We start from the raw sequence: 288,358 nt of genomic DNA on the forward strand, positions 1-288,358 counted from the left end.
TAACTATTAAGAGTCATTTTCCAGCATGTGGATTACTAGCATGTGGCCACTTAAGCTAATTTTATACAGGATTGGAAGCCTTATAGGTCACAGCCTCATGGTTTGTGACTCAGCTGCATGGCCTTTATGTCTAAAATCCTGTTTCGTATGTTCAGTTGTGCTCTCTTCAACCATGTATGTATAGAAAACCAAATAATATGGTGCATAGATGGTTAGCAGAAAGCCTTGCTATGTTATATGACTTTTTCATTTAGAGACAAAAGGAGGGAGAAAGACTGGCAGAATTTTGGCACAAGACTTAGTTACTTTGTGATATAGTTCACGTTTACTTACTCCTGCTGTAGCCTTCAACTCCTTGTTACATATGAGGAGAATCTCTTCATCAGTTCTGTGATCCTCCTTGCCATTTACAGAAGAGGGAAAATGGTTAAATCAGTTGTTCACCATTAATACTTGTATTATTATTTCAAGTCACATCTTTTTGAATAAATCACAGAATTTGACTGCAGAGTTTGAGTTCTTCAAATCTACGTATTATTTTCTCTTTTGCAGCTGTCAGTTTTAAAAGCTCCTTGGCAGCCCTCTCAGCCATACCACATTAAGTATTTATTAATACATGTCTCCACCCTTTCCCACTGCTTGGCTATTTTATACCAGTCAGCCTGTGCACCTGCCTCTTGCTAACTTGCCAGTCCCAATCGTAGCCAATCTCTTTAGAATTCATAAGTGTTCTTTAGAAAAAAGTTAAACCAGTTGATATGACCAACAGCTTAACTACAATTTAAGAGTAGTGAAGTCAGAGCAGAGGAGCTTTGTAGAGTCTTACAAAACCTGGGTGGAAGCCCAGGTTGCTGCCCTGCACAAACTGCTGAGCCAATCCAATGGCCCACAAGTATCAAAGACAGCAGGAGCTGGAGCAATCTTACTCCTTTTCTCTCTTGTTCCTAGCTGAAGGGTGCCATCTCTTCCCTTGCCCTGACACTAGCACTTACTGGAGCCAAATTCGACTTGGTAACGCACCAGTCAACCATCAGCAGCTTTTTTTCTGCAAACATGCTGCACCTGGCTATGAGTGATTCAATGAGCAACAGAGCAAACCACAGCATAATCATTTGATGCGCTTTGCACACTAAAAAACTTTCATTCTCATAAACACCAAATTTAGTTAACCTCTATATACAGGTTACCATTTTTGCAGTACTACTAACAGGACAACGCAACAGACATTTCTCCTTATTTCAAGTATCTTTGAGCATGAGAAGATAAGCAGATTTATTTCCAAATGCTCCAGAGTTGATAATTACTGTAGCCAGACCAGAAAGCCAGAAGCTGTATTCAGAGCACTGTGAAAAGTCCTTGATGCCAAAGTTCCTGGGCTTTTGTTTTATTTCCAGTCCTTGTTAGCCCAACCAACAAGCAAACCTCAAATGTTTCAGTCTACAGGTAAGAAGCGCTTATACCCTACAAATCAGATTATACCTCAGACCTGTTCAAAGATGTTCAGCATAATTACAGTTGATCATCTCTTCTCCATTTTTATTTCATAAATAAGGACTTTACCCAGTAAGTTGCAGAATACTAAATAGAAATTCAGCTCATGAAGAGTTTAACACAAATTGACGACCTCTTTATTTTAAACTAATTAATGTCAAGTCCATCAACCAATTCATAATCTAGTAGACACAAGGCGTCACTCATTCCTGTTAGGTTGAGTAATTTTTAGAATTGGATATATTATGTAATAGCAACACATTTTTCAAATAGCTCTTTTCATATGCACTTGAGCTAAGTGCCAGTCACACACCTGTGTGGAACCTCTGCAGGACCTATTCCAACAGTCAGTGTCTTCACTTTCCATTAGTTTTTGCAGTTAGTTTTCACACTGTAAGAGCTCTTGTTTACATATATAATTGGGGTAAAGCTTCCAAAGATGCTAGTAGTGTTTAATCAGGTTTCAAATTTTGTGAAGCCTTCCTGTTAGGCATTTCTTGCACCATTTACTTACTCCATTAGCGGGTTATCGGATGTCCACACACTATTAGACCTCAGCTACAACAACAAGAACAGCCATTTCAGAGGTAAGTTTTAAAAAGGAAGATAACAAATACCACTTAAGTTCATTTCAGAAAGTTTATTGCACCAAATGCCGCAAAGAAATAGACCAAAATGATAGCATACATAAACAACTATAAGAAAAAAAACCCATGTAGTTTGACATTGGTATTCAGTCATTCTTAAAAAAGCCTATGCTCTCCAAACATGCAATAGCAACACGCATTTTTTTTCTACTATGGAAAACCTGCTATGTATGTCAAATTAGCCCACTTGACCTCAAAAAAACCCCAAAACCATCTAGAGTATATTCAGCAGTTCAGACTCGATTTTGATTTGGGTCCTTTTTACTGAAGTAGAAGTTATACTTTAGGGATAAGTGATCATTTTGCGTAAATTTTATATACAAGTTTGGTATGTCTGAAAAAGGGTTTTGACTTTAAGAATAAAGATGCATATAGTAGGGAGTGGGGAAGATCAATCTGTAACTCTGGAGGATGCCATTAGAAATGTGAATTACAGAATCAGTGTCTATTCATTTCTTTTGGGCAGAAGAAAGTTGTATACGTTAGTTCAGAGAGTACCTATTAAATTAAAATGCTTAAGTATTGGTATCACTTGGGATTAAAGAATTCATTTAGATTAAATACTACAATTTAGCAGTTCATTCCTCCCCTCTGTGTACGAAGGTTTAGTCTTGCCTGAAAAAAGCATACATTCTTTAAATTGCACTGTGTAAACTGCATTTATGTGGGATTTTGGAAAGACTGTGCACTCCCACTTAACCAAGAAAGTATGTATTTAAGTTTACAAAAAACTACATAATACTGATAAAAACAACTTTGGAATATTTGAAAATTAAGCTACCTTATCAATTTTAAACACATCTGTACATTCATATCACTTTTCATCCTATTAAAATAAAAACAGAAACATGCCCTAAAGATGTCTAACAACACATCTGTAAATACTTACTGCCCTGTCATGCCACACTAATTTACATAAACAGCAAGATGCTACTAAAAACAAGTTAAAAGACTTAGAATCAAAAAAAGCCCTAGAAGGTGGAATCCTGTCAACTGAGGTAGTACTTTTGGTGGAGGGGAAAATATGTATTTAACTTTCTTTACTCTAAAGCCTTTTAAAGGTAATAAACAGCTTTCATTTTGGATTTTCTTTCCCCCAGAACTAAACCTGTGATAACGAGATAATTCATCATGTCATTTCTGAAGAGCAGCAAAATGTTAGAGAAAGCAGCAAGAACTATAAAGTTTTAGCCTGGGCTGAAGAAAATCCAAGTGCTTTTGACCATCGGCCCACATGCCACCCCTAGGTTAATTTGACATCTTGCCAACAGGCAGATTTTTTTTCTTTCCTTTTTTTTTTTTAAATAGTTGATGTAGTAAAATCAGCTGTTACTGATCATGGTATTAGTCTTGAAATCACTGAATGTTGGCTGACCTTTGACTTCCTTAGCACACCCTATGATAACAAAAGCACATATTTTCATGTTAGCACATATTTCTTTGAAGAATTGTCAGAGTCTGTTCAGATAAAACCCCAACTAATACTTTAAGAGAACTGGAATTGACTTTTAATGAACTCAGCTACTATTTAAGAGTGACATGAAACAGAGAAAGTACATGAGGATTTCTATATACACTCAGGGAAGCGGTTTCATAGTCCTACACATGCGCACGCACACATTCTCCATCACAGGGGTAGTTTAGGAATATGTGTCTTGCTCTGTGTTTCTTACTTTGTCTTAATCTTGTGGAGGAGAGAGTCATATCTGCTAACAGCCATATGCAGAGGTAAGTTTACTTTCCAGCAGATAGAAGGATTCACAGATCAAAGATATGAAAAATTTGCTTAACTATAAGCAGTAAGAGAAAACCTGAACCATAGAAAGATTTTAGCCTTTTTAGGCAGATTACTAGGGACAAGAATGAAAATGCGATAAAAGAAACATCTGGAATGTCAGGTCAGAAACCCAGCCTATAAGGAACAGCTTTAGAAGCATTGTATCAGAATATTAAGTATCCCTCCACTTGGAAACAACCCCTCTTCACAGTAGGTCAGTCTACCTATTTCCCTCAAAAAGCAACACAAGGTTAATCAAGACCCCCATCACATTTAAACAACTCACAATATGCACATTTCATTGTTCCAAATAATTGAAAGTTTACTGTAGAAAAGTCCAAACATCAAGGTAGTAGGAAATAAAAACACTTTTAATAAAAGTGTGTCCCTTCAGTGTTAAAAATCTGTGTTCACCAACGAGGAGAACTCATAACCGGTGACCAGGAGTTTCTTATTAGAATTCCCAAGCAATTGTGTTGCTAGCTATTTGCTTGCAAGCTGACAATTTCAGACACCTCATTCATGCTGGCTCACAACAGAACGGTCCAACATTGAATTTTCTGTTTCTTTAAGAATGCTTTTTTGATCCTTTGTTCTTTCCTCAGTCTGGTCCATAGTTTCATATCCAGCTTAACAGTGCTTTATGCAAAAAAAGTAATTTTTTTACATTCGTGTTATCAGCCACATGAAAACAGTAAAATACAAAATTTTATTTTGCTTTCTAGAAACACAGAAGGCCAGTGTCAACTAGTGGAGAAGTAGTTTCTGGTCTCAGAGTAGTTAACCTATTAAGGAAAGGCACCTGGATGATAGTTCAAGATTTCTGTAGAATCAGAAAGGGTAATTGCAAACATTCATAATAATATCAAATATTGGGCTTTGTGCCCTACATTTCATTTTACTTCAAACAATGCTCCTCTTTTATTCCTACTTAGAGTGACAACTAGTAGCTGGAAAAAAGTAATACTTGTGGCTAAAGTTTTGGTGGGGGATGTTTGTTGTCTTTTATTTCCCCAATAAGATTGTCTTCAGTTTGTGCCAATTGCTTGGTGTACGTGTGCACGGACACGCACTAACAGCACTGGTATCATACAGAAGTTTGCCAAATTCATACTCCTCAGAGACCATAATACTTGATGACACCAAGACACAGGTTTAGTTCCCATGACTACAGTCATACAGAAACTCAAAAGAGCTATTGAAGTTGCATCAGCAACAAATGTAAACTTGTAGCAGAAATTCCATAAGGCTTTCCCACAAAATCCCTATCTCAGAAGTCCATTCCATTCCACTTCTGGCCATGGGCTCATTTGAATGCCTCCTCATTAAAACAGAAGCAGCCACGGCTTTCTTAAGCTCTTGTCCTTAAAGGGACAAAAAGTCACATCACCTCATGCACACCTCCATTCCCACATAACCTTTGGCTGCTGAATCCAGGTTCCTTGTTCTGAGCCCATCACTTCTACTTTACAAAATCATGCGTATGCTCTGCAAGAAAATCACGTCCCACCTAATACACTTGTGTATAGGAATGCTATATACATAGTTTACAGCTCCTCCTCCTCCTCCCCAGCAAAGAAACATACACCACACCACACTCACAAGCATAAATCCATTCTAATCCACTTGTTCTTTTAACTGTTACTTCATGGTTTTGAGCAGCGTTTTGGACGGCAGCTCCTGGTCTGCCACATAGTGTTAACTTTTGTCCTTTGAACACAAATAAAATGCAAGGATGCAGTCACTTTCTTGATTTAAGTCAGAAGTGAGATTGTAAGAAAAACCTGAATGCCTTTTACGTTATGTAAACCGAAGTCCTCTGATAAAACATCCAGTTGAAATCAGAATCGGAAAGTGGTAGAATGTACAGTCATCACCTGCTTTCCTCAGTGTTCCCCTTTACCAGTGCTTGGCACCTCTGTTCTTCATTCAACATTCCCATTTTCTTTATTTTACTTTAAGGGAATGACTATCCTGAGACTTGAATTTATAAGAGTATTTGAGCAACATACGGGGAATGAGTACTTGCTATAGCAGCCAACAAAGGCAAGTCATTGGATTCAATCCTAGAAATTAAAAAGAGAGACAGACTTTAAAATATACAGTCACCTTCACAAAAGAAGAGAAACAAGATATTTTTCATCCACTTTAAAGAAACTGGAAGTGTCTTGCTATAACTGAGTTCATTGTTTAATTATTATTTATTGCCATTACTCATAACATACCAGTAAAGGTAGGTAATAATGTTTAAAACCATAAGTATGCTACCATTTAAGTCAAAAGATAGCAGCTTTACATTTGGTGGTATATAATCTTCTGTGGTTTAAATAAAAACCTTTATTTATTTGCTAAACCATAAGCCTTAGCTTGTAGACTTACCAGTCAGTAGGCACCAATAAGCCCAGTTTAAGAAAGTACTAGGCATCAGCTTATGGAAGACTGTGCACTTCATGTTTTGAGTATAACTCAGTTCACCATACAGTAGCACTTTCTTACCGAAAATGACCAAGAGCTGGAATTATTAATTATTAAAGAGTAACAGTACCAGGAACATCTCTCAAATGCAATGGCCAGTTTCTAACCATTTCCAAATGTAAAGCTGCTCAGAGGCCAGGACATATGTATATATTTATATATGTATTTATATGCACATACACACACTGAGAAAAGTGCTTATTTCAGCGTTTCATTATTTATAGCTACATTCCTCTGGATGAAATCTTGAACAGTCTGGATAAAGATAAATCAAGTTTTACCTACAGTACTAAAACCCATCTTCTTGGGAATGTGTATTCACTTCTTCCCCCTTTCCCTCCTTGTGCTCTCAGCAGGTGCATCCCTAAAGGTTGTATGCCAATCAAGTACTATTATTAGAAGACAGCTCCCAAACAAGACACATCTTTTTTCCTACATCTGCCTTTTGAGAACCGTTCTTCCCTCAAGGTACAACTGTACCACCTAACTTCCAAAAATTCTCAAGTATTTGTTGGGATGGAGTTTTCATTAAGGAGATCAAGACAGAAAGAGTGCCTATGAATGTGTGGATAACCTCCTAATGACCAAAATCCAAACTTTCTTCATTCTGAAGATTTAAGACAGACAAGTAATTTGTTCTTGCTGTAAAACTGTGCCTCCTCCTGATTTCCAGATGGCTCAGTAGAACCTATTTTTACACTTTATTAGGCACATGAAAGAGGAGAGTGCTAAATATGAAGTAAGAAGCAAGTCCTCATGGGAACAAGATGTCAACATTCAGAAACTGAAAAGGAAAATAACTGCCCCAAGTTTTGCCATTGTTTAAAGCCGATATCTGCAATACTCACCCCAATACAATTCCTAGTTCTTTTACATGCACTCTTGTATGTCCTCGCAGATACTCTGAAAGCATTTTGCTTTTGAGATACATCTCCTGTAGTCTATCCTCAAGATGCATTATGCACTGTAAACACAGACCAAAAACCTCAGAACGGCTTTAGCAATAGCATGCAAATTTTACAGAAATGTAAGCATATCATTTTAGCTTCTACCTTAGCTAGAACTTCTTTCAAACTAAATCTCCACTCCAAAATCCAGAACAGGCAATTGGTTTTGTTACAGCTGTGCTAGCAACATGAAAAAGCTACACTACCCCCTCAAAGGGGAACCCCCCTCATAGAACTGGGGCATTCCAGCTTACTTGGGCAGCAAATTTGTTGCACAAACTGCACATCCATTTCCCACTCAAGTCAGCCACAGTGTTTCTGCTGACTTAAATGGTTTTAACCAGGTTCAAAGACACTCAAGACATCTTACTAAAAGTCAAACCAGAATACTTTGATCAAGATATCTTTGTTATAAGTCCATAATATTTTTTCTGAAAGACTCAGTTTAGAGAGGAGTTCCTAAAATTAGCACTCTAGCTCTAGGGATCTGCCATTCAAGAAACTAGGAGTCAAGAAGTGGAAGACACCATTATCTTATTCATCATAAAATTACAGCTCTTTTGCTCACTACTTTACTGGAGAAGTTAGGTTACAAACCCTTTTTAGGCATTTGTTTTTATTAGTCCTAGGTACTTCTAGTTTAAAATTGCTTAAACATTTTATGTTGTTTGCCAAAAGGTCATAGTTCAAGTTGAAATACCAATTTAATCACTCCCCTTTTCTTTCAGCACTAGCATGCTAGGAATGCATATTATTTTTAAATACAGTCATGTGATGCATGGTAATTTCTCATACACCAAGTGCAGGAGAGCAGATGAACCTTAGCTTCACATAGAGGAGATTTTTTGGTAAGATAAGGTCAGTAGGTAGGATGCCTTCACAAAGTGAATAGGCAGGATGTCTTATCAGGTATTTTCTTCTAGGACAAAAGGTACATTCAATTTGATATATTCCTTCTTTCCACAGGGATGACCACTTCAAAAAAAGTTTAATTAGTTCAGCTCTCCAAACTCCAGGAGATGAAAGTAAGAAGCGCATGCAGAACCTCAGATCATCAAATGTGTAATTATCCAGCAGGCGCAGACAGCAATTAGAAACAGTAGCAGCAACTAGCTTCAGGCCATCGTCCAATGTACTTTTCAAGTTGAATGAAAACCATAAGTATTAGAAATTAGATCCTGTGAAACCAGTTTTGCTAATTAAAAAATCATGAGCAAAAACCCATACTCATGCTTGTAGGTAGCCTATCATGTATTTTTCTGATTGTCTGGAATAAGATGAAAATTTTTAATGATTCTGCAAGCTTATATCAGGTCTTAATCATGGAAGATAAAGAGGCATTTTAAGAAATGTGCTACAGAGTAGTAGAATAAGATCACTGCCACCAGCGGAGGAAAGGCAAAAGCTTTTTCAGAATAGTTTCATCTATTTGCTTCAAGCAAGTTTTCACTCAAGTCACTATAATCATAACATTTCTGATTCTAGCCGAAAGGGAAACATTCTTATCTTTTCCATTACAGCTAACCCTAATGCAAAAAGCCTATGAGCACTTCCTCAGTAGTTCAGGGGAACATGCAGCTGATTCATAAAGTAGCAGTTCAGTGTATTTCAATTCCAGTACTCGTGCTAAAAGATTATGGATTTTTATTATTTTTGAAGTTGTGAGGGAGCAAGTAAGGAAGAATCCCACATTATTCCAAAAGAGAGATTCTTTACATAAGATTATCTGCTCCTCCTGAATGTCAAAAGACAAGACATTTTTCCTCATAAGCTCTGTACATTAATCCATTTTATTCAAAATGTCCACATCAAGCAAGGAAAAGAAGTCTTTTTCCTTTTTTTTTTTTTAATGTTAGCTTCCTCTGCAGCTTTTCTTATTAACTAAACGGGAAAAAAAAAAGTCAAGTCACTTCTAAAAATAGACAAGTAGCTTAAAATTAGTTTAAAGGTGCAGGTAAAACTTTTGACATATTGCTGACATGCAGCAGTTGTGATCATCACTTCCCTCTCACCCTGGCATACTACAAAGCTCTCTGCAGTATGGTTACCAGTCTGAAGAGCCACAACAAAGATATCACCACTTGCCTTTCATCTGGTCTCAAGTTGGGTTTTGTTTTTTGTTGTATCACAAAAAAACCAAAGAACTTACTCATCTGAGCAGTAAGTGCATGTAAAGGAAAGGTACACTCCTAAAAGGAAACTTCTAACATACTGCATTATGCTCATCTCTGATCGATATTAGTACGTATGTTTCTGCTGAAATTTAAATCAATAGAATCACTACAATAAGTCACACTTCTCCCCCTAGAGTTTAGTGGAACACTTAACTTCCATGCACCGATGGTTCTGTTTTAGTGAAGAGCTGTAAAATCCACCGACAGAAGGATCAAAGTCTCTCTAATGTGGATTATAGAAAATTTACAAACTACTAGCACTGTCACTTCACTGTTCCTTTTTATAATAAAAAAGGAAGAAAAAAACCCTAAAAAACATTCCACCTCCAAACCCCTCCCACAACACAAAGCATACAGAAATTGCATACACAAACCCGAAGGCAACATTGGAAAGAACACTTCAGTTGCAGAATCAACTATTCAGTTTAAAAATGCCAGAATTTAAGGTGTTACTGTGCAAGTGTTCGGATATAATTTTAACAAAAGTTGCATATTTTTTGATGCCCAGAAGAATCCAGAGACAACATTGATAACGTACCCACATACAGCAATGCTACAGGCTTGGGGACGAGTGGCTGGAAAGCTGCCCTGCGGAAAAGGACCTGGGGGTGTTGATTGACAGCTGGCTGAAGATGAGCCAGCAGTGTGCCCAGGTGGCCAAGAAGGCCAATGACATCCTGGCCTGTATCAGAAATGGTGTGGCCAGCAGGACTAGGGAAGTGATTGTGCCCCTGTACTCGGGAGCTGCACCTTGAATACTGTGTTCACTTTTGGGCCCCTCACTACAAGAAGGACATTGAGGTGCTGGAGCGTGTCCAGAGAAGGGCAACGAAGCTGGTTGAGGGGTCTGGAGCACAAGTCTTATGAGGAGCGACTGAGGGAGCTGGGGTTGTTCAGTCTGGAGAAGAGGAGGCTGAGGGGAGACCGTATCACCCTCTACAATTAATTACCTGAAAGGGGGTTGCAGAGAGGTGGGTGTTGGTCTCTTCTCCCAAGTGACAAGCGATAGGATGAGAGGAAATGACCTTAAGTTGCACCAGGGGAGGATTAGATTGGACATTAGGACAAATTTCTTCACTGAAAGGGTTATCAAGCACTGGAACAGGCTGCCCAGGGAGGTGGTGGAGTCACCATCACTGGAGGTGTTCAAGGAATGCATGGACATGGCATCGTGGGACATGGTTTAGTGGGTATTGTGGGTTGATGGTTGGATTTGATGATCTTGCAGGTCTTTTCCAACCTTAATGATTCTGTGACATTTTGCCTAGCACTTGACTTCAAGAACTTAGTGTAATCAATATTACTAATTTTTTCCAAAACAGTGCCAACTAATGCTATTTACAGCTGTTAGTGTTTAGCTCTATCTTCCTCTTCCATCTACTGCACAGCCATTACATGGGCTTCCTACAAGAGTTCTCAAGGCTATCTGCTGAAGGACAAACCAATTCTGTTAATTGAAAAAGGGGTGACTACTAAAAAACCACCCCATCTCCACTCACCTACAATCAGGCGTTAAAAACTGTATTATAATTACCACTGTCAGACTTGTGGCTAATTTTGTTGCAATCAGCAAAACCACCATTACTGATTTGCTCTGTTGAATGCCACTACTAACAAGGACAGGAAAGGATGCTGCGGGATAGGGAGAATGCAATATGACAAAGTAGCATCCCCTGCTGCAACCCACGCACCCCCAGGTGTTTTCAGGTTTCAGTCTCCTCCCAGCAATCCTACAGAGACATCGGCAAGGCTATCTGAGACAGCACTTGCTGACAGGGTTGGCTAAAATATGCATAAAACAGAAGGGTCAAGTAAACACACAGAGGCACAATTATTTGGGAAGGAGAGAGAAGAGGCATCCACTGCATGGAGTTAGATAGCCCAAGAATAGAAAGTTGCATGCTAGAAACAGGCTTGGGTAGATAGAAGCTTCAACAACCTAAAGTGTAGAGAAGTGTGGAAATTATGCAAACAGAAAAATAAAAGCCAAATTTAAGAGTCCTAATCATAAACACATGAGGACCATGCTAAAATTGCCTAAACTACTTTAGTTTTGGCATATGTATTTTTGAGTGGTTAACTTTGATCTGATCTATTAGATGTAAATTACAGATAAAACCGTATCTGTTACTGGACTGTAGCATGCATTCTTTTAAAGATGTTATACCAACTCTGCATTATTTCAGGCATTAGTTCATTGGTATAGCAACACAGCGTACAAAACTCTGCATTTGCAATCTAAGCTAAGCAATTTTCATTAGCTTCAGTCTTCAGTAAAGAAATACTTACAAAGTCAGCTGGGACGTTGAGTTTATAAAGCTGTAAAACAGACTGCAATAAACTGGATACTTGACTTGAAACCAAAACATCCTTGCCTAACTTCATATTGTCCATCATCTTCCTCTGGCTTGTAGCTACTTGTACATTCCATTTATCTGTGTCTGCAATAATGCAGACAGCTTCTGCTATGGGCTCATCTAGCACTGGATGCTGCAACAAAATACAAGCATTATACGACACTTTCATATACATTTCTACAACCTAGTTTGAGGTTCTACTTTTATTCACACTGAGGCAGGGAATAAGAACATGATCCAATGAATGTTTTTGTCCAGTAGGAAACCAAAGGCATCTCAAAAATGACAAGGAATACCAACTTCAGTGACAGAGCTTACATTCAGCAACATAGAGACAGTTAAGTCTTAACTGCCAATTTGATCAAGGCATTTAATAGAATATAAAAGAAATAGTTCTTCAAAATCACTACTTCAATATTTTTTTCTTCAAGTATTCCACCTTCCCTGAGAAGATAAGTTTCTTCCAAAATGAAAAGAGTAATGGTTATACTGATCCAGTGATGGTGAAAGTATATTTAAATGTTTCAGAGATAAGTTTCAGAGATAAGGGATCTCACTATGCACAAATCAAGGTAGGGTATGTATGAAAAGACAGTATAAAATTTCTTATTTTCTGTAGTCAGTCATTTCTGCTACAGTCTAGTATAATATAGGCCTCCACAAGACTTTGTCTCCCTTGCAACACATGCCACTAAGTGGCAAAATAAGATGTTTCAACTTGCATATAATTTTATAAAATATAGATAATTCTGTCTGCTATTGTGACTGAAAAGAGAAACAGTTTGAGGTTTTTTCCCTTGTTCGTAACTTGAAGTTGCAAACAATTTTCCTTGCTTTTATCTTTGGAGAGAAGCCTTAAGAGAGTATAAAGAAAAGCACAGGTGATTCTTTGTTTTCTTGAACAGGCTTTGGACACAATGAATTAAGGGCTTACATCTTTCAAGAAGGAAGACATGTCAGGTGTGGCTGTTAAGAACAGGTAAGTAGAAAGAAACAGGACCTATTCAAAAGGACCTGCTTCCGTAGATCTCTAATATTGCAACTCCTACTATGACTCAGAACAGTACTTTAACTCACATGCATTGCATGAAGTAGGTCGGCTAGTAGACACTGCTTGAGTTTTTCATCATTATTTATTCCCTGCAGCACTAGATCAGGTAGGTATGTATGACAATAACCACCTAGAAGTGATCTTCCAAAATTTTTCACACATTGACTGCTGATTGTATCTGACCTGAAATACAGAAATACAAAGCAGGTAAGATTCTTGCTTGACAAACTGCATTCAGATTTTACATGAATGCGATGTTTGGTTTATCACCCCTGCTTCTACTGCAAATATTAAATCAACAATTGTACTCAAAATACAGTAAACCAATTACTGGTGCTCTTTGCAACAAGGATTTTAAAAGCTCAAATTTAGCGATGTATTGATTCCTTCAAATTTATGAAAAGGCAAATCTACATGTGTTAGAGCTTCTGGTATGTATGAGCTCCCTGTTCTGCAGCTAACAGGTTTGCTAAATTTGAGTTTTCTCCAACTCAGCCCAAGAAGCAAACTCTTTTTAGCTACCTACCTTAAACATCAGCAAGCTCCATGTACACCTGTAAAGCTCAAAAGTTTTCAAATGGGATGCACTTATTTATTTCAAATCTGTCTTTGATTTGTCAAATATGTCAAATCTAAACAGTTATCAGTTTAAGCAAAGCTGAAGTTTTGCTTGTCCTCAGATGTTCTGTCTACATTGTATGTTTCAGGCAGTTTAAAAGGTGATCAAACTTTTTATGTAATTAGACATTTGAAGACCACCTTTGTCACAAAACTTCACTACCTAAACCTGCTCCATCTTGGTTTTCTTTTTGCCAACTCTGTTTACAAGAATCCTAACCACATCAACAGTGTCTGTTATGCATTTGTTTGCAAGGAACTTAGTCAAGATCCCAGAGGATTTCAGACTTAAAACCCTGAACATCTCTAGCAACAGCTTTTGATTCCACTTAGTTCTAAATTTAAACTTCTTTACCTTGGTAAAGGAAGTTCCACTTCTGCAAATTCTTCAAGTCTTTTGCTGACACCATCATGATGCACTTCATCAGGGATACAGCAATCACCCTCTTCATCACTGGCTCCAAGAGCACTGTCTGAACTCTCGTTCCTTGGAATGTCCCCTTCAACTCTGAAGGGGATCTTCCTTCCAGCATCCCCATAGGGGACATCTTTAGCACCTACTTTAGGGGAATCCTGTTTGACAGCAGAACCTACTTCTACACAGCCAGGGGAATAGTTCTCCAGATTGCCAGAGCATAAAGTTCTAGTTTCTTTCAGGCTTGGCAATTTTACAGTTTCTGTGCTATCTGTGGACAGAAGTAGTTCACTAGATACTGTGTTCGCTAAATTCATTTCAGTTCTTTTACTTTCCATATTTTGGTGAAGTATACTCTCTGTCCCCTCACAAGGTGGGATTTGTGCATAACAAACATTATGTTTACTGAAGGGTATAAAGGCAGCTTCACAACTTTCTTTTTGATTCTGGGAAGCATCCACAGTCAGATTTGTGGAACTTGAGGCACAATGTATCACCTCTGGATTTTTTCTGAATGCCTTCAGATTTTCTTCCATTTCTCTTCTGTGAGTTTCTAAGTCTGACTCTGGTGATGCAGAACTTCCAATCTGAAAGGTGACCTTTTCTAAGTGTGAACTCCTGTGGCCAGACCTTTCAGGACAAGGTAAGGCAGATGACCTACTAGACAATTGCTTTTCCACTTTTCTCTCATTCTGGTTTTTGTTCTTCTTTATATCCATTAAATCCTCCAATTTAGATGGCTCTTCAAAGTGGCAGGATAAGATTCCTGTATCAGTGACAGTTCTTTTCCTATCATCAGCTGCTTCTTTACAGAAACTGCTAGTTAGACAGCCCACAGATGCTTCGGAGTTCTGACTGTTCTTTCCTATTGCTTCTCTCTTTTCTTTTGAAGAGGATGGGACAGCATGAGTGCCTTCCAGGTCATGTACCCACTCTGCAATACTATTGTTCTTACTCCCATCATTCTTTGGAGGTAGGATGGGAGGCACAAGAGCAGGTTCATTTTTAACAGTGACAACCACATAATCAGACTCTTCTACCTCTCCCTTTTCTAGTACAGTTGTGATCTTGCTTCCATTTAGCACTTGCTCTCCTTCCCCACCCTTCTCACTCCACGTCAGCTGATTTTCCTGCAGCTCAGAGCACCGAATGAAGTAAGTTAGAACATAGAGCAACCGCTGCACCAAGTCCTTGCGTTTTCCAACAACAACAGTTCGAGTCAATCTAACTGGAGAGCCTATGGCACCGTAGAGATCACCTATACAGGAAAACAAAAATTTCACTTGCTTATGTTTGATTGTAATATGAGCTATACCATTTAAATTCAACACATTTTGAAACAGCATTTACTATGGACACAAATCAGACAGTTAATTTCTTTCACAGTAAGTTCATAAAAGTTTAAAACAACGAATAACAAAAGAAGTCCCCTAGCACTTCTTATACATGGCTTGTATCCAGAAGGGTTTTGGTGTTTTTGTGAGGGATTAGCTGCTATTACTCAGTTTCTTTCTGTTCAAAGCCACCAAGGTTTTTATTTACATGATGCTTACAAGGTATTATAACTTGGAAATTGACACAATGGAGGAAAGAGGAATATGGATTCAGCTAAACTCTGAAGCCAGCTATACTATTTTCTATTTTTCTACTTATTTTCTTTCACAAAGTTATTCTGGTTTATTGCAGTCACTTTGTTAAACACAGGAATTTTCATACAGATAAAATCTAAATTATGTTTTTCAGGACTAAGATATAAAAAAGGCAAAAAAGATTCAATATTAACTTAATAAATAAGGTTCTGAAAAAAGAGGCATGTTAACTACCTTATTGGGCAAGGCATGTGCCCTTCTGTGTACTTGGAATCAACCTCACTAACATGAGCATTTATCTTTGGCAGGGGGTGGCGGAGAACTAGAAAATATATTCACTACTCAAAAATACAACTGTCATATGAAAGGTAGGTACTACAACATAATCTGAGTCCCCCCAGGAACTCCTTATTTGCTGGCTCATTTATCCTGAAGAACTGCTTTTTTAACAGAACTAAGGTCATACATATCCTACTTTCAACATATTTGTTTGGGAGAGTGGTAACAATCGCCAACTGCCTATAATCCTTTATCAGCTGAAGGGTTTCTTCTCCAAAGTGCTGGGAGAGGTAAACATAGATAGCAAATAAGGGAACATTCACATGCTCTATCAGACAAAGATGGGTTAACTCGAGAAATGTCTATTACCAGGCTGAGTTAACCCAGTTGTCTTCACATGACACCCATTAGAGAACACCCACTAAATTGTCTTTGCCTAACCAAACTGTGGCTGATATCACCAGCAGGTGGGAGACAACCACTAAAAGCTCAATTTTCTTTAGCCACCGTAAGCGTTCACCTTGAAAGCAGGCTTCTCTGGCTTGAGGCTTTATCAGCTACCTGCTAATCTTCCCGTCTGTTTTAGGTGCTAAGTCCTTGCTTAAGGCTACTCAGATGTTCTGGACCAAGTTTGCCACCAGGATTTTGTACTAGACCTCAAGAAGCAATGCTTAATGAAAGTTATAATCAGACCTTCCTGAAGGTCTGATACCAAGGGCAAGGGGACCTCTGGTTTCAACATGAAGAGACTAAAACCAGAAAAAACCCACAACAAAAACCAAACAACAACACATTTATGCCCAGCCTCCTCTTCACCATACAGAACATAAAAGGAATAAGGCTCCTGACTCCATTCCTGCAAAGCAAGGATCAATGAGACAGTAATTCCACTGCTCTCACTTACTGTCTCCCCTGCCAAGATCTGCCATTTCCCATGCTGCCAGTGATGCACTGGAAAGGCTGCTGTGTGGTGGCATCAGGGTGATGTCTTCCCCCAGTTAAGAACACCCTTGCAACTAGCCCCATAGCCTAACATGCCAGCAAATTCATTCCTCAGTAATGGAAAGTAGGTTTTAGACGACTCAGCTGGAATTAACCTCAATGCCTGGTAGGCCACAAGGATTAACAATTTGGAAAGGAAATGGGAAGGTATCTTTTTACTTTCGAGTTGAGCACAGTTGCTATGGAAATCAGATTCAGGCTTCATGATCATTTGGCACAACTGACTTATATAAAACCATTACTAATAAGACAGTACAAAAAGTCAAAATTGTGGTCTTCAAAACATACTAATGCCGACTTAAAACTGTTAGATTGAAGCTGTTGTTTCAGAGACAGTATGTCTTCCTGACAGTGGTACTTACAGTAGTATCAGTACGTAATTGTAATTGATATCTAAGATGTAATTAAAACATAGGTCTGAAGGTGGAAAGACAGGTACATCAAAACCCTTTCCTTAAGAAGTAATTTCCATTTTAAAGAAATAAGCCCCATGATTTTTTATTCCGCCCCGCCCCCCCCCCCCCCCCCCCCCCCGTCTAAAGAAGGAGACCAGCAGAGGGCAACATCTTACTTTAATTATCAGTTACTGCAAACACCTGATAATGGCTTTTAGGTTTTATAAGAACAAAACAAAACCAGAAAGCATTTTGAGTTCAGGCACTGAGAACTTGGCTAGGCCAATGCTGGTAGCACCATACAGCCTGGGAAGGCAAGAGGAGAAACAGATTCTTGACTAGCCACCAGTGGTGCTCCTGGGAGTGACCACAAGAACTACTGCCGATCTTACGCCTCCAGTCCAGCTGGATTTTATAACCCCAGGCCCGGCTCCATCCTCAACACCCTGAGCAAGCTTCTATTTTCCCCTCCAAGTCTAATCCATTACTCCTCCTCATAACATTTTAAAGACATCCTAAAACAGGAAACACTTTCACTACAACTACATTGGCCAAGGTAGCAATTCTTAGTTTCATAAAGATTGCTGAGTATAACAAACATAGCTGAGACAATTAGCAAGAAACACACAATCAGTAGCACAGTGTAAAAGTCACATTATTGCTTTAGTGTGCATGTGTGTTACTTTACATGGCAATATAGTTTATCTGTCAAAGTTAAGGCTGATCTGATGTCAGACTCACAGCTGCTGCCAAAAAGAAAAGGAATTTTCAAGGATTTACCACTAGCAGCATTATTCTCTCAGCTCTCACTCACCTACTCATTTGACAACAGTTATCAAGATAACTTATAAGCTATAAAGCATTTGTCAGAGAACAACCTGAGGAGCTGCGCACAAAAAGAAAATCTTGGCCCAAGCCCACTCACGTAACTGTGAATGAATGGAGGTACTGGCAGTTGCCAGACTTCTACTCTGTTGTCTTGGTGTCCATCCTAGCTCTATAAGAGAGAGATAAAAGGAGGTAGCCAGGGCAGTTTCAACTACAATGGGCCTCCAAGGCCCAAAGAACTCCCCTCAATCCAGTCTGTTCCCTCTGCTCAGTTCCCAAACTGCTCAGATCGTTCACAGCACTTGCACCATCTTAATACTTCTATACCAAGTTACTTAACCAGGCAGTGTAACAGAGGATGACAACAAGGGACCAAGGAAAAAAGCAGAGCACTCAGGCTATGCAAACAGGCCTCCAAATGCTCTGTTTAACCAGATGCAAGACATCTGTTGGTAGCTCTGCCCAGCATACAGCAAGGCAAATCAGCAAATGTGATCTGGATCATAAGTAGCTCTTAGTAAGTAGCTCTTAGATAAGAGGAGTGTACACAGGAAAGTGCTAGTTATAGAGAAGTCTGAAGCTTTCCATTTCCTACTGACCAAGCTGTGCCCAGAGAGGGTTATATGGATGGGATTTTGCCAGCATGTTCACAGACTGTGACGTGCGCTTCTCAGAGAAGGCCTTTATGGGAGGATGGTCAACCGGCATTACTGTTGGGACCCAAGCCAGATGATATGTCAGCACCGCAGTTAACAAAGCAGCAAAGAACCTAGGAAAAAGAATATGACCAAAGTAACACCAGCAAAAGAATATCCTATTAAGTGCTTTAACATATCCACATGCACTGGGAAGCACACAAGCTTTTTTTAAGAAAAGGGGGTGGGAGAAGCTTACTGATTTTTGTTGATCTGTTCTATCAGAAATGTAAATTCTTTAAGAAAACGCTGGCATAGCTGACTCTTTTCCAGGGTGCTGGACATCATATTAAGCCACACAGGCTCTGCAATCCTTGGAACAGAATATAGGTTCCAGATGGTAATCCTGCTCAAAGAAAATTCCCAAAAAGTGTTAACATGCACATTTCAATCTTGCAAATACAAGTAACCTCTTTCCTCTTCTATTGTCCATTGATTTTTATTTATTTATTTTTTTGTAATATCTAGGAGACTAAACAAACTGGTAGAGTTTTACAGACACACTAATTACTAGTGTCCCAGAACACTAGTCTGTTTAATTCAGTGTACCAGTAACTTAGTGTCTTCATATGAATTACATATTTGTCTTCCCTTTCCTGCACTCCCCTGTATATTTGTATTCAGAAATCATTTCGAGGAGGGATAGAACCCGTTCTATTCACTGCAGTGATTGGATTCCACATTCCAGACATTACAGAAACTCCATCCCACCAAAGCCTTGTCTCTCTCTCATGGGCTCCCTTTCTTGGCCTCTGGCCATTCCTTCCTCTCTTAGGTACCAAAAAGAGAGCCTTTAACAGCAACTTTCTTGTCATTTACACTGTTCAGTACCTACAGCTAGGAGTAGACAACTCATCTGCCTGAATACAGTAATCAATCCACTTGTCTGCACAGGCATCAGCAGAAGCCAACTCTTGATAAGATCTTAAAGACTAACTGACAGTCCCAGGTCCAGGTGAGTGCAACAGAACTACTTTTAGAACTACTCTCATTCTGAAAAAGGCTGAGCTAGTTTTGCTTAAGTTTTCTAAAAACATTTACCCAATACCCAACACAGAAAGTTCATTCACACTAACTTCAAGACTGGCTAAATTACAAGACCCTGCATTCAGTTGCTTATAACTGGAAGTGACAAATATCTTTAGAGGAGCATGAGAAGAGCTCTCCTTGTAATTCAGAATTCCGTCAACTCACCTGAATTCTCCCAGGGCATCCATGACACGGCTGATATAAACCTGCACTCTTTGGCTGGATTCTGCTATTTTTCTACATGAGATCATGGCCTTGATTAAGAGTTAAAGACACAAAACAGCTTCTTAAAGGATTCGCATTCTCCATCTTTTTAACATTAACATGTCAAAATAATTAAGGTCTAGTCCCAGCGCTATACAGCTACTCAGGACAGCAATAGCTGCCAGCCTCCCTCCATCTCATGACAGACCACTTCCTACGACTGGATATGGGGAGAAGAGAATGTTTTTGAGAAAGTAAGGGGAAGACAGCAACAAATATTTTGTGTCTGTCTTAGTGACTGCATGAAAGGATAGGTTACCATAATTTCTACAGCCTCCAGGAAGTCAAGAAAACCTCATAGTGAAATATGGTGAGAAGGAAAGAAAAAGAAAAACGACTCATATCATAGAACTCTCCATTGTCATTCTGACTAGAAGAGAAACCGCACCCTCTTTTTCAGCAAATGCTGAATTCCTACACTAGGCTCAAGCTCAAGACTACATGTATGAGAAGGGAGGGAAGCTTGAAACCACACACCTTCTCCCACTCTTCATCTATCAGATTCTAGAACACTTCATTCTGTTTGACACTTATTTTTCCACGTTAAGCCAAACTAGTATTCTGTACCTTTTCTATTGCATATTTCAGCTTGTTCATGTGAGATTCAAAAAGAGGAAAGTGAGAGAAAAAGAAATCCTGGAAGTTTCTCTGTGCTACTTCTTTTTCAGGCAGAGAAAAGATTATGCTGATTGCAATTTTCTTTCTCCGAACCATTGCAGGATTGGAGCTGCAGCTTTCATCAGCCATACTGAACATTTCTTCAGTGGACCTGTAAGACAGATTTGTTAGGACAGTTACCTATGTACTGAGAGGTTTCATCTTCTATCCATATCTCTCTATATAGTAAAAGATAATTGATTCTTAGGTTTCCTTTGACTGACTACATAAGACTTTGCTGTCACCTGGCTCTGAACAGAGGATACCCAGCATTTTGACAGATAAGACCTATGTTTGCCCAGATAGGAGGAAGGCACCCCCAAAGAGGCCAGCTCCTAAAGTGGTATGAACACTTCCCTCTGAAACAGAGCTACTACAAAATCCCTCCTTCTGGATTTATCTTTAAGGGAGATTAAGAAAAGGGAATGGAAACACAACACAGGAAATCATTAGCAAAAAAGGTTAAAGGTAATTTCAGAGCTGTGAACTGCACTCAGCACTCAAGCTCCTGCCTAGGTATTCAGCAGTATGTCCACGATGCTCTTGAATCTGTACTGCTGTCATGAGGGAAGTTGGGAAACATGCTACCTATACTGTTCCAGCATCCTAAGATGGATGTTTTAAGGCACTTAACCATGCAAAACAAAACTTTCTATTTCAACTGAAGACAAAATGTCACCACTTAGTAATTACTGTGAAAACACAAACTTAACACCTACAATACATGTGTGCCTAGCTCAAAGTTGGATATACTTCAGTTTAAAATGCTTTGTTTTCTGCTAAAAAAAACAGTGGCTATTGTACAATCATTATTATTTCTCCAAGTTCTGTTTATTCACTCGATAGTTCTGCCACATTTCTTTCAGCAGTTATGCCACTTTTCAATATTACACAAGGGTTGATACTGGATCAATACTGCTCAGTATCTTCATTATCAGCCTGGCCTGTGGATCAAAACACACCTTCAGTGAGTTTGCAGATGATGTCAAATGGAGGGAACATGGTCAATAGACCAGAGGGCACTGTCCAGAGAGGCTGTGGAATCCCCATCCTTGGAGACTTTCAAGACTCAGTTAGACAAGTTCCACAGCAACCTGATCTAAATTCCAAGCTAGTCCTTTGCACAGGCAACTGATTTGGATAATACGCACAAGTCTCAGTCCAGCATAAGTTTTTCTGTGATTATACAAAAGGGTAGCAATCCCCTCACCCTGTTCCTCCATAAAAATTTGCATTGCAGTGCTAGATATTGATGTTGCTGGATTAAGTTTCTTGATCAATTTCACTGAAAAAACATCTTTAAAAAGTATGTGCATCAACGAGTAAAATAGTATGGTCAAAATGTCTTTTGGAAGGAACTTTAACTGAATAATAGCTTTTAATCCCCTGAGAAATTGTAGGGGGAAAAGGGTAAGAGCAGACAAGAAAGCCATTAGAACGCAAATGGAGACATTCAGAGCAGCAGCTCATATGAAAATAGCTTGGGTTTGGAGTTTCTTTGTAGGTTAAGACTGCAATATCAGTGAGTGGTAATTAAAAGCTTGAAGGCTTTTCATGTCAGAATTATCTTGAAATGGAGCCTATGGCATTTATAGACCACTGTGAAGCAATTAACAAGAGGCAAGCCTGAATGCTAAGCATTCATTTTAACTTCATTCTAAAAATAAGTGGTTTACAGTTTAATTGGTTTGACAAAGTTAAATATACAAAAGTTTCTCATCATAGAGGTATGAGTCCAGGAATACAGGAAAAAAACCACACACACACTAAAACCCCAGCAAAAACAGATTGTGGGAAATCGGAGTTCAAGACAAAAACATAACCTCATTTGAACTTCAGGAACTTTCATGCAGAGACAGAAATTCCCAAGGAAGTTGGGAAAGGATGGTCAGTCAGCATCTAAGAAACATCACAAGCTTTTGTACTGCTTCCCAGGAACAGAAATTGAAGAATTTAGGTCTGTGAGAGAAGCCTTTTCAACAAGGCTGCTAATGTAACTTGCCTGCCAATTGACTACATGGAGTTCCAGCTAGACATCTCATTTTCTTTGAGCTATTGGCCTAAAACATCAGTCACAGAGACTGTAGAATCTTGGCTGTACAAACTGAAGTGCAAACTCTGCTGTCACTGAAGTATTCAACCAGAGGCCTACTGTTTCTCTAGCAAGTAATCAGAAAACAAGTATTTGACGAGGCTTTTTGGCTTAGAAAGAACCCCAGTTCAAGAGTAGTTCTAGATAGTGGAAATAATAATGTCCTCTTTCAGATATCTTTCCCCAGCATAGACTCTCCAACATGGAAGAAACACAACCTACCCCCTACAGTGAACAAGCAGCCCAAAAAGGCTGCTTTCCTCTAAACAATTTGTTACTTTTGTAACACTTTGAGGAAATTTCTATTTGTGAAACTTTGGCTACTTCTTAAACTGAGCTGAAATTATCTTATTTACCCTAAATGTTTTAACTTTTTTGCATGCATTGCTCTCAGCCTTATTGCTTTAGGAAACTAGACTAAAAAGTACTTCAATTTACTGAAAGCAAAATGTTTACTAGCGTATTCTCAACTACAAGCATGATTTAGAAAGCATAACTGCTACATTAGCACCACTACACAATTCTTTGTGTTAAAAATTGTTCGGTAAGTACATCCAGGAAAAAGCTTCAAGTGTTGACACTAGGGAAAGAAGTCTTTTCAAAAAACGTTTTGTTTTTGTTTTTCACTGACCACATATTTTAACTGGCAGCTTTTAAGCCTCTCAACTGAAAACAGCGAAGAGGGAAAGAGGCCAAACAGTAGGAATTTCTTGTAGTTCTCCACTAATTCCATGCTGTCTCTGGGTGCAGGTGGATGAGTACATATGAGCAGATAATCAAGACCCATTTGCTACTTTGCAGTTGACAAGGGAAGAATTTGCTTATTAGCTATGAAAGGTCTGCTGCATCCCATGCTTTGTTATGCCACTGAGCTACAAAAGCTAATAAAATTCCAAAACAGAAGCCAAGCTTTTTTGATCACAGCTCTTTTTTTTCCTTCCTGTTTTGGCAGAAGTCACATCAGGAACATCCTGTACCAGCCAAGAGAGTCATCATGGGCTATTACTCCAAAATTTCAGTAACTGCTCACTAGTCAGACTTCACCACAGTAGAATGTAATTATGGCAGCAGTGCTTTTACAGTCCCTTTCATCTCAACAGGATGCTCTGATCCTTCAGAAACAGTTTAATTTGCTTTTCAGAATGTGGCTTCAGACACAGCCTATACATTCAATAAAAATAAGTATATTTCAAATTGGGCCTTGCAGTTCATACTCAGCCAAAATTTTATCTTTCTTCATATTGGTAATATTTATGTAACATGCACAGAAGTTAGACTGAATTGAGAGCATTTAATATCAGGATTTGTCCTTTTAAAGAAAAGAGGCTTAAGCTCTATTTAATTTAAATTACTGCCAAACAGCTGTTTTAAGAAGAAAGGTGTTGCACTCACCACCTCGGAATAATTCCATTCTCTAAACTGGTTGTCTGACTTCGGAGCCAGCGACGTTGGTAGCTGCTGGAAGATGATGATGAAGAGCTTGGAGATGGAAAAGGAGTGACCAGAAGACTGCTCAGAGATGCTATCAAGAAAGCAAGAAACCCCACATATACTGAATTACAAAGAGTGCTGATTAAATATTTTTCTTCATACGGTAACTGGGAACAAATTCCCACAAATACCGCTCTTGCTTGCTGATCTTTTTCACATAACTCACTTGCACCAGGGGAGACAATTATTTTAAATAAATCTTGCTGCCGACAACATTCTTTTCTTATGAAGTCAGAGATTTTCCCTACTAGAACCTACTAAAAGTCTTCTTACTCTCATTAAAAGCATTCTGTCCTAAGAGGTGTTGTCCTCCCACTACAATAGACAGATCTCCTGGCCTTCTTTCCCTATGCAGCGCAAAAACATCTTCTCTTCCCTTGCTTTAGTAAAGGCTCCAGCCAGTTCTTTCTCCAAATTATAAACTGTGTAAGAACCCAGAAAATGATGGCTGTAAACAAAGAATATCTTTACAAATATTCTTGCATAAAGGCTTGAGGCAAAAGCAGAAGGAAAACTGCTTAGCAGATCCAAAAAGTTTTGGATCTACTGGTCGTAAGATGCCTATATTTCAGGTGAATCAATGCACCAAAGAATTGTAACATAATTACAAAAGCAGGCAAACAAGACAGACAGCAGATACCTGACCGAGCAATGCCGCTGTCTCTGTCCTCGTTTTGTCCTCTGCTAGGCATATCAACAGGCGTGCTGTGTGCTAAAACAAACAGATCAGATCAATAGAAAATGTTACATAACTCATCATACTATTTGTCAGCATTTAAAAAAAGTTTAAGTTTAAAGGTCATAAAACAGCAAAGTTACATCCTGTACTGTTACTCCAAACAAGCAGTATGGTGTGAATAGAGGTGGCAGCAAACAGTATTCCCATACCGAGTATCATATCACTAGAGGAAGTTGGATATTTGCCTCAAAGCTTAAGAATGTGAATACAGTCTACATTATCAGAAATTAGATATGCTTTGAAAATAAGGGCTGGTGGTAGCCCTATATGTCACTCTTGACATTTTTTGCATGTGCAAGATTGCCATTTTACATGGGTTAACATTATCATGAAACAGTCAAATACGAGGTCCATTAAGCTTCTGATTCACTCCGCAGAGATTTACTATCTACAAAGCCTCACAGTAAGAAACATTCAGCCTATGTTGTATTACATTGAAGTGTTAGTAGTGCAGAGTCACTCAAATTGTAGAGCATGCAAGATTTGCAAAGGCTGTGAAGAAACAATATTGCTATTCCAGTTCGCATTTTTGCAATTAACAGAACTAATTAGGCCTAAGATCTACCCACCTGCATGGGTCATCAGTATGCCTGTAAAAGGAGACTTTATGTTGTTTAAAGTTTTGAAAATTGAAGGAATTTATATTGTTAAATAAAAAAATCTTAAAGCCTCCCAGACTTAGCTCAAGAATTAATTTTGCATGTCTGCCATTAAAAAAATACCAAGAGGTAAGAGAAGAAAAAGCTATACACCAGCAAGACACCTGCACACTAGTAAGAAACCAGCTATAAGCCAGGAAACATAAGTTCTCTAAGAAACATAAGGGCTCATTTATTATTATTAAAAACACTGCATAAAAACACCTTTAAAATTAAACACAGGAATTAGAAAAGAAGTATGAACAAAACCCAATTAATTTAGCTATTTTTTTGGAAGAAAGATTTTTAAGTATAAGCCAGATATATCTGTTGTCACTACTTAGCCCTTTCTGTTTCTTCAGCCCTTTCTGTTTCTAGAGAGTAATTATGTATGCCCTGCAAGGATTCAGAAGGAGCTGGATTTGTGTGTGCATATGGATGGGTCACACTGTGGCTGGCATTCCACACAAACCTGCAAAGAAAGAAGCACTGCGGATGAGCCGGAGGGGACCTCCTTCAGACACACCCTGCAGCAGTTTGCTGCTACACAGCTGTAACACACCTAGGAAACAAAAGCAACGTAGAGAAAATGCAATGCAAAAAAAAAATAAAAAGAAGGTGATGCACAGGAAAAAACCCAACTAAACGAACAGATGGCCTCATGTTGTCAGAAAGACATAGAACCTGGAAATATTTACCTAAATTACTTCCACTGCGACAAGTTCCCAAACCATTCTGATTCGAGCTCAACTTTCCCAGGCTGGGATCTTGGTTGATGTATTCAAAGCTATCTTGTAAGCTAAGAAAGGGAAAAAAGCCAGTGTTTCTTAAGAATATGATCAATAGGCATTAATATAAGTTTGAGAATTAGGCTCATTTTATGGAAAAAAGAAGGCTGAAGATTAACTTTACAAACTCAAGGACCAGTAGGTTTTCTGAAACTGTAAGGAAGTAGGCATTTATTTTCTATATAGGCTCCCTCTTTGAATTATTGTAAGTTTCTGTATGTCATATTTGTGATTCAGTTTATTCACATTTGCCCATTTTTGGGAAAAGGTAAAAGGGAACAGATGAGAAACAGTATAACTTCTATTGTTGAAGGAAACAGAAATGGGGTATGGGGACACAAAGCTTTCTCAACATAAACGCCTTCTTCACCCTCCTGGCAGCAGGAAGAAATAGGGGCTTTGATTGTCCAAAGCACCTAACCTCTGAAATTTATTGCATGCCCTGGACAAATTAAGAAACAGAAACTCAGAGATTTTATTTTTTATACTTGGGTGGACTGGCTGAGATCTATCACGAGAATCCTTCTCCACAGCCACCATTTCTTACTTTCTACTAGACTTTTCCACTTCGGCTAAGCCAAATTTAGAAGCAGCGACAGAAGGACTACAAAAGGAGAAGGAAGGAAAGACAACTGCATTGGATGGGGAAGGAAAAAAAACGTTCTTACTTGTTGTTGCTTCCACTGAAGCTTCCTACCCTGGCTGAGAAGACTTTACTTATCATCAGCTGTGGAGGAGAGCTGAAAGGATAAACAGTCATTTCAGTGAGTCACTAATTCCAAGCGCCTGACAAAACAGTGCATCACAGAAAAGGACACTCACCGTATGTAGTGAATTTTCAAGGTGGAGCCTTTGTAGCTCATTGCCACTGAGCCAAACATCATTTCTCCCAGCATGTTGACATCAGAGGCTGGTCTGGTGTACTACACAGACAAGAAGATGGGAAGAGCAAAGTCAATAATAACTTTGTAAGCTATTCCAATTTAATACAGTGCCATAATGCTACATTTTGAATAGAGAATACAAATATGTTCTGCTTTTCCATGCAGACTAAGATCCTGTGTGGTTCTAACACATGGAGTGCAAGCACAAGCAAGTACAGCTAGAAGACGTACTCTATTTTGCTCACTAGATGGGCATTGTTACCCTTGTTCCAGCAGGACCTCCAAAGGCAAGAAAGAGGAAAAAGATCTACTGCATTTCCAAGAAATCTGGGAATGTTGCTGGACACAGCTGTAACAGAGTGTTTGATGAAACCTGTAAGTGTTCACAGGACTTAGATTCTGTGGTCTGGATCCCCAAGCATTGAACTGTCTTCCTGGCCTTATAGAAAGCTGCTTGGAAACATTTTTGATTGGAAAATAATTTGTGAAGACTGTGTTTCTAAGTGTAATCAGATTGATTTCTTGTTTTGTTTCAAAGACTGATCATCAACAGCAAATATGGAGAGAAGTTTGTTAATTCTGAATGAAATCACTTGCCTTCTAGTTAAATAACAAATTTTTTCTACCTTAAAAAAATTACATTTTTCTAGATGAAATATTTATGCTTTTACTGAGAAACAGCCAGAGTACCTAAAAAATAGTTCTCTTAAAAATTTCATGTTATAAAAAGACAGACTAAAGGGACTCTTAGTATACCATGTTCAACAGCTTCTTTAGAGCTGACCTGAAGCATAGGTAGACATCTTTCAAAACAACAGAGAATGGTATAGCACTTTTTATGACCTTCACAAATAATAATGCTATGAAAGAGTTACAAAAGATATAGACAAGACCAAGATAGACCAAAAGGTTAAGATGTACCCACATGTTCTTACTTTACAACACTTAAAAGATAGGGTAGATATCTCAAGGTTCAGATTAACTTGTAATATACTAGAAGTATAACTAGTCATTCAATGAATGTAAGTTAAGGCTTTTAGATAGAAACTTCTTGAGTAAAATGGATAAATACAAGCAAGAAAAGTAATGAACGTTACCTGATACTTCGGTGCATGTTCTTTGATATTTTGCATACAGCTGATTGAGGGACTATGGGAAGAAATATTGTTGTTCCCGTTGCTTGCTTGGCAGTTCTTGGTAGTCTTTACAGAAGCATCCTCTGCCATTTTCTGTGTCAAAACAGAGCAATATGATTAAAAGAATCAAAGCAAATATGAGAACTCCCATCTGTAAACATACCACAGCACGATTTTTCTTAAAATACAGGTAAGCAACAGAAATACAAAATACTCTTATTTGGTTCAAAAAAATATGTATCAGTTTTAAAAGTTTTTTAAAAAGGCCAGCATCAGAGAAAGTGCAGAACTACTCTCACATTTATGTTGTCAGACAAGTTTTCATAGTATCACACACAGTCAGAGTAATTAGTCCAAGTTCCACTGGAAGATCATTCCCAATTGTCATGAATTGCTCTGTGTAACATTTGGCAAAGTTTATGTAAACAAAATCTCAGCTTATGGGTTGCTTACAAACCAATTCTGTAATCATTTGCACAATTAATCACTCAAATTACATATAACTTTTGCTCCCCAACTATTAATGGATTTCTTAAACAGAAGAACAGCCAACAAAAACAAGGGGTGAATAATGCATCATTTGGTAGAATTAACAGGTTATAAAATCCACCTGTTAAACCTATAAAGGAGTTGTGTTAAAAAAAGGCAAGCAAATGAATACTGAAATCCAGATGACTGTTTAATTCAAAGTTTAGTCTCAAGTCACTATGTTTTAACAACATCTTAGAACTGATCAGAAAGGTGTAAAGGAAGTCTCAGAAAGATACTGATTACATTAATGCTATTTGTACACGTTTCATAAGACAAGTTGCATTTAATTCATTGAGATTTGCTTAATAAAGTTTTCTTGAATAAAACCCAATCAGTTTCTTGTTTTCTTTAATGGCTGCTTTTTTTTTTCCCCCAATTTGAATGTCCACTAGATGTCAATTAAAAGGGCCACATCATTTCAAATATACTTTTCACATGGACTTGAAATTATTTATATGAAGGGAGCAAAACTGTAACCTTGCAGCAATGAAGACTGCTTACAAAGTCTTAAAAAGCTTATCTCACACTCTTAAACTTTTTATATATTTAAGAAATTAAAAATCCATTAATGAACATATATTTAATGTGTATTATTGTAAACATTCATTCATTTGGTGCAAATCGGAATGAAGTGATAAGTCTCATTTTGTATCAGCATAGTTTACCTCATTGGGAATGCACACTGGCATAGATCAACTGATTTTTTTAAAATGTCAACAAGGGACATGTAAATAGTTTACAGAAAAAACAAGCAAGCAGGCAAAAAGAAATAGTAATAACCTAGATGCTAGTAAAAAGCAGCCATAGCCAAATTTACATCACATATTTTGGGCTCAGCAAGATGAGAAAGGAATGATAACAGGAAATTAAATGGAAATAAAAGGAGAATCCAATACTCCACAAGAAAAAGACAGATTTTTAAGATGAACACTTTGAATATACAGTGCAGTAAATGTAGTAAGTTTTAGAATACCCAGGTCGTAATGACAAGATGATGAAATGGGCAAAAGGAAAGATGCAGAAGAAAAAGAGGAAGAGCAAGCCAAGAAAAGTGGAACAGATGATCTGTCATTTTTTTAAAAGTTGAGTTTAAACTACAGTGATAGTACAGCTCCTTTACTGATTTAAAAATAAGCCTACTAGCATGTTAAAAAAAGTAAAATCCTGGACTTCCGTATTTTATCTTATATTTGCACTCCTTTTGTGCAGTTTTTCCTAGCATAGTATTTATGTGCTATTGCTTATCTAATCCCAATGTGACTGTCATTAGGGGTTTAGAAATGCACCAGTGTCAGTAGTCACATGTTTAATGAGCTACTGAAAAAATGCCTAATAAAAGTGGTCCGATATACACGATCTGCAGAAAGAATTGGAGATTAGATTAAGAACGCTGAAAAGAAATGCAGTATATTAAACAAACATATGGTTAAATGGAATACAGACCTGCTAGTTCCCCCAGGTAAGTTTACTGCGTACTTTAAAGACAAACAATGTATTTGAACATTCAATGTGAGTAAGCTTTACTGTATTTCAGGAAAATGGATAAATGCACAGTATACACACACACTTTCCTGACTTCAGTTTAAACAGGACTGAGCTTGAGAGTAATTTTGCCTTAACTTTAAATTAATCAAGTTTTAGGCTCACTGTTTGATAACATACCAAACAACCAACCAAACGTTCAAGATCACTTTCAACATCTATGTGTTTACACACCATTCAAAGTGCTTTGGCTTTTTTAAAAAGGTACCTAGATTAGTGTGTGGCTAGAAAACAGATTATTGCCTGTATCAGGTGTTATGAGAGAGATTATAATCTGTTTTATGTCAGTGTTGCATAGAATTTTTGATAGGACATTTTGGAGTTAACTTTTAAAGTATTCGAGCAAGCGGAATAATCTGAGTATTTAAATGAACCCAGGAATATACTTCTTCCTCACATGCTGTGTGTGTGTTTTAAACCAACTTTAAGATACAAAGCAATAACCTGCGGGGGGGGGGGGGGGGGCGCACATTAACAGACCAGTCTGACCCATTTACCCTCTTAATTAGATGATCAGTCATCAACTGATGATGCTCAGTCTTACTGATTTGGCACAATAGCATACTTGCAGTGTGACTGAAATAGAGATTGCTGTTTTTTTAAGTGTCTTCGTAAGTAATTTCTACAAGTCACAACTATTCATATATAGTTGTGATTCTACAATAAACCATGCCAGTCTGACAGGCTGAGGCTGCTGCTTGTAACAAAGGCTTCAAACCAAACAAAACTTAAAATAACTCAATGTAGAAGAGAAACACAGATCTAGTAGATAAAAACCCCACAAAACAGAAAATACTATTGGTTTACTTGTCTTATAAATCACCTAAGTTTGCTGGAAGCATTAGTCTACAACTTGCGTGCCTGGAGAGCAGCAAAAAGAATTTGCATTTTGACAGCAGCTACTCCTGCTTCTATGTGTGTCACCAAAACTTATGTAGCTATATATTGCCATGTGTCAGTCTTACACATTATGTCATGGTTAGCCAAAGTGGAGTTGTTTTAATTCACATAAAGCCAGCAACTTTACTAATCCAAACACCAAAGGAAGACAAGCACATTTAGAGACATGCTAGACATCACTGGAACAATGGGACTGCATAACAGGGGCTAACAACAAAAGGCAACCCCAGTCAATTTTAAAAAGGCTAAGCAAATACTCCTTCTAAAAGGGTATAGATTGCTTTGCTTGAAAGCAAATCAGGTCTAAGTTTCAATGCCATATTTATAACATAAATACCAAATACATGTTCATAGGCTTTTTGGAATCTAACACACTCTTGTTGCAGCTATCACAGAACCAAAATCAAGTGAAAGATCACAAGTAAGATTAAGCAGTTGACACTGTCATTTTAAAATTTCTGCTTTTGGGAAGGGAAACGGAAGAGTGGTAGGAGAAAAGCAAAATTAGCATTTCATACCTGAACCACAGCTTCATCAATTTTGCGGACTGCTTTGGAATCAAATAAGACCTGTCTGCCTCTCCTCTCACAGTCTTGGTAAACTATCAGGCGGATTTCATTCAAGTCAAACTCTGAAGAGGACCAGCTGCAGATTATAAACACAAGATGTTAAAATAGCATGCTTACTTTGCAGGCTTATTTAAGTGAAGAAACAGGTATTCAGCAAATACACCTTTTACTCAGCATTTAAAAGAATCAGGCTGTAATCACAGAACTTGACTGAAAAGGAACTCAAAGGAGCATCTAAACCAAGTGTCACAGATACACAGGCAGGTGCAGCCAGACCAATTTTCATCCGATCTTTCTTCAAAATTTTCCAGAAAGGGAACATGAAACTTTGTCTCAATCTGCTCCAGGGCTTAACTACTCTTAAATTTACTCCCTTCTCCATACACACTCTGGATCACCCTTATTGCAAGGTAGGTGGGCTATTTTGTGCAATTCTCTCAGTGGCAATAAAGAACAACGGATTACCATCCTCTCTACTACAGCCTTTCACAGGCTCAAGGCTTGCACCTTCCCTCATTGTTCTCTCCTCTAAACACCACAAACCCAATTCCTTTTGGCCTATTCCTGTCAATATAAGTTACGATTTTGCCAAAGTTTAATTCTTGTAACCGAAAGACAAGGTTTATGTTGTTCTGTTATTTTTCTCCTTTCTTTTCTGAGATGTTTCAGGGTTTACAGAGTGATCATAGATTACCAAGACTTGATTTCTGACTACTATGAAACTCATTTAGTAGACAAAACCATGAGATTCAACCTAAAGCAAAACAACTCTCTCAAGCCAGAAGCTGCCTGTTCCTCAGAGATAGGCCACAGCACACAACTTGCCTCCTCACGGTACCACGGGAGGCTGAGGAGCACAACTGATCATGGCTGCAATGGAAAGAGGCTTTATTTCCTAAATCCAAAGGGAGTCAGTCTACACATCAGAGCATGGAGGTTTGCTTGACCTCAGGTTCAGGTACAAGAAAATGCTTTTCATGTTATGTAGCTGACAAGCTGGAATTAATGGAAAAACCCAGTACTGTATAAAGCAGTGCCACACAGCACTGGTGCTCAGTCATATGGCCTCATCCCTGACCTGGATGGACCACATCTAGGGGGTAAGAGTACAACTGTTATTAATAGTTGTTGGTTTAACAAATTGCATAACAGACTTCTGTCAAGGCCACAGTGATCTCCCATCCAAAAGGATGTTTCATTTAGGAATTTTCCCAAACTATGCCCTACAGAGAAGGAAGGTAGAGAATCGAGGGAAGAGCACAAAAACTCTATACAGCTGAAAGACAAGAAATTTTGAACCTATTTCTTTTATTCCACGCTCTGTTAACTGCCATAAATCAGCAGTGAGGTAAACACCATCAACTCCTGCTAGAGTCAGTAAGGTAACCATGGGCAACTGCTTTAGGAGCACACTCAGAGACTTGCAAGCATAAAATCATTATAAGTAAAGCCGTCTTAATTTCTTCTTTGTGCTTCATCTTGAATTTCATAGATCAACTCCCCTGTCTATGTAGCTAGAAAGAAAAATAAGCCTAAATAGGCACCTTTTTGAAAGCTGAAAGACCTCAATCTGGAAGGTTTTATTCTATCTTTAAATGCCTTGGAAAAGAATAAGCCAGATAGGTATCTCCACTGTAAGGTACTCTGACACAAGTATACTCTATGTATATAATATGCAAGGGTCCAGTACACAAAGCCAGATCATGGAACTATGCCAAAAACTGTTTTGCCATCAACAGTAAGGAAACTTGTTGATGTGTTTGTAACACTTTGCCTCCAAAATGCTAGAAGTGTCAGGCAGATTTCTTTTCAAGTCTTCCCTTTCAAAGGGAGTCAAGAGCATTAAGTTAACCTGCATGAGATCAGACCTGATACCATTATTGCTAGTTGCCCAGCAAAGATCCTACACACCTCACATATACAGAGAGTTGCAACTACACCATCTGTTTTAAAAGTCTGTTACTAGTTTCTCAGCCCACTGCCTGTGCAATGCTATTACAAAATCCAGTTATACAGAATGCAAGAGAAGTCAGACCCATCAGACTTCATTCTAGTCTGCTGCATGAATCTGATGCTCTTCAGTACCAGACACTCCGATACCTCTTTGGTTATACAGCTACCCATTTACTTATACACTTTCTGCAACAGACAATACCATAATAATTCCTGAAGTAACTACGCTGCTTTCTTAAAAAGGCCACAGGTCTTCCCTCCTTTTTAACAACAAAGAAAAGGTACACCTCTGTGGCCTTAATTTAAATTGTATGCAAGAGCAAAGCCTTATTTATCTCCAGGACTGGCACAGTAGGGTCTGTAGTTCAGACCACAGGACTGCAAGTCTAAATGGAAAAAGATTCATTTCAGCTAATTCATTTGAGCTAATCCAGCCCTGTATCTGCCCATCGATGCTAAAAGTCAGCTCGATACTTGTGCTGCATGAATTTAGGTTCCCTCATGAACAGGTGAACTCCCACATTCTGCACTAAAGCAAACTTCAAGTTTCTTGTGCAGTGCCAACTTCTGCATAAGATGTGAACTGGGTTTTGTAACAAATGCTGAAGTAGAAGCCACTTTCACAGTCTGGTGAGGTGCCTTTTCCACACAACAATTCTAGCATTAAAGACCTTTCAGAACTTCAAACAGATTCTGGTACCAGATGTCAACAAGCTAAGAAGTAACATAAAACCTATCATACAGAATTTTATGTGACTAAAAGACCAAATCTAGGGAAGAAGCTTCTGATAAGTTAATGTAAGAACTGTAAATACTTCTTACAGTACTGAAAAAATATCAAACTTATGTTTTAATGAATCCTTTGCTTTCAGGCTTTGAATAACCCAGAACACAGATGCAGTTCTTGCAGCAGTCTTACCCATTACAGAAGAGATCCATCCCACTAAAACCTCACTTGATAAAATCAAGCATATCTACAGGAAAGTTATACAGACATTTAAACCCATAGTCTCATTACTTCTACGTGGAATCTAGCACCGGGCCCAAGACTAGTCAGATGACCGGGATGTTTTTCTCCCCATCACAAAAGCTGATGAGCTGACTGCTTACAGCACTTCCACCCTTTATTATTTAAGCCAGCTTATATAACATACAGCCCCCAAACCAGGGACAGTGGGAGTATTCAATCATCTCCTAAAAGCAGAGTGTTGAAGAATACCGATGGTACACAGACTCATTGGTCAGCTCCGTTTTCATGTGCTTAAAAACCAAAACCCCAACCTGTTACTTATCTCTATATCAGCTTCTTGCTCATTTAGCAATGTGAAAGGCATTTTTGTTTCTTCTTCACGTATAGTTTTTGAAAAAGAGATAAGATTCTCTTACACAAAATACCAGCTCATGAAAAAACAACCCACCACACTTTCCATTGTATAGCTTGACATCCCTATAGCTGTTAGAAAGTAATAGCTTAAAGGTTTGACTAAGAAAAAAACCATTTCACTCTTCCATCAGTTGTTTCTAAAAAGTAAGACCAAAATATCTGAAATAGGCAACAGAAATATTTTAGCCTGTTTTTTCCTAAGGAAAAATGGCTCCTATGCTCACAGGTAACCTATATGCACACAGGTTCACCTTGCCCCATTATTTGTTAATTCACTAATCAATTTCCACCACCAAGTTTGACCAAGGGATATATATTTCTATCCTCCAAAAACAAATAGTGAAGGAAATAACAGACTCTTCCCCCTCCCCCTCCAAGGCCACAATATAAACTAATGTTAACTTTAAGGCAACAAAAGAAAAAATCCTCACAACGCATTTGTGGGAGATAGGTAGAGGATGGGGAAAGAGAAGATTCTGAAAGTGTTTGTGGAAAACTTGCACCAGAATTTGCACATTATTAGACTGATTTTTTTATTTTTCATTGACAATTCTGTAACAAAAGTGTAATTCTTCCACTTTTGGACTAGAAAGCAAACCCTCAAGAAGCTTACAAAAAGCCCCTTATTTTCCAGCTGCACCACATTGTGAGATTCTAACAGTCTACTCAATGTCCAATTATACCAAATGTCAATGTTTATGTGTATCAAAAGTGCCCTTTTAGCTCTTCACCACCACTCCTGACACTCTCTTAACTTCATGTCTCAAGACTCAGTTTTTTCTTTATACTCATTTGGTAAAATCTAAACTGACACACTGTTGATTATTTCCTTTTTCTCTGTTTCTGTCTAAAACAGCTTACCCAACCATATGTAAGTACTGAAAGAAGCTATGTAAGAGTTATATAACACAAGTAGTTTTGCATATGTACCTACTACTGAAAGTATTACTTCTGATAACAAAACTACATAATCCCCAGGATAAGCTTCATATTTCTTATTAATGTTTAGCAAGAATAAATGTGCTGCAATCACTACTTTTGGATAAAAACTGTTGTTTCTTTCAGTCAGCTTAAAAAAAGCCTTCACAAATAAGTTTCACTAAATGAAACATCATTTGCCTAAGCCCTATTTATATAAAAAAAATTCTCATTCTGCTTATACAAGAAGGATCTTACATGTTCAATTCCTGTTTAAGAACTACTTAATAAACAGAATGATAAAAGATCCGTGCTGAAGGTATACATACTGCTAAGTGACTTGTAAAATTTGTTTTATAATAAAATTATAGTAGGTTTTCTTTTAAGCCACCTGAATGTCAATGTACTGCAAAATGACGAAACAGGCTTCCGATAACATTACAACCTAAAAAGGTAAGGAAGTGAAGAGAGTGACAGCTAACTGAAATGCTTCACTTTGGCTTAAAAGCAATGCATTATGCCAGGTCCTGCATATTCTTAAAAATTAGCCGAATTAATTAAATTAATATGAGCTTGTGCAGATGTTCATATTTCAGGTTAAGCGTGGCTATTTTGACCAAACATAACGTTTTCTTATTTGGCCACAAAAATAAAAGCCCCACATATCTTTTCTCCCCTTTTTGTAACTATGTGACCCTTCCTATTATTCATGTCTGCTCTGATAGTTGCTGGACCCTTCTGTAAACTAACCGAATTCTCTGCAGCAGCAGAAGTCTGTAGCAGCACATGAAAGCTGATCAGAAACATAGCTGAAAAAGGAAGGAAGTAGGAGGCAATGGATCCTCCACCTCTTGGTGGCAGCATGAGTTATACTGACTCACTTCATCCGTGGAGCTATATACACCTTTAGGAAAGGATACAAAGAAAATATTCCCTATACACTTCAAATAAGCATTGAGGCTAGTTAGAATGTTAATTGGGTTTTCTTGTTCCCGAGTCAGTTTTCTGCCTGCTTAGTGAGCTGAACTGACTCCCTAAGGGGAGCCAGTTCCAGAAGGACTGCAAAGGCTAAGGCCAGCACAAGGAGAAAAAGGACAAGAGCATGATGCCAGAAAGCAAAGGAAGAAGAGGCCATGTGATTACTTCCTTCAGCATCAGAAGTCTGTTTGAACAGCTCACCTTATCTAGCCTCACCTTCAGAGTAGATCTTTCCTGTGCCTGGAAGATGCTAGAACTAATACACATCATCTTCAAGTCAAAATAAATAAAATCAAGCTGTCTGCATTCATACAACAGGAAAACCAGGTCTATGAAAGATACTAAACCACTATGGAGAGTTTTGGGTTTGTTTTTTTTTTTTTTGAAAGAAAGCCACAAGTTTGGAACAGCTTACAGATATCCTGGCAAGTTTTCTCCCCAGATTCCATATTAAGCTTAAGTTTACTTTATTTTCTATTACATTGGCCTATAAGCTACTTTCCTTTGGCTTGTTCAACATTTCTTCCATTACAGGTATGAGACATGGAGGCAAGATCTCTCTTAATTAGGGGAAAACCAGACTCGTTTGTTTCTGGAAAAAAGCCACAAAAAGTTTGCCCCATTCTGCCCAGAATCAGTATTTTCAGTTAATATAGATCTCCAAACCCTGATCTTTACAAAGAAAGCTTTTGGTTCACCTTTATAATAATCAGCATGCATGCAATAACTGAAGAGTGACCTATTTACTGATATTCAAAAACTACTTCAGCTGTCCTTAAAACATTTTTGAAAGTGACTAACGACTCACTACTTCAGTGCAACATCTATAGGCTAGAAAAATAAAAAGGCTAAAACATATCTATATACCTATATATCTATCTATATTTTTCTGTCTCTTAAATCAGAAATCCTGAATGTAGACTACTTATTCTAACACCCTTAGGTGTCAGAATTTGGAAAAATCTGCACTGAACTCTATTTTCAACAGTTACATAGCAGTAGAGGCTCAGACATTGGAGACACACTGGCACACACCTGAAAAAGGCACCACAAAGACGTCAAAAGAAACACTATTCATAATCCAGATTGCTTTGGTGTAATGCTCGATCTAGAGGTCATTTAGAAGTAAAGCAGAGGGTTCCCCTCTCCATTCTTCTCCCACTTCACAGCATTCTCTCCTGCTTGCTCTGCAAACTGTTACTACTTGACCCACCCAGTAACACAGGAGGTGGCAAAAAAATAAAAGGCGAAACTAATTAGAAAACTAGAAAGAGAAGGTAAAATTATTTAACCTTAACTGAAAAGAAAGGCAATTATCCTTCATGCCTCAGTTTGCATATACATAAATATTACACATCAGAGTCAATAACGTAGATTCAGTTTCAAACAACAGGGAAGACTTTCTGGAGTATGTCACCACCACCAGCAAGAATAAGCTTCTAATAGAACTTTCCCAATTACTTACAAAATAGCCTTTCAGGCACATGATTATAAATCTAATATCGACTAAAAAGGTCCATTCTCTGTCAAAAATCATATCTATAACAAAAGTCACATGCCTACCTGTTTTGCAGCAGTCTAGTCACTTTGTTCACGCAGCTGACACTTTGGTCTCTCAAAGATTTTCTAATCCTTTCATCCAATTTGGCACAAGAAAGATTATTTCCAAGTGGTACATCGTTGTTGTTTCTTCCTCTTTCTATTTGTCCCCCTGTGCCATTTGTAGCTTTTGGCGTACCCCCACACATTTTCGTTTCCTACAAATCGTCTTGTAAAGCTCCCTCAAAGAAACTAAATACCCGCTAAAAAGATACAGCCTCAAGCAGATTTCTTTACTATAGATCGACCATTAACGACGGTAATTTACCATCAGCTTTCTTCCCTATGCAGAAACACAGTCTGCTGAATTTCCTGTTAGGGGAAAAAAAGGCAAAGAGATCTTCATATATTCTAGAAGCCATTAATGCAGAGAGACAGCTGTAGCTAATGTACTGCTGCAATTATTCCAGACAGAGGAGTAGACATGACTTTCAAGTTTCAGAAGCCATCGTAGACTTGGTCTTGCTGCTGTTAAAGTTTTTCCTACCAAGCCTGGCACAAAGCTGTAGCAGATACAACAGCTAATATTGACTTTAACTATGTTTGTTTCCTGGTATGTGATTAGGTAGCTGGCAATTATGTAGTCACAAGACTGAACCATATGGCCTCTTAAAAAAAAAAGCAGAGTTGCTTTTGCAGTGACTCGCCCTTAGTCGCAAGGTTGTTCTAACACTGGCTACAACACCCTGTTAATGGCTCTCATGTGAGCAAGTGTCATCTGACAACCCCTAGCAACCTCATACAGCTTAGGAGCAAATAAGAATCTGTCATCATTGCCATATGGTTATCACTTAAAAAAAATTACCAACACCAAGAAACATACTAGATATTCTGCACTGTAATGCTTTTACTTTTAAGGACAAATAGTATTTCCACTTGGCCAAGAATCCAAAACCACTATTTTGAAAAGCTTTTTAAAAAAGTAGAAGGGAAAACAAGCAAACAAAGTTTGTCACAGACATCAAGTTGATTGATGAGAATTTTAGTCATGTACCTATTAAAACAATTTAATGGCAGTACTGATGACAAATATATTTAATAAAATACTTCCGACCAAAAAAATTCAAGTTTTTAAACAGACCAAAGGAACCTCACGTTTTGTTCTGCAATGGAAATACCTAAGCCTGAACAAAGTCCTTCTCTGCATCCCTGCTTTAAAAAAGTCACCCATACATGCCTGCTCATAATTCATGTCTTACATAGCTTTCCCCACCATCAGTACAGTTTTAGAGATTAAGGTAACAGCCATAGTGCTATTTCCCTTCCAGATTAAAAAGGGAAAATAACTTTGCTAATGGTCTCCCAGAAATACAGCAGTAGAGTTTGAAAACACAGTAAGATTTCAAAACCCAGTGCTACGTGCTACCTGCTAAATAGCGCAGCACCCTTCTTACAAGTATTTTGTAATCTCAGTAAACCCCAACCTCTAAACACTGGACAAAAGTCAAGCAGAAAACTAGAGCAAGGTTAGGTTGAACAACTTGCTCAGTTGCAGAGGGAAGCCTATAGCAGTAAAAAAAAAGTTCCGTTTCAATTCCCAGAGTAGTGACAAGTACTAGATCACAATTACGCCTCCTCCCAAGTGAGGGAAACAAGTAAAAAGCTTTGGCCTATTCTCAAGTTATTCAAACGATGTAGGAGAGAGGACTGCTAGCACTCACCTCATGGAGGACTACTTTAAACATCAGTGTTCCTAGTCATCTTTGAAGCATGAATGAAACAAGCAACTGATGGCCAGGTTCCTACGCTCAGACTAAGATCAGCAGTTGATAGCATTCACTTCTGTCCTATCTTTTCCCCAAACAAAAACCACAACATAATTCTGCAACTTTCAGTTAAAAGACCACAATATTGGATTCACATGGGAGTCTAGAACTAGAAACTCCTATAAGCTCACAAAATAGATATGCTTCACAACACTACCTCATCAGTAAATGAAGTAATCTGTAGAATACTATAAATCCCAAAATACCTGGGGAATTACCACTGAAAATCCACAGAACAGTTTCTGAAAGAAATGCAAACCCACACATGGAAAACACCCTGAGTCCAAGGAGTAGGTAATACAAAAAATGGAATAAAGTGTCCTGCTCTCTGGATAGAATCCTCTGGGAAGCAGAGTTTAATCACCCTTTTTCTAGGCTATGTGACAGCATGTCACCTGCTCTGTTTGTAGGTCATTTCCTGTCCCTCATCTCCCCTGCGAGACAATTGCCTAAATTATTTCAACTCAAGGTAATACTTTAGCAAGAAAATTTGGGGTGGGGGAAAGAGGAAATATACACAATGGAGTTATCTAATTAAGAATAATTTTCTGTAGAAGTTACAGCTGTCCGCTAAAACTTAAGCACTGTTTTCAAATCGAACATAATTATTTGCAGAGCCCTCAGTAAGGTTTTATTTTCCAATCAGCTTTTAGAAGCAGGCTAGAGAAGTGTAGGAAAAGTTTGAATCATACCTGCTGTTTCAGTGAGCGTTTGTTTCTGCAAAACATACACTTAGCAAAATTGATACACAAAAAATGCCTACAACCCAGACATTCTGGATGAGCGCCAAAACACATGTTTAAAGGTGAAGTGGAATCTATTTTGGATTGCTTAATAATGAATTTCCCTATTTTAGCCTGTTGAATAGCTTATGTAGAAGATGTAGGCTCCCTTCCTCCCTCCCAATTTTAAGTATTTACCCTGCGTTGCTCCTCCTCTTTTTAAAACCTTGGGTATGGAAGAGTTGTGCTGATGCCACACCGCATTCTTTCTCCACAGTGACTTAAAGTAGTCCTAATATGGTAAAGCACTATTAACCTCAGATGAACCACCTTGTTCAAGCATGATACGTAGTTACTAGTTTCACACAAGTTAGGCGGGATACATTGCAGATTAGTCATGCAACAAGTGAAGGAACATGTTATTTGCAGCACTTCTTTCTACAGGAAAATCTAAACTGAGAGAGAGAGTTCTGGCGGAGAAAAATTAAGTACTCAATATCTGATTACTCTATGGAAAAAGTTACTTTTTAAAAAGATAATTGTATATGTTACTGTATGAAAAGCAAAACATTGGATATATTTGTTCCCTGAAAAGTTAGTATTCCACAGACTCCCTGCTTAGGGGAGGAGAATATACTGGATTTTTGCAAGGTTGGAAGTATTTTTCATCATCTTTGTTGCTAGAAAGCAATACCATCACAGACACACACACAAAAAGTGACCACAAAAACCACACACACCTGATACAGGCTAACAAACAGATCTATACAAGTTAAAGTCACCATAAATTGCATACATCAGCTTTCCACAAACATCAGGAACAGCCTATCAAACCAGTGTTTCACAACTCAGCCAACTTCCGTAAGTTTGGATTCACTGCTCATTGGCTTCTCTACAAGTCAGAAGTTTGGGAGCTGGGTTTCATACAGTGCCTCAGCGATAATGTAAAAAAGAAAGTAACCAAACAAAAAACCCAACAAGAGCAATGTGTTCGAAGCAGTACCATAAACAGCACAGAGACAGTGCTCTCAGTTGCTAGCCCCAGAAATGGAATTCATCATTAGCAAAGAGAAGACCTCAAGACTCGTAATTGCATGAAAAAGTACATATATTTAATTGTGGCTTACTACTAAGAAAAGTGTGTTTATTTTTGTTAAACTAGGACTTTAAACAAAGAAAGGTAAAGTATGCAGTAAGGTTAGCACCCTAGATCCATCACCTAGTCTTTTCCTGAGTACAGAAAGCCTTGCTTATCCTAATCAACTTTCCCCCTTCCATCCCACTTTCACCCCTAACTCCCATAGCTTCTAACAGCTAGGAGGGCTCAGTTGATCTAAACTAAGTCAAATATTTAGCAAAAGTTGTTTCATAGTAATAATCTTCATCATTTCAAAGAACTGAATTTGTTAATTTAACTTTCTTTAGGTTTTGGGTTTGTTGGGTGTTTTTTTTCCCCCGTTTATCTTTTTAAAGGCACCTCCAGTAACCGACTTCCAGCTTTCACTGGAGTCAAGCAGGTTGAGCCAAACGGCAGCAGCCGGACGGGAGCAAGCGGTACTGGGTCCAGCCTCTCTGCTGAGCGGCCGGGCCACCCCACCTCCTGCGGCCGGCAGCGCCGGGTCCCAGCTAATGCATCATTCCCATGTCACTTGTTCCAGCGGCGCCACGTGACTGGGCCAGCATCCAGGAACACAGCTACTAAATACAGACACTGCCAAGGCACGTCTGAGCACTGCCTCTGCCAGAAAATGAGATGAATAGAAATCTCTTATCCTACCAGCTTTACTGCCTCTGCCTTTCCCCACCTTCTCTCGAACAGAAGGAAGAACTACACATTGCACATCTGAAGGAGATTTTTGAGCAATAGCACAAGGCAGAATCTGGTATTTATAACACTGTACCAGCTCTTGTTGCATTTCAACGCTGTATGAAAGTACTGACAGATCTCAGACCTTAGTATCTCCTACGTAAATGAGCAGGCCAGCACAGACATCACCACCACACCTTACGGGCGGCATCCTGAGGCACGGGTTTGGTTGCCTGCTCTTTCCTGTTCCTTCTCCCTCCTCTGTGAAGCCCTATTTTTTTTTTTTTTAATTTAATAACAAAAAGTCTGTATGCAGCTTTTAAGCCTCCGTTCAAAGGAGTAGTTTTAGAATATGGAAAAACAAAACATGACTAAGAAACAATATTATTTATCAGACATAAGTAAATACATATTAATGCCAACTGATACAGAGACATGAACAACAATGTTTGATGTTCAACATCCCCCCCCTCCGATTTTTTCTAGTTAGCTGAAAAATACTGTTTGCTAAAACACACACCAACACCTTCACTCAAAGTAACTAAACACACCTGCAAATTAACAGAAACAATTTCTTTACAGATTTCCTCCTCTCCTGCTATGAAAAGGCTATGTTCACAAGAGGGCTTTGTTAATTTCAGACGACATGGCATTCTCTCTCAAACTTTACAGCCAAATAGGTTTAGGGTACTCTCTCCAGAGGCGCAGAAAGCATTGCAAAACCCCTCCTCATCCTTGTTCTGAACACGCACTCCCACCGCACAAGAGAACGCTCTCAAGCAAGGCTAGAGGCAAGTGCTACACAGAGACCCCGTGCCCTTCTTCCAAGGGAAATTGCTTCAGAAGGGGTCAGTTTCAACTAACCCAAAAGTGAATATTCAGCAGTATGATTTCACTAAAAAAAAAAATTAAGCTACCTGGTTCTAGGTGCATCCTCCCAAATTCGTAATAAATGAAATCAGAGATATCAGATGTGGTTCTCTAAGTGCTGAGAGCTGAAGCGGCCCTGTTTTTTTGATCAGCTAACATCATATTGGTGAGTCCTCTGTAAATGGTTATGTTAAACTGTTGTAAGGGCAAGACGGTTTTTGATTCTTTCAAAATAGAGACTGTAACTGAAAAGTTAGTTTGCAATAATCAGGAAGGGAATGAAGAAAAACTAAGTTGAATATTTATGAAAATTTACTGATTTACCCAACTGGCAAGGATATGGGAAAGAACACATACATAAGAAACCATGCTTGATCACCCAAAAGTTGCTACAGCATGAACAGCAAAGTCCATTGCCTTTGTCTAGATGAATGCCAGGAAATCCTGACTGAGATTGAATGAAGTGATAACACGGACGGATATAGCGTCAGCTCCGGCGTTTTTCACTAGTTATAGCCAAAAATATGTTTTGCTCCCCTTGTTGTTGTTATGATAATTGGTCTGTTCTATCCAAAACACTTTTCTTAATCCTCTCTTGTAGGCAGCTTGGAAGGCAGCTTTCCAGTAACTAGCACTGAATCTTGAAGCCTTATGTACATTTATTTTCAAGTTTCACTGGAAAGGGAAGGAGGAACCACGTCTTAGGACCCCGTAGAGAAGATCAGGGTAATTAAATCAGTCATACTATAACACCTTCTCAGTGAGAAAGACTACACACAAAACTAAACAAACCACAGTCCTGCAGCTCACTGGCATGCGCAAACCTAACTCTCTTGCATAGTGTCTTGCAGCAAGGTTACGTTCTGTTTACCACCAATTGCGTAGGACTTTGAATGTATAAATAGTCATTAAGTTATGAAATGGACACCTCCTTAAAGCAGGCCAACCGCTCTAACTAATCACATAAGATCCTAAACATTTTCTCAAAAATACGGTATTATATTAGACTTAAAAGTTTATACAGCTGGGTTTATACATAATTACAGTTGACCACACCCAGTAACATTCTAAGATCTGGCTGCCAAATAGCAGTCTGTCAATCATGAAATATCTGAACAAAAAAATAAAAATCACAGGAAAAGAGCCAGCTGCAACTTTGTCATGCAATAGGAAAGTGCTTCACACATTGAAGATTCAGTGATAGAAACAAACTAAAATTTCAGTCAGCAAGCTTATGTAGCAATTATCTGTTTAGACAAATGAGAAACCTTTCTCCTTGTGAGAAGGTAAGAATTGGTCAAGCTCCTTCAGTGTTCCCCAGTAAAACACTGTATAAGAAAGTCCTTTATAATGGACCCGACTTTCTCCCGAGATGAAGTCTACCAGAGCAGGCTCACCAGGAGCCTTCTTAACAATTACAGATTCAGAACAACTTCATTAGAAAACAAACAAAATTCTCACTTGCTTTTCTAGTCAAAACAGGGCCCAAAAATACAACTCTAATGAAGTCTAGCCAAATTTCAGTGCTTCAGTAATGCAAACTAAAAGCCACTGCTTCAATCAGATTTCTAGTTCACATGCCAACACCACATTTCAATACAAATATACAATTATTTCTTTAAGCAGTAAACAAAGTTTAATTCAGAGGTTCAAGACATATTTGAAATTCCACCCAGGTGTTTTTTGCTTAAAAAAAAAATCAGGCAGATACAGTATCATTGTGTACACAGTTTCATTGAATTGACTGATTGTTTTGGAAAACCCACGCCCACTACCAAACACAATGTTCTGTTCTCATTTTCCTCTCCATTGCATACCTACCCCTGGACCCATTATCCAGTCCAGCTATATGTAGTCATTTTACAGTTGCCAGCTGCCACCGTGAAGTGACAAATGGATAAAGTTAGTTTTCAAATACGCATTATTTTCCTACTTCTGCTTAAAAGCATTCCCAAACATATTCCTGTCTGTAAGACTGCACACAGGAACTTCTGAACACATGAAGTTTAGTACCTGAATTGTTTCTGAACTAAACTGTACTCTGATCTAGTCCAGAGTAGATGATTGACTTATATCCTCAAGTCTCCCAAATACTGAAGTCATCAGGTGTTACTCACCCACTCTAGAATTAGGAATCTCATGTGAAATCATTTTAGCACTTAGTAAGCATGCTGTATATCCACAGCCAGATGTCATAAATATCTTTATAATCAGACAGGGTTAATTTTTCCAACTCTTTAACTTGATGTGATTTAGAAACTCTTTTAACAGTTGGTAAGGCAGAGGTTGGCACTCCTGAAGCTGTTTCAACTGGCTACCATGTGAGAGCAACCTTCCTCCAGGCTAAAAGCCAAGACCAAGTAAAATCTCAAATGCAAGTCACTACAGTTGTCTGCCAAGTGAACTGAAGTGGTTACCAATTCCCAGCTCTTCATTCCAGCCTTAACGCAGCTGAGGACTAGAACATGTAAGCCCTCCATAACCATTTCTGCATGAAGTCTGACAGCTTAACACAAACTACTGCAAGAGATGGTTATATCACTGACCTTTACACAGACATGACTGAGGAGGGCTCCAACACTCTCTAGTCTATCAGTGTTACTGTGGAAGTGACAAATATCCAGCAAATAATCCATTTCAACACAGCACGGGAGAATGCAATAGCATCGTGTACTGCTGCAGGCATTTGCCAAGATCAGAGCCTTAACACACACACACACACGGACTAACCCCACTGCTGTACAGCTGGGCAAAGTGGCTTCTGCACCTAATTTGCTTCTTCCTTGTGCCTGCACCACAGGTCACCAACCTTCCTTTCTGGCAGCTTAACAGATCTCTTCCCAGCTTGTTTAACCCAGTCATGTTAAACAAGCCAGGACTTCAGAAGCAAAAGGCCCATGACCTTTCCTAAAGTAGGATTTGTCTTAAAAAGCACAACCCATTTTAGAGTGCAAATTAGAGAGCAGAGTGTTAAATGTGAAGATTTTAAAAGGTCATTTTGTGGGAACATGAAAGGAACGACAAGGGAAGATGACAGTTATAAGCACTCAACTGATCAGTTAGACAAGCTCATGCGCCCAACACAGAAAACCAGCAGACACAAAAATGTCTGAACATAAGCTAAATCCTTTGAGTTCCAGACTTTAAAAAGTTTCCGTAACTGTCTTTTCCAGACCACAGAGGGCTTTAACATTACAACATTATACTCATTTCTGTAAAACAATCCACATACAGTGAAAAAATAGCAATTTAAGAATAACCTGCTTAGAACTATGTATTCAACAGATTGTAGATCATTCTCTCTGGGGTTTCCTTCAAAAAACATCATCTAATGTACTCTGCTCAGATTTTCTATACCCCAAAGCTGTGCATTCACATACCCAGCCCCCAAAGTTGAGCAATTTCAGGTGTTAGATAATAACCGGATTCAGAATTCAGTGCAAAGACTGCTCAGAAACCCAGAGTACTAAGTTCATTCAAGCCACTGTTTTCTTTCATAAAAGTCATTAAACTTAATGACAATAAAAGCTAAGAGTTATTATTGTAAGAAACTTCCTGACTTCATTATAAAATAAAGCACTAAAGTGTTCAGATTTCTAATTTGAAAGTGCTAATACCAAATTCAGGCTGTTAACACCTCTATTAGAAAAGTAAATAAATATTGTCAGATTGTTTACTTAATACAGCTGATTTCATTAGCACATGTGAAACTCCACTGAACACCTTGGAAAGTTGAAGTGTATTGCATTGAGGTGAGAACATGTTGCAGAGAAAGCTCCATACTGATTCCATCAGTAATTACTGATTCAGTAATTACATCACACACAGCCCAAGTTTCACTTCAGCACAGGCTATGGAAGGAAAAATGATGAGTCAGTTTTAACAGCACAAAGTGTGATGTAAAGCCCTCATGCCCATTTACCATTTCACCAATATTCAAGACAGGACCTGACTGACAAAACATGTATTTTGGCTGTTGGTCATGTAAAAGCACCCGTACTTGCCCTAATTGTCGTGGGGAAGGCACAGGCACTATTACTGAAACTTCTAAGCTAGTCCTCTCCGTGCCTCAGAGGAATGCTTTGCCTTGCAGTCTGCTCAGGAGTTTGTCTTGTGATCTCGATCTTACATATAAAAACATGACATTGCTACGGTATTCGAGCAACAAACGCATACAAATAGGGCAAATGGAGTGAGGCAAGAAAGGCAGCGAGCACTGTTATGGTGAGGAGAAAGCCCATGGGAGAAGAACCTGAGCCTGAAGATTAAGAAGTCGTGGAGGCAGAGCACACACAGAGGAGATGATTCATGACAGGCAAAGGTGAACAACCACATCCATGCCTGTGAGTCAGATCAGTAGTAACCCGACACTATCACAGGAAGTGCATGCAGAGGTGCAGACAGACATTTGCTGTTTTCACACAGAAAAAATACCCAATTCAAAGTCCTCCTTTTCTTGCTTATTCTCTCTAGCAAGCCTGTTAACCACCATCCTACAGAACTGCATTCCTCATCTTTTGCCTAACAAGTGTACCGTACCCATGGAAACCTTCACATAGCAAACACTGATAATTAGGATAGCATAAGAAAATTCTTCTTACAACACTTAGACAAAGTGGCATGCAAGACAACAGTGTGTTCTTAATCAAGGGTTTACTTAGTAGAAACAACTGTTGACAAATATAAAACACAACACATGGCTCTAAAACTGAGTCTTCTCTTCAAAAGCCATCCCCAAACATCACGAAGGTGCAAAGCAGATTACAGGTGAAAGCATGTGATTGTTAGTGTCAGAAGGAATACCTCAAGGAACAGGTATGTCACCAAGGTTTGTAGCACATGTAGTCAGTATTAATCCAAAGAATTATCTTTGCAAAAGAAGTTCTCAGCAGCTTAGATATTACTGAAATGCCAGAACAAGAAATAAATTGCTTTTATGAAAACAATTGCTCTGTTTTCTGGCCCCTCTGACCCCAGCTATTTTGTCACATCTTCTTTCTCCAGGCTTTCAGTCCACTATTACACACTGTTCAGACCAAAACTACAGCTAAAATCCACTACGATGCACTGGAACACCTACGTCCCACAATGTCAAAGTGGGATGACATAATGACTAATGATTACAACGTTTTTGACAAACCTCTTCCATCTTCCTTTCAAGTTTTAAAGCTATTCTGCTACTTCAACTAAGTTTACATAAGAAAAGTTACGAAGTTTATGTAAGTTTACACAAAGCCAGCCTCTATTGGCAATAAAGCTCTGCATCAGCTTTTAAAGAGTTTCTCTACAAATTCAGCTTTTATGAATGAATGTCTACACTCTTCAGCCCCAAGCAGCCCTATTTTCTTACTCACATCAATCCACTTACGTCAACAGACAAGTATTCCCCTGCAGCATTAGTATCATTGCTTTAGATCTTCGTGTAGTCTGCTACTGACACGGGAAGGTAGCTCCAAGGCTTCCTATTGCTACTATTCCCCAGACCACTTTCTACTGAGCATAGTATGTGGCAGAGTACTTGCCTACCCAGTTTTGGACATGTAAACAGCAAAAGTACCCTAAGAATAAGGAATCAAGCACCTACTATCCAACTGCACATCAATTAAAGAGTCAGGTGTGTAGGAAATACATTATTAGCTGGTTATGCCACATGTTTAAGTTATTTGTAAATCAGAAATAAGATAACCCACTGGCAAAATCAATTTGATCAGTCAAGTACAAATGCGTCTTTTCATGGAATTAAATTAAATAACCAAGGTACATCCATCCCTCGTGGAACATCAGTAGCTTACGCATTTCCATACCTGTGGCAAAAAAAAAAAAAAGAAGGGGGTGTCTTCTTGCAACTTTAAGAGAGAATGAGAGCTAGTCGCAGAGCAAAGCTGGAGGAAACAAAGAGGTTGATCAGGGACAGAAGTGTGTAGGGGAGGTGAAATCCAAACAACTGAAGTAGGAGAACGGGCCTTGGTTCCTGCAACTTGGGGTTGGTTTGTTTTCCTTCAAAACAGCCCCAGGCTGGAAGTGTGGTTTCCACATCAAAAGACCATACTTTCAATCACTTCCTCTCTAAGCTGTTTCCTTGAGTGAGACTGTAATAAATCTCTTTCTGCAGAACTTACTCTTTAGCTCTTGTTACTGAGGAAAGGCTAATGCCAGAGCAGAGGTATAATACTGCACCTTAAGGCTCACCTTCAGCTGCCAGTGAAGAGGTATGTGGCTTAGACTTGCTGCTTAACCTTCCCTGCCCCCATGCTCATATCTGGCCCTGGGCTGCATTGCCCTTCCTACACCATATAAAATAGTGATTTTCTTTCAAGTGCTTTTTGAAGGGTTTACAGCCAGATGTTTGATGATATTTCCACGTATGAAGATGTACATGCGTGCTCAGCAGCGTTATTGCTGTGTGAATGTCTACAAAGCTGCAAGAAGCTCAAGAGAAACCTAATTAGGCTACAAGAATTTACAGAGTGTTCCATTTTAACAAAGATACAACAAACTGACATGCAAGTGGACTCAAAGCTCACTACTGCTTTCTTTCCTTTTTCAGAAGGTGGAACATTGCCAGGCTGGTAATAACTGCTGTGAAATAATGCTTAGCGAGTAGGATCTCACCAAGCGTTTCAGCGCTATGACCAAAGGAATTACTAGTATCAGCTGCCAAACAAATTATGTCATATACCAAAGCTAACAAACTGTTACCAGATAGATATCCTGCAGTTACAACATGACATCCGCTCCATTATAGACACCAGAAGGAGCAGCTGATACTTAAAGCTGAAGAAACAGCCCATTTGCAAGTTTCAGACACAACTGAAATAACACAACCTCTTTTTTTTTAATAGAATCCACATTAAATTAAATGATTCCCTGTTTTACAACATTCCTTCATTAAACATACCAATATCAAAGAAATGTTATCAGAGGTTGCAATGCAGAAATTACACATTCAGCAGTGAAAGCACAGTCTTCCAAAGACTCCAAGGCATTTCTTTTCATTCTTACATCTCTGGATATTGGTATTTCATTTAAAAAAACCACACAAACAAAAAAGACTGAAATCAGTGTAAAACCTTAGCCCCCAGTTTAAGGATAACTTCAATCTTTCATGTTGAAAAGTACAGAACTGATGTGAAATCTCATTCTACAATCAGGTAAACGCAATTACAGAGGAACTGCTATAAATTTAAGTACAATCAAACTATCTGCAACCCATATCCATTTCCTCAAAGCCATCCCCCGATACTTTACTCAAGGATATGCTTAGCATTTGAGACATTCTAGTCTTGAGATGCTACATGCTTAGAAAATACTCTACTTAAAATTCATGGGGAGTAGTACTGTTTTTGCAGTAATAGTTACCATTCTGCTGAGCACGACCCTGGTAGCACTCCAGAAACCTGTACAAACTACTCTAAATCAATCTTGTAAGGGAAGTAACATTTCACAAGGAAATAAAAAAATATTAGGGGAATTTAGCCACATACATACACATTTCTCACAGACAAAGTAATTACGATTTCCTCAGAGGTTAGAGGCTAAAAAGAAATATATTGAACTACAGCCACTCAAATGTCTCTGTTGAAAGGTACGTGTGTGTATATATACATATATTTTTATGTATGCATTATACACATATATATACAAAACATATCTATATATTTTTAGTTAGGGGAAGCAAAAAGCAGTAGTAACAGAAACCAGAAGCTGAAGATCTGTGTACAAAACTGCTTAGAACAAATACAGTATCATGTCACTAATACCCATCTGTTCTCCAGCTGGTTCATAATTTCTCTTTTTAAAAAAAAGAATTAAGATTTTCTACAATTCTAACTACTACCCTTCTACCACTTCATACTTGCATTATTTTGAAGGGAGGCGCAGGCTAGTAGAAAGTCCTACTATCCTAATAGCTCTATATTAAAATCTACACCTCAGGTTTACTTTCTCCTCATCCAGCAAGGAAGGGTTGTGTTTACATGAACACGTAGTGCAGCCCAACAGGACTAGATCCACAGAGTGAATTAGTTTGTGCTAAGGACCTGCCACCCACGCTATACATGTTCTGGGGTTTTACCTGGTCCCAGGGACTGAATGCCCATTAGCAGTTGGAGCACACTTTCTAATTTCATTTATTCCAACAGGAATCTAGTTTACCCACTGAAGCCACTTGGCTATGTGAGCCAAAGTGCAGTAAGTGGAGACAATTGAGAGGTTTTCTTTAGAAGAGCACTCCTGATCCAAATTAAGATGTTAATGCTCATGCACCCAAGAAACCCTTTCCTGTGGCTCCACATTCAGCTATAGGCACGATGTCTCTTCTCTTTGAAGGCTGCAGGCTGTGCCAGCTCATCCTAGTAAGCAGCATGGACCTTGTAGCTTGCTGTTTTCTTCAGAGAGGAAGCAGCAACATTTGGTCAAGATTTAACTCCCGTTAAAGGAGAGGGGACAACAGAACAAGCACACACAGTACTTGCTACAGGCAAACCTCACGCCTGGTTGATCTCCCTCTGCAACAGAGCTTCTCCCAGTGTTCCTGGGAAGACTAGAAAATGCAAAGCTTCCTAACAACGTACTTGAAAAAAAGTTGTCAAATTAAGTTAATTTGAGGAGGTATTATCTACTAAAGAGATTTTTGGTGATTCTGCTATTGTTCTGGGTAAGGAAGGTGCGTGAATACACTTAGGATTTCAAGACTTTCATAACAATTCAAAGTCCAAGGATACAGATTGTTATTGGTCTTACAGGGCTGCTTAAGAGAGCTATACACAGCAAGAGATACTGAATGTGGAAGGACCTCACGTCACAAAACATTAAGAGGGAATAAAACTAACTAACATCCTTAAAAATACAGACTTGCCATTAGAACAGAAAGTGATCCTGCCATTTTGCCTCTAACAGTGACCAGCAGCATATGCTCAGTACAGAAGCTACTAAAGGATTAAGTCTTCCTTTTACTTAGGTCCAATCAGGTCTCTCCATTCAAACAGAGATTACTGTTCAACAGAAAGTCTATTAAAAACATTGTAGTAGAGCTTCTAAGACCCAGTAAGTATGGTGTCCTGCAGGTCATCAACAGATCACTAGAAAGAAAGAAAAAATCATTGCAGCACATTTAGAAGTCATAAGGAAGAAGCTTAACGCAATATTAACAGGCAAAAAAAAAAAACCAACCACATGCAAAACGCTTCAAATAACTTTATTCACCTTAAGTTTGCCAAAAACTAATCAGATAGCTAGGGAATGGGGGAAAATAGAAGATAAAAAAAGAGTGAGGGGTACCTACAATAGTGTTTTAATGCTAACGTTTTTGTCTGAAATGTGACATCATTTAAATGTTATTCAAACTGAAAACTAAGTGTGGAGTATCTTATCTAAGGAATAGGAAGAAAACTAATACAATCCCTAATCTCGCAAAATACACCAGATGGAGCAATCGCACTGATTTTATTGGGGGACATCATGAAGGCAGATTCCTTGCACAGTGAGATCCTTGACGAGTCCAATAATCTTCAAACTAGAACTAACAGCATTGGTCTCTCATACAGAGTACTTGGTAAGATTTTAAGTACAAGGCAAAATAACAGAGTTTGTCAGGACTCGTCACTTGGTTTAAATGTGGAAAATATTTACGTTTTCTTTCAAATTAATGAGATATTTAATTCGTAAGGCAAATAAGTGCTACAAAAAGTAACTAGCAAGTATAGCAGATCGACTTCACAGCCTCCTGAAATTCACCAGCCCTGGTCTCTGATACGAATGCAGCACCAATACGGTGTCCTACCCCTTTCAAATAATCACCTTATAACACAAATATCCTAATACCATTTTGATGTTATTCCATTTTTCACCACGATCTTGCCATATGGCCATGCCCACACAGACCATCTTTGAAATTGTAACGGCTCCATCGCTGTGATCTTTCAGACTTGGCACTATGGAACTTTGTGCATCAAAGTATTTTCCACCCCTCTCCCTTACCATTCTTACTAGTTTCAGCAGTGAAATCCCAGATTCCAGTTCAATCCTGTATGTTATCTGATCACAAGGCTAGGCAACTCATGCCGAACAGAAAAAAGACACAGAGCTTACCGGACACACATGTGATAGTCACTGTGCTCACCAGGACCGGTTTGGTCTTGTGAGCAGAACAGATGCCGAAAGTAACAAAGCTCCAAACCACCATCCTGAGCAAAACGCTGTTCCCGAGGGTTTGGAAAACAGTAATAATTCAATATTATATATTATTATTATATTATATATTATTTATATATATATAAGATTACATATTCAAGCCCTGAAGTAACAATAGCTACTAAACCTCACCTTGAAGGAACTGCGGTATCACAAGCAGAGAGCAGTGAAAGGTACCTAATGCTCAGTGGGTCACCAGACTATGCACGTGTATTTAGGTGACAACGATTGAGCCGGTTTTTGATTCTCCTGTGCTGATGAGACCTGAACACGAGTTACCTCAGCAATCACATACGAATGCAAGGGAAGAGAAGGCCTGGCGCCTCGCCCCCGGGGCTGCCCAGGGGCCGGGCGGGGAGCGCCCCACCGTTCCCCAGCGTGCCACTTCCAACTCGATATAAAATGGCTGAGAGATCCAGCGAGAGGGAAAGGCGGGGGAAGAGCCACCCCTGCGCGGCGGTGTCTCCCGCCGCCCCCCCCTCCACCCCCCCCCCCGCCCGGCGGTGCCCCCTCCCCGCGGGCCGCTCCTCCCGGCCCTGCGGAAGCTTGGCGGAGGGGGAACCCCGCGAGGGGCTGCGGCACACCTGCGCTGCGGCCCCTCAGCAGGCGGCCGGGGGCAGCGATGTTCTCGCTCCCTGACGGCCTCTCCGCCACCTCCCCCGCTGCCCGGCCGCCCCCCGCGGCCGGGGCAGCCCCCGGGCCCATGTGGAGCCGGCTCCGGCGAGCCCGGACCCGCCCTGCCCCCGCCGCTCACCTGAAGGCGGGCCCCTCCCCCGGAGCCCGGCCGTGGGGGGCCGCCGCGCTGCCGCCCCTTTTGTTGAAGAGCTTCTGGAGCAGGGTGGGGGCCATGCTGCCGCCCTGCCCCTGCCGCCGCCCCGCCTGGCGGCGGCCCCGCCGCTCGTTTGGCAGCGGCTCAGCGGGCGGCGAGCGGCGGCGGCCGCGGCAACATCCCCACCGCCGCGGAGCCGCCCAGCATTGCGCGGAGGGGAGGGGAAGGGAGCACCGGCCCGCTTAGCCGCGCCGCTCCCGGCGGCCGCCCGTCACCTGACCGAGGGGCTGAGCCCGCCCGCCCGCCCGGCCGGCGGCGCTGACAGCTGCCTCCCTCCCGCTGGACACGACAGGACAGAACAGAGCAGGGCACGGCACGGCACGGCACGGCACGGCACGGCACGGCACGGCACGGCACGGCACGGCACGACGCGCCGCGCCGCCAGCAGCCGCGCGACGGGGACGGGGACGCGAACTCGCCGCGCCCCTGCAACGTTCCCCATTGGCTGCGCGGCGTTCCCGGCCCCGCCCCCAGCACGTGGTAAGGCGCTGAAGGCAGGCTTAAAGGGACACGGGCCCTGCCCCGCGCTGGGCGGTGGCGGTTGGTGACGTTGGCGGGGGCGGGGCACAGAGGGGCGTGTGCCTCCGTGTGGGCTTGGGCAGCCTGGTGGGCCAGCACGTGCGTGCAGGTACACACGTGTACGGGTGTGTGTGCACGTGTATTACACGTATTTTATAGATACATAGTAATAAGCATGCGCATACACATACATATATTTATAGCGTATATTTTACATTTCTCTCTATATAGATATACGTGTGCATACATATATACGTACATATGTACGTACACGCCCTGTGTATATGCACACATGTAAATCACATATTTGTGATATACGGCAACGTTTTCGCACACTGAGGCAGGAGTGAACAAACCGACCCCCCGCATCATTCCGAGGGGGCCGTTCCCCGGTTTGGGCTGACGGCGAAGCACCCTGGCCGCGGCCGCTCCAGCATCCCCTCCTCCCTCAGGCCAGCCAAGCCCACGGCCCGACAGAAGTCCATTGGGTTTTCAGGAAGCTCACGTCCCTCGTTTTGCTCCACGCACAAATTCCAGCCACCAGTCCCGGAAAGTTTTAGTCTGAGTTTTTTTCTAGTCCTGGTCTCTGTAACAGAGAGACCCCGGCACACAATTGCAGAAAAACTGCGACTCCCTTTGAGAATCTGAACTTTGACTTCAGCCTTTGACCAGGCGAGTGAGAACATTTTTGCAGGAGGGTAGCTCTGCTGGGACGGTGCCTATTTTCACTCATTTCTCTTTAATTGATCTATTTCATTCACAAAATAATTAGATAATGCTACAATATTTGGGGGTCATTTGTAGCTTTATCTTTGTATAATTTGGGGGAAAGGGTTGTTTGTGTGGTTTTGCCCACCAGCAGGATGACACGACCACAGGCTCACCAAGAGAACTCAACTTCAAATGCTCCTTTTTAGCCAGCTAGGTAGCTGCATAGTGTGGTGCAGCAAAAAAAAAAAAACAGAATCACAACATCTTCCTGCTCTTTTCAGGAAACTTGGAGACGAGACACGGAGAATGGCGACCATTACAAGAGTTGTAATGGATCATTACAACGGTTGATTGCAAACTCAACATCCAGTAGCAGCAGAAAAGGAGGAGGACATGCTACTGCTTCGGAGCCGGCTTTTCAGTGGCTGGAGAAGCTGGTTTCTCTTTAAAATAAAAATGAAGAGATGGCTGTCTACTGGCCTGATAGTCTGATCAGCTCCTCCCTCTATAACACCAGACTGCATGTCGTAATGCTCGGCTGACCTCGTCTGGAGGTCCGCTCTCAGAAGGGATCACCATTTTGAAGGCTCTCAACCACTTTATCTGAGAGATTGAATACTCAACATGAATCTTTCAGCTTGGACGTTCTTACTGCTTTTCATTCTTTACTTCCACCATCACCACCAAATGCCCCCAGTCATTACGGTCAATCCACTCAACCAAAGCTGAAGGACAGAAAAGTGGGGGCACAGTGATGACAGTACACCGGAAGGGAAGTGAATAGCAGGGTATGGCTGGACAAGATGAAAGACATCGTGGTTGACATAGCAATCAATGCGAACGAGAATCTAGGCATCCAGCTCCAGAAATAAGCACTGGACTGTATTTCTCAAAGAACAGTCTTGAGAAACGTAAAGTTGCAAACACCATAGCTGCCACTCTATGCTACATTGCATTAGCAAGTAGTGCTGACCAGTGGGGCAGAATCCAGTTGTCTTACAGAGCCCGACGTCCACATCATGAACATTTTACAGGGTTTTATTTTGGACTAGTTGTAATCTGGTCCTGTCAGCAGAATAAGTGTCAGTGGCTGGAGCACACTGAATGTGTTTCTGAAAAACATCTGGCTTAGTTTCATCTGAAATGATCCACTTTGTATGGCCAGATGTCATTCCAAAATGTGAAGCAATACAAAGTCAGTGAGGACAACTGGGAGACCAACTTCAAAAATGCACTTCTGCTTTGAGCAAAAATGGCAGTGTAAACGCACCCTACATGTTGGCTGCTGCTCAGTGCAGTATTAGTTCTCGATATTTTCTGTTAATGTGTGTGGCAGTCACTATGATCTGAAATTGGTAACAAAACATTAAGACACTAGTGTTCTGAAGATTATTTCTGAAAAAAAAAAAAATGCAGAAAGCACAGCAGAGTCAGCAAAGGACTACGAAAAAACTTTCACAGTCAGTACACACTGTCCCACCCCAAACAGACTTTGGCTATAAAGAACACCTGGCAAAGCAAATGCGGTGATTTTTCACTAACCCACGAGTGCAAAATATGAGCAGATGTAAAGAAAAAAGCCATACCATCCGTCAAACAAAGACCATTTACAGCAAGATAGTGTTTCTACAGCCCTCGCTCTTCTAGGAAATAAAAATGTGGCATATGAGAATCAAAACCTTATTCATAATATTCTGGCTAAGGGTCAGATTCTTTATGTACAGAGAAAGACAATGTAATTGATGGAACTTCAGTCAGAAAAGGAGCCAGATTCTTAATGTAGAAATGTACGGGACTTTGTTAGAAAGTTGTCAATACATAAAAAGGATCATTCAAATCCTGGAACAGCTGAACGCTTGGATAAGTATCTCTGTGTTTCACAGAGCATAAATCTCTCTGAAGATTCTCTCCTGAAAATGTAGGACCTAGGTTTTATAGCCAGGACAGGCTGGGTTAACAGTCAAGTCTCCTAAGTCACATTTTGCCTCCCTGTCCCTTAGACCTGGATGAAACTTTCAGTTCCATTATGGCTGCTTCCCTTCCACCCTGCTCAGTCCTGAACGCACAAGTCCAAAATGCTCCTAAACCTCTGTTGTCAGAACTAGGCTTTGCAGGAACCACAAAAAGAAGCCAGAGGCCAGAACAGGTAAGCTCTGAAGATTTAACAAAAAGTTTGTTAATCCAGGATGCTCATTAATGACTTACTGCTCAGCGGGGTAATGCATGCTCTTTAAGCTACACAAACACAGATAAGTCTTGCTACACTTTGCAATGCATCAGCAACATTTTGATTTCTGTAAAATAAATAAAATCTGATTTTTATTGCCACTTCAAACATGCCAAGTAAAATGTGATACCAAGAAATGTCTAGAATTATTCTCTCTCCACATTATTACTATTTAGCACAGTAAGTCTGAATCACTCTCCACAGAGAATTTTAAAACCTATTATAAAATGTATTCCAGTTTGCAAGCAGGGACAGAAACTGACAGCAACAGAGAGCTTGGGATTGCAGCCCCCTGCGAACCATCTTACTCATCCTGTCCTGAATGGAGCGATACGGAACTTGTGCTGTTGCTGCAGCAACTTTTCCCAGCCCCTGAACAGTGCCATAAAGGTGCTGCCTTAATACAGATAAGCAGTTTTGCTGCCTTTTTACACAGAAGATACAGTCAGTTGAAAACAAAAGACAGGTTCCAAAATCACTGGGAAGTATTGATGTATGTAATGAAACATTTGATTTTCAGCACTCTTTGGTGTTAAAAATAGAGAGAAAGGTCAGATAAGGGGTGTCGTCTTTTAATCACCACAATATAAATATCGAGTAATATGGTGAGAATTGGATTGTGTGAAGGTAATAGGTATTTACAATCCTCTGAAGTAACTACTGTTAATTTGCGTATCTCGTCAAATTTCCTAAAGCAAAGGTACACTACTTTTTCCTCCAGAAGAGGCTGAAGACGTACATACCTGTGAATGTTCAAACGTTTGTTTAGAACCTGATTTGGTTCCTCTCTACAACAGAGTTGTTAGCGTTGGTAGATTGTATTTCTAAGCCTCCTGCCTGGGACTCCATCCAAAGCCTAGCTGCAAATCCTCATGCCCCAGATTTTCAATGGCAAAATCTGTTGTGGGACTTACTATTTGCTGGTTGCAGTCTTGTCTTTAAATCCATGCTGATGTAGTTCACCTTGGACTCCATCCTACCTGCATTAGATGCAGACCAAAAAGGCTTTCTGCATAATAAAGAATACAGTCATCATAATTGATATTTTAATACCTTTTGGTGATAACTCTGATAAAGAGCCTTATACACTTACATGAAATTGCAGTAATATACAGGACATATATTTGTACCAACAGTGAGGGCAGGAATTTAGCAACAAAACTGACACCCCACATCAGCACTGTGGCAACAGCAGCCAGAGGCTAGCTAACACCTTGGGCCTCTCCTTCTTGCAAGCCATGGCTTGTACTGTTATCGAAGTCGTAGGCACTCTCCGACACGCCTCCTCCTGTCCCAAGGTCCTAAATGCTACTCTGGTTATTTGTCTCTAAAACATGTTCTAAGCAGAGCTAAAATACATAGCTAAAAAGTCTGCTTATTTTTGCTTCGTTCTTAGATAAACCATTTCTTCGGGCATCAGCGTATCTGAAAATTAGTGATGAGTAAATGCATGACTTTTCTTTCAATTTCTGTCATATTATGTCAGCTCTGTGTAGACAATTTTCTTTTTAGAACATCCTGAGACAAGAACATATGGTTCTTTCATTGTTTAACGTGGCATTTTAATTCAGCTTAGAGGAATCAGCTCAGAGTCAATAACTGCTCAGTATGGGTTTAATCTGGGACCTCTTTATTCAGCTTTATGCAGAAAAAGACTTGGTGCAGATGGGGAACAATAAGCCTGATGATGAGAAAACAGATTTATTTCTCTCTCTCCTGTCTCATGTCTGTCTCATGAAGGTGACATGCTTGACGTGCCAGGTCACATGGGAATAGCACCTGATGCAGCCTGTGTGTCACACTGCACAGGAAAGGCTGAGTGGCTGCTCTATTTCACAGCAAGCAGTGAAAGTATCCTTACCAAGACTGTTACGAAAACAAATGCATATTGGAAGCTTCTTGATAGCTGTTCTGAAAAGCTGGTGAGGTATGTTTTTCAGTCACTTGTCAGCTGGATCCCATCACTACTCCACGGGACCATATTCTGAAGCTACAATTCAGTCCAGTGAAAACCCCACAAACATACCATTACTCCTATACAAACCAAAATGACTTTTAATATCCTTAGACAAGGCAGTTCTGCACTGAGCCAAAGCACTCACCTTCTAGTGGAATGAACTGAACATGTTTAAGCTTCTGTCTTCTTCACAGTGTCAAATACAGATCTAGAGGTGAAAAAAAGAGCAAGAAAATGAAACAAAAAGCAAAAAATCCTAGTCTGAATGTGTACATATTTCCCCATCTTACACAATGAGCAACAATCATAAAAAATCTTTATTTTACAGTTTATTGTTTCATGAATGCCATTTGACAGGCTAGAATGATTACAAAATAAATTTGTTTATTGTGTCTTCCATCAGAGTATGAGTTTTAGAATGATATATGCATTTCTATGCATTTATCAATGATAGCTTCTTTAGTCAGGGAGGGAAGGCGAAAACGAAGATTTTGTAACTGGCTGGACATATAAGATCTATATCCCTTTCTCCGATTGGCCTTTGAGTTCAATTAGGCTGGAGTGTGATACTCCAGCAAGTATGATGTACTTGGTGGAGGGGAGACCTGTACTTGAAGCCAACGGCTTCAAGTTTTTAGCACCCCTAACATGTGTTTATTTAATGATAATACTCAAACTAATTTCACTGGGTAGCCAAAGCTGTATGTGCAAAAAAAAAAAAAAAAAGTGAATTAAAACATTTAGCAGATAATTCAGTGCCTATTTTCAATGTACTGTTTTACAAGTATTTACTACGTAAACTATTGGAAGTGTCTGAATACAAGAGGTATTTTGGTGATAGGAAATATTATTAAATCACAAGATCACAAAGCATTGGAGGATCACAAAGGCAACTTTACTGATTGAAAACAGATTTTAGAGGACTTTATAATGTAAGTCTGACTTTGAAAGAGATTATTTATCTATCAATTTAGTGTGTAACTTAATATATTAATTTGAACATAAAATCACTCAGTAAATTCTTGACGGAAGTCACACTATACTTGTTTTTTACAATCTGTCAATGACTTTAAATTAATATGTATAGTAATTATACTACTGCAGTGCTTGGGAGATACACATTCAGCTCACGTATTTTCCAGAATCTCCTACTGACACTGAGAAAGTTGCTTAATTTCTCTCGTTCACCTCACATCTCCAAATTAGCACAGGGATTGCCTCTTTCTTTGTACTTCTATGCACCTCTTTGCACCTTGCATATAGGGACTTCCGAGCAACTACTGTAATATGAATTACTAATCTAGAATCTAGACTATTCCAACTTGGCCAGGAAAAAAACTGCAGGGACTGCGTAATTCTGCTCCTGGAAGAATGAATCACTGCTTCTTCCTGAGAGGAAGCTGCCAACAGCTCTTGCGGGGGACACACACCAACAAAAGGCACTTTACTCTGATGTCTGCTAAAGAAATCTCTTCCAGACTACTTGCTTGGCTAACAACTGCCTAACTGAGATCACTTCTCCTACGCCACTGCACCTCACCTATGCTAAGCATAATGATAAAAATACCTCAGCCAGCGACCATGGCCAGATGCCTGGTGACTTGCAGATGACTCAAAGCTCTGGTGGCTTTTGACATTGTGGAGCATGCGGAATCCCTGACACAGCTGCATGACCTGGCTTAGAGAGAGAAACAAACGCCTTAGCGTGGTTCCACTGATTCCTCACTGAGTGTTCCCAGATGGTAGCAGATGGCTTTTCCTTCTGTTAAGGGTTCCCAGATGCAATATGCAACAGCGTTCGGCGCTGATCCCCTTTTCTTTCCAACATCTGCACAGAGGCTGTGGGAATGATCACAATGAAGTATATGGAGTGCAGTGTTATTAATATCAATGCTACTTTATCTTTTCTTTCGATCTGGGAATTACAACTGCCCTCTGACACATCTAATATTGAGAACATACTGAGAGGGATGAAAACCAGCTTGATGAAGCTCAAGTCCAAACATATAAAGATGACATGAATTAGAGGAGAAAGCCTTTGGAGGATACAATGAATCAAAGAATGAATGTAGCGGTTTCTGGGACAGATTAGCGAAGTCCAGGGTATAGAGAAGCTCGTTTTGATCAGCAGTGTTTCCAGAAGGACTCTTAAGTTTGCAAGAGTCAGAGCCCAGCACTCTTTCTGCCCCTCCTGCTTTGACTTCAGCACACACCCTGCCTTCATGATGCCGGTGAGCCCAGGATGTGTCCATGTTGACCCTTCATCTGCTTGGGAATCCTGCGTCTTGAGAAGCCCCGACGAAGTTTGTTGATGGTTTTCACATCCCTCGGTCAACACAAGTGGCTGAAAGAGACTGCTTGCCTCGGAGCATTTACCGTGATCCTCACACTTTGGGAAGAAACACGTTTTGCTTTCAGACCTTAAGAAGGCTGCAGTTACGCAGTGTTTCTAAACATTTATGTGGTGATAGTCACTTTTGACAATTTGCCCATTTTTCCGTGTGCCACAGCTTTTCACAAAGCCTGCATTTCTCTCATAAAACATAAACCCAGGCAAAATCAAAAATACCTCTCCTTACCCGGCTTCCCAGGCCTTCTGTAGACACATTTATCCTCAAGAAAGAAACGGTTTTTTCTTTGCGGATTATCTCCAAGTCTTTTAAGGCTGCTTGGAGGCCGGACGCAGAGCCAGGCCTTTCCTGCAGCCATCTGCGGGACCCTGGCTCCGCCGCGCGGTACCCCGCGCTCCGCAGGCGGCCACCGCGGGCGGCCCTTCAGCCCGGCCGCCCGGCGCCTCGGGGGGCCGTGCCGGGGGCACCGGGGGACGCCCGCCGCACACCCGCCGCCCCCCCCCGCTGCCGGCCGAGGCGCCCAGCCCGGCCACGCTCCCTCAGCCTCGCCGGGCAGCGACGGCCCGCGCCGCCATCAGGCCCGGGACAGGTTTCTCTACCCGCGGCGGCCGCGGCCCGCTCCCCCTCCCGCCCGCCCCCGCCGGTGGGAGGAGCGGGGAGCGGCCCCGACCCTGCGGCGGCCGGAATCGCGGGCGGCCGAGCAGGCGGGGCCAGCGCGGCAACGGGCAGCTGCGATATGTCGCACCCGTCCCCCCTCGCCCGGCCCAGCAAGCCCTGCAACCCCCGCGCCTTCTTCGATGTGGACATCGGGGGCGAGAGAGGTGGGGAGGGGGCGGGAAGGGGCACTTGTGGTGGGGACCCGGGCGAGACCCGCGCGGTGGGGCCGGGGCCGGGGCGGGGGGGCCCGGGCCAGGCAGCGGCCGGGAGCGGCGCGGCCCATGCCCGGGCCGGGCCGCGGGGCGAAAGGTTCTCGACGGGGAGGGACCACTGGGCGCCGGTGGCGCCGCGCCGGGCCGGGCGCTGTCCCCGCGGGCTGCGAGCACACACAGCCGGCGCCGGGCAAGAGGAGAATCATGGCCCCGCCGCGAACGGGCCTCCTGTGGGGCGGGACGGGGCCTCCCCGCGGGGCCCTGCGCGCTCCCTCTGAGGTTTCCCCGCCAGAATGAACAGGCCCGAGGAAATCGAGAGAAAGGCAACATGGCTGCGCAGGCACCCCATTCCCCCTGGCTTCCCAGCCGAGGGAAGTACCCGTGGGGGGTGCAGCGGAGCAGGTACATCTAGGGCCATCGGTGACCCCCTGCAACCCGTTGCCGTACAGCCCTGCCCTACCGGGAGTAGCAGACTGGCACAGTGCCCCGCACCCTACAGGTCCCCGGCGTACCTATGGCGGCGGCCTGCTCCCGCACACGTGCTGTCGGTGTGCCGAGCTCGGCCGCCATCGGAGCGACCCACTTGTCAGGCTGCGACTCCTGCCCTCGAGCCGTGCCCCCCCAGCCCCGCCGTGCCTTGGGGACGTGCCGCGGCGTGCCAGGCCTGACCTGGGGTGCGCCGGGCGGTGGGGGCCCGCGGAGGTAAAAGCTCGGGCAAACTGGCGGTCGCGCTCGTTCTCTTGGCATCGCCGGCGTTGCCAGAGGTCATTCAAAAATCTGGGCAAACGAGCAAAATGGAAATAAGAAAACAAAACCCTGGAGGCTGGGGTACTGCTTGAAAGCATAGGTTTTCAGAATTTTCATGGGTGAAGAGAGATGCTGCCTTTTGTCAGGGTATTGTCTCATTTATTCGTTCTGCTACTCGAAAGAGAGAAGAAAGTCTGTAAGATGATTTGCCGTTTATTGACTTTCAGTTGTCTAATTTGTTTTCATTCCTGCATTAATTAGAATTAATGTATTTACATTTAGCTTCCGGTAGAGTGAAGTTATGTTAACTAATTTACCGTGAGGCTGATGAGAAAACAGGAGCATCAACTGATGGCGGCTGCTAGGAGTGAGAAATAGCTCTCCGAGAAGCCAGTTTGTGAAAAGATGAGAATTTGACTCAGAATCCATTTATCGACTCTTACAGGATCTGTTAGCTGCTCCGGTTTCACTTCCTTTAGTTAAAACCTGTACATTTTTAGATTTAACGATTGCTTGTAGCATCTGTAACTGTAAATAGCCATTATTCATATGGATGCTAAGTATTACTTTGTCTTAGTAAAATTGGGGTTTAAGAGAATGAGGAGTAAGGTTTGTGTACATGTTTGGCATAAGCTTTTTGATCAAATAAAAGTCTCTGCAAAACAGTCTTTTTAAATTATATCTATTTTTGCTTGAACAACCTACGTATGTATGTTAAAATAGACAAAATAAGTATGCATGTTAAAATACATAATTTGGCTTCAGTATATGTGTGATTTCCCATGCACATTTTTTTGGCAGAAAATGCATTTGGCATTTTTGGTAGTTTTTGGCAGAATCTGTCTTTATTCCCCCTAAGTTATTCTTGATAGTGGAATTCATTGTTGGTAATAACCTTGCTAAACACCTAATGTAACTCTGCCAGTGATTGCCATGGAACAGCCCCAAAATGTAAATTTAATAGTAAACTAAATAAAAATAATAAAGTCTGAAAGATTAATTTTCTTTGCCCTGTAATACTCAACACATCACCGTGCCAAGGACGGGACTTAAAAATATGTCTCATTCTCTCTTTGTCATTTCAGTTGGACGCATTGTCTTTGAATTATTTGCCGACATTGTGCCTAAAACTGCTGAAAATTTCCGTGCGTTATGTACAGGAGAGAAAGGAACAGGGCCTACCACTGGAAAACCTCTCCATTATAAAGGATGTCCTTTCCACAGAAGTAAGTTCTATGAAATCCTCTGTTTTCCTGTTGGTAAGAGAAGTCCTCCATTATCAGTATTGGAAATAATGTTAAATAATATTTTGGAGCACTTATTTAAGAAATAACTTGACTGAAGGTAAGTTTTTAACTTTTTGATCCTCCTAATGACTATATGCTTTTACCATGCATTGACAATAGTAAATTAAAAATTTACTAGTAAGTTTGTAATAGTAGAACTAGTTTACTATGAGTTGTGAATGGGTTGAAATGGATTTCGGGTAAAGGATTAAATATCAAGTGATGACTACTTAACTGAAAAGGAGTACTTAGAGGAGACTTGATAAATAAAAGGTGGGTTTCGGTTTTATTTAGGTGCAGGTGCTCGTGACAGGGATTGGTCTTCATCTCTGAATTGTTTTTCTTCGTGCCTTTCTTGCCTTGCTGCTGTATTTTATAATTATTTTCTTTTACAGTTATAAAGCAATTCATGGTCCAGGGTGGAGATTTCTCAAACCAAAATGGCACAGGTGGAGAAAGTATATATGGTGAAAAATTTGAAGATGAAAACTTTCATTATAAGGTACTCTACTGAAAATACTAATTGTGTTCAGTTTTTGATGTTTCAGTGATTTTTATTTTTCTTCAGGTTCAGAATTAGCGCTCTTTAGTCCAAGGTTAATGTATGTTTAAGCTGTGGAAAGAATGCAGCAAAAAAGCCCCAAACTAGTTTGTCCTTAAAGTCTTTGTTGAATACAAAACAAATACATGTATGAATACATACAAAATGAGGTCAACCTCATTCAAAGACAACCATAGTTTAAATTTTGTTTTTAATTGCACCATCAGAAATTAATTTAAAACATTTTACTTCTCATTGAAGTAGGGATATTATTTTAAAAAAAAGGCAAATTTTGTCACTCTGAAGCATATATAGTATGTTAGCATTAAATGGATTTTATGCTTTTTTTCCCCTATACTAATAACATTCATAAGATTAGATATGAGAAATACCTTTCTTATTTTAGAAGTGGGGAATCCATGGTAAATTGCAGAATTAATTCAAAGGAAAATACAAAAGAAAGCATTTTCCCCACTACAGTTATTTTCAATGATATGAGAAGTAAAAAGCTGTTTGTGAATGGCTTTTTTTCACCCAATATGTTGGAAAAATGTGCTGTGAAGAAAGCAAGTTTTTGAATACGCAAAGGTCTCGATTTGAGCATGTCATTTTAAGAGATGCTGGCTTTGGTGGCAGAAATTCCTACCCCTCCCATTACTTATTCCCACTCCTGTATCAGAGCTCACCGTTTCATTACTAGCAGCCATTAGTCCAGTCCCACAAGCATTTTTGTCAGCCCAGCTGCAGGAAGAGAGGAGAGAGCTGTGCTGTGAGAGTAGGAAATTCTAAAAAGGTCTTTGTCCTCGAAATCAACATCTAGTGACACCAGGAAGACTGCAGGTACATGTGCTTTTTACACACACAACTTAACAAGTACAATTTTTGAACAACAGTTTTCGCGGGATGTGTCCTGTGTTTTTTCTTGTTTCTTTTGCAATGGTATAACCTTCAAAATGTCCATTACTGTTCTTCAGGCTTCTCTTTGTCATCGAAGTCAAACACAGTTGATGCCTCCAGGGTCTGTCTTTTGACATAAGATTGACTTCTTTTTTATGCTTTTGAAGAAGAAATGTTTGCCTTCTGTATTTTTAAATGTTTTTTTTTTTCCTAAGTATTTTAGTTCTACCTTTCTTTAAAAATGGGTATTCCAGAAAGGGTAGAAGACTGCTTTTCACCATACTGTACAGTAGGTCTGTGTACCTTAAGCCTAAAATTTATACAGTGTTTGAAGATCTCCAAATTTAAGCAGCACCTGTACACTGTGACTTACATTTTTCGGCTGGCAGACTTAGCTATTCTGGAGAAAAGTGGCAACCATAATAATTGTTCTAAGTGCTCATCTGTGTTCTCAGTTGTACATAAAGGGCTCTGTGGCTGGAAAAAATCCCCTGTGCTTGAATTATCAGTAATCGCATCTTGAACCTGGGTGGGAATACTACCTGGAAACAACAAAAATGACATGTTCTGCAAGTACCCCTCACAACAGCCAGGACGCCCACTGTTGTAAGGGTAACAATTCTCAGCACTGGCATTAACCATTTTTGTATCATGTTATTATGTGATAGCATATGAATGACTCCTTAACAACACTGACTAAAAAACTTACAGCCATCGTTGTCCTGTGGTTAAAACAAAGCCCTGGCTGCAATTGTGCTTGCCTCCAAACAGTATTTTAGGAAAAGAAAATATGGCAATCCTCCACTAATCAGGCATCAAAGTCCATGACCAAGTTTGGAGCAATAGCTGGAAATGTAGCTCCAGCATTCAGCATAGAGTTAATTACAGTTGTGAGAGGTGTTCTCTGAAGTCTGACACTCGCTATGGTGGTGCCCATAGCACTGCTGCTTAAAGTTACTCTTCTGCACTGGTCCTTGTCACAGGATCTCTAGCTCCCTGAAGAAGGAGACTGTATCATCATTACTTTTTTTGGTTGTACTGTCAAGTGAGATCTGGAGGTAATTATGAATGGAATGCAGATGATCCCCATTTCTGTACTTCTCTGACTGCTCAACTATAACAAAAATTGTCAACGTGCCAAGGATGAGTTGAAGAACTCACCTGGACTTACGTTAAACAGAGTTCCTTACACATAATAACCAGATCAACTTGGGGAGAATAATCTCTTAATGACTGTGTCGTGCCAGTTTAACAACAAGAGATTCACAACACATATGAAAAATACATTTTTGCAGTACAAGTGAAAATGAAAGAATCTGTGTGATGGAGCAAGATAATTCTTATTTCAAAGAAGGAAAAAGTACTTACGGGAAGCAAGCTAAACAGTATCTTCTTATGTTGAGCTCTTGAATAATTTTTTTTTTTTTAGTTTGTGGCCTGGTAGCATAAGCCAAAATAATTAGACGGTTAAAAATCCCAACAGAATAAAAACTGTCTCTCTAGAAAAGTGAAGGAGTTAAAAAAACCCCACCAACCTTTAAATAATAAAGACCACAGTCCCCTAAAACCCATAGTTCTACAACATACTTTGTGTGAGTAGCCCTTATAAAATTCACAATACATACCCATCTTGACAGTGTAACATTAAAGTTGGTTTAAGTGGTGTTTTGCTTCGTTTCTTGAGGCCAGTGGTCTTGAATAATCCAGTGAGGAACTTCACATGTTTCTCAGGTGATCTGTCTAAACTCAGCAGCTGTGCAGGGGATTGAGCGTACAAGAAGCAGACAGATTTTACAGCATCAAGTCACACATGTGGCTCTGCTTGCTAGACTGCTAGGTGGCAAGTAAAGATGCAGAGCTGGACAATTTGCCCTTTTCAGTCACGATAGGTAGAAGTAGTTGCCAACTGTATGTAACTGTCTGGTTTACCAAGTTGTCATTATGGCTATCCTTGCTATATATATTAATAGCCTTACAGAATCTTATGTATGGTTTTATAACAGATCTTTGATATGTTAATTGTGATTTTTTTTCCCCAATGCAGCATGATAAACCAGGGCTGCTGAGCATGGCAAATGCAGGACCCGGTACTAATGGCTCTCAATTCTTTATTACAACGGTGCCTACTTCTCACCTGGATGGGAAACATGTGGTGTTTGGCCAAGTGATCAAAGGAATGGGTGTAGTTAAAATATTAGAAAACGTTGAAGTAAAAGGAGAAAATCCTGCTAAGGTAAGCAAAATTCAAAGCACCTAGGGATGGTGATTATTCTTCATTATATGATGTATATTGATTTCTTCTAAATGCTTGGTGTAATGTTTAGAACTATTGAATGTTAACCAGTTATTTTTACTAACAGTGTTCATTTCCATTTTACTGTCCTTGTTAAGAGGCTTTTGCTCTTTTGCTGTAAATTTCCCCTGCACAAACAATTGATTTATTCAACACAGCTGTGAGGGTGGAAGCCTTTATCAGGGTGAAGGTGGAAATGCACAGCTAGAAGTGTAGGATGGGTGATAAAAGTAAAAGGTAGAATTCACAACCCTACCTAAGTGATATGTAAGTCTTACGAATTTTATGTTGGAAGTCATTGTATTTCTGGAAACGCAGTCAGTGTGTAGGTCATGTCAGTTTGTGCTTGTTGGAAAAATTAATACGTCTGTAACTTTAAAAGACTTGGCAGTTTGAGAAAGAACCGTCATCTTTAATGTAGTAGAACTTCCATGTCTTGTGTTTTGCTGCAGTTCAGCTTGCTGCCAGTTCCTCTTCCAGCCTCTTCGTGGAGTGTGGGTATGGTGTTCTTGGAATGCTGCTCCTCTGAAGGCAACGTTTTCTGTGATAAAAAGCCTTTTGATGAGGATAGGCTAATGATGTGATGGGTTTCTGAAATCAACGCACCCAAAAAACAGATGAAAAAGCATTTTTACTGAATTTCAAAGAGCACTCAGAAGTTGTGGCTTTTTTGGGGGAAATTGTCTTAATAAGCAATACTGCTATTTACACTTTATTTTTTCAGTTGTGCGTCATTGCAGAATGTGGAGAACTAAAGGAAGGAGATGATTGGGGAATTGTTCCCCAGGATGGATCTGGAGATGCTCATCCAGATTTTCCTGAAGATTCAGATATAGACTTGAAAGATGTAAGTATTTTTTTTAAGGTGCTTTACAGAATGCAAGACTTGTAGGTAATCTGAGTTACATGGTGTCTGTGATGATGTTCACTAAGCCTTTTTTCTTAAGAATCGATCAAGGTCCTGATTAAATGGTGACATTCAATTTTAGGAAAGAGAATGCTGTGGGAGGGGATTACTGTATCTTTTTTTCAGTGCTAATTGCAGCTGATTTTTTTTTCCCCAGTAACTAAAACCACAATTACTTACAATTATTACACTTAATTTTTTTCTGTTCTTCGTTTCTTTTTACTTTTGTTTGTGCTGTAGTGACAAATTGCAATTACTAGAACTCCATCCTGCAGATGACTAACTTAATGTTGTACCTACACACTTTTTTGTGAAACTTTTTAAATACCCACCCTTAAAAAGATTTTGTCTCACTCACTAGAAATAGTAAAAGATCAACCTTTTTAAAAGATTTTTACTACATCAGAGCTAGTAGTTTTCAAATCACAGTAGTATTTTGCTTTTCAAGTTGTTCAAACTGAAGGAAGACCTGTTGTTGAGAGTTAGGGAGCAGATTGGTGAAAGCAGCTCTTCTGCAGGTTTTTACTTTATCATGAAATAGACAAACTGTGTAAATGAAACAGTGTTTTGTGAGAGGGGAAAAAAAGGGGGCTGCAGGTGTAGATTCCAAATACAGAATTAGAAATAGAATAGTAAAAAAACATTACACCTAGAAAACAGAAGCTCCTTGTATCTGGCTGTTGAGAACCAGTTCAACTTATGAAAATGTTTTTGGATAGCATTTGCTGTGGTTCAGAACTGAAGTTGGCAGGTGCCTGCCTCCTTTAACTTGAAGCTTGTTCGTATAAACTAACTACAGAAACCATGGTGACATTGGTCTCAAGCTGTGATCAGTTTTTTTCAAGGTCATTAATTCTAGCAGGGTAGAAGTGTAAACTGATAGTATTACAAATGGCAATATATACACTTGACAGAGCTTAAGACAACTGTGGTATAGACAGCAGTAATTATAGACTGTTTATTGCCACTGGAAAAGTAACTTAACACTTGAAATGTATGCCATTCTGGAAATAGAAATGATGGATTTGATAAAGACAGGCAGTTCTTTTTCTTCTTCCATAGACATTTTAAGTGTTTTGAGGGAAGGAGAATTGTGTTGATACGACTTACAGTTTGAGAGTGTGCCAGAGTTCAGGTGACTAACACCGTTTTGAAAAGCAGAAGACAAAATTTTCTCAGGAATAAGGCAGTCTTGGTTGAATACTTTGATTGTTAACATGTCTTCTTTTCTATGAATAACGGTCAACGCCTTTATATATAGCTCTGTGTGGGTAGCAGCATTTAGGGGAAGGAGTTTAACTGCTATGTTGTCTCTGGTATTTTTGTACCCTTTATGCTGTAGAAAACCCATTAGGAATTTCATCTTTCAGACTATTGTGTTACATAAAGTAGAGAATATTATAGGAGTGGTTTGAAGCTAGTATTTGTCTAAAATTGGAATACTTTTATTCTGAGATTTTATAATAATCTTTGAAAGAGGATGGACATGGGATCCTGCTGTTAAACATTAAGTAATTCAAGATTCTGTCATAAGTACATTCATACTTTATATTTTTCATCTATTTTATTAGGTTGACAAGATTGTGGCCATAGCAGAAGACATAAAGAATATAGGAAATACTTTCTTCAAATCGCAAAATTGGGCAGTGGCAGCTAAAAAGTATAGTAAAAGTTTACGGTAAGGCTATCATAATTAAATCAGGTAGTTCCTGTAACCCAAATTAATACTGCTATCAAGCAATGATATGTGCATTTAGAAAGTGCCTGTTGCTGTGCTCTTTTTTTTTTTTTTTAAAAAAAAGAGCCTTCTGAATCTGGAAAACATCCAGTTGATTTTTAGTTACTTACTCAAGTAGGTCTTCTACTCATTGCTAGGTAAGAGCTATAGGCAGGAAATTATTTAGAACAGACTAAATGCTCCTTTTTTAATACTCTTGCTGTGCTGGTGCATAATTGGGAAAAAAAGCACAATAGTATACACAGGGTAGTTAATGAACAGGAAAGGAGGGAGATACTATTTCTCTGATTTCTAAAAACCAGTAGGTTTAGGAAATTGATAAGTTCAAGAGAGAGTACCCCCAAATGTGATGCTTACTAATTCATTATTTTTTTTTCTGAGGCTCCATACCATCATCCTGACTCCATGTATAATTCAGACTTGCCTTCAATATCATGGTCTTTCTGCTTTTGTCTCCATACTGCTCCTTTTCGCTTTTCATGCTTTTTGCTTTATGTATATGAGCTTCTCCTAAAACTTTTTTTTTTTTTAAAGTTACACTGACCTTTATCCCTACCTTCTTAATGATCACTGGTTAACTAGCAGTAACAATAATGAAAGAAGAATTCAGACATATTTAATGCTTCAGCTGAGGTTTTTAACTGACTGGGTTTCAAACAAATTATGTCTTTCTGAAGAATAAAAGTGATTCTTTTAATTACAGATATTAACCCAAGATGCAACATTTCCCCCTGCCCTCAAAAAGCCCATCGCAGCCCGACAGAAACCCCAAAGTAAATAGGATTTCTATGTAAACGTTTTAGAAATCATACAGAAAAAAGGCTGGAATGGATCTTTAAGGAACTTTGTCTTGTATCTGTCCATTTCTTCCCCCTCTTCTTGGGTAAATACCAGGTGTAATTATGTCATCCCTTACAATTAGTTGTCTTGCTTGCTCTTAAGCACACCCGGTGAAGGCTCTTCCAATTTTAGTAGACAGCTTCTATTTGGTGCTTATTTGTCCTTGTGGATGGAAAGGATAGTAACTTTTCCAGACTAAACAAATCTGATAATTCCAGCTCATCTTTATAGGTCATACTGTTGTTGTATCTTAAAATCTAATACTTTACATAGGATGGTGTACTTTAGCTGACACTTTACCAGAACTGATAGGAGTAGAATAGCTTTTATTGGGGTATCTTCCATGTCTTATGTACAACTCACCTAGCAAACCATCTGGCAATGTTGTTTTTTTCTTGTTACTAACAGTAACCGTTATAACCTTCCATTCTTTTTCTTGTCTTATTGCTGCTTAACCATTTTTTAAAAATTCATTTTATATGTAGGAATTGACAGCTTTTTTGTCAGAAAATGTATTGCTTCCTATTATCTCCCTTGATATTAATCTTACTGATTTCTTTGACTTGGAAGCTCTAATTTTGTTTCCAGAATGGTTGCAGTCTTTCATATTTTGGTGTGATTTATAAATATTATAGGTGTATTCTGTTTGTTTTGACCATAACACAGTTTTGTATTATAACTCTCCTTAGCTTTTTACCCTCTTCTCTCTCTTCTGGTTCTCATTTTTGCATGATGCCCAGCAAGTGGAAATATCACTGGGACTATGTCTAATTTAAATGTTGCTTATTTCTATGATCTAAAGTTCTATACACACCATGCAACACTCAAAAGATAGGGCATGCAAAAATTGAACTTAGATAGGCACTGATCTGCAAAGACTGCATTAATCATGGCATGCTTAAAATGTCAACGTATGCAAACACATGATTTTTATTTTTTAAATAAAAACCACAGAAGTTCTATCAAGTAGGCCATTAAAAGAGTTAGAACTTTGATATCCACAACAGACCTTTGCCACTTGAAATAGAAACCTGACAGCATTAGCACATTGTAAATTAAGAAGAATGAGACACGGTTTACCTATCAGTTTCCCTGTGAAATAGAGATGCAGTAAATCATGTAGCTTAGTCCTGAACCAGTGTCAGTTTTGAAGTTAAGGAAAAAAGTGATGAAGGAAGACAGTGGAAAGAAGGCAGAGTTACTGATGCGCATAAAACACCCTCCTTTACAAAGTAAAGTTAGCTTCAGCTATTAGCCATAAATGCCTAAATTAATTAAAATATTACTGAGGGAACTGAAGAAGAGATAAAGCTTCCCATGAATGTGGAAGGTGCAGTGGCGGTGTTGACTTTTTGCTACTGATGAGCAGCATGTTTTTTGAGAATAAACAGTCATTGAGAGAAATTCTAATGGTCTCATGCCATCTACAATACTGCATTTGTCTAAGAAAAAGAATGCTGTTAGTACAGTGGAGGATAGGAGTTACAGGAAAACATTTGCGGGCGAGTTCATCTTTTTTTGTCAGGGTACGTCTTATATATTTAGTTTAATAAATAATTGTAATAGCGGAATTGAAGCTGCTTTAAAAATACCAGTTTGGAGAAGCCAGTTTGCACATATCTGTGGAAAGATAGCTAAGGTGAGAAGAAAATGGATGTTGCAACACTAATACGTGTTCATTGTAAATCTGTTTTTCTGCAGGTATGTAGAAGCTTCTGAAGCAGTGGCAGAGGAGGCAGACAAACCAAAGTTAAAGACTGTTGCTTTGACCTGTGTTTTAAACATTGGCGCTTGTAAACTAAAACTGTCGGATTGGCAGGGAGCCATTGAAAGTTGTTCAGAGGTAAATTTAATGTTTAGTATTTTCATTAACAACTGGCCTATATAGAAAATAGAGACTGAAACTACAAAGTTTTTTTAAAGAGTCTTCCGACAAGCTTATGATTTGAAAGTAAACAAAGTAGAAGGCTGATTGTGAAGTTACTACTAACTTTCCAGTATGTGGCTTTTTAAAACGATTTTGAAATTGAAATAACTCATTAGAAACAAACAAAAGAGGGCTGTTGCTTACTGTCAGAAAAAAAGCACACTGTCATTGTCAGTTTGGTTTGCAGAGCTAATTTTTATACTACAAAGAGTTAAACTGTCTTCAGTGAAAGAGGAATACTTTTCTCTGGAAGACTAGTATGAGCAAAATGTTTTACTGGCTTTTAGATTCGATGGTATTGTATTTTAGTCATTGAAGTGGCTTTTCTAACTAAAGCCCTTTCAGGTAGGTTTAGTGGTGAAATGAAACCAGTGAATGGGAAGAAAGAAGGAAACAACAAGTATGGAAATATTGAAAAATAATAGAATTCAAGAAAAAAAAGAAGGAACAGTGACATAGATATACTGACAGAATTTAGTATATTTGAGGAAACTTCAAATAATTCAGTAAAACTCTGAAATTTTGAAGGAAACAGAGTAAAGAATGCTCTTATCTGTTAGCAGGGGATCCTGAGCAGCATCTCCTAGGGCTTCATGCTGAAAGCAGGAGTCTCAGCTAATCTGTGTTTGAGGGGTCTTCAGTGAGCTGGCTTGCTTTCTAGTCTGCTGATGGTGTTACCACATGGAAAACTTTCATAAACCTATATTCAGAATGGACAAATGGGGGATGAGGAAAGAAAAAAAACCAAAACTGTGTAATGCGAGATCTGTCATCTAGAAAACGGTAAAAATTGAAACAGCATTTAAGTGTTAGATAGAAATTATTAATCATAATACTTGCCATTGTGGAAAAAACCCCAATTCCTTTTTTTTAAGATTACAGAATTGTTAGGTAAAGGCAACTCCATAGCTGTAATAGACTTCTGCAATGTATTTAGCTTCCGTCTCGTAACACGTGTTAAACAGTGTATCAGTGTTTTAATCAGAACACCAGTTTCCTGAGACTAACTAGTACAGTTCAAGGTAATTGTTAATGAGATACTATACACTTTTATGATTTCCTAAGGCCAGAAGCATTTTAAATTAACAATCTGTAATACATGCATTATTTGGTGTAAGTAAGGAATTACAAATGGCTGAACCTGTTCAAACAAACCTTGCTTTAAAATAGCTGTAAGCACAATGGTCGAGGTAAAAAGAAGGAATGCTACCTATGTGTACACAAATCAGACACCTAATTTTCTAATTCTTGACACAGAAGAGGCTCTAGGCTTTATAGCAGACAGATGAGGATGAGTGCACAGAGTAATTTCCTTTATATGCACAGTCAATACTGAAGTGATTTAAAAAAATCTGGATGCATCATCTAATGTCTGTAATTCTTAATTAACGAATTAAAGTTAAAAAATGAAATTAATAAAGCCACACATTCATGCAAAGAGATTTCCTCTAATCACTAAGAAACTATATTCTTTAAAATAATAATAATAAAGAAGACTCATATTGAGCTATCTGCAATAAGAAAAAAGAATGCAATCTTCACAGGCAAGAAAACAGCTAACAAGCCCAATTAACTGAGGTACTTTGAAAACATAATTTAAGTAAGCAAATAGTGGAACAATCTCTTTGCCCAGCCACTGTATTTCCTATTTTAATACTGTCATTTTAGAGCTGGCACATACACATTAGTGAAACCATTCAGCTGAAAAAAGGCGTAATGACTGGAACTTGGCAAGGTTCCTGAAGCATGAGATGGATTGCTTGTATATATCTTTCTAGCCTACAGTGAAAAAAAGCTTTACAGGAAATCTGCATGCTTGCTTTATGATGCCATTTGAGGGTTTTTTGGTGTGAAGGAAGGAGCTACAATATAGAATTGTACTGTGAGACACAAGGTTAGGATAATTTTGAACTGCAGCAACACCTTTGCCTTGACAGATAGAGAGATACATATATGTGTGCACACACACAGAGGTTCTGTTTTTATCCTCATGTACGCTGATCCTTCACAAAAGACCACTTCTGATGCAGTGGTATTAAAACTGATTAGCTAGCTATTCAGCGTGCTACAATATAGTATTCCTTTTTACAGAGTTAATGTTTTGACAGCTTACCCTTAAACCAACTGGGGAGCTTGTCTGCTGGTGTGAACTGTGCCATTTGCAGCAATAGGAGGCTGTGAAGTATATAAAATGTTAATGTGACAATTTTATTAAATTTACAGGCTCTTAAAATAGATCCAGCAAATACTAAAGCTCTCTACAGACGGGCTCAAGGATGGCAGGCAATAAAAGATCTCGATCAGGCATTGGTAATGATCACAATATTTAATTTTTTTTTATTTAATCTAAACATTTCATCAGAACATTAAATTTATATTTCTTTTTTATTTAAGGCTGATCTTAAAAAGGCTCATGAAATAGCCCCTGAAGACAAAGGTAAAATAAAGCTGTTTCTTTATAGATTTACTTTACGAATGTAACAAAGTAACCAGGGTAGTATTTAGTAGGAAATCATACCAGTGTGATGCCTAAAATGCTGGCTTCTAACAGCTTAAATGCTGATATATTGAGCACAGAGCCCACTGAGGTGGAAAACCTGTTTTTATACAGCAGTGATGTTTCTGGTGCGCTGGGTAACCTGCTTATGGTCAACAGCATGCCTCTTGAACCATCTCCGTCTCTCACAGGGGTCTTGCTAACTTTCTTAATTTCCTGGTCTAATTGGGTAAGATTTTTAGCTAATCAATTCTTTGTTGGCACCAATACTATGCTTGCTACACCCTCCTCTACCGGGTTACCTTACCAGGTGAAACAAAGTAAGGGACAAGAGGTTTTTGCTGCTACTATCTGACCTAATAGAAGATAATTTTGTATATTAGAACTGCATTTAATATGGGTAATTTGCAGCAGTGTGACCTGATCTTGACATATGAGACCTAATGTAAAGAGATTACTGTAACTGTATCAAGTATTTTCTTTTTAAGCAGCTATCCAGACAGAAACACTCAGAATCAAACAGAAGATAAAAGCCCAAAAGGAGAAAGAGAAGGCAGCTTATGCTAAAATGTTTGCTTGATTTTTTTTTTCCTAAACTTTTAAATCTATGCACTAATTCACACGAAAGGATAAATGGAGCTGCTTCTTTCATTTGCCCTGTACTGCAGTTTTCAGTGTTTACAACTCAAAAATCTAATAATAAAGACAAATGGTTCAAAGGTGAAGTGGTTTTCTTTTTTTAAGCTATAATAACTGATATGCAAGTCAGTAGTGGTTGTGTTTGTGCAGCTTAATAGTTAGTGCTTCCTAAGAAGCTTGGTTTAACACCAAGACAATTTAGGCAATTTCTATTAAGAGTTTTTATTAGAGCAGGCCTGATTTCTTGTAAGAAATAAAAGTGCTGGTAGACATACAATGAAGGTACGAGTATCACACTTTTTTTTTTTTTTCAAACTGCTTTACAGGTTGTATTGCAGATGGGCTCCCGATAATCATCAGGGAAAAACCCTAACTGTAAATTTGATGTAAAATGTGTAACACTTACATCAGTCTAGAAAATTGTTGCCACGTTTATTTTCTCTACTGCAGGGTAGGATTACATATAGTAAATCACTCCCAATAAAGAAAATACTTTTTTTAAGGGTAGGTACTAAATTCTTCCACCATACCCATGATTCTGGATATGGGTCCTGTTACCACTGAACTTCAGCAATAAATCCAAGATCCAAAGTTCCTTTGTCAGTCCTGAGAAGAACTTTCTTCTGCCTGCCACACAACTCCTGTAAAGAAGTTCTATTTAAATAAGGCTAGGGTTTAACCAGAAGGCACCGACTTCCCATTTAATGCAACAGTCATACCTAAAATTCAGAATGGCACATTAGCCTCAACACTCTTTAACATTCAAGTCAGTACTGTACTTTAATTACAATGCAGCATAAAATACTCCAACTTATTTGTCGGTGATCAGAAGTCACTGAATAGATTTCCCATCAGTTTACATCCCGTTATAAGCTGGTCCTCCTCCACCTTCAGGCACTACCCAGTTAATGTTCTGACTTGGGTCTTTAATATCACATGTTTTGCAGTGGACACAGTTCTGAGCATTTATCTGCAGTCTTGATCCTTCTCCTGTTTCCAGAGGAATATATTCATAAACTCCTGCGAAGAGCAAAAGAGAGCTATCACTTCACTGAACAGTCTCCCCCTGCATGCATGCTCTACTACTTACCAGCAAGTGTGATGAGGGAAGTATATTACTAGTGTAATTCAGCTGTCTTCTTCCATGCTTACTAATGACTTTGACATGAAAGTACTGTTAACATATATTTTAAGACCTGTATTTGAACCCTTTTCTAGGAGGAGCATGGGGATAGAATGCTTGAAGGAAGCAGTAGGCCAGGTGGACTCTTCCTGATCTTTCATCTTGCAAAAACAGCTCAGACACACATTTTTATTACCTACCTGCTGGACAAAATCTTTGTTCCGGTCCATCAAATACAGCCAAATTCCTGCTCACAGGGATGCTGTCATCTTTGAGAGTTAAATGAGCAGGCTGGTCATGTTCATGGTTTGTACCACTTAAAGCCACAGATGACAGGAGATCAAAACTGATTTTTCCATCAGGCTTTGGGTATTCAATAGGCGTGCAATCTTTAGCTGGCTTGAGCTGAGCAAAATCTGGTCCTAAATATATTTTTAATAAATAAGTTTCAGTATAGAATTACTGTAATTTGCAGTTACTCAAGAACAATTTAATTAAGCTAGTTTAACTTCCCTTGTCATCAGAATGAAGTAGTTCATACAAGGTGGCCTTTTTCACAAGACAAAAAACTATGCCAAGTAGAACAGTGTTTTAATGTCTTAATTTACATTATATGCTAGGTAATATGACAAAAGTATGCTTCACTGCCTTATCATTGACTTCTTTTCTACAGTTTAAGGCCTCGCCACTTGACCAGATGTGCTCCAGCTTCAACTAAGTCCAGAAAAGACTGACATAAACATTTAGCATTTTCTTTCAGGAGATAATGAAATTACCTGGATGTTTTAATGTCCATGGTTCCATTCCTCTCAGTAGCCAATAAAATATACCTGTGTAAATCATTCCTCCATACACACCAAGTATGCTATGGCAGGATGGTCGGATGTTTCTAACCGCATACAGCTCTTTCCAGACCCAGGACTTTTTCAGGTTCTCTTCATATTCTTGCACATCAAGTCCTAAGGCAGTACATTACTTGTTAGGTACCTACAGTACATAAAGACTATCCTTGAAATAAAAAATAATTGCTGAACAGAAGCAGTTGTTAGCAACAAAGGCAGCAAAATGAGAATTTCAGAATAGTAAGCTAGGAATATACTAGACAACATATTTCAGCCTCTTGAAGAGATCCGTTTTGTTGGCAGTTATCAGCAGGTATCTACTGTTCCTTTGTAGCCTCTATGAAATGACCCACAAGAAGCATTAAATTGCTTCAAACCTCAGCAAAATATTAAGATAACCGGCCAGGTGGCTATATAGGCACCTCTATGGGAAAACAGCTACTTGCTCATAGAAGCTGAGAATTCACCAGGAGAGTTTATCTGTGATCCAAGAGCCAGATTTGTAATTTTAATGTTGTCAAGTTCAAAAGCTTTTTCTTTACAAGTTAGCAACTACAAACATTTCCAACTTCAGTAACTATGACTATGGCCCAATGGAGGATGCCAGTGCTAGAGAACATTTTTTCCTCCCTTTGTAATCAGCAAGTTAATGAGATATATTTGACTACAAACTTCTGATTTAAACTCTTTGATTGTATTCTTTACAAATACTAGACATTGCACACTTGACACATCTACTGCAGTGTAGTTAAAGCCAAGTAATTATCTTAGAAAAAAATTTTTCTTCAAATGAAAATTTTCTGAGAGCTTCCCCTTTACCATTCTCCATTACTACTGTATAGGAATAGTTGTTCTAAATAGTAAGTTTTAAGCCTTGTCTACATGAAAACATGCTTCAGTCCATATTTTCTGTCTCACATATGGCTCTGAAAAAAGCTTATTATCTATGCACAGAGAAGAAAGTGGGCTGTAATATTCTACTGTCTTGACAAAACTGGAAACAGCTTATAAAACCTGTCCATAACCAAACAAGAGTGGCGTAATACCCAGTAAGAGTGTTCATTGTTTCAGATGGGTTCTAAGCATTTTACCCTGTTACACTAGTTGAAGTTTGAATTGTTCAGCATACCCTCTGTGACAACACGTACTGCATGTTTCAGCTGAATGAGCTCACTAGGACTGAATCCACCATTCCAGAGAAGAGATTTCTAAAATAATAATCATGTGGCACCTGGCTATAGTGTCCATCTCCAGAATAACCGAAATTCTAACTGGGTTCTCTCTCTGGACAGTCTTTTTTAACAGATTTAAGGGAACAACCAGGGCTTAAATCCCTGCAATGCGGTCAGGATCAGGTGATTACTTCAATATGCTCGCATTACATACAATGTAATATACACATAGTCTCAAACTGAGAAAACTATAAAATTAAAGACAGAAAAAGAGGACTGAAGGAAAAAGGTATCCTAACAATTAACAAAACAACGAAGAGCAAACTCGAAAAATCTCACCCTGTTTTGCTTACATTTAATCTGTTCCTTTTAATTTTTTTGTCTCTGATTCTGCAGTCTTTCAGTAACACTTTTTGAATCATAAAGCGCTAATTTTTAACGTATTTGTAGGAATAGAACCTACACTATTCTTGTTTAGTTACACAGGAAGCGTAAGCTTACTTTTCAGATGCTCATTAGAGAGGTATTTTTGTTCTAGCAGTAGGATCAATATTTAAGAATAACTAAACAAAATTTTATTAATTTCTTTCTTTCTTAAATCATTTAACAGTATACATAGTAAATAAACAATAGATACCTTTTTAAACCACCACACTCATTTCACGATTTAATTGCATTTCCAACTAATTCCTTCAGACACATTTAGTTACCGCTAAGCTGTTGGTGGTTCCAACTGAACACAAGACAAGGTAATTACAGCTCAAAGTACAGTGATCTTACCTATTGTCTTTGATTGGAGATTTTCATTGATTAATTGGCTAAAGATGGCTTCTGAAGCCAACATGCCGCTTTTCATTGCAGTATGTGTCCCTTTGATCTTAGGAACATTCATGAGTCCAGGACTGCAACCAATTAATAATCCACCTGGGAAGGTAAGTTTGGGTATTGACTGAAGAGGAAACAGAAAGAAAGGGCGTTTGGTTTGTTTGGGTTTTTTACAGTGAAAATAACATTCTGGAAATGAAACTGGCATGAGGCTTGAGTGTCCTTTACATTTTTAGACTAGCATGTGTACTACCTAAAAATACACCAGAGTTACTGTACTTCATCAAGGAATTTTGGCATAGTAAGCTAATAAGACGACATTGTACAAGTGCTGAGAATAAAATAACGACAAGAGAACATTTTCCTTATATCCTCTCTCCAGCTGCTTTGTCTGCAATGAGACTGTGGTCATGTCACCCACTGATACTGTTTTCCTCCTTCAAGTTTAAGTGAATTCTTTTAAAATAAGACATCTGTGTTCCCATTTTCCACACAGTAAGTTGTATGCATCTCATCTCACAGTTTATTTACACAATGCTATTTTCCACAAATTTTTCTATGAAACTGCACAGTGCGTTCCCCGGTCCCACTTATTTTAGAAGTTGCTCAGCAGCCAACAAATACGTATCTGGTGCAAAATCAGTGTCTTACTCTCATTCTGTAAGAAGCATAATGTCACTGAGTACAGTCAACTCACAAACCTAAGACAGCCAGATGATTTGCAAACATCAGGTCTATAGTATTAATATACTACGTTATATGCCTGTATTAACTAAGGAATACCTCAACTATCAAGATAGTTATTCTCATCCTCATCCAATGAGAGTATTTTAGACAGGAAACAGCTTCAAAACACAGATTGACTGCAGCACTTTGAGCAGAAAGCTGTGACTGATCACAGGTCTGAAATTGCTGAAGGTAAATTATGAATATAGCCTTCCTCCAAAGGTCTTCAGTACTGAGCAGTGCTTGTGAATCTGGCATCCTGGGCTGGCTACTTTTGAATATTCATACAGTAGTCACTAAAAAAGGTTTTACTACACAGCATTTCCCCTGTCTTTTGGGCAATTTGTTTAATCACAGATGTAGTAATTTTGTTTGTAGGAAAGGTAATTTAGGCTGAAAACACAACTACAACTTTTAACTTACTTTTCAGTGACCAGAAGTCATAAGTTCAGCTACGTAACATTATTTCAATGGAATTAAGCATGTAGGATGTCCTCTCTTTTCACAAGACCTTTGGCTGAAAACAGTTATTCTGTTGTATCTATTAGGATGCAATGATGCAGCACTGACATAAGCACAGAAAGATTTCTTGACTGACTCTTTGAAGTACATGAAAAAGATGGTGATCAAGTACTTTTCTTCTGCAACAACTGTTTCACTTAATAGGTACGTAGTGACCAACACACTGTCAAAGTATAAATGAGATTAAAGATTAGTCATATAACACAAAAGGTTACACGCACTGCGGCTTTGTTAGTAACTCTCCGTATTAGTACCATGGCACATGGTGCCTGTTTTCACAGTCAGATGAAGGAACACATCATGCCAGCGTGGCACAAGCCCTCCCTGCCCCTGAAATACAGGGTGAAATCCTTGCAACTGTGAGCACCTGGAGAAGCCACCACCCTCTTGGCAGCAAAGAGACAAAACAAGGCTGGTTTGGAGAAGAGAAGAAGGGGAGGTGCTCGCTCCTTGCAGAGTCCTATCCCCAGCAGACACGGAACCCCACGTTCTCCCTTAGCTCAGCTCAGGGTTGAAATGGGTCATGGGCCATCAATAAGATGAATTTCCTAAGTTTTTTTCCCCTGATGTTCATAAGGGTACATTGCTCAACAACAGCAAAACTCTTAAATCTTTCCAAAGTTTTTGATAAAATGGAGACAAAACAGAGGTTGCATGGGAATGCCTTAATTTCTAACTGCTTAATTTTGCAATTTTAATAAACAGAAGAAAAAACAGCTCTGTAGATGTAGTCTATTAAACTCTGTTCCCTCCCTCCATGTATCCCAAAAAGCTACAAAATCAGGGACCATCCAAGAGCTCTTGCTCCCTTTCTCTCACACCAACTTAGCATCACTATATGTTAAAGACTAAAGAACATGGTCTTAAGGTTATCTATAACAGACAAAAAAAAGCTTAGTTCGATGGTAATTTTATACACCTATTTGATGCAGTACTGTCACCAAAATGAAAACTGGAGCTACAGAACGACTTACATAAGAAAATATTCCTGGACTCCAGTGATGCAAATGAGTCAGACTGCTACAGTTATTAATCAAAGCAACACATGCAAAAGAAGAGCTAAACTTAAAAATCTTCCTAAGTGACTCATCAATAAAGCTTTTTTTTACTGAAAGCATGTATTAAAAAAAGCCATTTAAAAGTGTGACTTCATGATTAACTAGACAATTCCATCTACAGGAAATAAAAAAACCCCAACAAACAAAACCCATGCTTTTGTATTAGGAACAGCGCAAAGTAAGTGACATGTTGTTTTAAGTCCAGCAAAGAAGAAGTCTGAAGATTAGGCAGAGATGCGCAAGAGCTGTAGTCCTCCTGCCTGTGTAACTTACCACAAACAAGGTCGGTAAGTGACTTTAAAAACACCACATTCTTTCAACCGTATGTTTCGAGCAGTATAAGGAGTATGCAACTGAAATCACAATCTGGCTACTTCATCAAAGCCAAAAATTCAATAATGACTATCTGTGACAGCAAAACCAGGGCACAGGGTGGAAAGAGAAGCCCCTCTTGTATAAAAGTCTACATTAAAACATCTTGGCATTTTGTATCTTACCTGTGTTAACAATGGACCAACAATGTTTTCTGAAATAAGCTAGTAACACAGCCAGTTACAACATGACACTTCAGAGTGGACAAAGTAACCAACCTGCAGACTGATTAAATGTGTATCACATGTGTAATTAAGAAATTGCTTCATGAACCCACATGACTCAGTCCCAGGCATGCATACTGGTGTCAAAGCCTAACCCCACAAGACTGAAAAGAGTTACGCTGCTGCTGAAATTCTACTTGTATTGCAAAAACTGCATGATGCCGCATTTATACTAAATAAAGCAGAGTGGAATGGCCCCACACACAGACTGCAGATCATGAACACTCAGACTGGTTTTAAGTTCCAAACTGAAAGGAGAGTCTAGAAGATAGATCTGGGAGTTCAGAACACACAGCCATGTCCTATGTTTCAAGATTCCCACATGAGAAGCTAACAGGTTGAAAGGACTTTAGCTGTTAAATAGAAATTCTAGACTACTTCTCCTGCAAGTTATTCCAACCCTTTCTACCGACCTTAAGACTTGATGAATACATTTTTAAAATTTCATCTCTTAGACTCCTTTAAGGAACAAAATGAACAAGGCATTCCATCTCCCAAGAAAGCAGAAATTCAAAGTTGCGCATGAAAGATACCGAAAGCATTGGTACTTGAGGAGGTGAAGACTTTTATCTGCGAAGCTACATAACAATTTCAGCATCATCACTGACTTAAGGGTCATGCAGGGGAAAGAAGTTCCCTCCGCTAGGATAAACAAGTAGTTTGGAAAATACGCCCCCCTCCCCTAACCCCACAAAAACAACAGATGAATGGTGCTACCCTCTCTTCCCCAGGGTTCCAGGCACAAGAGATTATCTGTAGCGTCTTTGCTGCTGAACACATTTGATTGCAATATAAACTCTACTTTGTATTTCATTTAGAAAGTAAAGTGACTTATGTCAGAAGATTTTTAGTATGACAGAGCCTAAATCTAGCAAATCTCAGCAGCCAGTATCCAGCAAGATAACAAGGCTTTCCTGTCCAGCAAAACTTTTGGCCTTATTCATCTTTGTTATAGTTCAGTTGTTTCTCAACACCACACAACTCGAATCTACAGCACTAAAAACTTGGCTGTAGAGAACTCAAAGTAAAAAACTTCATGAAAAAGTTACCTGGAAACCACCTTCATTCAATGCTCTGGCACCATAGGCAATCCTTGTTCCACCCTCCAAAGTAGGCTGTACACTAGGATGGTGCTTCCACCTCTGAAACTCCCTAAATGGATTCAAATAGGGATTTTGATAATCTAACCCAACCTTTAAAAAAAAAAAAGGAAAAAAGTGCAACATTAATGAAAATAAAGTATGGAATTTCAACAACAGTTTGAAAACAAAACAATCACATATTACCACATCAACTCTTCAAATCTATTTTATACTAAACCAACCTCAGGATCTTGCTACTTAAAGAAACTACTGCCAAAAATACATTCTATTAACAGTATAGTAGAAGCAAATCTGAGAATTTGCTGCTATAAGACTGTTCTCTGTCCTACTTGAAACCTGAAGCATGGAAAACATATAATTGCATTGTAAACGACTTCCATCTGTCTTTGAAATAAAATAGTGAAATTAAATTAAGCATGGTTTAATGGGCAGGATAAGTGAGAAAACTTATTTTAATCTTGTGTATCAAAACCTCTTTGCCCTAGAAAAGCTGGAAGGAGAGGTAAACAATTACTTCTGGACAGTTATGTCCTTGTGCTCACATATTTTAAACAGTTCTTCACATCATTTAGATGAGTCAATTATCATTTCCAATTAGGTGAGCCATTGTAACAAAGCACAGGGGAGCAATGATGAAAGCAGAAGATGGGGGAAAAAGACTTTGCCAATTGGCTGCATGCCCAGGATTCTCATACACTTGAGAATTTGCCCAGAGATGTACTCTGCATTTCCCATCTTTAATATACTCTTAAAAGGACTTAGACTGCTGAATTTTCTCTTTTGAGAAAGGGATTACTTCTGGCTCCTGTAAGCTTTATTTGAGACAAATAACAAGATATATCATGAGTCAGCAACAAACAATACCTTGATTTCTCTGGCAGCTCACTGCTTTTAGAGCGCTGCTTGCATCAACTTTCCTTGCTAGATAAAGTTAATGAACAATTTTCAAAATAAGTGCAAGACAATCCTACTATAAAAATCAGCAAAGACTGACATAAGCATGAAGTTCAAAGACAAAAAAATGCTCGTATGTTCATACAAAAGTTGTTTTTCTCCTATCTGAACTGGAGATAATACGAACATTACTGATTACCATTCTCTGTAAGAATCAAAGCTCTCTACCTTTCTAAAAACAAACAGAATTCGAATGTCTACTGTCCATACTTACTAATGCCACTATTGGAAATCTACACAGGATGTCTCATGCCTGAGAAAAGCTAACAAGTTTTTTCAATGTTTCTTACAAAACGGTTAGACAAAAATGCAGTTTTCACCCCCCCACACACACACTCTGGAATCCTTCTGAAATCTAGGAGACCAAAGAGTCACCTCAATCCCATGCAGATTGTGTCCCTGACTCTTACAACATCTGTTTGTAAAGCACACGCACAGGATAAATAGCGCATGCTTCATTTAGGACTGTAGGTGCTAGAAAAACATTTCCTACCATTGCTCCTTGCATCACTGGCTGGCAGAAGGACACAGGCTCTCTAGTGATCTCAATGCTTCTGATAAAGAGGCAATAAGAAGGAAGAAGCTGCCTGTCCAATTCAGAAATACAGCTGCTAAAGAGGGCAAGGCGAACGGGGTGAAGAATGGCAAGAACAAACTGAAGATCTCAGAAATGGAAGGGGTGCTGCTTGTGGAACTGCAGAGTGCTTCCACTTTGTATGCTTCTCTCACAAAATGCATATGCACTCAAGGTTGATACATGAATAAGGAAACGGAATTCTACAAAGTGTACGTGATTTAGACATTTCCTAACTTGCAAAAATTTTGTGAGCACAGTTTTGATTAAACATCTGGTTTTGGCTTTACCAAAATTTGTTTGGTTTACAAAAAAAAGTATCTGTAAGTTTTCCATTTTGTTCATAATATAAGACACTGGATTAAAGACAGATTAGTATGACAAATTAACCTTCCCTAATATGGGAATAAGTGCACCAAAGATTGAGAAAGTACTAAATTTGGTCTGTTGCTATTCTTGTGCTTTCGTCTTCACATTAAAACAGAGAAAAGAAATTGCATAAAAACGAAGACCAAACAACAACAAACAAGCATGAAAAAAAACAACTTCACTTACCACAAATCCAAGAGCAACTAAAGGTTCACCCTCATTTAAGTGATAAAGAAAGGATCCTCCGTACGTATGTCTGTCTAAAGGCCACCCTACAGTATGTTCTACTCTTCCTGGTTTCCATTTCTTTTCATCAATAGTCCATAACTGAAAGGAAGATGACAAAAAAATTACTTCATATTGCGAAGTAATGGCCTTTTAATAATATAATAAAAGACAAACACACAATTAAATATAGAAGAAAATTAATTTACTGCTATGACTAATGTATAAATTCATACAGCAAAATACCAGGTAATATGCATTTTTTTTTTGGATTACCATTTAAGAATTTCCTAACACTTCTCTTTCTTGAAATGTTGTGCATTAGAAAATGTGACAGACTCCAGCACTATACCCAAGATTTTCATTCAACCACAAGATCCTTTATATTAGTGACTTCAACAGATACTTCTGCTAAGGAATGCAATGCTTACATTGACTTTTTTCTTTAAAAACATTATTTTTTCATACGAATCACTGCAATTTCCTCACAAGTTTTTCAAGGTCAGGTTTAACAATATGCCTGAGTTGATCTAAATATTTGCTGTCAAATAGGTTGTGTTCTCTCTGCTCTCTCCTATACATCTCAAGTGCTCATCTGACCCATGGTGAATTCACAGAAGCATCTTCATGTTTCCACTAGTGTGTCAATTTTCTGCTTATTTCATAAAACATCTCTTCATCATGGACTTATGTGCCAGATGCAGTCTAATGACAGAAGGGCAGTTGAGCACCATTATATCAGCTCAAGCATGGAGGCTACATGTACATTAATGTTTCAGTTTAGATTAAGGAGCACATTTTTCAGCAGGACTCCCGATTCATCCCACTTACTGTGCTTTGGTTCACATCGTACAGCAGCCACGGAAGGCATGAACTGGATTCCTTTCACATACTAAACTGTAAGACAGGCTCCAGAAGCAGATCTAAAGCATTCCAATCACAAAAGGGCACTCAGTCCATGGGACTAGATCAGAGCTAGTCCAAAGTAAAAATAAACCTGAAATGTGCATAGTATGGATATCAGCTTATCAGCACCAACTATTTCACTTTACAGATCCATTCCTATTGGACTGTACTATTCGCTAAAGTAGACACAGTCTCATCTGGAAGCAAAGGAACTCCACAGCAAAACCCTGCTGTAACGAAAATTTAGGTATTAGAAATTCTAACTAGACTATGTCATACATAGGAACATTTACAGAGTGGTTATTCTCTACAGAAGTGTTAACTAATTATTTAACAAATATTTTGTGACCGGAAGCACATGCTTAAAGAAATAAATAAAGAATATGTTATAGTCAAACTCTGAAAATATTCTAAATAATCCAGCTCTTTTTCATGAGTGGTATTTCCTGAGTATAAAATATTTTAAAAAGGAAACCTGATCCCTATCCCAATTTTATAAGACCAGGGAAGAGAATTTTTGGGGGAAAAAAGCTCATCCAGAATGTGTTTCAGAGACCATGAGTCATCATTTGGAACAGCTCTTTTCTCTCTCTCTCTCTAATTAATATACAGAAAACCCATAGAAAGCCTTTCCTCCCCTCCTTAGGTACTAAAAATCCCTAAAATGAGGCAGCATGAATCCGCCTCTCATCTAGTAAAAGTAGTGGATACAGATTTCACAAATGAACTTAATTTGAAATCAAATTAAGGTGTTAACAGTGGATTCAGTTATTACACAGATATAAGAGAAGAAGCAGCTGAAATGAAACAGTCGCGACATTCAGGGAGTGTCTTCTCTGATCAGTTTCAGAATAGCAAAGATTCTGAAGTCTGAAAGCGTAACTCAAAATCTATCATTCTAATGTCTTACACAAATTAGCTTGAAAGCAAACAGAAACCACCTTATAGCTTCACAGTATTTTCCTTAATTGTTAAAATTATGCAAGCGATACCTCTTTCAGTCCAATGCCATAGCTCTGGGGTTGACATTTCTCCCTTAGATTGTATTTTTTGTACAGCTGTTTGGCTAGATGTCCATGACAACCTTCAGCGAAGACTGTGACTTTAGCATGGAGTTCCAAGCCTCTTTCAAAGGTAGCCTGCAAAAGTAGAGCATTTCACCAGCAGTTAGATCTGTACCACATCAAAATCCCAGCAAGAAACTGGAGGGCAATAAAGTGATTTTACACTACTGTGTGGCACTGCCAAGAACCTACAAACCATTGCAAGCTACGGCTCTAGCCCAGTTGTCTTTTCCACCTAACCATGATGCACCCCCAGCAAATCTTGTAAGGGGATTCCAGTAAAGCAGCACTACAGTGAACCGCCATTCCTTACTGAAAAAAATCTTTCCCAGATCAGAGGACACTTATATCAGATCTGCTCATATACATGGTGCAAAGGAACCCTGACAGAACAAAAATCTTAACCTATAACTTCACACTTTAATTTTTGCTCATGAAGTCACATTACAGTAAAACGTTGTCTCCCCCCCCATATGACAAAGGATAGACAGAAACAAGAGATCAGAAAAACCTGCATCACCCCTGCCCTCAAAAGAACCCACTACCTCAGAATAAAGTTACTATAATATTACACCAATCTTACATGTTAAAACATACCATAAAATTAAACTATCATTAAGTATCATTATAAAAAAAAAAATTCTCATCAAGAATTCCAACAATGAGATTGTGAGTAAGATAAGGTATGTATGAAGATGTCACCTGCATATGTGAATGCACTGGATGAGAATATTACTAGCTATATTTGCAATGTAAGGATACAAGATTCTAAAGATACATAACCTTGCAGGGAAAAAACCCAAACTTTTTGAAAAGAAAAAAAGAAAAAAGCTTGATTTGAGTCAGGAAGTTTAATGTTGAAAAAGATCAGGAAAACAGTTTTGGATTAAGATATCCAGCAGTACCCAATAAAACCATCTCAAGGTAAGCCAGCATAGGTCCAGGAAAAGTTTATTGCTTTCGTTTTGAAATGTCTCTCAGGTGCAATCTGCTTGTAACTTACTGGTTGGAAACCTCTAAAAAAAGCTAGCAAATGAAAATGTTCCCTCTAGTCAGGAATTACCTTTAAACAGGAGTTACAAGATTTTGCCAAATTTTTGTGTGTTCTTTGAATTTCTGATTGTCAACCTGAAAATGAACTAATGTTACAAAATACTCAGAGAACTACAGAGACTTACTACTTGATCTAAAGATTAAAAATATATACTGTCCAATTTGAAGTAAATTTATATAAAATAAATCAATTAACTACAACTCCACATTGTAAATACCAGAAATTCATTGACATTTGAAACATTTCAGTAACGTGACAAAGTTGTATTTCACGGTTAACATCCTTCTCCCACATCTACACAAGAATCAATGTGCAACTTTTTACTCTGTATTTTTACCATTGGCATTTTTATTTGATTGGTGCTGACTGCAGGGTGAAACTATTCATTAACCATAGTCTATTTGATTAGGCTCTGTAAAAACACATTGAAGGTATTCTCGCCTTGAAGGTTATACAAACTATGTTTATTTACCTGAACTTTTATATGCTGGAGGTATTATCAGCTGACCTAACTGACAGTTAAAACACTTGCATATCCAAAAGGTTTGCAGTAGTGGCACACTAATTATGTACATTAAAGAAAGTTAATAGACACACTCTTCCAGAATAAATGAGAAAAAAATCTGGGCTTTGAGGATGCTTAAAAAAAAATAATTAAAAAAGTCATAGCTCCTTCCCATTTTAAAACAAAACCAAACCAAACTCCCAATTAATCTTTATTACGGCAGCAAGTTGTACGCATTACTTGCACCTCCTACTGGAGAAAATGCATACCTGACAATAAGAGCCTGTCTGTGCCCTACAGGGGACAAACAATATTATCCTGGGAAAATACATGACATTTCCCTGCCACCCCTTCCTCCTCCACTGGCTATATTCTCTTAAAACAAGATTGAGTCTTTTCTTCTCATCCCTCGCCTTAAATGGGAAAAATAGCCCCCGCTTTTATGTGAAAGTAAATACTTCTTTGAAACTCTATGTAACTAGGAAGAAACCTTATAAAAGAAAGTAGATCTTAAGAGAAAACTTGTACCCAGAATTTCTGTAGCCAGATAATTCTCTGTGAAAGTTGTTCTGAGTTATTCTGAGGTACCAAATTCTCTCTATGTCACAGGGAAGTGACATGCTTACCGCAGGTTCTGGATTCCACTAAAAATCAGCCAAAGTCTGACACTTAGGGTAGGGAGTCACCTTCTGGATACAGAAATGTGACCAATCAGCAAAAAAGTATAAAGACGCAATGTGTACCTTGCCCTAACAAGGTAGACAGACTGTCAACAAATGTGACGGCAGTTGTAAATACCAAAGAAAATAAATCAGCCAGAAACACACTCTCTTACATGTAGCTAGTTACCAGTTGGACAACAGCTTTCCCCTTCACCTTCACAACATTTTTTTTAGGAGTTCCTGGAATCCTTTCCTTTGTTTCCTGATTTCGCATATGCCAAAGCACCCTTAAAATATTGCCTTCAAGCCACCCTCAAACAAACTTCCTTTCTGCGAAGGCTTTTTCTACTAATCTCAGAAGTTTATGATATTCTGAGACGAGAACTTTCATGGGTAATTGACCCATTTTATATACAGAGAGGGAAGACAAGTACTCAATTTTTTACTTTTTCTTAGGCTGCAGCAAGACTTCTGATGGCAGTAAAAGCAGATATATCACAATTTCCATAATTAGACCCCTAGTTATGGGGAAGACAGCTACTTACTTTAGGTGCTCCATCCTTTTGAATGCCTACATCATTAGTTGCTATCCCTTTCACACTACCATCTTCATGAAAAAGAACCTTTGGAAATATTTAAACAAACAAACAAAAAACATTTTAATGATCTGTCATTTTAATCCATTCATAAAAAGTTCTAATGCAGAGCTTCTAAGCACTACGTCTTTAATGGTCAGACTTGAAGATTATGTATTTATTAACATACTGTATGATCCACTTGCACTTTGCTGGATCTGGGCCAGGGAATTTAGACACTGAAACACAGTTTTCACAATACACTTCTGTTAAGAGGAATGTTGTGAATGTACAAATAATTGGAGTGGCGTGAAGGGGGTTCCAAAAATGCTTTTTGTATACACACTGCTATCATTATTACCTCAGCTGCTGCATAGCCTGGATACACCTCAACACCCAAAGCTTCTGCTTGTTCACCTAGCCAACTCACAAAGTGACCCAGACGTACTATGTAATTTCCGTGATTAACCATTGGAAGACCTAGGCAAAAAAGACACACGCACATAAAACATAGAACGCTAAACAAAATAACAGAAGTTGTATACATCAGATGTCGTATCTTCTTCTACAACTACTATCTTCACAGTAATGCCATGCATTATCACAGCTATCATCTACATAGAATCTATCACTCTAAGATACTATGTTCTACATATGCTAGCTGTACTACACTGAATCAAAATTGTTTGATTCACAGAAAAGCTGAAAAAGACACAGAGAAAGATGACTCTCTACCACCTCACTAAACTTTACCTGGAAGAATTGGCACTGGAATCCTAGATTTCTTTGTTAAAATTCCAAACTTGTCTTCAGTTACAGGAGTATTAAGTGGAGCCTGCATAAAAAAAGAAAATAGAAACAGTACTGAGAGTTATGTTTTCTAGCCAATTCAACAAAAAAGACAATAAAATCAAATCAAACAATTGAATTGGCAGTCAATTAAAGGTTTAATAAAGCACTTCTGTAGGAAGGTATCACAAGAGAGAAGATCAAGTACTTTATGAGGCAGTCATCAGGCAAGAATCAACACAACTACTGAGGTAAAAAAAATGGAACAGGGCCTTGCAAATCACTTCTATAGTTTGTACACAGGCTTGTACTACATCAATATTCTAGACCTTTCTAAAGAAGGCAGTTCAACTTCCATATTTATCCCAGTAAGACAAAACAACTAGTCGACAGCCCACTTCTTGCAGCTCCCAGGTGATAGCAGGCAGCTGGCTGCAAGTCAGATGGCTATCCTGGCAGAGATGGCAGCTCATCTCTTCCTATCCTTGTACCTAAAAGCATCTTAGGCCTCTGTTACACCACTATGTCTGCACAAAAATCAGTGTACTATGCACCATTTCTTGAGACTATGAAGAATTATTGTACAGAAACAACAAGTCTGACATTGCTAAGAATCGACCATCTTACTACGTGTGCACAGGAGCTGGATTCTGCACAAATCCAGTTAAGTGTAGAGCATCCCAGGATGCACCAGACATACTGCGTATATGCAGCAAGACTACTATATAAAAGAGCAAAGGCACAGCATATGTGTGCAGACATAAAACTTTAGCATTGTCGAGCTAGAGGAAACAGACTAAAAAGAAGGTAGGGGGTTTTTTGTTTTGTTAGGTCAACATATTTTAAAATGGTACTAAGCACCAATGGTACTAAGTCATACCTGAATGAGTCAGATACGGAGTTCATTACAAGCTAGCGATTAATTGCAGTGTTTATATGCTTATACATACCCCGCGCTCCTTCCAGTCCGGAAAGAGTTCTTGTAAGGACCTTGGCTCAAGACAAGCACCAGACAGTGTATGCGCACCAATCTGAGAAGCCTTTTCCACCAGACAGACACGTATTTCTTTGCTATGCTCAGCGGCTAACTGTTTGAGTCGAATAGCTGCAGAAAGACCGGCAGGGCCTGCTCCAACAATGACAACATCAGCTTCCTCTGCAAATCTTTCCATGTTTACCCCTTTAATAGAAAAAAGAAAGTAACATAAACCAACCTCCAATTTCCCCCAGCCTCTCTCTCACCAAACCTTGCTCTGTGATACTGGCTACTGAGTATCCCAGAAGTATTACTTTGCATAAAAGGAGGCTAAATATTCAACAGTGCAGAAGGACATTAGCACCCCAATGTAAAATTAGCTCTTTTTGAGTTGTAAGGAGATACACCATAAAAACACATACTCAATCTCTACGCGCCGTAAGTGTCATCTTAGAATGTTAAACTTAAGAGCCCAGTTGGCTAGCTGTATCAAAGACACTCAGTGAAACTCCAGGTAAGGGAGAAAGAAAAAAGACCCTCAGTCAGAACACGTGACTTTATTTTATACTAATTAATCAGTGTCTTTTCTGGAATTGAAGCCATTAAAATTGCTGGATGTAGATACTGGAATGCCTAGAGATATGTATTAATCTTATTTTCTCACAAATTCTCATGGTAAGAACAACTGAAAAAAATCCAACAGATACATACCTGACAGAATTAAATGCTATTGTGATAGTCACTAAAGCAAAAGCTGCTTATATATTTTCTTTAAATAACTAAGATCAAGTCTAATCTGATCCCACTTTATAGCACTAAAGACACTCATTGTGAGACAGAAAGCACAAAATTTCATTTGTAATATTAGTACTGTATTTCAGAGTACAGAATTTCTGCAAAAAGAAAAAAACAGTATCACATTTCAGTGTCTTTAAAACTGAGCAATAATAAAGAATAAAGAAGCTTTTAAATAATGCATTTTTTTGCTTACCTTCCCATCGTTTGTCTTTGTCCCGAGGATGAATTGTATAATGTGTAGTTATGCGAGGCACAGAAACAGTAGATGCACATCTTGTGATACGCAGTGATGGAAGGCAGTCTCTCTTTATCAACTTTAAAGCATGAAAGCATTGACGTGCTGCAAAAACAAGAAACAAGTTTGTCAAATTGGTCATTCTCCAAATTTTTCGACTTTTCAGAGACACAACAAATATGACAGCTCCCTCCCCAAAGGCTACCAGGTGATGTGAAGATGAGGAACCATAAACACAGATTTTTAGATTTTCAGGTTAAGAAGGCGCTGTATAATTCCGTATCAGAAAAATAAAGAAATAAATAAATTAGTAAAGAGCTTCCCCTGTAAGCATTCTTCACATACCACTCAATACACTGGCCAGCCATTTCTGACAGCTGATGTAGGACAGCATGCGTGTACACAGGTGAAACACATTTTAATTTCCTATTTCATTTTGAACTTCAAAAGCTTTCTTTCAGACTTCATTAAATTTGACCAAACAACTGTAGAGATAGGATGTGCAATTTCGTCTCTTCTGACATCTCCACACACATTGAGACACACAGTTTGGACTACTGAGACCAGGCAGTTCATCTAAAGTAAATGTCATGGTCTACAGCAAAAGCTCAGGCTTAAACCCAAGTATACTTTAGCCAAAGCTAGGAACAGTAGATACAGTTAATCTTTACCTTTGCTGCAGATACATTAATTGTTGCAAGAACAAATTAGCATTTCTTGTTAAGCAAATGGACCAAATGAAAGCTTAAAATGATCAAAATAGAACTCTGTTCAGAAGGGCTATTACATGTTGCATTCTTGTTCTAATTTTCCTCTTTCACAAAAAAAATTACGAAGATGTGTGCAATTTCTACTCGGAAAACTAGTATTGTTAGCACCAAAGCCAGCTACAGTTAAAAGGTCTGTGAACTAATGCACCTGACAGGTATTTTTCCTTCCTTTAAGGATTTCCTTTCTCTAATTTCCGGGCTGAAGAAGAAGAATACCATATTTAAAGTAGAGTATTTCTGCAAAACTACATAAGTAAAATCACCAACATCCTATGACTGAAATGTTTTGTTGAGAATGGCAATTGGCAAGGCCAGCACAAACATCCTCCATTATAGGAGGATGCACAGTGACAGTCAGAGGACACTGTTCTCTACATGCAAGGTAATAAACATTATATATGTTGGTTTCTTAACAGCAATTCTGTACTTAAGCAACATAACATAAAAGCTATTATCATACCATCTCATGACTCTTAATTATCCTGTAGCTGCAACCAGGCAGGATCTGAGAACAGGCAATGTATTTTATAAGCATGATAACAACTACACCTATACATTAAAACATGACACCTTAATTTTTGAGATATTTTTATTTGAGCAGAACTGGTGGTACTATGAAACACATAATATAGTTAAAAAATGTCAATTATTTCACACACATGCAGAAAAAGTGAAATTCAGCTCAGAATACGTCTGATAGTTACAATGGTAGGTCCAAACCCTGGACAGGCAGATTCTTCCCAGCAAGCGAACCGAACCTGTGCTACCACGCTACCGAGAGCTTACAGCCTTGGTAACATGATGCGAAGCGTTTGCATGAAGCATTGCAAGCAATCTCTTAAGAAGAAACTTTACTCTTCTGCAGCTCTTTAATAATGGCTGTCAGCACGTTGCCTCTACAATTATTTCGTCAGTAAGGGCATGCATGCAATTGCTTTATTTTATCCTTTAAAACGGGTAACACCTAGTCTCACTGCAAAAAAATTACATTTTTATGCACCACGGTACAGACAAAAACCTCATTAGCCACCCGCAGCGCAGACTGGGCCGGCGCTCAGGCACAGCTCTGCCCGCCCTCAGGAGCACCTTCAGAGGGCCAGAGGCCGCTGGGGCAGGGGGAGCCACGGCCGCGCCACCGCGGACACCAACCGCCGCTCAACGCCCCCCGCCCGCAGGGCCCTCCGCCGCCGGCCCCGCTCCCGGCCCAGCGGCCGCCCGGACACGCGGGCGCGCCCCAGCCGCGACCTTTGCTCTCCTTCCGCGCCGCGCCAGGCGCCGGCCCCACCCCGTCCTGCCGAGCGGCGGCCGCCCCAGCCCCATCTCCTCGGGACGGTCAGCCGCCGCCGGAGCGAGCCGGCGCGTTACCTCGGCCGGAGGACGGGCAGAGAGAGAGCAGCATGGCGGCGGCCCGCGACCCGCTCGGCGCCCTCCGCTCCCCGCGACCGCCCTGCCCACGCCCCGCGCCCGCCCTCGGCCGCGCCGCGCCTGCGCACTCGGACGCCGGCGAGGGGGCGCCGGTCCCGCCCCGTCCCGCCGGCAGGACTACAGCTCCCAGAGTTCCCGGCGGCAAGACCCGTCCTGGCTTCCCCGGCGGGGCAACGGCTCGAGCCGGTACCAGCCGATTCGCTCATCTAATATTTAAACGGGAGACGCTCGGAGGAAGCGGGGCGGTGGGCTGACTCCCCTGCGGGGCGGGACGGCGCCCCGGCTGGTGCCGCGGGGCACTGCGGCAGGGACGACTACCGCTCCCGCCGTGCAGCGCCCCGCCCGCAGCCCCAGTCCGCGCTCCACACTGGAGGGCGGTGACGCACCCGCTCCTCTGCAGGGCATGCCGGGATGCCGGGGGCGGGGCTCGGGCGGGGGCGGGGCTGGGATGGGCGGGGCCGGGCGGTGGGCGGTGTCGGTGAGGGGAGCGGGACATGGCCGAGGTGGGGCCGCTGTCGCCCGCGGCGGTGCCCGAGGGCTCGACCGGCGCCGGGCCCCGGAGCACCCGCGGCGGGAGCGAGGGGTCGCGGCCGCCGGAGCTGTGGGGCGGCGACACGCGGGAGCTGCTGGAGGAGGTGGAGATGCAGATCGGCGACGTGAGTGCCGACGCGGCGGGCGGGCGGGCGGGAGTCCCCTCACGGAGGGCGCCTGGGGGGGCCGGGCGGGTGTCGGCGACCCCCAACCTCTCTGCCGTTCCTCCAGGCCGCCTTCTCGCTGGCGAAGATCCTGGAGGCGACGTCGGCCGTGTCGGCCCAGGTGGAGGAGCTCGCCACCAAGTGCTCGGAGAACGCCCGGTTCCTCAGAACATGGCGGGACCTGCTGCGGGAGGGGTACGAGTCCCTGAAGCCCAGCGGCTGACCCTGCCCCCGCGGCGGCTCGGCCGGTCACGCTGAGCTGCCCGCTTCTGTCGGACTGGAAGGCAGGGGTGTTTTTTAAACGACCTTTTTTTAGGAAGTTCACGTGGATTTTTGTTTTCCCTCAGCAGCTCCCCGCGAGCCCGGAGTTCTTTCAAAAATACTTGACTCGTATGGACGTTGTATATAAGTCACCGAGCAAAATAACTTTGTTTAGGGGATCAGTTGTGACTTTTAGACTCTTCTGTTGCAGCTCAAGTGATCTCGTACATGAAATACTCTCCCCCTTTTTTTTTTCTTTGCTACTGTGGTGGATGCAAAGTTGGTATGTGTGGTACGTCCAGAACTCATTACTGGTGAGGAAGTGGTGTCCGGCGAGGAGGTAGTGTCAGGCCTCCTTTTTAAGAGCTGTCACCAGTGGAAATCCTGCCAGCTCCAGAGAACTTGCTGAACTAACTTCAGTTTTTCTCTATGCACACTTTTTCTTTGTGTTGAGGATGGGATAATATGGCAAGTCGTGGCTTATTTATGAGCTTTAGATAAGCCTCATATCCCAAACCTTACTACTTTTAGCAGTACTGCGGTATATTTCTACAAAGCTGCAGATTTTTTGCAAGATGTTTGATTACTGCAAACAACTTTACACTATCATTTTTGTAATAAAGTGCCTTATGATGGACCATATATCTCTGCATTGTAGAGTTTAACAGCATTGTTTACTTATAGGATGGATTATTTTGAACTATTAGTAAAAGCTTCCATCAGGTAGAAGAGAATCTATGAAATGTATTCTCCCATCTCTCAGGAGGCATGCTAGAGCTTTTTCAGTATTTGGTCCTATTTTATATCTTTGCCTTAAGTAGTTACTAGTTAGTTAGTCTAGAGCTTACTGTTAACAGAACCTTTTGGTCTGAAAGATCACTAATCTGTAATAAATAGCAGTACTGAAACTCCTGTACCTTTACAAGAGCCATGTGAAAAAAGTAATGCTGAAATGCAATGGGAGGCTGCAGGAGGACATGGTTGTACCATGATTTAGTAGCCAGCCTTATTTTTACTGGTAGAAGGGCTTTTTTTAAAAGACAAACTGTAGTTTTCTTATCAAAACAATAAAGATGTTAGAAAAAATACTGAAATAATGAATATTCTTGTGTTAATCATAGAAACAAAGATGACATTGAATATATCCATAATCAACTTCAGCGAAAAACAGAAGTAATGGTAAGGACAGACATCCTTGCATATCTCATCAAAAGCAGTTACGGTCATTGAGAAGGCTTGGCCCCTCAGAGTACCCGTTGAGTTCTAATTGCCCCAGTTAAAGGCAATCCATGTGGTAGGATTTCACTTAGCTGTTTTTAATCGTGCAACCCAAAATGTTGCTAAGCAATTTGGAATAGAAGTCATTTTATTCAGCAGATTATATTTTATTTCAATAAAACATACAGTAGTGGAAACAAGATGCTTAACAATCTTCGATTTCAAGATAATCCAAAGTTCTGTAAACAGTTGAAGTGTGAGTAACACTTTTTTCTACTTCTTATGCAGTTAAGAAGTTAAGTGCAAACATCGGAAGTATCTTTTAACTTCATTTTAAAAAGCTTCAAATCATCAATGCAAAAGAAACATTTCTTTTACCTTTGTGGGCTGCTAGGCCATCGGACTGTGAGCACGGTACTGAAAGAACTAGGGAAGTCCTAGTAATTCATAATGGAAAAGATTCTCATCAGTAAGTATATGTGAAGGAACTGCCTCTAGAGCATTGGCTCAGATAGAATAATTTATTTTTTTTTTACCCTTGTAATGCTGGGAAGTAAAATAATGCTCCAGAAAGTGCTGAATGGCTGTGCTCCTTAAATTATTTTAACCATAATGCATCCAATCAGATGCACAAGATAATTAAAATGTAGATGTCATGACACCTATTAAGACCAATAGTCTTCTATTTGTCCATCTCCCATTATTCCACGTACAGAGATAGACATCTTAAGACTGAAATTTGTTGAAGTCTGCAAGCTGTGGGGAGCTACTTATGGCAGCCCATTAAGAAACTGTGAGGAAAAGAGCAGCATCAAGATGTTGGGATACTCAGTCCAGTCTTTCCAGGGAAGGATGCCCTTCTGAAGGGGGAAACTTCCAGGAGCTATGGCTGCGGGACACTCACTTGGGGAAAAACAACTTTTTTTTTTCTCCTCTTTCCCACAGTTCTGGTTCTGCCTGAATTGGAACAATCATTACAATTTCAGATTGTCTTTACATGAGTGAAATAGTTGGTAAATTTTTAAAAGGAATAAAATTTTTCCTTGTTTGACTTTGACAAATATAATAAAGTGGTCTAATTATGAAATTTATATATTTTTCTTAGGGTTATTGCTCCCTGAAGTTTTTAAGAGCTGATGAAGCCTAAATAGAGCCAGTCAGAAATTTTGATGAGAAAAAAAATTCTCAATGAGGAAACCAACCAACTCTTTAAAAAAAATTCAGCTATTGAAATGAGGAATTAAAAAAAAAAATAATGAAAATAACCTTTTTTTTTTCCCCAGGATAGATGATGTTGAAACATTCTGCTTTCAGGGTGAGATGTTTTAAATGACAATTCATTCTTTTTTACACACTCCTGGCTTCTGGGAGGAAAAAACCAAACAACTGACTTCTCATTCTCATCCAGGATGAGTTGTCAAAATGTCAGGTCCTGTTTCTGGGATGGTGAAATTGTTGTTGTGTCATTTCTACCTGCAGACAGACACACTGCTCTCTCTTCTTCCTGCTTTGGTTCATGTGAGCCCAGGTGGCATAGCTTCCTCATTTTTCCTCATTGCTGTAAAGCAGTAAGCCCACAGATGTGAAGCTAACAGTGCAGATGTCACTGTGAAGATTCAAAATGTATTTACGTGTATGAATTTAGCCTTGTTGACTGTGTAGTCACTGAAGCGTCAGAGTCTGTACAAAGCACAGGCTTCGTTAGCTTTGGTGTGATTTCATGCATTGGCCACATCTCTACCCAAATGAATGATGGACCGTATGTTTTCTGACTGCCTTTACCTCTTTTGGATCTTCTTTGTCTGTAATTATACCAAACCTGATGAATCATTTCTTTGAAAGGTCGTGTAGTCAAAGTGTAGAGAAGAGGATTCAAAGCACTATTTATTGGCAGTATAAAAATCACCACCCAAGAAGTTATGGTACCTAAGGGAGGGAAAAAGAAAGGAAGCTGTAATATGCATTCCAGCGTTTGTACCTGTTAATTAATGCAAGCACTTGATGCCTATGCAGCATAGCTTCCAGACGAGAGGGGTGGTCATGCGCTCCCAGGCTGAGTTCGTGTCACAACAGGTACTTTTCTTCTCACTGTTACGCTTGCACTGCACTCTTACCTCCCTTTGCTTGCAGGACTCCCTGCAAAACCTGGCATTTTTTACTCTCCCAGTAATTCCATTTAGCCCTCTTATTTTTCTATACCATAGCTCCCTATTTTCCCTGGCACACTTCTGGCTGAGCCCCATTTTCTTGCCCCAAAACTTTTTGTCTGTGCTTTGCTCCCTATCTCTTCCTGTGATCTCTGTTCCCCATCCTCTTCCCATGACTAGTGACACCCAATCCTAATGATGTCCCTGATGTCCTGTCCTCCTGTGAAGCAATATCCTCCCGTCCCCTCAGAGGCCTGTTTTCTCCTCTGCACCAGGACTTCCCCACAACGGGCTCTGTATACCTCCTCCTTGTTTCCTGCTTGCCCTGTTGGTAAGAGTTTCCATGTTCACACCTTCTTTCTTTCTGAAGGTTTCCTGCTCTCCTGCCTATATCAGGGTCTGTGTGCATTTTTCCAGCACCCCCTTCTCATCCTTACTGTTTGGGAGGTAAGTCAGCTTGTTACCTGAGGGGCAGGCAGAGAAGGGACAGGATTAAAGTGCTGAAAGATGTTAGTGGATGCACTCTGTTGCATTGTTTGATTTATAAAACAGTTATAGAACTGTTCCAAATGGTATAAAAAGCTTAATTCACTCTCCCTTTCCCCCCCTTCTCTGGCTTTACAACTCTGTTGCAATATCAATACGTTCCTATCGGTGCCCATAACATTGTCTACAATTTTGGAAACAAGCAAGATGCTTAGTTCAAAAGCTATCATAGTGTATCCCCAAAGAAAAAGAAATGCTATCCAGCAGGGTTTAAGACTTCTGTTAACTTAGACAACTATCTGTGATGTCTTTAATTTTATGAAATGAGTAATTACTGTTTAATTTGGTTTATCTAATGCAGAACATTCATTTGCTGAACCCAAGATCACCCTGCCATTGAGCAAGATTTCTTCAAGGTTTCTTGACTCAGAATACACCTGCTTCTACTTTTCACAATATTTTCTTTAAGATTTCTTAGGTGGTTTGATAGCTTCATGAAGTATTTCAGAAGATTTAAAATAACTGAAAATATTTGACATAATCAACGTAACTTTCAGACATTTGAAATGCAAGTCAAAACTTTGAAAAGGTAACTCCCAACATTCCTGATCTGCACGATGCAAAATTATCTGAGCTAAAATGTTTTCTCGCCAATGTAGTATTGTGACATATATCTGTACGTTGAGTCTGAATTTGCTATTGCCGATGGTACCATTCATGTTCACCTGTTCTTTCTGGCAGGGTTTAGAAGTCCTACATAAAGAGGCCATTTTTTCTGGCATGTACTGGTATGGCAAAGAGAAGGAAAAAAAAAATAAGGTGCAGTTTTTAATCTTTTATGTTACACTATTTTTACATGGGAATATATTCATAGCATAAAGAAGGTAAGCACAGCTTTATATAACTTAATGTTTTGAACTATAAGAACCAGTTTGTAAAAAGAAGTTATTTCAGGATGAGAATTATATTCTTAAATCAAGATGGGAAACACTGTACTGTCCTGAGCCATACTTAGGCAACAGAACCAGCAAAAGCCATAAGATGAGAAAAGCCAATGCAATTCAGCTTTAGTTTTCAAATACATTTTATCGATATTCACTATGGAGACAGACTTGAACGATTTGAATTTTGGGTTTTTTTTGGCTGACTCAAAGGTGACTAGTCTTTGGTGATTATAGCAATATAGTTCAATGCAGTAGTAAAACTATATAGTTCATTATCTTGTGTGTACATATATATAGATATATAACAAAGTTCATTACAGTAATATAGTTCAATAAATTCAATTCTTTTTCTTCTGAAGTAAAAACAACACTCTGCATACAGATACAGCTGAAACAGCCTCACAAAAGAAAGGACATACCTGGTATTTCTACTTGAAGTAAAGAAAGGAGTTTCAAAATAAAAATGGGTATCCAACATAGTGCATCAGTAAATACAATGAAGAAAAAACGTTTAGCAAGGATCATCTCTTTTTTAATATGATTCCGAATCTCAGTAGCTGTAATAGCTGTTTGGTGAACACTGTAGAACATACTCCCATAGGAAAACACAATGATGATAAAAGCTGCCAAATTTACACCTGTTTAAGAAGTTAAAATTAGTTATAATTTAACAGTATAATGGCAATTCCATACCACCTATTTGCAGGCTAGGTAGTAAAAAAAAAAGTTTCATCAAAACTGCTAGTTCCATAGAATTAAACAGCCACAAGATCTGAGTCTGTCTTCACCTGAAAACTGAATTTTCACCTCTGCTCAGGTATTTATTTCATTCATCGTCAGCTGATAAATGCCTGCTATCTGATCCAAACTACGTAGTTCTCTTCTGGTCTTACCATTGCCCTACTTCCCTGACGAAGTCTGTTCATTCAGGAACTCAACGGTCATTAATTTCTTTCTACTTTCTCAGCCCTTCATGCATTTTAAGGCATGTAAGTATCTATCTAACGTAGGGAAATACTCAGGCTGGAAAAATTCTTTTAAGTGCTTACTGGAGCATATAAACATGAGATGTGAACATCACAGGAAAGCTATCTTATTTGTTTGAAAATTAAGTTCATTTGCAGCTCTAATAATATAGAAAGAAGAAATGCAACTTACCTAAAAAAATGACAACAGAGTAAATCTCACTTGCTGAACTTTCTGATTGTTCTGAGTGAAGAGGAAAACAGACGCCATTGGTGCCATAGTAGTTCCTGAAAAATTCCTTATTGCTCAGAGGGATAAAAGCAACAGCAAACCCAATTATCCAGATAAGAACCAAAATGGAAATTGTCCTGCATTTTCTGGGCTTCAAACACCTAAAAGGATAAACTATGCAGATGTATTTTTCCAAAGTCAGGTAAGTCAACAGCAAGACTGACACCTCTGTAGACAGAATAGCCAGCGATCCCAAAAATTGACAATGAATACTGTCCATCCACAACTGAGCGTGCTTGTTGTATTCTCCGCGATATTTAAGATCAAAAGCTCCAATCACAAATAAATATATTCCCATCAGACAGTCAGCACCTGTGGGCACAGTGCTTAACATCATTATTTACACATCTGAATTTCTCATTCTGTATATATGTATATTGGAAAGCAGACATACACATATATATATATGAGAGTACATATTTATAAGTCAGATAATAGGCAGATATAAAATCAATATTATGGTTGGAATGCTATTATGAATTACAATTAAGGCAGTATAATTCAGTTCTATTCCTCCTTTTTTTTTTAATTTTCATTTGGACTGAGAGTCTATGTTTCATACTTGTTTCCAACCTGATTTTTTGAAGCTCAGATAAAATTGCTTTGCAAGTAGAAAAAGATATGGCTTCATTTATAAAATTATTCTTGCAACACATTTTTTATCAGGGCTTATTCCTTTTGATATTGACATTTGGCTTAAGATAATTTGCTTTGAGTAGGGCATCTCTGCCGGATTCAAAGTCTAGTTTTGGTTTGTCCACCTTATGGTAGTTCAAAACTGATATGCATAGTCTTCTAAGACTAGTAAGTGAAGAGGAGCTGTCAACATGGAGCTGAAGGTTTCTCAGGTATTTCGGCTGGAAGTTTTGTGTGGTGTTTAGACTGTTCCCATGGTTAAACAACAAAGTTTCAAAATCGCTGATGTGCCGTATTTAGAAACATTGCAATCGTTTTATACACTGTTGACAATTACCTTTCAAAATGGAACTAACTGCATTTGTGAAATACTTGTAGACTCTCCTGTATTGAGACAGGGTGCTTCAGATTATGGTGACTGTACTGCCAAATGGTTCATCCACAAACCTCTCTTGCTTTTAGGACTAAAGGAAAAAAACCCTAATTCTTAATATTGGGGATCTAGGAGGGCTTGATTTTCTGTATTTGCATAAGTAACTTTTTGCTCATGCAAAAAAACAGAATAACTGTCTTGAACACAATGTTTACACACACAAATTGCTATTTACTCAAAGATGCATAGTAAAAATTAGGTGTATGGGCCTTTGAAAAATTTGGAATTGTATTTCTTCTTGCTGAAAAAAGTGGCAATTTCACACCATACCTGCAGCATTAAAATCAAACATGAAACCTTTGGAATTTATCAGCTGCCAGAGAGACCTTCTGGTGCATAAGGTACAACTTTTTGTATTGTCATTCGCAACAGCATGAAAGTTCAGTTAATCCAGTGCGGGAAATATGTCACTATATGATAATAACAAATATCATACACACTATGAGCAGACTAAACCAATATTCCTGTACACGTGGAGTACTCACAGCAGAGAGACATTATTGAGATGGCGTGGAGCTTATTCTCTGATCTGATGTAAGGCCTCATGCAGATAACAAAAATATTTCCAAAGCAGGTGATGGCAGATACAACCCAGACAAACACTCTCTGTATGATGCTAGCTAAAAGATTCTCAAGGGATGAAATCCCATCGGTATTGGGCTTACAGCTGCGCACATGAGGGGCGTATCCACAGTACTGGAATTTCTTAAAATATCTGGTTGTGAGAAAGAAAAACAGGTAAGAGGTCATTCTAGTTTGGTTACCAGAATATCAAAACTCTCTAGTAACTACTCAGAAAACATATTCTGAAAGAAGAAAAATTAATTAAAACTTGTCAAATTTGACAACTGGTCACATGCTGTTTTTCATACATTTTGGTTTTAATTACAAAATATTCTGTAAATTGTTAAATTCAGACCAAAGAAAGCAAACTGAAATAATCTACTTACATGTGGGAAAGGTTTCTCAGGGGTCTGAACATTCTTCTCTGGATGTTTGCAATTTCAATGCCCTCCAAGCCGCTGTAAAATATATACTCTCAATAAAAGGCAATGGAAACTCAGTAGTGAAAGAACAAACTTTATGAGCATTTAATTGTGTTTCTATGATTATATGTAGCTACAGATGAACTTTAATTGCATCTAATCTGTCATCCCTTTGAAACTTGAACAGAAAGTCTACGTAAAAGCTGAAGTGGAATAAAATGAATTGCAGTTAATTCTAATAAACTTGCTGTTCTTCCAAAATCACGAAGGCAGCTTTTAGTGCTCTCAGCAGTGCAATCTCTGATTATTATGTTGCCCTTCCAAAGTATCGTTCTAGTGATGTTCTTTCATCATCTCTGGGAAAATAATAACTTGTTCCAACAGTAATATTTTACATGTCTCTTCTGTTTTTTGTCCTAGGGAGTGCTTTAGTAGACAAACAAACCACTGCAGGAATTCAGTCTTCATTGTGTCAAGAGCAGCAGGAAGCTGGGACACAGAATGCAACATGTAAGGGAAAATGTTGGCTTTCTTGTGGCACATAGATGGGATTTCTTTTTTTTATTTTTAAATATATTGAAAACGGCACTATTATTTCCCCTGCAGTGCTAGATCAGTGAAGTGTAACTGTGTAAGTTGTTCTTTTAGAACTTCAGTTTCTGCATTCTTCTAGTCCATCCCATCCACTGGTTAGATGTGCAACATGTCTTCTAAACTGCAAATTGCAATTTGGTTCTTCTTGTGGGGAGCCTTATTTGAATTCACTGTTCAATGCTTTGAGCGCAATATTCACGTGAGTTCTGAGCACACTTAGGCAAAAGTGGAGAAAGGTACCGGTCTTACTGGTTAGTTGCTTCAGGCTGGTGAACTGTTTTACTAGGAGGCAAGAATAAACCCCCAAATATGGAAACTTCTTAGTTTTATTTAAGCACTGCAGTGAATCCTGGGGTGTGCTTCCCCAGCTATTCTTACTATCTTAAACTAGGATAGAGGCAACTGGTGGTCTACAAATCGAGTGCTGAAACATACAGTTTCCTGTAGATCTATCTCAAGATTTAACAGCTTTCTCAACTTAAAAATAGGGAAGGTTGTGGTCAGTCAATTGAATGAGTTCTTTGGTGTTAAATAATAGATAAAATATATGTTGTAGCCTGACTGTTAGGGAGGTAATTAATTATTCTTTTCTGCGCTCGGCTGCTTATTTTCATGAAACTTGTACAGATTTAGTATTTTCAGGTCATTAGCCATTTACCAAATTTAGTTGAATTTGGCCACTGGATTCCAAATCACTGAAGAAGGGGGATTGATCAACAGAAGCATCTGCACTGCTGGCTACTGCTCAGGGGTCAAATCATAAACTCCTACTATGCTCCTATCCAAGAAAACGTCTCTTTTTGCATCTCCACAGCAACTTTGAAATGATGACCGACAAGAACCAATGCTGTTCTCTACCAAGCTGGTTATTGCAGACATGCAGTGGCCCGTGGAGATGTACTTAAATCTACTGCAGGATAGTTTCAGATTTGAAAGACTGTCACTGCACTATCGCACAGTTTTAGGAAGAGCTCTGCTCACAGGATTCAAGTTAGAGCTGCTGTGTTAGTGCACCCACAAAAACTCCCCTTAAACCCTTCAAAAAGATTTGTAAAAGTCCCACCTCCCTCTGACATGGCAACTGAATTGTTCTTGGCTTATATTGTTCTTTTCATGGTGTTAGCAGATTCTGTAAGAACGGAAGTATGTCCCCAAACTTGTACATATACCAAATTCTTTTATAACTCCTGTCTTTACATATCCTAATGGTACCTGCCCATGGCATTAATAGGCCCAACCAGACCTTGCATGACCCTTAAGCCCTGTGTACAAATTGTGCAAGGTCAAACAAGGGTTGCATTAACCTTGTTCTGTAATAGCAGAAAAGACAATCTCCTTCTGTAAGCTGAATTTAGGATCTCTTTTTGTTGGAAAAATTTCCATGATGAAACTGATATTTTCACGTTAAGGAAAATTTGAGTATTGCTAGCAATTATTTTCCAGGCTCAAATTGTTGAGGATCATGAACATAACTATAAACTATTTCAAGGACAATTTCTTATAAAACATATTCTGGATCATGTCCTTCTGAAGGAGATATGCATAATCACAAAAAAAACATAGCTGAAATATAAAAACTTGATACTTACAGGGATCTGAGTTTAATTAGAAAATCAAACTGGTCTATTTGCATTTTCTTGATTGGGTTGTAAGAAAGGTTCCTGTGAATACAACATAGGTACCATAGGCATAGTAACTTTGTACATCTTCCTTAAAGCTTGTTCCAAAGATAAAGTCAAACCACACAATCCATTTGCTTTTCCAGTCCTGTAGGAAGGACTTGTACCATTGGCAGTTACAACTTCCCAGCAGCAGCATTTGATAATTTGCCTATATACACGTCATGGGAAAAAGAGAGCATGTCTTTCTGGTCTTATAATACCTTATGCTTTTTTGGAACTCTTTCACAGGAAAAAAGCAGTTGAAAACAAGGCATCTGTATGATGCTCTTACATGTTTACGATCTATTTTTAGAGCCAAATCCTGATATCAAATTAAACATTCCCATCAAATTATTAATTTCTCATGATATAGCTAGCATAGCTCATTTTGTATATACTAACAAGATCTAGAAAAAGGTAGAATTTTAACTTGCTGTCTTTTGGGACATGAAAATACACATCTTTTACAAAACTATTTCAGGCAGAATGTTATATAGAATTACTTTTGGGATAAGTATTTTTTAGGGAGACCTGAAATTATGCATACAAACAAAGGTGCTCTTTTCCTTCCCAGCATTCATGACTGAAAGCATCTTATCAAATAAGTAATATACAGTTATATACAGTAATAATCAAGAATCCTTACAGTTGTGAAAGGTCCTTTAGATCCTTAAATATATATGGAGGAAGTGATTCAATCTTGTTGTCAGCCAAATCTCTGCAGAAACAGCCACAGGTAGGATACAGTAAGTTCTTACCAGGCTCAGTAATTTTACTGAACAGTTTTGCAATTTCAAGAGACACAGTTTTATTCTATTTGTCAAATAGGATATTATTTATTAAATAGGTTGTCAGAAACTTGGACTATAAAAGAATGCTATTAAAACAAGGTGGGAAGCTAGATCCATCAGATCTCTCTTTGCCTAGTTAGTTCAGATATGCCATTAGATACATAATTTACTATTCTTTTAATAACATCAAAAAGAAAGTGAAATACTCTTAACTTGGGTTGTAGGAGCTTGGGAATAAATTAAACATATTGTTTCACGACGGGAATTCTTTCACATGGGCTAGCCAGCACATCTTTCCCATAGTTCTTCTCTCTACTTTGCTCCTTATTTTCACTAAACATAAACAGAGGAGTAAAGGTCACACGCACCTAGACTGTGGTGACTAAGATTAATTAATATTATTCTATTCAGGGAATATAATGATCTTGTGAGCAAAAAACCTGATATTATTGATACGGAGTATGTATTTTATCCACTATTTCTTCCCTGTTGAATATATAGAAAAAAACCTGAGGATGGGTGCTGTCTCCAGAGCATGTTATATGAAATAGAATTTATGATAAATGGTATTTGCAATATAAATTATACAACTTTGTGACTTGTTGTACAAGTAAGAGAAGAAATCAACTCACAATTCGTCTAACATCTGGAGAGAAGAAAAGCTGTTTTCATTTAAAGAGCTGATTTTATTTCGTCTCATCACCCTGAAAGAATAAAGCAAACATATTGCTGCTTCTTGACATCTATTTGGTTTTGGAGAAAACTTTTAATAAACTTCAAAAAGTCTCTCTTCTCTGCATCTGCATCAAATATTTGCCCAATTCAGTTAACAAGCTAATTGGATCTAGAAGCTTACTATTTAACCATTTGATAAATAACTTCTGTTGCCTATACACACATGCCTATACTCCTCCCCCATAGGAGGCCGGTATAAATTGACTGAAGGCAGGAGGAAGATGAAGTGGGCTGGAAGCCTTGTGACCTAACTGTGTCTTGGGCACCAGCACATGGCCGTGCAACTTTTCCTTCACCCGTGTTTTATCTGCCACTGAGCTTGCACCTTAAATGAACAACCTGGATTTTAAAAGCAAAGAGAAAGCCAAGAATACGGGTACTGCAGAAGAGTTAAAAATTGAAAGTGGCAGGTACCGTGGAGCATCTAGCAGAAGGGGATTTTCTGAAGATGATTACAACATCACTGAAGAAACTTTGCAGAAAATTCTAAAATTGCTGAGCCAGCCAACCAACCAGCCAATCAAACTCTTCAAAATGAAGAAATAAGCTATGTGGTTTGTATGTTTGCTGCTTTTTATTATGAGACTTTTGCCTCCTAGAAAATTTCTAAAACTTGATCTCAGTCAAAATCGCTTCATATAGTTGCATATTTCAACGCTGAACTTCGCTAGAAATGTAAACAGGGGTTATTCTATATGGCACTCATTTAAAACCAAGCATTTTAATTTAATCTCCTTGAGATCTAAATAACCATGATACTCAGGGCACTTTTATATTAGCTGTAATGAATCAGTTGACTGTTCAGCACAAGCATATCTCACTCTGGCTGGCTAGCACATCCTATTACTTACAGTACAGTTAGAGTGTTGCAGGAGATGAAAGTGACATTTCTTACATGATGGATATGGTTGCCTTCAAGGTCTCTAGGATATAAAAACAAAATATCAATCACTGAAAATAAACTGAGGCAGTTATTCTAAGGTAATTAAAGAAAAATACTACCAGAACTTCATGACTGCACGAAAGAGAGTGGAAACCAGACATCTAATTTTTCTGCGCACCTAGTTGATGACTTCAGGTCATCAACCCTGCAGTGACCCAGCGGGCACTCTGTAACATCCAGTGGCCCATTAGAAAAAGTGGCGTGGAAGCACCACACAAAGCCAACAAAATAATATTTTTCTAGTGAAAGGTAGACTTACAGCCAGTTTAGTCTTGGCATATATTGGCACAGAGGTTTATCAGGCAAACGAGCAAGAGAATTATTCATCATCTCTCTGAAAAAAAGAAAAATAATATAGCTGGCTATATTTGCCAAAAATTATAGAAAAACATCATGTCTCTTATGTTTGTAATTTCGAAAAAAAGGCAGTCAAAGCTTGATTCATTTCTCATAGTCTTGGAGGTAGTATTATTTTCTTAAACTTCTACATATTTTCCCTATGGCATTCTGCGGAGCAGTATTTTATCCTTAACTTGTTAATTACCAGGTAAAGGAAAGATATTCACTGCTTTTTAAATAAAACATAGCAAGTCAATACAAATATTTTGACTATTCTGTCCTAACATGTAACCTCTATTGGTGATGGAGGAAGGGGAAGATGGAGGGAGGTTTCGCTCCTGGCTGCAGGGGAAGGGGGTCCCTCGTGTTTGGGATTGGAGAGGGCAGTGGCAGGTTACAGACAGGGTCTCAAGGAGGGAGGCCAGGCTGCTGCTGGGGGCAGGAGCTTTGGGACCCCCGCCTCCTGCACCACAGCTCTGGAGGACTACTGGCACCCATTCCTGCAGCTGCCATGTCCTTGCTCTCCCAGTGATGTCGTCTTTTCCCCATTTTTCCCACGCATCTCCCTATACTTTTCCAGACACCGCATGTCTGCTGCTGCCAAAATCCTCCTACTCCAGCATGTCGCGCCTGGGGGTAAGAAAAAGCCACAGGCGTACTGCCAGCACTTGGTGGTAAGCAACCACAGTCATTACATAAAGGTTTATATGTATATCTCTGCCCTTTCTGTTCTGTTCTTTTAAATAACGCTTTTGGTTCTTATTCCATACTTACAGGAGAATAAGTGATTTGAGTCCGTAAAATGTTAACGGAGAGATCCGATTTATCCTATTATTTTCAATTATCCTATAAATTACAGGAAAGCATGTATCAGTTTTATAATTGTCTGCAGTCTTAAGTTGAACAGATGATAAAAAGTAACATACTTGGAAATGGATTTCTTCAAATGTCCACTCAAACTACTTAAATTAACGCACTACTCTTTAGCAGGTGAGGGTATTCATCAAATTAATTTCCTTTCAGAAGAATTTAATTAAAAAAAGCCCCAAAACTTAGAGAAAGTAATTACTTTCAACCTAGAAAAAAAGTGTTTACTTGTGAGTTTTTAAAATTCTTTGATCAAGACACTTGGAGTGGATTCTCTGTGAAAACAAAGTAGCACCATGTAACAGTGTTCCACAGCAATCCAACAGTTCCAAACACACAGAAGAATGTTAGGCATGTTATTATTTGCTTATTTTTAATAACTTTACTGAGTCAAAATAGTATTTTATTTTCATCTGTCTGAAAAGCAGTTATAAAGCAATATTTCAGATTATGACAGTCATATTGCCTGGGACATTTCAAGCACTATTTACAGGGAAAGACCTGCCCCAAAAAAATATTTCTACTGTTTTATAGTATCTGAGTTATTTAACGTATTAATTTTTAACAAGCAATTACTAATAAACATTATTTAGTATTGCAAAAGTCATCAGTCATTGGAGCCATTAAGGCCCAGGACCTAATTTCTTCTCATACCAAAGTCAACTGGATTTTTACCTCGCACAGTGTAACAGCAGTTCCTTAGTTATTATCTAGTATAAAGTACTGCTATGCATAAAAATGAAAGCGATCCAAATATTTCTTTGTCTTGTTCTAATCAGTCCTCAAGAAAATAAACAAATAAGAAAACAACATACAGCCATTCAAGTCTGTGTAGGTCTTCGAAGACACCAGGCTTCAAACTGGTTATCTTGTTGTTACTCAGGTATCTGAAACAAGAGCAACCAAAGGTAAATGAACGGAATGATTAATTAGCATCAGATGCAAGAAAATGAGTTTTAAGATTTTTCCTTGATAATTTATCAGTACACTGTTAATTTTTTTCATAATTATCATTTTTGATTAGGGTATTTTCTCATGATTTTCTTTGAAAAATAACCCACTACATAAGCAAAAAAGCCCCTTATATGTGATTCCAGCCTCTCTCTCCCCAAGAAAGCCAATTTTTTGTGACAGGAGGAAATATGCAGCCTTCTGCCTGTAATAGAAAGGCCAGAGCAGGGCAGGACTCTCTACAGTGAGGACTTTCAGAACAATTACAGTGAACATTTTGTCTCATCTACAAGAAAACACAACAGGCTAAATATTTTCACTGTATCATATTTTAGGCTCTTCCCAGCTCCTTCTGTGGACTGATTAGTTCCATAAATGTTCCCAGGATCCCGTTCAGTCTTTGCTGAGGATGTTAGTCGTAAATGTAGACACCAGAATTGTGGAAAAAGAAAGGCTGAGAAATGAAGGGGGAGAGCTACTATAAATGGTCTGGGCAGGTAATAACAGCAGCTGTAATAAGAGACAATCAGCCACATTCGTGTGGTGGAAAAAAAAGAGGTACAACATTTTAAAATTTTCCTTTTAAAAACATTGCAGAAACAAAAACCGGAACCAAGCAATGCGATTTATGTCATCTCTTTCACTGAGTGTTTTCCTTAAAAGTTAGAAGAACCTTTCAAAAAGCTGCTGCAAAATAAAGAAAGAAGTGTTCTTTTCATTACCGATACTGGTTACTTTGGTTTGCTTCTGTAAACCAAAACACCATGTTAGGGTGTTTTCATCCATCACACGCACTCGCTTTTGTTTTACTCCTTTTTCATTCTCTCTGACTTTCTGCAGGTAACTACCATACTGTCTCCTCCTTCCATTCTGCAGATTTGGGGACTCGGAGTGAAGTATGGAGCCCACTTGTATTTCCAAAGTATTGTCCTGTTAGGTAAACTTGCACAGACAGCTCTTAATCTGTCTGCTTTCTCAATCCAATCGTTGAGTTAAAGATTTGGACCATTTTGCAGCTTCCTAACATTGAATCAAATAAGAGTGAGACATCCATAGCGAGTCTCAGAGCTCTTCCCGCTGCTCTTTACTTATATATTTGAAAAGCAATACTTACAGTTTTGTCAAGTTGTATAAACCTTTGAAAGCACGTTCAGATACAGCTCTGATTTTATTATTCTGAAGATACCTAAGAAGATACAACAATTAATTCTCTAAGCACGCAAAGTCAAAGCAAGCATAAATAACCAACTAAAATCTATCAACTAATACTTGAAAAGAAGCTGTCAAACTTGCTACTCCTACACCTTAAATTTAACAATAACCATTTCACAGCTTTAGCTGCAAAGGTGTTTTAAAAGAAATGCCACCCCCCAGCAGAGTTACAAAATTCATATTCAAAGGGATGCTTGGTTTGCCTGAGATCAACAACAAAGTGGTTGTATGTGACCTCCTGTTTTAGGTTGTAACCTTGCAGTTCTCACCTGTGTGACCTGATCTTTATGTTTAGCCAGAACCCTGCTACAAGCAACAAAACGTTGTATGGCAAATGTCAAATTAACAGGTGTTTTTGAATTTTCTTTTTATAGTATCAGAGAATTTTCAAAATGTTGGATTTTTAAGGTAGTATAATAAAAATGTAAAATTAATCTTGCTAATTTTCTCTAAAATAAAGAATATTATTTTTTTCTTTTTTGGTTTTCTTTGATGAAATAAGAGGTTAAAAAATATTATCAACTGCAAATATTAAATCCTTTCAAATTTTTTTAAAGTATTATAGTGCTATTATCTGAGAAATATTTAAATAGAAATCCTTTTAATTAAATTACAGTCAATAAAGCGTCCAGATGCATTCCTGTTAAAAAGCAGTAAGAAATCTGACACTGGCTTTTACAAAATGGGTTTGTGTTAAACTGCTCAAGAGCTTTCTGAAAATTTACAGTTATCGATCAGAAATTTGTGAAATTAATATCAGAAACAAATGGTTTGTACAGATAGATATGGATGTATTTCTTTTAATGAAAACGAATCTTTCAAGACTTCAGGGTCATAATGGCACTTAACTTTGTGAACACAAGATGGTGCTGCAGTACAGCACAGTTTCCAAAAGGTTACACTCCCATAAGTTTTCCAGGCATGTCAAGTGCCTTGAATTGGCGACGTAGGAGCCCTGCTCTAGACTTTTCCATTTAATTCTTAATTTCACTAATTCTACATAAAGCAAACTTGTTAAAGGCTCTGGTTTTTGAACGACGTGTATATTAGACATCATAAAACATAAGGCAGTGTTGTGTTGCTATAACAATTTGACTAGTTGGAGTATTATTAAATTGGTACCAGACATAGTTAGGAGTAAAACCAAGTGCCATGTGAGTGAGCTTCCCATGACAATGGGAAGTTTAAGTTTCCAAACTTTTGTTTTACAGAATAAATGGATTAAGTTACTTTAATTTCTTTTGGCATATTACTGTTCATTATAAATGTAACTTCCTTCAGTCACAATGAGAGTTTAGCATTTTTCTGGTATAAAATAGTCAATATAAAAAAGTTAAATACGGTGAAATTATAGTTTTGCAAAAAGAGAGATGTCAAATCAAGCTGTTTGAGCCAAACAGGTTACACAATTAGACAAGGTACTGAGGGAAAGACAAAACAGAATTTTGAGTAGAAACTGAGGGTTGTCATTTAGGTGTTAAGCTCTGTGTGTGTGTATGTGAGAGGGAGAGGATGAATATTTAAGGCACTAAATAGATATTTTAAGTTGAAGCACTCCCTTACAGGTTTTTAAGGTCTTGGTATTTCTTGAAAATGTCAGCAGAAAGTTTCCTTAGCAGATTCCTCTGAAGAGACCTGTAGGAATGAATGCACACAGTAAAACTATTCTCCCAGCCTCCTACAGTGCTGCCACTTTTGTTATTCACTAAGAGCAGCTTTCACACTGCTAAATAATAAAAGCAACATGCAGCCATCTGAATATGCTACCTCTGTTTGTCCAAATATTTGTATCTATTTAAGCAGTAAGCCAAATACTTCATCACCAAAAAATATTCTTCCATGTCCCCAGAGCAACTGACAAAATAATAGTTAAATCTCAGAGTTAAAAAGATTTGAGTATAAACTAAACCACATATTTATTTCAAACCTCAAATGCATATACAGCTTATTTCCCAGTGCATGTGTCCCTATGTCCCCATCTCCACGGGGCACCAACTCAAGTGTCCTGACGAGAACAAAAATCGTTCGGGGCATGGTTGGATTAGAAGAGAGTTCATCCTGAAAGCCAACTGAACTGACTTACTGCTTTTCCTAAAGCTAGAACTGGCCCATTATTTTTGAAGTCTTTGTTGACCCTGAGCCAACAGCCAGTTTACGTATACATTTGACATTCCACATCAATCTTCGTTACAAAGTATTGCGGAATTCGAACATGGACCCAACAAGGAGAACTTCAGCCACACGTGGGCACAAACTGGAACTGAACAGAAAGGTCTGTACCCCTGCTCTCCAGGGAAGATCCTCAGGTGTGTCCTTACACGTGATGCTGCCCTCTGCTCACTACACAGAAAACGGCCTCTCAAACAGTGATGTGCAAACTAAGAGCAATATCAACCATTCCCTGATCTCTTCACAAAGTTGGGCTTACACATACGTAGCTGTATGATGACCCAGCCCAGAGCAAATACTTTGAAATAACAGCACATTCAGAGACATCGAATGAGAACTAAAAAGATTTGCTCAAGCAGGTAGTTCCACTGAGTTCAAGGTTATTGATTTTATTGGCAGGAATATAGACTAGGAATATTGGCAGGATCATAGAATAATAAAAAGGTTCTTAACATTGTCTTAAAAGGCAACGTTTCTTTTGAAGATTTCTTTAGATTTCCCAAAACTGTTGCTAGCTCAAGTCACTGTTACAAACATGAAATGATCACTTCACAGAGAGGTTTTTTAACTCCTTTTCTCTCCTTTCACCCAGGGAAAATCTGTACTTAAAGCATTAAAGGACTTGTCAACAGAGAGACACTGTGCTTTCACAAGCACCATCTGAGCCAACAGGTCACAATTATAAGGCTGTAGTTGCAAAAAGATTGTAGGATTGATAGTCAAGCCTGAACAGAGCAAGAGACCACTTTTCTGCTCTACTTACATTATGGTTATGTTTGAAGAGACTGACGGGACAGCACGCAATTTGGCAGTATCGCAGAAGATCTCCAGCCCTTGGCAGGTACACACTGCTGGCAGAGCACCAGCCACTGCGTGAAAACAAGAACGTGGTTGTGGCAAAAGGTGGGATGGGTGGTGTGATGGGATGGGGAGAAAAGAAATACGGTGTAAAAGAACAGTGAGCACAAAGACAAACATACTGGGCTGTGTTAAACAGAAATTGAGGCACATGTTTTTACGTAATTGATTTAGACCTGGAAAGACCCTGACAAGAAATATAAAGGGACACAAAAAATTATGTTACCTCCTGACCTCTGTGAAAGAGCTTGTGAAAGCTCTTGAGCTTTAGGCTTGGTATACAGGAATCTGGCATGGTAGTGGTTTTTCAGATTTTTTTGTGGCTCTTTTTTAGATTATTCAGTCCTCCCGTATTTACTAGAATGAGCACAATTCTGTGCAGGTGAAAACAGGGTAAAAATGTGTCAAGAAGTCTTTGCTCCCTTTCCACCTGCCTCTGCACTTCAAGTTAGTGCTCACAGTAGACAGCAGAGTCAGAAAATCTGTGTGAAGTGATGAATGCCTGCAGAAGTGGAGGGGATTTGCAAGAATGATTTAATGTACCAAGAAGTGAATTTGAAGGAATGTTGCCTTAATTTCATTCTGAAACAGTTTCACAGTCTTTCCAGCTGTATTAATACATTCAGATAAATGTTCATATTGCCCTCCTAGTTGGCACATGTTTGACACTTCTCTTACAGAAAATGAATCACTCTTAATGGAGCTGAAATTAGCTTAAATGCATTTGTTCATCTGAAACATTAATTCTGTTTTACTATAAATGAAACTGCACTATATTACTCTGATAAGCATATTTACTATGTATTTCTTTCTAGGAATCATCAGTAATAATCACACAAATAATATCTGTAATTACTTACAGCACTCAGGTGTCTTTGTCTGAAATGCATACAGAGATTTCAGTTTATTGTATTTGTCCTTTGTATAATGTTTATCAAATTGCAGAGACCATCCATTGTTGTCCTCTAATAAAAAAACACAAATAGAAGACACATTAGAATAGAAATTTAGTTGCATCAATTTTTTTGTCTCAGTAACATGATTTTTCCAGAACATTTCATGGACCGTTAGATGACCTTATCTTTATACAGCTGCCTAATCACAGGTATGTATGGAGATTATGAGCTGTAGAGTAGGAACAGCTTATTATACCTTCAACAACAACATTTTCTGTGAGAGTTGCACTGAAAAAGTATAATCTTTCACTTCAGAACTTTTTGTTTACGTAGGAGTCTAAAAATGAGAGGCATCCATATTTTCCTACCTCCTTAAATGTGTGGATTTGTCACTTTGTCCAGGAAAGCTCAAATGATTCCTGCAACTCTGACTACTTCTTTCAGAGGGCTGTCTCACACTATCACAGCCTATTATTTCTTTCCTGAAAATCTAGATGAAGGCCAAATGGACATTGCTTTTCAAGAGAATGGGTGACATGGAGTAACATATTCAAGTCAGGATGTTTAAGTTAAGCTTAATATACATCTTCTTAAACAAAGCGTTATTCCGTATCACCAGTTTGGTCACTATGCATAGATGTACTGGGACAGAGTGGTTTATGGCCATGAAAGTGAAAATTGAAGAGCAGATCTTTCAGTTCCTTCCCACAAATGGGCATTTCCAGATGATCCTTAGGATGGCACTCACTAGCCGGTGAGTCAAAGCATCAGTGATAATTGAAAGCATTACTTTGTAATGATACCTACTGCCAAACAACATTTATGAGAACTCTGAGGATGATTCTGCTTTGCTAGTCATTACAGTCTTAGTTTCACTTTTATGATATGCTAGCAATGGTCTTCACCCCCTCCCCTTTCACACGGTAATAGTTTAGTTATTCTTAAATATCATTCCTCATAGACGTTTCTTTATAAATCTTCATATTCAAGTAAGCATTACTACTATAACTATTGGCTTCAAAATAGGCAGGGAGAAATAAAATGTATTTACTTTTTTGCCATTTTTCCCATTCTGAAATGGCATCTCCTTTTTCATGTCACGTTACAACTCAGTTGTTTTCTCAGCTAGGCAGGGGAATTACCCTGAGAGCATCTCCTGAAGCCTGCCTACGGAGTGTCAACAGATGACTGCTGCCTGCCTCTTTGCTGCCCAAGCTGAAAAGATGTACTATACACGCTGATTAATAGATATTATGAAAGATTAAGTAACTTCAGGCAAACTATCTTTTATCTAGTTATTCATTTTTTATGCATAAATTGAAAAGATAAAAGATTCAAAGCAAACCAAAATCTCTGCCTTCAGGAATTGCTCCTTAACAGAAAAGACAGACTTGGAAAGTGCCTTCTTCACTAGCAAATTAATGTGAATTAATTTATGCTCTGCAAGAATGACAGCTTCCCACCCAGAGAAGGCATTTAAGCACATTTTACTAACTTCCTCAAGAGCACCTGATATGCTCTGATTCATTAACAGTTTTGCCAGCTTAGATCATTAAGCTGATATACAGAAGCAGCCTAATGCATTTGGACAAAATGAAAGGTGTTGGCAAACCTGCAGAAATATTGCTCCTGCCTGTTTTAAATGCTCAGCAGAAGTTCAGTTTTAGGACCACCTCATAAAACTGCAACATGGAATCCATAACTGATGAAGTGATGAGAACAGATCCTTTGGCAAGTGGTGAGTGTCTTATAAACCTACTGCCCTGTAGTTAGAGCTGTAATGAGGTTTCCCCTGTCACTGTTTCTGAATATTTAACTGGAGCACATCCATTGACTTTCATTTGCAAGACTGGACCCAGCAACTGGGACCTGAAGAAATTAGTGGAATACAATGTATGCAAAGGAGGTGAGATTTAAAAAGAAAGGAATACTTTCATTGCAGATTTTTAAACAGAAATTTGTAAAGATGTATTAAAAATGAGATAATTCTTGGACTGTAATCATGCCAAATAAATATTTTACAGTCAGTAATACAGCCTCAAAATATTTTTGGACTTTCTAATTCATAATTATATTGATAGAAAGTTTTGGACAACTAACCACTTATCTGCAGATTCTGAATATATAGTTAGAAGTCATAAATTCTAATCCTCCTGTAAGCCAATGAACATATAAAGTATCATTTTTCTGCATTTCCCTGCTTCTGACACTAAAGAGTGGATAGATGAGATTTTATTCCACCTTTTAGTATTTTTAAAGTGCTTTGCTATGTGACAAAGCATGTACAAGAGGCAACCATCGCTGCAGTTCACATCTGCAGAGAAAAAGCATAAGCAGTGCCTCCTACACTAATGGGAACAAGGGAGCAGTTCACTACAAAGGGGAAGTTCACCAGCGTTTTCAAGGAAGTTGAGAGGCAGCTGTGTATTTTTGGGTGACCATAAAAGACAAGGGGGAAAAAAAGCACGGAGAAGGGAGAAGATGGATTATTTTGCACTGGAAGCATTCCAGTTGTCTGGAGTTTCTGGTCAGTTCATTTGAAATACTAGGCTTTTCTCATGGCATTGATTTTCCTGCCTTCTACTAGAAATACACAGGCATATCTGAACATAACAAAACAAGTTATTCAAAGTTTTCTGACCTTCAGAAATGTTTACTTTGGGCCAAGTTTTGTGCCCAAGCCTGGGACAGCCTTTATTTTATACAAACTGTTTTGTCACATCCCAGAAGAATGTATTGTGCAAATAACTATATTTAGTACAACTGTTCGGTGAAGCACTCAACGCCAGAACTGTAAATCACTTTGTGATCGTTTAGAGTTTATATGGTAGGTTTATGACCTGTTTACCTCTGTTGAGACGAGGTTCTCCAAACACTTTAAGAAATGACTGGTAATAGTACTGGTCTTGAAATCCCAAATCTATCATTTGGGGGGAGTACATCTCAGATGAGAAATTACTTTTTCCCAAGCCAGTTCTAAAATAGATTATGTTGGCTGCAGTTCTGTAAAAGTGAGATCTGAGAAAACAAAGCATCAGCAAATCTTCCTCTATGTGGGATAAGCGAAATAAGTAATTGTAAACGGGAATTATCTGACAACTGATTAATAAATACACTGTGCCTTGCCAAAAGTTGTCAATTACCATTTCTGATGGGAAAGAGAATGAGAAAGAGTATTTTAATCCTGACAAACTACAGATTTGAATAATCTGTTTAGTTACATAGCCAAGAAAATATCAGCTTTACTCAATTAAAGATACATCTCTGATTTAGGTTGGAGCTTATGAAAAGGACGTTATCTATACGACTTTCCCCTTGTCTCGGCCATGTCTTCATGGGTTATTATGCAGAGAAATGCTATCAGTTAAATGCATAAGCACTCTAAAGAGACGTACTCTGTCACCCTTTGATTTCGGCTTTGCTGTTGGTGGTCATAACCTGTGGACATATTTCTTTCTGACAGTTGTTCAAATATACTTTCTCTTGCTGTAAGAAATGACTTCAGGCTTTTCACAAAGATATCTTTTAGTACAACAAGGAAAACCGGTATCCTCCAGACAAGAAGCAATTCCTTTTAAAATGTTTACAGATGAAGAAATAAAATTGCCCTTTTCCACAGTGTTGGGGCATACTGATACAGCCTAATAACTTACAGTAAGACCAAAACCACACTGAGATTTTATAAAGAGGAGTGTTGCAGTGCCTGGAGCATTCAACTCTGGGAGTGAATTTCACAGCCCAAACTTAGATACCCAGGTGGAAAAAAATGAAGAACCTATAAACTGGACACCTACCAGTCAAGGCAAAAGCAATTTACCCCACACCAAACTGTGTGTCACTGCACATTGACTGCTTCTTGTACCTGTTGATTGCTTTAAATGTAGCTTGCCTACTTATATGTGACAATGCAATCTCAGAAAAAGAGACAGGAATTAAATCAACTCAAATAAGGTTTACACTTCTCTGGATGAGCTAGATGACATGCTTACACAAGTTTAGTCTTGATTTTAAAAAAAACTTAATTAATCCAGTGCAACTTTTAAGAAAATAGGCAGGCTCAAATTTTCAAAAGATAAATATCTTCTCAATATTGTAGCTTTATTCCTGTGAAACACTTGCAAAGGGGAGTTTTCCAGTTTATATAACAATATTTTTAATCTATATAGATCAATCCAATTTTTTATTCTGTTCTTCTCAAAGTATTTACAATTTTTTAAATAAATGTGACAGAATAAATTAAAATAAGGTAATAGGATGAATACATCTATAAAATCTTGACCTGCTTGAAAGTTCCCTTAGCAGTAAGCCACTACAGTGGAGAGCAGAAGATACAAAAGTCTAGCGAAGTGTAGAAGTTCCTCTTAGTTGTCAACAATATTTAAAAATCTCAAAACCAAAATTGATTAAAAGCCTCCAGAACTTCAGCACAGCTATTCCATTTGCTGATATTTGCACATCAGTCTAAACCTGGTTATTTCAGTGCCATATACTGTGGATGAATAGCAATGACAGTGAGAATAAAATGTGGCCATATACGAAAAATTTCCATGTAAAGCTTGAAAATCTGATCTTTTGCCAAGTATTTGCTACATTTTGAGCATGCTGCTGACTTCCAAGGGTTTTCTTTTTGCTTCATAAACAGAACTTACTATCTGGGGCTCAAAACTGATGGTGTCTCATACATTTACATCTCACATTTTAAGTATGATGGAAAAAAATGTCATGGCAGGAAAAGATGAGACTAACTGTAACATTATTCATTATTAGTACTAGTTTGAAATATAAAGTCATCAAGCTCTTCTGCAATGTGCTGAGGCAAAAATGGAAAACTCAGACCCTCTGAAATTTCTCATCCCTTACGAGTAATTTTGTAATATTAAAACATATATCTTTTGTATAGATGTTTTGAAACATCCCATAGAAATTTAGGTTTCTGCTATGGAAATCTAGAAGATGATTTAATGAATCTACAGAACAATAATTCTCTGTAAATTTATAGACCTTCAAAGGAACACATGAAAACAGCATGACATCCATATAAGTTTGTTATTACTTTCATCCTGTTGAATTTTATAGGCCCTTTTAAAAAAGAGGTAGTATGTTATAACTTATTTAATAAGGCAAGCCAGTCACCTGGTGACTGCAAGGCACACAGTAACAGATGAGGCCTGTGCTTTTAGAGGTAAATAGGCGCAAGACTTCAAACAGCTGCTCCCTGCCCCAGTTCTTTTGGAAACCTGTCTGTGATTTCCAGCCTATGAGCTAGACAGAGTTTAACGAACATCTATAAGTGAACTTTACATCTGGGGAGCTGAATGCTGCCTTTTGTTTGGAGACCTCTTAGGCCTGGGAGGAACACAATGGTAAATACATTTAGCCAGGGAAGAACTCCTCCGGAGAGTCAGAAACATCTGAAATTAAATCTGCATGCTTGTTCTTGCTTCACTGGACTGGAAAAATGTGGCTATGACACTGTGATTAAAAACCAAATGCAGACACACTGCAACCATTGCCTAACTGCCAAAAAAACAGTTTTGCAGAACTATCAGAAAAATTGTCCAGAAGCCAAATTGCTAAACACTGAGGAAACTTGTGCTCTCAAAATAGCTCAGGCTACTTTGTTCCATTAACTACTACATAATTAGAGACCCTACTTGTGAAAAAAAGATAAAATTAAACACTCTAGTGTGGTGTTCTTTCCATTCCCCTTTTATTATTGCTAGTAAGTAGAGCAGTAGTCAAATACGTAACAGTAGTCACTGCTTTTTTCACGCCCCATTCATGGTGCAACAATCCAGTCTACAGAGGTGCAAGTGATTAGGCCCAATGCATGTGATTTTGGTTTTGGAATTAATAAGAATTCTGAAGTGTTAGCATTTTTAACAATTCCTATGCTAAAATACTTTTTATTCTAAATACAACCTATACCTGTGTTATTTGCACATAACCATTTCCTCTAGAGATCTACTAGTAATAAATGAAGAACCGATTTCAACAGCCAGTTCTGAGATGGAACATAAGAACTATTCAGTAGTGTGAAATGACAGCAACCCTGATTTTAAACAAAGCATGAACCATAGCTACTCAATTCCCAATTAAGTTTAGGAAAAGAAGAATGAAGGCATTTATTTATGAGAGTTATATATCACAGACTGCATGGGAAGATACTGTATTTTATATCTCCTGTTTCTGTGACAAGTTTCAGGAGATCACAACCTAGATTCCTTCATCTCATCTAGAGAAAAAAAAAATAATAAAAATATCACTGCTAGCACAGTGCTTCCAAACAGTCTTATCCAGTACTATTTAGGAAGGCCAGCACATGAGTCACAAACATGTTTTTTTGAAACATCTGAGCTTTTCATTAGTTTCTAATTTAGGTAAGTTATGATTCTTTGCTCACTGAAGACAGTGGGAGCTTTTCCATTGATTTTAGTGGAGTCCAGGTCAGTTCTCACCAGGCTCAGTCTTGCTTCATAAGACATGTTGTGGTCAAAACCCCAGGTGGTATGACTGAAGATTTTATATTGGTCTTACTGTTTGCATTTTAAATTAGAACAGAACATCATAAATCCAATAACCACATAGTTTTTGACTGCACGTTTGGGTACTATCAAACCCTAATGGAAGTTAGGAAAAACTTTTAAATCTGAAAGCAGGACTATTTACAAAGAAATGAGTGCACCTGTACTTTACATCCAAGGGATTTTCAGAACCTGTGAGTACAGGATGCTTACACACAGTGCTAAATATATCAGAGACAAAGCAATAGGGCTTAATCTTAGACTTCAAGACATATCATAAAGTATGCTTTCAAACTGGCCAGGTAGGATGTAAAGTCCAGCGTTTCCCCTGAGAGGAGCAAGCTCAGTACCTTTTGAGATCCGATTATCTTTCTATATTTCTCCATTTATAACTTTGTACCAAACTAAATTCAAGAGCTGATGGGCAGTTTTGGAACAAGAAACCTGAGGTAAGCTACACTACAGTTTACTGGGAGGCTTCTCCCCAGGAAATGGTATCATATTAGCATCACAACTGATTTACAGTTACGAAGAACAAATCATGCTGACTATCCAGCAGAATGGCTGGAATATGAGGGTCAGTTGCAACAAAGATCTTAGAAGATCACACAGGAAAAACAAATATTCAGTCTCTCAGTGATTTAAAATTTAACTGCATTGAGAATTTATTTTTGCAGCACTTTGTAATGAGCAGGATATGACTACAAAATGATAACTGACCCAGTGATGTCTCTAGAAGAGATAATTACACAAAAGTTGTTAGATTGATAACATTGCACTTTTATCACTGCATGTAATAGTAGGAAAATTTTATGCAGAGACAACTGACCCTTCTCTAGGACAAAAGTTTGCTCCTTCAGCCCTCTAAGTAGATGGCATATCAGAGAACTTTAAAAAACAGAGTATAAAGTGCTTATGTGTAAGTTTTAAAATGTAAATACTTAATTAGGGAGTAGATTAAGGAATTTTTTTTTGTCTAAAGCTACTCAGAGAGTTGGTATTTTGAAAAAAAAATCCATAGATGATTACTGGCAATGTTACTTGTTTTCTGACCAAATTTATAGAGTGCATTTATGTTATGACTTAACTTCTCATATGTTTTTGCAGTTTGTCACATGTGTCAGAATTTGTTCATCTAACCAAACATGCACTTCAACATAATAAAACTCAGGTGGTCTCAGTGAAAAGCTACATCACAAATACTGTTGTTTTGTTATTTTGTTTTGCATTAATCAACTGTTGTTTTTATCTACTGTTGTTAGTTTTAATTTTGTTTTGTTTATCATTAAACATCACTGTCAAAGCAGAGATTCCAAAATGCTTCTTTCCATGAATATGTACTTGGGAATACCTACTTGGTACTTTTACTATACCATTGGGCTTCAAAGGGCTTTGCCTAGAGATTGTTTAGAATACATTAACAGTAATGTTTTCAATGTAAGAAGTACTCTTTACTTGTTTTAGGAACAATTCCCACATCAACACTGCCACAGCATTAGGTAAGCAGAATTTGTGATTATGCCTAGTATTCATCCATCCTGCTCACGTTTAAAAAAGCAATGAAGTAAACAAATGTTCTAACCTCCCATGTATAAACATCAAGTAGCTACAGAATCAAATCTTACAGCTGTAAATAAACAGGAAAAGCTCTTCCCTGGAAAATTAGGCTGAAGCCATTACGTTTGAAATCAAACGTAGTCTCAGAAGGACAAAACACTATCAAGCTCACTCTGCTTTGCCAACTCCAGCTTTAATCAAGCTTGGGCACAGAAGGATGCTGGAATTGCTGTATTTTTTTTCCCCCCCACACATTTTGGGTTTTGCTAACAGACACAAAAATAACTCCAAGTGAAACATGCGATACAGTCTAAACTGTTTAACAATGCACTTGGTCTTTTTAAGAACTCGGTGCTTCAGAAAGGATGAGCACAGGGCAGAACTGCAGAGAAAAATGTACTGCCATACTCAAGCCTAAAAAAGGAAAGTCCTCAAACCCATAAGCTTTTATGACAAATTATGAAACTTTAAATAAATCAATTTTATTTAAAAATACCATATTCATGACAAATCTGCAGAGACACACACTTCTACTTGATGGACTATGTTTTCAAGTTCAAAAGGTAAGATTGTATTTTCCCTGCACATTTAAGGTTATCTAGTGATAATTCAAAAAGAGCCTCCCATCACTTTGGGCATGATAAATTGCTAGCTTCCTCCTCTTACTGCAGTTTACTACATTGCCTCAAGCTCTTCCCCGTCAGGATATCGTACACAGTATTTTATTTGTTTTGGAAACCCAACTAGGTGACAAAGGCATGTGAGTTTTCAAAGACTAGTGGCTTCCCTCTACTGTGACATATCGGCTACAATCCACTCCTTTCCAGAAGTGGAAGAAATGCTGAAGTTGAGCTGACCAGCAGGATGTCCGCAGCCTGAGGTTAAGCACTAACACAGCAGTCAGAGACCTAGAGTCTGTTCCCAACTCTGCCTGTGATCTTAATTCCAGGTCATTTCACTTCTCTGGGCCATAGTTTTATGTTTATTATTCAGACGTGGGAAGCGTGGTGTAAGTGAAAGAGGAAGCAGATTTGACGGAGGCACCATGAAGCCTGGGTTGGATGTGAACGGCAATTACAGCACATCTGGAAACACGTCTCTCAGTGAGGATTCGGTTTAGTTTCAAATATTTATAATCAAGTTTTGCTGATACTGGGCATGCAGTGCATGAAACAGAACTAATATTGCAAATCGCCTCAAAGATTACAGAAATAAATATCTCTACAGGAATTAAGTGGGGAACGAGAGAACTTTACTCATTAAAAGAGGAAAGGGACAGAATTGCGACAAGATACTTGAAGAGACTAGTTTCAGTATTTTCAGAGCTGATAACTTTGAACTGATGCCTTTTATACTCTTTGTTTCAAGGGCATTTAAAGCCTTTACAAAGTAACACTCTTGGAAGACCTATGTGTGCTTTTTATGCTAGTTGCTTTCTCTGCTTGTTTTATTCACTGATGTTTCTTAAAAGTGCTATTTCAGTAATTGCAGTTGCTGTTAATATTCAGCACACTTATGCGCTTGTATTGAACAGTTGGACTTTAGATTTTCTTATGTTTAGAGTACCTGGTTTTTTTCAAACAGCAGTATTATGGTTTTCAAAAGAAGTGGGTTTTTTCCTTTTCTTCTTCATCAATATTGTCCTTTCCATCACAGAAAGAACTTCTGTCCATGACAGATTTTTGCTTTGTGTTTCCTTGTAATACTGGTTTGTACATAAGATATATGCAAGTCTTCACTATAACATTTTTCTGTAGGCTTAAGATTGTGCTTTGTCATTACTGAAGAAATCGATAGTAAAGCAGTTGCTTTACCTAGCTGTGTTTGAGATACATGCATTAAAAAACAAAAAAAAGTTTTTCTGAATTCCTTTGACGGTCTACACTGATGTTTTCCCTCCCCATACTTGTTGGGTTGAATGTTGTGGACTGGCCACCTCAAAGCTCTTATTCAAATTTTTGCAAGATGAAAGTGTGCAAGAATTTAAAAGTTGAGCTTCTTAATTAGAGTACCTTGTGGATAAGATTAAAATTTCCAATGGTACTGCATAAAACAATTACTACACTGGAATAATTTCATTTTGAATTGCTTTTCTGTAACCAGGAGCAATGACTTGAACTGAAAACATTGTAAATTTAAAAAATTGTACAACTGCTGGCATAAGGCAGGCATACTAAAGTGGTCCTAGGAAACTGCAGCAAAAAAATAGCTGGATAGTTTCTTTGTCTTGGGAGCTAATCAATGAGCTTTCCTTTCTTGGATTTTAAGCAAGATGAATGGTCATAAAACAGAGCTATCACACAAAGTTCCCCACACTTACTACGGTGTAGGGACATTGCAGAAAAACTCATCGGGACATTCCATGTTCTCAGGGAAGGAGGACACTCTTCCTTTATTTGAACAACAGAGTTTGACTGCCACACCGGTTTTTGAGAAAACATTACTGCTGAATATGACCTTAATGCGTTCTACATGGCATGCATTTCTAAATGAGAATATGGGGTCAAGATATGAGAAAAACACTAATAGTGTAGGCTTCCCAGTAAGTCAATACAATGAATCCTCATCTTTTGTAATCTAGACTTTCAGAAACAGAGGCTAAGTCATTCTTGAATTACTATACCCAGAAGAGGATTCCATATCACAGCTGAATTGTCCTGCAGGTTATGCTGTCTTGTGTATCTCATTATGAAACTGTGTATATCCTAATTGCCATTTGATCAGGCTGTACGCTTTCAGCAAGTCCTTGCACGATAGACTTTCAGGTACTATACAGAAAGGAAACATGGATAAACCAACTGTTTATGGTGCTTGGACTTCTTAAACTTAAGACGGCACCACCATCAGCAACTTCTGCCACTGTAGGGCAAGATAATTACAGAAGAAAAACAGAACAACAGCCAATTTTGTCCAGGATTTTGATTACTGGCAATGGAAGCTATGTTTATGGCATTAACAAATGACATAGAACTAGAAAAAGCTGCAGGACCATTAGATGGGATTAGAATTAAAAGTGACTTTCATATGGAGTAAGACACTGAAATTTGATAGGTCTAAGAATAAGATACTACACATAGGTACAAAAATCAGCTTCACAGGTATACAATGAGAACAACTATTTTCAAAACCTCATTTACTTTGCTGAGAATGCTCATGAAAAATAACTTTACCATATTTTGTTTTAATTTTCTCGCAGAAAATTTCTTTTGGTATACATCGCTTGGAAGTTTCACTTAATATTTAAATTCTCCCCCCCCCCCACCCCGCCCCCAGCTCTGATGGCAGTGTTTCTGGCTGGGACGGGCAAACAGTTCACCTGCTTGGCTCCGGGGAGCTGGAGGCAGGGCACCATGCATCTGACTGCCCTCCACGGCTACAGGCAAGCTGCTAAGGAATAGGAAGTCTAGTTTCCCCATCTGCCACAGATCAGCAGCTCTGGAGAGTAGCTCTGAAACTATCCAGGCTGTTAGTAAGCTGACAATAGCAATAAATAAAACGTGCTAGGGCCGATTTTCTCTTCCTGCGGTCATAGCTCACTACAAAACAGCTAAGCTCTTTTCCCACAAAATATAGGGAGGCCTTTCCCACACTATCCCAGGTCTGTGCCACCCTCTGAGCTGTGTCCAGGCACTGCGTGAGAGATGCTGCTCAGCACAGACTGAAGCTGTGCTGGGGCCATGCTCACAAATAAGCAGCGTGGACAGGTAAGTGCCAGTGCAAAGCCCATGCCCTGGCCCTGCTCAGTTTGCAGCAGGGGTAAAGCCTACAAACCAAGTCCATGGCTACCATCCAACGGGGCCAGGCATGACAAAGATCACAACAGCAGGCAGCAGTGACCTGGCTAAGTGTATTCCCTAAGATTTTGACGTTTCCAAAGCCCAAAGCCTGGTAGCAGTGCAGCTTGCACCGCACCCTCACACAATCGCGTTTTTTCTCCCAAATTAGGACATAAATGATTTCTGAAAAACCTTGAAAATTCTTCTAAATTATGTTTCCCAGCCAGCTTTAAAAGTCACATTAAGCTTTATATCTACCTTTATATCTGTCATATTAACTTTATATCTACCTCTCCTCAGCAGAGATCTTTGCTAGGTCACGTACATCCATTTGTACACATCAAAATGACACATGCAAACAAGTTCAAAGCAGGGATAAAATTGGATAAACTGATACCACACACAAACAAAAACGTGGTCCATCCCTCTTTCCTAGCAAACGGCTTGTTGGGTGGCTTTATTAGCTAAACAAAAGACCTGCTGTATCCCCTGCAAAACATTTAACGTTCCTATTCCTAACACCCTGCAGCTCTCTATTTAGCGTGAGCACTGCATGGGTTTCAGTGACTGCAGGTGCTAGACACAAAGAAAAGTCTGAACCACGTACCACAGTTGTCTTCGTCAGCCCGATTCCCGCAGTCATCCTCACCGTTACAGTGAAGTTGTTGGGGCAAACACTTTGTGATATTGCCACATGGAAAGTAGCCCAGGGGGCACCTGACCCCACCTCCAGAAACATGATCTTCCAAAGAGTCACGGATGACTAAACAGAAACAGAAAGAATATGCTTATTTTAAGATGTGTTTTTCATGTTTAAAGGTCTTTGAGATTATGCTTTTATAAATACTTATTTGCATTTGAATGTGAATATTAACCGATAAATACATATTAGTTCATTGGACATGCAATTTCAATAGTGTATTAAGTACTTGTTAACTTGGCAAAAAACCATTTATATCGTCAGCTAATTAACTTTGCTTTGATATAAAGCAAACAGGTAATTCCTCCCCACACATCCTAGTAATAAGATGGAAATGGTAATCATACAAGACAAATGACCTAAGGCCACTATTTAAAAGGATTGCTTCGCTTTGCACCAGAAATTAATTACTATAGCAATATACAAGACAAGCTATGCAGATATGGATTATATTAATTTGTGCTGAAATTTTAGACCCATATAGATAAGTCCTTTCATACAAAGTCAGAACTGTATGGTTTTAAATGTATTCTAATTTTAAAGTAATTACTGGATGTAAACTGATCAAGGATCAAAGAACAAGGAAAGTAAGATCAAATCTGTGACACGGTTTTGCTGAAGAATGAGTAAGAAGACATAAAGGTGCCATTATGAATCCTTTGGAAGAGTTGTCAACCTGGTTCAAAAAATTTGGAAATGTTCAGAATCTATCAGTCTGAAGTTTAGATACACAGATGCTGTTCTGCTAAGCCCATGCTTTATAGGAAGTAATTTCATAGAATACAGGGACTTCATTCAAGCAGTGCTGAGGGGGAAGGTAGAGTGATGCTGATGAGGTACAGCCAGGGAAGCTGGAGGACTCTACCTGTCCTGTGTTCCTCAGTTCTCTGTACTACAGCAGCTCCAATTACCCACATTTGCAGACACATGATGCCTTACCAGTCCCTCCAGTGCACCTGAGGGACAAATTCTGCCACCACCACTTTTTCCCAGGGTAAGCGCACCTGATCTACTGCTTTTGTAATGGATTGCAGGGTGTCAGCACAGATTTCTTGCCGTATAAGATCAGCTTCTTCCCAGGAGCATAGCATGGAGAGGTTTTAAATTACTCCAGAATGAAATTTGTTCAGTCTCCAGTATACTGGAAATGGAGAAAAGCATCATCATCACAGAGCATTACCTGGTGCTCTTCACACTCCCAAAGCTTCAGTAAGCCTACCTAGTGAAATACCATTCTCCAAGGGCCTGCTAATTTAAGTTTTGAAGTACTTTCAGAAAGGAATATAACTTCCTCATTATAGCTAGCATTTGACTTAGTGGATGCTGTCACAAAAAAAAAAAAGATAAAAATTCCAATACAAATTACATTTTAAGTTTGATTGCTGTCTTAGAGCACTTGAAATACTCTGTACAAACTTCATTAACTGTGATGTGATGCTTGTTCAGATAGTAAATTGCTACTCCTGAAAGATGCAACTATTTTTCCAGGCTATTTTCATAAGAAAAAGTATAAATATTTCACGCAACTTTCTCAGATTAACAAGGAATATGCTATTACACAACATTTGATTTTTGTCCTCATTTTTGTCCTGGACTAAGGGAATCACATGAAATTGAATCAAATACTTTAGATTCATAAGAAATCTCTTATGGAAGAACTTTCACTTGTTAAACCCTTGACAATGTTTACAACTGTGGAAAATTGAAATGTAGGAGCAGTATCTGGAGGAAATGGATATAAATATTCTGTTATTTGCATATGCACGGAATTATCTTTGCTGGCAGAAGTGTCCTGCATAGAAAGGCATATATTCCAGCTAGCAATCACAGTATGATTTTGAAAAGTTGATTTGCTTTTATCCACAACTGTATAACCTATGCAATTGCTCAAAGAGACTTTTGCCTTAGTTCCTTATCCCTTTTATGCATAGGTACCAAAAATAAGGCTATATTCTAATCCCAGGGTGAATTCACACTTACATATTGTTCATAAACCTCTCTGCTGTTCTGTGCCTGTATTCAGAACATTATGTTTAATCTGTTCCACCCAAAAACAAGTAGCAAAAGTCTTATGCAGGCATAGTGGTAAGCAAACAATATGTGTAGTACTTAATCTCTAAAGTCTCTGTCTGCAAAAAGATAGAAGTCACAGACAACTGAGGCTCCCTTCAGTGCGGTTATCTCTCACAATCTGAGTAACTACCGAAACACCTGGTAAAAGACAACAATATGGAAAAATTAAACATAAATGAAAAACACACCAAAACCACCAAACAACCCCTTACATTTTGTCAAGCCTATTACCCTGCACACTGGAGACATATTTCGACCGAGCTGAACTTTGTGCTTAAAGGGGCTGATCTCCATGCAGTTTAAATTTCAAGTGATGGCATTTATCTTCTTACAGTACCATTCAATGGATTTTCATAGCATTTTCAAGAAATTATTATTAGTTAATCAAATAATATTAATCCCTGAACTAACTAATGAATTTACTATCACAGTTTAGAAATCATTCTTTGTGAAAGAGTACATAATCCCTCACTGTGATTAATGTTTTGAATTCTCTGTAAATTTATAGCCTTGATGATATCTATTCTGAATCTCTGCATTACTCATTTTGCACTATGTCAGATTATCCTGGCATGTAAATATCTGCTTGGGAAAGAAGATAACAAGGCATCAACACTTAACAACTTCATCCTAGTCGAATAGTCTGTCCATTGACTTGTTAATATCACTTTGTTTATGCAAAAAAAGACAAATTTTGGACCCTGCAGATTGCAGGAGATTTATGAATGGAAAACCTCACAAGCCTCTGAGGAAATATTTGGCAAAGCTGACAAAGGTAAACAGGAGATAAGACAGTAAAACCCATTGTAAAATGCTAAATAATATTCAAACAATTCTCTTTTGGATTAAAGAAATTAAAAAGGTGTCTTTTATGAGAGGAAAATGGATAAAGATAGCACTGCAACAACAGCAAAAAAAAAAAAAAAGCTTCTTATTTTGCAAATACAAACTTTACTGACACTGGAGTTTATCATGCCAAGATAATTATCTGGCATACTATCTTTGTGATGCAGTATTAAAGGTGTTACTGATTTTCCACTATGAAAAAATTGAACCACTCTTCTCGTTTCATTGTCCATTTTTTTTAAGCAGCTAAACCTCCTGACAGAATAGGTCTAAAAAATACTGATTAATGATTATTACATCACGTCATGTCACTGGCTGTTTCACATTGGAGTTAAATCAAGAAAAAGAAAAATGTTATTTTGTACTCCTTTTATTAATCCACAGGTTATGTCTCTGTTCCATATGCCTATAAAGCTTCAAAGGTACCTCTGTTATTTTATAGGTTCTTGTTAATAGAATGGTTTAGGTTGGAAGGGACCTTAAAGATCGTCTAGTTCCAACCCCCCTGCCATGGGCGGGGACACCTTCCACTAGAAGGAAGCTCATCTAGGATAAAACATCTCAGCTTTGCTTCTTACCGTCAAACTAGCATTGTAAAAGCATGAGACCCTCCCCATAACACAAAAGAAGTACCATCAGCAAACCATATAAACAATCAAGTTGAACCCTAATATGGCTTGATTAATATAAATTATTTGTGGTTTATAATGAGTGAGTTTGGGTCAATATTGTCATCTTACACAGCTGACAGAAAAAAACCTGATGTCCTTCAGAGATATGGCAAACGTAGACTGATAGATAAAGGACGACTAAAAATTTTTAAACTGTGTATAAGGAATTTAGCTACAAAGGTAGAAACTAGAGAAAAGGTGGAACTCAGGACAGATTTGTGTAGGTCTCAATTATGAAGATGAAAAGTATAACTCTGTGACAGACTTGATTATGTCAGAAGGTTTGCTTTTACAGATACTCCAAGTAAAAAAAAAAATCTCTTCTTTGTATACCTCATAGAGAAAATGATCTCCTGCCTTCCAGTGACATAGAGATTATTTCACACATTTCAGCTATACTGTACCAGCAATATTTTTTTCCTTATAATGCTCAGAGTAAATATTAAAATACTTGCAATGTTTCTAGAACAAACAGAAAAGAAATAGGTGAACTGGTATCAGTACAAACAGCAAAACCACAAACAAGCATCCTTCTGACAAGATGTTTACCGTCTCAATACAGAATAATGTTCTACTCAGTAGCACATGTTCATGATTCTGCAAATTAAATATTTCTGACTATCATGTACTTAGGGTCACCCTCCGTCCCCCCATTCTTCTCAAACTTCCAAAAAGAAAACAAGAATTCATGTCATACACTTTTAAACTTGTCCAGACCTGCTGCTTCGAGGCACTTATTGCTAAGGCAGACAACTGTGATCTTTCCTCTAGCTTGGAGAACGTGGATAACTCTTTTCCTGCTAGTCTTTTAAAATATAAGATTAATTTACCACTACTTTCCTTTTTTAAAGGAATAAGCAAGAGTTGGGTTGTCATCTAGTATAAGATGGTAAGGCTCTTTCCTCTGTTGCATGGATGCACAATCACTGGGGAAAGAACATGACAGCCCCTCTTTAAGCTCTCATAAAATAAAATCAAAAGAGGGAAAGCATTTGGGAAAGCCAAGAACAAGATATTCCCAAGAGAACATGAATCAACTAAATCGATTCATGAAGCTCACTGGTTTTGTGTATTCTTTGAAAAATGGCACAAGATTTTGAAAACAGAGATTGGGTCACAAATGCTGTTTGAGAAACCAAATAAGGGACATGTGCACTAGAAGAACACAAACTTAACACAGTTACTTGTAGCTTCCATAAAACAAGTGAATATGACTCCGTAATGGGAACAATACTGGGGTGATTAGACTGAGCCATAAGAAGTTAAACTAATCAAAGCAGCATTACTCATTACTTGGTACTTGCTAGTCACACCGGTCTCAACAGTATTGCATATAGGTTCAAATAAGGGCGTATCATAATATCAGGAAAATATTTTTGCATTTTCAAAAATTTGAATTGCATGAAAACCCATTGTCAAGAGTCCAAAATGACTCTCAGATTCCATCAGCCAAATTAGGTAACGTGTTTTTCTTCACTTTGAATAAGTTTTCAGTTTAAAAGTACTGGAGCTAAGGAAATCCAACTGTCTTTAAAAAGAAGTCCTTAGATGACAAGGACCGAGGAACGATCACAGTACTGAAGAATCCACCCTGTACTTACTATGATGGAAAGTTATTTTACCTATAAAACCCCAAGTTTTTCAAAGAGACCAATGCAAATTCATTAAATGGTAGGACTTTTCCCACCCTCCCATAACTTATTTTAGTTGCTGTACTTCTAGACACAGTGGGAAATGGGCTAGACCAAGAGAAGACTGAAAATATTAGTTTGAAATGCTTGTTTTGAAACAGAATGTTTTCTTCAACTAAACCAGAAAGAGTCAACAAAGAAAACATTAAAGTTGAAATCGATTTTGCCTGTAATTTTTGTGCTAGCCTGAATACTTCAAGATGACAGTTGATTAAAAAAAATTCCTCTTCTGCTGAAAGGTATTTGAAGGGCATGTGAACTGGCTTTGAAAAACCTTTAGCATAATATAGAGGAGACCTCATAGGCCTGTAACCTTTATTTTCAAAGATAAATAATCAGAACAAGGCTATAAAACAAGTTTATAACTATGAATTCCTTTAACTTAAAAAATGTTTAATTAATGATTGACAAAAAATAGTAGTGACAAGTGGTTCGCCAACTCTCATCAGAAGCATTTGAATCACAAAATGGCAGAAAAAAAAGAAAATATGACATCTTAAAAAGATCTTATTGTTTTAAAAATAATTTGTTGTCTGAATTTGTCCATTACAATAATATCTAGAAGTGAATGGTATTTAGTTCAGTCTTACATTAATTCTCCTGGTTTTGTTCTGAATTATTCAGCTTTTTCCCACTAAACAAGGGAATTTTGGAGCAATTTATGACAGAGACTAGGATGAAGCCAGTCCAGTGTATTTAGAAATAAGAAGTTAATGTTTGCATGCTTTTATTTAACTTATTACAGCTTTATCAGTGGGAATGAAATTTTTTTCCAGTATGTAATTTTATAAAGACTCTCATAAACCTGACACTTCTTTTAGGAAAAGCTTTCTAAGTGATTTCTGTGAATAAGTAGAGGGAATCCCGTACTATTAAAATTATTTTTATTAACATTTAAAAACTGTCCATAAATGACATACTGAAAATAGATTCTAGTTTCATAGAAAAATAAAAAACAGTTTATGCACTTGAACTCTGATGCTGTTAACGTACATATGTGGAGTAACTCATTGGGCAAAACTTGTAGACCAAAATAGACCTTGCTCTAGTGGTGGCAGATACTTTAGCATTAATCCTTGAGGCAAAGCATCAGTGGCTTAAAAGATCTGTACAGAATCCCCACAGGAGTATAACGAAACTGTTATCACTACATTGCCTTTTCTGTAATTTGCTCCTCTCCTCCTTTGCTAATTGCTCAGCCCTGACATCTACAGAATTTTCTAAATGTCTGTATAGCATATGCATTGTATTTGTGATTTTAGATTTTATCGGGTGCAAGTGACACAGTGGCATTTATTCAGAATGCCAAATGATTGCAACAGCTTCATTTCTAAAACACTAACAATTTTTTATATTTTGGCTATTGCTCTTGCAACCAGAATTACATTTTCAGTTTTATTGCATTACGTCTATATTTATTAGACCATATTAGATATCATTCTAGGAATATGTAGTACTTAAACTACACACAGAAGTTTATGACTGACTGTATGAAATGTTTGCTTTCACTAAACACAATTTAGTGCAAAGGATTTTAGCACAAAAGATGCGTATATTATAACTGCCTATATTGCATGCCAATTTGGTCATTATCTTGGATTTTAATTTCATGCAGTACCTTTATGTCTTGCTGTGAGTTTCACAATGCTTTCACTTCAGAAGTGTTTTCCAAAGCAGAAAATTCGTACTATCTTTTTGAAAATATAGACTTTACTCTCATAACAACATTACTGAAATTAGTTATCAGTTATGCCACAGAAAATTCACTCTAATTGATCCAGCTATGGTGCTGGAAGATCCTCTTTGTATAACTGCCAGATAAATCCACTCCAGGGCCAGAAACTGCCAGTAGAGCAACTCAGTCTGGTCGTGCGGCACCTTGCCAGAGGATTTGGCTCTCATACCTTTTATTAATTTGTCTTTTTGTTCTGCTTACACAGAACTTGGAATAAAAAGATTCTGATGCACAGAAAGAGCTGAAAGAGAGAATATTATCTGAAAAAGCCCCGATATATAGTATAATGGATTTTATCCGGAAACTCAAATTTTGTAGGGCATTCCCAGAGGATGAGGGTTCAGCACAATGTCTAACAAAGACACAAATTCATGAGCAGAGCCAAATTTTTCTGTCACTCCCTTTCGCCTTTTCTTTCTCTACCCAAATACACAGAATCTGAATGATATCTGACTATTATTTCTGTTTAGAAATAAGTTCTGTTGCCGTATTCTGACATGATTTCTAACAGAAAATACATCAAGGTAGGCTTTCCTGCGTTCTAGTGTTGTTTTGCATTGGTGTAACTTCTTTGATTTCACCAATTTCTTTTTCACAGCAGCACAATATCAAGTCTAAAGCTGGACACATGAAACACTAGGGTTTTGTTTGGGTGGTGTTAGATATAGAACAAAAATGAAGGCACCAATGTAAACGTGTTCAATACACTGTGCTAGTCAGTACCATCCCACCTGAAAGGCCCAGAAAGGCAATGGTTAGCCATCAAAATCAAGGAAAACTCCCCTCCCAGGAGCTGATTCTTCCTCATAATCACTGAGGAGTGCGCTTGTGCTGGCTCTTGAGCCCCAAAGAGAAAAGAAATACCCTTCAAATAGTAATTTTTTTCCTCATTTGAAACACCACATTTGTAAGAATTAATGATTTAAAGACATGTATAAAAGAAAAAGAAAAAGATCTCTGAAGCTTCACATCAGGAATGGCATTTTTGATGTTTTGTAATGCCAGGGAAAAAAGTTTCTTATATAGCAGTATTTGCCATATATGTTACATTTATCTTCCTATATCATAACATGCTTAATAGTAAGCTAATGAAGTTTGGTTTTTTTTACATCTAAGCAAGCAAATAGTTTAAAAAGTACTTTAGCAAAGAGGGTCAAGGACAGGTGGTTATCAAGAAATTAGTGTCTCTCAAGCAACAATCATTCACCTTATCTGGATAACCAGCATTCTGAATTTAAATGTATAATTAATCAGTAGAGATTACTATAAAGAAGTTCACTTCAAACTTGTTGCTTTGCACAAGTTAACCCAGTCAGCTGTATGTAAAGTAAGCAAAAGTGAAACACTGATTAGTGAAAACTGAATTATTTAAACTAACAAACAACAGACATTTGTAACATCTCTCAAGTTTCCATGAAGAAAAGGCAGATTTAAGTGACTTTCATGACACAATATTATATATAGGAGAGGAGTTTGTGTGCATGTGCATTCATACATGGAAGTAAAAAGAAATCCATGAGATGAGACAGAAAGTACTTGTAGCAAAGCCCTAAGAAAAAGCTGCAGTGAAAAGGGAATGAAATTAGAAAGGCAACGAACAGGGAAATTACTTGCTGATATTCTAATCATATGATGTTCTGAGAATAAATTATTTGTAAATGAGCAGAATAGCAAAGAATTACACGCCTATCATTAGAATCATAGAATCGTTTACATTGGAAAAAACCTTTAAGATCACTGAGTCCAACCATTAACCTAGCACTGCCAAGTCCACCACTAAACCATGTCCCTAAGGGCCACATCTACACATCTTTTAAACACCTCCAGGGGTGGCGACTCAAACGCTTCCCTGGGCACCCTGTTCCAATGCTTGATAACCCTTTCAGTGAAGAAGTTTTTCCTAATATCCAATCTAAACCTCCCCTGGCGCAACTTGAGGCCATTTCCTCTTGTCCTATTGTTTGTCCCTTGGGAGAAGAGACCAACACCCACCTCTCTGCAACCCCCTTTCAGGTAGTTGTAGAGAGCGATGAGGTCTCCCCTCAGCCTCCTCTTCTCCAGACTGAACAACCCCAGTTCCCTCAGCCGCTCCTCATCAGACTTGTGCTCCAGACCCCTCACCAGCTTCGTCGCCCTTCTCTGGACATGCTCCAGCACCTCAGTGTCCTTCTTGTAGTGAGGGGCCCAACACTGAACACAGTATTTGAGGTGCAGCCTCACCAGTGCCGAGTACAGGGGCACGATCACTTCCCTGCTCCTGCTGGCCACACTATTTCTGATACAGGCCAGGATGGCGTTGGCCTTCTTGGCCACCTGGGCACACTGCTGGCTCATCTTCAGATGGCTGTCGACCACCACCCCCAGGTCCTTTTCTGCAGGGCAGCTTTCCAGCCACTCATCCCCAAGCCTGGTAACTTCTTACAACAGAAAACAACCTAAAAGATCATAACACTTTGCCCAAGTTTTCTTAGGTCAAAAAGGGCAAAATTTTCTTCCTTTTTTCCCTCCCCCCCCCCCCCCAACTAAAAATTGCCTGACTTAGATGTAACTTCTTTCATACCAACTTTGGTATGCTCTTGTGATGGGGTGGGGTGTGTGGGGGTGGAAGACAACTGGTAGAATGAACATCTTGCAACGTTGATGATAGAAAAACAGATTTGAGAACAGCCACCCTGACCACAGGCTAAGGAAAAGAACCTGAACAGGGCCAGTGGGAGATTTTATTTTCTTTCAGCATCTTCTTTTGCTCTTTAGGCTCTTATTTTGCTACACAGTGGCTTGAACTAAGCAAACTGCACATCAGCCACAATATTATTTCCCTTCTCCCAAATAACACAATCTTAAATAAATCTTTGCAAAATATTCTCAGGTAAGCTTTTTCTATCTAAGACTCCAGAGAGAGAGGGAAAAAAAGTGTTTTGGGAGCCCTACACAAAGAATTTGAAATATGAAACATAACCTGTTTCTTTCATTCATTGTGCCGTTAATAAAGGCTAAAAAGGATTTTAATGATAGTTCTTACAATGGAACTAAGCCAGCATAACTTAAAATGAAGCTCTGAAGCATACTTAAGATTAATTTTGTAACAATAAAAATATATTATTTCTTGGTGAGCCTGAGACAGGATTATCTGATACATTTTATTTATTCACATACTTTTGTTACTAAGAACCATTTATAACTATTAAGAATTTAAATTTAATATAGAACTACAAGTTTAGATTTGGGAGGTTGCTGTACCCTATAAATCTATGAGATTCCACCCTCCTGAAGTATTATAAAAATGGAATCCTTTGTTCTGTTTTGAAGTAAAATAATTTGAAAGTATTTTAGAGAATTTGTCCTCTAAGAGCTCACAGGACTATTCTGTGAAAAATCAATTTGCCAACACTGTGCTTAAGTAAATGCATTATTATTGGATTCTGACTCATGAATATTTAGGTCAATTTAAAAAATCACAAGTTTTCCAATCTCTACTATATTTTACTACGAGTAAATATAACTCGCCACTATAAATTGTGGCACTCCAGTTAAAGTGCAATAAACCAGAAGTTATCTCAAGCTAATACGATTTCTGACTTTCTTAAAGTGAACAATGTTAGCTGGTTGAACCATGATCGGAGACATCTGGCTTATTTCTTCTTCTTTTGCCGGTTATATAAAAATGTGCATGCAGATTAAGATTTATAGATTTTAAGATTATATCTTTTAGATTTTATACAATTATTAATGTACATAAAGAAATGTTGCATTAACAGCATATAGGTGTAAGTTATCTGGCTACTAATTTTTCCCAACCAAGTTAGATAAGATAACAAGAAACTACATTCAGAAGTTTGTTTCCATTTTAGATGCAGTTTGGCTAAACAACACATTTGCATGGATTACTGAGGAATTTCGCCTCCACATAGTCTGCAGCTCCTCCTTCTCTTCCTTTTGCCCCCGCTCCAGCTAAATCAACACGTGATGATGTCCGTTCCCGACACTAAGTGTTTTCTCATTGTCAACACAAGTAAAAGCATGTTCTGTGAAACATAACTTAAATTAGAGTAACGCTATCATGATCCATCTTTAGCGTGGCGCACGAGGCAGGGCTGGGAGGAGAAGTTTGCTCCAACAGTGACCTGCTGCATCACCCTGGTCCCATGACACCTTTCTGTCAGGTCTCTGTTCAACCCACATCTGACTTGCTGACTCAGATGGTGGGCTTTTCGGGGCAAGGCATGCAGAAGAGTGCCTAGAAAAATACAGCCCCGGCCTCAGCGGGGATCGTAAGAGGCTGCGGTACTAGCTGTGTCATGACAGTGGAAAGGGGACTGAGAAGAGAGAGTATTGGAACACAGCTTTTGTCAAGGCTTTAAAAGTTACGTAGCTAAATGCTTTGACAGACATCTTGAATCTCACACAACAGGATGTGAAAGGACATTTAAGATCTGAAGTCAACGTGTCTGTATACTTTTATTGTCTATCATATTAAAGACAGTACCTTTTTTTTTTTTAACTGTAAGGTCCTTACTTTGACCTGTATGATTAACTACAGTCTACCCAGTGAGGATGTATTAAATATTCTTAGCTCCTAATGCTTTCCTACATAAAACGTCCAGCAACATCCTGTACATATCCTGAGAGTAAATCTTAAAACTTCACACCTAAAATGGAGAATTTTTGTTATGATACCTTAGTTCAATAAAGAGTTAATTCCTAAAAAGAGTTTTTTGTGCTACCACACATCACAATCTGGCCGCGTTTTTCTTTTTTTAATAGATTGAATAAGGCAATTATATCAGGTTTACATATTTGTAACTTACAAGATCATGTCCCAGTACTTAAAACAGTTGTTGATGTGACTGATTATTTAAAAATATCTGTTAGATTCTCCAGAGCTGCACATCCATAAAATACAAGAACTATTTCTCTGGGCATGAAGCCAATCTCTTTAAAAGGTGATGTGAACACAGTGAATATGTAAATGAAAGATTTAAAAAAGAAAAAATGAAAATAAAATCAAATAGTGATAAAACCAAAAAAATGTATAAGTAGACATGCTAAAGAAATAATCAGTAGTTATTTAAAAATAACTGTTTTTTCTAAAACATATTGAGAAAAAGAAAAACCTCACATGACATGTAAGTCTTAGGAGCGTAGAAAAGCCCAAATATTCGATACCTGTTTCTGATACATATTTGGAAAGAAGAAAGTGGTTGTATTCTTTCTGCATGATGCTGAAAATCTGTAACGAAGGTAAAGCAGCATTTCTAAACGAAAATATTTTCAAACCAGCCATAGAAGGAATTTGAAAGGAATTAGTTGAAAAACACTGAAACTAATATTATACAACAGGTTTTGAAATATGAAGAAAAGACCAAAAGAACCAGAGCCTTGCAGTGTTATTTGAATACTAGAAAAGAATGAAAGTTTCTGAAAACCAGGGCCTATAGTTCCTAGGTAACACAACATAACAGTTAATTCACATGTTTTAACATGGAATTGAAGACCAAAAAATGACATCGGGGAGTGTATTTTCATGGTAGATGGGCCTTCTTGAGTAAACCTCTAAAAATGCAGATCATCTTTGTCAACTGTATTACTATTAGCTTCTCCAGACTAATCAAGGCTTTTGACCTACAATCACATGGCTTTTAAATTCGTTAACGCAGTCCCTTTTTTTTCCATACAGCACAAACTTTGGCTTTAACTATGTTGTGGCCAAAACTTACGTTTCATGAAAGGATGCTGTTCTTAGTAACTGATTCCGAAGAAGAGCTGGTCTATTGCTATCTCACCTATTTTTAGATCTCTTTTTTTAATTGCAACTGAAAAACAAAGTAAACCAGAAAATACATATATATATATGTAAGTAAAAAAATACCACGACCACCTTTCCAAGCCCTGTGCCTTTTTCCCCCCCATGTTCAGCACAACACTGAAAATCAGGTCTGTGATGAGGAAAAGACTCTTCTCCCAGGTCAAGTCAGTGCTTTTATTTCCTCTGCAGAAAAGGAGGAAGAGGCAATGTTAACCTGCTTTGACAGACCTATGCACATCTTAGAGTTTCAGTCACTGTACAGCCTCTGCCATTCTTAGCGCTGTAGTGGCACTTGCTCTCCTCTATAGGAAACATTTACTTGACTGAGAATAAACATTTTGACCAAATAAAGCCTCGGGACTGCTACAGAGTACGCGGGTGGAACACAATGACCTGTGGTATACAGGACTGGGTGATTTAATGTCCTCTCTGCATAAACTCTGCTAAGTGATCTCCCATGCGCAAGCCCCACAGGATCAGTGTAGTTGCTGCTGGGCTCTTCCTCCCCACTGCCCGGCCACCCTCTTCCCCTGACATCAAGTATACAGGGACAACTTGCCCTCCCAGGACTAGTTCTCCCTGACAGGCCACAGCTGACGGCTCCAGAGACATTCAAACCCATGTTTTCCCAGCAGTCATTCTTCCTGGTATCTGTATCTTGCCCTGTCACAAAAGCCAACTGCATGCTGGATCCCTCATCAGCACTGAGGGCAATGCAGCAGCTGGCAAGCGTAATATTGTGCATTACTTCTTTGCATATACAAAGTCACTTCTTTATGTGCAACATCAGTTATTAGCAGCATACATTCAAATTCTGTCACATATCTTTAAATTTCATACATTTCTGCAAATGGACCTCCATATAATACTATAGACATTTTACCTACTCTTGATTAGTCTTCTAATGGATTACTGACATCCTGCTGCTTAGTCTACAGTCTTACACTTTTAAGTTACAATATCAAATTCCTCATTTGTTCGGTCATACAGCTACAATAATTAGACTTCCCATTTTTAAGTCCTCACAGATTGCTTAGATTACAGTTTAGAATATGGCATTATTGCTCAGATGGGGAGCTGAGACATTAACATATGTATAGCAAGTGTTTCTGTTAATTTTAGGTTCCTACTTTCAGAATCAGCTTTACAGATTATTTAAATCACAGCTTTTACAGATTTCAGTGGCAGCTGTGAAATGAACACTGCCACATCAGGATTATCAAGCGAAAAAATAGAAAACCTGCCATATTATTATTATCCGTTTATGAAGCTTTTAGAGCATCACTAGGGCAAGAAACAGGAACAGAAATCAGATTTCCACAGCAGAGTTCAGTTGCCTTCATCACATGGCTGTCATTTTGTAACCCCATTCATTCACATTTTATCTTTATCTTCCACAGCAAATGAATAAGGAATCACATAGGCAACATAGTTCACTATACGTTTCTGATTAATTCGTTGAATGCAGCACATGAAGCACAAGTTCTTGTGGAGCTATAGCATGAAGAAAATGTACTATGTGCACATAGGACAATTAAGATTGCATCCTTCCTCTTGATTCCTAAGCACTGAGTTTGAAAAATTAATAATGTTCTTTGATATAAGTAACATCCCAGACCATTAAAAGAGGAAATCAATTTTCCTCGGACGCTTGATAGCGTGACACCATGCTGCATCACTAGTTCAGAACCTTTAGCTCTCCAGACCTCCAGTGTTTGAGAGGGTGGGGTGATCTGATAGCATTAATTACCAGTCTCTGAGCAGAGGTGTTATGCAGCAGGAGGAGACATTTTGCAATGAGACAGTAGGCAACAGGACAATCTTGAGCTTCCTTCTGGCTTTGTAGCACAGTGCTCACCCCAGCAAGTACAGCTCCTGTTTCTGCTCAGTCTCATCTTTTCCTTGCCCTGGCTGCTTACCTCGCTTCCATCCTTTCTTGCCTAATCACTACCTGCTTCCTTGTCCTCTTGTCTCCTCCTGTCTGCATAGGGTCCGAGTTCTGGTTTCACCATCCTCTGACTTTATTCTTCAGGCACTCTCCTCTCGTCTCTCAGAGCTCCTTGTCCTTCTCCTTTAATTAATTCACTATTCCCTCCTGGCTCCCTCTCACACATTCCTTTCCTCAGTCTCTATCCTCTCAGACTAATAGCCTTTTTGATTTCCATTTTTCCTTTCCAAGTAGCATTAGCCTTTTCCCTCACCTCTTTGCTCCCTTGCCCCACCTTCTTCTCCCTTTAGCCCCTGCTTTCAGTCTCCTTGCTCAGGCCTTCCCAATACATTTTCACCTTCTCTGTCTTTCAGACACAACCAATATGACTTCCTCTCAGCTTCCTACACCTCCCTCCCTGCCTTGAACTAGTCATTTCAAAGTCTGATTTGATGGCTTCAAACTATAGGACACACGGCACCACCAGGAAACCCTCGCTGAGATCACTGGTGACGGTTCCTCTGACAACTTTCACACTGGTCTTTAGCATCCAGGAACATCCATCAGTGAACGTTAATTTTCATACTACTGCAACTAGGCTTGAACAGGCTCATTGGCTCTAGTGGGATGGCCCGTCAGAAGACTTTCTCAGACACAGTGATTTTGTAGAGGAATACTGCAGAAGTTCTTATTAATTTAAGAAAAGGTATTGCTTAATACAAGATTCCCAGAATCATTCAACATAGGCAAAGTACCAATTCCTCACTTTCTGAAAAATTGAAATGATTTTGGTCAAGTTTTGCTTGTCTTCTTGCTCAAGGTGAAAAAAGTCCACATTGCACCTAAAATTTCAGAGCAAATGGTTCAAGTCTGGTAGAGTTGCTATAAAGAGTCAAGACAGGTTTGCAAGTTGGGCAGCCCCCAGTGCTATTAATGGAGAGGTGAAAGCAGCCTTGCCCACTCTGCAGTTGCAGGTAGACCAGCCTGTGCAGATGACAATGGTCCAACTTTCAGAGCCTCAGTTTATTATTGTGTAGACTTTTCATTACCCTCTAACTGACATTAGAGGAAATTTTACTCAGGAAATCTAGTCTTCATCCCTCATCTTCTGTAAAGATATTACTTTTTGTTGTACACATAGATATACAAGATGCACATTATTCTTCTAGCCACAGGGAAGCCAGTCAGATTAATGCCCAAGTTAAATGAGAGAAAAGAAATAAAGAAAAATTATTATTACACACTGATTATTTGAGCTTGTGCAAAGGCTGAAGTAATTTCACTTTCCTATTTACAAATCTGGAAGGGATCTTAAAATTTGTTACAAACTATGTAAACAAGAGCTCTATCCTGCACAATGATAAACTTGCCCTTCCCCGAACAATTTGGGATGGTCTCTTTCCCACATTTGGCAGAAGGCATTTGGTATAAGAAGTCTTGGCCTTGAAAACAGCTGTCACATGCGTGCAGTACCAGAAGGGCTAACAAGTTTCAGGTGGTTTTAAGAAAGGTTTCCCTGGCATTTTGAAGTGACAGTAAGGGAAGGAAAAAGAATATAAAAGGTGAAGAACAGAAAGAGGAGGTAAGGGGAACTGTAGGCACAAGCAGAAATAGGATTGGAAAACTTTGGGTGGGGGCACAGAGCATACAGGGTTAAACCAGCAACAGTTGAAATTGTTTTCAACGAGAAGCCTGCCAAATCCATCCCTTTTGGAATTCACGTTGAATGGTTCTAGATACTAATGTTCTTCTGTTTTTCTTAATGATTGATAAATGAATTGTTTGAGAGTCTGTCACTTAGCCAAAGTCCAGGAGGACAAAATAGTTTTTGACCCCAGAAAGCTAATCAAAGTGACTCTAAAGACACAAATGTGCACTGTGGTTGCTGCAGCGATTACCGTTGGTTTTTTTACTAAGAGAGAAGATGTGGCAGCAGCCAGTGCAGTGCCAGCCACACGCCTAAGTGACCTGCTAGCTTGGCAAGGGGGGCGAGCCACCCAGGCAGATGTTTATTCTGGCTACCCATTCAATGCTGCCAGCTCCACAGCTGGAGTCTGAAATTTACTTTTCTCCGTGTTACAACTGATGCTGTTGCGCTGGCGAAAACCATGGTACAGATGCTGCTCTTTTTTCAAAGAAACCTTCTACCTGGTTTAGTATATTCCACATGGGAAAGCAATCAGGCAGTTGCTAAGAGTTGCTAGTGCATAAAAAGCTTGATTATTTGGATTAGTTTGATTATTTGGATTTTGGAAGGAAAGGGTTTCATATAAAAAGATTTAATGAAGAATCTGAAGGAAGAGTGTAAAATAAAAGAGCTATTGGAGTTACTTGTGTGCAACTTTAGCTGTTGAATGGAAAACTAAACAGATGTAGATCGAATTGATATGGATGGGTCAGCCGAGAGTAATTTTTGTAAGATAGCTATTTCTCATATTACTTTTTAAAGAATTAGGAGCATCTGTGAGTTGTAGGAAAAAAAGCCCCAACAAACAAACCCACAACAAAAAAAAAAAAACCACAACAAAATTCTACAGCTAAACTTCCAGTGGTCCATAAAGAAAAAATCCAATTTCTAGGCACAGCTATCCTTACTTCAGGAGTGTTTGTTTTAATATCACCTAGCCTAAAGCCTTGAGCAAAGCTTAAATATATTGTGCAGATGAAATCAGCCAACTTGTAGATGTGGTTCCAACTCAGACTGCTGGCTAAAACTCTGAAGGGCAGTGAAGCTATGAAATGTGCACTGAGCAAGGTTAGAAGTTCTTCTTAGAAGAAGAAACAGGAGCTAATTTAGGTGCAAAACAGAGCACTAACAGGCAGCAGAGACGTGCTTTAATCTACGCCTGCACTGCTTATCTTTAACAAATCTAGATGAGCTATGTGGTTTTCTTTTAAGTATTATAATACACTATACATGATGAGCCAATAAACACCTAAAAAGGTAATGGCCATCAAAACTATAATACTAGAAGGCCTGTAGTCATTCACAATCCTCATCTGCTAATTGTTTTGCAATATGCTTTAATATATTTCGATAGGTTTTAAAAAATTCCACAGCTGAGATGAATTTAACCCAGCAGAAATTATACCAACAATGATTTGCACATCTTGTATGAATATTTCAACATTTTACTGTTTTGGTATTGAAAACAGTAATGTGGAAGACTTATTTTGTTGAAATCCTTTAGCTTTTATTCTGCATACCTTGAAGTACTGCCTTTAAACATTGGATTATTGCTCAAGGATAATGCAGGTGCATATGAAGCCAGACTTTGCTCACAGGCTTGATAAGATCTTCTTATTATAGCCTGCTTAATTCGAAATACATTAATATCACTGTTTTTTCATGCTTGCAGCTCACCTATTGTGTATTCCTCCAAACACAAAAGAACTGCTTAGAGTTTTTCCACAGATTTAACTAAGCTTTGCAACTGTAAAAATAACTGCAAGTGGAGCTCTATTTCCCAAACTCCTAATGTGGGCAATATCCCCTACAAATCTTATGTTAAGCAGCACAGTATGCACATGCAAACCCAAAAAGGTTTGATTTAAAAGCAGGAGAGAGAGCAAGCTATTGTTCAGTACGGATGAAGGTGGCAGAATTCAACCTTATGCTCCTATTAGTTTAACAAAACACTTAATATTGCAAAGAGTAGCTATTTCATCTACAAAATTAAGAAAACATTATTTTAGTATTGCCATTGGACACAAAAAGCAATTTTTAATATAAAAATTGCAACTAAAGAAAATTATAATCATCAGGAAAATCCACCATATAGATCAGTATCAGCAGCTTCACAGGGACAGCTTTACCCAAGCTGAAAGCAGCACTTACAAAGAGGGTACTCAAATGACATGAAGAAAACATTACTAAAGTAAGCAGAAGGTCAGGTATAACTCTCACCACACTGAAGTGATCTGCATCTCAATGAAAACTTAAATTTAATTGTGTCTCCATCTTGCATGCTATACTGCCTATCGTGCTGAATCAGAGGGTAAAAATTCCTGCTACCTGAACACGATCTACTTTGAGAGCTACCAATTCTAGTAGCACTTGCACAGTACCACTGCAAAGTACCAAACTCAGTCTAAAACATGGATTTCATGGCATCTGAAATGACTCAGTTCTATATGTACCTTCATTAAATATTTACAGCAAGTATTTATGCAATGTTTAATCTGTTTCTTTTTTTTAAATTTCAGCTCATAACTATTAATAGTAACTCTCAATGCATTAAGTACAAAAAATATCTGATCCTTACGTGTAGCTAGCAACCTTGAGACATTGCATTATGCTTCGATTCTATCAAATAGTTGCCATGAAGAACTGTAAAATAACACTGAGATATGATAGTTTTAAAAAAAATCCACTATTGAAGTTTATCAGCCATCTGCTTTGCACTGTTCAAAACAAGAAAAAAAGGCAGGTACACTTACCCTTGGTACCAATAAGAACGAACACATAGAAGCAGCAGTCGGATGTCATATCTGTCCTTCAGCGATTCAGCGAACAAAGTCAATGAACGTTGTCCCTTAAATCGCACGCCAGCCAGCACACTGCTCGTACGGTCTGCTCCTGACAGCCTTCAGCAGTGCGTGAAGCAAGCTCCCTTCTCTCCCCTGCCTTCCTCCCTTACTCTCCTCTGCGCCAGGTCTCCCTCTCTCCCCCCCTCTCTGACAGAGACACAGGAAAGTTTCCGGGAGCACACCGGCTCCTCAGGCTCTGCCTTACAGGATGGGGTCTGCGCTGTGGCAGGCAAAGGCTGGGCTGTGTGCCTGGACACGGGTCTGCCCCAGGGAAAGCTGCTGCAGCAGACACAGCCAGGTCCGGAGAATTGTCATCAATAGTCCAATTTTTTTTTCCCCCCTTAATTTTTTTCCTTAAGTCGCAATACTGCGACAGTTTCATTTAGGCAAATCTGGTTGAAACTAAACATTTGCTATAGTTTAGATAAAAACTGGTGGTTTCTCAAGTAAGGGGAAGGGAAATTTATAAACATAGTTCCCTTTGTGGCAACCTGGTCCCTCACTGAAACACAGAAAAATGCACAATGTAATTTATTTCCAATAACAGCATGTCACTATTTTTACACATTAACCACTCTTCATGACTAATGCTAAAGAAAACAATCTGAAAGAGCAAAGAGGGATGTTCAGAAACATACTGTACGGGAATAAGATTTTTCACAGATTCTCTCCTTATTGAAATACTTCGAGACATTCCTATCTGGGCCTTGACTTTACTGTTACCAGTAGATCATGGTATACTTAATCACATATACAGTCACACAGTTAAAAGTCTTTTTTTTACAATGTGAAAGCTAACACCCGTCGTCATTTCAAAACGAGTCGGTCAGTTGCGATAAACTTGAGACAAGGAGCTAAATTTTATCTGCCCTCAAAGAGATTCAGATTTTTTTACCTTTTCTGTTTTGAAAAGCTTGATAGATTTAACAGCTTGCCAGGATGACACGGGTCAGGGAGCACTGGTAACTCGTCAGCAGCTATGTCAGGTATTTAGGAAGAAAGCATCTCAGGCTAAGGAAATACGTGCATGCGTGGACACATATATGAAATGGTGAATTTAGAAAATGGGGGGAAAAAAAAATCTATATCATAGTCAAAAGCAAAGTCCACATTGTTGCTGTGGCAAAATCATCTATAAATTAGATATTGTGCACTGTCAGTCTCTTGATTTCTAATATAAAAGAATACAAAATATAGTAGGGGTTAATGCAAAAGGTTTTTATCTACGGAAGTCCCCGAAAGTCTGTTTGCATCTACTGTACCAACAACAATACTAGGCAATGTCCAGGCAAAAATAGATTAAATGGATTAGGGACCTATAAAAGAAATCTTTTATAAGGTGGAGACTAGTTTTGGAGCAAACACAGTTGTCTCAAACAACTATTCAAGAATTAAGCTAACACTTAGATACTCTAGGGTTAATGCCTGAGCTGAAAAGGGCTTTCAAGGTGGGACAATAAAGAGGAAGAACCTGAACCAAGAATATGAAGAGACACAGAGTTTCAAGGAAAGTTAAAATAAAAGCTCTACATCTTTTCTGCAGGATGAGACAGAACTGTTGTTCTAGAGAAAGCTTTTTTCCTAGTATAGTTTCCTCTGATTTAGTCACCTCCATTTGAGATGTGTAGGAACCATACATGTTTTTGGAATATACTATTTTTACCTGATAATACAATAAATAAAGCAAGATGTTTCTTCAAAAAGTAGTCTGACCCACTACAAAAGCTCAAGATTTTCTACCTCAGGGTAAACAGGGAAAACCCCCAAACGTGGTACATACCACCCATAGATGTTTTCTGAAGCTCTGCCCCAATGGGAGTTGTCAGTTTTCAGCCTTCCTCTTTTTCAAGGACCTTTAGCAAGGATACTCATTAAAGTTAATTTTGCTGCAAACACTTGCTCTATGGAAAATCCACTGAGACCTTCCCTCTTCTAAATTTCTTATACATTCATAATAAGGATACATAAAGCAGCAGCACTTTCCAGCCCATTCTCTCAGTGTAATTATATTTAAACCAAGAAGCTAGAGTTACAAACACGCACACTGCTGAACTCTGGAATGCAGAGCAGAAAAAGGAGGAAAGGCAAGCTCATTATTAGAACAAAACATTAAATAGGACATGACTAGCTTTTGAAAAATAGTTTTGGCTTACCTTACCTGAAAGCATTTTTACTTCTTCTTTGAAGAAGCACTTATGTGCATTAGAAAGGCAGTAAGTACTTCCCTCCTGCCTAAAATGTAAAAAGCAATAATATTTTGGTGTTTTAGAACTCTCTTTCCAAGAAAACAATAGGCTTTATATGCTAACTCCTTACAGAGCAAAGAAATAACACATCAGAATTACATCTTTGTTTCAAACGACTTTGAGAAGACATTCAACCTCATTTGGATAGTCAGTGTTTGCTTGCATTTCTACTACAGCAATTCTACAATTGAAATTAAAAAAATCTTAGAAAACTATAGTATGATGATACATTTATGATGTAGGTGTTTACCTTACCTCCGAGTGCCAAGAAATGAGCAGGTTAAACTGAATTTACTGGAATAAAAAAGGTACCATTTGACTTCTTTACTGACAAATGCTCGCAGTTTGGCTTTCTGTCTCTACAGCTATCTGGCACCGCTGTAAGGAGTTGATCCAAAATTACAGTTTTAAAACTGTAGGAACCTACTTGTCAGATCTGTGGGGGAAGCCCCTCCACCCCCAAACGTTCAACCAACATTGTGCCACCAGCACCACAAAATATCAGAAGACATTAATGAACTGTTTTACTAAAGCCAAATAATTGCAGCTATTACTTTACTGAGAAGAGTCACCTCATGTTTCGATTACAAAGTATTAAGACATTAAATTGAGTATACAGGGTTTAGAATTAAATAATGGTAATTATGATGCACTTTCAGAAAAGCATTGCTAGTGAAGTTCTAGTACCTTGTAATCTTTTTTCTATAATTCACATTAGGTGCTACATAGACGTACATTCCTACAAGTAAACAAATCATAGTTGTATACATCACCATCATAAGTGTCACCATTAAAAATAAAAATATACTAAGCTGTAAATCATTGCTCCTGTGGAAATAAGTTAGAAATCCTTTTCAGCTTGAAGAAAAATGCTTACCTACTTAAAGGCTGCAGCTACTGCCTTGGAGGTTAACAAATATATTACCTCAGACTCTGACTCTATCACTCTCAATGCTACAGCTGATAAGCTTCAAGCAGATTCAGTACAGGTGGGAGCAAAGGTAGCTCTAAGTTTTAGTTTACATGGGGCAGATAGTTGCATGCAAACTCTGCCTGTTACCATGCTGCTCCAAGTACTGAGTAGTATGGGTCTCAGAGGTATTTTTGCTCTTTCCTAATGTGGAAATTTCCCTTGATTTAATTAAGAATAGTTTCAAGGATGCTCTATGTAATGTATCAAATCAAAGACCCACAAGACAATAGATATGGCAATGGTGATTTTATAACTAAGAGTTGCTCATTAAGCAGAGCAAATTTTCAGCTGAAAATACTGACTAGATTGTCAGCTGTTTTGCTGCCCTAGTGAAACACAAGAAGTGCAGAGCGAAGCACTGAAAGGAAAACTGGGCCCATGTTGCCATCTGCAATCATGAAGACTATATAGTTCATATTTAGCAATGATACCCCAAGAAGTGAACCTCTTGCTTTCTCAGCCATTTGATGGCCAAACTTTAGGTGTTGTATTATAGCAATGTGAATAATTAATGTACAGATAAGGCTTACAAAATGTAAATTCTCCATTATGTATGTCAATCCTACAATCTAAAAGATTTAACTGTGCAAATGAACATAATTGGCTTACTTACAATTAATTTACATTACTTTCAAAGCTCCATCAGTATGCTTTGCAGGTAGTGTGACTGAGAATAAGATGTTTATATTTTACAGGGCAACCATTACCTTTGGAGGATATAGTCCTTATTTAACACCTACACCAGGTTCCCTGCGTTCGGAGCAAAGCAAACTAAAGGACCTCTTAGGAAAAGTACAAGAATATCTAAGCAGCCTAAGCACAGAAAGATAAGAAAAGACCTCATCTACAGCAGCTCTTTCCAAACAGTAAGCTGTACTGCACTACCTTTATCTACCTCAGACACTTGTGACTCAACCAGTATTGTAAGAACGTGTTATCTTTTCATTAAGATTACTCTTCCCCATTGCACAATTGCAGAGATTTAATAGGATTTACTTCCCAAAACCTGAAAAGCCTGGGACACCTGGCCTAACAGGCCAAGCTAACCGCACAGGCACCTTTGCTGTAGAGCCTCTTGATTTTGACTCCCCTCTCCAGACCCTCTTTATCAGCACAGCTGCCGCTGAGCTGGGATTACTGGCACTTGCTTCTGGAGAAAAGGGAGAGACTTTCCTCTGCTGGAGAAACTACCTGAGCTAGATATTGTCTCCTGAAGAGCTTTATTACAGGGACAGTAGAGAAAATTTTTTTCAGTACATATGTATATCCACCATGTGTCTCAAAACAGAACCAGTTCTGCCAATCTTATTTTAAGCTAAAGCGATTGTACAAAGTTTGGCTCTAGTGCCAGCTCCCAGATCAGGGCGATCCTAACTCTCTCGCTAGGTCCGTGACTGTAGCTACAGAGGGGAACACGGACAATGAGGTTCACTTTTCCACAGGAGAAAGGCAGACAGAAGAGGAGGAAGGATTCAGGGATGACTATTTGTCCCTTACACGTCTTTTGTTATTTGTAAATGAGGCACTAGTTTGGCTATAGACAATGGTGTACACGCAGCAGTATCTAGCAAGCTCTGAGCCCATTGAAATGCTTTCCTTTCTTCTGCAAAAGGTGCTTCCTGCTGCTGGGTGGTTTGGTGACCCTGTCCCGCTGTCCTTCTACAGCTGGTGTGGAGGAGGGCGCTCAGTCAGAGCAAACTTACTCGCTGCCTCCCTCATTTTGCCCAGTTTTCTCCAGATGTCTCTTCCAGCTGGGTGTTTTGACTAATCAAATAAAAGCTAACCAGCGTGCCTGACTCAAAGCTGCTGCTAGAATGTAGAAAGTGCATTTCTTTGAAAATAACCAAACATATAAGCTTTGTCAGTGATAACTTTTTCTGATCAGCCATTTTCAGTCTTTTGACTGATTAAAGATTGTAACAGTATTTCTGTGATTGTGCATGATTATAGGCATGATGTTAATGGCTTTGATAAGTTACTGTACCATTTGGGAATGTCATAGAAATTGTATATGACATCCTGCTTTTTCAGTGTGACTCTTTTTCCATGTTGTCTTTGTCATATCTGGGGGATTGCAATTTTTATTTTACAGCACCTAAGCTTCTGGAAGAAAAGGCAAACTCCCCAAATATGAGTAGCTGAATATACAATATCAGAAGATGTGAAGTCCCTGAAATGTTCACTAGCAATATATTTATATATTTTAACATGAGATGGTACCAACATATGATCATTGACAATTAAGTCATACTGTGATAGAAAGAACTCTAAAAAGATGCAGTTTCTAAAGTTTTCAGGAGGCAAGGTGTTTTGATAACTCAACTATGAGAACCTTTGTGTTAGAGAATTATCAAAGCCAACTTTAAACTCAGAGAGAAATAGATGTGTGGTATCAGAATGGTCATACAGTTGGGCTATCACCTGGATTAAGAAATTATCCTCAATACACTCCAGGAGCCTTCTGGACTGCTTAGAGCTTGCCTTTACATGTGAATCCATAACGTTCCCTGCAAGATATAAACTGAATTGAGGAAATATTTAACTGAGATTCAAGAAAAGGAACAGCCAATTAGACATGTAGGATAAACATATGCTAAAGTGAAAAAAAAAATAAGAATAAAAACAAAATAAGAAATGAGAAGGAAGAGGAGGAGAGTTACAGTATGAGGAAGCAAGGCTTATTAAAAGGCAAATATATAATATGAGAAGACACTATCAAAAGTAGGAACCACTGAAATGAAGAATGCATTTGAGAGATTATTTGTAGGACCATCCATACCCACAGTTCACCACTGCACTGTTGTGAAGAAAATAAACTGTAAAATTAACCTGCCTTTTGTGGAGTAGGTATGATTTCCAATCCAGTGGCTTTTATGTAATACCTTAATTTACAATTCTAAAGGGAGCTGTGAAATTCAGAAATCCCAAGGTTATCGCTATATAATTACAAGTGACCAGTAAAATAACATTCTCCTAATGTTAGTAAGTATCCAGGACCTAAATTCACTGGGGCTTTGAGTTCATTATTTGGGGTGCTATTTAGATTTGTTCTTTTACACAGCTACACATTTGATGCAATCAGCAAAGAAAGTACAGCATTTATCTGTATCTAATACGTCAGCTTTTGAGAAGTGTAAAATGAAAATTGCTTGACAGAGCTAGGAAAGATGTTGGTTTTGGGAACAGCTGATAGCCTGTGGTGAAGGAGCTTATATTAACAGAGAATTTTTTATTTAGGTGAGCTTTTCTTCCTTTCCTCCAACTAAATTGTGCATGAAAAAAATCAATGTTTCTATGAGCAGCTTGAGCAAAAATGAGGAATTGATTTCAATATTAATCCTACAGTTCTAAAGCACTGGTGTGATACAAGTGGGGAAAACATTTTCAGAGTAACTGCAGAATGCATGGTTAAGCCATAGGAAGTTATGATCTCCAGCTTTTTTCTTGTTTGTTTTCTGACTTTATTTTGAAATATAGCTGAAACTGCTAGGTTTGCAAGACTGAGTGATAGTTTTACAAAATCAGCATTTCAAGGAAAAATATTTGGTATTTTCCCCAATTTTCCCCAGTTTGGCTGACTAACACTATAAAAATCTTTTTTCCCCTTGATGATATTTTTTTCTAATTATCTTGGATGTTCTAATACCATTAAGAATATAAAATATAATCTTCATGGATAGTGAGATAACTTGAAACAATGCATTTAGCCTGTTTTTGTATTTTATCCCAGGATGATTCCGATGTTAATTCTAGAAAATATCCTTGTGGTAGTGATAATAAGACAAAAATCCTAGATAAGTGCTTGAACCACTAGCATTGTAGTGGAATGCTATATCTTGTGCTCTCTTTCTGGCTCAGTCTGGGATTATTTTTTGTTCAGGAATGTAGCTTCAGTAAAAGAAACAGTTCATTCTCTTCCCCTTGATCCCTTGTGTGCTCCTCTAAGATACGAGAGAATTGAACGAAATCTTCCTCATCCTGTTCAAAAGCTTTAAATGTTGGGCTATGACATGAAAGGAGGCAATATGATCAGTACTGGTTGGTGCTGACACAGATTTACGTTAAAGGAAACAGCAGGGGCCATCATTATGCTTTGTATGGAAGTTGACCCTATTTTGGTGTATAGGTGTGCTCTGAAATTAAGTCTTCAGAGGGCTCAGGCAGATGAACACCTAGTTTCTGGATCCTGTTGAATTAAAGTGAAATAAAACTTGCAGGTCCTTTAACCTGAAGATAACAAACCACGTCTCCAGTGGCCTGGAAGTAGCAGTTTAGCAGTGAACTTTACTTGTATAGATGCTATGTGATTTCAACAATCTGATGCCCTTTTTAGCTTCAGCCCTTATTGCTTGCTTAAATCACGTGGTACATTTCTACTGGTTTTGATCTCACACAATTTAATGTACGTTTTTTGATTGCCTATATTTCTACCCATAGGCTTTTATCTTCAGGCCTCTAAGGAAATACAGATTAACAGCAATTATTCCTGTTTTGACTTTGTAATTGCCCAAGATATTAAAACAAATAAATAGGAACTGATGGGTAGAATTCTAAGAAACAGCAATTGTTGTATTTCTGATCTATGCACACTTTATCCAGGCATCATTTAAATGCCTTGGTAGTAGTGTTAGCTTCCTCCAGATCTGTATTTCTCTATCAATATATAAAGCCTTTACAATTTTTATTACAAAAGATGTATCAATAACTGTGTGCTGAAATAGTTTTAGCCTAAATAACTGAGTTCCAATGATATATAGTGTAAATCCAAAATCCTCAGCAGAAGGCGTTCAGTGTAAGGACCGTCCACATTCAGCACAGCTAGAGGTACGCTGGCACCCTTCCAGAACAAGGTGGGAAATTTGCACCTTTTTTAAAAAGTATTTGTAACCTGTGACCTAAAAATGTGGTGGGAGTCTATACAAACATATACCTCGTTTTAAAATCAGATAGCTAGATTTTAATAAGTCTTCAACCGCCAACAGTTACGCTTTGTTTGAAGCGTAAAACTAGTCAAGCTTTTGGGATGTCTTCCCAAGGCCTCAGCACAATGATACTTATCCTGGCTAATGCAAAGCTGGCTTAAGTGAGTCTATGCAACTTACAGAAGCACCTTTGACTGTCATGTAGGCTACTGTCTGCGTTTTATCAATGCCATTAACACGTTTTGTCACAGCTGATGCTACATCCCTGCAATCAGTGAAGAACTCAGTGCCCAAATTTTTGCCACTGCAACCTTTTGGACTTCACAGCCATGTGAAACATGGGGGGAGATGAAAGCAGATAAAAACAGCAGTCCCGGAGGCAGGGACCCTCCTGATGTGGATATTAGGAAAATCTGAGGAGAATGCAGTGCCTTACGGACAGCCCTGTCCCCGGACTGGAGTGAGCAGCGCATGCTACCCTGAATCTCCTTTGAAATAGTTTTCCCTTGCATCAAACTATGTATTTCACCATGAAACACCACTGGACAAAAAGCACATGTTTTTACGTCTTTCTCTAACCACTCATTTATTAGGGTATTGCCCTAAGACAGAGTAAAACTCAAATCCCTCTGTCTTGCAAATCCTGCAGTACCAGAGGTGTACCAGCATCTCGCGTCAGGGAGAAGGAGATACTTCTTTATGTCAGGAAGCGGCTGGAAAGGTGCTGTCAGGCCTGGGACTGGCCCTGAGACGGGGATGCCAGCATCCCCAGCTGTCCCCTCAGCTGAAATCCAGCCTCAGGAGGGTTGTCTGTGACCTTCAGCAGCTTCTTATGGTGTAATCTCTCACAGCCAGCAGTTTCTCACCCCATGTCCAGCAGTTTCGCATGTCCTGGTCCGTTAGCATGGCCCGTTCAGGGGCCTGGACATTTGCTTTCAGCCCAAACACTTTACTCAGTAGGAGCTCAACTTGCTGTGGAGCCTGATAGTGTTGGCAGTTCAAAGGGGTTTAGCTAAAGCCAAGGGCAACAAGGCCACGAGTAGTCTCCAGAAGGTCTAGACAGGGCTGTATGCTCTGACACACTTCGTCCAGCAGTTCTGGATGCTGGGAAATACAAGGACAATATACTGTGCTCCTGTGCGCTGCCCAAATTCCATCTCTCTGTTTTCTGTGCGTAGTACACACAATGCCTAAGCACCACGTCAGTGGTTAATTGGTTGAGATAAGCAGCACAATAAGTTTGCACTGACTTTACTCATTTGTCTTTTACCTGCATCAGCAAACTGCAAATCACTTTCTTATTAGTAACTGCTGAGCCAGACTAATGTCTTTCTTTAAATATGATTATTGCAGCATGTTTAAGAAGCATGAGCACAGCTCCTGAATAAGTTTCCTTTTCCATGCTAAGAAGGCTGCAGAACATCCTTCGTACTGTCCTCTAATTAAAAATAGACCTACCCCAAGAACAGCTGTAATTCAGTACAATATAGAAACAACAAAGAGGAGAGAATAACAATTTTTCACTTGCCAAAAGACAGATTTCTGAGGGAAGGGTTTTAAGTAGTTCTTCTTGTGTGTTGATTAATTTATTCCTACCTGATCTTTACTATAAAATTCTTCCATTATTTTCCTTCTTAGAACAGAAGAGGTTGGAAAACAAGAAATGATTAAATGGTGAAGTTAATTTTCAGAATAATATGAAATATATAATATTTTTTCAAGTTCTGAACAAAAGTTCATTATTTTTTCCCAATATTTTAGCCTGTATTTAGTTTAATAATTAGTCTCCTTTTCCAGCGTTCCTAATAACTGACGAAAAAAATTCTTGCATGGACTGGGTGACATAAAAAAAATCTGAAAAGTGGTAAGAATTTGGATGACATTTTAAGAAATTTCTTCTCCCCATCTTGAGCAGCTGACAAGTAGGCATTAATGATTCTATTTTCCAGCACAGGTAGAGGAATCCATTTCTGAGATATCTGCAAGTGTTACACTGATAATCTAATCTATTATCTGATTCTAGGAAGGCAGGCGGCGCTTGGAAAAGGCCCTCTATAAACTACAAATTGTTATAGCATTGTCTTTGCTGTTAATAATAATACCTCCATCCTGAAGCTGTGGATGCGACTTAAGTTCACTCATCCTGCAGCCTCATGAAGCTTATTTGAAAGGAATCAGCCTAAGACACAGTATTATTGTGGTAGAAATGCACTGGTATTGGATAGCAGTCAGTGACATGTTACTGTCTGGTGCACACTTGTCATTTCTTTTTGTCTTTAATTTTGGAAATAGTTCCCTACCTCTTAAGTATATAACTTTACAAATACTTTCCTGATATGGAAGCATCTTAAAGGCAAATACACTTGGATTGCAAAATTAGAGTATTTTTATCAATGTTAACCTTGGAAAATGGAAAGAAAGTATTATAGCATTAAAATTCTTATAAATGACTGAGGGACTAGATTGTCAAACATTGAATATATTTTTGAAAGTTCTTCTTGGTAACTGTTGAAAATTCTAGGAAATTGTGCTGGAGTTTTTTGTGTGTGGATAAGGCAGTAATCAGGGAAGAGAAATTCAGTAGATTTTTAGTGGTTATTTTCAAGTTTTCAAAATCTGCTCATATGAATGAAAGGTTCCAGATATTGTATGAGGCATCTGCTCTTTCTATTTCTGTGGAAGCCATTTCATTGTCAAGTGCTACAGGTCAAATCTGTTCTAGGACGTTTCATTATCAAGCAAGATACAAGTTTGAGTAATTTGTCCTAAAAGAACTCAAGATACAAGTGTTGTTTTAGAGGTTTTCTTCAGGGATGGATCAGAAAAGTCGTTAGATGGGACAGGCTATTCTTTAAATTTTTTCTTTAAATAATTTTTTATTTCGCTTTAAATGAATTTTGCGTTTCTTTTGGCATAAGATTCCCATTTAGTTCAGTTCATGTTGTTTTAGCCATGTGTACTACTGCATGCACTTTTTTAATGGTGCAACTCTGCTGCAATGACACGCAGTTTTTCCTATGGGGCAAGTTTTCCTCTCCTGTTTATTTCCTCACAAGATGAAATTAAGAAAAAAAAAAATCACAAAATACTTTGACAAAGAAGTTACCACCTTCAGGCAGTCATTGTTCCCTGCATGCTTATTACATGTACTCGATTGTTATTGCTTCTTTATAGCATCCACATGTAATTTAACAATAACAAAAATGGTCTGAAACTTTTGACATGTTTGGAGAAAATACAGCTGCAGGGAAGCTTTGGCTTGAAAAACTGGTGCTGTACAAAATAAAAATAGCAGGCTTCAAAAAGCGGACTTCATAAATCAGAGGTTTCGTAGGTTACTGGGATACTGATCTAAAAAAAAAAGCTGAAGAAATTTGGCAGCTCCTCAGAGATGCAGTATTTAGAATAAAAGTGTAAACAATACTATTCTGGGGGGAAGAAAGGCAGAGTAATAAAAAATCAGCTGGGTTTCATCAGTAACTTTTTGTTGCCCTCCAATACAAGAAGGGACTGTACTGGAAATGGAAATGAAAGATTGCTGAAGATGAGTACAAAGCTATAGATCAGGCATGCAGGCTAAAATCAGATAACCAAAAGGACAAAACAAAGTGCAACTAGCAAGTGACATCAAGAACAATAAGAAATTGTTGGACACATAATTTAAAAAGAAAGGACAGGTTTGGGACTGTGCTTGCTGATAAATGCATTGTGAAGGCTATTTAATTTAATTACATTTTGAAGTGTTTAATGTTCTTTATCTGGACATTTTCACTCAAAAGTTCAAGGTGATCAGGTGGCCAACATAAGCGCAACAAAAAGGGGCAAGAAGGTAAAGAATATTTTGGAGTATATGTAAATAAGTCAAATATCTTCCTACTGTCCTGGCCCCATGATCTTCACCCTAAAGTGTCTTGAACTTCTGGCTAAGTCAATTAGAGAGGTTAATGATTATCTTTGCAAACAGGCAAGTGCATGAATACTTGATCTACTTTCCTGATGGTTTGTATAAATTAAAATCTGTCAAAGAAGGAGTTAAAAACTAGGAAAATATGCTGAGAACATACTAAAAAATAATAGAAGAGCTTTAGTGAGTCATTCTCTGTAGTTTATCAAAATAGAGATCAAAAGGTAACTTGATTATGGTATATAAACACTTTCCTGCAGAGTTACTTTGGCTGGGTACTAATGGGCTATGTAATATAAGAGAGAAAGATGTAATATGAAGCAGCAGTTAAGAGCTGAAAACCAGAGAAGCGCAAACTGGAAATAATGCATGGCTTTCTAATAATGAGGATAATTAATTAGTGGAATAAATGACCACAGGAAGCACTATATGAACCATGCTTTAGTCAACACACATATAATTTGGGCTCATTGGGGGGAAATTTCTGTAGAATTATGTGTGCTATATTCCCTCTTCCCTACAGCTATTGCTTGTGGACCTAAAACCTGTGAAATTCTTGTTTATCCACATGGCCAACAACAGCATAAGAACACTTTTTCATTTGGGACCATGATGCCATGCGGGAGCCCTAGATTGCATCTCAGAATACAGAATATATATTTATTACTTATTACGTGATCAGAGTTTTTTCTATTTTCCAGCTAAGACATGGGTATTTTATTTGGATTATTATGGGTTTATAAAAGCCTGAAATGTCATTTGTCAAGTACAAATACATAGTTGTAGCATGGCAGATACTATAATATAGAATCACATTCATCGACAGATACTGTGTAGATGCCACGGAGGATTTGGAAAAACTCTGCTCCTTTATTTCAAAGAATGAAAACACAGTAATGCTACCCCAAAGAACTCCATGTTTTTTAGTGTGGACTTTTAAAGTCCTTTTCAGCAAAAGTCCGACCCAGTATATGAAACTGCAAGTTTCATAATACAAAAGCTAAAGTTTAGTACAGTCCTCATAACAGCTTGGTGGGTATTGTTACTCAATAGTTCAGAAGAGTTGTCAATTGAAAGTGTGAACAAGAGATGAAGAAAAGGTAAGAGCATCTTCAGGTGTGAATGTGTAATTTATCTGGAGCCAGCAGGCAAGGCTGGTGTAAAAATAGATCAAACAACATTAATCAAGCCAATAGCACTATTGAAAAGTTGCTCTGAAGCAGAATTTACTATGATAAGAGCTCTGACAGTTCCTATTAACCAGACCACTGAGGTAGCAAGAAGTCTATTTTCCCTTGTATATACCTCTCAGGCTTAAGTATAAAGGTTGTGCTATGACACCACGATGAAGGGGTTACTGAGCACTAGTAGAGGCAGAGCTCGTGACTTTGAGGAAGTGGTTCCTGCCTTTGGAAACAGTCAACAGACCCTGTTTTTTTCAGCACAGCTCCTGAGTATTGCAGCTTTTAAAGATGAACTAGTGGCAATGTTCAGACCAGTCAGGTTTTGACTTTCCTGTTCTGCAGAGGTTCTTGAGAATGGAACTGAAGTCCAAGCAATCAAATGATACTTATTTAATTGGTTTCATGTTTGTTTTTTTTTTTTCCCCCTCTCTCCACCTTGGCAGGTGCTATTTGCAGAATATTTAGTTGCATAGTAAGTTGGCAAGGCAATTTTTACTTGAACACCGCACTAATAACAGTCAGCAGGTTTGAAAAACCTTTATACAGATAGAGGAACTAATTTTTTTGTCTTCAGTGTTGCACATAACCCTTTATAATTGCTTAATTGAGTGTAAGGGATATTGCAGACTCCCATTCTCTCATTCTCTTGGTGCACTACTGTTATCTCTGTTCAAAATCATTAGTATTTCCTTGGGACACAGATAGATCAAGCACTACATAAAGAAGAAACAAGTAATGCTTCTCTGTTAGCCTCCACATTTTCATTTTTTTCAGGACCCACTTTTGTGTATCGTTTTAAAAAAACAGCAAATTTCAGAGGTTATAAATGCATTTTTTGTATGTCAATATATTGGGAAATGGAAAAGTTGAATAGAATTCTGTGCTAGTAGTAACCTCTCTTTCCATTTATTGGAAAGAAAGCAGAAAGCTACGTTTTTGTCAAAACACTATTAGATTAATAAGCAGTTTCAAACAGTCAATGCAAGCCAATTAAATGTGACTCCACGTTTCTAGACTAACAAGCAGACAGTTACATTTAAATTGAAATTTTATTCAGCGAAGACATAAGCCCCACTTCAATGCGGTCTATAAAATTAACCAGGTACAATATGCCCCATACAGATTAGCAGTTCCCTCTCTGTAGGGGCATAAAAAATAAACTCAGCAGGCATTTTAAAGCTCTGAAGCATATTAGTATGATCTGTTTCTCCATGTTTGAAAATCAGCAAAACGGCACGTGACATAGCAGCTGATCATTCAAAATCTCCCCGTGTGGCATGGACAGTGATTGTGTGCTGCATCTCTCATTTTCTTTGCCACCCTGAGACATTAAACCTCTATTACTATATTGGACTCCGGTTTCCTAGGCTCACTTACGATAACAAGGACACTGTGAAAGATGCAGCATGACACAGACATACAGAAAACATTTGCCAGTACTCATATGGTAGGTTTCCTCAAACTTCTGCTGCCATATACTGTTCAGTGGTTTTCATAAGAATGCAGTGAACTTTCCAAATCATCTGCATGAAGCTCCTCTTGCAATCACTACATTTGTTGCTTGCCCCCCATTAAATGGGGCATCTAGTCAGTTAATGTATGCCATCTTAAACGGATCCAGGTCTTCCCCCTCACGTTATGAGTCTAAAACCAATTGCACAAGAGGCAGTGCAACAGCCCTGGCCATAGTTCTGAGACTGCTAAACCTCATGCAGTTTCCTAATTGAGTACACGTTGTGGGCCACAGACGGTGAGTATGTATTCCTGATTTGCGAGATCATAGGACAGCCATTAGGTTTGTTCTGCTAAAGAAATGCCAGATTATACAGAGAATTAAAGTATAAATCACTACATTCAGCATTCCTTCATATGTTTCATATTGGCATCCTTACTGTCCACCTTAATGGTACATTCTCCAAGCAACAGTCATAAAAGCTGGGCTGCAATCAAGAGACACTTCTAAAGAGATCTAGCACACCAGTAATGTAAAAAACTCTTCACACACAGAATCACAGAATCACTAAGGTTGGAAAAGACCTGTAAGATCATCAAGTCCAACCATCAACTAACACCACCATGTCCACTAACCATGACCCACAATGCCTCGTCCACACGTTCCTTGAACATCTCCAGTGATGGTGACTCCACCACCTCCCTGGGCAGCTTATTCCAGTGTCTCACCACTCTCTCAGTAAAGAAATTTTTCCTAATATCCAGCCTGAACCTCCCCTGGTGCAACTTGAGGCCATTTGCTCTCGTTCTATGACTAGTCACTTGGGAGAAGAGACCAACACCCACCTCCCTGCAACCCCCTTTCAGGTAATTGTAGAGAGCGATAAGGTCTCCCCTCAGCCTCCTCTTCTCCAGACTGAACAATCCCAGTTCCCTCAGCCGCTCCTCATCAGACTTGTGCTCCAGACCCCTCACCAGCTTCGTCGCCCTTCTCCGGACACGCTCCAGCACCTCAATGTCCTTCTTGTAGTGAGGGGCCCAAAACTGAACACAGTATTTGAGGTGCGGCCTCACCAGTGCCGAGAACAGGGACAGGATCACCTCACTATTCCTGCTGGCCACACTGTTTCTGATACAGGCCAGGATGCTCTTTGGCCTTCTTGGCCACCTGGGCACACTGCTGGCTCATCTTCAGCCGGCTGTCGATCAACACCCCCAGGTCCTTTTCTGTGGGGCAGCTTTCCAGCCACTCGTCCCCAAGCCTGTAGCATTGCATGGGGTTGTTGTGACCCAAGTGCAGGACCCGGCACTTGGCCTTGTTGAACCTCATACAATTGGCCTGTGCCCATCGATCCAGCCTCTCCAGATCCCTCTGCAGAGCCTTCCTACCCTCGAGCAGATCAACACTCCTTCCCAACTTGGTGTCATCTGCAAACTTGCAGGTACACTCAATCCCCTCATCCAGATCATCGATAAAGATATTAAACAAGACCGGCCCCAAAACTGAGCCCTGGAGGACTCCGCTTATGACCGGCTGCCACCTGGATTTGACTCCATTCACCACAACTCTCTGGGCTCGGCCATCCAGCCAGTTTTTTTACCCAGTGAATAGTGCACCTGTCTGAGCCACGATTCACCAGCTTCTCCAGGAGAATGCTGTGGGAGACAGTGTCGAAGGTTTTACTAAAGTCCAGATAGACAACATCCACAGCCTTTCCCTCATCCACCAGGCGGGTCACCTGGTCATAGAAGGAGATCAGGTTGGTCAAGCAGGACCTGCCTTTCATGAACCCGTGCTGTCTGGACCTGATCCCTTGGTTGTCCTGCACGTGCCCTGTGAGCGCCCTCAGGATGAACCTCTCCGTATCTTCCCCGGCACACAATGCCTATGAAGCTTATATGTGGCTCTACCATGGTTTCTTTGACTAAGGCCATCAGGGGAAACTCAGTCACCCTGTAATGATTCAGAGAGCAATACCTAGAAGGCCTCCTAACACTACTGCAGATACCAGAGGTGAAATTGAGTCATATAATCCTGACCGGGCTCTAAATCTGGATTTTTCCAAAGTAAAGGTATTGGATCAATTTAGATGTTTCATCCAGAGAATTTGATTTGGCAGCAAATCCAGCTGAGCCAAAAAAATGTGGGTAGTGGACTTCCTAGCATCCCTGGTTACTCATGTATAGAAACAAACAGAAGACTATTTCTTTGTGCTGACTTGTATCAATAGCTCCTTCTCTTAAAAAAATTAACACAAATCAATGAAACTGAGAAAGGTAATTCACATAGTCCAGCTTCAGGCACTTAATCTAGATGTCTACAATAGGAACCTCATGTTCCTGAGCATCCAGTGGAATTTACAAGCCTTATTCAAAGTGTCTTGGTTTCTTTTGGGAAGCTCAACTGACTGTAGGGGGCTGTGATAGGGTGCTTAGAGTTAGCTTCTATATATGCTCTTCCAGAAGCTCTAGGCAGCCATTATAAAATGCTGCAGACTGCTGAAGATTGTAAAGTAAAATTTAACTATGTTTACATTTTTACTCGTACTCACCAAATACTGTTGCTAACATCGCACATTAAGTCTGCCAGGCTGCTTTTAAGTTGGCTCGAGTTAATCTATTTGGTGAAAACAACCATCTCAGCATTCCTATGATGTTTCTTCTTTCTTCTTTTTTTTTTTTTTCTTCTCTCTGCCTATGGCCTCGTTTCTTACATGCCAGATGTATTTTCCTGAACAAAGAATCCCTCCTTAGCAAGTATGATATATTACAGTCTCCTTGTGTTGGAAATGATATAAGCTCTTGCCCAGAACTGTCTTTAAATCAAGCATATTGCTTGAAAAAAATCAACTGAGTTATCTTTAAAGTTCTTTTCTAAATATATATTCAGTAGTATAACTTATTCAAGTTTGGGGTTTAAAATATTTGGGTACACATAATTATTTTAACAGCAGCAAGTAATAAAAGAATGTAAGAATAACAAAGCTTTGGATTATATTTTGTTTTTAAGAATAATTGGCTGCTGGGGGCATATAACTTCACCTGCTTCCAACTTAATCTTTTTCTAATTGCACCTGTGTGCTTTTGTCCCCTCACTGAGAAAGTCTGCATTCAGTACATTTAAAAAAAAAAGAGCATAATAAATAATATTCAAGTTTATATAGTTCACTTAAGTCTCTATACTTTGATAAAAGCAGCATGTAATTTTTATTTAGTGTTGTTCCTCAGAATTATTTGTATTTCAAATATTACTTTGATTCTTGTTTAGACTCAGAGACAAAGTAGCAGTAAAGAGTAAGAGAAACACATGCTTGGTTACCCTGAAATCTGGAGCTTTACATGATATACGGGATTGTGTGGAATAATTTTCATGCTGTGTAGCGTTTCTAGCTCTTAGTCATGGTAGCTATACATTACAAGTCAAAAATAATGGTTAAAATAGCAGAGATGTAATATAACTCACAGAGGAAAAGTGCTATCCTCAGAGTACATCTGAATATAGAAGTTTAGTTCAACATCAAGATACCACTTGCCAGTGAATGTATTGTGCTGTTGTAGTTATACTAGTCCTAGGGGATGTCAAGATGGATTTTTAAAGAGTGATCGCATCGTGTTCTTATTTGTTTCTTACACAGGCTTATGTGCACAAAGACTTATTGAAGGGTTCATGGCTGATTACACACACAGACTCTAATGGTGAAAATGTCTTTTCTTTAGAGGAAAAAAACAAACAACAAAGGAAAAAGAAAAGAGAATGGGAAAACCCTGCCCAGTGGCTACCTGGGAAGAGAAGCAGCAGAGTCTCCCAGGCAGATGTTCCCCTTTGGGTGTCCTCTGCAGTGCAACACATCTCCCCTCACAATAGCTGCACAGTCTCTGCCAGGACCTGCTCAAACTCCACTCTGATCAGGTGCAGGTGTGTTCTGCTGGTTTGCTGTTCAGTTCCTCCTTGGGTCCCCCTGTGCAAATTAAGAGTAGGAAAAAGCAGGGGGAAGGGAGGAGCGACTTTCACACCAGTGGCAATCGCTTCCCATGAGAACCCGCCATAGCAATAGTATTAGCGTTTGCTTGAAACAATATTGGGGTCTGCAGGTGAAAAAAGCCATGAGCTGCTGTGACTCAGCTGAGGAAATTTTTAGCTTAAAGAGCTGCAGTAAGTTCTCTGAAGATTCTGGAGATGTGATATTTTTATTTATTTATTTTCTTGTAGAACAGACAATTTAAGTACAAGGGATAGATGAACGAAGAAGATTACATCTTGTGCAATACTTTTCCTGCGAGGAAAGTTAAACAATTACAACTTTGATCTTGCAATCAGATTTGGCAGCATGAAATTCTAGCTAGCATGTAGAAGGGCAATAATACAAGACTGCAGAACTGGAAAATAGATTTGTTTTGGACTCTTCTTTAAAAAGCCCAGCACTCTCCTGGGCAGACGTTTTCCTCAGCCAATTCATTCTAAGACGGAAGAAAAGCCATCAGGAAAAATCACTATGTTGTCTCTCTTCAGGTATGCTGGGCAGTCAGCACTGATAGTGATGGGCAATCGGTGTTTATTGATCCGTTCATCATTTTTCCAGACTTCATGGACTAAGACTTAAATAGGTAAATATAATCTGGTTCTGGTAGAGATGTGAAATAAACCTTGATTTAGTTTTGCTGTCTTTCTAGAATTACAACCTTCCAATATTATAAGAAGTTAATGAATTTCCCTTTTTTTTTTTTCTTTTCAAGTGTCATAATAATCATTATCGTAAGGGAGCAATAAAAGACTTCTCGGTACAGGAACTTTGGAGATCGGTTTTATGAACTCAGAAAACATTGCTTTTTAGTGTATTATTGCAACAGAAGGATAGCAAGTATGTTGTCACAATGCACAAGACTATTTAAAAATAGTGTTCCACACTCCTCACTGAGATTATTTCTCTATTACCATCTCAAGAAAGAGATGGTGCTGTTATTCTTTTTTTCTTTTATTGTTACTTATATCTGTCTTTTCTACAGAATCTTTTTAAATAATAGATTCTTTTCATGCCCTTGCATATTCTATAGATTTTCTTATTGATCAAAAATCTACTCACTGTGATCCTATCTTGAGGGCTGTGATTCAAATCCTTACGTGTGATCCAGCTGCTGCATATAGTGGTAGTAGCTTCAACTGGACTACATGACTACTCTGTTCACCCTAAAGAAAGTGAGAGGAAATAATAAAAGGCACTTTAAGATTGTTTCAGGAATTTAGCATTTGACTGCTTAAAAAAAAATCTTCATGTACTTGTGCTGTTTTTAATATGGAATGACAGAATATTTAGTTTTTTCATAAATACAGAATACCATGTGTCTGAGCCTGTTATTACAATAAAAACACTGACAATACAGTTTATGAAAAACTATACTGAACCTGAAATAAAATCTTAACCGGTAACAGTAAAAAAATTCAGCTTCTCATGCTAAATGCTCATCACTTTAAAAATGTTAGCAAATTAATTTTTACAGGATAGCTGATATAAATATCTACCTCACACTGATTAAAAAATATTCTGAGGAAAATAGCCTTTTAATGCAATTTATCTTCCAAATGAATCTAAAACTTCCATTTTTTTTTAAACTTTACTTGAATTTCACAGATAATCCTATTACTTTTCCATTCCTAAAATTTTCAATACTTGTGGTAAGGCAGAATGGGTATTAAAACCTCAATCTCTTCCTTTTATTATAGTTTTGAGTAATAGTCCATGTCATTAAGCTAACTTAGCATTTCTTTAGTCTGGGCAGTGAGGTTAATGTCTAGAAAAAGGACACCTACACTAAGAGTTGTTTACATATTTTTAGTATTAGAGAGATCTAAAATAAAGACAGTATTCTTGTGCTTAGTTAAAAGTGTATGTTAAATAGCAGCAACATATCCTTGCCTTGACATGCAAGTAATGAAATTATCTCAGACCACACAGGAAGCGTGAAACAGAAGATGCAAAATCCCAAATCCATGTAGGACTTCAACGCAAAGTTAGGGCATTAAAAAGCAAGGCCTTTTTAAACCACTTTTTGCACATTTTTTGTGTAGATTGACATGTAAAGCAAAGCCCTTGGGGAAGAATAATTATATCGGCAACTCTCAGACAGGGAAAGGACTGAAGGAAACTATTTTCTGATCAGTATTTCCTTCAGCGTGGCCCCAGCATTTCTTGTGTTAAGGTTTCTGCTGTATTGTCTGGACAATTGCTGCTTTAAGACATTGACAGTGTCTGTTCATATGATTTAGTGGCTATCTCCCAGTTTTGTATCTTTAATAACTGTTTAATGCAAAATGTCTGACATCTAAATTTTCTTTGACTGATATCTGAATGATGGTTGTTGCTTTGAAAAGTGTTTGATTTCGCCTCTAGTAGACAGCTACTGTCATCACCTAACATTTTCGATAGTAATGTAAGTACATCCTCAAGAAGTCTTTGTTTCTGTAACATTGCTCAGCTACAATAGGCTGAATGGGGAGTACTGATGTGGGTCCTTAATAAAATTGTGTTTGTTGCTCTCATGATGGCGAGTAGCAGCTCTTTCAGATGGGGTTAAGAAAGTCAGTCTCCCACTCTACTCCAGAAAACATTCCATGACCTGCATGGAGGGAGGACAGGAGGTAACATGCATTTTGCAGAACAGCCACTGGGGTCAGTGAACAAAAATATCAACCTCAAAGCCTTGTGCTTATGGTTGATGGCTGCACCAACTGTGTTTCTACCATCAGCTTAGGGAAATAGAAATTCAGGCTTTGTTTCAGAATCCTGTTCAAAGATACTTAAAGATTTACATTTTGCTAGACAAATTTATGTAGTGTAGAAAATAAATGCTCTCGGATATATGAAGCAACCTAATAATGTAATATCATTTCTTTGTAAGTGAATTGATATTAGAACAACAGTAGCATACATTTTCCAAAGGAGTATTTTTTCACACACATCTACACAATGGCACAGACAGATGTTTGTGATAGGCCCAGTGGTAGCTATCAAAACATTTGTTAAGTTATTTTATTTAGCTGAGGTGCTGCTGTTTCCTCCCCATACTTCACTGGTGAATAGCAATGATGACCCCCCTTTCCAGAAGATAGCATCTTGGCCTCTTGAAAGAATGGCCACAATTACCCCAAATTAATTACTTGTTTGGCAACAATATGTATGTTCTTATTAGATGGTTCAATTAATTTTGTTTGAAGTCAAAATAGGTTAGTAGTGTATGAAACATTGGTAGTGAGAAAGGGAAAATAATCCAGTGCCTAAACACAGCTTCAAAAGGAAAGAAGGAAAGAAGATTGATTTCCTGTATCCTGACTCAGGCATGGGCAAGTTTGTATATAGACACTATATGATCAAAGCTTGTTATCATAATAGATGATATGGAAGAATTCTGGTTTGAACTTGTGAACTACCCATCTATAAGTTAGCCCTATCCTTGGTTTTGCCAGATTTCAAAGTATATTCTATTTATGTAATACTTTCACTTATATAAAGGCAAAGGAGATAAAGGTTGTAGATTTACACAGGCATTTTAATTTCAGATATTCTCTTAAATCACTTCGCTGAAGTAGCATATGAAAAATGTACAGGTACTACAGTGCTATAGAATGCGTTAATATATCATTAAAAGCAGAGAGAACAAAAATAAGTAGTTCAATGATCTGAGCAGTCAGACTTGCAAAACTCTTCTTGAATGGGTATTTTTTTTTCTTTCCATCATAACCTTTCCACTAAACCATTCATAGATTTTTCAGTCCCCAGAGTTTTCCTTATAATTAACATGAACTTTGGCCAGGAACAGTAAAGCTCCTTCCAATTGCTCATCCAAGAAATTCTGTTTAATGTCTCTGAGCTTTTTCTGACTAAGTCGGGGGACTGAAATCAGGCAAGATAAAAACCCTGTCCTTTCCATTTTCCCCTGAATTTCTAGCTACCTGCTAGAAGTTTCTTGCACTCATGAGCCTCGTTTAACATTACTCATAATTCTTCTTTTTTTTTCCTTCTGGGGACACACCATCATTTTCAGTGCGTATTAACATATTTTAATTAGTCCAAACTTCTCTTAAAACAATGAAATCCCTTTCTCAATTAATAACAGCATACTTAACAGGATTAGCTTACACAGACAACTTTTCTTATTTTTGCAGCTCATTACATTTTTCTCTTTCCATAGTATTTCCTCTGTTGATAACAGACTTGTTTTCTGTTTTCCTTGTCACCTACACAAATGCAATAGCACCTTGCCAGTCTTCAGCTGAAAAGGACTCATCTTTGTTTTCAGTGATGTCTCTCTCTATCACACCAGCCATGTAGAAAGTATCTTTCAGGCAAGGACCATTTTCTGTCTACACTGAGCCTTAAAAAAGCTTTCCTTTTTCCTTTGTTCTTACATCCAGAGGAAAAACAAAAAGATTTTTTGCCAGTTTCTTGCATATCACACAAGCATCTGCAGCACTGTAAAGCTGGTACCATGTGGTTTGTGAGCCTGGGACTGAGAAAGGCAAAAATCTTTGGCCTTCTAACCGATTAAGGGTTTGCTTATGCACTAAAATGACAAAAAGCCTCAGTTATGGTAATTGATTATAATGATGGTCAGATGTCTATATGATTCTGAGATGTGAAACAAGAAATCTTAGAGTGAGATTCGTGCTACTTTCTGTCAGGTGTGTTGATAATAATTTGAATGTCATTTAGCACTTTCATCTGTTTCAGTTTTTAATAGAATAGAGATAGTGGTTGTAGGTGATGAAGACTTCTGATGTATGCAGATAGTTACAATTTATGCTTTATTTTGGTGCAAGAGTGAACAGAGTACCAAGGACCTCAGCCAAAAATATTCAGGCACATTAAAGGCATTCTTGGAATGAAAGATTCATCTGAATAAACGGAACTGACTCCAGAGAGAAGGTATAATCATTTTTTTAGGAATTATATTATAACCTCACTGATTGCTATATTATGATTGGGACATAAGAGATATAATATTTTTCTCTCCCAGCATTCACTTTCTTTCAGCGTCTGAATGTGGCCTGCCTGCACTTAACAGTATGTCTCTGCTAACAAAGATGGAGAGTTGCAACAAACATTTATCTGAAAATATTTTTGCGTAATATATATTCTAATGTTTATTTGGTTCCTTAGGTCCTGAATTCTTCAAATATTATAGAACTGTTCACATGCATCTAGTTAGGCATATACTCCAATATATGGGGCTGTGCATAATACTATGACTTCAGGTCATAAACTATGTTATGAAAACGCACATATTGCACCATTTGTCTACATACCAAATGCTATTCTTTATTTGCATATATTTTCTTATATAATGCAATAACTTTTACTGTAAGAAATAGATACTAAGCAACTGATGTAGTTTTTATTCATGAACTCCCTCAAAGTAGGTTTCAGGTCACATATTGGCTCTATGCAAGGTGGGCTTTGAAGATAACTATTTAATTTTCTCTTCCTTTTCTCCTGACCTCATTGAAAAGATGGGAAAGCTTCGCATTAAAAAAAATGAGTACCTCAGCAGCTGCATTTTAGCACAACAATTTGAAATATGGGGTAAAGCCAGTGCAGTAAGAATAAATGGATTTAGAATCTATACTTTTTGTCCCCTCCAAATAGGGAATTTTCAAAGTTGGATTTATGCATGTAAGAATCAATATTCACTCCAAAATTCACCCCAGTTCCCAAGGCAAAATAAAAAGCACTCTCTAACAAACTGTCTTGCTGTTTGTTGGATGCCTAAGGGTACAGAACAGAGGGTCCAGTAGAATATTGAACTATTCTTAGAAGATATTGACCCTCTGCAGCACCTACTGAACATTCTCAGGAGTAGAAACGAAGGAAGTGATATGAAAGTGGTGCCTTCATAAACAAATCCTTCTGCTGCGTCTATTTGCTATGTGATTGCTAACCTTAAAAAGGATGGGGAGAAGGGAGGGAAAAAGGAAAAACCCCAGGCATAGCTGCCATTTGGCCAGCTTGCAGTTCATAATGTCAGCAACTAAGCTTTGAACAGAGCATTGGCACCAACACAGTAGATAAGATTTTTCTCCTATTCCTTTTTAATATTACCTCTCAGAATCTAACAGAGTCACAAGTTAATAATTGGTTAACAAAATGGTTTATAGATAAGGAAGATTTGTGCATGTCTTGCATGCACAAAATAGCTAGTGAGCAACGTTTAATTAAACCATTTATTATAATTCTATGCTCTGAATAAAACATTTGTTTTTCATGAGTGATTAATTTTCCCTTTATTCAGCTCCTTCTCACTCCCATACACCAGAGCACAGAGTGTACTTCTTGCCTCTCTTACAGTTCTCAGAGTATTTATAGAAATAGTATGCTTTACCATTGAAACCTGTTGTTTCTTCCTATCTGCTCCTTTTCCTTATTCTACTCCCTTACCTTTTAATCCATTTTTCTTCTTCCTGTAACCTCCCTCCAGATTTTTACTGGTGCCTACATATTCTCCTCTACTGTTCCCTTTCCCGTGTCCTCTTGCTTTCATGCCCCTGCCTTTCTTGTATTTTTTCCCTAGTTTCCTTTTACCCTCTGCAGGGGGGCTTATTAACTATACAGAAAACAAATCTGGCAATGCCTTGGCCCAGGTCTGCACAAAAGGCAAGCTCTGGACTGTCTGTCCCAGATAGCTGCAGGACCTGCTGTTTGCCCCTCTTCTAGGACCTGTGCCCTAGACTTGGTTTGAGGGCTGCACTCTCCTCACACGCACCAGGGCTGTCTCCTCCTGTGCACGGGGTCCAAGCTTTGCTGCTTCCATTTTGGCCCCATAGTTATTTATACCTTGAAATTTTCTCCTCCTAACACTACCTTCCTCTTCAAATTAATGTTTTAGGTGTGTTTCCCTCTCCCCAGAATGCCTATTACTTCTCATGCATAATTAATCTCTGTTGTTGTCTTCTCCAGTAATGCTTCTGTCTCTGTCACACCACCTGATCTTACTAAGGTAAATCACCATATCCTTCCTGTGAAGTAAAAACCCAACTCCTATTACTCTTCAACTCTTTGCTGTGCTTACAACTTTTATTGAAAAATTTTCTGTTAGTCCATTCTTCCCTACCAGCTTTTCTTTCAAAATGATATGGTGTTATATCATCCTTGTTGGTGTTAGACCAATTCTGTCTTTTAAACCTTTTGCTAAATTCCTCCCTCACTGAAGTTTCATCTATTTTGTCTAAACCTTGAATTGCCTAAATGATTTGTCTGCACCTTATATCTATCGTATTTACCTCTTGCTGCCTCCTTAGTCCTTACTTATTACTACTCTATCTCCCTGGATTCTAAACTTCACGTCTTTATTCATAGCAATTCATGCTTTGAATATTTCTCCACTTTCTGTTAAGCTCTACTTCTTTCTTACAAGCTCTACTCTACATTTTCTGCCAAAAATAATCCCCTGGCCCTGCCTTAAGCAACAACGATGCCATGCCGCCTTTTCACCGCCATGGTTTGGGTGTCTGGCAAGACCTCCAGTGAGGTGTTGAAGACTCTACAACACCTTGCTAAGTGACAGTAATTCCTGCTTTACAAGTGCTAGTTACAACAGACCTACAGAAAACACTGATGATTTACTCATGGTCACCCACTTGGCTGGTAATTAGGCAGTTAAAAAGAAAATGCCTATTTGAGGGAGTAACAATTTTTAGATAATTTTGTTTTAGAGACAATGTGTTTTGTTACACCATGTTACATCTGGTATGGAAAACAGAATAACTTCTTGTCCCCACAGTTATGTGAGGTGACTAGACAATTTATAGGTGGATAAAAGCTGCATGTTAAAATGTGACATGATTTTAGGATGAAGATGATAATAAATAAAATGAAGAATACCTGGAAGTGCCTAAAAGCAGATTTAGCTTAGAGTTTTAAAAGAAAATCAACTGCACATTTAACACTGAATAAATTAATTAGTAGTTGCCATTTCCTCTGCTGTATGAAACTCTGAAGTTTTATGTTGCTTTTATGAAAAGCTTTTCTGGCAGAAAACAGCGTCACATAAACTCACTAGATTTTTTTTTTTTTAAATACCAGTGCTAACTTATTTTGTACCAAGGCTTTGTAGGAAAAAAGTCACAGCAGAGAGCTGCTCCCATCAACTTCAGAGCTCTGATGTCTTTTCTATCAACAGTTTCAGCATTTCAGAACATTTAAACAAGTTACTTTGACCCATTTGTTCACAGAAACACAAAAGAAACCCATGGCCAATTTCACATATGCTATAAGCTACAGCTACTGAAATCATGTTGAATTTGGCTGAAATGAAGGTCATTCTATCCAAAACCAATACAATGAAGTTCTTTGGTCAGTAGATTTAAACGCAGAATAATTTGGATTTGGGTAAATGAAAAAAGCATTTGTTTCCAACCTTTAACTGTATAGCTTTAGAGAATTTAAAAAATATGTTTAACCTGGTGAACTCAATGATATCATTGCAGCTGATTTTAGTTTGTGTACACTTTGACCATTTAAAAGCAAAAGAGGAACAGTTTCCCTATTAATAATGAAATGTGCATCCTTGAAAAAAAAAAAGAAATTATAGTTTTTCTTCAGAGGGATTATTTCTAGTATAGCAGGAAAATATTAATACTCTTATAGATGGTGATGTTCAGAGTTCCTCTTGCGCACTGATTGCCAATGCAAATTATTCAGATCCAGTTACATGGAAAAACTACCAGGATGCTCAGGAGAATGGAAAACCTGCCTTAGGAGAAAAAGGCAAAAGGAGCCTATTTCTTAGCCTCATAAACAGAAGTCAGAAAGAAGCTGGGGTTACTTTCTGAAAATACTTGGTGGAGGTGCAGAGGGTGGAAGTCCTCATGAGAGACTGGGCAGGTGGGAAAGACCTGTTTAAGTTACCAGACCACACTAGCATGTAAATACATCGTTAACAACTGGTATGAAAAGGGTTAAATAGAAATAACACAGCGTTATTCTTTGGAAGGTACCAAACCATCACTGCAAGGAGTTTCTAGAACAGCTTTCCAAATAAGTATGAATGTGGGAACAAAAGTGGTTTTAAGACGAAAACTGGTGAGTATGGGATAGATTTTATGATAGTTACCTGTACCATCAGGAATCTTGGTCAGATAACCGAAATGCTTCCTTCCAGATTGGTGGTCCTGAATGTCAAAAATCTATAGAAGGCTGTAAATACTAATTAAACATTTAGTTAATTTTTTTCAGGGCTTTCCTTCTAGGTTTTCTTTTGATCTGTAGTATTATAGCAGTATTTCAAAAGAAAATGAATTTAAAAAACCTGTATAAAACATAAGGCTTGAGGCTTAAGGGGACACATTGATTTGAGCAGTCTGTCTTTTGGTTGTTACTGCTTAACAGTGTCCCCTTTGGATTGCTTATACAGCATGACAATATATAATGGTGCAGTTAATAGAGGGAAATGGTATGCATATTCAAATAGCACTATAAAAAGGAATGCAGGAACAGTACCTAGTTGGCAATAGCCACATTCAAACAGTAAGAACTACAGGCTACATTTTATTATTGTCATAAGGAATACAATAGCACAATATTTAAAATAGTATTAAAAAAACAATAAAGAATTTCTTAAAGGTGGTCTTCAACTACATAGCATGATTCTTTATTTTCTTTGAGGATACTCCTACTGACTTTCATGAGGTTTTGAGGTCATGAACAGAGACTGACTGAAGTTGATTTGCTTCTGGCATTCCCTATTTACAAACTAAGAAAATTTCCCCAAGAGTCTTCTCATGAAATTTCATCAAAATCTGAAAGTGAAGGGGAGGCTGCCCTCGTGACTCATTGCCCGAACCAGCTGTGTTGTTACAGACACTGTTTAAATAGGCATGTGCTAATAATTCTGTAGATGTGAACTGCTCGTGAGCTTTTCTATTCAGAGTAGACAAATACTATTCTGACTGGAAGACAAGACATACCATTTTGCCTCTGACTACAAAATGAAAAGGAGTGGAATATTTACAGCAGAACAGAAGGCACAGTATTGGCAACAGGAAAAATAAGCTATTAGTTCCCTATTACATCAAAGTTCTTCAAAGGCACTCAGGTTTTCTGTCTCAGGTGCATATGACCTCATTTTCTAAGTAGCACTTGGTTGCAAGGAAAGATTCTTCATGTTACTACAATGCAGATGAATTTGTAGGATTACCAGGGCATTTCAGGTCTAGTCTTGGAAGGAATTTTGATCAAATCAGGTCAGCTAGCGTCTTCGCGAAGCCCCAGAATAAAGATTATTTGAAAAGTTAAGGTGAGTGTGGCAGAGGGATCTCTTTTACCTATTTTTCATGTATAAGCTGAATATGCACATATAATTATAACCATAAATAATCTATTGCATAAAATTCTGAGAAAGATTTTCCAAGCATGCTTTCCTCAATGAATATATGGAAATAAAGGACGTTTTATTTTCTCTTTTTGAAGTCCAGTATTCACCTATACGTTACAAAAGTACCCCAAGATGTAAAGAGAAGAAAAACATGTCCCTCCACAGCCACTAAATCATGCTGCTAACACGTTAAGAATGTTGTGTTACAGTTGTCTTATTCATGTACTGATTTTAGATAAATAGATATTAAAATCACTTTCTATTAATAGATGTGCCACAATATTTCATGATAATAACCCGGAGCTGAATCTATTTTCCTTGTGCATATCTAAGCCTGTTTAAAAATGTAAATTTATGTACACAGACTAAGAGAATATTTGAAGGGAATTTTTATCTAGGCCTTATGAACTTCTGCTACTTGATGTGCCTTTGCTTTGATGGTTTCGGAACTAGAGTGATTAGCACATTTGTATCTACCCATTAAAAGGCTGTAGACATCATTTTAATATCTTTTCTCATTTTCTTTTGCAGGGACTTAGAACTGCTGCTTGTCTCTTCTAAGATAATTCACTGTAAAAATCAAGTTAAATGGGGAATAAAATCAAATTATGCTTTTTTTTCCTCACAATAACAGAATACTATTTAAAAAATATGACTGAAAAGTTAACAGGCAGGAGTTGTCAGTTAAAAAGAACACCTGTGGGCAGTTTATCAATTCTGGTTGAGGATATCAAACTGTTAGATTATTGAATGCATATCAAGTCAACCATTTGTTGTCATATCTCTTTCAGACCAGGGAAAGGTCACCGAGGCTCTGGCATTTGTCAGAAGGATATATGTGAACAACAGAATGTGTGCGATCAGGGAAACCTGTCCAGCCTACTCCGACTTTAGAAAATGATTGTATTTCCTTGGAAACAGGACAAAGAGGACACCTGCCAATTCAGGATTTCAAGGCTTATTATTTCAAGGGTCTCAAGTTTTGAGATACTTGGAAAGGTGTTAGTCTCAAGTGCCTGGGGAGATAATGAGAGGGATGCATAATTTTCACAACAGATGTCTGTAAAACCAGGCAGGAGACTGAGACCCAGCTGCCGAAAGAGAAGGGTGTCTCTGTGGGCTCACAGATGGGAGAGGACACTCCTGATGACGGGCCTGTCTCAAATGATCAGAACTGATAAGGGAAATGATGCAAGAAATATATGCAGATATTTTGTATTTCTTTAGGGTTTTTTCCTTGTAAGGAATGATTATTTTTGGAATCCCTCAAAACTTAATCATATAACTTTCAGAAAAAAAGAAAATTATTGAATTGTCCTCAAAGCTTACTAATGAATCATTTATTTGCTTTGACCTTGACATGCCCATGTATAACCGATTTACAAACCCTGAGTGCCCATAAGGTGGTAGCAGTAGGAAATGCTGTGCTCACGATACTATCAACAGTGAACCTTAGGACGTACAGAAGCAGGGTTACAAAACCATGGTTTTGTGAAGCAGCAATGTCCAGAAATAGAAGGAAATCTATGTTCAAGATGCATGTCTAAATAAAGAAGTAGTCCTAGTGAGGGAGCTCAGCTTGGACTTTACAGTTGTGCTGTTACTTTTTTTCTTTTTTAAATGACCACCACCTTGGTGCAATGGTAGTTAAGGAAAACCAGAGACAATTACAATTTTAGGACGAAACCTGGGACATCTTCTTTCTCAGCTGTTTTTCTTTGGTTTTGGTAATTTACTAGGGTTCTCCTCCACTCAGTTTTTCAGTATGCTGCTTTATCATTATTTGCTAGATATGGCACATCACAGACTGAACACCAGTTCAGTTTTGCAGTTTTAATACCCTTTGTTCCTTCCACTACTGAAAGTCCAAGTATTCAGAAATCTCACACATACAAAAAGAAAAAGTAGCAAACTGATTTTAAAATGTAGCCTGATTTTTTTTTTAATGTTTCACTTCCAGTTTCTGTATTCCTAAGTCATCCTCACTTCACATTTCACACTTTTCACTCAACACTTGAAAGATCAATGATAAAAATCAAGAAAGTCAACAAAAGTAGAGGACCAGATGCCCCTTAGCTGAAAAATAATTGCAGTTGGAGAATGGCTGAGCTAGAAAACGTTTTGTGGACCACAAAGGATTTGAGCTTATACAGTCTTTGTTTTAAGACAGTTTGGAACTGAGCAGAGGGGAAAACTTCATATTCTTGTGATATACATGTAAAGGACAAATGGATTTCAGTCCCAAAGAAAATAAGAATGAAGCAGGATGATGGCTTTATTTCCCTTATGCCAACCCACAGTACAAGCCACCTACACTCAGAGGAACAGGTTGGCCTCTTCTAAAGAAGAGAGCAACTTGCGCAACCTCATAAGCACAAGGGAAGCTTGAGTGTATTTTTCTTGAGATGATACTCTGCAAAACACATGACGTTTAACATGCAGATTGATTTTTTTCTTTTTCCTCTCCAGAAATTGATTTGGAACTTTTCCCTCGCAACGTGGAAGTAATTGGCTAGTATGAAAAAAATCCAGAACAATTGTATTCAGATTTGTGATCTTCAAATTAATCTGAGATCTATATAAAAACTTCTTCACAACCTTTACTGAATGACAAGAGACAATAGATACTGACAACATGAGTGTAGTGGGTATTTCCTTGCAGCAGCATAGTATTTCCTTGTTAAGGAGAAAACACGTCATGTGAAACACAGAATGCATTTCTTATAAGATACAGAATTGCTTTGTATGATTTCCAGTTGAGCAGAAATGGAAACCCAAGTCTGGAGAAAGCAATTTAGATTATTTCCTACTGAGAACAAAAGGAGCCTAAATAAGCATCAGGGAAAAAAAAAATAGAAGAGAGAGGAAAGGAAGACAAACACATCAAATCCAAGAGTGTTATGTATGTTGTTGTAAAAGGAAGAGAAGCTGATGAGAGATTTGAACAAAACTTCTCCAAGACTAGTTGTTCCACATTATCTGTTCCATTACTTTTAATTTGTCAGTAACTAGATGATCTGCAGCAACAGATGAAAATAATGTGATGTCCCCCACAGAAACTTAAGCTAGATCTCCAGTAAATCTGCACCTTCACCTAGGAGTAGTATTAGTCTTTGCGTATTAATTTGGGGGTGTCACATTTGAAATAGAAAAGACACCTCAGGCAAATGGCTAAAACACAGATTAATCTGTGCATGCAAAGAGGTAAAGAGGTTGTAAGGCCAGTTAGCAAGCCCATAACAAACCAGCCAGTCATTTGGCACTGTGCCCAGGGAGCAGGATGGCTTTGCTGTATTGGAGGAGCTGACCCTCCTTGTTGCTGTAGAAATTGCCCGATCACTTTTAACAAGGAGATATGCGTGCCTGGCACTGATTTTGTAACATACACGTCTCTAGCTATTTGCTATTTTTATTAGCTTTACGGTAAAGAACACTGCTCTCCTGTACAGCTAGGGATCAAGCTGTATTTTTGAGCCATACCGTTTGTTGAGCAATTGATTCAGAAGATTTTCAACTGCACACAATATACTGATATGGCTGTTTAACCAATGGTATGTCAAAACATGCTGGGCAGAGTGTGATTTGCTAGGAATAGCAAATCCTTTTGGAGATGCTTTTTTCAGTGAACTCTTTCAGATCTTTGCATAACTGCTGAAGTAAACAAAAATAGCATCATATTTCCTCCATTTCAAGAATGGGAGGGAGCTATACAAGTGAAATTACACAGCATGTTGCTTTTGGAGAAACTGTGCTAATACCTGTAATAACAACACTGTATTATTTAACAACGCATAATATTGTGTAGCAACTCCATTGCCCCCAATTAATAACAATAAAAGTGCTACTTATTTTCCAGTGGAAGGAAATTCCTTGTTTTGTATCATGACACAGGATAGGCAGTGGATACAAGAATGACATTTTCAGTCTTAAACAAGTGAACTATGTAATATGTTAGAGGTGCAGTGAAATCCTGAACATCATTCACAGAAGCAGGACATTAACACCATATATATATATATACACACACACTCATAGCCCTTCTCTCTACGGGGAAGAAAAGAGTAGGTGTGGAGCAACAAGATCAAATCCCTGTCAAAGGTAATAGAAAACTGTCACCATTAACCATAATGTAGTTCAAACCAGACCTTAACATTCACAGGGTAAAGCAGGCTAAAACTGCATATTCATTTTTCCAGGAAACTGTCTGCTGTGCTAAAACCCATAAAATGGTTTTGAAACAAAGCAGATGACAGCACTTCCATGGTTTAAGATTCTTAAAAATGTAGTGGTGTTGGTCTGAGATGTTTGACAAAGTACAAGAAAACACGCTGCCCTCAATCCGCTAAAGAATGGAAAGTTTTCAAGCCAGGACATTAAATGCAAGAATTCTGATGGGATTATTTTGGCTATTAAGTCACCAGCCACACAAAATTTATAAAGATAACATTGAATTGCCTGGACTTCATTATCAGATTCAGCATATTGAGTGTGAAACTTAGAATGAAGTAGTTTGAGAAAAAATTATTCCTTGATGTCTGAAGATTAGCAAACAAGATGAACTAATAACTCTTGCTTGTTAGTTTCACTGAGGGAGGAATACAATTTCCAGAAAAAGAGAAAAAGTTTAAAGTATCTGAGCTTTTCTTTTGTCCTTTTTAAAAAACTGGATTAGATAAAAAATTAGTTATGCTTTTATTTGAAGGATTTTGAGCAGTTGAGAATGAGTATTTTGAATTAATCAAATAACTGTAGTTTTGTAATTCAGTGAAATTAAGCATGATGTTCTTTGGTCAAACATAAGTCTGAACTTTTTGATTTCAGTCACAATCATCCCAGAAAGACAGAATATATAAAACCACAACGTTTTTCCTTCAGCTAGGATCTCAAAAATTATAGCTGATTTGATGGAAATTCCTATAGAAAAATAATAAGGATTTTACATCAATGGGAGACTTACAGATGGTCATTCTAACTCCATTCACTACTGCAGTGAATGTTGTTTATATTGACTATTGAGGGACCAGAGCAAAACAGCCTTCAACACATGCCTGATGGACTACATTATAAACTCAGTAAGGTCTCTTCAGTTACTAATATTTCCCAAAGTAGGAGGAATCTGTTCAGGCAAGAGGTCTAAGCACTGTAGAATTGCTTTGTATATCTCTAACCAGAAAACAAGTGAACTGTCCAAGAGAAATTCTTGGAAAAGTGATTCCTACTTAGAGAAAAAGAAAGCATTGCTTGTTGCAAGCTCTCTGCCGCAAGCATGTCCTTATGTGTTATCATTATTTAAAGACTCTATTCAAATCTAGAAGAAAACAGGACATATTTAATATTGAACCAGTACCAGGTTTGCAGAAAGAGTAAGTTATCCACAATAATCTGATTTTCTTCCATGAATTCTTCATTACTTGAAGTACCACATACCCTAACTCTTAAAAAGACCCAAACCAAACTAGAAAGTCATGACACAAAAACAGCTTCTAAGGCAAAGCTTAAATTAATATTGACACCAGCTGCCCCCACCCCACTATTTCTCTAGTTAGCTGTTACCGGAATTTCTTTCTATTTCTGTATCTTTTATGTCTTAATGAAGTCTCATACCTCCTCCTTCCTGCCATGGAAGAGGGCCAAGTAAAAAGATCCATCCCAAACTCATCATGATCAATGCAACTGTAGCTATACCCTGTTTGTGGCAAGACTTTAGAAGAATGTGATGGAGAATTGTATAAGGAAGTAGAAAGATTTGGACAAAGTTACTGTGTACATCTCATCCTAAAGGAAAGTAAACGTGATTTGCCCTTAGGTGTCCCATGGGAGGGAGTGGGGTTCATGTGTCTACTGTAATTTAGTACTTGAATAACGAAAGAGATGCACATTTAGAGAGCAAACAGGCAAGGGGTTTGTAGTAACTTTAAAGAAGACGATCAACATGGTACTGATATCTCAGACAGATAGTCCAGAAATAAAAGATGGAAGCCAACAGAGGCTAAAAGCTACACTTCAGAAGGAGGCAGAAGCACAGATGAAGGGGCGGAGATAATTGACTAGGAGCCATAGGGCAGAAAGTAATTTTGGTGTTATAGTGAACCAAAAAATCCAAAGCAAGTAAGTTGCTGCAAAAAGGGCAAATCTCAACATGACACTCTGGGTGTACATTAATAAGCATACGAGAAAGGGGTTATTCTTTTACTCTAGTTGATACTGGTGGGACCTCACTGGGCCAACATGATGTCCAGTTTGAAATGTGTTCTTAAAGAAAAGGACAAATAGAGAGTGGAGAAGAACAGTCAGAAAGATGAGAGGTTTATAAAGAAGACAGTTTATTTTCTTTGGAAAAAAGAAGACAAATTCTTGGAAGAGAATTATTCAGATGAGAGAATAAGTATTTGTTGTTAGTCCTTCAGAAATGAAAAGCAGAAAAGGTCAAAATGTTGGAGGGCTGTTAGTGCTCTCGAATCACAAAGAGCAGTGTGGGTAGAGAAGAATCAGCAGCTGATGCTATCCTAAAAGGTAAACCTCAGAAAATATGCCTGGTGCCTACTCCATAGAGACACTCAACATGAACAGACTTTAACAGAATTTTTTTTAAATTATTATTTTTTTTTTTACTTCTACAGCAATTGGAGCTGCAGGAAACAAGAGACTGTCAGGCATAGGGATGTTCAAACACCTCCCATGTGTTCTGCATCCACTGTTGTCAGAGGGGAAGAGCTGGCATCGCACAGATGCCTGTGTGGCTCGCAGGCAGGTCCAACAGCTCCGAGAATTCAGCCAACACAACTTCTGAGCTCCACTTTCATTCAGTCTGTTCCTTTTCTGGCGTACAGAGGCATTAGCACTGTTATAACATGTTCTTAAGTTCCCAGACTGTGAATAACTAATTTCATACCATATCTATCTAGAACGCACTTGCAGAAGTCCAAGCTGCACCTTCAATTGTGGTGCCAGGAAAAAGTCCAAATCTGGAGACCTTCTGGCAGGGGTGGGGGGGAGTGGCTGGAGGGGAGAAAGGGGTGAAGGATTAGCCACTGCTAAGCTTGTCTCCTGCTATTTTCCCCAATTTCTATCCGTTTGTTATCTTCTTGTGAGGCCTGATAATTTGCCTCCATAATTTCCTTGCAGCTCACAATTCTTTTTGCTCCATGGAGCAAAACTCCCACAGAGCAACTTAGAAGATGTAAGTCAAGATGAAGGCCTAGCCATGACAGTTTGCAAGACCAAGCATAATTCAGTATCTTTTTTGTAAATGGGAAGTCATTAATTATGAATTTAGGTCAGTATAACCAGCCATTTTACACACAGTTTTTGTTATTTAGATGCTGGTTTTCATTTCAAGAATTACATGAATGATGTCTCCTATCAAGGCTATCCTGAATAAAAATACAAATACACAAAACTGGGGTTTGTGTCTGTTGGAACTCTAGATCTTACTTGAAGCAGCCAAAACATACGGTTTACAAGCAGCACGTGTGACAATGAAGAAAACTAGGCACTTCTACTACAAATTCTGTGACATTTTTGTAATAGAAATATAAATCAAAATAGATGACAGAAATACAAACAGCCACTGAACAGGCTAAGTCTAAAACATGATCAAATTTCTCAAATACCAATAATTAAAGGGTGCATTTCTCAATGATCAAAATATACATAATCCTTAAAGAGGTTTTTTTTTCCCACCCTTAGGATGAGAAAATACCATTTTACACTTTATGTAATGCTTGTCCTTCCAAAGATCTCTTCCCCCATCACAAAGCAACATGAAGTAGTTACATCAGCCATTCCTTAGAAACGCATCTGTGGCACTTTATATGGCAGAGTTCAACAGGGCCCACAAGATCTTTAAGACAAATTGGGAAGTTTGTTGCTTCTAATGCAAGTTACAGGGAGAACATAGATGCTAATTGCCTGAGTTAGAATTTGGCTGTGACATTATGGACTAAGACTAGAATCAAACAAGTATGTGTTGATTCTTTTCAGAGTTATTCTTAAGGAAAAATATTTACAGCACATTTTGACTTATTAAAAAAGAAGACCAAAGAACTATTTACATTCAGTTTCAGTTCTCTTTCCCTCCAGGCATCCCCCAAGATGTGTTATTCTGAGTGTACGTAAATTTTCAAAAGTATGTTAAACATCAAAAAGCTTTTTTGCATAGCTATGCTCTCCCTTCACATGTCTCCCATGCCTCAATAATCCTTATAGAGTCACGCCTTCACTTTAGACACTGTAAGAGGTTCATCTTTTCTGGGGTCAAAGCTCAGCTCTGCAAAAACCTCAAAAAAGAAAGTGACTTTTGTTCAATTTTCTGGCTTTGCTTCAGGTCGCTTAGCTACCTTCCTTCTCAGACTGACCCCCCACCCTGGGCAGCTTCTTTCTGTATCACAGTTTAGCAGGAGCTCTACTGTCCTTGTTGAGTTACAGCCTTAGAAAAGCTAAGTACCTGAAGCATTACCTGTTTTCCCTCTACTCAGCTTCTAGAGAGCTGCTCTGTCCCCTCCTCAGCTGCGCTCAGATCTGACACTTTGTTCAGATTAATGAGTCGGGTTTAAGACTGCTAATCCTTTGCTGTCCACTTCTCAGTTCGCACACCCCACCAAAAGTTCACTTATGTTGCAAACACAACATTTAAAATATTAACCTGAAACTCCATCTGTCTTTCTGGGCAGTAAGTTTTAAAGCAATGTCAATACAAAGAGGGAAGGGCTGTTAGGACAGCTAGTAGAAGGGATACACAGTCTGTTCATATAGTAGGACAGAAAAGAAGCTGGGATAATTTATCACAGAAAAAATGAAGGCCAAAGGGGAATAAACTTAATCCCTCTAGATATATCTGCTGGATTAAACACTAAAGAAGGGGAAGAGCTATAAAACAGTTCTGACTTAAGAATAAATGAGCATATGGTGGTCATGTGCAAGTTTGGGACACATATAAGGACAAAGTTTCCAACCATGATGGAAAAAAATGGTTGTGGAACCCTCTAACTGTTAGAAATGGCAGAGGTGAGAAAAATAATTATAGTCAAGATGTACTTGTTACCTGTCTGGAAATCTGTAATTGTAAAAGAGACAATGAGCAAGCATGTAGCCGGTTTTGGCTTTGTAAAGGAAAAACATGGTACCTAACCATAAGAGCAGTGTATTACGTCCACTTAAACATGCAGCTTGGCCCTTGACAACCTGAATCCAATTTCTTTCAGCAGCCATAAACCTCCGCAGCACGTTAGAGTTCTGCCACCAAAAATATTGTGTCCTTTGATCTGAATAAATGAATAATTTCTTTGTGTTTGTATGTGGAGATTTTAACATTATCCTCACAATAACAACAACAAAAACATCTAGAAAGTTTATGCAAATCTCCAAAGCAAAAAGTAGTATTTGTTGGTTTTAAAATGAAGACTGTTTTGATGTTCTTCATAAGATGGTCTTAAAATTCAGGGGCATGGCTTTTTCAATCAAATCTAAACCTGCTCTTGTCTCTGAAGTAATCTCATGGACTCTATTCATACTGCTTCCAAAAAATCTCTTGGTCCTCATTGTAGAACCATTGCCTCCCAGAACAACGTCAAATTTCTTTACCAACTTGTTTGAAATCAGTTCGCTGGTATCCTCTCCATTATGCTTGCCCACAGGAGAATGAAAGGAATCATCCTCCGGGATTAGTTTCTTATTCGTACGAAACCTAAGCTGTCTGATAAACTTTCACAGCCACAATAGGTATAAGGATATTCATAGCAATATGTCATTAAAACTGATGGTAAGAGAAGAGGACACTGGCCAAGATTCCAGATAAGGAGGATGCAAGAAGTACTTGGTGAATATAACAAATAAACCACCATCTCACTTAACAGGTGCTAGTAAAGGGTAACAAAGAAAAGCTGACACTACTACAGTTTGTGCCATTTCTGTCCTGTGGATAAAGTGCATAGAAGACTATTATTCCAGGTCTGTCAATTTGATACATTTTAAATGCACTTAATTTAAAACAGGAATAAATTACTAAGTCGTGTCAGTATTTGCTCTGAAAGAAGAACATATTTCTTAGGAGGATGAATAACGTCTGATGAAAACATCAGCCAAAAAGCTGCAGAACATCAAAGCTTAAAATGGTTTTAATAAGTTTAATAAAAGAAGCAGTTACGCAGTGTAGAGGGAAAATAACTGTTGGTTAGCATAGATAATTTCCTTAGGAGCCAGGATTGGCCTCAGTTCTGTTGTTACATTATACAGAATGTATGCATTTTAATTAAATGTTGCTCTGATAGATCTAAAATGTAGGACAGATCATTTACTGTATCAACAGGACATGCTGCCCTAGGATGTACAATCCTTCACTAAATTAACCAAATAGGGCCCAACTGTGAAAAGGGTCAGGTCATTTAAGCAATAAATCTGGTTTCCATCACAAAGCATGCTATGTGAAAAAACCTCTGTTTAATTGCCTTCATTGTCAGCCACATAGTGGCCTGCAGCCAAAGAAACATTCTCTTTCTGCCTGTCTTGGGATTGGCTGGGATTGCAGGAACACTAACTGGTCTGTAGGAATCAAGTGAATGAAAGCAGACTACAATTTATAGCCGGAACGACTTACAAAGCAGATTAGAGTGCGTAATCAGAACATGGTTTAGAAGGTCTTTCATTAAATTTGCATTTACCACTAAGGCAGTCTCTTCCAATCATTTAACCATAGATTAGAAAGTGATAAAAATTAGCAGGACCACACAGAGGTCAAATTTGCACATCTGCAAACCAGCTTCTCTAATTTTTTATGCTTTTTGGGCATAGGAGTCATGAAGACTGAGAGTAGCACAAAACAAATTAGCAGAAAGAAATTAATTAAAAAGCAAACCTTTTTTTAAATTAAAAAAAATTCTCCAGACTTCTCCATACCAACAGCAAGTGCATGTTGCAAATCAGAAGGCTAAGCATTTTTTGCTACAGAAACTTGAAAGTCAACTTTCTGAAGTAATCAGCCAGAGTTTTAAAATACTGTCTCATTCTTGGGCCGTATATCCAAAATGTGTGAAACACATACTGATTTTCTGTCTCCAGCACTAGGAAAAGCTTAAGCAACTACATCGATCTACTGAAAGAGAAACTTACAACTAGGTCTCAGGAATGTTATTATAAACCTTGAAAAATTCATCATTTCCCCCCAGCCCCTAAGTTATAGGTGAAATACTACGTCTTGAATGTCTCTAGCTGATACGCTTGCAATGTCTAGATGCAAATCCACCCCAGGAATTTCTGAGCAAGTTTTGAAAATCACTCCTTTTAATGTCTTGGGAAAGACCCAGACAAGGCTGCCATGGAGAGAAACAATTATTTTTTGAAAACAGATTTCTACCTGTAATGATCCAATTACTTTTCCTAGCCCAGTGAGATGGTTAGGAATGGGGTGGTATAACCACCTCTGAATATACTCTACCATTAACCTGCTGAGTGTCCTCTCAGGCAGAACTTACTCTCGTGGCTTGGCAACTTTGAAGAGTTTAGCTGGTGCTTGCCTGTTGCAGGGCATGCATTGGAGTGTGCTTTCCGACAGCAGAAAGCTCACTGTCTGTTGTACTCTAGTGGCTCACTAAAAAGCTGAGTATTAGTCAGAGTCTTTCACCACTTCTGAATTGATTTTTTTTCCTTTGCATCCAGTGACAATTCTCCTTATGCGAAAGGCAATGTATTATTTAAACTAATATGCTTACTTGTCTGCACACAGACACAATACCCAGCAATTTGAAAAACACAAAAGCATTTGCTTTGTTATTTTGCTTTATCCCCAGGCGTTTGACATTTTCAGCTCTTTTTACATAGCTATTCTTCACATCCTTATTTTCTTGCAAGTGCCTAACCTTTCAGAGCTCTAGAGAATAAATTGTTTGCTTCTGCTTAGAAGAGAGGGAATAAATAAAAAATAACCTAAAGAAAAATATATTGCTCATTGGTTTATTTTTTTCTTTCCTTATTTCTCAAGAGATGAATATTTTCAATATTCTCAAACTTTTAGGCTAATTTTTTCAAACTGTTCTGCCATAGTTATTCAAAATAGTACATCTCTCTGTATCTACAGCCCAAATCACATGCCAGCAACATCAATGTGCTGTAGAGTGATACCTGTTTTGATCTAGGATGAAGACATTTCCTGCAGACTGCCCCTTCCCTGCATCACAAAATCTCTCCATGGAAGTGTTCAACAGGTTTTGATTTGTGGAGTGCTAACTAGTGAAGGTGTAAATTACTTACAGTAAAGTTAAGCGTACCATCAAGGAATTACCTTTCACAGATGCCTTTGAAATTGTTCATAGACTGAAAAGCATTTCTCCACAACATATATTTCAGACCATAAACTATTTTTTTTTCTTCTGTGATTAATTATTTATCTGTATACTGGCAGGTGGAAACCATAAGATTGTTTATTCTGTTCATTGGGTTTTTCTTTCAGTTTAGAAGACTCCTAAGGAAGCAAGCAGTGAGCACAGTCAGTGCTATGCCGTGGTCTTCCAGTTCTTGCATGCGGAGACCCTTTGATGTGACTGTATTACTGAGTTATAGCTGTCCTCAGCTTCAGAAGGGGCTCGCTGAAGCTAGTCATCAAATGAGCTGAACTGGCATGGGATGAGAGCAGCCTTGAGCCAGCCCTCAGATCAAAGAAAGGAAAATAAAATTTGTAATTTCTCTCCTGTGTGAATCTGACTGGTCGTCAGTTATTTATCTACCAAAATTGAAAATTCACTTGCAAACAGTAAAATTATATAGTCCCAGAAAAAAGAAACATCAAGCTATTTTCTAGGTATTGCAAGGCCTCCTTCAGAAAACTTACATTTTACTGTAGCCAAACCCTTGAGACCAATAATGCTGCATAATTTTTTGTTGATATTCACAGAATTTGGGAATCAAGGTTTGCACATTATATTTTGCATTTCTCACCAGATTAACAAGCAGTAACAAAACATTGCAGAAGACAGAATTTCCTATAATTTGGATGCTTTCCTCACCTCCCTTTAATTATTTAGTCATGATATCTTGTAGAAATCGCGATCTAAGACAATATTGTATTTTCCTTTCATTAAAGGGTACATATTAACAGCTTTTAAAGGAGTCTTACTCTCTTCTCACATTAGAGAACATGTTCTGGAAAACTCTGACCCAACAGAAACCAAAGTTTACTTTCAACCCATATTTTAGATCTCATACTATGGGGTGAGCTGGACCGATCCAGCACTGTTGCAAATAATGAAGTTTTGCTGATTTATAATAAGAATGTGGATGACTATACTTGTTGCATTTTATAACATATATGTTCTTGAACGTCCTTATATTTTACACTCACAGTTAAAATTGTCTACTTTAATTACTGCTCACACATTCAGGGTTGTGATTATAATTACAGATTTTGCTGTTTAAATGTAAAAAGAATGGAAACGAACTATGCTTCCCCGTTGCCAAGAGTGGGAGAAAAGATATCAGGAATTTACTTTATAGTGTGAAAAAGGCAACCCTAAATTATTAAAAAGAAACCCACAAAACACCTCCAAACCCACCAACCAAATGGAAGAGATTTACAAGGCAATATCAGCACTGCTTTTTGCAGCAGACTTAATTCTGCACTAGCTTCAGTTTATTTATTCAAGTTTATTTAAAACAGGGATATTTTATGCTGAATTATTTTAATTAATTTGCATATTTATTACTTTACAGTTTGTTGGGTTATATATTTTGAAACTATACTCAGCTTCACTTATGGAAGCACTCAGATTTCTATCTCAGCAATGCCAGAGGAAGTTACAAACAAATACAGAGAAAGCAGACAGGTAAAACCCAAACGTTCCAGGGAAAGTATACGCCAACCAAGGCTTCCAGAAAATGAAAGAAATAAAAGCTTCATGCAAAGCGCTGAAGATGGTGGGAGAATGAGAGATCCAATTACAGGAGTTTCAAAGAATGAATTATCCCATCTGGGAATGAAAGATGTATCAAACGTTACCAATTTCTGTTCCAAGGGAAGGCTTATTTCACGCTATCGTAGAACAGGGCTAAGCGAAGAAGGCGGCTAACAGGGCTTCAGCCATTCTATGGTCCCTCCTTTCCACACCCCTGCCCTTTAACCACCAGATTACACTTTTTTGACTTGAATGTTGCAAAGCCACTCACAAGGAAGAAAGATGTGTTTGTCCAACTGTTGCATGACTAAACGAAGGGTGTCAACCAAAAAAAAAAGAAAGAGGGAAAGGTGGTAAAGAAAAACGTTGTGCCCCAAAAAAAACCCCACCAAACCAAACACTCCAAACCAGAACTCCTAAGCACAAACCACTAAATTGCATGTTGGTCTTCCCTCAGAGGAGGAGATGTAGAAGTAGTCACATAATAGACATTAAGGAAATTTTTAAATGCACTTCAGGGAGACAATGAAATGCTAAAATGACCCACTCGGCAGAGGAACGTACGTGGATTGGAATACACCTTACGACATATACAAGCTTAGGATTTGTTTTCACTCTCATCCTTTACTACAGTGGTGCCAATATTCTCTCCTCTGTGACAACAGTGGCATCCATGTTCTGCTGAAGCAGAAGGGGCTAACTCAAATGTGTCGGAAGAAAGATTTTTAAATAATACATTTGTTATTTAATTAACCCTCAACACACTTTTGCTAGGTAAACACGGGTTTGGTTTTTTTTTTTTACTTTCATGTTTTCACATCCTCAGTATTTTCTCAGACAATTCCTAAATAACAGCCTTCTCTAGTCCTGAGAACAGGAAAACAATCAACAATCTAGTTCTACAGCAAAAATAAGACTTGTGTTAAGTTGCTCATCTCTAGAAACAAATGTCTTTGTTGGTATCACACAAAGGACAAAGAGAAGACTGAAAGATTTAATACTCTCCCAAAGTCTAACACATTTTTATCCTACTTTGTTGGCATTTTTTTGGCAACAAGATATCTTTCCTGTAGAAAGGATCTTGTAAAATGTTTATACCCTTATGGCATCACTTGTAATTCAAAACTGGTGCAAATAGTACTGGATCAGTTCCAGCATAAAACAGATAAGACAAAGGACACAGCAGCTTAGCTCAGACAAGGATCTGCTTAATTTATTTATCTGGCAAGTTCAATTAGATTTCTTGAAACCAAGAAAGTATTTTCTTGTCTTACATTAATGGTTAGATATCAATTAAAGACTGTGTTCTCCTTGAATAATGGTTTCATTTAGCATATAGTTATGATAAAATGTGAAACTATGCTTTGGTTGAGTACCTGTATGACCTGAATGACACTTGATTGGCTCTTTAGCCTAGTAAGCATTTCTCTGATGCACTAAACTGCTGATTAAGATTTTCTCATTATATATGCTATTTTTAAATTTGCATCTTTCTTATTTCCTTTATGGAAGGCCAGAACTTGCAGACTAGCAATGTTCCTAGCAACTCATCTCAAGGATATGTAATTGAACTACAAAGTGCTTCTCAAAGGTGTTCCATAATGTAGTGGAAAGCTTATAGGTAAAGGTAAGCAAAAGCGGATTTGAAAAAGAACTGACAAAATTTGCTCAGTTATCTGTTGCAGTATTCATACTCTATGGATCATTGAACCAATTAATAGAAATTTAACTGGAGTTCCAGACCTGTATTTTATTGCATGGCCTTTTGGATTTTTACCATTCTTTTCAATAGCAATTGAGGATCTGGAAACCTGAAAAAAAGCCTTGAAAAGTTTGAAAGAAATGTGTGATAATTTTACCTGAGAGACATGAAGAATAACTTCACACAGCTGAAGGAGTTACACAAGTCCTGAACTAGAATAAATTATATTACAATTATGATCAATGTCAGGGTCAACAAGAGTACTGAGCAAAGTCTGACTCAGTTTTTCACATTGTATTAGTTAGCTATGGATCTTTATTGGCCACTGAAATATGTTGAGTTAAAGGTGTTTTTTGACTAAGTCGAAATCCGTCAAAATGACCCAATTCTTCCACTACTGAAAGCATGGTAGTTTCACTACTGGCTACAGCAAAAAAGCAATATCTGTCCATATCACCGAGATCTCCAGCAGACCTCCAAGTTTCTACAAGTACTTTAAAATACCCATTGGACACTGGGAAGAGTATATTTCTGATTTATTTCTGTGCCAAAGCTGAGCATAAAATTCTGGGAGCAGAGAAGATCTTAGTGATTTTCTTTCTCTCTTTTCTTGCAGGAAGAGAGCCCTTTTACTAACTGCACTACAAGGAGAGTGCGCTGTCGAGTGATGTTAAGGGCACACCCTTTGTCTAGAGACAACCTAGCAGAGAGGAGGAGCATGCTCCAAGTAATATTTTGTTAGCAACTGAATATCTATTAGACTTATCTTGAAAAAGTGCAAGGTGACCTTTTGAGAAACACTTGTATGAAGTCTATAATCTGGAGTACATCCTTGAAAATTTGGAGTACTCTCTCCTGTGTATACTTCTAGTATGAGCAATTTGAATCACTTGACACTGATTAGAAAGGCTGCAATCAGTGATTAAAAAAAGTTCTCGTATTTAATATGTCCTGAGCAATGCAGAATTCTTAAATAATGATACCTTTATATGCAGCTTTACAAAGGCAGATATTCATACAAATTAATTACTTTTTCCACTTCCTTTCTCTATAGTGACTCATAGAGCAAGTGTACATTGTTTGTGTTGCTTATGGAATTAAACCCTTATGTCAGGATTTGGTGGGAAGGGAATGAGGCTGTACACTTTGTATTTACTAATCTTAATTGAAGTCTGTATTAAAACATTTGGCATCAGAAAGACAAGGTATATAAATAGCTCTGCAAGATAGCAGGATGTTCTCAGATTGCTTTTGGCTAAGAACTCTTAGATTCATAGAAACATTTGTTGTGATTGGTAATGCAAAAAGTATACTATAAAAAAAAGACTTCGGTGCTTTTATTTGGATAGTACTACTATAGTCTTCTGTCTGAAGTGTTATCAAGAGTTTAGAAAGGATAAAAAAAACTTCTTGATGTCAGATTTTATATACGTGTATAAATATATAGGCAAAAATATTGCCTTAAATGTATGGATTCCAGAATTAATATCTGACATTGATCTACAGTTTCCTTATAGTATAGCAACAGTTTAGTCTGAGCCAATATTCCAGCCAGTTCACAGGGAGGGAAGTGGGTGTGTTTTTTCCTCTTAATTATTCAAAATACAGTCTTAGAGTAACAGCTGTTGGTTGGAACAGTAACTTGGCTTTTAAGTACCACAGAGTGCTGAGATCTGACCAGCGCTGTTGAGGATCAATTCTCATATTCCTGGGCTTTCATCCAAAAAAGGGATGCTTCAAAGAGTTCTTCTGTACCATATTTATCTTGGTAACCAACAGAACAGAATGCACCTTCATTCTATATAAACAAGGTAAACTTGTTTACTCATTTGAGAACAGGAGGAGGAACAGAATGAAAATGCTTTTGCAAAGGAAAGAGTTGACTGATTGGCTGGGTAACACTGGTATTGTTGAAAAATAGACCTATGTGCTAAAACTGAACAATGGAAGAGGAAGCATGTGGTTAGCCTCACAGCCAATATTTACATGCTGGTTGTGTTGGTACCAGTATTTCTATTGTACCTGCTTAAAAACCTTGAGAGATGTTTAACTCCAACTGCTAAGACTCAGTTGTTTTTACATAGTTTAACAGACATAAATCCAAAACATGGCTGAGATTAAGTGGTTTTACAAATATGCAAATATAAAACTTTCAATTTTTTATATTTGTTCAAAATTTTCTTTACTCATTATTAATTTTATGCAGAACTTCTAATGTTTTACTTGTCACCTTTCATTTTGGCAAGACTGTATAACTGAAACTAGGTGGTGTCTCAGATTAAACACAGCAATTAGCTGTTCTCTAAGTTATCCTGTATTGTACTACAGCAACTAGAGAGAGTCATAAAAGCTGTCTAAACTCTGCAAAATGTTGATCTCTAAGTACCTTTTCTAGGCCAAAATCATCCTTTTATCCTGAAGCAAAACCTAGTAACAGCTAGTTATTTCCTTCAGTTGAGCCTAACTTCAGTACTATCAAGCATTTCCTGAACACAACCACACAATGCTAGAAGAGCTTCCAGCTGAAGGTCTGTGGGATGCTACTGTAAGGTTAATAAATATACAATTAAAATGCACAAGAACAATTTAACATCCAACTACTAGAAAAAAAATATTGCTTATGTGACCCCCATGAATTGCCTTGGCATTTCAAGTCATACTTCTCTGCTCTAGATGCATCCAGCTTTTGATTTTTAAACAAAAGTGCCCATTTACCCTGTAAAAAAAAAAGAGCAGATCATAAAACTAAGGTCTAATTCTGCCAGATGTTGAGCACCTCTGTGCTTTGCATACTTAATGGGTCCCACTTACAGAGGACTTTATTGCTGCAGTAAAAATCCCTATGTAACTTTAGAGGTCACCTTCTCAGAGTCAACTTTAAACTTCTTCCCACACCAGTCCTGCCTGTGTTCCCTCTAGATTGTAGAGATTTGATTCTTGTGCCACAAGAAGATTCAGATACAAAAAATTCAATTACACCTGACGTATAGCACTCTGATAAGAGTGAATGAAGATTTGGGTGCTTTGTGACTCATCCCCAATTCAACTTTGGAAAGCTGAGCACTTTCACAGAAGATATTTTCAAGCAATCATAGAGAACAGTATTTATCAAGCAGGTTAAATTCCTTCCAAGAAGGAATGCTACCAAAGTCACTATACTATGTGATCATCCAAATCGATATCTAAATTATACCATTATCTTGTCAAGCTCATACTTGCTCCTCTGGGGACAGCATCAGATACTTTAGAACAAGGTGGAAGAAATCTTTCCGTAAGCAATGAAATAACCCACTTCCAAAAGAGTTTCCAAGTAATGTCCAAGATTTATGTATACAGTCTTGTGCATCTGCTCAAATTAATTGATAATTTGATCTCACTATTCCTAAAAAGCTGTTAGCTTTTAAAATCCAGATTTTCTACTACTCATACCTGAAAATACATGATTAGACAGAATGCAAAGAAATGAAAGCTTCATAATAAAAAAAAATATTGTGACAAATAACACATTGGTTATGCCTGTTAGCTGTCATATAGGATTAGTGTTCCCTTCTTTAAAATTGCGAAAAAGCATTCTGCAAAAAAATTATGTTGCATGACAAGTATATCCCTTTATATAAGCAGCACAAACTGACACTGAAAACTTTTTTTATGACTTCTGTTTAATTCATCCTTCTCAAAGACTGTCCTCTTTTAGTCAAGTTTTTCTTCCATTATATCTTCCTGAGAATAGCCCCTTTAAATTCAGCAGAATCACAAGCTTGAAGATTTAGAGTGGCTTTATAATTAATAATTACTAGCTGAATTCTTTTTTGCTGAAATGTAAGGGGTTTTTTTTTCTGTTTTCATCTTTCTCTTTGTTTTTAAGGAAACATCATACCTATGTAACAATAGTTCCTTTTCCAGCTTCAGTAGCTTTAATACTAAAAGCACTCTCAGTTTGTGCCCTGAAAGATCTGATTTCTTGAAGCAACAGTAAAGTCAGTCATGGGATTCAGTACTTTTTTGTTTATTATAGGTGTGCATCAAACAGGTTCTTTGCAATATGTATGTAAAATATAGGTGATTCCTAGGAGAATTTTAGACATGACATCACATCTGAAATACCCCAGTCTTCCAATTAAGCAAATGGAATAGCACAATACAACCAAATCATTAATATTATATTCTAAATAATACCTACCAACCATCAGATGGCTTGTGAAATCTCCAGGAGCTGAAACTAAACAACCTGTTTTAATCAGTATTTGCGAATAACAACCTTCTTAAGTGCAGCATTAGCCTTTAAATACAGTCTTGGGAAGAAGAATTCTTGTGTTTGTCAGGTGCCTTATTTATAACTAATGGCCTAATTGGCTTTACAGGTGGATGAGAATCTAATTAACTCTTTTCCAGTTGGCAATGGAGAGAGTTCATTTCTCTCATATGTTAAAGGAACAGCTGTGTTAAGAAATGGTCAATTTAAATAACTTCATGGCTCTCAAAATAAGCATATCTTCCACCACCCATGTCATACGTTTGCAGTACAATGCTTATTAAAGAAACATTTTGAAAAGGACTGTATTTGTACAAAGACAATGTGCTTAGCTATTGCTTTACTTTGCTTGTCAGGCTCTCCTCATTCATAGTCTCTTGCAGTGATCATAATTCAAAAGCAATTACATCATAGCATGTTGCTATGGAAAATGTTACGAGGTTATTTCACTAAAATGCAGAGTAGTTGAAAGCTGACTTTTTATAAAAGAGGTCATCAACCTGAAAATCAAAAATTCCTGCTATTTAGTTAAAAGTGTCAGAAACAATTGCTACCCTTAAAAATATCATAAAGGGAAAGAAAGTACTTTGTAACTGACTTTTTAAAACAGATGCGTGCTTTTTAACAGTTGCTCTAGCCAAACACAGAGTTTAGAAATTGGTTCTTTTAAAACTAATAAACTAATAGTGTCTCTCTAAAATAGTAGAAAGATCGTAAGAGGCAACAGAAGAGCACGCATTAGTAGAAATGTCCCTGTTTAAAGCAAATGAATTAAGTAAATGGATATATTGGTAATGGACATCAAATTGAATGTACTTTGCTAAAATGAATTGAATAGAGATATCTAACAAGAGTTTTCAAAGATCCCTGAAAAATTTTCTGTGCGAATTTTCAAAAAAATTCTAAGTTATTAGCTCTGAAAGAGAAAATGCATCACAGGGAAAGGCAGCACACATTGTCCCGCCTCTGTGTCTCACCCCTCTGCTGTTAGTTTGATCTTTGGCCTGTGGACTGAATTGCCCAAGTAACTTGCAGATTCGTGGCACTCAGTGGTAATTACCGCGTAGAGCCTCACCAGCTCAACGTGAACTGTGACCAGTAACTCATTCACATCAGACACAGAGCAGCTGTCAGGTAATAATAATGTTGAGCCACGTTACTCTGTAATGAAGCCAGTCATCTGGAGGTTCAGCCTTGCAGATCCCAAATGATATACTTTTAATGTACTTTTGATTAAAATTCATACTTCTCAAATCTTATATGTTGTTCATTTCACCTTTTACTGAAAAGTAATGACTAATGTACTTAATGCTTGAGCTGTGCTGAAATGCATAGGATGTGTGATTAAATATGCATTTGAAGATTAATTAACTTGCTTTGAGTAATCAGATTGTGACTTAAAAGTCTACAACACTATCTTTAGTAGAGTGATAAGACTTTTTCAAAGCCAACTTTGTTTCACAGCATGAAGGAAAAGAAGTTAATCCTTCTGTTGATACAATCTCTTTGACAGAAATCTCCTTTAGAGAAACAAATTTGCCTTTAAAATACGACCATGAATATAAATAACAACAATAACAACAATAATAATAATAATGTTATAGGGAACTACCACAAATAAAAATTCTGTAGAATAAGCAGAGGCTAACAAATAGAAAAAAGAAATGATGAAACATGTCTCCTGCTTAACTTGCTCACGGTGGAGCACATTGTTCTGCCTGCATAGGTTTTTTTAAGATTGAGAAATTATATGCATTTGGATTCCTAAGTGTTTTCAGTTTTAGTAGTGCTTTACCACTCCAGCATAGTTGGGTACTGTAGTAGCAAAACACTATTGGTATAAATGAAGGTGTATTAAAGACATCACACTGTATCAATGTGATAAATGGGTTGTGTGAGGTCTATTGAGAAAAATGTAGTTTCGCTGGTCTAACTTGTCAATTTTGAGGACTTCTGCTGGCATAATTCAACTGAACAAGGACCACAATGTTTTGCACCACACAGCAGTCTAAGGCTGCTGTATTAACTTGTCAATAAAGGAGAAGTGTTTAATGTAGGTTGAAGTGATTGGGAAAAGTACCTGTGCCAGCATTTGCTTTTTAATTGTAAACAAGCAGAAGGAGAAAGGAAAAGGGACATGAAATGATCCCAAAGTCTCAGTATGCTATGGAAATCACTAGTTTCAGAGACTTTTGCTAAAGAAATACAGAGATTTCATTCAGAAGTCTTTTCTCCCCACACCTATTTCTTTTCATATCAAAAATTGTTTATCTAACTATTATACAGTAAGAACACTGACTGCAAAAAGCAGAAGAGAGATGGTATACTGCTAAAAGATATGACCACTTCTTTGTTTTCTGATGACTGCAATTTAAAATCAGATTGTTTTGATGGTTAGAGATCTATACCTATATAGTGCCATATGTAAATCCAGTCAATGGGACTTACATATGGTTCGTTTGAACTCCTTGTTTGAGCGGACAATCAGCGTGTTGTTGGCATACTGCCTTGAACTTCTAGGTAAGAAAGGTGGAGATATCGAGAGCTTTATGAGAGCTCTGAACTTTAGAGGTTAAAAAATTAAAACTGATACTGTAGAAAACAAAGGCCTGGAAAAAATGATTGAAAAAGAGAGGAGGGAAATATGCAGTGGTAGAATAGAATAAGAGTTCATCTTTGAGATTTATTACTAACATAAACAGGACAAGCCTCTACTTTGTATAATAACCAAAAAAAACCCCAAACTGTTGCAAAGGAACCCGTAATAATTCAGAATTGTGAATTTCCCTCATGTTCTTCAAAAGTAATCTGAAGATGTTGCCCAAGATGCATTTTTGGGGTTCTTGCTTTATGTATTCCTTTGCACAACTAAACTTAAATGCTCATGAAATACTGATTTCTTCAATTTAATTTCAAACAACTTTCAAATAACCAAAGGAAAGAGATCATGTTGACACAAAAGAAGAAGGGGTAGATAATTGGGATTTACTGAGAGCAAGTCAGTTATTTCCCTGGTGAACCACAACAAAACAGTTATGTCGCTGTGGTAACTACAGAGAAAGGTTGAAACCGACCATCAGGAAACATGGGGCTGACTGAGGCTTGACCTTTTCTAAATGGGTGCTCTGAGAAGTGTTCGCAGAAGTCTCCCTTTCTGTCCCCATCCACAGAAATACTGTTGTTCTAATTAAAAAATGTAAGAACTGCAAAGACAGGCTTCTGATATGTTTCTTTCATGTTTTTCTACTTTTTCTTCCCCTCCCCCAGATTGCTTCAGTGAGTGAACATAAATTGGGAGGCCCCTAATTTCACATGCTGGAAATATCTAGCAGCCCTAGGTGGTACAAGGGCTGGCCAGGGCTAAGCTGGGTCTTCTAGCACTTGCATCCAGAACTCTGTATATGACTTCCCATGTACTCTGGCTTCTTTCTCTCATTTTGAAAACCTCTAAAATAGTTAAGCGGACCTATGGTACAAGCAAAGTGTATTGATTACTATATTTTAGCCTTTTTGTCAAACACTCATGCACACGTGCACTGCTGTATTGCATTATGCCAAAACTAGGCAATCCTGTTCAGTGCTTCTAAATTCTCTTGTCTGACACGGATAACTGCCTGGCAGTTGTCCTTCCTCATCTTCCCTTTTTAGTTCTTCTCCCTCTTTTTTCTTCTTTATAACATTGTTCCTCTCTGTAGCCATACATCTTTTGCTTCCTTTACATCCCTCATTTTCTTCTTTCTATCTCTTAAGGCCTCCTTGTTGGCCATAGTTATGCTTGCTCCCTCCTTCTACCCTTACACTTTCATCCATGATTTTTATTCTTTCTGTTCTTACTTCCTTTCTTACTCTCATGTCTGTTCTTTCCCATCTCTAACCTCTGTCCCTCTTCACCACTCCTTCTTTTCTTTTTGTTTGTTGTCTTCTATTCTCCTGCTTCTCACAAATTGCTCCATCTCTTTCTTCTGGATTTAGGCTATACTTAAGTCTCAACTCATGTTCATGATAGTTGAGACTTAAGTATAGCCTAAATCCAGACCGTATTCTTAAAATGAAGACATATCACACAGGCTGTCTAAATTAATGATTTGAAAACACTGCTATAAAAAATTGGCAAGGATAAAACCCCAGAAAGTTGGGTTGAGTTGAGGAATTTAATGTTATTCAGAAAGAGAATTCTAGTGTATAGGAATGCATAAGCAAACGGGTGGTATGAGCCAAAGTCAGCATTTTTGCAGGTATCCCCAGAACGAAGAATTCAAGTCAGTTTTGCCCTTAGTAAAAGTGATTCATGGTACACATAGAAACCTGAAGAGTCAGCCTAAAATGTTACAGATAGCTGTAATATTTTCCTTGTTTGGAATGTGTGTGAAATAAAAACTTGCTCTTTATTAATATTTTCTGTTAAGGTGTAGACAAGCGTTCCAACATGATATCTCATTTCACTTTGGAATTCTGTCTCATGAGACCTGCCTTATGAAACGAATCTATTCTGCATTCATGACAGCTTCATATTCTCGGTTTCCTGGTGACTGCAGCAGAAAGCTAGAAGCTCCTTACTGAAGAGGATTCAGGGTAACCTAGGTTGGATCTAGAGGGTTAAAAAACAAGGTAACAAAATAAAATTGTATAATGAATTTAGTTTACAAGAGGAAAGGCAGGGGAATAGATTGAGAAGAATGTAGGACTTCTGTTGACAAGATATGAACTGGAAACAAGGATGGTCAAGTTGACAAAACAGTTTTATTTTAATTTGAGAGGAAAAAAATTATCCATAAACATGCAGCTTTTCCTCACATCTGGCAAAACGCAGAAGGAGTCTGCTAATGTAATTTCCCATTTCTGAATTTAACTTCAACATACTTTTTTAAAAAATTACAGTTTTTAACTGAAAAGAACGCATCGTGAATAAAATAATCCTCTGTTGCATAGACATTAATGGTCATATTCCTCTCTCTCTCTGAGAAGGCCTTAGTTTTCAAGCTCAGTAATCTGATGTTTGCAAAATGTTGGAGTATAAATTCAAGTAAAATCACCGATTTGTTTAGGACCTTCTTGTCAGTCCTTTGGTACCTCTAGATTTATTCAGTCTGAGATTTGGCATGTTTAGCACTTTATGATGTCCGTATTAAAGGTCTCTGTAGAGCATCTCTTTTTTGGTTTTGTTCCTCTTCCCCGGTATGGTGCCAATGTGGCTGTTAGGTAACGTGGTAGAAGCATGGCTTCTGTTAATGTTCTGCTTTTTCATAGTGCATTATATTATAAAAATAAATGAATAATCCGTTAATGAACAGACTGTCATATTTGACACAGAGATTGTAGATTTTTCAGAGAAAACTTTGCGTAAGTAGACTCAAGCACTAAATTTTTGCACAAATACAGGAAAGTCTGTAATATTTCTCTTGCAAATTTACCTTCCCAGTATGCTACAGTTGCCTGTGAAATGATTAAATAAACTATTTTCGCTTATCAGAAACTGAGTGAAATTAAATACTGTGTTCTTTAGTCTAGTAAGTAGCACAAGCAGTTTGATTAAACTGCCAATTCTAGCAGCATTTGAAGCTAAATCATATAAATTTCCTAATTAAAAATAAATTATAACAATGGTGACAGATATCTTTTGTTTGGTGATGTTTGAAATGGTAGAATATGTCTAGTTAGTCTCTTGAGAACAGTCATGTCCCATGTGTCTACATAGTGGAAGAAGAGATCCCAAGAACAGGAATTTAGGAATTACCATGCCAATTTGGGCTCAAATCCACATCATTCCAGGTGAGATTCTTTGTGGAAAGATGCATCAAAGAGGGCAAATGAGGAATTGCTTTTAAAGGATTCACCGTTGCTTCCTAAACAGAAAATTCTACGCTATTTAGAGAGAACATCTTTTAGGACCAAGGATATTCACCCAGTGAAATAACATTCGCAGGCACAGGTTTTGTCACTAGAAATAATCAACCAGTAACCTGCTTGAGAAAGAAACTCCTCCAGAAAGGGCCAAATAACCTACTTAGGAAGTTTTTTCCATTGCTGACACCTGATTGATATACTAGAGGTCCCACTTACTTACAAACCCTCTGCTCCAGAGGTGGAAGAGTTCACACTTTGTACCTTCTATTGCAGCATTATAAATAACATTGACTGCAAATCATTTTGTGTGACATGGTACGGAATTTAAACAGATAGGAATCGGACTTTTAGATATACACTTAAAATGCTAGGCTTGAGTTATTTTCCACATTAGTTTTGTAAGGAATTTCTTTTCACTATGTGGGAGCAGCTGCCCTATTATTTCACTAGAAATGTTTTTAAAGACGTGAAAAAGCCCCATTTCTACAACTCCAATTTATGAGCTTCTTAATATAACTTCAGCTTAGCATCTGACAATTTTATCAGAATACCTCATAACAGAAGACTAAAATCTAAGAAATCCCATCTGTTAACAAGTAAGTTTTCTAAAACTCTCTAAATGAAGTGAGAAAATCATACTGTATTTATGATGCAAACACATTAAGAGCAGGAAAAGGAACATTGTTGAACAGATGATTCTTTTTTATTATTGAAATAGAATTTGTCATACCAGCTTAGGAACTCTATTTTTTTTCCTAGTGATCCAAGGTACATCCAGATACACTATTTCTGAAACAGGTGCAACCATGATTTGAGAGAGAACTGTCTAATGGGCCAGCAGAAACAGAAGATTATTGGTTCATTACTTACCTAGCATAATGGAGACATACTTATTTTGCCAGTTACCTTCCCGATGATATTAGCCCAGTCAAGGTTTGCGGGAGTTTGTTTCTGGGGAATTTTGTTTTTTTTTTAAAAATGTATTTAATTGCATAAACATGTGAGCATTTCTGTTTATTACGCGTGGATTCAACTAAATGCCTCAAAGCCTCAGCTCCCTCTGTTTGTACTGAAGTTATCCTTAAGCTTCAAGTTTCAAATTATAATTATCAGCAGTTGTACTTACTGCAAGTCTCACTTTAACAACATGGAGCCTTCACAGAAGTAACTGTGATTTTGTAGCTAGTAATGAATCACTCTGTAGATCAAGAAATTAATATTGTTAATTTGCCTGAGCACAACATGTAACAGAATCCCAGTTAGTGAGCTGAATTCAAACCACCATGAAAAGCAGGGCTGGAAGTGTATGGTTCAAACTGAAAAAAACTTCAGAATTTTGCTTGGTTGATGGAGAACTCACATACTTATGTAATCCCACCATATATAATAACACCAACTTACTGACTGAATAGAGAAGGAATTCTGTTAGAGTTCAGACAAGTTATTGTTTTTACAAGGAATAACGTTATTACCCTTTGCTTTTCTGATGATGCCACGTTTTGTGCCTATAAACTTATTCCAACTCTGACGCATGGTGTATTTAAGGCAGAATACATATTTTTGTCAGCAAAATGCACCAAGATATCTTGTTTAGGAATGGAATTGATAATATACATAGTATCTGGACAAAGAAATCTTATTACTGTAATTATAATTCAAAATTTCAGAGGCCAATAAAGGTAAGTTGGTAGTTTCTAAATTCAGGTGACAAATCCTTCCTAAGAATTTGTAATTGTTAAAATGAGTTTGATTGTTTGCTGGACAAACAACACCTGATGTGGTACCTCTTTTTAATTTCTGCTTTTTACTTGTGATCTCTTCCCTGCCTCCAACCCCTACCAGTGTGGCTCATCAGGCTCCTGACATGTAACCCCATCACTTCTGTCTAGTGGCCTGGGAGATGGAAACTTCAAATTAGGTTGGTGGTTTCAATTTAGGTGGTTTCATAGGCACGGAAACCTGCCGTGCCAGTTTTTCCTATGTTTCTCAGGAAAATCAGAGACTTCAGCCTTTTGGAAGCTCAGTGTCTTGGCTGGCAGCAGCAAGGATGACAAGCTATATCTGTTAAAGTAGGGAGAATTTTAGCATTCATTCAAAGGCAGGTTTTTCACCTCCTCTTGGTAAACTGTGATTAAGCCTGTCAATAAAAAGATAAAAGAAAGAGGGCTCCCCTCAACACACACACTCAGAAATTCCTCTATGGAGAGGAATAAAAGATTTGAGCTACAAATTACAACTTCCATTGCAGATCTGTGTCTGTCCCTTCATCTTTTGCCCTGACTGCAGGGACAATGAACATCCGACAAGTCTGCAAACCTCCCTCCACTTCTGGTTGCTTTTCTAGCCTAAGGAATTTGTTTGGTCGGGGCTTTTTGTTCTGCATATACCACACTATAAAATCTGAATCTTAGTTTTTTTCTTTCTAGACAACACAGTTTCCCATGTAACAAACTAGAACACTAGATTTTTTGAGAAAGGCTTAAGTTTAATTAAGAATAGCAATTTTTGTCTGAATTAATTTTGCAGGGAAAAAATTCCTCTTGTGCTCTTAACTAGAGAGGCCAGAGTCTACAAAAATTCTGATCACACTGTGTTCAAAAAAACCCAGGGAAAAAAAAAAAAATCAGTGCTAAAAGCTGTTCCAAATACTACGTAAAAATAATATTGAACTATGAAGCATACTGAGCTTCTGATTTCCAACACCTGTTTTTTTTCTGTTTAGCAGTTTCTGCTTTTTTGATGTTCCTCAGGTGGTTGTTCGCATTTCAAAATTTGTACATAAGTAAAGTTTTAGCTCCACTACGCTAGAAAAAAATACTTATATTGACTGTAGATTTTGCTGGCAGATACACACATCCACTTGTTTGGAACTGGAGGCTGAAAGAAAGAATCTACCTGAAAATTCACTTTTAATTACTGTCTTAGAAATTCCTGGCATACATTTCTGAAATAAATGCCTTAATGAAGTGCAGTTCAGAGACACTGACTCATTGTGACATATGCTAAGGTAGAATGCTTAAAGCTTATGCAGCTGGGAGACTTTAAAGTATATTCATCAAAGGACTATATGGTAATGATGTCAGTGAATTAATTTTTAAATTCAAAGCCAAAGACAACAATAATATCTAGCTATATAAATAACTTTGGCAAAGTAAGCCTTCTGTACAATTTAAGCCACCATGATTAAATGTTGTTTTATGTTACATTAGAAAAGAACGTGACGTGCCAGGAATTTCTTCTCTGTGTTGGGTTTAAGTAATACTCCCCCCCGACATTCCACCTTAATGAAAACGCTGTACAAAGTATTTCGGAATTATCCATCCCTTCAAAATAAACATTTTTAAAGCACAAAATTGCATAAAGGCAATAAAATATTTGGCTTTCTGTGTCACTTCCGTCTTGCTAGCCCACAGGTGAGGGATCTGGTCTGGTATTTTGATGGTAGGTCAGGGTACACAAATTGAAGGAGCACAACAGCCCCAAATGACACTGGATGGTCATGTTTCTTCTCAGACCGGATGTTACAACTCATGTTTTACTTACCTGGTTGTGAGTTTTCACAATGGACAGAAAGTATCCTGTGACGCTTTTCTACACAGAACCTGACCAGCCCTGCAAAAGTTACCTCACACAGTTTCACTGATGAACTGGTAAACTCACCAGTTCATAAATGAACATTTGATTCTCCCAGCCTTAAATCTAGTCGAAATCTGATAAAAGTTACAAATAAAACCATCAACAAAATAGCTATTGACCATTGTTTGTTTGGAAGACTGGTCTCACTTTTAACTAATCACCAAAGACTGAAGATACATAAAGAGCCTGTGAGTCAAAAACCACGTTTTACGTCTTTCATGAAAACAATGACATTGCTGCTGACTTCAGTGAGTACAGGATCTTCGTGGCGAGAGTCTGTGACTGCAGTATAGATCTCATGATGAAGGTATAGCTGGATGAAGTCTCAAGTCGTTACTTACAACTCAGATTACTGAGTTTTAAGACTGATTACTTATGACTGATTACTTAAGACTCAGATTACTGAGATTATTGATCCTTAAATCACTACTCAAAGCAAACAGCTTCTTCCCATTTGAATATAGCATACTTTTATCTGGCAGAGACTGAACTACGGAAAAGAACTTACAATGTTTAAAAGAAACTTTTTATTTGGGTAACTCTGTATGTATTACTGGTCTCTGACGTCACTATTTCAATATAATAAAAATAGAAATGAAAAAAGTTATAGAAAAGAATTTGTTTCTCAAATGCTGTCTAATATTAATCTTAAGGATTTAAAGCAGTAATAATAATTGCTTTGTGCATATCTAACATTACTCAACTTTGAGGTAGATTTGCATTACGGTAAAATATTAGAGTTCTGTTGAGAGTTCTTGACCTCAAAGGAGCTATAACAGTTTACTTTGGAGGGGTGGTAGGTGGTAAATTTACAGAGATTATATTAGGTCATGAATCAGACTAAAAAGTGCACAAAGAACATGTTTTTTTCTTTTATATTGCAGATGATCTCCTATTTAATTTTTATTGGTAGTTTTGGCAACAACAATCCATGAATATTCCTCAGTGTGCCCTTGTTATCATGTTTAAGAACATTATGCTCAGCCATCAGCAGAAAGAGGATTGTTTTAAAAATCTATTCAACATCAGTAAGTTGTTTTCCCTTTTCTTTTGCTTAGAATTTTACCACTTTTACCATTATTTGCTAATGCTTTTGAATAAAAAGTGTAATAATAAGTTTGTTCTGCTGTTTTGTGTACACCCCCTTTGAAATACTGGAGTATCAACCTTTTTTTTTTCTTAATACTCTGTCATTCATGACTGTACCATTCCCTGTTGCTAACACTGAGTTCAGTCAATACCATGTGAACCCTTTGTAGTTGATATGCACCAATTCCAGGTGAAACACTTTCACTCGTGGTAGTATCACCTGTGCTGTCATGAAGCACTATAGATAGGTCCAGGTTATACACTTCAAGAGAGAGCTGACTTTTGAGGCAGTTGTTCAGATTTAGTGTTTTGATTTTATTAATTACATGAAAGAGGGATCAGCTAAGAAGTTTGATTCTAAATCCGGAACATGGGCTTGTCCCACATTTGCAAAAAGTGAGGAGAAATTTGAATCCATCTATGCAATTTTATACAACTTTTTAAAATCTTATATCACTGCTATTCTATATCACAGTGGACAATTCAAGCAATCCTTTAAGAAGAAGTAAGTGATACACATACTGTAGTTCCCTTTGTGATAAAAATTAGATAAATTGTTCAAAGCAAATAATATTGGGGATAACGATCTCTATTCCTTTATCATAAATGCACAAATAAGAATTTTTAATGTGAGAAACATTTGAAAAGTACAGAGCAATAAACAACTTTAATTTTGACTGTGTATACAAGGAGGTCTTCTACGGTACTCAAAAAAAAACCCAAAACCAACAAACCATGTACTGTGTAAATGAGAAAATAAGGTATTGCCTCAAGTAAAAACCTAAGGGAGTGTCACCTAGAAGGGAAGATCTTTTTGAAGTCTTTGAAAGACAGTGAGGGAAAGAAGTTTCTGAAACATAGCCCTGTGCTACTTCGTTTAATATCCCTTCCATTAATTGATTTAAACCATGAGAGTAGAGGTAGGTCATCTCTCCTCAAAAACTGCATCCTCAATTGCCTTGGTCTCTGAACCTGCAACAGTTTAAATTTCCCCAGGAAATTTCTCCTTTTCCCTGAATCATACGAGAAGGCATATTTCACACACTTTCACCTTTGTCAGGACTTGCATTATGAGATTTCAGCTTTAAAATGTTATGCTTCCTCAATAGATGATTTTGCAATGCTTCCCTATTAAATCTTTAGTTAGAAACTCAACAAACACCACTGTACTTTACAAGCCCTATTTGCACCTAAGCGAAATAAAACCCCCACACTTTTCCAGTGCATTTTTGTGCTGTCCTAAACTCTCTTACATCTTCTTAAATGATCTTAAACCAAATTCCATGCCTACAAACAAAAACAAACAAAAAGATTAGCTCACAATATACCTGAAGTTAGAGTGAAGATGAATGGAGGTGAAAATCAGAAATACAGTTGTTTAAAGCAGACTCCTGACAAGAATGCAGTTGTTCTTTTGGTAATTGCTCATGTACCATTCATGAGAATCTGCTGAAGTGAATATTTTTCACTGTAAGAGCACTCGTAATTTACACATACTTGAAAATTCATGTTTTGTATAGAACTAAATAATTTGAAAGTTATTGAATTGGAAAATCCTGCAGAGGAATACATCTGGGAATCTATGACTTGAAAAAGTTTAGAAGCAAGAGCCAGCAGCCTAACATACACTCTTCTTGAAATGATGTTTTTGAATGAGAAAGAACGTGTCAAAGCTTAGTAGTTAGACACCCTTCTACTGATGACATTTTGATTTTTAGCTCATATTTTAGCCGGGAATGCATTTTCTTTCAGTCATTTGTTCTTCAAGGGATGTCTGTAAGTCCATTAAAGGAAACGGAATATTTAGATTGACAGGAAATTTACACCTGAAATTTCAGCCTTCTTAGCACCTGTTTACCGGCTTAGCATGAGAACTATCATTTAAAAGGTATAAATATTGGAGCTGTCAATTGCTTAAGATAATAGTGATATTTGGACAATAGCCTTGTCCAAAATGCAGTCCTGGTTCCCTTATCATAGTTATGCTCCTATTGCCTACCCTGGTTTGCTTAGAAACAAAGCAACAGTGTGCAATGGGATTGCATATATCCAAATCCGATTTTAACACTCAGTGAGTGAGGGAGTGAGTCTGTACACAGGATGCAAGACTTCAACTTGTACCTGATTTGCTAAAAAGTCAGGCACAGTGTTACAAAGCTAGCTGTTATGTCACAAAAAATAATATATTGTTTCCACTTTAATAATTGATATTACTCTTGTGAGTAAAATATTCACCATTAACACTGCTGTGATCATTTCTCTGTGCATATAGACATGCCTCTTCATTTCTGCAACATGCTCAAGCACATGACAGTCTCATGTAATCCTCTACTTTTGAATGATAAATACTGCCCATGTATGTGTATTTGAATTCAAATGCTGATTAACAAGAAAATTCTGTTACTGACTTTGAGTGATAACAATGTGACAATTGAGAACCAATTGGCCCCTGACTGGATCTCTTGTTCCAGTGCTGGGACAGGGGGAGGGGGGAATACCAGAAGCTTGTACAGCAGCTCTGGCAGAAGATGGGTGTACTTTTCACAAGTGATGGCATTTCATGGAGAACACTCGAACCAATTCTGCTGAGAGGACATGACATATAATGCCAGCAATATAACTTGTATCTTACAACCCATTCCAAAAGCTGATGATTTCCTAGATTTCTATTCCTATATTGATAGTATTTTCACCTACCTTTCTTTTTCATCTAGTAAACTGAAAAGAATGAACATAACTTAATACTACTTGCAATATCAAGGTTCACTGATGCCTTCTGAATACTGTCCATATATTAATTTCTTTTACAATAAAAATGCCTTTCCCCCTCTTTTTAGCTAACTTCAGGGAGAGAACAATAATGTCTGCAAAGACAAACCCATTACTTCTGCGTTTTCCATTAACAGCCAGCAGAGTTATAGCTTCTAACGTAGAGCATCTTCAGCACCTATTTGCCTCAGAAAAAAAATGTACAGCAACCTTAGGTTCTTTCTTTTGGATTTGAGTACTTTTTTTAAAAAATAAATTTTATAAGACCACAGTTAACCACAGGAGTCTCTGCTCCTGTTGCTTCTTACTGTCAAACATTTATCTGAGCAGGAAAATTCAAGTAAAATTGACCTGGCTGCCAATATTTATGAGCCACTCCTCAGAAGAGGCAGACGAGAGTCAAGAGATAAATTGTTTTTTCCTTTTGAAGCGTTGATTATAAAATAGGCGTAGTAACTAGTATTTGTAACTATACTGTCTTTTCTCTACATGATAATTTCCTTTTATTTCTTTGGATTTAAGAATCAAGAAAATTTATTACAGTAAGAAAAAAATTAATATTGAAGATTATTTCTCTTCAGGTGTTACATAGCACACTGAGTACAAGAAAGAAAATATAACAGTTGTAAACTAGGAAACTTACTCTGAGACATTAAACCACAAAACATTACTGACTAATACTAGGAATTTAATATTGAAATGCAAAAGAAAACTTAAGTTTTAGTCTGAAAGAGTTTTTAGTTACTTTGCCATTTTTTTTCTTTGAGTAGACAGTAAATACTATAACATGGCTATTACATTACATTATATTGCTATTTATATAGTGATGACATACAAAAATAAAATCTACTTTTTTAAGATTTTCAATCTCCTACGAAGTACTATTTTATTTAGCATCAATTACTGAATAGCTAAAAATGAAATGTGGCTTTTTAAGGGGGTGTTTTATCATTAGAAGTTTTATCAGCCTCCCAGCCCTTTCAAAATCAAGATGATTTCAAAGCAGAAATGATTGTTTAAAAAAGAAGTTTTATCTAAACAGAAATATTATTCTGGAACTGGTCTGAATTATTTAATCTTAAATGTAACAGAACAGCACTGTTATATGTAAAAAATAAAACCATAACTATTTAAAAATGAAGCTGTGCTATTTCAGTTCATAAAACATATATTGCCTAGCAAGTTAAACCACGGCAAGCATATACTTCAGCTTGGTGCATGCAGAAGACGATGAAATTGCATACAGGGCAATCAAAGACAGGTTAGATCATCAGGAATCTAACATATCACCTTTATAGTGAGATGGTTTCTGAACTTGTTTGCCCAAATTAAGACGCACCATATTTTGAAGTGTATTTAAGCAAATTTTCAGCAGACTTCCCACCTGCAAAATAGAATTAAGAACTGAGAGAGAGGAAAGAGCTAATTTTTAAAGCTATTTAAGCACTTACTCATCTCTATGTAGATTCTTCTAAGATTTTCTGAAGTACCAGAGCACGTTAGACCATTCTGTTGATTTTAGCACCTACTGTCTTCTCACACCTATGAACAGGAATATAACTGCTTAAATCCTTTTAGACACCTCAGGTGCATCTACACATACAATTCATAAAATTCTGGCCCAAATACAGATGGAAGGAAATCTGCTTTTAAATTTTTTTAGGACCATTACCGAATATCAAACTCCTTAGAAATTCAAATGTCATATCTGTCGCGAGTCTCTCAGTTTATACTACCAGCACCTTCATTACAGTTAATTAACAATGTATAATACTAATTACACTCATCAGACAAGATTAGTTTGCAGGTGCACCACTTTTCTAAGAAAAAGTGTGAACAGTGTTCTGTTTCATGTGTTAGCTTTCATCTGCTTCTGTTTCTTACTTAACCATTAGCAGTGATAGCAATTATTTTTCTATTTATTTCAAGTAAGTTCAGTCTAAAATATTAGGAGGTTTGGGGGTGTTTTTTGGCTTTTATTTCATTTTTTTTTTTTTTTTTTTTTTATGTTTCTTATCAGGAAAATCAGTCAAAATCTTCAGATACACTTTCAGTTTTGTCCAGGCAGTAAGAACCATCATCTTACCAAGTCCACAGTGTGGGCTGAACACTCCTAGACTCCAAGGCCAGTCAATGGCAATTAACTTTTCTTGATAGCAACAGGCTTTTCTTTTCCCTGCTAAGGCTTCTCAAGAAGATTTACCTAAAGGAGATCACATTATAGTGCTCACTCTTCATACTCCCAGAGATATTCCTGTGTGTTCTTCTGCTACTTGACTACTTTGCACTGCTGAGAACAATCTAATCCTATTTTTGTGGCAATTTAAGGAAATGAAAGATCCCTTTCTGGCTGCCTTGAGCTCATTTGTATCGCAGGATGAGAATCCACAGTTCCACCTCTCTCTGGATTAACGTTTTATTCTGCTTTTTTGTTTATAGTCCTTGTGATTATCTTAACAGGTCTGAATCAATGTTGGCATCTGCAGAATTCTTCTCTGTTACAGACAATGGCAGAGTTAACTGATGGACATTTCACCTCCATTGGGCAAAATACCGCTATTCCGAGCAGAAAATTTTGAAAGAAAACATAGTATCAAGTAACAGCGGGGGTCTCTGTGCATTGCCCTTTGGGCACTCACCCAGCTCCACCTGGGAACCCCCATAAAATGAGAATATTTCAGATCCTTACACAGTGCTGGGTTTTTGTGTTTTTTTGCAATGGTGCCATGTGAGCTCTTGGACTGAGTGTGACTTGAATGTGACCAAGTTATCACTTTATACAATTGCACACCCTTAGTTTACCAGTGACAAAACTTCCAAAGGCTGATTATCAGTGCTGACACAGGAAAGACACTGTACATGAACACAAATGTTCATATTCTCTTCAGGAAAAACATCCATGAACCAGGAGTACCAGTCTGTCCTACGTACGGTAGTCCTACATACCTACATACCTAAAATAATAAATACATATTACTTACAAAACTACGATAATACTGGAATATTTTACTCATCTACAGCCTGTGTTATGCCTTGCTGTAATAATAATATTTGAATCTTCTATGCTACAGTAACATTGTTTCTCCTATCACCATGACACTTTCCAAGCTGTAGCAGTATTTTGGAATAAGTTAAACATAAAAATTCTCTTAGCTCAGTAAATTGCTATTTTTACATATAATGAAAACAACTGTCTATATTTGCATTGATGTTTAGACAGTTTAGCAGCTTGGTAGCACACAGATTTCGCCCCTACTTCTTCCTTCATTTTGATTCTCTGCTGTAAGGAGATATTCTGTTTCAAAAAAATAAAATCTGAAAATGACATAGAAGTCATTAAAATTTCTTTATAGGCCAGAATAGCATTTATTCATACACACACACACACACTCACAACACCAAGTGCTTTTAATTCTGCTTTATCATGGCTCCTTTAATAATGATATCCTCAGATTGTTTCTCTTTTGTCTTTCTTCTTTCTTAGCATCAGTCACTGGAGTAATTGTCATCTCATTTTAATTTTTACAAATGGAAAACTAATGCAGTATGGCACAAGGCCTATTTTTCACTAATGTAGCAAACAGATCAGAAATTAATGCTTAGACTACGTTCAACAGATATCTGATAAGACACGAAAGCAATTATAAACCAGTTATTTTATTATTGCATATGATGCTATTCATGGTGCTAGCAGTTTATATAGAAGAAATTTCAATTTGTAGAACTTTGTTCATTAAAATGGACAACCAAGATCTGCACGTTCTGTTTATTGCTTGCTTTATAGTTATTTTTTAATTTTGAATAAACACTTCTACACCAGTTATTCTAAAAGGCTATTTTTGACATTGATTTATTCACAGCCAGAGCAAGATGATACCATCCTGGCCAAAAACTGTTATTCTTTAACTCTGTTTCTATATAAAAACAAGTAGGAAACAGATCAAAATTAGTCTTTGGGTTGTTTACTTAGGATATGATTTTAAGGAATCTTTGGGAATTAAGATACTCAACTTCTACTCAACTTCTACTACTTCTAAAGACTAATTTAACTCCCTTTTGGCCTTTGAAAATTACATACCTATAAAAAAATTTAGCAATATTAAAAAAACCCACTATGTTCTTCAGCAAATACAGAAGTTGTTATTTTTACATGGAAATCACTGCCTCAGCACCAAACTGCCATCATGTTAAACAGGCCAACAAAAGATGCAGGGCAAGTCAAATCATGAGACAAATTAATCCTTCACCAGGTTAGGAATGAGTGAGCTAATCAGCCCTCCAGCTTCATCAGGTCTGGAGGGGTGGGAAACAATAATCCTCTTTCACACTGAGACACTAAAAAACTTTGCTCTTACCAGAAGAGTCTTCCCCTACTGCCTTCATCCGACTCCCCCTTCCCAAGGGGTGGGTCCTCTATTGGCTGGGAATTAGGTTCCTCTTAATGCCTCCGTGGGGATTTCCTGTGGGAGATCCTTACTGTTTGTCCATACAATCTAGCACAATGAGTGCCTTAGATGCCTCTTTCAAAAAAAACCTTATAACTAGGTTCAAATTGAAGTTTCATTCCACATTTTTTATTTTTTCCCCAATATTTTGCAGATGGCACAAACCCATTCCAAGACAGTGACGCCTTGATTCACTCCTTAACTGAAAAGCAAAACTATCTGTGAAAAATACTTCTCTGTTTGCTTGACTTGCTTTTTGGTCACACTGCTGAAGAGGACAAAGTAACTTAGATTAAACATGACTACTTCTGCTAAAGTATTTTAAAACACATTCCTACATATATTGCTTTGGGACAGTACTGGAAGTTTTCCTGTTTCCAACACTGCGGTCTGAGCTAAGGAGGTTGATTTTCCACCTTTCTAGGAAAGCCAGAATAATTTTTCCTCCTAAGTATGATAAAGCACCCAGAATGCAAATCTGGAATTGTTATTTGCCATAGGATGCCTTTGATTTTACTTCTATTATTGAGAACAGTGCATCATTAGAAATCTGGGCTCATGATAACTGGCAGTCCTGAACTTGTAATGCTGTTATGCAGTTTTTCACTGCTGTGACCTTTAACGTAGCAGAATAAGTTCATTTTCTTTTTATATAGATTTTTATACTTCTGTACAAATCTATATACACATCTATATTTTTTTCCCCTCAGCTCTTACTCCATAGATTTTAAAAGAAAGATAAATACAAATGGGAAATGTAAATAATACATAAAAATATGTATTTCTGTTTCAGATCATTCATATTAAGCCATTTGAATACTCTCAGCACAGATTAAGATATGATGAGTTAATGTCTCTGAACCTTCACTGACAGGAAAATCTTTAAACTAAAATATAGAATAAGTGTTGCAGTAGATAACCACATTTAGTCCCTCTTGCATAATGTAGAAGCATAGAAAAATTAAAGGGGGGATAAAAGCCTAATTGAGAAGTAATCTTAATTGCAAACTGTACCATTAACAGCTCACTTAAATTGTAATTTTAACAGACTGTACTGTCTTTTTACTGTAGTCAGATTTCCTATTAGCACCCTAAAATAACAGACACTGAAATTTGTTAAACTTCTTAATCCTGATAACCAGGCCTCTGTCAATAAGAAATAAATATTGAGGCTATGGCCAGATTGTTTTTTGTAGCTAGTGTTATTTGGTAATTGCTTCGAAGAGAGTTTAACCTTGAGTTTTATCTTTTAGTATACCAGAGCTACTAGTTATTGATTGTTTCTTAACCCAGTTTCACTGAGATGTTACCTGACTAAAGCTTGGCAAGGGAAGCTTTCCTCGGAAGGGAAAGGGGTAGTTCTTCTCCCCACAGCCTGAGGAATATCTTTCCTTTGCTTAAGTTCCTTACTGCTGAACTATTTTGAAAGTAAGGAGAATGAGAAGGGAGCAGCAAGATTAGCACAGTAGAGCATGCAGGAGGTTAGAGAATGCTGCAGGCAATAGGGGTATCATAAAGACTATGGTGGTAACATTAAGGTGTTATCCACAAGCATATGTTATTTAAATATATACCAGACCACTCAGAAGCTTTTATTCCTCTCTCAGCCTGATTAACAAACATTGTAAATTTGTTTTTAAGGTACAACTTCTAGCATAGTAACCTCCTCATTGAGTTCTACAGGTTCCTATATATTGGGCAAAACAATGATGGTTATAATGTCATGTAATCAGTTTTAACTTTTTCCCTGTCCACATTTAAGAGGGAAATACTGGAGCAGGTGTCAGAATAAACCTATATGATAAAAAAGGTGTCTAAGATTCATCTCAGAAACAGACAGTGATGCTATCAGTTGTTCAGATTTTCTTTACAACAACAGTGCTTTGTACAGAAGTGAGGATAAGGGTATGGCCACAGGAATAGGCAGATCACCCACTCCTTCTGTCCTACACCTGCCCAGGTTTACAGACAGCAATGTGGGCAGAATAAGAATATTTTACTGAATAGTTTAAAGCATCCCTGCTACCGAGAGAGATATTTTATCATTTCCTGATCAAAGCACACTGTTACTATTTAAAATTACCCAGCTCTTACTTCTTGTCAGTCAAGTTGCTTTGAGAGCATCCTCAAAGCCCTTTCTTACGAACTTATTTTTCCTGTTCCTACACTCCAGTTCACCATGCAGGAACTGGTTAGGCATATATATTTTGTCCACCTGACTCAGTCTCCTGTCAAGACTGGCACATCTTAGCCTCCCTTATTAATGTCTCTGTGGGCACACCGTTGGAAGGCTGTAATTTCATCCACTGGTGTGCCTGTAACACAGTGCATTCAGATCAGGGCTCCTCTTGTGAAACTTCTCCAACTGAAAGACACACTTTTAAATCTTATTTTAAAGTGGAAGACAAGATTCTGGAAAACAAGATAATCCCTTCGTGCTGGCATTGATATGGTATACAGACACACACTTGCTGTTTCCAGGAATTCACTATGGGCCTGGACTTACATATTTAAAAATCTGACAGACAGCTTCAGCAGGATACAGAAGTACATAATTTATATAAAAGTAGTAGAGCCTGAATTAAGAGATAAGGCTGGTTGGCAAATGGACCAGTTCTTTAACATTCCTCATGCACAGACTTCTCTGTTTTTTTCAAAAAGCAGCAGTTTAGATCATAGCACCAGCAGTAGAAGTATTTTCTCCTCTGTAACAATTTTTTCCTCTGATAACGCTAGGGGAGCTACATGGGATATTGCCTTATCAATAAACTGATAGTATATGGATCAGTTCAATACTATTTGTTAAGAACCGTGCTTAATTTAAATTGAAAGATTCTTTTCCTGGTAAAGTGAGCAGAGCATTTAACTCCATTATGCAACTGACAGAAATATTACTAAACTATGAATTAATATTTTCAGTTGCATAATAGAACGTTTTTCTGAACAAATGAAATTTGCTTCTGAGAGTCATTCAAGTCCTCATAAGAGGACTAAAACACTATTTTGCTTTTCTGCTATGTCCTTCCCCTAGTAGGTTCAAACGTTATTAGCCAGCCCTACTGCCTACAGATTTCTAAATGAATTCTCTAAAGCACAATGGAAATTTGTGCCGAGTCCTGTTTTTTGAGAACAGACACAAGGAGAAATAGCAGAATTATTACTTGAGTAACTCGGCAAATAAGTTATGCTGGTGACATACCACAATGGTTGGGGAGAAATACTGAAAGCGTTCTCAGACAGCGGAAGCGTACAAAGACTCTGCTTATTTCAGTATCCTGTACTTCACTGTGTAAGGCTAGAAGAGACAGATTCTGAGTTGTTATCTGAGCCCAGTTATGCTAAAACATGACACAGTCCCTAAATTAGAAACCTAATCAGTTCAATATGCCAGATTCAGACTGATTTGCTGGAAGTCCCCTTAACTCAGGTAATCAGAAACTGTTATTCTAACTTCATTGCTTTTTAATTTTATTACTAAAGTGCACTGAAAAGATGATCATCTTCCTCTGGGTCTGATCTGTCATCCTTACTTCTTGAATTCCTGCCTGTCTCCCATATCTTAATTAAAAGCTCATTGTCCTTCTACTGGAAGTCCTACACAAACGTTCTGCTTATATTTCTCATTATATTATTTCTACTAGCCTGTTCCTTCTGCTTTTCTCAATCATCACTTTGATAATGTTTTCTGTTTTACTGTCTTCAGGAGTTTTCTCTTTTGACTTATACTCTTCCTTGTGTTTGCCATCACAAGTTAACACAAATCACGGTCACAAATTTGGACAGAAGTTGCAGAAAAAAAAGCAATTACCCCTAATCAAAACTGCTCCCCACCAGTACTAAGATACCACATGTGGAGTCCATGGAGAATTTTCTCTGCTGTGCACTAAGAAACAGGACAGAAGCCACAGCAGATGCAATGTAAACAAACAGTGTAGCCTTTAATAGGCACGGTACAGTATGAATTATACGCACCTGTTAGAAACAGCCCCTGTTTGTGTGACGTTCTGTGTTAGAATGAATATTTCAGAGTTTTTAGTAAAATTATGACTTTAAATTTAATGTTTTTGATCAATGTAAACAGATTTTAAATGATAAAGTTTAAGTTCTAGGTTAAGCACTGCATGTCAGTACCACCCATGACATTCACACTGTCCGGGAACATTCCAACAATGTGAGCTGTTAAAAATTACACTGAAAAGGTGCTTATATATTTAATCTAGACGTGAAATCCATATGACCATCCTAATGAAACTAATATCAAGAGCTCTATATATGTAGTAGAATAGCTGAAGTCTGCAAATATTAGTCTTTGAGTGATTATGGCTGGGACTAAAAAGCTTCTGTCAAAAGATACCTCCTTCTGGAAATCAGGTGGCTTAAAGGCTTGAGCCAGAGGTTCCATTCAGATCACCTGTAGTGACCGATAGTCAGAAATGGCATTACCTTTCATTAATTGCTTCAGAACCTATTTACAATACTAGTCTTTACTACATCTTCTGAGAATAAGTTTCAAACTGCTGATTAGGCTGTCTTTGAAAAAGTCATTTTGTCTTTCAAACCTCATCTTTAATAACTTTGTTGTGTGTTCAATTGTTTTTCCATTATAACCCATAGCGACTAATCATTCCTTATTCATGTGGTTCATATTATTAATTAATGTATGGGCATGTTATTTTCACATTTTGGTTCTATAATTCAGGATGAGGAGTCCTGTTCTACTTAAATAAGGAATTATTCTGTACAAGGAAAGATTATGTTGTTTCTTTATGACTTTTCAAAATCCATTATACATGTATTTTGGAGATCAGCGCACTGAAATTGTACACCGGCATAATGATATTTCTCCATTTACTGTTTAATAATTTATAACATGCTAGCATTTTTTCAACTGCTGCTAATCACTAAGTTGACATTTTCAGACAGCTACTTGCAACAATTCCCAGATCTTTCTTAATTATAAACATCTAATTTAGAGCGTATCCCTCTATGTCTACACACACACGCATTGATATTTACACCTTTAGGGTCACTGTATTTTGCAGATACAACTCAGTCACTTGGATCTGTGACATTCTTTGCAATGCTTTCATGGCAGCCCTAAAATTTGATATTCTGAATAATTTTCCAACAGCAAGTTGTCATTAATCTAAAAGCTAATGCTTCTAGCAACAGATATAGAGACATAACGAAATAATGTAAGGCAGAGGGGAATAGTTGTGCTGAAGTGTTTTCTTCCTTTTAAATTTTCAGAAGTGATCTCATGGTGTAGTAGGTCTTCAAGGATTCTGGCTACGCAGAAATCGATTTGCTGGAGTCCAACCATGCTGTTTTGGTTCTCCCTCATGAAAGAAATGTAAGAGGTCTCCAAAGCCTGGTCAGGGCCTATTTCATGGAGACCCAGTGAACAGATACTTTCTTGTGTTTTCAGCTCCGGTTATCACACTGACATTTTATGAAGACTAAAACTCACAGAGACCACCAAACTTTACACATCACATCCTTAAACAGCCCTAACCACAAACAGCAGACAATATGTAATACGCAATGTCTAAGGCATAGCCAATAAAGAAAAAATCATATGCAAAACTGTTTACAGCAGCCAAGATTTTGAATTTCTAGTAAACTCAAGATGTTATCTATAAAGGCAAGGAAATTATGCTAAATAGGACAAGCAGCAAATAAATTTGCAAGCCTAGCAGGGCATAGAAAAATCTACAGATGTTTGTAAAAGCGTTTATCTTCAGGTAATAATTAAAGCTAAATCTTCTCACCAAAGGAAAACAAAAAGGAAAAACGTTTTAGGAAACAGCAGTTCTGTCACATCAGTTAAAAGAAGCAAGGACATACTCTTCTTAATGTGCTAGGCTGAAGTGCCGTTCACCATTCCCAGAATTTCCTCAGGTGACCTTTTCACAGCAAGGCAAGTTAATGTAGCTGATTTTTTGCCCTTAAGTACACAAAAACCCTCACAATCCTATCCACTGGTTTTGCTGTGAGGTGTCTGTTAGTAGCAAACAGTCAGGTAGTGGCAGCATCTTAAATATACATGACCCACATAATGAAAAACACAAGTGAAATCCTGATTCAATAGTAGAAGTCTATTAATTGGATCAGTCCGTCTTGGTGGTACCACTATTTCCCTTAAACAAAAGGGATGTAGGCAATGTGGCAAGATTGGCAATTGCCAAATAAAAGTGATTTAAAACAAAAGGTGGGATCTGCTAAACAATAGCATGGCTTGATATCACCAAAACCATAAGACTGTACATAGTTCAGCTTATCCTTCTTTTTGTGAAATTCACTATTGCTTCATTGAACGGATTGTTACTCAATAAGTTAAAAAGAATGTATCAGGCACTAAACTATAGTAAGTGTAATCAGTGGAGAAAAAAAAAAAGGCAAGCATTTTACTTCAACATCTGCAAAGTTAGAAGAGTGCAAGAAGAAAGTTTTGCAGCGACTAGTGTTTCGAAAGCCAAGAAAATACGTATGTTACTAGAGTCACAAGTTGCAAGTGCTTGATTTATTTTTAAAATTATCTTGTTGTTCATATTACAAACATCACACAATATGAAATGCTGCTAACCTCTAAAAATACTCAAATGAGCACATTTTTAATCATATCCAGCTTTAGTTAGCTAGAAATAGTAGCTTTTGTATGGATTTATGAACTGAATTTCAACTACTTCACTTAAAAATTCTACACACAGACATCCGAAGCAGAAGTTGAAGATGAGGTTATGCATGCTCCCTGCAAGTACATCTGGAGGACTCACAACAAGCTAACAGTCTAAACTATTTCCTTTGAACTTGATGAGCACAGTATGCTTCAAGGAACACAAGCCATGATATGGTTTTGTACAACAAGTTCCAACCTTTCAATTGCGCACAGAATCAATTGGAAAATGAACTGCAGAGTCAAGGCATCGCTTGATGTGAAATATTACTATCCAGTTAAGTACCAGATAAGCCCTTCTCCTAAGCTGCATCTGTGAAGAGCCCGGGACCTTTGCATTCCTGGAGCTCTTCCTCGGCTAGGTTCAAAGCTCAGATGTGTAAATACAGGTGGGGAGCAGCTATCATTCTGCAACTCCTGAGCAAGTGCTCCTCTTTCCAGCTCCCATCCGTAAACAATAAAAAGGAAAAATGACTCATCGTTTAGAGGCTACAATTTTTCCTCTGGTTCATGAACAGTAACAATAAACAATGTCCTTTGAGGCTTGCCTGTGGGCTCAGTGAAAGTAGCTCAGAGTATTGGGACCCAAGTTATTTCCCTCACTGCAGCAAACCAAAGGGCACAGAAACATTACTGCCACCAGTTCTCCCATTTCATTAACCAGTGAGGTGAAGACCCTCTCCCTTCCCACCCCTTTCCTGCTTTGGTCCTGGGAACAGTGTGGTTTGTCTCCCAGTTCTACAGGAAATGTTTTTACAAGATCCACAGCATGAAAAATGCTAGGTGATTCTGTGGTTCTGTGACATGGGAAATAAATTACACATAAAGATACAGTAGTTATTTCATTACTAGTGTATTGGTTCCTATATAAATGCCAAAACCTAAGATCATTAGGAGTTACTTACACGATCTGAAAATGCACGGTGGTGTCAGACTGCCTGAATCACTGATACTAGCAGGACTAATGCATGTCCTGTTTTCTTTGAGTCTTATTTCCTCTCTCAGGTTAGACTCTCAAACAGGCCCTTTGGTGCAGTAAGAGGCACAAGAACTGTTCAGTGTTTACTTTAAAGAGAAAATATACTTTAGAGTTTTTAAAAAATGTTTTGTAATAAGCATGAAAAATGTAAGAACCATCACTTCAGTTGTATCAGCTAAAATACATGCTGCATAGTCACTATCTATCAGCATTCTATATAGCTAAAGGAAAGTGGAATCCATCAGTCATTCAGTAATTATGGAATATGACATTAAACTTCAGTCTTCTATTTGAAAGCAAGGTCAAAATTTAAAAAAAAAATAATGACACTAATTGCTAACATGCTAACATGCTAACATTGCTAAAATGGCATCTTGGCTGTCATTTTATTTTCATGCCAAATGCAAGAAAGCTCAAGGATCAGGTCAAACCGCTAAACTAGCATTTGATCAACCTTGAAAATTGGTTGAAAAAGAAAATTATGATATAGATAAAAGTTAAAATGTATACAGGGATAAAAAAATGCCAGTTTTCACTGTTCACATTTGAAGACATAGGAATTAATGTATTTAAGTTATTTTTCCAGATAACAATCATTTTTACTAAGAATATGAAGTAATAAATATCTGAAAGAAGGGCAGTGAGTCTCAGAAAATTAATTTATAATAAACATAGGGAATGGAATAAACAGGTAAGGGAAATCTAAAAAAGGTGACACTGAGTTCCCTGGTTCCCAACACTGCACTATTTTACTTGGAAACTCTGAAACTCCCAGTCTACCTACATTTTAAAGACTAGTTTGCCTCTAAGTATTACCAGAGACAAATTCTTAAAGCAAGCTGAAATACATTCTTAGAAGTTATTAAACAGGCACAAACAAATATTTTAAAGTATAATTTTCTCCAAGAAATGTGATTCTTCCACCTTGGTCCTACTTTTGTTTTTTTTTTTTCAGTTATACATACAAAAAAATTACACCAGCCCCGCCCCCCCCAAAAAAATTACAAATATTCTGTGTCAGTTCTTACACTGATATAAAACATGCTTATATAAATAGAGCGATGATAATTTATATTAGCTGTAGAATTTTCTCTTGTTAAACTGAGTTGCTGCCAGATTGTTTTGTATAAACAGCTCTATAAACAGATGACTGTTAATCCAGCATTTTAACATGAAAGAAGTACCAGCGTTACTTCAAACTTGAAACTTCAAGAACATCTCAGAAATGAGTGGAATATTTATCCAATATATTCCAAGTGAACATCATAAGAAAATATTTTTGAATAAATACATATTTAAACCATAAATCCTGATGATTTACCACAAGGGATTTTTCACAGAAAAGAGCTGCAAGAAGTGGGGTGTTTTTTGCTGTTGGTAAGACAAATCCAATAGGATAGCTGCTAAGAAAGCGTTTAATAAAGGTCATACTTGAGCTTCAAAACAATTTTAATTAATGCCTTAGCAGTCAGCAATTAGGCTTGCACATCTGATAGCTTTACAATATAGACTGGAGAACTGCATAAAACTACATACATTTACATGGCAATTGCTATGGTCAGGAGTTCAGTTTTTTGGTTTGTTTCAGAAAGCCAATGACCTTGTACATAAACCAGGCAATGTAAAGGTGCTCCTGCCCTGGAAGATTCAACTGTTCCCTGTAACCATACCCAGTAGATGGGTGCTGGGCCCATACCAGACATTAACTTAAGAGCATCCTTCAAGAGAGATAGCAGAAAGTTAAGATAACATTGGAAAAGGCTCTTCAGGTAAAGCAAACTGAAGCATATGGTAACAGTTTAAACCTAAACCTAAATGCATGTCAACTGCCAAGGTATAAGCCAGCTTCATTTTTTTGCACAACCAACACAAGACAGAGCCAGTCCTCTGATAAGGGATGGATGTAGCAGATTCAGTCTCATTGTCAATTTTCAGATTTATCTTAAACCACAAGAAATAAAAAATGCAGTGAGCAAAATAGAAACTGAACTGAGACAAGTAAAACCAGGCACTGCCAGGACAAATTTTTCTACTACTTGCTAACCTGTCATAACATTTCCACTACAGCACTAGTAGCCAGCTTGTCCTGTCACTAAAAGCTATGGGCTAAATTCTGAAAAACCCAAGATGCATTCACTCAGGATACTCACAGCACCAAACAAAACAGAGCTTCAGGCTACTGCAGTAATACGCAAAGCCTATGGCACTTCACTGTAGTGTAGGATAGGAAACAGGTGGCCAAGGTTAGGGATAAGCTACGTCCCACAGTAATTCGGCTTGAGCAATCCTGTTTGTTCATCCCTTGCTCACCTGGGGATGCAGATTACCAAGCAGAGTTGGTGCAGGCCCACCAGCAATTGCATGGCAGCCCCTCTACATTGATTCTTTGGTGAGTACTGTGGCTTGCCCAGCTATGGAAGACAACTAGAAAACACCATAGTCTGTTTCTGCTCTGTGGTACACTTAACCTTGTAACACCATCACACAGCTTCATCTGCTCCCCTGTTCATTTTTCCTCCCAGAGTTTGCTGAGCTAAAAAAAGGCATCTTTGATTTTCTGATGCTTAGCTCAGTTTTTAATCATGCCATGCATTCTTGCATCTCTTGCTTCTCTGACCTTTGTTTCTGCTTGCTCCCGTTCTCCCTCGAGGGTGCTCTAGGGATGTCTGGGGCCTGACAGACCTGTTGTGCAATATGGGTCTTACACACTCCTTAAAAGCTAGTTCTACCCTGGAAGCAGTAGTGTGAACAGGCTAGTTCACTGTCCAAGCCCATGCAGACATGGTTCTCCTCCCTGAGAGTTCTGGTTGAACATTTTCCAAACATTCTTCCAGACTGAGGCATTAGTAATTCACTTAACATAAACTAGTGAAGAGTATACCTCATTGAATAGTGTACTTGCAGACTTCAACCAAATGTGAAAGGTGATCTACAGGTAGTAGAAAACTGAACAGATGATCATTCCTGAGAAATTGCATTGGTACATCGAAGTGGACTGGTGCTGTAATTGCACCATCTTTATAAATATTATATTGCCTTGTAATTATTTTAGCAAAATAGTGAGTTACAAGACTAGTAATTTTGTCAGTAACTGTGTGGAAATAAGAGACAATCTGCCACTATTCAGTAATGATGTTATAAACTGAAATGCACAGCACCCTTGTTCCTTCAGTCTTATTTAAACAGATTACAGTCAGTGTTAACACAACTGTGAACACTGATATAGGAATAAGAACTAATACTGACTGGGAAAGAACTGACATATTAAAGCATAGCTGTAAAGTAGAGGAACCTGAGAACACCATATTTTGGTTTTGCCAATTCTTGGTTTATCAGTAACTTTCTGGCATGGGGTATATTCCAGGAATATAGAAATTCTTGTGATCGTTAAGAAGGGAAACAGATCCAGGGAAATTATAAATGTCCAATATAATTCAAGTAATTTCAAAAACACGTGAACAAATGACTCTTCCTTGTCTGAGTCAACAGAATAATGGCTAAGTAAGTAACAGTCAAGGATCTGTCAAGAAGAAATTGTATCTGACCTGGATATTAGAAAGAAAACTGACCTGTTTTTGTTCCACTTTCAGATATTAGGGTGGTATACATCACATATCTTGCCTTGAACAACCGTATCAGATGTTACATAAAAGCTGGGAGAATGCAGTCTAAATAAAACTAAACAAGACAGAGGGAAATTGTACTCAAAAGAGTAATCAATTGTTCCCTGTCAGAGTGAAAAGTAGTATTATATTAGATTCCAAAAAGTAAGTAAAGGTCAATATCACATGGCATTTTCATAAATTATTTACAACAATTAGAGAGTATGTTTATTAAATTTGCAGATGACATTTGGCTGGAAAATGCTGCGAACTTGTTGAAGGACAGCGTTCACATACAGAGCAAAATTAGAGAAATGCCTTAAGGGGGAAAAAACCTGTTAGACACCAAGTTCTGACACTTGGGTAGGAATAAACAATACTGGACAGGGAAAAAGTGAGTTAAATAACAGTTCTAAGATCAAATCTGCTAAATAGTAGACAAAGAAGGGTGGAAGGGAGAAAGGGGAAATTATGATTGCAATCTGAACACGTTAACAATATCAAGCCGTGACAGCAGAAAGTGTCATACTATGATGTGTAACCATGAACAGAGCTTGCAAATCGGATGAAAAAAAAAATCCTACTGCTGCTCTTCTTGGTTTTTGTAAGACTGTAGTCTGACTGCCATGTCTAGTTTTTCTAGACAGATCTAGTCCACTTAGTGAGAGTTCAGGAAAGAGTGAGAAAAATGACGAGCACATTACAAACAAGGGAAGACTACAGGAGTTGAGATTGTCTAATATACTGAAGAAAAGACTGAGGGGAGGTTTAGACAACACACTTTGTGCATATAAAGGTGAGCTGCCAAGGAGCTGTTCTCCACGTTAGTGGTGGTCATGGAACAGTGTACATAATAACCAAAGGAGATTCCCCATAAGGAATGTTAAGGCTGTCTAGCAGGACAGGTAGTTAGAAGCTGGTTAGTTTGCCTAAAAATGTTGTGAAACCTACTTATTTTATTTTTTTTTTTTAAAGAAACAAGTTAGACAACAACTGTCACAAGTGATTTAAATATAGATGACCTTGCTTTGGGTAGAACAATGATTGGGTAGTTTTAGCATGATGCTTCAATGTAATAAATATTGTCATACATATTTTTTAAGATTTGAATATGCTACATAGAAAAGGCAAGTAAGTATTCAGAAAATGCCCAAAGTTATTTGAAAACAAACTTTGAACCACATACTTAGCTCATATTGCAATACCACAAGTCACAGAAATGTAATGTTTACTTGCAAAGTTCCATACAGCTGAAATAAAACAACCCCAAACTTCCCCAACTATTTGTATCCTGGTCATGATTTTGACATAATGTTCTTGTAACTAAACACACAGTTTAGCAGCAAACACAAGTAATTTATTTTACAGCACTTTTTTTTTTCCTATATTTCCTTCAAAATTCTGAAGTAGAAGTTAAAGTTTTTATGTAAATTGATGACTTTAAAGAATAATGCTTCTAAATAAAAAAAATGCTTCACATCTTCATGTATATCAGTTCCATAAAGAATATTCCAAGACATATTTTACATTCAACTTAGTAAGACAGAATGTTATAATAAAACAAATCAGCTTGCAAATACATATAGTATTACAGACTAAGAATTAAAATCCATTTATCCACCACCACAACAGTGAACTGCTATTTATGATGACATGAAGTTTATTACCTGAATCAGAGAAAAAAAAATTAGTAACTATAAAATCATTTAGCTTTATTAATAAAATCCTTTGATATTCTTACTGTTCCAAGAAATGCAGAAACAAACATTTCCAGATTTTCTTTTATGCCAAATGGGAACATTTAGCAAAGGCTTTCTTTTTCACTTGCCTGAAGCAAGTTAGGGTAAATGTTGGACATACATTTTGAAAATTTTTATGTATTGCGATATAGCAATATTGTCTTTCTGATTATATTAAACAGTAGCACCATCTACTGGTCCAGGATATTCTTTCAAACTTTAGAAAAAGCTGTGGAGAGTGATCCAGCCAAAACGATGCAAAACGCGACTGAGAGTAACACATAGTTTTTCAGTCCCTGGATAGTCAAAGGGAGAAAAAAAGAAAAATATCCTGTTGTCATAAAGGTACCACTTCACAAAAAGAAAAAAGAAAAATAAAGAACTAGGATTTCATTTGATGACAAAATTATTAAATTAATTACATGAAATGGTAAATTTTATACCATTTTATTTCATATAAGATTCCTAACATATTTGCTGTTCAAAACAGTTTAATACAAGTAATCTATGATGCCATACACTTAGTAAAATATTCACAAAATTAATTCAGTAATTTTTAAAAGTATTTTTAAAGGCCTTTGTCTATTTTCAGATTATTTTTAAGCAGTAAGCACTTATGCAGAGACTATTCTAAAATGTATGAAAAGGATGAAAGATTTGGCAAGTCACAAAGATTTGGATAATGAACATGATGGTGCAACATTAATCTGCAGTGGGAGAGAGAGAGTTCCTGATCCAAGGATGCCTAACACATTTTACACAGTCACCAATAATATTGGGAAAGATGATCTCTAATGGCAGATTACGCACCTATGGATCCTGGAAAGATTAGCTAAGGGAACCTGTGGATTACACTGCTAGTGTTCAATGCTTCAAATTCCACTAGAAAAATAATTTCTGCCATATATGTTAACACTGAGTAGAGTAAATTAGTCTGTTCTAGGCAATCACTGCCGTATTAGTTTAGGAATCTCTACATTATACTGTAATTAGCAAGGCCAACTAACCTCTGTCTCATTTGTTGGTCCTTTGGTGAATCTGACCCTAAAAGTCTGATCTACTTGTCTATGTGATTACTAGGCCAACTGCTCATTCCCCTGCCCCCACTGAAAGAACTGGCTCAAATAAAGACTGTTTTCAGGCTGTGCTTGGCATCCTGCCTCCTGGCCCTGCTACAGTCTTCATTTACTCCCACTGCTGCATATACAGTTATGGAATTCAAATCTTCATTCCTGTAAAAACTGTTCACAGTTCTTCATCTTTCTTGGAAAACTTAATATTGCATGATATGACTTTCAGGTTCATAATGCAATACTTGTAAGGAGGAGAAATCTATGAATACAGTTGTATACCAAGTCATGCTGTTCCTAGAGCCAGAGACAAGCGAGAGAGACTAGGTAAGAGACCTAATAAGATTACCTTGATTTCTTTAAATACAAGGACTCCCCACATTGCAGCAACAAGGCCAGGACCCTAAAGAATAAAATTCATTTGTACATTACAGCATTTCATTAAAAAATGCCACTTTCTCATTATTGTTCTCAGGGTGGGTGAATTTTGTCTGGATAACAAATTTAGGCCTTTCCACTCCATATAATTACAGCATGCATGGCAAAAGCATAAACATCACTGAAATCTTTATTAAGTAAGACACAATAAAATCTTCAAGAAGGGCTAAGGAGGCAAGAGGCTGTTTTTTTCAGAGAAGGCACAATTTATTTCTAAATTACACTGTGGGCTCTGCACTGGCATTATATGTTCTTTTAGTAGGCTCAAAACAATATGCCTCACTTTAGTCCAAGCTACAGCCCACAATGTTACCACATTTCAGAGGACTGTTGAGGTTTATTGGCAGCTACCATGGATATTCCTAACATTTCCTTTATTAGCATGACTAACTAGTTGGACAAAGTTTGATTTTATTGCTCAGTATGATATCAAGAGACAGGAACATAAATGTATTTCCTGTATAGCAGGCATCTGGACAAAGCAAAGCCAGCCAGATAGACAGATCAGGAAAACTACTGCTTATCTGTGATGTTGTTGTACGTATTTCCTACCTAACAGCAAACAGTGATACACAATGATAATTTCCAGGCACTCCTGGTAATACAGTTTTTCCCCTGTGGGAGCAGTGATCTGAATTTTCATGACTGATGAGAAAATATCTGAATATGAAGTGAAACTGGCTCTGTTAATGCTTCTCATTAGAGCTGCTCTCAGAAACACTTGACAGGTGTTTGGACAGTGACCTTCCTCTCTTCATCTTCAGTACCACTGATAGGACACAGGAAACAGTGTCTCGTGCTGAATGTATTTGTGGCTGCAGTTTCCTAGTGGAATTGCCAATTATTATTTGAATAATAGCCAAGGTGTTACTTCACTTTCCAGATAACGTACACTGTGAGAGGAATGTATTTTAAAAATGAAACAAATTGTTAAAGGGATGTGATGAATAGCTGTCTGAAATTCTCTCTAGGATGAAGTAAAGCAACAGTTGCAAACCTGTGGTCCAGACAGGCAGTTTCTCATCAGTGCTGTCCTTAAATTTCTCATTTCGTCATTTTATCTCCTTGCCCTTTAGACATACTGATAACTGAGTTACTAAACCTGCTTTCCATTAATCCTTCAATTTCTAATTAGAATGATCCCAAGTCTTTTTTTTTCATTGCATACTTCAGAGTTTATTCTCATTTACTGCATCTTGAGGCAAAGCTTAATCCCTATTAATGTTGTTTCATTAGTTTGCTTCCAAAATGCAGCTGTTCAGCAAAACTTTTGTTTTTGATATTTATGAACTCTCATTTGTCAGAAGTTATCCACCTTTGCTGCACCATCTAGTAGACTGGCAATAGAGTAAAGGCAAAGTTTATTTTTACCTAGTGATAGAATTTATGCAGCTTCTGGAAATTAACAGTGCTTTAAAGGTACAGTATCATAAATAGGAATAAACCAGACAAAACGGGCCAACCAATTTTCCCTCATTTGCCTAAGAACATTATTTTCAGCAATACATAATTTGTTCTGTGTGTTTGAGAGCTGTAAAAAGAAAAAAAAACCACCCGACTTAACTAAGCAAAATGACTGCTAGAGGATAAAAATCACAAATGAAAACATCCAGGAAAAAAAATGTATTTGCTGCGATGAAAGCATAAAACATTTATTCTTTTAATCACTTCAGTTTTCTATTTAATATTGATATAGTTCTGGTTACAGAGCTTTGGCTTTTACATAACCTAAAGACTCACACTTTCAATTCTTGTTTTTTTATGCTTAGCATTCACCAAGACAGTGCTTATCACAGTAATGTATGCTCCTAAAAAACCAAAGGCTAGCACAGACAAGCAGAAGCAGAGGCAATGTATACTCTTGATTAAAATGCTCTAGAAACGTCATAATTTCAACTTAATTCCACAGATGGGGGGAAAAAAACCCCTCACTTTCAATTCTAGTCACAGATTTTATTTTTTTTATATACTTACTGCAGTGATTATTGGAAAGCTGACCACAGCACTGAGATAGTGATTGGCTATGAACCAGCAGCAATTGGCTATTGCCCAAAGCACACCAGACACAAACCCTAAAAAAGTAAATCCCAATCAAAAACATGCACAGCAAGGTACAGACAGCAATTTGTGGAACATTTATATTTATAGCATAATACAGAAACTGTATGTATGTATTTTAGCATGTTAACTACTTTAACAAGCTGGCTCTGACAATCTAAATGAAAGCTCAAGGGATAAAATCAGCTACTCCAACTGAAGTAGCAAATTAAAGTTCACAATTTTCTGGGCAATGTGCTCTCCACTCTGGCAGAGTTAGTTTTTGAAAATCTGCCGTATGCAATATCATTTTGTTCTAATTTCAGATTACAACAAAATCTATCATTGTTTCCTAACCTTAATTAATTAACCTAATAGGAGTGATCTTTCAAAACAGGTAAAAAGTCAAATTAAGAGACTTGAAAGGCAAACTACAATTTCAACACATAGCTTGAACTAATCACTGCAAAATGGTCACAAGAAGTAACTGAAATTAATCGCTAATTTAAAAAACAGTCATACCTGGCAATATGGCTTGGGGATAAACATTAGGTTTATTTTTCCTGACTACACAGTAAATCAAAAAGTAGATAGTACTTGTAAGAAATATTCCACTGAAGTGTGCAAAAACATAATCTAAATCTGAAAGAGAAAGTACAAAATTATATTAGTTTAAAACATCAGTTACTAATTTTAACTAAATTTCTTTCACTGATAGCATTCACATAGACAAAAACACATAAGGTGCTACTACTAACAACTCAAATTCAATTGAGATTGTGATGAGTACAGCTGCCAGTCTGACTGTGGATGGATTTGGTCAACACACATATTTTAAACATTAACTGCTGCGTTGACCCTAGCATTTATTACAAACTTTTATGCATTTCCAAGTTGTTATTTTTGGAACTCTATTAGTCAAACTACTGAATTAATTTATTAAAAACTTAAGAAAAGCCTAAGCTGAGGCTACAAAACTGGGGTGGGGAATTTATATAATTACATCCTCTCCTGACCATCTACTTTTGTGTTCCTGTATATAGCCTTGTTTCTTTTCTGTACATTTAAGGGCAAGGCAACTGCACATACTGTGTAAGCTAAACACAACACGGTTTTGCCCTTTTTTTCATCTTGAAGAATGTACCACAATTTTGATCACTATAATCATTAACAATCATAAATCCTTCATGAAGTTGGTATGTGCTAAAGAGAATATTTCCAATACGGAAAAGCAGAAGCACGTAGCAAGGTGATCTCTGTCTCCTTGGAGCTGTAAATCCTCAACAGGAAAGGCAGCTACAGTAATGATAACAGCTGTTATCATAACAGCTGGGGAATATATGAATTGCAATATTCAAGAGAAATTGTATGTGACGTAACAAACAATTTCTTAATGGCAACATTATGCTGTCTCAGCAATACGCTGCTCTTAAGCTGCTGCTGGTATTACCTGATAGACTATACACTAAATCTTAAGGAAAATGTTTCTGGGGAAAATGTTGTTTGAAACTAGCAATTAGGCTTATGTTAGAAGGTTTCAATTTCAAAAACTACAAGGTTTTAATTACTTACATTGTTATATATCTCTTCTGCTCATCAATTATGATCAAGCTTCTCCTCTTCCTTTACTGGTGTACTAATTAGGTAACTGGTACAGCTTGTGCCCTTGTTTACCTCATGTTCCAGGCATAAGAGCTTTGTATTTTGAGAATGCTAGCTATGTTTCAGAAGGCCTTAAATACTATGAGTTAAGTATGGTATCCTCTGGGCTGTTTCTCACTGTTCTTTTAATGGTGTAATTCACCTCTGGGAAAAAGGGAGTATTAGTACTATGATTATGACAACATATAACATAGTGCAGAACTGATTAAGCTGTCATGGTCTATTTCTAGGTGTATCAGGAATTTCACTCTATGCCTTTACAAAAGCAGGAGACCACAATATACTGATGAAATAAAGTAGAAGTGACCTATTAGCCTTTACCAAATTGACTTGCTCCTGTGTATACAGTGTCATTTCTTCTTCCATGGTCTTTGATGTAAAGTACTGGTACAAAACTGGAACCGTAGAGTATTCCAGCTACTACAGCCAGGCTACATCCTCTTTAAAAAGAGAAAAAAGAAATCGGAGAAAATAGCCTAGCGTTAATTAGGGAAGTAGACAACACACTTAAGAGAAGTCCAGCATTGCAGTTAAAGACTGTGTATCATATGAAAATTGCTAGCAACACTATAAAAATAATACATTTTAGCACATTTTTATTTTCTAGTGTAGAAATGGTTCAATGTAGTAACTTAGTTTTCTTATACTTTGTGGCCAAATAACACAGACAATTTCTGCCCAAAGAGCCTGCAGCCTAGATTAATGACAAGAGAAATCAATTAACTAGGATTTCCTAAATGCAGAGCTAGGAGAAAGCCAACAAAAATATAGTTAAATTGCTCCCATAATCAGCTTCACTATTGCAGTCTATGTATTTGGAACTATTCCCAGGTTCATTGCCTCCATGGTCCCCTTCTCCACCTCCAGATTGTTGTGTTCTTGGCTGTCTCCACTCCCCACACTGGCCCCTTGCTAGCTGCTGCTTCCACCTTGAAGCACTTCTGCTGTCTCCTTACCATACTGCCATGCCTTCTCCAAATGTATTCACTTGGAAACCACACCTGGAAGCATGTTATTAGCATAGGCTCCTTCTATGCTGGAGTGCTAATCAACTAGGTGGTAAAAAACAGCTCTGTAATTACTTAGTAGCTATTGCTAGTTACTTTACAAATGTGCTTTTGTAGTAGTAACTAATACTTACTTGATAAGGTAAAGTACACTCAACAGCGCAAAGGAAAAAAGTCTAATAGATTGAGCAGCTATTCATATATAGATACGCACACTAGACTAGTACTTTAAAAACTTTTAGTGCATGACTGCACTAGGAAAAACACAGGATGCAAATTCTGCTCTTCCTCTGTATTCGACTACTTTCTCTGGCTACTTGGCCTGCACCAGTAAAAGAACTGTTACTAACTTACATGAGTCTCTTTTTTGCTGGAGAAAGACTGTTCACCCATGAGTCATCAGAGGTATCTTCAGAAACATTAATAGACTGCAAAAAACCAAGAGTTTTCACTCAGGTTTGGTTTTTTTTAAAGTCTCAAATATTGTATTAAACAGAACAGTTTTGGTCTAAGAAAATAAAGTGAAAATGCAAGGAGAAACAATAGGAATTTACAGAAATACTCTGAAGAAAGGAGAAATACATATTTTTTTAAATAACAAAATAATAATTGGATCTACCTACCTCAAAGTTTACGAGTTTGCATATGGATTTTGTGTTTACTACACAATAGAGCACTCACTAACATTTTTTTTTAAATCTGTGTGCAGGTAGATCTGACTTTCAAAACTCATGATTCCTTAAATTTGATGAACGATTTGATCTATAGATTTTATTTATGATGTGTTTTTGCCTTCTGTTGATAGCTCTGGTGATGCTATCAGAATATTAGGACTACTTCCAAACAGGGAAATTAACACTCCTGTCTGCAACATAAAAAAATTGCACCATGCCTTTATTCTAATCCTGCAACCAGATTGTCTTCTGTGATTTGCTCTGGTAGACTGGAACCTCTAGCAAGCATTGAGCACAGCTAGAAACTCTGAGGGGCTCTCTGTTCAGGTAACAATTGAGTTTTGATGCATCACTGACCTACAAGAGTATGGTACAATGGTAGTAGGAGCCTACTGTTCTCCAGCTTTTGTAGCATACTTTGGGGTCCCGAAGAAGCGACAGCCAATCTGGCACCTCTCCTTGGCCTCCAACCTGTGCCACAGCCAATGCTGAGAATCAGCGACTCTTGACAGTCTTCTGGCTCTGTAATGTGGCAAAAATCTGGTGGCTAAGAGTTATACAACCTGCTGTCTTTCCTCCCAGTTTTATAATTAAGTTTTAATTAAAATTGCTTCCTCTTCTCAGTTAGGAAAGTAATACACCCTGTATTTTATATAACCCCTATCATAATGAAAAAGGACTTCAAAGCCATTTAAAGCTGACAATGGAGAAAGAACACTTGGGAAAGCTTTTTCTGTTGCTCACATTTGACTGGATACACAAGATCCACAAATTAAATGCAGTCAATGCATATTTATGTAGTTTTATGTAGTCTACCACAAATCCTAGCAACTCTGGTTAACATTAAGCAAATTTTTTGTTTTTAAATGGAAACGCACTTTCACTGCTGTAAAACAACAACTGTAGAGTACTTACACTTTCTCTCAGTAAAGGTGTACTTTCTAATGAAGATGAAGAACTCTGGACTTCAGTTTTTATAAAAAGAAATATGACAGCACTCAGAAAAGAAAAATATACCAATAAATACCATGTCAGCTCATATGGACGTAACATTTAGCATCCAGAGACAAAAGTTATACGTGCAGGCATATTACTTTATTTTCATTATTGCCCTAGAGTCACTTCAATATATTTTAAAAATGCAATTGCTTTTAACAGTCTTAACAAACAACTTAAGTGAAAGTAAGTAAATAAATTAGTCTTTGTATCACTTTATAGGTATCTCTTCTATGTAATGGGATTGAAATGTCTCCTTTTTACAGCGTGTAGCAACAATCACATGCTAACAACAGTTGCTTTAGTTAACAGTGCCATTTTGTACTAAATCACACATACAATGGAACATCTGCATGAAAATTCTATATGGAACAACTTAAACCTGCACAGAATTGGCTCTCTGCTCAAGGAAAACTGTTAGTTTTTAGTCTTCTACCATATGCAAGTGAGGAAAACACTGCTCTTTCAGGGCCTCATGCATATGTGGAAGGAGAAGGGGTATTGCTCAGTGGTTCTCCAGTGCACTAAGTGAATAAAATGAAGAAGAGAGAGTAACATTACTACTTGTACCCCCAGCTGCAGTAAATCAGGTAAATACGTGTAATCAGAACTGTCAGGATCTCTTTTTTGGTTTTATGCAAGGTATTTTAATGATTTAGGAATTCCTTCTCATAGCTGTAAACAGAATGTCTCCATTTGAAGAGTGATTAATCTACTGCTGAAGGAATAACGATAGATGTAAAAGGATGTCAGCTTCCTCCAGAGGGACTAGGCAAACATGCACAGGTTCCACACAGGAGGCTAAAATGAAATACATGCTTCTGAGCTCTGCAAAGCAACATACACAGGCTTTGTGCAGCTTGTCAGGAAACCATGTTTGGTCAGGACCTTTTTCCCCTGTTGGTCACTTCTGCGTGATATCTCAGAAACAGGCAGGAGGCAGGTGGTGAGCTGAATGAATTCATCAGGCAGGAACAGCAGTAATGCTATTATTTTGTGAGTACCTCACAAAATCATGTGCTACATGTAAAGGCAATAGGTAAAAAGCCGTGGAATCTTAGGAAAGAGGAAGAGTGGAAGCAAAATTCATAAACTGAAGGCAGCAGCTCTCTCCTAGTAATCAAGAATGGCTCTATCATCTCCATATTCTTAACACCCTTCCTTCCTAAAGGCATTTGTGCATCTGCTGTTTAGCATGCTTACGGCAAACCTACCGCCCCTGGGATTTAGGGCCACTGTTATGTTCCTAGAAAGACCTTCCTGGCCACCTAGTTGGAAAGCAAGAACACTGCTACATAGCAAAGACCTTCTGTCCTCTGTGTTTGGACCAAAATGCGCACTCATACAACTAATAAACCAAAAATAAGAGTATAAGTCCTTCTGAAGATCTCAGAGGAAGCCACTGTTTGGGAGTTGTTTTAAGTGTGGCTTAAGAGTTACAAGACAGGCAGCTGTTAAGGACAAGAGATAATGCAAAGCTTCTGGCTTTTCATGGATCCCGAAGGATCTGGGAAAGGGTCCTGTGGCATATTCTATAGTTAAGAGGAAGGATTTGTACCCCTGACTGACTGAAGTCAGATCAGAAATCTCAGAGTTTTTCTCACCAAGATTGTTCTAGTCAGTTTTTCCTCTCTTGCAAAATTTGGTGAAAGTGAACCATTTGAATAACCTAGCTAGGGAGTCAATCAGTGCATCACTGCTTTGCCTTGAAGATGTCTGCCAGCATAAAAATATATTTCTGTGTTTATGAATAACTGTTTCACTGTTATGTACTGGATATCATGTATGTTTCTATTCTGAAATGCAACACTGACCAGCTAGGTATGGATAGCTTATGAATTCTGCAGTAAATTAATTTGCAAAAAATACTTCAGTACATTTGCCCTCTAGTTAAATTGTCCCTGTGATTATTAACTATATATTTTACATTACAGAAGCCTATTACAAGAATAAATTTTTACCTTACTAGTGAAAGTCCAGCTCCAATATAATTTAAGATTGGTCTTGATACCTCTTCTGGGTCAATTCCAAACCAACCAAACCTGGAATATTTAACCAGTTTCACTGACTGCACACAAATAGTTAAATTATAACGCAATCTTGGAAATCTTTACTCATATAAATAATTCTGCTTAGGTTTATATTTGCAATATTGGATTGGTGCTTTAGTTGGTTTGCAAAAAGCTATGCCTACTTTACAAAAATCATCTTCAATTTAATTTACATTGATTTTTTTTAAATCTGGGTATTTAAAATTTGAACTTAATTTAAATTATTTTATCAGCCCATGCTGTAGAAGAAAAAATACAGTGTACTAGTTTTACATTAAAAAATACATTATTTATTCACTGAATTATGTTAATGAACATCACTGGGCATTCTTCTTCCTATTGAGACAGAGGAAACACAAAAAGATAAAATAATTAACCTGAGTACTTTCCACTGAGAGGGAAAAAGATCTTCATATATATGACAAATCCTCTTTACTGGTGATAGTGTTTTCATTGCAGTTATTAACAAAGAATTGGCAACATTAATTACGTATGACTTAAACATACTCACCTTGAACTTGCCCAACCTGTCAGCAAATTAAACGAAGCCCATATTAAAAGACCAAGAGCTAAGCCAATAGTTTTAACAATAGGGACAACTGTAACATTGCCTGAAATAAAAAAAAAATAAAAATTAAAATCAGTTAAAAACTAGACTGTGATCTTGTATATTTTTGCTTTAGATTCTGTGACTGTTCAGAAAGCAAAGAAGTTTAGGCAACTATAAGGTGGTAGGAAATAGTGTTTTTTAAAAATAAATACATTAAACACAGACTTTTCCTCAACACCATTTTTAAAGTTATTTTTGGTGTGAATTTGCTGCTTAAAAAATAAGCATAATACAATAATATTTGCTATAAGGGTACAGCTCCATTAATACCGAGACTTTAAAAAGCCAAGTAACTACCAAATAACTACTACCTTATATATGGAAAAGTTTTTATCACTTTTTTTTATGAAGAGTTAGGATTGCTTTATGTTTCAAGAAATAGAACTTCTTTATCCTTACCTGTAGCCCACACGAAACCCCCAACCATAGCCAGAGGCCAAAACCGGGGACAATTCTGGATTAAATTGACCACCAAAGAAACTATCCATATGGAGGCACAGAGTATCCATTGGAAGAACATGCCTATGGAACAATCAAATGCACACAATAGAGAACTTGTAGAATACTGCATGTATGAATCTCTTAACATACTATGTTTTGGATAAAATAGTACAGAAAAAATTGAAAGGTGGCCACCTCCATTGTGAATTTCAGGGAACCACGTTACAATATATACAAAAGATGTATTTTAGGGTGGGGTGTTGTAATTTTGTCAACCTTTTCCTTACCATGCATTCTTTATAAACAGCTGCAAAAGACACTTTGCTGGACAAAGTTTACACAAGCCCTGATTCTCAAACACATGAAAATTTTGACAGGCGTCTGACAAAGAAGATATTCAGTTATTGCAAACTTCTCCCACCACCCTAGTAGCAGCTAACACAGATGACTGCACAGGACAAAACTCCTTCAAAGCTCAGGCTTTTCAACTAATCCAGGACACTAAGGATGATAAAAACTTTGGACAGATCTCTTCTAGCTTTGTAGATTCTCTGAGTGTCAACTAGGCAGACCAGTTAACTTTATGCCAGCTGAGCTAAGACTTTTGCTGTAAAGTCTAGCCTTGTCTGGTTAGGACTGTATTTGGCACAAAGAAGAGAGAGGGGTTACATCCAGCCTGTAATGCAGATACTATTATTGCAGTAACATAATGGCGGATTTATTCATCTAGGGATCTGGTAATTGACTATGCTTCATATAAATGTGCAAATACAACATGAACCTACTACAGTAAAGTGATAAAATTCCAAGTAGGAAATAGAAGCAATTGTTTCCTCTTACTGACTCACGAGATAAAAGTACTGAAATTTCAGTTTTTGATTGTTTTTATGTTAGGTCCACAATTGAAAGGCAATACTCCAACTTTTACAATATAAATAACACTGTATGTATTTGAGAATCCCCACAGGGGTAGAAGAAAGGACATTTCACTTTCCACAGTGAAATGCTCATGAAATGCACATCATCGTTGTTAAAAGGCACAACACCACATAAAAAGGCTCTTCTAAAGATTTGCCACATCCTGAACCAATATGTTATTGCTTTATAACCTAATAATAGCAAAGAAAATTAAAACACATTCTGTGGATTAAGGCTGTGATGATATTTGTAACTCTAGCTATAGAAACTCTCATATTTGCTGGTAAAATATTATTCCTATTAGCAAAAATACCAAAACCAACGAAAGAATATAAATAAGTTTACCATCACCAGTATCAAATTTCTTAACAGGCACAAAGTTTGTCCCAAATAGAAGGACAGCTACTGTGGAAGAGGTAAAGCCAATAGCCAGATCTGTTCCATTGCTGATGTTAAAGGTACTGTAAGCTTTCCCGATATTCATCTTTGTTCTGAAGGTGCCTCTTTTGGTGGAGCTGTTTTGCTGCAGGTCCTGACAGATTCTGAAATCAGAGAGCGGAATTAAACATGTGGAATATTAAATTATACCAACTTAGTTCAGAAATCTGAAACTTAAAGGACCCTACTCAGCAATCGCTCAAAAGCTGGAAAGAACTGCAAAGTATACTGTAGAATCCCATGAAAAGCTGCCATAAAACATGGCAACATAAAACTTAAGAGCAGATGCATAAAAAAAATCACTATTGTGTGTTTCATAATCAGCTTCACAGAAAAGCATGTCTGAAAACATACAACAACATGAATGTAGAGACGCACTCGGAGGTTACGAGGACTTGAATCTGTGAGGCCTATGGGAAGCGCTGATGCTTTACGGAGATGCTCTATCAGAATATTCCTTATTCCTGTAGCCAAAGTGGAGTCACACTAAGGTGTGTAAAAAAGCAGGGGTTAGACAAAAATCTTAATTGTCAGAAGAAGCTATAGCAATTTGCAGCCCTGCTGCCTAGAAGTCAGGAACAGGTGCAGAGATTCTATAGATGCCACAGTGGGATCAATATAGGATCACAAGGTAACCAAAGGGATTGCTCTAGCTGATACAAAACGTGAATAAAGGCTTATTTTTTTCTGTGGTGAACAAAGGGAGAAGCTGCCTCTAAAGTTTCTTTGTTCATTCTACATAACTATAATAAGAAAGGCAAAGATTTTTTTAAATCCCATAATACCTCCCTTTTTTTTTTAGTGGGAGAGTCTTCTTGAGGTTACAAAGAACAGAAGTAGCACATATATACTTTCGATATGGATTATGACTTTGACAGAAAAAGTAGCTCTGAGGACAACTATAATAACATGATCTCTGCATACATAATCTTAACACCACACTTAAAAGACTACATATAAGAAAAGTGTTTGGAAATTTAACTTCAAATGGTAATAGGATACTTTATATGCTGCGAGTATAAAGGGGAATATTTATAGAGATACACATCCAATCCTGCTGTTGTCAAAGTAATGGTATTTATACTGAATCAAATGATATCCTAATGCAGTTTGTCATTCCCCAGTGTAGGTGGACTAGTTACTGCCTAGAGGAAAAAAGCTGAAGTAGGATGGTGGAAACATTGCCAAGTCTCATAAAAGGTGTTGTGACTACATTCTGCACAAAAGAAAGAGCTGAGCTGCTACACATTCTTTCATCTTATTTTACCCTCCAGTCTTACCTTCTCTGGAGTCTTTAAAACACTGAGAAGTGCATCTGCTGAGGTTGTGCTTTTATGTACAGCTTCAGCAGGGCCATCAGTGTCAGCTGAAATTAATTACTTCCATTAGCAAGTGAAAAGTTCAATTCCACAACTAATATAACTATTTAGTTTCTATAATTTTTCCCCTCAAAAGATGGCAGTATATTTTTAACTTGAGTTCTTAGGAAAAACAGCGATGACATTTAGGAGACACATCATGAAGGTAGAACAACACAGGTATTTCCATTTATCTTATTATCTTTTTCTCCTTCACTTTTCACCTTTCTTGCCTACTTAGAGGATAAGCTTCTCCAGGCAGTTTTCACTGTATTTAAGACTCTTCTATAAAGTCTGTTTTATCTGGGACCCATAGACACTGAGCAGTGCAAATAATGCTGGGATTTCTTCAAAGACTGACTTCACAGGATAAGAAACACTGTGACACCACAAGAACGGGTTAAGAGAGATAAAGGCTTACATCAGCTATCTTCATTCCATCAAACTTGACTCACTGAGTGAATAAATTTAATTCATTTAGTGGACAAGTAAGGCACAAGAGCTTGCTTTTGCATAGGAAGAACTTCATGGTGTTAAGGACATAGAAATAAAGCTGATTAGACTGCACCTCTATGAATACAGGCACGTCGGGGTTCCCAAGCTGCGGAGGAATAATAATGGAATTTTGTGGGCACACATAGCCCTTATGCCTACTAACTTCACTGCTTTACCTCACTGGAAGGTTCTGCTCTGTATTTTCACTATCTCCTCAGAGCTATACCACTATTTTCTTCCTTTGCACAGAGACACAACAAATTATGATGCTCACTTAATGCAATAGCAACACATTGCTACAGTCTTTGTAGACAGGCATGAAATCGAGAAGCCTGCCCTTGAGTGTTTCCATCTCAAGGCAGATCCACACTGTTGTCAAGATCAGAAAGAAACTGTCTGCGCTAATCGGACCTGTATTTTCAGAGGTTGCATGTCACATTGACTGTTTATTTGCACGTTTCTCCTATAATCTATTTGCCACTAAGGGTGGATACTTTCATCCTTATTTTAGGAGACTTCTGTCAGTCCCAAGGTGGCTCAGAGCGATGTCCTCAGGTAACACCGCGACCCCTGACTAGCTGCCAGAGAAACGTTTCTTTGCTTCCCTAAGATGAACGCTTTTGAAAGACGTTCGGGCAGTATTTTCAGTAAGCGGTTTCCCGCGACAAGGGAAAACGCGCAGCTGAGCTCTCGACATAGGCGGATGCCGCTTCTGCTACTGAGGCCACACACCCGGGCTTCCGCAGGGCAGGCGCACGCTGCAAGCGGAAGGCGGGCGGCAGACGGGGCCGGGCCAGCCCTCGGCCAAGGCCGCCGCCTCGGCAACGCGCCCTGAGAAGAAACTGAAGAACCCCCCTCCAGCCGGACACCTTCCCTTTCCCCAGCGCCCCGGCCTCAGCTGACCGCCGCTGCGTGTTTTACTGGGCTCCCCTCCCGCAGCCGGCGAAGCGGGAGGCGGCCGCGGATGGGCCCGCACCGGCTGATCCCTCTCTTGGGCCCTCCGTGCGGCCTCGGCCCTCGCCACGCCGCCGCTGCCCGCACCCCTCCGCGCCAGCTACCGCCGCGTTCCCGCACAGGCCTTCCCCGCCGCTCCGGCCTCCCGCCAGGGCCTGCACCGCCCGCTGCACCGCCCCTCGCCTCGGCCCGCCTCCCCGCCCTCCGCTGCCCCGGCCGGGAGGCGGGGTGGAGGCGGGCAGGCGGAGGGCGAGGCAGCCCTCCGCGCCCCTCTGCCCGCCTTTCAGCCGCGGAGACCCCGCGGCCCGCAGCCGCCGCGGCGGCGCCCTCGGGCTGCGGCGCGGAGCTGGCATGGCGGCGGCGACACGGCGGGGCCGAGGGGCGCTCCCGGGGTCCCGGCTGTTGGCCTGGCAGGGAGAAGCGCTACGAGAAGTCTTAAATTTAGGCACTCGCGGAGTGATAAAAGCCCCTTTGCCCTTCCCCGGTCTTAAACGGCAGCTGATGAGACTGACCTTTTAGTGGGAGTGCCCCTGTGTGTTTCACAGGCGGTTGCTGTCACCGTGCTACCCGCGCAGCAAAAGGCGCCGTGGTTTTGGCAGCGTGTGCCCAGGACCGCAGGCACGGTTTGAAGACAGGAGTGCTACTAGAGGGGAAAGGGTGGCCTCCTTGCAGCTCCTCTCCGGCTCCTGAGGCCTGCCTGCGGGCTGGGAGCAGCCAGGGCGCTGGGGGGGGCGCAGGCACCCGCTGAGGGCGGAGGGCGTCTCGGGGAAGGCAGGAACATTTCGAGGACGGTGGACGTTTCAGGGAAGGCAGGAACATTTCGAGGACGGTGGACGTTTCAGGGAAGGCAGGAACATTTCGAGGACGGTGGACGTTTCAGGGAAGGCAGGAACATTTCGAGGCCACGCAGTGGCTGCTGACCCTGTGGTGCGCAGCAAGGCAGGGAAAGCTCCTGCCAGGTCAGGGCATCCAGGCTGGGCAGCTGGCGCACGGTGGGGTTTTTTTCCTAAGCACAAAAATTACCACCTTTTGCTCTGGGAAGCCCCCGCATTGCTCGACAACCAAAACCTAGTGGGGAAAAAAATCTTTAGCATGATGTCAAGAAGAGATTTTTGCAGATTTCCCTGTAAGGATTTGTTAAAGCACAGACTATTAGTCAGCATGTTTAGTCACGAAGCAAACATTTCTCTCTGTCTTCTTGGAGTACAGTTTCCAGATGGCAGCTCAAATCGATCTCCTTACAAACACAGCACAAGCCTTCTAAAGTAATGCTTCATATTTTGCAAATCAAATCTGCATTATGCGTAATAAGGACCTACGGTTTTTCTCCAGAGAATAAGTTCTCAGTCCCATGGACTCAGTAAAGCTAGAAGTGGACCATTTATCAATCATTTTAACATAAATGCCTGCCCGTGTGACATTTAGAGAGATGAACTGCAGAACGTCTCTATGGAAACAGTTTAGCTGTAGTGTATCCAAGAGGAACAACATCCCATATGATAATCACACATGTAGCCTGGAAAAGAAGTGCTTTTTGTTCTAAAGGCAATGTGAATCTACATGTTACGTTATTCTATTCAGAAAAAAAGAAAATATTAAGAAAAATGTTAATCTTTTACATTGAACTGCCTGCACATAGAAAGCAAGACCACGCACAGTAAGGAGCCTAGCCTGAAAATATCCTTTCAACTGTTCAGGGATAAAGAGGGGTGTTGAGTTTTGGCTTCAGAAGAATCTTGGTATTGAACAAAATGTGGTCCAAAAATCCTTCCCCTGGTTTCATTTGGAAGAATGGATTTCAGAATAATCAGCAATCACTTCTAATTACTGTCTCTGTCCCACTTGAACTGATAGTCATCTATTCCACACTGTTTCATCTATTCTTCACTATTTCTTCAAACCATGCTGGTTTTGGAGCATTGTTGTTCTCATTAACGCAACAGTTGAAATTACACTAATGGTACAAATGAAACACCTCAAATATGAACAGATTCTGATTCATTCATTTGTGCTGTTTGGTTTTATTGAAATCATAGGTTGTCAAAGATGAAAATATATGTGAAAGGAAGTCCATGAATGCAGTATTTACTAAAATGGAAAATGGCAACATTCATATTGCAAATTTCAGAGCCTTCTATGGATATAACAAGTGTCCACTTAAAGAGCATTTTTTGTTGCAAAATGCTCTACAAACCAAAACAGACAATATTTTGTTCTTTGCTGACTCACAGCAACTTCTGCAATCATAACAACAGTAGGAAGAACCAAACTAAGACATCTTGGAAAACTGAAAAAATAAGCATCTTTAAATCCCGTATCTCTTAAAACTGAAATGACTGAGTGGAGCAAGAAGGAAGGGTTAGATGAAGAAATAGATTTATTGGGTTAAAATACAAAACTGATACTTGTAAAAATTAACACCCAATCTGGCATTTTGGAGAGAAACATACTAGCTGCTAGATAGCTTTTTGTATTAATAATAATATTGTATCACCGTGTTGTTACAAATGGTTTTCTCTGTGTTTTTCTTTAGTTCTCCAGGAGTAGTATTCACTATCCCAAAAGGCTGTACTCAGGCTAGATTAAAGAAGGAAGAAGATTGCCTGTGAAAGAAGTTGTAAAAAAGGAGTATGAATAATAATTCAAATGAGAAGGAAGAGGCTGTACTTGGTAGGATTAAGAAGGATGCAAAGGTGAAATGTTATAGGAGATTGCATGGGGGAGAATGATCAATGTGTAAACCCTGTGAACAGGAGGTTTTGAGAACTTTCTGGTGAATTAGTGAATTTTTGTTGTTTCCTAAAAAATGGGTCATCTTCCCATCTTCAGAAATTTGAAAATGGAGCAGAGCATTTAAGTACCTGGATGGTGCTCTTTGAGGATGCCAGCACATGAGTCAAGGCACAGGAACTTGTGACTGGTGGTCATTGGCTCAGTCCGCCCATCTCTTGCAGGTTGGCCAGAGACCATCTACCAGGAAGGCTGGTGGCAGTGCTGGCCACCAGCTGCTTCAGAGTCCGTAGCTTGTCCAGAACCATCAGCAGCACCCTGGGTGACAGTCCTTCCCGCAAATACCAGTTGATCTTGTTTCTTCTACAAATGCAGATACAGGTGGAGATGAATTTCAGGAGTTAAAAAAAAAAAAAAAGAAAATAATTGCCACTCATTTATATTTTCAAACTATACCTAGGAATGTCAAGGATTAGAAAATACTTAAATTCCCCTCTTCCATTCATTGCTGTTCTCCAATATTAGTTTTGATGTTCCTGTGCTCCTAAACTTAGGAATAGATAACACTGGCCATGAAATATGGGTATATAAAAAAATGACATGAGAAGTTGAGTTTAATGGATGCAGATGGCAATACCACAGATACAGCTTAGAACAATGAATAAATACAGAATCTAACTGGTATTACAGGCTAAATATAAGTAGGTATAGTGCAATAACCTAGGCCAGAATTTGGTCAGACAACTAGCGTTTTTCAGTCTATTATTTCAAAAAATTGGTCTTAAATATTTTATGACTATGGCAGAAATACTCTTTCAGCTCAGTAATGTCTTTTAGTGCCCTGCTGCAGCTTTGGGTTATTAATGATTCCAGAAAGAAGAATACTACCCATCTGAACAACAAAGATGTTCTTTGTCGTTCCTTAAACACAAAGAAACATTTGTTTTCCAAACAAGTGCATAGCCATTCCAGCTTTGATTATTTTGTGAAATCTAGTAGGGCGCTGGTGCTGTACGCCACAAGAGCTGAGAAAAATAATATCTCTTGATATGTTATCTTTTAAAGATCCAAAATTAGAGGCAAATATCTGCTGAATTAACAAGATATTGAATCCTATTTAGTTGAATTCCTACCACCATCCATTTCAAAGAATGTAACGGTGCGACATTTAAAGGATGAGTTCTCCTTTCTGAACATGAAAAATAAAAGAAATATTATTGCTATCATCATATTTAGAAAGCCTCAAAAAACCCCTCAGCAGTCAACACTGTACATCAGTGGGTACACCACATTTTAATTTCTAGACTACAGAGGAAATGAGGAGTGAAGAACAATTCTCCATATCCTTTTATAATTTCCTCCAGATAATCTTTAAAGAGTTGCAGTAGGAAGATTATATAGGTTCCAAAATTTTAATTCAAGAGAAATGTCAAAGCAAAGGAAAGCTGTTAGTAACTGGAACAGACTGTGTTTGGCACTGCTTGATTGTAATGGACTGGTCATGGTACTGTCTACATGCAAGAACTGGGCATTTGAAAACAACTGTTGCAGTGTGATACATTTCCGACTGAAACAACTCTGTGCCATTAGCAATATAAAGTAAAATACCAAAAAATAATTCAAAGACACGTGGAAGTAATACAGTGGAGTAAAAGCTTCATGCTGAATTATTTGCTGTCAAAATCAGCAGTAAGTTAAAACAGAATCCAGGAGGTATATTTTTGGGGGGTTTTTTTACATTATTTATCCTTAATGGGGGGAGCCTATCAGACATTCCAAGAAATTTCTTCATGTGTATGTATAAATACACGCTATGGGTGAAATTCTGCTCTCATGCTGCAATACCCAGTTACCCTTGTTTACCCTGGTTTTAGCCATATAACTTTGCTCTTATTTTGCACTCACTTTGCACTGGCATTAAATAGGATACAGGAGACCGTTCTTACCTTAAGCCATGTACACTATCTCTTGGTCAAACAGGCTGCAAAGCTGGTACCTCTCGCTCATGACCCTTCATCTTTCAGAGGGACCCTCAAACATCTAAGGCTGATCTAATAATGTCCATCTCTAGCAACTTCTTTAAAGCATTAAAAAAAAATGTTAAGCAGCAGTAGCCACATCTTTACTGACTTTATTGATACACTTGTCTGGAGCTTTTTGAATTAATCATCTTCTGTGTTTGGGATATGTCCTTTCAGTCAAATTTGAACTAAAAAAAAGAGAGAAAAAATGAAGTGGCCAGAGAGATTTCTTACAAACCCTGTTCCTCCAAGAACTCAGATTTGGAAAAAGCAGGTGATATGAAGGCTCTCTTCCTGGTAACGGGCACAGATGCTGAAATCTTAATGCGATAGTACACATTTAGACAAAAAAGTAAAGAAAAGTGATGGCCAGTGAAAAAAATCCACTCACAAAGTTTTATAAATTCAGATTGGACCCATTGAAACATAAAACAATTCCTTAACTGTCTATTCCCCTTAGTATTAATTATGGAGAAAAGAATATCTCCATTAGCTTGAATTATAGCAAACATACGCATTTTATTGTTTTGTGCTTAGACTAGGCAAGGAGTCAGAAGTCAGAGCTTTGCCAGTGTCTCACTGCATAACTCTGCACAAGCCCTTAACTTCTCTCTGCCTCAACTTTTCCATCTGTATAGTGACTATGCTATGCCTCGTTTTGGAAAGCATAGATGGGAAGCACTTCTGAGCTGTTTAATAGCATGTTAATAGCATTTTTAAAAAACACTATCTGTTTTTCTTTTCTCATCATAAGAACATATGAGTACCAAAAGTTCTAAAATTCAGGGTGTGCGTGTGTGGGTATTTTAAATTTAAAAAACCCCAAACGTAGAAAATGGGAATTTCTTCAGTCCGTTTGCATGCAGTACACTAGAGGGCCCTCAGGAGCTAGAAATGGATGGAATGCACTTTTGGAAAGCGCATACTTCGCAGGACTTTTCATTACAGAATTTAAAATAGAAGTTGCTGGGTTTGGGTGGTTTTTTTTTTTTATTATTACGTGAGGTTAGCAGTTCATATGCAAACCACCTCTCAGTACAGTTAGCTTCCAAACAGTATTTAGCTTGCAATGAAACACCTAAACGTGAACCATACTTTGAAATATGTGCTAGAATACTTTGAGAATGTCAGCTTTTACTAAGTTACTTTTATTAACCTAAGGAGTTTACCAGAACGAAGGATGTGTCAAGCTGAATAGGTAAGAGATTTTATACTTTTATAGAAATACATCTACAATGTGCACTTACTCTATCTTTGTTTCTTAGAAAGGATACATAAGCCACTGTCATTTTATTTTAAAAACTATAGCTAGATCCTATTTATGGCTTCACAAGAGTGAAGAGAATTAACCATCTTTCATCTTTAATGAGTTTATGAATGTGAACTGTATTCATATTCAACTAGGGAGATTTGGCACTGCTAATATATTTTTCTATTAGTGAATATGCACATATTTAACTGCTACTGTTACTGGTGCTTAATATTGTATAATTTACTGTACTTCCATAATATGAGGTTTAGTGAAGACTTTGTCTCATAAGAAAAAGATTATAATGATCTGGGTTTGACAAACTTTTCTTCTAATGCTGGAAGATTGCAAATTGAGCTAGCTGAGATGGCAAATTGAGCCTGTATTTCATGATTTTGGTGTTTAATTTATACTGCCGTGAGAAAATGAAAGATGTATCCTGACAAATTTCTAGATGCATACTGTCACATCTAGAACTTTTATCTCTTAAAAATGTAGAACCACAGATGCCATATGTGAGTAATTAAATGAAATGTTACTACTCTTTTCATTTTGCAGTTTGCAAAGGAGATACTTCAGATATTTTAGACTACAAGTCAGTAAACTTTGCTTACGTAGCTGGCTCCATTCATTCTGTGAAGCCAATCACTTCCCCTGTTGTGGCTGATAAGAATTTAACAGCTTGAGAAGGTGGAGTGTCAGCATCCTTAGTGCTAAAACACATTCCCAGGCATATCAGTAGCCTCTGTCCATCACTCATGCTGGAAGCTATTTGGAAAAGGAGAAATAGAAATTGGGGAAGGGAAATCATGCATCATCATCCTGGCTGGAACGTACGGAAGACTTTATGCTGTTTTCATCATATGGATTCACTAGAGAAATGACCACCTTTGATCAGCCAGGTAAAATCAAAAACTTGTTTATTTGCTGCCTGTGTCCCCCACGGGTGCTGAGGCTCTGGACTTGCAGGCGCCCAAGGACAAGGAGGAATCTGCTAGTGGGCACTGCGTGCGTGATCTACCTGGGATTCCTCGTCAGTCAAGTGGGTCATGTTTTACCCCAGCACAAAGGAGGACACCAAAAGATTATTTCCAGGAGTCTCCAAGATGCAGCCCAAACTCCTTTTCTGGGCATCCCATTGGATGGCACCCTGTCACCACCCAATTTCCAGGAACCCCAGCTTGGTAGCAATGGGACCTTGCTGCCACCCAATGTAGTTTACATCACCCTGCGGTCCAAGCGCAGCAAGCCTGCCAATATCAGAGGCACAGTGAAGCCAAAGCGCAGGAAGAAACATGCAACTGCTTTGTCCTACGGGCAGCACTTTCCAAGGGCAGCTTTTATAGGCCGGGAAGAGGCCCTTGCCCAACAGCCGGGGAGGGCCATGCATGCCACGGGCGCAATGGGAGCAGCAGTACCTCTGGAGGCAAGAGAGCATCAACTAGATGAACACAGGCATAAAGGAATGACAATCAGGAAGAGGGGTCACTGGACACCTGGGGGGATTTCTGGAGCTATAAAGGCACAGCCCCAGCTTGAGGAAAGCAATATCAGGATTTACAGCGAGAGCGCTCCCTCTTGGCTGAGCAAAGAAGACATCCTAAACATGCGCATGCTGGCAGATTCTCGGATAGAGAACATCCAAGAAGTACCTTCTCACAAAGCAGTCCTGGTAGTATTTGCGAGGGGTCCCAGCACCACAGGAACTGCTTGTAACCAGGGGCACTGTGGCATCATCAAAAGACCCCTTGACATGAGCGAGGTGTTTGCCTTTCATTTGGATAGGATCTTGGGGCTGAACAGGAGCTTACCTTCTGTAAGCAGGAGATCGGAGTTCTTCCAAGGTAACACACTCCTATGGCTTTCAACTTGCAGGTGGGGTGCTTCCCCCTCCCATGTTAACCAAAGGGCAGCAGCCACCTTTAACTCCTGCGAGCCTAAGAACTAACCCCATCATTACAGGCAAGTAAAGCTGGTATCAGTGTGTAATTTCTGCAGTGCAATTATCCTGTTTGCAGGATGCAGTACCTCAAAGTTTAGATCAAATACCATTGAGCTGCTGAGGGCAGTAACAATTTCTCTTCCACAAGAGTCTGGAATGAGGAAAAAAGAGGCAGTCATCCATAGATAGCGTGACATTATACAGACTGCCTGAAGTGAAACTGGTGAAAGAAATTCCAGAATACCCTGTCATTCGATGGGTATTTCTGATTTTTTTTTAAGCTTTTCTCATCTTTTAGATTTGACTTTAATAAAATGTTGTTGAAAGTGAGCACAAGAATTCATGTCTCAAACAGGTGGTAGGAAAGGGGTGTTGTATTTAGTCAGATAACCTACTCAGATAGGTAGGGGAACTTCCTGCAGAAGTTTGATGTAACTTTCATGGTACTAATACCTCTGGGAACTGAAAAATTTTTAAAAAGTGCTTTCCTCTTCCTGGCAATTAAAAAAATACTACATTTCAGTGAATCCTGCTATTCATTTTGAGGTTCATTACACACATCTATATATTATGCCGACAAAGAAATATACACTATAAATATCTCATATGCCTGCTACATGATTGCGATAAAGTTTCCAATTAAAAATTTTATTTTTATTCTTTAGTGAAATTAAAGATAGATTTCATACATGTAATGTGAGTTAGAAGGAGGTCTACTTCTAACATTGCTATCTTATTAAATATGTCTTCAACCTAACTGCTATTTTTGTACAGTCACAAATCACAATCCAAAAGGACTACGTTGCATTTTAATGAATCATTGCTAAAGTGGCTAGCTATGTTTTTGCTGTTCCTTTCTTGCTGCTGAAATTAGCTTATGCAAAATATTTTTATATCAGTCTGCATTTCTTAAAAAAAAGTAATGCGAGAATGACTTTCTAAAGTCTGACAGCAGGAAGAGGACCCAGTGATCTCTGATTTCTTCCTGCTTTGTAAACCTTCCTTTTGGCAGCCTGTACAACAATGTGAATGAATCTCTAGGAACAACAGTTTGGAGGCTTCTGAATATTATTCATACTTGCAGAGCGTGGAAGATACATTATGCCTAGTTTATTTTTAGGAATAAGATTCATTGCTATAGAGCTGTCATAAGGCATTAAGGTAGTTCGGTTGGAGGAACTCTGCACAGCGTGGCTGCAGAGATGACAGACTGCAAGCCTCTAAAAATGCTATTAGGCTAATTGTACATTGTGTTGCTCAGTGTCTGTCACCTTATAGTATATTTTGGACTGTCTGGGACAGAGAGAGTCATTCTGCCCTCTTTAATTTTCTTTTCCTCATAACTGGCTATGTTCCTATGGCAAGAAGAGTGTTGCTAGGTGATGAGAAGAGAAATAAAATTATTTTGGTCCCACTTCATTTTTTCCAGCTAAAGGGTGAACAGAGCATTTGGAACAGTTACTGTACCTTGTATTTCTCCATTTCTTTAGCCTGGAAATACGCTGGAGCTCAGATGCCTAATATCTCCTTCAGCTCATTACTATTTACATGCTTGTGTTTGGCATAATCTGGAAAATATCTTTGTTGAGAAAAAGAGCAAAAATATATCATTAAAAATAGTATGAACAATTAGTGAGCTCATTTCTATAACCCGTATGCATTTAAGTTAAGATTACATAGGCATTGTAAAGTTTTTTACAGGGCAGCTTTTGTGAATCATGGTTATTCATATGGGAAAAAAGCAATGCAGGATTAGAGATGGTGCTAGTATGTATGAATGTACACAGTTTCTGGGCTAACATATCTCTCTCCACGACACATCCCTTTAGCTTGCCTCAGTTGTGATCTGATGTAACAAGACATGTTTGATGTAGCATTAAAATCTTAAAAAATGGGCTTTTCAAAACTGTCATTCATGTTGTCAAAAGCAGTTTCAAAGAACGGCTTAGTAAATCCCTGTACAGGTTCTGTTTCCCCTATTCCCACAAATCCCCAACTGATTTTTTTTTTTTTAAAGTCTAGAAAAATACTGTATGCAAGTCCTCTGTCCACTGCCCTTAACCTTGCTTAGTTAATTGTAAACCCTTTTAAGTGTTAACTGTGAATTTTTTTATTGTTTATGATAACTCTTTCCCTCATATTTTTGCAATGAATTGGCCAAATGTAAAAAGTGTGGGGAGTACAGGTGGGCAAAGCCCCTTTGAGTTCAGGGTTACAGACTAAATGAACATGATTCTGGGCATATGCAAGCACTCATTCATTACTCCCATTGCTACCTACAAGGTGTGAAAAATGTTGAGAGCTCCAAAACACCTATAAACAAAGAAGGATAAGCCTGTAAAACAACAAGAAGTAATCATAAAACTGTGTCTATTGTGGAGAAAATGGAGGCTGACCCTTGTGTGTCTGTGTTTTGGGATGGTCACGTTAATACCTAGGACTGAGAATCTTCAATATTTGATCAACCTGAGGAACAGGAGAGACATAAGTGACATAGTTTGGTGTCACAGCCCTACCTTAATTAATTTGTACAGAAGCTAAATAAAATGACTGCAGATATTGCCTCTAACTCAGCAACAACCTTTGCAGGGTAGGACAATGCCAGTATTTGTTAGGGCTTGAGCTACCACTGGAGTAACATGGGCTGGAGCAGGCTTGCTCCTGTGTTGCAGCTGACAGCTGTAGGAATAGGACTCTGGCTCCTTGGATGGTAGCAACAAGGATGAGCTCTTCACTCAGCTTTTGGTACAAAATAAGCAGCTATTGCTACGCAGTTTTGTTGGACCACTGGCTGAGGGTCTGAACTACTACATGCTGACAGCAACCCCTCTTGCCCCCTGGTCTTGTCCTATCATAAGCTTGGCTAAATATGTTTTATCCTGTGTGGAGAAGAATAAACACGGGTGTACTCAATTCAGTTGGGCTTTTTTTTAGCTAAAGATTGAACCCACTATTTGCCCAGAACCACTTTTTTTCCCCAAAACAAGCGAGAAATTCTTCCTTTGAATAACACCTTTCATGGATGGTTTAGTGCAAATAGATGAATGACATGTGATAGATAGCTCCACTGGTTGTACTTGTCATTTTGCTTTACTGGCCTCTACGTGATGATAAATGGGGCCATAGGTTTTTCCGTGTTATACCTTGCACTATCGGCCTGCCCTTGCCATCCCACCAAATGTTACGCAAAAGCAGGCAAAGATACTATGAATCGCTAATGTCAGGGCAAAGAATAAGAAAAACCTAACGCTGCCTCATGCATTCAGAATGCTCTAAAAGGCTTCAATTTATCTGTCCTGTTTTCCATCTATCAACCCAAGCAACTTACACCATGGTGTTGTGCCTCTCAGAGGGGTACCAGAGGGCATATTTCCAATATTTTATTGGGTAGCGAAGTTCATTTATGAGCAATAATGCAGTCTGTAGTCTAGAGAGCAACTGAAACACATTTCATACATTCCTTAATTCTGACATCCGTATGAGCGCAGGACAGAAACATTGCAAATAAGGTGCAGAGGGAAGAAAATGGCCTAATTTCTCCCTGCTTTCTGCTTCTGTACCTTATATTTTCCCCTCAGAACTTAAGATTAAACTCTCAAATTCAACTAATGCTCGGTATGTCAGTCCCTCATCTTTCCACACTAAATTACCCTCTCCTGCTAATATGTGAGCGACTAAACTGTTTCTTCCAAATGTGGCAGTGTTAGGCTATACTGCTTTACGCTAAACAATGAGGAGTTTGAGAAAGGGCTTTAAGTACCTCATGAAAGATTTGCTTTTTTTATTGATGCTCTCATAGGCCTGTTTGAAAATATGTTCCTTTGAGAAGTTTGAAAAATTGCTGTAGATGCCAGTCAGAGCACAAGATGGAAGAGTAACATTTGCAAGAGCACCTTTGTGGTTAAGAAGTATACAGACTATTTTCAAGGTGATGTGGTGTGTGGATATCTAAGATGATGCCTATGTTGAAGGAGCCATGCAATGATGCATTATATAACTGCACATGAAGCAGTTTGAGTACCTTGAGGTAGTCTAGTCCCAGCAGCCTGAGGTTTCACCTGTGTTAGCTTATTCAACTTAGGATATCCTGAGCCAGTAGCTCCTAACAGCCTAAGAAATTTTTAGAAATATTTGAATGTTTAAAAATCTATGAATTACTAGGAAGCTGGTTCCAACATGAGTTTTGAAAAATTTCCCATACAATTTTGCAGATCATCTTTAGATAGTCAAGTAGATCTATTGATCTAAAATGGAGGATGAAAAGAAAATGAGGTCAATCAGCTTTAGGCATGATTCAGTGCAATGCAGCTGCAGCAACAGAAAAGCAGTAGCCCTTTGTGTTAATATATAAAGCTGTTTAGGAAAGAAGTGCATGCAGAACACACTGGACTTATTCTGAAGTGTGCTCAATCTCCTCAGTTTTGACTGTATCAAACTGGAAGCTCTGATTCTTAGCCACGCCTTACTTTTCACCAATTAGTTAACTTCAGCCCCATTCTCAGGAGGTTTGCATCAGAAGAGCTCCACTGATTTCAGTGGGGTCATGCCAATTCACAGAATCACAGAATCATTAAGGTTGGAAAAGACCTGCAAGATCATCAAGTCCAACCACCATGCCCACTAAACCATGTCCTGCAATGCCACGTCCACACGTTCCTTGAACACCTCCAGTGATGGTGACTCCACCACCTCCCTGGGCAGCCTGTTCCAATGCTTCACTACTCTCAGTAAAGAAATTTTTCCTAATATCCAATCTAAACCTCCCCCCGTACAACTTGAGGCCATTTCCTCTTGTCCTATCACTAGTCACTTTGGAGAAGAGACCAACACCCACCTCACTACAACCTCCTTTCAGGTTGTTGTAGAGAGCGATGAGGTCTCCCCTCAGCCTCCTCTTCTTCAGGCTAAACAACCCCAGCTCCCTCAGCCGCTCCTCATAAGACTTGTGCTCCAGACCCCTCACCAGCTTTGTTGCCCTTCTCTGGACACGCTCCAGCACCTCAATGTCCTTCTTGTAGTGAGGGGCCCAAAACTGAACACAGTATTCGAGGTGCAGCCTCACCAGCGCTGAGTACAGGGGCACGATCACTTCCCTGCTCCTGCTGGCCACACTATTTCTGATACAGGCCAGGATGCTCTTGGCCTTCTTGGCCACCTGGGCACACTGCTGGCTCATATTCAGCCGGCTGTCAATCAACACCCCCAGGTCCTTTTCTGCAGGGCAGCTTTCCAGCCACTCTTCCCCCATCTAGTATCATTGCATGGGGTTGTTGTGACCCAAGTGCAGGACCCGGCACTTGGCCTTGTTGAACCTCATACAACTGGCCTTGGCCCATCGATCCAGCCTGTCCAGATCCCTCTGCAGAGCCTTCCTACCCTCGAGCAGATCAACACTCCCGACCAACTTGGTGTCATCTGCAAACTTGCAGGTACACTCAATCCCCTCATCCAGATCATTGATAAGACTGGCCCCAAAACTGAGCCCTGGGGGACTCTGCTTATGACCGGCCGCCAACTGGATTTGACTCCATTCACCACAACTCTTTGGGCTTTTCTGTCCAGCCAGTTTTTTACCCAGTGAATAGTGCACCTGTCTGAGCCACGATTCACCAGCTTCTCCAGGAGAATACTGTGGGAGACAGTGTCGAAGGCTTTGCTGAAGTCCAGGTAGACAACATCGACAGCCTTTCCCTCATCCACTAGGCGGGTCACCTGGTCATAGAAGGAGATCAGGTTGGTCAAGCAGGACCTGCCTCTCATGAACCCGTGCTGGCTGGGCCTGATCCCTTGGTTGTCCTGCACGTGCCTTGTGAGCTCTCTCAAGATGAACCTCTCTGTAATCTTCCTCGGCACCAAGGTCAGGCTGACAGGCCTGTAGTTCCCCGGATCCTCCTTTCAGCCCTTCTTGTAGATGGGCATCATGTTGGCAAGCCTCCAGTTGTCTGGGACCTCACCCGTTAACCAGGACTGTTGATAAATGATGGAGAGCGGCTTGGCAAGCTCCTTCACTAGCTCCCTCAGCACCCTTGAGTGGATGCCATCAGGCCCCATAGACTTGTGGGTGTCCAGGTGGCATAGCAGGTTGTTAACTGCTTCCTCCTCGATCATGGAGAGTTTATTTTGCTCTCCATCCTTGTCTTCCAGCTCAGGGAGCTGAATATCCTGAGGATACCTGGTGTGGCTACTAAAGACTGAGGCAAAGAAGGCATTAAGTACCACAGCCTTTTCCTCATCCTTCGTGACAATGTTCCCCCCGACATCCAGTAAAGGATGGAGATTCTCCTTGGCTCTCTTTGTTAATATATTTGTAAAAACATTTTCGTTATCCCTCACAACTGTGGCCAGGTTGAGCTCTAGCTGGGCTTTTGCCTTTCTAATTCCTTCTCTGCATGACCTAATTCATGCAACTATGAATCAGACCCCTTATCTGCTTTAATTAGGCATCTTACGGTTTTTCCTGCAAGTGTCAAAAATTTGAGTCACTGCTCCTTACTGAAGGTGCTGTTTCATATTCCTGTAATTCAATTTATATTACAGAGTTGAAAGATTTTATTTTGGCTCATCTTTTCTGCTCCCATTTCCTCTGAAATGCAAACATTTCCCGTATTTAGGCTTGGTCTTTCAAAAACATTTTCATATCTTAATGGAAACTGGCAAGATATTATTCATATTTTTCAAGTATTTATATTACTATTGTTTATCATTTCCCTTTTGGGTAGACAGGAGATGTTTGTTTTGTTAGAAGACCATTTACTTATTTGGTTTGTGGACACATTCATGAATAGTTAGACAAGCTGTTATTGGAGATATAAAAATAGTAGATCAGACTTAGTCCTGAAGAAAGCTGTCCTTTTTTGTGACAATTCCCAATGCTTTTATAGACTTTCTCCAACTGACTTGGAAAAGAAGCTTAGCCAATAGTCGACCTGACGAGTCATCTACAATGTAGGTGATGGTGACAGAGCAAGAGAGATGGGGAGATGGCTAAGGTTTCGCAAATTAAATTCCTAAGTACTTATTCAGGCACCTCAGTAGAGAAGTCTGATTTTCAGGAGTGCTCAGTGCTTTATTTTCAGCGGAGGGAAGAATGTGGAGCATGGTGCTGATAAAGGTAGTACTGATCCTAGTGAAAGAGTGCAATTGATGCTCCTAATGGAAGGACACTGTGTTCCTAAGGAAACATTGGGCAATTGGGAGGGAAGTTAAAGATGTGGTGGAGCTGCACGTTGGGTTGGCTTGAGAAGGACTACCTTGTATGTGCAATCCATGGCAAAGAGAAGATCAAGTACATTCTGCTTTTGGTGAGGAGTTTGGTTTTCTCTTGTGCTTGGTTGCATGTGGGGCCTATCATGCTCTGTTGGCGAATACAAGATGGATCTTTACATACGATACATTGCTAAGTATGGCCAAAGATAATTTCTTACCTGTTGTTTTAGATCAGTCAGCATCCTTTGAACAAGTTGCTTTTAGATTCAGCTGTATGAAGATCTGTTTTTAATAGTTCTTGCTGCTTACAGATGGAGCATTCACATTAGGAGCTTTTACCTTGCCGTTTGCACTGATACTAGTTTTGCCTCTGGAGAAGGTGCTGTGGATCTCATTGCCTTCATGCAAATTTCTGAAAGCTTCTTTTCAGATGCATCTCTGGCTCCATGGGCATGTGGAAGACAAAGACACTTTAGGCTGCATTTAAATATGCAATAAACTGTGCAATAGTGTGGACTTTAGGTTCATTGACCTTCAAGATGAATATAAATAATTTTCAAAGCTTTATACATCTTCCAGCACTTGCTATTTAGCAAATAACAGTTTTGCAGTTAAATGGTTCCTCGTCTCTGTACCAAGACATCATATTTTGATCTTCTGTCTACACTCAAAAATATAAAGGATTTCTTTGTCTTAATGTGTGTACAAGCCACAGTCAGGCCTGGGTCCTTGACAGTTTAAGACAGCAGCAGCATTGCATCAGCAATGAAGAGTTCCACTTTCCTAAGACAACAGATATGCCTGTTACTTGTTATTGGGTGAAATGTATTTATCACTTCTTATACCGGGAAAGCTCATTTTAAATTCTTTGCTGAGGTTTCTTCCCACTAAGAACTCTGAACACTTGAACCCACCAAAGCTAAGGCCCTTGACTTAGTTTCAGGGAAGAGCAGAATACTCTTTACACAGAAGAATTAAAGAATTTGGCCAAAGTAGCTGCAGGTATTATGTTATATCTAGGTTAAAAAAATACTTGTCAAGGTGTTTATTCATGCTAAGCTCACACTCTCTAGTATTCTCATATATAATTTCAGAGCTGTGAAATCATACATTACAGGCCTAAAATACTAAAGATAACAAAATAAATCCTCTTTGAGTACAGGATTTGTAGTTTTTCTATGCCCATTATGCAGAAAAAATTTGACACAAGTTTTCAGCTCTTGTAAATCATCATCAGTTCACTGGAATATGAGGGAAATTACATAGTTGATTCACAGTGGCATTACAGGCTCTTAATCTACCTATAAACTTTTTAATAGTCTGATTTAGTATATGATTTTGTACATTAATCTCTTGCTTCAAACAGAGAAAGCCTTCTGTACCCTCAAGGTGTTACGTGTATGTTTCTTCCATTCCTGCAGTGGCTGGTTTTAGATGTGGAAAAAGACCGCATTAACCAAAGGATATCAAGTTATTAGTCCCTGGCCATTTTTCCTGCCACATCTGTAAAGTGGTATAATTATTGATGCTTAGTCAATGTCTAAAGAATGATCAAGTAAGCCTGATGGTATTGCACTATACTGATGATTTGTTTTTCCTTTTTCAGATGGTCAAGCCTGTCCTGTTATTCTCTGGGATTCCTCACTGAGTCCAACAGATAATAGCACCCATTCTTCAGTGAGATTAACCTGGGGGCAATATCAGCAGCTATTGAAGCAGAAATGCTGGCAGAATGGTAAAGTTCCCAAAGCTGAGTGGGGATGTACTGAAATCCATCATCATGAGTGGTCCAAGATGGCACTCTTTGATTTTCTCCTGCAGGTAAAATACTTACTGAATGCAACTTTCCGCCTCAAAAGTCATGTGAGCACACACGGGACTCCTAGAAAAGTAATTTTAGTTTATTTCCTTTTTTTTTGAAATGGGGAAGAGATGTATTTGCACGGTTTGAACTTTTTTCGGGTTGTTTCTTATGATTAAAGTATCCAAACCACAACTTATAATCAGGGAAAGAGATCAGGAACTTAACTGACTCATTTTCTTAAAAAGGAAGCAAAGGCTTTTGTCTTGATACATCTTGATTTACTTCACCTTGAGGCAGGCATACTGTTTCTCCTTGTCTCCTTGTTTCTCCAAACATAGTTCTTGACTATGTTCACAACTGTAAATAACTGGTTTTTACTGTGTAGTCCTTCCTGCACCTCCCCAGTCCCCAGGGGATTTAAGTGGTTTTGATCAGCTGAAATCTGGATCAAGATAACAGTTGCAGTGGCTAATTTTCCTTCTTTTTAAAAACCTAGCCAGTGACTTAGTAAGGAAAGAGTAGAGCAGCAACTGATGAATGATATGGCTGCTGTTCTTCAATTATGTATTGCACATAATCATTAGCTCTCCAAATAACACCAAACTAGGTCTCTGCCCAGTAGTATCATAATGTGTGGCTACAGCTACAGCAATTATGTAGTAGAATATTAATTCTCCCTGTATTAGTAAGGACTGAACTGAACCACCTGGCTGGAAGCTAATTTTATGGCTTCCTGAGATACAGCACTACTTCCAATTGTCCTTGCCTGCCAGACAGGTCCAAGTGACTGAGCGTCCCACAGCACTTGCTGGTTTGTGTAAAACTATTTGTATTTAAAACTGCAGCAAACACTAGCTTTATGAACTGTGTTTGGTTGTTCATATAGTTCAGCTTTTTATAGAGTTACATTTCTTGAAATATAAAAATCACAACTTGGCTTATGCATAGCCTATCCCTGTCCTTCTCAGTTCTGTTCTAGGATAAATGTATATTTCCAATTTTTTTGGGGGTTACATTTTTGCAACTTGTTATGTTAAACAGAGCATTCAATTCTTCTCTAAAAATAGATTGTCACTTGTCTAGTGACTCCATCTTTAGTTCCATTATGAGCAAGTAATTCTTGGAAACTGGTATAAAGCCATATGTAGATTATTCTGATGTTAAACATAGTAATGCTCCTATAGGAATAGTACGGAATGTGTCATAGAGTTAATGTTTTCATGCCGTTGTCTTCTTGTTGAAGAATTTAAAAATTCTCATGAGTTCTGTGTTGATTTCTAATTTTAAGTTCTTCTAAGACAAGTTTTTAAACTTCACAATAGAAGTCCTATTATCCAGGAGGAGAGGTCAGTTAAAATGAGATACAACAGGATTGAACTGTACCAACAGGATTGAACTGTACATGAAATAAAGAAACAAATTACTTTTATAAGAGTAGCTTGTATCAGAGTGATTTATTCCTCCAGTTGCCTAGCAGACAAGAGCATGCATACCAGAAAGCAAGTGAAAGTGGGTCTTACGGTTCTTAAAGATTAAAATTTTGTCTGGGTGCTCTCAGACTTAACTTTAAAGTTTATCAGCAGTAGAACATGAAGACTCTAAACCAAAAAATGCCAAGAAGGAGTTCTGAGTTTAAAAAAAAAAAATCTGTGTTTCATGAATCATTCATAAATAAAGGACAATGGTGAAAAGTATTCTCTGTTAAACATACTTCCCCCAGAAGAATGCATTTGATGCCCGTAATGGATGCTCCTAATCTCTGGTTTCAAACGCTATAAAACACAGGAGCAGGCTGGAAAATGCTTGTAGCTGACCTTCACTTGCCTTTTGCAAGAACTCAAGTAAAATAAGGACATTAAATGTAAAATGGCTTCTTTAATTTTGGGGGTTTGGAAGTCTCATGTACATAAATGTATGAAAAAAACAATGCTAAACTATTAAAGTTACAGCATCAATTCTGGAGTGTCCCATCATTCCATCTTAACACTGGAATGAGGCAAGATATTATAAAGAGGTTGTCTGTAAGAACATGATCTCCTCATCTGTTTAATGCCTGTAGTGAAGTGCGGTACAGATAAATTAGCACTATACATCAAAGGAGTCTGCCTGGAAGGCCTCTGCTTCATTTTTTGGCAAAGCCTTTGGATGAGTTGAATGAAAGATCCCATGAGCTAGAACACTGCAAGCAAGAGGGGCTCTAGTGCCTGCAGATGCTGAATACTGCTCATGAAAGGAGAAAGATGATGAATCTATTCCTTTCCTCAGGATATTTACAGTTGAAAACAAAGACTACCATCAAAACCAGTGGCAACACTACTACATACTTAAGAAAAACCAAAACAACTCTCAGACTTTCATTTGATGAACAAAATTAGGAGGCCTTTTCAACATGCAATGTAGTTCTGCATCAGAAGTGTCCTAACAGTTCATTTCACTGGGGTGTCACAAAAATAAAATTGTAATTTGAGAAGGCTTATGTGAACATTAATGCTTTTATGCTTAGAGCAGTTTGATGAGTAGAGAGCATACAACAAACAGACAGAAAAAGTTATTTACCTTTGATAAGCTACTCATTAATCCTCACATGCACCAGACTAGACTTCCACTCTGCAAGCACCTGTCAGCAGGAGCAGGGCTGCTCCCTGGAAAGGTGAGCTAAAGCCAAAGGCAGCCAACAACAGGCAGGACAGGCAGGGCCAGCAGCAAGAGAGGCAGCTCAGCAGGAAGGATGGTGTAAGCCACGGGTCCCATTGATAGCCCAGTGAGCATCAGGCACAGACAAAGCAGCAAGCCAGCTCCGAGGCCAATGAGCAGGAACCCCAAGCAGCAATCCAGGAGTATCTGGTAGCAGGACAAGCAGCAGATACACACACCCTAGAAGGGCTCAGAAGAGGGCTGATGTGCCAGGCCTGAGCTTAAATGGGGCCCTTGCATCCATGGATGGAGGGCGTGTGTGTGTAGGTCCCAGGTGAGGGTGTTCAAGGCGATTGAGGCCTGTTTGTGCACTCAGGGCCCTGGCAATGTTGTGTATTTACTCTCATCTAGTTAACAGGGGTAGAAGCACTTTCAAGGACTCATTTATCCTTCCCATATTAGATGGCTACCCTAAAATGGCATCCTTTGCTTTGGGGGTGCCTTGTTCTTGTCATTGTTTATGAAAGGAAACATAAACGACTAAGTCAGAAGAGATGCTTAACATTTACACTGCTAAAGTTGGACCACATGTATTCCTTCCAGCTAAGTGCTGTGTGATGAATAAGCGAGGGTTTGCATAGGAAAAATAGCTTTGACCATCATGTCATTAAAGTGTATACCACAGTGCAACTCAGGGAGGCTGCTCTGTGATTATAAATGCACTCTTCTTGCATTTTGTAGCTTCTGATGGTTTGCTGTGTCCCTTACTAATCTTTTCAATTATTTTGTGTACTACTAGTCTAATAGGTCCCACAAAATGGAGGCCCTCTGTGTGTATCAAGCTGTGCTATTTCAATTGTTCTCCAGCAGAGAAAATGTAAAAAAAACCTACAGCCTTCTGAAGCAAAATAGAATTGTATTCACCGTCTTTTTATTCCAGTTACACAGTGGTATTGTTCCATTATTTTCAAAGAATTTCTACTGACATAACATATCATGGCTATAAAATGGATAAAATACAGAGTCTGGGAAATTGCTTTTAACAGTACGTGAAGTACGGGGACCAGGTTTTCAACACCATTTCACTGCTGACTTTAATTATACTTGTCCCGAGCTTGCTTTCCTGTCAGCTGTGTTAATGAGCGGTGTCTTAGAGTGACACTTTGCACCAAATACTTTGTTTTCACTTGGCACTCTGCTGTACTTTGTTTTAGATCTATAATCGACTAGACAGAAACTGCTGTGGATTCAAACCTCTCAAGGAGGATTCCTGCGTGCAGCAAGGACTGAAGCTGAAATGTAGTGATCAGGATGCTATTGACCTGACACACATAGTTCAGAGAAGGCATGACCGCAGGCACTTGGCCTTCATAGACAATAAGGGTTTCTTTGACAGAAATGAAGACAATCTTGACTTCAAAATACTACAAGGAATCAATGAGTAAGTTTTAAGTTATTAATTTTGTAAAAAGATTGATAATTTCTTCCCAATTTGAGCATGAGACACTAAGTTACTGGAATAAATATCATTGGTCCAAGACATTTACAGGATGTGTCTAAAAATTTATGAGTAATCCCACTGCTGTAAAAGATACAATTAACATGCGTATGATTAGCCATGCATGGACTTCCTTTGCTGAATTGCAGTCTATATTCATAGAATTGGTTGTAAACCACAACACAAATATTGCAGTTCAGAGTGATGGCAAAGCTGATGAATTTCTTTGTGCTTTTCCAGATTCCCTGAATCTGCAGTTTCAGTGCTGAGGAGCCAGCGTTTACGTGAGAAGTTGCTACAGTCTTTGTTCCTTGACAAAATATACTGGGAGAGCCAAGGAGGCAGAAAAGGAATTGAAAAGCTTATTGATGTAATAGAAAGGAGGTCCAAAATTCTTCTTACTTATATAAATGCACATGGAGCCAAAGTATTGCCCATGAATGAATGAAGCAGTCTTGTTTCTATCTGAGAGATAGTCTTTAAAAAAATTTGTATGAGGCAAAAACTGACAGTAAAATTGATTTAATTCATAGGCTTATTTCATTTTTATTTTTTCCAAGCTTACAAATTTGTTTTAAAATAAGAAATCTTACATGGTTTAAAAGCAACATTTAAATGTCAGCTGCAGCTCAACACAGTGCAGTCTATTCTATGTCACCAGTGGAATGAAATAAAAATAACCAAATGATACAATAAATAATGTAGTAATACGTAGGTACCATGAACACTCCTTCTGTTAAACTGTTTGAAAATTAGCAACAGGATTTTCAGTACATTAGGCTGGATTACTCTTACTTCCCTCATTCAAGTCAGTAAAAGTTTTATTGTAAATTTAAATGGGAACAGAGATTTGTAAGCACTTAATACATTGATGAAAACTGTCATTGCATATACCTGCTGAAACATATCTAGTACAGGAATTTGTCTTTTTGATTGTGAATAGTAAAATGCCAAAATTTCCAAAGGCTTATTTTGTTTTATTTTATTTTGAACATTTGAAATCTGAGGTCTAAATTCGTTTCTTTTAAATACAGGGGTGTTTGCGCTGGACATGAGAGAAATTTAAAAAGAGTGAGGAGAACATGACTTTAACAATAATAATTAATTTGACAAATACAGTTTTTACCTGTCCAGTATGGAGTACAATTTGTCGTGAGTCACTTGTTACAATGTACTATTTTCAGTACAGGTTGTTTTGATATGTGGGTGTATGATCTGATACTTTCTGTCTATTGATTAACTGGGTGTTACGCACAGAATTGTCCTTTATTACCACTATTTTTAAAAAAGAAATTCAGCTTTAGCTTTGTGTGAATATGCTGCTAAATAAGTGTACACATTTTGTTTTTGCAACATTCTTGACAATATTTTTTTAGAATATTATCAAAAAGCAGACCTACTAAGTTTTGTTAAACTCAGCACAGAAAATGTTTGTGCTGCGTACTCAGCTCTAGCCAGCAATTCAGGCTCTGGTTTTCCATTAAGATTGACCACTGTGGGGTGATGATTCTAGCTGATGACTTGCCCCAGGTCTTCCCACAGGTAAGGTTGTTAGAGAAGGTTGTATAAGCACTTTGGATTCTTAACCTTCATCTGCTCCAGAAATGAAGTATCAACTGATATAGTCTATCATGACATATACCTTCTGCCTATCTGTTTAGAAAGACTCTTATTGTCTTTCTAGAGAAATATCTATTATCTTCTTGCCATGAGATAACGGCAGAAGTTGAATACTTTCATAGCTACTCTTGTCTTTATAGTAAAAAAATATAGGGTGTATAAGATTTTAAAATATTTTTGAAAGTGCTTGTGTAATGGTATTAATAAGAAACTAGAATGTTTCATGTCGATGTTAATGTTGATGGGTGAATTTAATGTTTTAAGTAACTACAATTCCACTGCAGCTAAAACAAATCTTCTTTCTTAGTATCAGAACAGCTACTAACAATAATTGCTTCACTAGAAGAAGTAGCTCTCATTATAGGCAGAGTTAAAGATACTTAGTAAAATTTTAAGAGCTTGGCCATCTAAACAATCTTTTATTTTATTCTATCAGCAAAGGGCAGATGAATTTGTAAAAGCTTCCTGGAACTTAACTGTTGCCTTGAGAGGACACGTTTTGGAGTGCCTTGGACTTTTTAATATCACTAAAGTAGAATTTTATAGGATTTTCATATTATCCCTTTCTTAAAAGATTGCAACTTATTCGCCAGGTAATTTTTATCACAGAAACAAAAATATTACTACAGCTTGCACTGTGAACAGAGCCTAGAGAAAGAAATAATCTTCTGGATCCATTTCACATGGAATTCCTGCTGCAGTAAATGCCACTCTTCTGTGACCGTCACAATCAATTTGTCTCATTTTCTAGCCTATCTATTTCACAGTTTTCTTCCTGCTAGATACCTGTTCAAATGGATTATCACACACTGCTGGGAGTGAGAGAAAGGCACGACTCTCAGCTGCACTGAACTTAGAAGAGGGCCAAGTGGAGATACAAGAGTGTACCTGATCCTGAAAATAAGTCCCACAAGAACTCTGTCTTCCAGCTTCTCCTCTTCTATCTTTAGACTGCACATCCTGATACCAAGTCATTGCCTCACATTGCCCAGTTGTTTTTTCCAGAATTGACTCACTGACCAAGAAGAGAAAGAAATCAGAAGTCAGGATTTTTAATCTTTTCAGGTTAGGTAATTTATTTTATGGTGATAACTTGATGCATTCTTCTCCATTTCTTCTGGACATGGACTAATGTTTCCTTGAGCATGATACACGCTTTTTTATTTGCCTGGCAGTTCAATGCCAGCTCTTAAAGCAGCAATGTAACTGCTAACTAGTAAGTAATTGCCATGAAGCTGACCTGGAGCAATGCCTTTCAGTAGTCCTGAGCTTAAGAGGTCCAACTAGCCATCATGCTGTGCAGTACTTGAAAATTTGACCAAGCATGAAAAGCATAATTGTAAAGAGCATATCTTCTCGATACAAATCCTGCAAATTAATGTCCTTAGGAAATGAATGGTGTTTTTTACTAAACATCTTTGGTGGCAGAGGCATACAGATCAAGTTGTCATCAGAGCTAATCTGGAGGGCGAAACAATATTTAGACTTACGTAGAAAGTACAAGGGGAAGGATAGGTGTATCTCCCTGTGCTGTCCGGCATGGACCAGACAGGCACATAAAGGCACTGTCTTCTCAGAACTGCTGCAGGGACCAGTGAGTCCACGGCGAGTGGCCAAGGCAGACTGAGCTGTGCCATTACTGCACATGTTACACTTTCCAAGGGCAAAGGAATACTTCTTTCTCTGAAACTCTGAATTTGGGTATAGGACAAGGCATTCTGCATCCTGCTCTCACTTTACAACAGTGCCTTAGCATTGCGCTACGCATAGCTGGAGGCCTTGCTTTCTATGCTGTGTTAATATGCCATATTTCTTATGCATGCAAACACGCTCATAGTCTTCAGGGAAGTCAGGAGAGGCTTTGTGAGACTGGGCAGTGGGACTGTAAATTGCTTCTAATTCTCTAATGTTGATAACAAACTCCGGAAAGTGCCTTTTCTCCATAATGTTTACCCGGTTGCTGTAGAGCTTGGTACTTGAATCCAGTATTGTTAATAATACAAAGTGTGATTGTGATAGTGCTTATGAGCACATACTAGCCAAGTTCTAGTTTTTTTTACAAAAGTGAAGAATTCTGTACTTTTTGAGTGCATTTGCATAAATACTCGAGTAAAAAAATACAAAAGAAGCACTTTGCAGAGCTTGTGTATTCACTGCTACTACATTCAAGATATCTGCTCTCCCTTCAGTAACAGGCGTAAAGTTTATTGGGAAATCAGTCGACTTCCTTTTAAAACAGCATGACGTTGGACTGACATTCCTGCACTGTAGCCTAAGTAATACTAACCAATAGGAAAAACCCAAAGAAGCCTTAATCTACCTATGGTGGTGACAGACAGAAAGCCAAGAAACTGTTTTAGTCATCTTTATTGGTCTGTCTTCCATTTATGGTCATATGGGATCAAAGACTTATGTTGCACATTACTAGGAAGGGTGTAACCAACTGCGACAGTCCAAAACCTGTGGGTGGGAAAAGACGATTATGTCATTCTTGAATCTGCCTGAAAGCCAGAACCACATGAAATGGAATTACTAAGAAAGTCAAGAGAGTTTTCTGATTTCATAACATTGGAAGACAGAGCTTAAAATAAGTAGCACAAGCACAGATGCCTTAAAATTCTTTGGGAGCCTGACAGCAAGTTAATAGTCTTAAATGTTTCAGAAGCTGAGGACATGAAAACTTTTGTAGAGCACTGTGAGAGCAGTTTCATTCTTCTTTGGTGTGTGTATTCTATAATGCAATATATTAAAGAAAGATAAATTTGATGGTTTCAAAAGAGCAAATGCAGATTTAGGGTACATTAAGGCACAAGCTTCCAGGAGCAATTCTGGGAACACTTTCATGCATGGGTGTGTATGCTAACACAAACATACATGCATATGTATATATACCTTGGCTTGTTTCTATAAAATGGTCGGTTTGGCTAATAAAGAGTGAGTTGTTCATACAATTTGCTGTTTACATGTAGAATTGTATTTGTGAGTGTAAATCCAATTTTGGGTATACACAAGTTGAATTTTAAACAAAACATTATTATGGATGAAACTGCTGTTCTCAAAGGATTAACCCTCCCCTTGCTAACAAATTTATATAATTTTAAAGTTTTCTACTTGCAATTGTAGAGAAAAACAGCAATATGTTTGTATCTGAGCTAAATTGCCAGACAACAGAGTGATAGCAAATCAGATGTTTTTACTGAGTTTTATATTAGATATTGAATTTCCATTGTCTTTTGAAATTTGTGCATTTTAAAAGTCAATTTTTTTGTCCTTTTATTAGTAACAGTAAAAGCATTATCACAAGTAATGAATTGTTTGAATCTCTGCTTCTATTGTCATATAATGTCCAGGAATATACAAAATAAAATAACGTCTTCATCAGATTTTCAATTCAGATCTCTAAGTTGCAATAACAAAACCATAATATGTATTAATGTAATACGTAGACACTGTTTAGAAAGAACTATGGCTTTCAAACTGCTTCTTCAGAGAAACAATCCAAACGAGATTATGAAGTTCTTCCTGAGGAAATATTTTCTAGCTGTTTACTCATGAGACTTGTAAATCTTTCTTACTACGCTGATTCAGTGTAGCTGTGGAGCTTCTGGTTACCGCAGCATTAGTATTTACTGCCTTCTTTAGTCATTCTGACAATGCCTACTTACACAAATACTGAGCAGAAAAGGTCATGCCCGTTTATGATGCCAGAACCTAAGTATTGGTCAATGACTGGTAAACTTTCTAATAGACCATGAGCAAGTACAGGAATAGGAGAAAGACACTGAACTCTATGTGGAATCACACAGAGTTAAAGTAGCCTAAGAACTTCTGGTCTCTGAAGTTTACATTTTTTCCATGATCCAAGGGAGACTAATGGGAAACACAAAGATGTTGAAATATTTTTAAACATTCTCTTTCTTACACAAAGTAATTTGATTTGTTTTATTTAAGACATCATTTATTTTTGTACATTACTGAGTACTTCAGGCTAAATTCTCCCAGAGACAGTTGTGTAAATTCATTACAATTCCACTGAATTGTCCCATTTCCAGATGAAACAGTCGGTTATGTTAATCCATATTCTCAGAGGCTGGAGAACTGAACCCTAAGGTCAAAAAGAGACCTTAGGAGAGTGACAAACAAATAAGAAGGAGACGTGCCTGAGATATAGCATGGGTATAGAACTTGGCATGCAAATTCTTTAAACAAATATTTGTGGGCTACAAGCAGGATCTACAAGTTGTCCTTGAAGACTATCAGCCTGTTTCACCTGTATGTCTGTGGGAAGCTCTTGCCTGGCCAAATACAAATGTTTGAAATAATAAATAAAATAAGCAGTGCAGCAATAGCTTCTTTTAGTCTGTCATGAAATATATGAACTGTATTTCACAATTATATTATTGAAAAATAATTTTCCATGGTATATGAAGAATGCTTTATTTGTGGATTAGAATCTGATTAAAAGATGGTAAGCAAAAGGTAGAGCTTCTCAGAATGCAAGAGAATCAAGCAATGGGACCCTCCAATGATCAGTGCTGGGACTGATTTTATTTATCATCTTCATCACTGACACAGAGAAAAGAGCGAACAGTGAAATTTCTAAGATTGTAAATGATACTAGGATTTTTTGCACATTTATATGGCAGACTAATAGTGAAAAACTCTAGAAGAACCACATGAAACTGTGTAGGTAAAATCTGACAGATGAGCTTCAGTATGGCTTAATGTAAAGGTTTTACTTTGTTGCTATTTAAAACCTTGGAGAGGTTTTAAATCTTGGACTGTGTGCGCAGCCTGGTCTCCACATCTCAAGAAGTATGAGCTGAAGTTAGAGTCAGTAGAGAGAAGAGCAAGAGAGAGAGAAGTGATCAAGGTGCTGAAACAGCTACCTTGTAAGGAGAGATTTCTTCAGTTTGTAGATGAGAAAGCTGGAGGGGCTGGTAATTTAGGTTTACAAAATCATGAAGATGATGGATGAGGTGAATGCAGAAAGTGTTATTCAGCAAATTCTGCAACACCAGAGGTGTGGAGCACCCAGTGAAACTAGTATCTCTTTTAAGCAGATAAAAGAAAGTTCTTCACACAGCAGGTATTGAGCTTCTGGAACTTGTTGCCATGAGGGACTGTGGAAACTGATAGTATCAGGAGATTCGAAAGGGATTTGACAAATTCAAGGACAGCAAGCTTATATATGGACTTTATAAGAATTAGGCAAGCTTTCATCCTCTAACATTCCTGATACAACAATTCTGGATGCTGGGGAATATAGGGGAAATGGACCACAGATATTGCCCCAGGCTCATGCGCTTACCTCACATTGCCACAGTCTAAGCTGTACTACTGGGCTAGGTGGCCCACTGGTGTGACCCAGAAGAGAATTCCATGTATTCTTATATTTGAAGGCTATTCAACCAGCTGCAATGTTGTAAGCTGTTCAGGCCTTTTCCCTATTTATAAGAATATATAAAATTATCTTTATTTGCAAGGATGGAGATGCTTGGGCGTTGTGAGTCTGCTTTGCCTTCTATGAAAGAAAAGAAAGAAAGCAGACGGCAACCTTCTAATGCCTGAGGATGGTTTTCCAAAAGCAGTTCTGTGGATTTTGTTCTTTTGGAAAGGATGAAATGCACACAAAAAGCAGAAACATTTTTTTTCACCACTGTGATGCATTGTTCTATCTGTATTTGGCACTGGACATACCAATGCCATTATTTAACTGAATCAGATCTTGAAATATGTGGCTGATTTTCTCTAAAAATTAGTTCAGTTCCAGTAGTTATTTCCTTTTTAGCCTTCTGCAGTACATTTACTTCTTATTTAATCATTTGGTTTCAGCAGTCACTATTCAGGAACATTATCTGTATTTCCTTCAATGGAAAACCTGGCATGGCATTCCATGGAGGTCTGTTAAGCTGCACAAGGACGCCTTATCGGAGGTATTCTTCAGCTAGCTATGCGAAACACTTTGAGATTTGGATGGAATTTATTAACTGTTAAGGAAAATAGCACCAGTGTGAAAGCCAGCCTTATGAAGTGTGAGAACTATGTCTGACAGATGGTAAAAGCTGGCAGTCCAGCGAGCTGATCTACTCTGGGAATTCTGAAACAACAGCAGGTCGTACATCTTAATTTTCCTATATACATGGATATATCACATACCTAAGACAAGGTCTTTTCCGGTCACCTAATTTTTTCCTACCTCAGATCTCCTGAAAAAGAAATATGCAGTCAAAGATTTTAAATGAGAAGTAACTGAAGCATACTCTGAAGGCAGCTGTGGTGTAGTTGCAGTAGAAATGGGGAACTGGTGATACCCAAACAGAACCTAGAGCTGCCTTATACCCAAACAGAAGCTAGAGCTTAGAGATGCCTTCAGCATCATGCTGACAGAAGATAAAAGGATTTGTCCTGTTAAATATTACAAGATCTAGCTTTAAAAATCTCACTGTGTGAGGAAAGCATCTGGAGCATTTTATTTTAGATAGGATGGTTAAGGCCCACAGGGCTGTAACAGATTTCTCCCAAAACTCCCCATTCATTCATTCTGCTACCTCTTTTCACTGGCCTATAACATGAACATTGCTGAACTTAAACAGCTTTCTAAGTTTGAATACTTAGGATACTCCTAAATCTTGCTGATTCTTTCCATGTAATAGGTTTAACCTTTCCTCCCTCTGGGGCTGAACCACTTAAATGAAAAATTCCCAATACTATCCCTGCAGTTTTTATTTTGCACCCGATCCCTATAAGATGCAAGTCTCTCTTGCAGCCGATAAAGATCCATTTGTTTTTCTCTTGGTGATCTCCAACGATGTGAAGCATCAGAACCCATTGTCTCTCAGATTTCAAATACAGCAGTAACATCTTTTTTTCTTACCAGATCTTTTTCTTCCATATAATATTACTGTTATAGCAGATATTACTGCTACTAGCCAGAATTGCAGTTGCATCTTGGATACATAAATGCCTGGAGAGAACCTCCTAATTTATTTCATGTGTATCAATATTAGAGTGTATCTAGCTTAATTTTTGAGAGGAGGGCACGGGTGAGAGATAGATTATGATGAGAAATCCCAGAAGCCTGTTGTTTTTCTTTTTTAAGAGTCTGGTATGAGAGAGTGTGAGACCTGTTATCACATAGGTAATCCACAAATTGGCTCCATCTTGACTTATCACCATTGTGGAGGGCCTCAGCTAGCTCGTTCCTTCTGCTGTGGGTTTGTTTTGTAGTCATTCCGTTCCTGCTACACTTTTAATTAGGAGACTTCCATTATTGGGTTGTTAGCTGAGCAGGCTTTGTAACATAAAAAGGAAGGGGAAATAAAAAAATGCCTATTATATACACTGAAAATGCAGTGGTTTTTTTTCTTAATAATCAGACATGACAAAGTTATGAGATGTTATAGTTCTGTTCCAGTGCTGCTCTGCCTTTTTCTGGCCTTCTGCGGAGAAGAATCTCAGCAGGCTTGGAAGTTCCCCCAGACTCAGTGCACTGCCAGGTGCCTGAGCAGTTGCTTTCTAAAGTTGCTTTCTGACTGAGGTATGAAGCTCTTTCTGTTCAGCTGCAGGAGTCACTGCGCATGGGATTGAAGTTGGGGCCTGAGCTGATTCACAGGATTTACACCCCACTGGGTAGTGCTTATAGTACTTGCTGCTAGAAAGAGTGCAAAATATATTCAAAACCTACTTTTCTAGTCACACTTGAATGCTTGCTTGGCTGTATCGGCATGAACTAAGCCAATAAGGCAACTCATGCGACAGAAGTGTTGATGTATTCTGAGAGCCACAAAAGGTCAAAGAACAAAAGAGATTAAATCCCCATTAAAATCACAGCTTTCCACTTCATTTTGCTTTGTGCGCTCGTATGATTAAACTTGAACTTGAAATGCTAGTTTGCAAGTAGCTATAATGTGCAAACACAGCTTTTGTCAACTTGTTAGTGTCTGTGTTCTGAAGCAAGAGATCCGAAAGGCTAAGAACAACAGATTAAAGCTTATGCAGTGTCAACACCATACTGGGAAAGAATTCTTACCCTCTATCACACTCTTATCTGAGTGATAATCTGCATGGCCATGGAGAGCTGACGTGTATTTTTCTTACGCTGTTGCCTTAGTGCTAAGATTTCTTTGATTTTCTGCTGTTAGCTTTACCACCCAGTGTAGGTATCCTCGAGCTTTCACAATTGCTGCCTTTCCTGCTAAGAAAACAGAACTTACATGTGTTTCAGTACTTCTTGGCACCCTGCCTCCCACATATATTTTAGGGTCAAATTTTCAGCCTATTCGCTTTCCCTGATTTTAAGTATAGGTAATAGTATAATTAGCAAGGAAAAATAAATCCTTTTTCCTCTTTGGTAGGGGAGAAGTCCTGCCAAAAACTGTGTAAATATGCCTTGTAAGGAGGGACTGCAAATCATCAGAGAAAAGCATACTTCATAAGTGTAGATCTGAAAATGAGATCTGATATTAATTCAGTTTTGCAAAAACAACTTGTGGAGCTCAGTATCATGGCTATTCTACTGTTTAAGGACTGGATGAATGTTTAGGAAAACAAAGAGAATTTCCTCAAACAAAAGTTTTTATAAGCTGCCACCCTCCCTGCTGCTATATGATGACAAAGGCCTGGAAGAGTCCTGCACTTTGGATGACTTTCACTGTGGGATCTGGATAAAAGGAGGCCACACTTTCTCACGTAGCTGGCTTTAATCTCCTCTCCCCCTAGACTCCATCCCTGGGGACCATTCTAGCAGCCTTGTCTTGGAGCCACAATAGGATAATTTTGCAACACAGTTTATGGTTAGTTCTGCTAGATTTTGTCCCACTCTTGCATATGTTTCAAGTCCATAACAAAGTCCTTGTTGGCATTATTGGGAGAAAAGGTTGTGCCTTGTAAGACTCAAACCTGAACCACCAGTTCCAGAGAAACTTCTGCAATTATACATCATATTTCCAAGCTTTGTTTCCCATTTCTTGACACAGAGATATCACCAAGATCCATTCAAGCACTCTGGGCTGAAGTGAAGCATGTATTATGCTTACGGAAATTTTGGTAAACCCAAGTCTTTGGTCTTCGTATTGAGATGTGCTTAAAGGCCAGTGGAACCAGTATGTCTTTTTTTCTTAGGGATGATGAACATAGTATAGACCAGAGCTTGATTCCTCTGCATTTCAGAGATCTGCTCTGACCTGCAATGTTTTCTAGTGAATTTTCTGAGTGCCAGTTAGAATAGGTTCAACAGAAGAAATTCAGAAATATCCATTTCAAAGAACTATTGTAATGGTTCCTTCACAATTGTAATGGTTCCTTCCCCTGTAGAGAGGTGGGATACCTACGTTCAAATACTATTTAACTAAGGGGGATTTCAGTCCAGGTGCTTTTCAGCCCACAAGTGTGCTCTAACCATTAAGCTCCTTTGGAAAAGGACCACTTTGGCCAAGTTTGCAGCTGTTATTTCCCAATGGAAATAGGTGATTTCCTCCAGCCTGCATGTAAATGTACAGCTTTCAGCATTTCCTTCTGGTGAAGTCGGGAGATTGCCCAGTCAGTGTGCTGTGTTTTGTGGCATGTCTCTCACATCATGAATCATGGGCAAAGAAGGGGCTAGCAATGTAATTTGGAAAGAAGATAGCTAATGGAAGATTAGGTAATGTGAGGTTGTATCTGGGTTCTCTCTGTTTACCCAGCCCCTCCCTAAATACTAACAATGTTTAAATACACCCCTGGGCATGATTTCACAAAAATGGAAACTTTGAATTATCCACATCAGCTCTTTATGTGTTCCTAATGGGGTTCTGATTCTCATTTATACTGGTGTTTTTTTAAGAGAGAATTGTTTACAGTAACTTTAGTGTAAGATTCTTCAGCATGTTTAATGATACCAAAATATACTCTATACTTGCTAAAATAAGTAATAACTTTTCAGAAGCACAGCAGATAGAAGTGAATTGCTAGATTGGACATGGTATGACACATCATTCCATTAATTCCAGATACAAAATCTACCCCTCAGAGACATCCTGTGAATGCTCTCCAAGGGTCTTGCAAGAACACAGGCAAATGAACGCTTTATACTCTTATCCACACATGAAGTTTCCCCCTGTGGTTCATGCGATATTAACAATACTTTTCATTTAACAAACAATCCAAGTATTATTCCACACATTTTGTAAATACAATTCAGAGTTGATTTTCATTTAAACCAATTTAACAGCCTCCCTTGTAGAAGAATATGATAGATTAGAAATTGCTAATGTGGTTCATGAGTAAGGACATTAGTGCTTTCTGGCAAATCATTCACCTTTGAATTAATAGAAATATATAATATCATGAATTTTTGTCTGAGGAAAGCTCTCTACTTGTTCAGGTTTCATAATCAGTTCAAAAACTGCTAAACTGTACATGCTACATTTTACATAATGCCGTAGTTTTGAAGTGCAAAGTATGGATCAAGTATAGCAGAATATTTATGTCAGAAAAGAAAAGATCCTAAAATCATTTCAGCTCAGAATACACTTCCAGCTAAAACAGAATGTCTAAACTATTCAGATCCTGCCATTTTATCTAAAGGTCATTACTCATTTAAAATCTGGTAGAACATTCCCTGAAGACGTAATGGCAGCAGTCCCAGGGAATATGGTAACCATTGGCTCAGGCGTGTGATAATCATGACACATGCTCACGTGAGAGTCAGGCTAATCTGTGCTTCCCAGCATGGTGTGTTAGATCTCTGATTTCCAAAGTAGAGTAAGTTCATTAAGAAATTTGCTCCAAATAGACAATCACAGCCATAACCCAAAGTTTAAAATAATGCAGCAAACTGAGTCTAGAATAATGATAAAGATGAATGAATGAAACAGATTTAGAAACTAGGCAATTACCTTGGATAAAGCTCAGTTTTCTGTGGGTGAGGTTTTTTACAACACACAGATGTTGGGAAACTTTGAATGTTTAACATTTTTCAGCATGGTTAAAATGGATCTGAAAAGGAAAAGCTATCTTCCTGTTTGTTACGAAATTTACACTGACAATGTGTATTGACATTGACAATGAGCATCGCAATGAATCCTGAGAGCAGAACTTCTTTTAATCATAAAATGGGAGTTATTTCTGCCTGGCACAACAGAGGAAAAATGTAGCAAGGGGCAGAAGTGAGCATTGACTCTGATGCTGCCTACTCATAATACCTTTCTCTGGGCTCATTCGTATAGTTCACTTGATTTCTGTTTCATTGAAGACATAGTCTTAGATGCCACACCAAATTAATTCATTAGTTACAGAATGATGCAATCAAACAGTTCTTAAAACAGGCATTCATTACTTACCATTTTAGATATATTTTACTAAAAGTATGGCACACTGAAACAGTTGAATTCCCTTTGACTTCTCACTTTGTGAGGGTGATATATTTTTTTAAACTATAATTACAAAACATCACTCAAACCTAATGTTACCATTGAAAACTATTTCCTAAAATTATATGAGTTACGGCTGACTTAGGATCTGATAACAGCTTTGAAAGCCAATCAATTGGGCGATGGTAATAGCCCCGTGGATGACAATACAGCTTCAAATCAGCTTTAAAACAATCACCAAGGATGTCCAGGAGAATACCTGCAATTTCTGAAGCTGCAATCCAATTAGACAGCTTTAATTTACTTGTAAAAATATGAAAAGATTTTGATTCATTCTCTGAGAGATGTGACACAGTTATTAATTTTCAGCAAAGAGCATTAATCTTTAATTAGGCCATTCTGGTTTGGAGCCAAGTTCTGGAACGGATGACAGTTGCTAGCTCGTTGTCTCAGGCCGGGGGATGTTGGGTTGCGAAGCAAAGCCCCCAAGGGACCAGAAGGTTGTTGATGAAGCCCTGTGTGCTTCCACTGGCTCTTGTTAACACACATTGCCCTTTTATCTCCTACTCTTCTGTGGCTTTCTTCTCCTGTATCTCTATGGACAGCTGCTTTCTCGTAGTGATTATTTTTTATTGTAGCTTTGAGAGCAGACAAAAGTGTGTTTTAGGAGTTAGCAATACCAGTGTTAAGGCTCAACACCAGAGTTGTAGGCATTTTGTCTGTCAGATGGTTTATCTACAGCTACACAGAAGTATCTCCTTTTAAATGGGCCTGTTTCCTGGAGCTTTGATATAGTTCAGAACTTCAAATGTATAAAATTTCTCACATGTCCAAAACATTTCAGTTACATAAAAGAACATTTATGAAATACGATGGACTGAAAAACCAGAGCACTCTAATAATGACATGTAATCAGATGTTCTTTATTTGAGTTTTGGAAACACTCCTTAAGTTGGAAGCATTCAAATTAGGATTCAGTTTTCATGTAGAGCTTGTCTGAGGTCTAGCTTTGGTTTTTACACAATTATTGTTCCATGGCATTTTCTTTCTGCCCAAAAGTAGGATGCAAGTAGTTGAAAATATAATTGCATGCTTATACAAAACATTGGCAGAAAGACCTGATTATATTGTGGGACTGTGGGAATGGGTGTTCAGTTCATGTACAAGTGCTCAGGTCTCTCTTCCACTTCAGGTGCCTTGTATGTCTCTATGCAAATAGCTAGAGCACAGATTTCTAAGTGTAGTTAAGTGTCTAATTCTTATGACTATCATTTGGATAGCAATACCTTTACTTATTTGCCTGTGTACTTTGATTCACAGCTGGTAAAATGGTGACTCTTGCCTAATGTACTGACCTGTGATAAGAATAACTACATTAAAAATTACAACAGAGGCACCATCGAATTATGATTGACTGGAGTTCTGTGCCTAAAAACGTGCCTATTTTTTCCAAGTGTATAAAATAATTTCTTAAAAGCTATTGTCTATTTTTGTAAATTGCTTTGCTCAAAAATCAAGATTCTTAGTACATTAAAGGGAGCCATACATCACATGTATAGACTTCTTTCTACATTCTGATAGAATGTTTCCTTTAGCCTCTTCTTCTCAATTCCTTAATCCTGATTTGATCATATTTTCGACAAATAAAGAGAGAGCTGGTAGGGGTTTGAAATACATATAATTTTGAGGATAAAATTAGTGATGACCTTAAAAATCAAATGTTTGATAGACGTACTTCAAAATCAATTGCTCAGAAGAGAGAGGTAAAATTCAAAACAGAGCAATACTTTAAAGATAGGATTAAAAAAAAAAAAACCCACAACCCAACAAAAACCCCCTGAAAACCAAGAATCCAAAAGGACAGATAGATAACTATAGTAATAGGGTTACTTTTGTTTATTTTTCTATAATTCAGCCATGCAGAACTCACTGTTAGAGCTTTCCAAGCTAGCTTTATAAACATTTTCAAGTTGACCTCAGTGAAAACAAAAAACAGGATGAAAACATTAAATGAAAATTAAATAAATCCTTAAATCTCTTTTGACTACTCAACAGAGGGAGATTGTTTCTAAAAATAATCCTTGGTGTAGAATAAAACTCTTATGCAGGATGAATATCTCTGTTCAGGGCACACAGCAACCTTGCTTCTGTTTCAGCATTTGCAAAAGCAATGTGATGACGCTGCGAACCTAGCCTTGCATCCGAGAAAACCATGCAAATAGATGTTTTTTTGTAGTTCTCCAGCGTGAAACTGGAGAATATTAGGAAATTCTGTGTCTCTTTTGCATACTATTGTGCAACTGTTGCACATAGAAAACTTTCAGAGTACTCCCTGGTAATCAGAATGGGTGGCAGCCATGAAATGGATGGTAAGTAATAGCATATTTCAGGCCTCCTTTGCTTTCCCAATACTTTTCAACAAAGTTTTTGTGATGAACTTTGAGAGCATAAATTAATTAGGTTTCATAACAAAATGAGCTTTTTAGCGTTTCCTCCAGATCAGGTCAGGGAAAGCTCAATTGCTTCTATTTTCAGGATAATACAGGCAATTTTTATAGGCAGGGACAAAACTTCACCAAAATCTATTAAAGAAAAAAAGGCTGCTTTGTGCAAGCCCAGCTGCTTGGAAGTGTGCCAGCACATATCCTATAGGAATTAATCTTGTTTTTGGTGAGAGGGGGGTACGGTCTAAATTACTGTAAGACACAATTTTCCATTTCTGAGGCTTGCGTAGTACACAAGGCTGTCTTAATGGAGCATGGCGACTCAAGTCAGCCACTGGAAAATGAATACCATAAAGCGTCTCCTTGAAAACTTTCGCTCACTGTGGCAGAAGTGATCAGTAAAGCAGCTTCTGAGCTTCTTGCTCTTCTGGAAAGTGAAGGAGACACTGAATGAAAGACTCTGTAAGTCCGCTGAACAATTTAGTGTCAATGAAGGAGACATCGTGGGACAGTGAACGTTCAGTTGTGAGACAAACAATGCCAGAGCCAAAATGTTCATGCAGAAGGATGTTCACACCACCTGTGTAACCATCCAGCCACACAGGAACTGGGAAACAATTGTCTTTTTTAGGATAAGGATGATGTATGGGATTGTTTACCTAGGCTGGGCTGCTTGTCGTAGACTTAGCTCAAAAATGGAACCAAGCAGAAAAGATGAGAGCAAGATTAAGAATATCTCCACACAACTCAGCTGAATTCATCGCGTTGAAAGGCAGGTCCCCAGTACTAGCCCTAGAGAAAGAATTGCTTTCCTAAGAACGGGGAAAGCGATGAGGAGGAACACTGGAAGATTAGATTGTCCCCAGCCATTTATCTCAGGGGCCTGTGGGAGTGGAGGCAAGCTGGCAGCTGAGGCTGGCCCCAGGGGTGAGAGTGCTGTCCACCCATTGCTAGCCGGGAGGGACAGAGTGGGTCCAGTGAAACCAAGTTCAGCCAACAGCGTGGTGACCACCAGGCAAGCCCACGCAGTCACAAGGCAGGTGCACGGCCAGGCACAGCATATATACAGTATAGCATATGTACAATATAGCTCAGGCAAGGTCAAATTTTCTCCAGTGGAAGGTAGTTTAGTGAGGGAGAACACGAAAATATGTAAGTTTCTGCGGGGAGATGACAGTGAAATGGAGGGGTGCTAAGGTTCATTGTGGAGGAGTGGAGGGGGGTTCAAGGGCGTGTGCATCAGGGCAGGAGAGGGTACAGCAGCTTGTGTTTGGCAGTCATGGCTGCCTATGGACTTGGAGGTGCAATTCCCTTAAGGCAAATTGAAGGTGCAAAAAGGCAAAGGAATTTAGGAGGCAAAGCTTTGTTTTCCCTCCTAGCCTTTCAGCTGAGCCTTATTGTCTCCATCTCCACTTCCTCTCCAGCTACCCTGTATAAAGTGGTTTTCTCCCACGCCCTGGCACTGCAGGGCTGGGATGTAGGACTGAGGTAAAGCTAAGCTGGGAAAAGCCAGGAAAAGCCAGCAAAATACTGGAAGAAGCTGTAATTAAAAGGCTTCTAAGGTGAAGTAATGCTTTTGCTATAGAAGTATTTTCAGTCATGACAGTGAGTAAATAGTAAAGAGCATAATGATTTAAATACACTAGATGTCTGAAGGAATCGAACATCAGGCTAAGGAAAATCATAATATATGTTTAATAATCATAATATATGTTTAATATAATCCTTATAGAGATGGGTCATTCTTGATTAGAAGAATGCACCAAATATATATTAATTCAGTACTGGTTTATGTTCTTTGAAAATGCAGAAATGTATGAAGTTTTCACTTTGGCATGCCACTTTTCACACCAAGATAGTGTTCTTCTGGGAAAAATTCAAGACAAACTATAAAAAGAATCTGAAAGTTCACCATTGTTTCAAACAGTTCCTTATTATACGTATTTTTTAAACTGGTTAGAAACACCAAGCCTCCAGTTTGTTTTGACTGGCCTCTGCCTGATACCATCTCATGGGTTTCCTGCCAGCAGCTAAAGTTTAATGAAGATTTTAATCTTTTTCCTCAAATCCTCACAGACAGCTCCTCTGTCACTGTGGACAACATCAACAGCTGCCTTGTCACTCAGGCCTCCAACTTGGCTGTCAAATTCAGCTTTGCAATTCTTCTGTGCAGCTTCTGTAGGATACAGCCTTCTCTCTTGCACCCACAGCTAAGAGTTTTGGACAAATTCTCATACCATGCCTGGAGTCCTGAAACACCCTTTTCTCTGGGGTGTGACTGCTATTGCAATGTTGCCTTATACACAGCCATTCATAATACTGCTAGCAAAGGCTATGGCCATAGCAGCTCTCATTTGTATCTAGCCACTAGCCTTCAATTCCCTAACACACCAAATGCAAACATTGTTTCCCCTTTCAAGAACTTTCATGGCATATTCCTATGACAAAATCTATCATGTGTTAGTGCCAAAATCAACAGGCTCTGATCGGCCCATGGTGCCAGGACCATTGCCAGACTAAATATGGTGTCACTAGCATTTTGCTATTATTTTCACTGAGGGTTGCCTCTTATACAGGTCATAGATAGCCCTAATTTTATACTGTACAAAAAGGCAAAATATATTTGACACTTAGCAGGCAGTATAGAAAGAACAAGGCCCAATGTTGCAAAAAAAAGGTTGGATCAGTGGATTCAGTATTCTACCAGTTGGAAGGGATTGCACACCCAGTGGTAAAGCTTCACAGGATAAAACAGAATGACAGTGATCTTTTGCTGTAAGGCAAATTTAGAAATGCTTTTGCAGTGCCAGTGAAAATGGAAGTTAACTTTTTGGGTAATATGTAATTTCTTTAGTATGACTACAGAGTTATGAAGGACTGTACAATTGCCAACTTCGTTTTGTTTTTTAACTCTAACTGGACAAATGAATGAGTTAAAATTGAAAAGACCCACAAAGTAGGTGGAATCCATTCCATAACATACATTAAAACCTGGATGGAAGACGAAAAGAGAAATTAATCCATTTTTGTGATTAATGAGTACTAGTTATAACTTGCTAGAATATTCCCACAGTTTATGGTAAATGTGTAGCTAAATCTCTAAAATATGATTATCAGTCTTTTGCTCTGTACTCAATGTGAGACAACTACTGACAGAATTTGCTCCTTATCTTTTATAAGATAGCCCCCAGACACCAGATTTCTGAGACAAAAGATGTTTTGAGAAGTTTTGATTTTGCAAGCTTAATTGCTTAATTTTACAAACACACTGTAAAAGTTAAGATCTCTGTGGTACTACAGTGATATGTTGGGACTACAGATTATTATATCCCAAGAGGAATTTTGCAAATAAGACAATAGCAGCATTATTTCAGGAAAAGGGAAAAGGTGATTGAGATTTATAAAGTTAACTTGTTCTTGTGATATCTTGGTATTTTGTTGCATGTGTAGGAGGATTTGCAAATTCAGTCAACAGCAGCCCATATGGCAGAGCCTTGACCAGAGCTGAATGAACCATTGAGAACATTCCTTTGAATAATAGCTTTCTAATACATCATGAAATTCAGTAAACATTATTTGCTGAATGCATTTGTCAGACTGTCTGGTTCTAGAGGGAGTAAAATCTGAAACACAGTAATTTTAAAGAAATGTGCCAGAAAGGTTATTCTACACATATTAATCAACAAGCTCTCAGACTGATGTCAGATGGTGGCTGAGTGCTTTGGCAAGCACCAATGGAGCATTATTTTCTGTGGGAAAAAACCCGTAATCTTTACATACTGCAGGTACTGCTTCATACCCTTCTGCTCGCCAGGTCAAATTCTTCCCAGCTTCTTCATGTCCTTGTGCATGTCAGTGTTTGAATTTGTCCATATGCGTCTAATCTTTTTCTTGATGTGTTTCAAGCTCTGTAGCATCTAATGGCAATGAGTTTCATGGGTTATCAGTTCACGGAAATTTTTAAGTGTGCAGCCTTTTAAAGAACATTTTTTCCTCAGTTTCCTGTGAGCTCCAAGTAGGAATTTGTACCTGACAGGCACCACTCACCGCATTTGCCTTTGCAATGTGTCTTTCTCCCCTTAGAATAAGCAGTTCTGATCTTCTTGCTGCCCTTTCTTAACGTCTTGGTTTTGGACATGGTAAGGTCAGAGTAGCTACGCTGTTCCTGTCAAGCAAGCATGAAGGCTGGGAGCTTGGTGGTGGAAATGTGTCAGCTTTAAGCATGCAGAGGGGTTGCAAGGAGCATTTGTTGTTTCAGTGATGCTGGACTCATGTCTAAAAACCATGACTTCATCTGTGCAAATGAGTTCAGATGAAAAATAGTGAATTAAAAAATATGACAAATAAACATTAGCATCTTTCCTGCAGCCCTCTGTTTTCTGTGCCCCAACAACTGTGTATGTTTCATTTTTTCAAGCCTTTTTTTTTTTTTTTTAAACTAGCCAAAATATCTAAAACTATGCTCTAAACAGACAAAAAAGAAGTCTCCCTTCCCTGAAATTCTGTTGTTGGTCAGCAAGTTGGGAAATACCGCCCGAAAGGGCAAAACTAATACTAAAACAGTAAGCTCTGGCAACATCATTGCTGCATATGACCGGTAAATTTGCATTTTCGTCTGAAATATAATGTATTGAGATGTCAGTGTTCTCACGGCACTTGTGGGGCCAGAGAGGGAGCGCCGACCCCGGGACTGTAATGGCAATATTGAGATGGTCAGTGCAGCTGTTGTACAGCACAGTGAGGAGAAAAATTTCCATGAGATTTCTGCTGTGTGGGGTGCGAGTGGGAATATTTAAACCTTGTGTTTAGCTCCCAGATGCACAAACCACATGTCTGAGCTGACACACAGGGAAGTATTGTTCATCAGTTAAAAATTGGCATCAATTACTTCCTCCCTTTGGGCCAAACGGGGAACCATATTGTGACTCCTTAGCTGCTGTGGCAACAAAATTACATACTGCCCCACAATGAAGAATTAATTATTAGTCCGAAGGGAAGAACTAGGCAATACAACAGAAATTTGGAGTATGAAGTGCAATTGGATAAGACAGGTGACAGGAGGCATACATACCCATCTGACTTCAAACTGTGTCATATTAAGGGAATCAATGCATGTGCCACTGCCATACATGTTTGTCTCACCTTTTATTTTCCTGATCTTTAATAAATATTGGAAAAAATACAGAACAAAATGAAAAACTCCAACCAGAGAAGAGAACTGTTGATGTTTACAAGACCCCAGCTGGACTGTGGTCAGAGCAGTCTCTTTGCCTTTGCTGATGTTATTTCCCAGGCTAACTCCCCCATGTAAACTACAGCTGTGAGCAGGTGGCAGTGCATATTCGTGTGTGCTTCATGTAGGGGAATGGCCTCTTTTTGTATCTTGTGCATTTTTTCATCTTCAGCTGAAAACATAATTTACAATGGCAGGCAGAAGTAAGTAAGAATTTCGCAAGATGAAAGCAAAATACTTAGTCCAAAACTCCTAGTGTTTTGGTTTCCTTTCATGGTTATACTTGGTATTTAAATACACTTTACAATGAAATACATCTTAAGAAAAGAGGTCAGACTGGGTGAATACATAAGCTGATTTCTTCTTCTTCAGATGAAAATGGATTTTTTTTTTTTTTTTTTTTTTTTAATTGGAGAAAGGTCAAACCTCTCCCCTGTTGTTACATTTTTTTTCCATGGAGAATTGACTTGATTGTTCTCCAAACATTGTTTCCTGTTCTTCACAGAGGGGAAATGTTTGTTCCTTGTTCCTAATAATCAGACATACTGTAATGACTTGCTCACAGGGAAGAAAAAATACAGGAAAGTTAAGACTGATGATTAATGTTTTCTTTATGCTGAAATTTTAAAAGCAGTAGGGCAGTGGCTGGTCTTTCGAAATATATATAATATATTGAAATTCCTGGACAAGCTGAAGGATGTATATCAAATGTATAGCAAGAGTACACAGAGGCATTTATTTGCCAGAGAGAAAGGTTTTTTCTTTGTCACTGCTCATCCAAGCAGGCACAAATTTTTTGGTGCCTGTAAGAAGGGTACAACTGCAAAATTGTAAGGCCATCACACCAATGCTATTCTCTTGATTACTTTATTTTGGTTTGATGGGAATGATCACAATGCGTCATTCCAGTGGTAATCTAATATGCCCCAGCAGATAGTTTAAAATGCTGTTTAGGCAAGATTTGTTGGGGTGACTGTTTCAGGATGTTCCTGAAGCCATAGTTATTCCCCATGCATTAGACCTAGGAAAACCAAGGTTTTGCCTGCAAGAGTTTGTCAGTTGTACTAGTATAATTACCACTGAAGCCAAGGTGCAC

The 288,358-nt window shown here is 38.4% G+C and overlaps 7 protein-coding genes and 1 long non-coding RNA gene across 9 annotated transcripts; 3 read left to right on the forward strand and 5 right to left on the reverse strand.

Moving 5' to 3' along the window:
- Positions 1-2,122: 2,122 nt before the first annotated feature.
- Positions 2,123-55,037, reverse strand: FNIP2 (folliculin interacting protein 2). The gene is made up of 18 exons (XM_059817532.1): positions 54,943-55,037; positions 31,950-32,076; positions 28,420-28,551; positions 27,261-27,361; positions 27,107-27,178; positions 26,349-26,449; positions 26,123-26,212; positions 24,914-24,985; positions 24,175-24,304; positions 20,601-20,802; positions 19,935-20,023; positions 18,940-19,086; positions 18,645-18,814; positions 13,893-15,210; positions 12,946-13,102; positions 11,801-12,001; positions 7,239-7,354; positions 2,123-5,981 (listed from the first exon to the last, which is right to left on the reverse strand). The coding sequence occupies exons 1-18, from the start codon at positions 55,035-55,037 to the stop codon at positions 5,903-5,905; spliced, it is 3,399 nt and encodes a 1,132-aa protein (XP_059673515.1). The 3' UTR covers positions 2,123-5,902.
- A 4,357-nt stretch (positions 55,038-59,394) lies between these two features.
- LOC132317137 (uncharacterized) lies at positions 59,395-63,080 on the reverse strand. Of its 2 annotated transcripts, none has more exons than XR_009484014.1 (3): positions 63,011-63,080; positions 60,577-60,639; positions 59,395-59,483 (listed from the first exon to the last, which is right to left on the reverse strand). It is a non-coding gene; the product is annotated as an uncharacterized LOC132317137 (long non-coding RNA). The 2 variants fall into 2 exon arrangements; XR_009484015.1 differs by lacking the exon at positions 63,011-63,080 and adding an exon at positions 61,999-62,036.
- A 430-nt stretch (positions 63,081-63,510) lies between these two features.
- Positions 63,511-78,128, forward strand: PPID (peptidylprolyl isomerase D). Its single transcript, XM_059818201.1, has 10 exons — positions 63,511-63,603; positions 65,484-65,624; positions 66,080-66,186; positions 69,167-69,355; positions 70,140-70,262; positions 71,894-72,000; positions 74,602-74,743; positions 77,051-77,137; positions 77,222-77,264; positions 77,816-78,128. The coding sequence occupies exons 1-10, from the start codon at positions 63,519-63,521 to the stop codon at positions 77,902-77,904; spliced, it is 1,113 nt and encodes a 370-aa protein (XP_059674184.1). The 5' UTR covers positions 63,511-63,518; the 3' UTR covers positions 77,905-78,128.
- A 38-nt stretch (positions 78,129-78,166) lies between these two features.
- ETFDH (electron transfer flavoprotein dehydrogenase) lies at positions 78,167-97,805 on the reverse strand. The gene is made up of 13 exons (XM_059818200.1): positions 97,752-97,805; positions 95,575-95,721; positions 94,558-94,787; positions 93,572-93,653; positions 93,180-93,298; positions 92,789-92,866; positions 89,951-90,097; positions 88,014-88,154; positions 85,877-86,020; positions 81,881-82,049; positions 79,863-80,045; positions 79,287-79,508; positions 78,167-78,983 (listed from the first exon to the last, which is right to left on the reverse strand). Exons 1-13 carry the CDS (start codon positions 97,783-97,785, stop codon positions 78,820-78,822), a joined length of 1,860 nt encoding a protein of 619 aa, XP_059674183.1. The 5' UTR covers positions 97,786-97,805; the 3' UTR covers positions 78,167-78,819.
- Positions 97,806-98,305: 500 nt separating this feature from the next.
- C5H4orf46 (chromosome 5 C4orf46 homolog) lies at positions 98,306-99,409 on the forward strand. Its single transcript, XM_059818064.1, has 2 exons — positions 98,306-98,467; positions 98,574-99,409. The coding sequence occupies exons 1-2, from the start codon at positions 98,306-98,308 to the stop codon at positions 98,727-98,729; spliced, it is 318 nt and encodes a 105-aa protein (XP_059674047.1). The 3' UTR covers positions 98,730-99,409.
- Positions 99,410-101,612: 2,203 nt separating this feature from the next.
- Positions 101,613-132,376, reverse strand: RXFP1 (relaxin family peptide receptor 1). Its single transcript, XM_009819709.2, has 18 exons — positions 132,313-132,376; positions 131,355-131,510; positions 118,855-118,959; positions 117,900-118,005; positions 116,531-116,602; positions 114,870-114,941; positions 113,620-113,691; positions 112,712-112,783; positions 111,858-111,932; positions 111,507-111,578; positions 110,553-110,624; positions 109,776-109,847; positions 109,058-109,129; positions 106,839-106,910; positions 106,374-106,603; positions 104,721-105,131; positions 103,982-104,200; positions 101,613-101,911 (listed from the first exon to the last, which is right to left on the reverse strand). The coding sequence occupies exons 1-18, from the start codon at positions 132,374-132,376 to the stop codon at positions 101,613-101,615; spliced, it is 2,313 nt and encodes a 770-aa protein (XP_009818011.2).
- A 97,739-nt stretch (positions 132,377-230,115) lies between these two features.
- On the reverse strand, positions 230,116-245,670 carry TMEM144 (transmembrane protein 144). The gene is made up of 12 exons (XM_059817860.1): positions 245,651-245,670; positions 242,631-242,827; positions 241,326-241,448; positions 240,828-240,927; positions 240,227-240,307; positions 238,185-238,266; positions 236,950-237,023; positions 235,910-236,028; positions 234,449-234,568; positions 233,864-233,961; positions 231,801-231,854; positions 230,116-230,677 (listed from the first exon to the last, which is right to left on the reverse strand). Exons 2-12 carry the CDS (start codon positions 242,767-242,769, stop codon positions 230,594-230,596), a joined length of 1,074 nt encoding a protein of 357 aa, XP_059673843.1. The 5' UTR covers positions 242,770-242,827; positions 245,651-245,670; the 3' UTR covers positions 230,116-230,593.
- Positions 245,671-252,118: 6,448 nt separating this feature from the next.
- Positions 252,119-271,624, forward strand: GASK1B (golgi associated kinase 1B). Its single transcript, XM_059817934.1, has 4 exons — positions 252,119-253,374; positions 262,285-262,499; positions 266,331-266,557; positions 266,855-271,624. The coding sequence occupies exons 1-4, from the start codon at positions 252,378-252,380 to the stop codon at positions 267,060-267,062; spliced, it is 1,647 nt and encodes a 548-aa protein (XP_059673917.1). The 5' UTR covers positions 252,119-252,377; the 3' UTR covers positions 267,063-271,624.
- The last annotated feature ends 16,734 nt before the right edge of the window (positions 271,625-288,358 follow it).

Source organism: Gavia stellata, chromosome 5, assembly GCF_030936135.1.
Source record: "Gavia stellata isolate bGavSte3 chromosome 5, bGavSte3.hap2, whole genome shotgun sequence".
Classification (NCBI taxonomy): domain Eukaryota; kingdom Metazoa; phylum Chordata; class Aves; order Gaviiformes; family Gaviidae; genus Gavia; species Gavia stellata.

Excerpts from the sequence above, each read along its gene's own strand:
- FNIP2 (XM_059817532.1), bottom strand. The coding sequence starts at position 55,037 with ATGGCCCCCACCCTGCTCCAGAAGCTCTTCAACAAAAGGGGCGGCAGC. Across the intron at positions 18,815-18,939 it reads GAACAGATCAACAAAAATCA|GTTCTTTGCTGCTTTGTTAA; the intron begins GTAAGCTTCTCC and ends TCTTTTTCCTAG. Across the intron at positions 7,355-11,800 it reads TCAACGTCCCAGCTGACTTT|TGCATAATGCATCTTGAGGA; the intron begins GTAAGTATTTCT and ends CTGTGTTTACAG.
- PPID (XM_059818201.1), top strand. The coding sequence starts at position 63,519 with ATGTCGCACCCGTCCCCCCTCGCCCGGCCCAGCAAGCCCTGCAACCCC. Across the intron at positions 63,604-65,483 it reads GGACATCGGGGGCGAGAGAG|TTGGACGCATTGTCTTTGAA; the intron begins GTGGGGAGGGGG and ends TTGTCATTTCAG. Across the intron at positions 66,187-69,166 it reads ATGAAAACTTTCATTATAAG|CATGATAAACCAGGGCTGCT; the intron begins GTACTCTACTGA and ends TCCCCAATGCAG.
- ETFDH (XM_059818200.1), bottom strand. The coding sequence starts at position 97,785 with ATGCTGCTCTCTCTCTGCCCGTCCTCCGGCCGAG. Across the intron at positions 95,722-97,751 it reads CTGCCCGTCCTCCGGCCGAG|CACGTCAATGCTTTCATGCT; the intron begins GTAACGCGCCGG and ends TTGTTTTTGCAG. Across the intron at positions 82,050-85,876 it reads TGAATGAAGGTGGTTTCCAG|TCAATACCCAAACTTACCTT; the intron begins GTAACTTTTTCA and ends TTTCCTCTTCAG.
- C5H4orf46 (XM_059818064.1), top strand. The coding sequence starts at position 98,306 with ATGGCCGAGGTGGGGCCGCTGTCGCCCGCGGCGGTGCCCGAGGGCTCG. Across the intron at positions 98,468-98,573 it reads TGGAGATGCAGATCGGCGAC|GCCGCCTTCTCGCTGGCGAA; the intron begins GTGAGTGCCGAC and ends CCGTTCCTCCAG.
- RXFP1 (XM_009819709.2), bottom strand. The coding sequence starts at position 132,376 with ATGTGTCTGCAAATGTGGGTAATTGGAGCTGCTGTAGTACAGAGAACT. Across the intron at positions 118,960-131,354 it reads GGCTGACGAAGACAACTGTG|AGGACAACAATGGATGGTCT; the intron begins GTACGTGGTTCA and ends TTTTTTTATTAG. Across the intron at positions 109,130-109,775 it reads CTAAAGGACCTTTCACAACT|GAACCTTTCTTACAACCCAA; the intron begins GTAAGGATTCTT and ends TTGTATTCACAG.
- TMEM144 (XM_059817860.1), bottom strand. The coding sequence starts at position 242,769 with ATGAATATCGGGAAAGCTTACAGTACCTTTAACATCAGCAATGGAACA. Across the intron at positions 238,267-240,226 it reads GCTGGACTTTCACTAGTAAG|TGCTGTCATATTTCTTTTTA; the intron begins GTAAAAATTTAT and ends TTCTTTTCTGAG. Across the intron at positions 233,962-234,448 it reads TCCCCAAGCCATATTGCCAG|GGTTTGTGTCTGGTGTGCTT; the intron begins GTATGACTGTTT and ends TTACTTTTTTAG.
- GASK1B (XM_059817934.1), top strand. The coding sequence starts at position 252,378 with ATGCTGTTTTCATCATATGGATTCACTAGAGAAATGACCACCTTTGAT. Across the intron at positions 262,500-266,330 it reads TCTTTGATTTTCTCCTGCAG|ATCTATAATCGACTAGACAG; the intron begins GTAAAATACTTA and ends ACTTTGTTTTAG. Across the intron at positions 266,558-266,854 it reads ATACTACAAGGAATCAATGA|ATTCCCTGAATCTGCAGTTT; the intron begins GTAAGTTTTAAG and ends GTGCTTTTCCAG.